Consider the following 246,551-nt stretch of genomic DNA (forward strand, 5'->3'; position numbering starts at 1 on the left):
GTGCAAGACAAAAAAATTGTCAGTGACCCAGTTGCATAAGGGCAATGCAAATACTGTGTAGCTACATATAAAGCTTTTTAATATTTTATGGTTCTGCAATTTATGAAAGTATACACATTACAAGTTCCAATGACATGTAAATGAAATGTGATTGTGTTTTGTGTTAACTCTTGAATTTCCCTCGGGATCAATAACGTATCTATCTATCTATCTATCTATCTATCTATCTATCTATCTATCTATCTATCTAACTCATAAAAGCTACAAACTGCACTGCATTAAAGGATCATTTTACCCTGTAAAAAGAACTCACAGATCTTTAGCTTGCCAAGTACTCAAAACAAGATAATTTAATGCCAGGCAAGTGTTTGTTGGAACTAAGAAAATCTATTAATGTGTTTATTATGAGTGTTGGTATGTTCTTAAACACGTCCGGGCTTGATGCCGTATTTCAGAGCTGTGCAAAGTAGCGTTAATAATAGAAAACTGTAAACACACCCAAAATGCATTATCCTGCCAAAGAGCCGATGGCAGGAGGAGAATGGGAAACTGTGGCTGCTCGCTCCGGGCGATGAGTGCAGCCTCAGAGAGATGCCACTGACGTCGTCCAGAGCTCAGTGCAGCTGTGAGGAGGGCGGGAGAGGAAAGAGAGGGAGGCCAGCAAGCAAAATGGAGGGGGGTTCATGTGGAGGAGGGGTTTGTGAAGAGCGAGAGAGGTTAACAGAGATGGTGAGAAAAAGCGAGAGAGAGAGAGAGAGAGAGAGAGAGAATGTGAGGAAGAAGATGCTGTTGCCAGGGAACAGCGGTGAAGTTGAATCGTCCATCTTTTCCAGCTCGCAGCGGAATGAAAACATGTTAAATCATGGATGCAAAATGGACTGAACGTGAGGAGAGGAAGAGCAGCTGATCCTGGTCCTGAGCAGCTGAGGAGAATTAAAGAGAAGGTAGGCAGGTGTGATTACATAACCGCCATAACGCAGCTCCCATACGGTGACATCATCACAGCAGGATTAGAGCCCGGGGTGGGGGCTTTAGTGCTGATGGAGGGAGGAGGGTGGGATTCAGCAGAGGCATGAAGTATATGGGAGGAAGCGATGGAGAGTGAGGACCGTGAGGCGAGCTAAATGCGCAGGACGAGGATTATCTCCGTCCAAAAAACATGTAAACAGCGTGGGATCTGACTGACAGGGGAGACTGAAAAGATGAGAGCAGGATGGCGTGTGCTGTGTGTGGACCCCGACTCTCCTAACTGTTCTCCTCTCTACAGGAGGACGGGATTTCACTCTGAGCCTCCACTCGCAGCATCAGTAAACAGCAAGGATCGTCCTGCAGCCCGGATCCTCAGCACAGGAGGGTCCCAGCTGCAGATGTAAACAGTGATGACCCACACTCTTCTCAGGCAGATTTAGGGAGGAGGGCGGAAAGAAGAGAAAGAGGAGCACCGGAAGGCAAAACAGGGAAGCTTTCAAAGAGGAGGTCTCACTACAGTATGTAAGTACCCTGCTGATTTTCCTGGATTCTGCAGGATATGGCGCTTTTTCATCCATCGAGGCAGACTCTCAATCAGTGATATGATATTTATTGCTTTGTCTCATGCTATTGCTGTAATTCAGATTGCTTTGTTTCCAGCTGTCAAATAAAGAGTGGAAGCCAGTAATGACACACCAGGTTCTCTCCTCTCACTTTACACTTTAACAACCCTGAAAATGTAATTTCTCAAAAAGCTTACATGGATGCACTTTTTTTCCCACCAAGTGTTTATTTTTTTTCTTCATGTGAGATATTTATGTCTCTCTCTATTTTTCCATTTGGAAAAGGTAGTCACTTTTTTTTATTGTGGTCATTTATTTACTTATTTATCAGGATTTAGAAACATTTTGATGACAGTTGTTGAGTCGTCGCTGTCAAACCACAACCATTCAGTCCTGTTAAAGCAGATTAGCAGACTTTTTAAGTGTTATTAAATGATACTTAATCAAAGTTTTTGAACTTTGATTATCGCTTATTGAGTCCTAAATATTTTTAGAGAAAAACTTTAGATTCCATCAGCGTTTGTGGCTTTAAGGGCTTTTTACATCAGTGTTCTCTTGCCTGTTAATTACAATCAGACAAGTGTAGGCAGGCCATGCTCGATCACGATCTCTCACCTTGCCCTGTCCTTTATCATCTGCGGCTCTGTCGATGCTTATCTCCAAGCTGCAAGCCATGTAGATAATTTCATAATACAGAAGTGAAAAGAATACTGTGATATTCATTCAGCACTGCTGGTTCATTTCCATTTTCCATACAGGGTGTCAAAGATTATTAATATTGATAATATTTACCTAAAACAAATGAGTATGGTGTCTGCATCTTGAGCTTTTACAGCTATGTGCTTTCCATTTCTGTAGTAAATTATTATGTGTTTGGTTTGATAGCCACATCACAGTGAACAGCTCACCAGATAGTGTTTAGAAAATGAAGGCTGCGCTGCCATCTGGACTCAAATCCCTACCAAACACGTGCTACTGCAGCGTTACTTTGTGTAAATCAATCACCAGTTTGCTGTCCGAGCAGCTGAGCTCTGGCAAGAGACAACAAACCACACGCACTCATCCACTGTGTGAATTTCCCTTTTGTTTCTCTGCTGGTCCTACGCGTCTTTCATTCTTAATTCAGCGTGGACAAAGTGATCAGCCTGCTTCTTAAAGATTAGAGTGTGACAACAGAATGTGACTCAAAGTGTGATTTAGCCAGAATGGGTTTTTATTAAAGTGGCTTTCAGGGAGTTCCTCATCAGTCCCTTATCAAACACTGCAACTTTCTCATGGGACGTTAAAGTGTAAACACATTCTGCTCCATCGTTTAGAATCCAATCACAACACAGCAGCATGTAGCTGAGGGCCTGAGGGCCTGTACCTTTTAGCCCACATTAGCTGTTTATTTTTTTTTTCTTTCCAATATAGGCTTTGTTGTGTTTCACTATAGCAAATCAGTTCCATCCCAGTGGACAAATGGACTGTGGTAACATCTGCTATAGCATGAGCTCTGTCTAGGACAGTGATGTAGGAAGGACACTCCTCCCCCATACGCACATTTCTGATATGAGACTCGCACATGATGTTCACTCTGTGCATGACTGATCCAGCCTGCCACGAGACACCGCAAAGCTTTGGGTCACATACTTAGAAAAAGACACGCAGCGTTGGATGGACACTTCAGTCACTTCTAATTTGGTTATGTAAAATACGGAAGTTCAGATCACCATCTGCTTTATGATGGCACGTCTGATTTGTTTGCATTCGCCTGAGGGGGACGTATGAGCAATGTGGAGTTTATTTTTGTCTCCTTCCCCTTGGATGTAGGGGAAAGAAACCCACTGGGGCTTTGTTTTGCCAATTTGTTTCTTTTTATGACATCAGTACACATTAATCACTAATGGCAAAATTGGGGGTGTTTGTAGAATCTATAGACTTTTTTGTTCAGTGTACAGTAAACTAACCATCAGATCTCGTATTTGGAGTGTGTCATATTAGTTAGCAAAAGACGAAAGGTGAAGCATTAGCATGATTAGCTTAATTACAGCTGCTAGAAGCGTTTACGCCGCCTGTGTGACGGGTACTCAAGCAATTTAGTACACTGCTTACATATGGTTCTGCACCTGTGAGTCAAGTTTACGTAAAATCAGGTGATATCTGCTAATTTCTCAGCCCAGAAAAATGTGACTCTATCAACATAACCTTCAAGCTCACTGAATTGTACATTTCCCATAATGCAACTGGATATGCAACAAGTTTCATTAAATCCTTCCTGCCTGGTTGAGCACGTCCTTCAAACTTCACACCTTGAGTCTGTAACGCCAGCTCACTGCCATAAGTTTGTCTTGAGAAAAAAAAAATTCCCATAATCCTGATGAATCAAGGTTGTGTAAAGTGGGTGGAGTGCCCCTTTAAGACATCTACAAGTAGTGCAGGTTTTAACAAGGCTGTAGCACTTGATTTCCCTCTGAATGGACATTGTTTTATCTGTTTGTCAGCCGCAGTGAGCTGAAGCCCGTCCTCCCTGGACGAGGATGGGTACAGCAGAAGCCACTTTACGCATGGACAGCATGGAGGTGAAGGACGAGTGGCAGGATGAAGACTTCCCCAGGTGTGTGTGTGTGTGCAGTTTGTCCGATTTGTGTGCAGGCTTTGACGAACAGGCCCATCTATGATGTGTGTTGAATGCTGAAAGGCAGCAGGTGTGTTCTTCCCTTGATGTGGTCGTTATGTGTTACGTGATGAGGTTGTATCATGTCAGTGAACAAAACAGCAGCTGCCGTGGAGAAGTCAATCACATCACAGTGCCCACCAATGGAAGAAATATTCATCCACCCACACTCTTGTACTGGCACGAATCGTTTTTACAGAGGAGGAAATGTGTTTGTGAAAAAAGGGCAGGAGAAACTGATTATGCAAGGACATCGAGTGTATTTGTAATATATATATATATATATGTGTGTATTTTTTTACAGCATGTCACACAGCGTTCTCTGTGTTTGATATCTATCTGCTGCAAGGCATGTTCATTGTTTATAACAACGTTATCCTGCATGAATAATATTAGAAAATATGGTTGCACACAGTTCAAAGCTTGGTCCTGTAGAGAAACAGTCAAGAATACTTTTCACAGGAGATTGTTTTTCTCCTCCTCTCGATTTAATCTGCCATTGAATTGAATCTGTTGTTCTGTCTTTAAGCTAACTCTACAAAGCCTCTGACAACATAATAACAGCAATTATTCCAGCTCCATCAGCTAGCCCATACTTGTGGCTGTTTTAGGGTGTGTTTGTCTATGCATGAATGTCTGTGTTAACGTCTGTGTCTTTCTGTGTGTGTGTGTGTGTGTGTGTGTGTGTGTGTGTGTGTGTATAAGTGCTGCCTTACTATAATGTAGTCTTCCTGTCCCCCCAGCACTGACGGTTCAGCTACCTTATTATAATGTCGGGGGGAGTTGGTAATTACTGGTATTGCCTTCTCAAACAACACATATTGTTTCCAAGGACACATTGTGGTTAAGTCACAATAGAGATACTTCAAAAATTACTTTTTATTAGAGAGGTTTATTTTAAATCCATCCATCCATTTTCTTCCGCTTATTTGTGGTCGAGTCGTGGTGGCAGCAGGGGAAGCAGGGTGTTGCGGATGTGCTTTTCCCCTAGCAACATTTTTCGCAACACGTTCCCAAGCCAGTTCCCAGATATCTAATTCCTCCATCGAGCTCTGGAGGAATCTCATAAACAACCAAAGCATAAACTTGGGAGAAGGAAAACAAAAAGCCAAACTATAATTGCTGTATGTGCCATCTGATGTTTTATATACATTCTTCACAGTTTTGTTTCATTTTTCGTTATTATTGTGATGGTACTTATTCTGTATATTCATGTCTTTCTCCGCAGGCCGCTACCAGAGGATGGAGACGTTGAGTCCTCGTGTGGCCTCACTGACAACAGAACCAGTAAGTAGAATAAATACTCAGCATTATTTTTTTTCTTTACTTTATACTGTATTGAAACTTTTCTGGCCTCCTTGTCCAGATCCTCCCACCACTCTGAATGTGGGTGAGTCCATGACCCAACGTAAGCGTCGTACTCTGGTTGCCCCTGACATGAACCTCTCCCTGGATCAGAGCGAGGGCTCAGTGCTCTCTGATGACTTCCTGGAAACGCCAGACGACCTGGACATCAACGTAGATGACATTGAGACTCCCGATGAGACAGACTCGCTGGAGTTTATCAACAGTGGCAACGATCTGGAGTGGGAAGGTGAGGTGACAATGAGGAAGGAAGGTGCTTAATTTATTAAGGTCAAAGGATTCGTGTTGGAATTTAATTGAGAAGCTAATCATATTACCCACAGTGTCTTTGGTTTGAGTCCTGCCTCAGACATCATGTCTTATCTGCTTCTGGCTTTCCAGTCACAAGTTCCTTCCAGCTGTCAAATACAGCAAAGATGAAAATAAACACTGAGTGTCTTAATCACTCAACATTCACTCATCTTACAGTGAATAAATACTTCTTTCCCACTGCCAGCCTTTACAGAAGCATGCAAATTTTCAGGCTTTTGTGTATTGCATTGCAAAATATTGTGAGCTCTTGCTTTTTAATACTATATAATAATGATGTATGGGAGTGCTACAAAAAGTCACAGGTTATGTGTGAAGAATCCTAGTTAATAATTTTCTGCAAAGTTTAATTAGTTCGATTCTGCTTGGCTAAGACCAAACACGTACTTGTTGAAAGTGTCACCAGCAGTGAATCATGTTGAACTTGTATGGCAAGTTCCAGTCCCTTAACCTCAATCTGCCTTAATCTGAAAGTTCAACAACTTTGTTGTGTCACCTTGTGTCTAGATGACACTCCTGTGGCCACCGCCAAGCGTCTGCCAGGTGAGAGCGAAGAGGAGAGAGACTCATCTGGTCGTCTGTGGCGAACAGTGATCATCGGTGACCAGGAGCAGCGGATTGACATGCAGGTCATCAGACCCTACCTGAGGGTGGTCACACACGGAGGTGTGAAGAGTGTCTGCGTGGACTTCATTAAATACCTATACTGACATATGTCTTTATTATACAGTCTGATCCTTTCTCAGTCTCTTCTGAAACCGATAAAACATATGTGAGCGACTGATGCACACACAGTGTCCATGATAACAAAGAAACAAACTGCTAGTGTCGTAGCTCTGCCAGTGCAGCTGCAGCATCTGTTTCTTCTTTCAGGTTATTACGGTGAGGGTCTGAATGCCATCATCGTGTTTGCAGCCTGTTACCTCCCTGACAGCAGCTGTGAGGACTACACATACATCATGGAGAATCTCTTCCTGTAAGATCCAGTCTGCTCTTTTAAGCCTTCTCTTAACAGTATTCTTTTACTTTATCTGATCAAAGGATATGATGGGAGAATATCTTTGTATGTGATATGCATGTCAAATTATGTTTGAAATTATTATTATCATTAAATGCTAGAAATGCAAGATGAGAAAATTAATCCACGTTCATGTTTAAAATATTTTGTGACACACGAATCTGGATCGAATCCACTTGTAAACATAGGAATTCTGTCAAGTAAAGTGCTGTCATTGCATGTGTTGCTGCACAGTCTGATCTGGGCTTGTTTGTCCTGTCCTCAGTTATGTTGTGAGCAGCCTGGAGCTGCTGGTGGCAGAAGATTACATGATTGTGTACATGAACGGAGCAACTCCTCGCAGGAAGATGCCCGGCATCAGCTGGCTGAAGAGATGCTACCAGATGATTGACAGGAAGTAAGATTGACAAAATGATGGAAATGAGAAGAAACGAGAATATTTAACTGGTGTTGTTGTCAGTGCTGAAGGGAAAAAAAATATGCTGCATTATATTAATATATACTGCAATTTGAATTCATTATGATTAAAATGATCATGAGAAGTGAAACTTTAAACATTTCCCACAGGCTGAGGAAGAATCTCAAGTGTCTCATCATCGCTCACCCAACATGGTTCATCCGGACCGTCCTGGCCATCTCAAGACCTTTCATCAGGTGAGGTTGCATTCAGTTTGATTCATAGTTCATCTGTCCCTCCTTTGAGTTATCTATTTGCTGAGAATCCCTTCTCCCAACACATCTAATAGACACAACAAAGACAAATGAAAGAGTGTTGACATGGTGATCCGTTTGTATGTGGAATCAGACCAACAAAAAAACATAAAGGTATTGGTGTTATGTAAGAGCTGTAGAGTTACAAGAACAATATTTCAGTTTTCAGAGAGCATTTCTGACAAAAACCTCCATGTTCTTGGTGTTTTCTGCAGCGTGAAGTTCATGGATAAGATCCGGTACGTTCACACCCTGGAGGAGCTCAGCCAGATCATCCCAATGGAGCACGTGCAGATCCCCGAGTGTGTGTTGCAGTGAGTACTCTGAGCCACCGAGTGTCACTGTCGACACTTACATCAATAAGACCCTGAAAGGATGTTCACACTACCAAACTGACCGAACTGAACGGGAGCCAAAATGTGTTTAACTCAGTAATGTTTAGTTTGTGTAATTGGTAGCATTTATCTTAATTTATGGTGTTTATTTTAATGTGCTCAGGTAGCTGAAACAGTAGATGAGCGTGCAGTGAGACGGCAGTCACAAGACAACCAAGTCTTACATAGCACAGAGTTGACCAAGATTTCTAAAGAGTAGAATGTTCAAAAGTGCAAGCTTCAGAAGCTTGTAAGAGCTGTAACCGCAGAAATAATCTTTGGCTCGCTGTACTAAACTTTCAGCTTCTTTGTTCCACTGGTGACAAATATTTTCATGTAATTACACATCAGTTCCTGTTTCCTATTATTTTTTTAAAGGTATGATGACGAGAAGATAAGAGCACAAAGGGAAAGGTGAGCAGTAGATTTTTATGTCATTTTTTGTCATCAACAACAACAACAACAACAACAACTCTTTTTTCCTGCATCTCTGTAGTATTTAGAAGTATTTGCCTGTCTCATTTGCAGACTTGAGCAAGAGCAGCAGCAGACCAGCTCAGCACTGCCTAAAGAAAGGTGACCTCACTGTGCAGTACATACAGTCCACTGCATATTTTTGTACTATAGGACTGCAGTATCAGGACATAGAAAATGTTCAGACATCTTTTTCTCATTTTTAGAAGAAAACCTCACTTACTGTTGTTCAGTTACTTCATTTAGTCAGTTATGAATATCGGCATCGCTTGTCTTAGAATTAGGCGTGAGCTGCTCTCGCAGCTACGTGAATATATGTTGGAAGCAGAAAGCACATACATGACCAAGACAAATATTTTTATTTAATTATGGTTTAACTCTAATATGTCATTTTCAGGCCCAAGTCAATGATAGCCGAAGTTGGCCGTGACATCTGACATTAAGGTAAGGGCTCTCATTGACTTAACTGCCTTTCCATCAACTTTGTCCAGGCTGGTTTGTAATGTCAGCCCACTGTAACTATACAGGGAAATGTTCTCTTCTGCTCACACACACGCACTCACGCACACATACCCACACACACACACATACAAATGCTGATGTGCGCAAAACAGACCCGACACAGTAAATCAGCCAAACGTTGGATGATGGCCTGTCTGGAGAGTTGGGTCACTGGCCAAAGGTCCAAATGTCAGCTCTGAGTTCAGGGGATCTGAGATTCAATTTACAGTATCAGACTGAGTCAAGTGAGACCACAAACAGAGTGAATGAGACTCGGACCACGGCAAGTAAAAACTCAAATCTTCTCTTAAAAAGATGTCAGATATTTTCACTGTTTTCTGATGTTTTATAGACCAAGCAATCAAGTAAATCAAAAAGAAAAGAAAAGAAATATAATAACATGAATCAAAATCAAATATATCTCATTCACACACTTGTGAATAAAAAATGAAATCCCTTTCATGTTTTGACTCCAGTGGTACGTAAATGAAAGAAGTACTGGACCAAAGCCTGAAGCACAAGATGCAAGTGCTATATGATTGCTGTCAATCAAGTCCTGCTCTTTCTCTTTTGCCAAGTCATGTTTCAGTCCTTAATTCAAACTTTGTCTAACTCCAAGAAACGTTAGATGATCCTCAAACATCATATTCCTTCCGTACTCCGTGTTACATAAAGCACAGCTGCTCCTCTCTTTAAGCCTGCCTGCGCACAACCAATCGATTCTATTTTTAATGGTCTGTACAACCCAGGTCGGGCAAATCGATCTGCGACCCACAGCGTGTCCTGAAATCGAGGGAATTACCCACCGCAGCAGGTTGGGGTGTGTTAGGGTCGGCGAGGTGGGTTATTTTAGAAACATCCCGCCCTTCCTTTGCCACCCTGTGCTGCTGATCGTTCCTATCAGCCTTCATATATCAAAGGAGCTATCAGCCGGAGGACTGGCTGACATTCCGGGAATGGACACAGGCATCATCTCCTAACCAAATGCCAAGGGAGGAAGTGGGGGGGGAATAAATAGGCAAACCTGATATGCGTCAAGTTGGATTTAGTTTAAATTTTGTGCATGCCTGCAGACAAATTTGAGCCTTATACTAGCAGTGTTGTACTTGTGGAGTGCACAAATAATGACTGATATCTTTGAGACTGATAAAAGCGACAGAGAATTAAACTGTCTGTGTTTGTATTACAGAGCTTTAAAGTGAAGAAGCAATGGGGAAGCTTCATTCAGCAAAACGGGACCCAGCATGGACCACTGTCCCAGGATTAAATCTCCGAACTGGATCCATTTCTGGATCTCAAAACATTATCTTCAGATATATGTTGGGCTCTAACTTAAAGTTAATTTGCACAAAAAGCATTATGAGACATGACTAAATCAAAAAGTATCTGCTTCCTGCATGTCAAGTTAACTTTAATCCACAGCATGACTTCAGCTATATAAATGAAAAGTTATTGACATGGATGAAGAGTCAGTTTGAGACAACCGTCCGGTTCAAAATGTACAAACTTGTATATATATTTTTGAGAAAGGCGTTTGCACAGATATTTTGTTGTTGATATGAAGGGCATGGGTATTGTTTGTTTCATGGCCGTTTATTGAAAAAAAGAGTGCAATGATATTGTTATTCTTAGCCCTACAGTAGACGTTACCAATGCAAATGTGTGTTATCGTTTTCCAGACTTTGATATGCAGGTGGCATGCTTGTTCACATCCTTCTGTCTCTGTTGCATTTGTTTTTGTCAGTTTGCCATCATGTTTTTAAAAGAAAAGGTACTTTTACAAGATGAAAATCATCAGAGCTATATTTAAAGAGAGTCAAATGAATTGCTAAAAGTGTTATTTATGAAAATGTGCCATTTACTGTTTGTAAAAAAAAATTAAAAAGAATAAATGAGCGAACTAAAACAAGTTTGTTCTTTTGTTATAATTACTCGCTTAACCTTTGATACAGAACAAAAGCTGGGATAACTTGACTCGTGCACATTACAGCTTAAGTTTCATTGTTTTATTGCCTTTAATTGTGTTCCGCTTTGGTCCAGGTTGTTTTTGACAGAGTTATTAAGAGGCATAATTCAGATTTATGAGAGTGCTGGCCAAGTCAGTTGATGTCCCGTGTGTGGGTGACAGTCCTATTCTGTTCTTTCCAGGGGTCATTTGGACATTATCCTCCACTGAAGTGACCTTTCTCTATTTTTAAAAGGCATGTTATGGTGATCACAAGGCATTAGCACAATCCATAACCCACGCTAAGCTGCTTTTCCTCCTATCATTTTGACCATTGACCCTCATGGTATATTATGCAAATTCTTTCATTCAAACAGTTAATGGTGCTTTGGTTCAGACTTGAAAATGAGAACTTTTTATGTCTCTTGGAATTCAGTAATCTAAAATGAATAGTTTGGCATAAAAATGTTGACTCTGGTTACATTTAAAGTAAGCTGGTTTTTTTTGTTTGTTTGTTTTTTACATTTTGGAAAATAGTCATACTGGTCAAAATCTGAAAAGGATTTAATATGTTAGATAAGGAATATAAGAGTCAAATTCTAATTGTGACAAGAAAGCAATTGACTGATTCAACAAATTGCTGGTCAAGTAAAGGTTTGTTTGTCTTCTGGGTCTAAGAAGGAAAAAGTATGCGCACCACATGCTTCACATGGTGAACCACATGGTTCAAGTGCCCTACATAAAGTCTCATCCTATATGGGACAGTTTTGTAATCCCATATTCATAACCAGAACTTTTTCTATTCACAGATTTCCCACCACACATCAGACCTGCCATTCACTTTTGATATAAGGGGTAAAAGGAAATATTATCATCACATGGTGTCAAGACTCATCACATTTCCTCCAGGATTGTCATGGCAGTGCAACATGAAGCCCTGAACATGAAACCATGTGCTCTGATAAGTGGGACTCAAAGTTCACCTCTTTCACACTTAGAGAATGACGGTAGGCGCCAGCATGTTTGTTCAAATACTGAGCAAACACAGCGAACACACGGTTAGACTGCACACATTAGGAGGTCCGTAACAAACAAGGCTGATAAGCAGTGGACGCTTAAGTTCAAAGGAATAGATGTGTTATCGGACCAGTAGCCTTGACTCGAGACACTGCGGTCACATGGCTGGTTGCCATGTACTCTAGCTGGTTGCATCAGAAATATTCGTGACGCAGCAGGCAGACACACAACAGCCCACTAAATATAGTGCTTCTGGTTTTCAGCCACCCGAAGCTGTCTGAGCATGGAAACTTTTCCCTCTGAAAAAAATCCAAATAATGAGACTTCTCTCTCAGCTGTGATGTTTCAGTGCCAGGATGTAACTTTTATACTCTCACACTACATTTTAATGAATGCACAATTTGCAGCCCTTGCTTTCTGTCCATGCAGCACATTTTCTGATGCAAAAAGTCACTCATAACAAATGGAATCTGCGCTTAAATCTGTCTTAGTTTTTAGGATTTTTTTTGTTTGTTTGGGTTGATTTTTTAAACTTATTTATCCCCAATTTATTAGAAGTCAAGATTTTACAAGCTTTTAAACTATCAGCATCACTAGTCTATAGCAGTTCTCTGTTACAGACTTCATATTTGACCAAGACTGAGAGAATTCATTTTGTGCTTCACAGCTTAGCCCCATCACCATTTCTTTTTTATCTTACAATAACTCTGTCGGGTGTGGGATTTATCGTGCACTTGCTTGGCCCAGTGTTCACTGGCCCCTGACAGCAGGTGGAAGGTTTGGCATCTAAAACGTGTGGCTCCTGAGTCCTCCTCCTGCTCCCATTGGTGCCGTGCCCCATAAAGTGACGGCTTATTGGCTGCAGGAAAAGAGGGCCGATTGGTTTGGGAGTGTGTGACGCTGCAGCTAAATCCTTTATATGCCCAGCAGAGAGATTGTCTATCAATGAAGTAGTAAAAGGGGGGGACATCTGTGGCAGAGGAGAAGGAAAGGTCTTTACAAGAAGCCTTTGATAGATTGTTTGCTTTGGCTGGGTTCCCTTCTTTTATTTACTGAATTCCAGGGGTGACCAATACACAGAGGTGAAAATGAAGTTTATTATTGGCATTGGAGGGTGAGTATCATTTCAAGACTTTAAAGACATTTTTCTTTTTTTTTTCCCTAGTACTTAAAATCTGACCGTAACTTATCTCTGTGGCATGACATATATTTTTGTTTCAGAGTGACCAACGGTGGGAAGACCACTCTGACAAACAGACTTTTAAAGACATTACCCAACTGTTGTGTGGTGCATCAGGATGACTTTTTCAAGGTAAGTAAATTGAAGCCACCTTTCTTTTGAACTTTTGGCATTTAAATTTAAAGCTACACTGTAATATATTAAAGTTGAGTTAATGTTCCATTTTATATATTGTACTTAGTATGTTAAATAGCCTTGAGAAAATGTTGTGCTCAGAAATAACCCTCAGTCTGACCTGCAGATGTCCTGTCATCTCAGTAGCCTAGTAATACATCTGGCTGATTGTCTCCTGGACAGCCAATGAAAGGGCTGAGCGTCCCCACTTAAAGTCAGACATTGTCCAATCACGTTGCAAATTGTGCAACCACCGTTTTGCATGATCATTAACCTCACCTGACTTTAAAGAAGCCAGAAGATTTTATCTCTATGAGATGCATCTTAGGGACAGTAAAGCTCGATCGACCACCAATCACCACGAGTGACATTCACCTCTTATGTTTTACTGCTATAAAAGTACAGCAAAGATGTCGTCCAAGTCCGCGAAACTGCAAAAAAACCCCAAGAAACGGTATTGCAATGTCCAAACTGCGAGAACCAGCAGCTGTTTTTTTGTTTTCAAAAAACACTCGCTTCCTTTCATCAAAGTGAGTCAATGTTACAGCAAAATTTACAGGCATAGTTTTGAAGTATTTTAAAAGAAGTTTCTACTTAAGATTTTGCAACCGATATTTCGCAAGTCCAACACTGGGAAAAATCTTTGAAACGCATCCAAAATATATCACCGTGCGCTACTTTTGGTGGAGACGAGTCCTTGACTTGTCCTGTCCAGGTGTGATCAGCTCCGGTTGATTACTAGGTTGCAGCAATGTTTTATTGGTGACTGTTATTTCAGAAACCCGATCAAATAGAAGTCGGGGAGGACGGCTTTAGACAGTGGGATGGTAAGAATGGATTTCACGTAGGAAAACCATGCCGTAATGTACCTTTTCTTTCCTGCACATTTCTTTAGTTTGGTAACCAATCAGTCCTAAACTTTGTGATTTTCTGTCATCTATTTTGTGAATGCTACAGACATTCACTAACTGTGACTAATGTCTGTTAAAGCACATTGGTGAAGAGTGTTTGCTGCATGTGTGGTGAAGCCTGCTCTTCTCTCTTCTCTCCTTGTTCTGTATCAGTGATCACCGCTCTGGACATGGAGGCTATGATCAACACTGTGAAAGGCTGGCAGGAGAACCCGGTCAAGTTCGCCCGCTCACACGGTATCAGCCTGTCACCAGAAGCCGAGGAAGCCGACGCGGAGGAAAATGGGATCCATATGCTCATCGTGGAGGGCTTCCTCATCTACAACTACAAGTGGGTGATCTTGTCACCTTTCTCGTTTTTCTACACAAGCTTGACCTCTGAACCATTCCACTAATCTGAGCCTTGGTTCCCCTCTGCAGGCCTCTAATTGACATCTATGACAAATGTTTCTACATTTCCATTCCTTATGAGGAGTGCAAAAGGAGGAGAAGGTAACAACCTCATGGAGTGACTTTAATTACACTTAAGTGTTACCACGGGGCATCACAGATGATAACATGCCCTGATTGATTGTGTTTCTGCAGTACAAGGACGTACACAGTCCCCGACCCCCCAGGCCTGTTCGACGGCCATGTCTGGCCCATGTATTTGAAGCACAGGAAAGAGATGGAGAACAACTGTGACAGGATAGGTATGTCTAGCCAGTTCCTCACCTCTGAAGCAAAATATCCTTACCATCAAAGTAAAAGAAATATTGAAATATTGAAATAAATGACTCTCATTCGCCTCGGATTTGTCTTTCTGTGGACAGAGTACCTCGACGGGATGACATCAAAGGAAGATATCTACACCAAAGTGTGTGAAAGCATTCAGAACTCCTTGCTGAACAACTTATAGGTAAATACAAAATTGTATAATATTAACACCGAAAGATAACTGGTAAGTGTTTCATTCAGAGTGAGTAACTTTTCTCCTTTCTCTCTCTCTCTACAGCAAGACGGGCAGAACTACGGACTTGTGTATAGACTTGTAAATATCATTTTGCCTCGATGTGTAACACCAGTTCTATACTTCTAGCCTGATTTGTAAATAGCTAATCATTTAACTTATTAAGATCTACTGGCAGAAGTGTTGTGTTTTGTATAATCCTGTGTAACTTTTTTTTCTAAAAGATAAGCCACCTCTGGACTGCCCAGTGTTTAACATCAGCGACAGATCTCAACTCTGATCTTGTTGTATGTGAAAGTATGTGAGGATTTGCGTCTCGCAACTTAATGAAACGACTCAATCCACTTTATGTTTCCTGTCTTTTTCTTCCCTCAACTCATTTCACACATGTAGTTCCCACAAAGGTCCAGTTTGCTATGACAAACCTCACTTTTTACAACACAAACATTTATATACGTGTAGGATGACTGATAACGTCCTGCGGCATTCGAATGAAACTCCTTATCACCCAGATTAGATTAGCACCTTGATAAAAGCAGCTTACACACAGAGTTTTCCTCGGAAAGACAATGAATGAACTATTACAGGATGGAAATAAAAAAAAGACAAACAAAGGGGACTTAACTGTCATATTGAACATTAGGATGTATTTGAAAATATCATCTATTATTTAATAACATGATGTACTCGCCCTCATTTATCAAAGGCATCTTATTTTTAATCATACGCATAAGTTCCTCGCACACTACCCATGAGGGCATGTTTTTATATATATATATATATATATCTTTGTCATTGCATCTATAACTTCAGTGATGATTATTGTTTACACTTGTGATATATGAAATATAAAAGAAAAAATGTCTAACCACGTCCTAAAACTCACACAAAGAAGAATTGTGGTAATTTGTCGTAACAGCATCTTTTAATGATTAGAAGAAACCCGGGCCTCACAGCACAGCACTGAAGGTAATAATGAGTAAGCGAAGGACAACTGACCATTGCCATTTGATGAAAACTTATTGTGACACAAAGTCCACCTGGGAAGCACTGAATGAAAATATCTGATATTTCTGTAAACCTTATTGGGGAAGTTTTTCTGTTTACATGCATCCCTGCAGATTCAGCCACACAATACACTGAACATGTGGTTGTTTGGTTGAAGGCTTATTATGTTCAGTCTGCTTTATGTTTTCCCATATCAGTTCAATAAAGACACGAAGTGAAAGCGCTCGCTCTTTTCACTGATCCGCCTGCGTCACCCTGTCCTCAGCGTCTGCACACAAATGAGGGTAAACGCTGAGCAATAAATTTTCGCTTTTATTGATCCCAGCAAACTGAGTGGTAACCTTGAGGGTGTGTATTTTTTATCAGTAGATGATTACACAGCATGAACCATTAAACAACTGACTCACGCCTGACCGGCATCGATGACTAAGACATTAAAGGATTTACAGTCAGAGCAAATATTACCTACAGGTGTCATATGGGCCTTTTCTGAATTGTCTCCTGATCATATAAATGGCTTCACATTCAGCTCCAGCCAGCTCTGTCCCACGACCTGGCACAGTCCCAGAGGGTGTGTTGTTACGGGGGGTTCAGGGTCTTGTGATATGTTTCTGACAGTCTTTACATGCCAGCAGTTGGCCTGGAGCAGAGGGTAGCTGGTCTGTCAGTTTATATTTAGGCTAAGTGCCTGGAGAATATATTTAATGAGTGCACAGCCAATTACTGACCTACACACCCCCCACTCTGTGCTCCACAGCCTGGTGTGACTCAGGGGCCCGTCCCCACAAGCCGCCACGGCAGTGGGTAAGGTGAGAACCTTGTGGGGTGGCATGTGCTCCCACGTCACCCGCCGCCATGGCAACCCCAGAAGTACAGCTTGGACGTCCATATTTGGATGGAGAGGCAGGAGGTGAGCAGCTGACACATGGTGTACAGACACCCACACCCTGGACCCCCGAGGCATGTCAACACTTGTGGTTATGCCACAGAATGAATGACAGGAATATCTATGGCTGCCTCGCTGTGACTAAACATATGTGAGCAACTGAGTCCATTTCTGGGTACCATTTGATTTAAGCATCTCGGTGTACACAGATTTAACAAGTATTATGATGTTTGTTAATCCACAGTGTGGGTCAGCAATTGTAATTTCACAGACTGAGATGCACATTTTTACAACAATAATTTACTATATTGTCCTTTCTTCACGCACCGGCTTCCGCTCATGAGTTCTCAGAGGAGCTGGAGTGTATTGAAAATCATTTATTTATTGTTAATATAGATAATACAGACTTAAAGATATATATAAAGTATAAATATTATAAATAATTTAGTTTATATAAATATAAACTTAAGAAAAAGAACAGGTTGTCTCTATTGTAGCTTCAGTCTACATTGATTTAAAACCATTAAATGAGAAATAAAGGACATCTGGTGTTAATTCAGCCGACTGGAGGAGGTTTACACTGACTGAGGGGCAGACATTCAAAAGTCAAAGGAATAACAAAAAAAAAAACAAACAAATAGTCCTGTGTACTGGAAGGAGGTCCCAATGATCAGTCAATACCCTCAAACTTGAGAGGTTAAAACAGTTTTTACATTTGAACGAAGACCTGGCAGCTTCTTACCGATTGTCTAAAGTCCCAACATTAATTCTCAGTTGATTTCTACCGAGAAATCATAGTGTTTGTGTTGTTTTGATTTGGCCTGTCGGCTTTGTGAACATGCTAACAGCTAAAAGATCTGCCATGAAACAAATAAATGTCATCTTTAATTTCATTTTTTTATTATTTATATATTTTATACTATTAATTCTATCTGTTTGAATGCTGTTTTTGACTGCATAACATCAATGGGCACAGGGACTGTCTGCAAATGAGCCCTTTGGATAAATTGGACTCACACTAGCTTTGATTTATTAGTGCTGCCTCTGACAAACGCAAAAATAAAGTTAGTTCTGTACAGTAAATGCAGCACATTTATCCAGAGTGAAAATAAATAAAATACCTGTGATTCAGATTGGGCCAAGAAAGGCACAGAACCACTGCTGCCTACATAGTTGACCTACATAACTTAGTCCTCCCTACTTCTAGAGACAAAATACTTAAAATTACTCTCATTGTTCTGATACTTTCTGTTGTTATCCTTCTTTTCTTAAATTGATCTTTGATCTTCATACTTTAGAGATAAAAAAAACACATTTCCAAAAGGTATTGAAACAGAAGTCAAGCTAAGATAACCTCCGACAGTCGAAGGTATTAGCATTTCAATCTGGGTTAAGGGTCTACTGGTAAGAAGGTTTTAATAGCTCACATATTAAGTCCACTGAAGACTAATTTGTCACGTGTGGATGGACCAAAATGTCCCTCAAAGAGTGAGGAGGACTGACCATACAGATTTTTGAAAAGGTTAATCAACGATAAGCAAGACGCGTCACAAGAAACCCGATGATCTGCAGCCCTGCGCTTGTCAAATAATGTACAGTTTATTAGACATTTCTGTTTTAACTCAGAAGCTAAAATCGACACAATTTTGGCTTTCAGGGGGAAACTAAATGAATGGGAGCGTGTCCCACAGCAATATCATAACTTTCACTTTTGTTCAAACATTTCTTTTTCAATATCTCACCTGTTTTGTCTCCCCATGATCTGTGGTAAACCCTCTGGATCTATCATTTAGTTGTAAACTCCTCAGACAGGCAGTGTGAGGCCTCAGGGGGAAGACAACAGGTATATTCCTTGTGGGGGAAGTTTTCTTGTGGTAAAACCATTTTAAGACCATCATCTTCGTTAAATCTCACAAGAAGCAAAGCTGTGAGCTGCCCTGGATACCTAGATTCACGGGATAAGATATATTCAAAGCGTAAAAGAATTAGTCTTTCACACTGCTGCTGCTGCTGCTGCTGCAGGTGTATCAAGAAAACAACCAGAAACTGTTTCTTTTATTTCCAAACACTCCTAACTTACAGTTAAGATTAGTTTTGTGGCAACATTTGTTGTGATTTGTTTACTTTCAGGTCAGACATACAAGAAAGACTCAATTCATCGTTAATACTTACTGGCTAAATTTTGTGGGTTACATGTCCTGCTCGGGAAGTCTTGTGCCAAACCAGTGCCGAGGATCTGGGGCTCTTATAAATCTGTAACGCAGCAGAGGGCAGGGCGGGGCTGGACTTTGGACCAGGGGAAGGTTTCTTTGACTAAGAATAGTAAAGCACGCGGGCTCACCATCCCAATGCCCTATTTGGATCTTCATCCGAGAGGTGACAAATACTGACGTCTGGAAGGCTCCTCTGTAAAATGGGGGTGCCCATCTTAGTCTGTTCATGATTTAAAGGTCCTTACCTGAAAAAGGATCATAGAAGGCAACAGGCGGCTCATAACAGTGCCAGTGGCATAGCACAAAAGTCTGCACTCCAAACACATGCAGCACAGTCTGCTCAAAATGACTTTTACCAGCCAGTTAAAGCCCAGATGAAACAGCATGTTGAGAGCAGGACATAAAGTGGTTGTGTCATAACAAACACGGAGAGCAAGCGGGGATTCAGAGTTGGATACCATCCTCCATTTAATCGTAGAAGACTAGCAGCCTGCTTCAAATGTACCACCCGAACTGCAGGGGGTGGATGAATGGCAGCATACAAACTGGTCCACCAGTTGTGGAATGTAACTAAGTACATTCATTGAGGTACTGTTGGCTTACAAAGGACAACTTTGAAGCAGGCCTACTTTTAGGTTACTTTACTTGAGTACTTCCATTTTATGCTTTATAACAAAGCGTAAATACAGTATAATGATGCTACTTCACTACTGAAGGCAAATATTGCACTACCACTGCTACTACCACCACATAGCTTTACTTTTGAGCTACCTTGCAGGTTGAGACAAAATACAATAAGCCAGTAAATTATGATTTATTGCCCATCTTTACCAGCTGTGACAGTAGTGACGTTACTAATTATACATACATTTTTAACATCCATCCATCCATCCATTTTCTATACCGCTTATCCGTCAGGGTCGCGGGGGAGCTGGAGCCTATCCCAGCTGACTACGGGCGAGAGGCGGGGTTCACCCTGGACTGGTCGCCAGTCAATCGCAGGGCCAACACACAAAGACAAACAACCACACACTCTCACACTCACACCTAGGGGCAATTTAGAGTAGCCAATTAACCTAATATGCATGTTTTTGGTATTGTGGGAGGAAGCCGGAGTACCTGGAGAAAACCCACACAGACACAGGGAGAACATGCAAACTCGAACCTGGGACCCTCTTGCTATGAGGCGACAGTGCTAACCACTGCACCACCGTGCCGCCCCATTTTTAACATATATAAAATATAAATAAAATATAAAATAACATATATTTTTCTTAAATGAGTGATCTTGAGTGAGTGCTTATACTTTTGCAACTTTGTAAGTATACTTTATTGCTGATATGGACTACATACTGTATGTAATTTGACTTAAGTAAGATTTAGAATTCTGAACTTTTATTTGCACATTTCCAATAACATCTAAGTGTATGAAAATACTCATAAGTTGTTTTAAAAATAAACTGTAATGATTATGAGATGTGCATCTAGCAGCAGTAGATTAGCATATGGCACATTGTGCAAAAGAAGGCGACACCTGTTGGTCCAGGTGAGCTCTAATGATAATTATCATTTCGTTTAATCATTAAGCTGGTTTGGGTAATCAGGCCATAGAAAGAATCACGTTTGTTTTATTGTGTATTGTACGTGTAACGCAACACGCCATACGTGTAACGCATCATGCGTCTCACGTTGGAACCCGAGCTGCGCATGCGCTGAAGCATTCATGTGCCGCCAATAAGCTACCTGTTGATTGTACTGATGGAGCTCCAGTTAAAGGTGGATGCGAAGAAGAGGGCAGCCTGAGGTTTATTTTGAAAGGGTTGGGGAAAATGTGTCAATCAGTGGATGAATTAATGATTATGTGCAAAGCTGACGATTGAAAAGTCGATAATCTCAGTTTGACACATCGCTATAACAACAAAAATGAAACAATAATAAGGGGAGTTAAGGATACAACATACATTTTGTGTTGTTAGAAGAAAAAAAAAAAAACGTTCTTTGATTTCTTTAAAAATATATTAAAACAGGTAGCAAATGTGTGTGTGTGCTATGAATATCACATTTTGCCAGTATAATTAATAATAAGGTTGATAATGCAGTAGTGTTGCGACCTTTTGGAAACCAAACGGCACATGTTCAAACCAAATTCAGAGAGAACATCAATAACAATAAAGCTAATGAAAGATTCTCTTTACGGGCCATACCTGCACAGGATGACGCTGGATGGTAAAAGACTCTTAGAAAGCAACAGACAGATGCAGCCTGCCGCCGTGCGGTGGAGGCGCAGAGCCGCAGGAGGCCACGAAGCGGTGGCGCAGCCTCTCCATAGTAGTTTCAGACTATTAGTGAATTTGGTTCGAAGGTACCACATGAAATCTGCTTATTAACTTTTATAAACTGACCGTTCAAGTTATTTCTTCTGCATTTTATAAGACTGTTGTTAAAGTAAAATCAAAAATGACATTTTCCCCATAAATAACTTCTTTCCTCTGTTCTTGGCGCAATGCTTCTTGAAAATAACCAGACTGAATGGTAACATTTCGATGACTTCAGTTCGCACATGTACGTAAAGTTTACGAAGCAAACGTCCTTGTCTAAGTCTTGTGTAACAGAACTTAACCACGGCAAGGCAGGGGTTAAGTTTTCTTGCTAGAAAGTAACAAGGCTGAATTCGATAAATGACCAAAAAAACGGGCCCGAGCCCTCCTCTCCACTTGTCAGTCCTCCTGAGAACTGATATGTGGCTCTGCGTGAAAACTGGAAGTGTGAGTGCGCACTCCTGCTTTTCATCCACTTCCCACACAGCAACATCTGTGCGCGCTATTCATCTCATGATCTGATTTGTCACCGGCTTACAGGAGGGAATTATTTTTTCTAGCTTTGCTGCCATGGCAAAATGGTCACTTTTATTCTTATGCTTTTTCCAAGGACTGCTTCCCCTCATCTGTGGGCAGCAGCAGCAGCGCACAGCTGGCCCCTGGCGGCACCGGATTCAGTGGGAGAACAACGGGCAGGTTTATAGTTTAATGAGCACTGGATTAGAGTACCAGGCTCCGGTTCGGTCCAGAAGTCAGTCGAGAGTTTATGTGACCAGCAGGAGAGATGGGACCAGAAGCCAAATACTAGGAGCGCACAGAGCAGCGACGCCTGTAAGACCTGGACCAGCCGAGTCCAGACAGTTTAGAACTGATCACGCTGTAGAACCAGCATCTAATGCGCCAGGACGCGCTGTTAGACAGCACGCGTCTTTCAATGGTCGTGCGTCAGGGACCAGACAGCAGCTTGAGCGTCCTTACGGAACAGGAGCTGCAGGTTATCCAGACGCACGACGTTTGAACCCCGAACACACCAACACTATCAACGCCTCAGCCCCGGGGGGGTATATAGATTCTCCAGGCAGAAGAAGAGACGTCAGCGTGGATGCCACTGCACTGCACGCCAGGAGAGGAGAACCAGGGCAAGGTGCGCAATACCAAGAGTTACGTGCGGTGCCAGAGGACATGTCTGTCTCCAGGCAGCCTGCACAGGCGGATCACTCCATCTCAGATTATTCCAGAACTCTGGAAAGGCAATCTGAAGCTCTTGCTCCATTCCCTGCACCCAGTGAGGATGGTTCAAATGAGGCAGTCGGTAATGGAGAGGAGATGGTTAACGATGACCCTCGAAATCCGTTTAAAAACCACAGGAATTCTGTTTTCTACAACACCTATCCTTCAGGAGGGAGGTCAGTAGCCCGCACGCGCCGTCCACCTGGCGCAGGACATGGAACAAGATATTTTCAAAATGGTAAGTGTCCTAGTCATTTTTAAAAGCCAGTCTCAGGCCTCCCGCACCCAGAAGAAAAAACTGAATGACAAAAAGAGAAAAAAATATTATTTGGGCTTTGGATGCCAGACTGACAGCTCAGGAATGTAAAACACTTTGAATTGAATTATGCCAACAAACAGCTGCATTTTAAGAACAATGTCTACTTCAGATAATTGTTCTCAGAAGGAATAAATTGGCATGGCATAAGCTCTCAGAATTAAAAAAAAAAAAAATGTGGATTGTTCCTTTAATCTCCTCTCCCAGGCCTGCCAGACCTTGTGCCAGACCCATATGCCATCCAAGCAGGTGCTTACGTCCAGCGTATGCAGATGTATGCGCTCCGCTGTGCCGCTGAGGAGAACTGTCTCGCCAGGTAACCTGTGGTGCCAAAAGTGATTCACTTCTTCAGCACGCAGACACTGAAGCAAACACAGACACACACACGTATTTCCCTTGTTTTTGCTGCTCAATCAAGACTAATTTTACCTGTTTTCACTCAACGTTTGGTTGTTTTAGGATAACTTTAAAGCAAGTCTGTGTAACCTTTCAGTGTGGCAGGATAATGCAGCTGCTGATAGACTGACCAACACTGTTTGATGTTACTATGGAGCAGTGATTCTCCAACGTGTCCTGCCAAGACATAAATGTTCTGGGTTGGTTTTCCCAAAAGCATTAAGCACAATGGAACAAACCCTTTGCACTCCGTTACTTTTGAGAAAACTAACCCCGGGAGCTCAGCCAGCAGCACTTTCCAACGCAGCTTATGTCAGTTTCCCCTGTGATGCGTCCAAGGTCGGCTTACGGACCCGCTGTGAGAGACATCGACTTTAGAGTCCTGCTGCGGTTCCCCCAGAAAGTGAAGAACCAAGGCACCGCTGACTTCCTTCCTGTCAAGCCAAGATATCAGTGGGACTGGCACAGCTGTCACCAGTGAGTTTACTCAGCCGACAAGTGAGATGACCTCACATGATTTAAATGTTAGGATTGGCGCAGTTCCATGCAGTTCCAATATGACAAAAAGTTCCTCGAGAATGTAAAATTGTGGCCTTAAAGGCATCCCTGAACCCCGTTTGAGCCCTGCCACAAACAAAAGGCTTTTCTTTTCTGCTCTGTTCCACTCCCTCAGGCACTACCACAGCATGGACGCCTTCAGTAACTACGACCTGCTGGACGTCGTCACTGGACGTAAAGTGGCCGAGGGACACAAGGCCAGTTTCTGCCTGGAGGACACAGGCTGTGACCCCGGGTTCAGGCGACGCTATGCCTGCACGTCTCACACACAGGTAATATACATTTCTGTGTAAATGTACATGTACAATATACACTTACGCATACAATATGTGTACATGTTGATTTGCAGGAGAGACCTGAGGAAGTCAGGAATGAGGAATCACAATCACAGACGTTCTTGTATTATAGAAGTTAAAATAACCCAAACAAATGAGGATTCAAGTTACATGGCAAGTCAGTTGGTTTGTAGTGAATTTAGTGGAAATGACCTCAGTTGGAATAAATACCTGAAGCGCCTTTGGTAGGAGACCTTTATATTGTAGTTAAACTAGATCAGGTCTAAATCCTGATTTTTATTGTCTCTGGTAGGGACAAAAGGTCCACATTTCTCTTTCCTACATTTTCTATAATGCTACAAGATAGCATCTTATGTTAGATCTTCTTCTCTGCCACGTCTTTCAAAATCCACACTTTCATGCAGACCTTTTGTTAAAAATTGAAGAGCCTTAGCCAAGATTATTCAGGACATTACACAACTGTTTTTGCAGGTTGTGCCTGAGGTAAATTGACTTTGTTATGTAGAACTGCAACCCCTTCAAAAGATGAATTAGAAAATTTGTGTAAAATCTTAATTTTCAATACTTCAGTCATGGTCAGCAAGTCAACTGTAGTTGGTTCATTTTGGATCACATTGCATGTCATAAAGTAGATTAGCGTCTTTGTTGTGTAATTCAAAGTTTCCGTAGAGGATATTTTTATTTTATTTTATTTTGTCAAACAATACATAATACATTCATCGAGGTTCTGAGCTACACGGTTACTTTTGTTCTGGAGTTTTTTGCAGATACTCCAGATCCACTTCTGAGAAATGTTTTAAGAACTAAATCTCGAGTGTAGGCCAACGAAAGAAAAAACATCCTGAGGACATGGGAATATTTATTATATCTGTTGTCTGGACTCTGTGATTCTGGCTTTGCACTGCTTAGTGCTGGTTTCTTGTAACAGCTTTGCTTCCAAAGAAATGTTTGTACAACTTAAAACTCCAGTCTGGTTCGTTTGCAGAGGATGTAGGAAAATAGTAGTCAAAGTTTTCTAAAGAGTCTGAGTCAATGCTTTAAGCCAGAATGGCTGCATGGGGTGTTGGGTTGTGTTTTCAGGGACTGAGCCCTGGATGCCATGACATCTACGCTGCCAACATCGACTGTCAGTGGATTGACATCACTGATGTACCTCCAGGAAACTACATTTTGAAGGTAACATGTCACATTCAATTTCTATCAGTTTCTTTCTCAGCATGGAGATTTGTTTAACTAACTTGCATGCAGGGCTGTTCAAAATGTTGTATTTTTATGATTTTCTTTTCAGGTTACTGTCAATCCCAATTTCCACGTCCTGGAATCAGACTTCACCAACAACATAGTGAGATGTGATATCATATATACAGGAGTTTATGTCCAGACACGCCACTGTCGAGTGACAAGGTACCATATGAGTGTTTATGCCACATGTGGTGTATTTTCAGTTTAAACATCTCAGAAATTCATATCCTTAATCTTGATAAATTAAGAATTCATAGGTTATGTACAGGACTGAATAGGAGCAACACTGTCTGATGCTGTGTCAAGTCTTAAAACAGTTTAGATGTTTGTATTTTCATCTTTTTTGCTTCCTTTTTCAGAGGTTGAAATCTTCCTGACTGAGAGCTTTCTGCAGGAGTTATGCAGCGAACATCTCACCCTGATCTGTACAGCAGCATCGACTCTATGACGAACAAAAAGTGCAGTTGGTTAAAGTGTTTCATTACAACTGCAGACTGCACAGTCCTGCGCTGCATTTACTAGACATAAATGCAAACGTTTACATAAATTTTGTACATTAAACTGGTAAAACCATCAGATTTACTGTGCCATGATTCATAACAAAAAGATACAAGTACTGTGTTCATATACATTTAATTCATGAATGCTGGTTTACTGCTTGAAATGTGCCTCTTGTTGTCTTTGTCTTGTTTTTCCTGCCCTGTGTTATTGTTGTGTTTGCATCATTAGTTTTTACGGATTTATTTTAAAGGTAAAATATTGGGGTTTTTTATGTGTAATTTTTTTGCTACTGTCCACAAATCTTACGAAAACACCAAAATCATCAGCATGTTAGTTTGCCTCTCAATACTTTCCTAATTCCCTACCCATTCTGGGGCACCCAGTACCACGCCCATTTGGTTGCTACTGAAGACATAAAACTTCAAAATCAGGTCACAGATGTATTGTTTCATTTTTAAAAGGACTAATTTGCCCATCGTTTTTGGACATCAGTGGGGCACAGAGGAATAAAATATGTGTGACCCTGGGTACACAGACACCACATGTTAGTGGTATGAACCCATCGCTGGTGTTGGTCCGTTTAATGGGATTTGTTGACAGCAAGAAAAATAGAGAATATCGCCTGACTTACCCTTTAAACACTTGGTGGTCACTTTAGCTAACTGCAAATACCGTATTTTATTATAATTAGTAGTGTATATGTTGGAGTGTTTTGCTTGTTGAATGTGCGCTTGTGTATAACTGAGTGAATGAAAAATGTGGAAAACTGTAATGTAAAACTGTTCATTCTGCTAAAACATTGAAAACTTGTTATGTTCTGTTGGTATTTTGGATTTAACGCAATAAAGATGGTGAGGAGAGAGGAGTTTATTATTACAACAATTCTTCCTGATTCTTCCTGATTCTTTTCAAAACGATAACCACAGGCATCAGTTTAATCTTCTAAAACGTCAAAACTGTTCCAGTCAATTTATTGTTCTTTGCATGCCTATGTTTTATTATGAGATGCCAGGGACTGTTCGAGAATAAATTATCGCAACAGATTTGAATAGGCTGACTAAAACAAAAGGTGGACAGCTCACTCACTCATTATTTCGTCCTTGTCCCGCTGAATGGAGGAGCTTTACTTTGAGCGATGGCAGCAAATTGTGGCCTCAGAGGCAAACAGGCCGGCAGGCAGGCGCTGAAGGCATGTTTGCTGACAGGCTTCTGTGAAGACACAACCAGCAGGATCTTAAACAGTCATGCCATATCTACTAAATGCAATGAATGGAAGCCTTTTCTCACTCTGTCCTCCTCCGTGCATGTAAAGAGAAGTGTCTCTCAGCTGCCGTAAAAGACTCCTTCCTGGCCCAGAATTCATCACATCATGGCTTCATCCAGGTCCGTCGGGGATCGTCCGAGACAACAGACGTTTTAATAGTGCTGGGATATTGTGTCTAGGTGGGAGGATTGACACAAATTGCCAGAGAGTCATTCAAAGATGTTTTTTTTTTTTTTTTTTTTTACCAAAGACAAATGTGTTTTTGCAGCAAGCACTAGACTGTTTCAAATAGCAAAAGGTTGACAAGAGAGACACTAAACCTACATATATTGTATTCATTGTGGAGTGGGTAGTGCCTCACCTGATTCAAAGATGTTTTTACCTTAACAAACCACTTTCTCAAACAACTTTTATATATCATGAAGCAGTTATGACTGATGTACCGGAAAACATGCAGAGACCAGACAATGTATGCACTGTTAAATGCACAGATGTTGGATATTTAGAGTTCAGACTCAACTTAAGAAAGCAGCAAAGCAAGGAGATTAAGCACAATTGAAATGGTTTACGTTGGAAGTTGCCTAAGGTGCTTCCCTGCCAGAATAGATTGTCTATGTTATTGAGAGTGTCTGGAAAATGCCCCTGACTCTTATTCGGTTGACTCTGTTCCTGTCTGTCTAGGAATTTTTAGGACAATATTTACACACAGTGACTATTTCAGCAAAGGATCAAGGATCAAAGTTGTCCCGGAAGGTTAAAGTGTAGATCTGAACAGCTGTTAAACAAGTCTCCAGCTCTGCAGGGCTGTACAGAGCAGTGCTTTACGTTAAACCGTAACGTTAGAATGTTAACACACTCACAAAGACAAAGTTACTGTTATTTGGTCATAAATTAACTGATGATGGTGCCAAAAAGAACATTAATAGCTCATCAAGTTAACCAACTTTTCATCCTTGGGAGAACATTAATATGTGGCCTTATTACAGACATCTTAATGCTCTGTCGCTACCATCCCTGACACCATGCTGTTCAAAGAAACTTTATTTAAACTGCTCAAAGAGCATCTCTTCAATACCGAGAGATATCTTTGTTTGCTGTGCCATTTTTAATTTTTACATTAAGTTGCACCCTTCAGTATTGGTTTTTAACTCACTTAAAAGTTAGGCCGACATACATCCTCAGAACCAATAAAAATTCAGGGGATGTCGAACTTCAAGCTCTCTGATCCGGTAATGAGTGTTTTGCTGACTGTCTTCCTCAGAACTCAGCTGGTCTTATCCTTTTTGGACCAGCATGTCATTTTAAACATGTCATGCTGTAGAGAAGACAGTGGCTGTTTGCTCAGCTGTGGAGCTTCACACCAACATCTGGACGCAGTGCCTCGTTAGCCTTACACAAGCACAGAACACGCCCAAAAAAAAAAAAAAAAAGGGCAGGCTGGCACCTCTTATTTGGCCATTTGGCCTCAACAAACACAATCCAGCATACAGGTAGGTAAGGTAAGGAGGGGATAGGCTTTGCCATCTGCCTGCAGCCTACAATGAACATACAGTGGCAAGGAGAGACATTTTCCGGATGCATCTGCACGTAGGTGGGCAGTGTTTGGAGAGGTTACAAAGGCCAGGGATCGGCATTTGCAGGTCATATTTCAACAAAGCGGGGCCACGTGAGAACCGGCAGGGACGTAATAGAGGAACGTGCTCAGCCTAAAGAGAGCATCTTGACAGGTTGGTTTAGGCACTGAGCAGAGAAATTCCTCAGCACCTCTGTCATCCCGTTGAGATTAAGAACAGTGAGGTCAGCCGTAGACCAGCCATGGTGCGTAGGGCAGACATACTGGACTACCTTCTCACCCGGGGTCACTTACACAACCAGCAGACACAACATCGTAAATTTACAGACAGAAAACTACATCTTGTGCTGAGACAAACCGCAGAAGTGTCATCTTCGAATGGGACTGAAGATGAATTCTGTTTCTCCTTCAAGCTGGGTGGTATTGTGACTTGGGTGGTATTTGGAAGGATGGCTCAAAGGATTTGCTATTCTTTGATTATTGGACTGTATTTCTTTAAGCTCTTCATCTCTTACTTCAAACAGAAATACTATTTTTTCTTCAAACCAATCTGTTTTGTTTATTTTAAAATGCCCAAAGGAAGTCTCTGGTCATAATGAGCATGGCACAACTGCATGGACTGTGAGCTTCTCATTGACAACAATGAAAAAGAAATTAAATTTAAATTAAAAAAAAAATCATTTCTTGTTTTGTTATCTTGGGAAAATTAATATTTTTTGGGGAAAATTGAAAATTTCTACGTCATAAACAACAAATTGCACAGTTAAAGAGCAATTTATCAGTCCCTGAATTTATTTATTTATTTTGCTGACCTCTTGAGGTTTAGTGACATCACTGTTAGGTATGCTTACAGGTGCAACAGCTCACACTTCTGACCAAAACATGATTTAAACCTTAAAGCCTCAGCCTTATCTTTGGCATTTATGTATTGCATTGACATCTGATTTGTATTTTTCTACTCAGTAAAACACATGGTAGTCAAATTTTATGTTATTGCCAAGAACTAAATGTTACACCTTAAAGTTGATACTGTCTCCACTGCCTGGCTTGGAGGCTAGTTGGATCTTGCACCTAACAGTTGTTCATCTTGCTTTAGTTATCCACGCAGGACCTAAACAGACCAGGAAGCAATACTCCATCTGTGGTAATAACAGCATCCTACTCATGTATTGTTTTTGGGTAGATGAGACAAACGGGAGGTGGCAGTACTAAGAGTCGATGTTATTCTTGGTCTGAAACTCTGTCTGACATTCCAGAGTCACTCCAGTATTTACAAAGGCGGCATGGCCAGCAGCTCAGCCAGTGTGCCTTCTGTCTGACATGATTCATAGAGCTGGACAGCAGGCCAAGATGTGGCCTTTCTCAAAGCCCACCAGGCTTTAGGTGCAGTAGACATTACCCGAGATCCAATCCTGCAGATCGCTCCGAGATTGATGATTGTTTTGGAACTTCAGGTTGGTATTCAAAGAAAGAAAGAAAGGCCTTTAAAAAAGCTTTTATCTCAATGCCAAACTAGACCTCCTATGAACAGCAAGCAGAGCGATGCTGTATCTGGAATAGGCAAAATATTCTGACACAATTCATGGCAGAGCTATAAAAGTATATTTATATTTATATTTAAGTATATTTAGTCTTTGCTTCTGCAAGAACACAGTATTAAGGAGATAAAAAGCCGCAGTTATGATTCATTAGTTCAGTACCAAAACAATTAGTCAATTTGTCGGTTGTCATTCTGGCTTTGTTGGATAGTCACAATAGTCATGTATCATTACATTTTAAGCAGGTATGGTCATAACAAATAGTTCCTTAAATTCCCATTAAGCAGAACAACCTAATTTATTGGGAGTCATGTTTCTGTCTACCTGGCAAATGTTAAGTCAACACTTTTTTCCAACTTTTGGTCTCCACTCCTGGGGGAAATGTCTGGCTCTTTAGCTGCTGTGCTAAATAATGTTCACTAGCTAGTTGCTAACTGGGTCTATCTGGCGTTTAGTCGAGCAGTAGCATGAAGTGGATCTTTTAAGAGCATTTTCAATGAAAAGAGCTGCCTGCTGTGGCCGAAAACAACACTATGACTGCGGTGAGACTGAGCCAAAACAGTAAAAAGCCAAAGAGAAGTGCAGTTTCAGGTGACAGCAGGGTCACCAGTGTGAGCGACCATTTTCACACTGTGATTTCATACATTATTGTAAAAATATCAATCATGGCAACTTCAGAATTCTTTTGCATGATTCACATTTTAAAACTAGAAACTTAAAATCATTAAAAAGCTGGAGAGAGAGTTTTATAACACTGTGTTAGCTAAACCCTAGCTCATTTAGCTAGCTACTTTACAATTGCTAAAAATTTGCTTTTGTCTATCTTTGTCGAAGTCAAGGACAAATTGTTTCAAATACTACAAAGTTTGAGTGATAAATATGTCACCATTGTAGGCTGTATATGTGCAGTGCTAAACTGGAAAGTTAGACAGGTTTAAGAACAGCAGTGGGACAGCGTCCTCAGTGGTAGCGACTGTATGTCCCTGAAATGGGATTTGGTGTATCACTGAGGTCTGGGAAGGTGTGATTGGATTTTCTCACTATGCTAACTTCCTAAATGATTACAGATTAATCGATAATCTAAATAATTCTTAGTTGCAGCCCTGATCTATTAAATCCTGATACAATAGGACGCTCAGGGGGCAGCTGTGGCCTAGAGGTTGGAGAAGCAGCTTGTGATCGGAGGGTCACCGGTTCGATTCCCCCACTGGATGGGCATGAAAAATTTGGCTGTGGTGGAGTGATTAATGCGACAAGTGCTCCCCCCCTCCATTAGCCAGCTGATGTGCCCATGAGCAAGGCACTGCTCCCCAGGCACTTGATGCAGCCCACTGCTCCTGTGTGTGTTTCACTTCATTTGCCAGGTGTTGCATGTGTGTTCAACTAAGGATGGGTTAAATTCAGAAGACAAATTCAGTGTGTGTATGTAAAAATATATATACTGTCAATAAAGCTGATTCTTCTTCTTCAAAAAAATTATTCTGAGTGTTGCTCTTGACAAATAATAATTGCTTCCAGTGCTTGACCTCACCAGTCTATCTAACCCTCAGCAGATTATTGACTCTTCCCAAACTCACCTCTCACTCGCCATCACAAAACAATTACTTTATAACTGCTACAGGCTGCAGAAACAGACAGCGAGTGACAAAGTGTCCAGGACAGTTAACAGTTTGCATGTGTCATCCTCCATCTGTCACCGTAGCTCTCCATCAGCAACACAGACGGAAAGTGAGAGGCAGAGTTGGGGATGTTTTGTGAGGGTGAAGGATTGTAATAGTTGTCAGAGGGAAGTGGTGTTCTCTGATAGCAGCAGGAGCTTGTGAGAGCAGAGTGGTGAAAGTCTCAGACAAGATTTAAACAAACAGAGACACAGACGCTACCAGGACTGGTCCAGGACTCAGCAGCGGGCGTCCTGACAGAATTAGGCCGTGAGAGATCACACACTGCCATCTCCAGATCAGCCAGAGAAGTATTTCTACAACTTCCTCAACCATTTCAGAGAATTCTATCAGACTCGGTGAATGCATAAATAATTTCCCAGAGTCGGGGAAATTGACATGCAGGCGTCATTTCTTTTATTCAGTATTCCAATGTGGGATGCTCAGCGGACAATGCAACAGCTTTTTGGTTAGATAATTGAGACGTGAGATTGATTTTTGCGAAAAGTGCTGAGTAGTTTATTTATTCATTTGTTTATTGCAATTTAATCTCAGCTCTGTCTTTCCAACTTTCCTGTCTACCTACTGATTATTCCTCTTACATACTATTATAACCATGTAGCAGTGAGGCAAACAGTTTGAATGTTATTTGTAAAGTAAAATAGGTAAGATGATATAAATTTTAATACAGCATACATTAGGTAGTATCCAAACTGGTGTAAGCTGCCTGAAAATAGATTTCCTTGCAATAATAATTAAAAAAATAGCAAAAATAAATTAAGACTGTCATGAAAAGATTCCTTTGTGTCTCTATGTGTGTTGTTGAGCAGCAGTTCGCCGTTTATTCTTCTCTTTATTTGCCATTACATCACCAGTACCAACAAAAGCATCAGTTCTCAGAGGTTTTACTGTCACTGCTCTATGCTTCTGTGCTTTGCATGACACACAGTCGCAGGTCGACTCTTGGGGGAGTTCTCCCTTTGGAAATACCCCCATCTTCAGGCCGTGCTCCGTTTCCACCAGTTGACAGCTTGTCTCAGTGGCATCAGCTCCTGCTGGAAACATCACAAAGATGAGGGGAAATAAAGGTCATTTAAATTCAGAACTCAGTGGCTCAGTCACCTGCTGTTGCCCTACAATCAAATACATACAAACTGTGCTTCTTCCCAAGGCTTCTCTCATAATGTCATTCACTGTTTGGGCCACAGAAATAGTACTGTACTGAAAGTGAAACAGTCAGTGAGTGTGTCCTAGCAACCACATTAGAGGAAGCTAATGGGAATCCTTTGAACAATAACAAAAACAGGAGTTCGGTGGAAGTCTTAGTTTGAAGGCTAAGGTTTGATGAGTTAGGATTAGGGTATGCATTATACCAATGAGGGCCCTCTCAAGCATAGAGGTATAAATGTGTGTGTTTGTGCATAGTTGGGTTGCTAAGCACCAAATCTGTTGTGCATGCCATTTTAACATTGAACCTGCTCTGGGTGACTAATTTAACTGACTCAGGCCCTTAAAATGCCAGCAGCATCAGTGTTTTGTAAAAAAAAAGATGAAAAAAAATATATATATAAATGAAAAGAAAGGACGGCGTTGAACAGAAAAGCTACATAACACAACTAATTAAACGTTAAAAATTAAAGCTCAAGCACTTTTTCAGCACTTTCCTCTGGCTGCCACCCTCGACCTGAAGCTGCAACCTTGGAAGCAACGTCTCTCCCTGCACCATAATGTGGAGAGCTGCTTTGCTGTGCGGCGGTGCTTATGTTTACGGACATCACAAATATACCAAGAGTTTGCCTCACTCTGTTCTGGCATGTGGCCAAGGAGTTTTATGATTAAAACCAGATTGTGCTTGCCTAACTTGGAGAGGCCAGAAAAACAGATTGCAGTTACGCATACTCTGCACAAGGGGGAACCACATAAACATGCACGTCTGTCTCTGTAGCATCTGTAAAAGTGGACTTTTTGATAGAACAGTGTATGTGTTTAATTTTCCCCTCTGCTGGAGGGACTTTTTCACAGATGTCATCTTGTTATTAAGGCTGCTTCTAGTTCCCAGTCAGTAATGATACATCTGACTGTGGCACAAGAAGAAAGGGTTGGTTCCTCCTCATCGACCCCTAACAGTAAATCATGCCAATCCTGAGTCAGAGCTATGATCATCCGGTAAATATAATGACGCCTCTTTTGTGTCACATGATTGGAGTCAAGTGGCTGTGGGGTCTTCCTTAGCCAAAAGCTTCTGAGCTCCTGCCAACTCTCAGTTCCTTGGAAGTGGTGACACTTTGTTTTTATACTGCAAAACGAGGTATGTCTGAAGATTTTATCCTCTGGTCTACCTTCAGATACAAGTGATTTAAGTGAGAAAACTGTCCAAATCAAAAGAATTTTTAAGGTTATTTGAAACTTATTTTGAGCTTTGTGTTTTAACATATCTGACAAGCGATGGCTAATCTTCCTTTGCAAGGTCAGAAATTCTTCCATTAGACTTAAATTTGATTTCATTAAGTGAGATTTTCTCATCCTGCTGACTGATTCTGACCACATGTGTAACCAAACTGAAGAGAAAAACACTGATTACTCATTTCACTTGCCAAGACATGCACATTTTGCAGTGTAGTGAGGACTGGGAAATCATGTGACATCAACAAAAGCACACACATTACACCGCCTCCACCATCCCGCCCACACACAGACATCACACACACACGCACACACATCAAACACACACATAAACCCTTTTTTTGTAGTAGGGAGGAACACTGCAATTCATTTACTGACTTTTAAAACTACGCTGCCAGTAAACACAGCAAACGTCATCAGCTGTGAGTGCTAGCAGAAACATCAACACAGTAAAAGCAGAAGAAAAAAAAAGTCCTTTTGTGTCTCAACGTACCATGAGTTGTTCCCCTGCCTGGTCCCACTCTGACCTCCACTCGCTGCAGCAGGGTCTCATGTTTCAGGCCCCCATGGCACTGGGGCGGACCACCTCCCCCCCTCCTTCACACCATGCTGGTGTTCTGGTGGCCTCTGTCGGGGTAGGCAGGGGTCCTCACAGGCTTGGGTGGTGGATACGAGCCCTTCCCACATCGCCCGTTTTGAGGATATAGAGGAGGCTTCTTAGTTCTTGAATTTGAGGTACTGTTACCAATAATGACCTTAGGGTCTAAGCTATGTGGGTGGGGCTCAGGATGACTTTGACCAATGTGATTTGAGTCTTTGGGGGGATACAGGTGAGGCAGGTGTCCGTTCACACCTCGCCTTTCGTGGTTGATGTCCTTGTAGTGGTTGGGTGGGGTGAAGCGGCTGGTTTTGACGACCGATGCCATATGAACAGGGGAGGGAGAGTTAGTTCTTAAGATGATACGGTCTTCATCAATGTGTTGCGATGCCTGTACTGGAGCAGGCTTGTGACTGGGCAGTGGGGCTGACCTGAGGTCGCCTGGATGAACTGAGCCTTGAAAGTTGCTGGATGCCCCCTGAGTGATACAGGGCACCTCCTCACTGAGGTCGATTTTGGCTGTGAGACGATCAATCTGCTCGACCACCTGAATGACAATAAGAATAATCGGTACTTGTCCAGACTGTGGTGGTTAATTAAAATACAAACAGTACTTGTACTTTACTTGCACATTTCCCTCCAACTCAACTGTATGCTTTTACTTAATAGTACTTAACCACAGTTCAGAGGCTACTACTACTATGTCTCTGACAGCTATAGCCATCAGTTACTTTTCAGAAAAAGAAAAGCTGATAAGCTTATAAAATACAAAGTTTTATTAAAAATTATCTTAAATTGTTTTGCAGAGCCACCAAAGACATGTTTCTCCTTACCTTCTCTTGTGCTTTCATATTATAGAAGAGGTATTTAGTATTTTCTTCTTTTCTCTACTGCTAATCATCTCACAACACCTTGGAGGGGCCCTGACTCCCTGATTAGGTACCACTGAACTAAACTAACTGTGTACAAAATAGTTAAAAAAAGAAAAGCTCCACCTCAACCAGCTGTAACAGAAAAATGCTGGCATGACTTTTGCCTGCAATGGGACATTTTTAGATTGTACTATTGATATTTAAGCAACATTATTTATAACCACAAGTGAGTCTCTGACTGAAGGGATTATCGACAATTCAGCCATCATTCAAGTCAAAACACGTTCTTCCTGATTCTGTTTGCAACTGTCTCAACCTCACAATCATTGGGATTTTTTTATTTGTAATGTTTCAGTACCATGAAATGGTCTTGCACAGATGCATTCAGCTATGCTATTTTACAGCTGCATGCAAAATGGATACTGTGAGAGTAAGGCATAATTTAGTAACAGTCTCAGGCCAGGCTTTTTAATGTGCTGGCCGGAACGCTGCCAATTTCAGCAGCATTCTGCAAAAGGTCAGTGCAAATCGTTCTCAATCACCGTTTCGGTAAGAGATGATAAGTGAGTCACAAACAATGCAGTCAGCATGCACACTCACACGTAGTGATATACTCTCATGAACATGCACCCACAGATACACCACCTGAGTCAAACTGATCTGCACTTTTGTTAGCATCTGAGCTTTGTGTTAATCATTTTAAATGTCACAGTATCCAGGGGAGCATCTATAAAAGCCTGGGGCATCTGATGGCAAACATACCTAAGGTAAATGTAAAGATTAAAAATATATATAATAATAGACCTAATAGTCCTACCTCTTTCATCTCTACGTGAACTTGTTTCAGACCCCCCAACACGTCCTCCAGATCTGTCACCACTTGTCTGATTTGATCCCTCACCAAATCCTGCCTCCTCTTCTGCTTTACCACCTCTGAACCCTGACGCCGGTGGTCGTTGTTGGTCGTCGATTTCGAGAGCCCTGGACTCATGATGCCAGAGAGAGGGATGCAGGGCCCCTTCTGTCTGCTTTGGCTCAAGTGTTTCGGCGGGACTTCAGTGGGAAAGAAAGCTTTGTGAGAGCCACCACGTCCATTACAGACCTCCTCTGATCCACCCTTCAGTCTGCCCAGATCCTGATGGTTATCTCTTTCCTCTCCTCCCTCGAAGAACACAGGCCTCAGTCCACAGTGGCCATTTGGCATGTGTAAGTGACTTGCATGGGGATTGTGTGACTCTACATGATAGTTCTCATAGGTGCATCCACAGCCTTCCTCTTCCACAGAGACATACCTGACAGTCCTCTTGTGCCTGTACCCTTGACCTTTGACCTGAAGATGGGGGAGAGGATGTGGTATCCCGGCATTAAAGGGGTGTGCTCTGGTGTCGCTGAGCACCACACAGCTACACTGTTCCCTGACAGATGGGTAGTGTCTCACCCCAGGCTCCGGCGGGTAGCTGCACTGGGCAGGGTTCAACTCCCAGGGGCAAACTTGGCTCAAGTCATCTGTCTGGCTGTATGGGCCGGGCCCCGTGAACACAGGCCTCCTCTGTGGGCTACGATGACCACTTCTCTCAACTCCGTCCACTACGAAAGCTCTCCCTCCTACGTCTTTAACGAGAGGAGACTGGATGTCTCTCATGTAGTCCAGAGAAGGGTGGTCCGCCTGTCTGGCTGATGCTGGTTGACATCCTGTACCGGCATGATGTCCGTACGCGGGCTGCTCATAGTGGATGCAGTGCTGGCAGGGGCAGGGGGTGGAGGTGTTGATGTGCTGAAGAAATCGGTGGTGTCTCGTTGTTTGTGCTCCTTCTGTGAACATGTCCAAAGAAGTCCAGAGGCTTGGGTGGAAAACGCCTTAGAAAACAACTGGTTTCCTCCCGTCCCTGCTCTCTCTAGCCCGGTCATTCACTGGCTCTGTTTTCCTCATCTGTGTCTTCCCACAAAAAAACTTTTCTGTAGCTCTTTTTTTTTTCCCTCTCTAACTCAAGACTTCTCCCTCCCCTTCCTTCCTGTCTGTTGTTTCCCTTCTATTACTCTCCTGTAGTTGTTAATCTCTGCGCCTGCTCTTTTCTTTCCCTGGACCCTCGTTCTCCTACTTCTCCTAACTTTTTCTCCACTCCTTCTTCTTCCTCACCCTGTAGCCCTCTCTCCTACACGGGGCCCCTCTCCACCGCCCTCCCTCTCTGTCTCCCTTTCTACCTCTCCCGCCTCGTTGTTCTGTCTCATTTGCTGCTGCAGGCTTCTATTCTCTCTCTCTCTCTCTCTCTCTGGCTGTGTATTTCCCGTTTCCTCCCCTCCCCTCTCCTGCTCTCTTCTCTTTCCCCACCTCTTACTCCGTCTCTTGCCTCTAGTATATTCTCTCACATAGTCGGCTGTACCTGAATTTATGAATTCCTTCTTTCCCCTTCACCTAAAATCCAGCCGCCTTGTGAGGCTCCTCCGGTAAAGGACTCCATATGGGTTTCTGTCTGTCAGAGAGTGCGTGAAAGAGTCCCAGCTCCGGTGCTGAGCTCATTAGCCCAACTACAGTCTTTGCACTCTGCAATTAAACGCTGCCTGGGATTCCTTGGCCGAAGACTGAGAGAGGAGGGGAGGGGAGGGGAGGAGAGAAGCGCTAGGGGAGGTGGGGTTTCCAACCTACACAGACGAGGGAGTAGACTGCACTCTGAGTCGAGGAGACAAGCCTCTGCCTTTGTAGAAGGGAAACATTCTTTCACTATTCTTTATCTTCCTTTTTTTTCTACCTCTCTCCCCACCGGTTCCTTCCCCTCTTTGTCCTTTGCCACTCCTGTCATTCCCACTCTGTCATTGTCTCCGTTCAAGTGATTTCACCTTAACAGCTGAACAAAACTTCACTTTGCAGAGACACACGGAGACAATTTGCTGGCATTGTATAAAAAAGTGTGCAGCACTCTTCCTCTCACATCCAAGTAATAGTGTTTAAATGCCACTTAAACAGCTCAAAGTCAGAAAAGCCAAACCGTGCGTTCAAGCCTTGTTAGGTCCATCATGCTTCACTATATATATGAACATAATGTCCAGATAAATGGAATAAAAAATAAAATGAGAAAAGCAAGATGACAAACAGTCAAGATCTCTCTGTCGTCAGAGTAGTCTGTGCAGTGGCTCTTCATTCCCAGCGACTGAGGACATCTAAGTGTATTTTCAAAGAAAATAACCGGAACTTTGAAGACAATGGGTTGTTAAAAAATAGAAGAAAAAAACCCTACTGAGAATAACAACAGAAAAAGATGGTGAGTATTCATCCATCCCAGCAGGAGGATGAGCAGTCCAGTCCCAGCTACTGGGAAAGATTGTTGCTGCAGATGAAAAACAGCTGGAACGACTTTACTTCCACATATATGTAATCTCACAGGAGAGCATGGATGTGTAAATCTGAAGTAAGGTTGAAAACAAATTTGGAAATGGCAACTAAATCTGCAGTGCGGGATCTTTAGATATAATTGAATATCCCTTACATTCAAACGAGTGCACAATGCTGATTAAGCTGATCACTGCCACATAAATCTTTCTGTATTTTTTTCACAGTTTTTAAATATGTAGGACTAACTAACACAGACTGTGGTGACATTCCCGTGCTGGTGCCAATTAAGAGACTATTAACGATTAATAGCTTTTTATATTAATGCAATAATTTATGTTTTTGGCCACTTGAGGGTACAGTAAACAAGCTCTGAACGCTACGCTAACATATTGTGACAAAATCTCTGATAGCTGACAAATATATATATCATTGCACAGGATATGATGAAAAATATCGCTCGCCTCTTATGTTCAAGAATCTTGTGTTACAAGTCTTAGTACATTTTGACTGCTACTACGCAAATGTAATCTCGCAATAAGTGCAGAATCTGAAACTAAACCCATTACAAAATGGCCACTGGCGGAGACTCCTGAAGCAAACATCTATTAGGCTGAGAAGGAAGAGCAATGTGGCAATAATTGCATTTTGGCTCATTTTTGAAAACAACAACTTACTCTTCTCTTGCTCACTTTAAAATTTCCTTGACATAGGCAAAATATTGGCAAAGTTGCCATATTTCCACCCAAGTAGCACATTTTGGGATATTTTCCAACCCTGAGTATAAGTACTGCACTCCAGCTCTATCTATCTCATACATATGTAAAGGTACAATCCAGACACAAAGATAAAACGATGAGAAAGTTGATAAGAGGAGACAGAGCAACACTTCAACCTGTCATCTTAATCTCAGTATTTCTCAATAGTGGCTCCTCAGGCAGATCCTTGTCTACGAGCTACAAAAGGAATATCAAAGGTTGTGGTTGTCATACTGTCTGCACACATACATATAGATGTGTGTGTGTGTGTGTGTGTGCATATGTGTTGCCTCAGAAAGTTCCCTGCTTGTGCAGCTCTTACATCACAGGGTTTTTTTTTTTTTTTTTGTGTTGGCCAGCCCACCCCCTCGCTCGACTGCACAACTTGAGGGCACTCCAGAAGAAGAGAGCCACACTTTATCACTCGCCGCTCTCCCGCCCTCACTGGGGTCAAGATGACCTAATTAAAACATATGGATACTTCTTAATGAGTCTATAACAAGAGCTCAATATGGTATCACGGATATATCAGATGGCGTGCGGCCTATTTACACTCCTGCAGATGCACGGATCCAGATATTTAGTGATCCGGACTCAAGCGTCCCACATCACACAATATGCAAATTGGCTGCAACGTGTTACTTTGTGACGTGATTAATGTTTTGTCAGCAACCACAGTGCATGGCGTTTTAGCCTCATTAAAACTGGTTTCCAGTGCGTCTATTGATTTTAGATTCATTTGAGTTAGCTAAAAGGCACTACATGAAGAAGACCCTCAATAGAACAGCTGAACATTGAAAGCCATATTGCCCTTCAGTTGGTCTGAAATCATCAGGCTACGGTGAAATAAGCCCATCGATTGAACCCAAATGTAAAAGGAAAAAGAAAAAAGCTTATGGAAGAGCTCTTTATATCACATCATATTTCAAATCACATTTAAAACTGCAGCCCCCCCTCTAAGATTTTATTTTGTCTAATATGTGGCCTTTGAAGTCCTTTTATCAATTTGAACTGCACTTTATTGTTCTTTGGCTGTCAGGCCTATTCCCTTATGTTGAGATTTTTGTTAAGATTCTGTCTTTGAAAAGCAGACTTAAAAAAAAGAATTGGGTGTCCTCAATATTTAATTGCAACATCTTTGTTTCAGTTTCAGCAGGACTTTTGTCAGCTCATTGTATTCTCGTCATACTTCCTGTTTATCTCCATTGTGAACTGTCAAATGAAGGAAAACTGCCAAAATAAATGCAGTACATTACTATTAACAACATTTTTACCTTCAGGGAAAAAGACATGGATAATGTTATCAGATCAGATAGTGTATTTATATGATTAACTGAGCACAACAGCAAAAATTGTGTTCAGAGATCAGCTATGCTAAAATATAGCTGGCCTGATATTGTCACCATTACTGTGTACTGTTTCACCACTGATACAATATTTGATTTCAGCACCAAACCCCAAACCTCTTCAGAAATATAACAGGTTTTTAAGTTACAGAATGTTAACTACTGTCTAAACACAATCAGTTGTATAACAGATATGGGCAGAGGATGTTGCCATAATGTTATGTAAAGCCCTTTGCGTGTAAAAATGGGAAGTTGTCTTGCCTAAGTTGTCTTGTCTTGCCTTGTCTTTTACATACTTAAATGTAAATTTAGAATAACACCACTCCAAGGCTGTGACAATTTTATTGCATTCCATTTACAATGACAATAAAGATTCTGATTCTGATATAATAAAATAGTGTATGACTACCATTGTTTAAAATCTAAATCTGGCACTATCCAAAGAAACGTGAACAAGACAATGCACCTCACTGGTGATGAATATCAGTGCTACACACACGTATATTTCAATATTTAAAGATATGTCAATTCAACACTAAGACATCCAGTCCCTCCAAAATACAAACTTCTCAGGAACTATGGAGAACAGTTTATACATTCAAAACTGTCAGCTTTGCTCAGTTTAATGGGGTCAGAGTTGGGAGGTTGTGACAGTGACATGAAAATGTAAAATGAAAATGATTCCCGTATCAGACAAAGATATGCCAGGGTGTGACACTGTGAACACTGTGTTCACACGTTGTATTAAAACACAGCATAAGCAAGTTAAAAGGAGAACTTCTTTCATGCGGCTGCTCGTGTCAGTGCTCTAATGTACACTGAATGTGCAAAATAAGAGGGCATCATTTTATCTACAGTACATTTTCTCCAGGTTTCATAAAGACAAACAAAGACAGATGAGGTTTTTACCTGCTTTCCTTGTCGCAGAAGAAAAGAGTGAGAAGCCCTCATGCTTTGCAGTGAGGGCACACAGATTGCTTTAATGAGGATGAACGGTTCCTGCATCTGTAGATGAGGTCAATCTAATTTCACTCCCAAATGATCTCCTATTGTGAGTAAATTATTGCATTTCCTGAGGAGCCACCATCACCATGAAAGAGCAAGCTCTGGATCTAGCCTTGAAATGAAATTATATTCTTGTTATGGTAAGAGGAAAAACGGACTAATGGTGTATTGAAAGTGTCAAAAACAGACAAAAATGACATCAATTAAACCAATTCGCCTCTTAGTAGCATTTTAAAGATGCCTAAAAACCTTGATTGGACTCAAAGGCAAAGAAAATGGTCAATCAGAAGTGATTTCTCCACCATGAGATACTTGTGACAATGTCGAGCCCGTTTTTCTGAGGTCCATGTTAGATCTAACACCCAGTGAGGTCATATCTTAAATCAGTGCTCGGTGTTTCGGTGCACGTCCTGCTTTTTGTGGAACACAATGGTTACGTTGTTCCAAAGAGGATTATAAAACAATTCCTATTTCCAAGCCAGGAAGCCCAGTTGCATCATGGTTCCACAAAAAATGCCGTGTCATGCAATTCACAAGATAAGTTGTTCCTTGAGATTTGGAGAACAAAACTGTTTGTGACGTTAGAAGCTGACAACCAGTCAGTTCATAGACTACCAATCAATCTTTTATGCCTTCATTCTTTGTGCAAGGTTGGACATTTACTGACAAATGAGAAAACGTAGTTGATCCATCTTCTTTTTACTTATTACAGTCAATAAAATCTACAGCTTTTAGTCCCTGAGGATATTTCACATGGTCAGTCAGTCTTCATGCAACTTACCTCACAGGACATTGTACAGACAGTGAACCTGCACACAAAGCGTTAAAGGCCTCAGGGTGCTGTTGCTAATTTGTCTGTATGTCGCCAGCATCAAGGACACCACACGGGAGTCAGCTGTTAAAAGAAGGCCTGGAATCCAAATGACAATGGCAAAAAGCACTAATGGACAGGATAATGACAGAGGGAGAGTGAGCATTGCCTTGAGAAGCACAGCTGAGATTGCTTGCAGAAAGCTGTTGCCATGGCTGACAGTAAAAAAAAAAAAAATGGGAATGAAATGATTCATTTTGCCCTGTTGGCTTGAGATTACACTTGCCATGGGGAGAGAAAAAGAAGTGCTTGAGTTCACCTGGTTTGGCTTCTTGAATCGTGACAAGGGTGAAGGAGAGATGGATGGCGGACATGGGAGAGGGGTTTTATCAGCTCTGCACTGACAGCACAAAAGGACATGTTTCAGCGAACGCAAGGGCATGTTTGCAGTTAACACTGCGTCAGACGAGTCAGAGCCAGACTGGATCCAAGATGAAGAAAAGACCACATGTCAAGACCACAAAGCTGAGCAAATCTTGTCCTCCACAACTGATGAATGGTATTTCCACACATGAAAATAAATATAAAGTTATTTCTTAAGGGACAAGCAGAGATGGAGATCAGAGTTATCAGAGTTAAGTCAGTGATGATAGGACTGAAAACCATTACATATAATAATCTAATCTGCTGATGATTAGTTATAATGTTCACCATGTTCACCAGCTCAGTGTAGTGTGTTAGTATGAGAACATTAACTAATTAGCACTAAACAAAGTACAAATAGGGCTGAAGATGGCATTAAAAACGAAAAGTTAAGGAATCACGAATAAATACTAACAAACCCAAACATCACAGCCATCACAAGTGACTACAAAATGACAAAGAAAATAACACCTAAAATGTCCTGTTGAAATGTCTGGCTCGGTTGTTTCATCTGGTAACCAAGCACCATGAACACATCAGACTCAGATATGAAAGCCTGGGACATTTTTCTAAAACAGGAGCAGAGAGTCAGACGTCTTTTTTATTCAGATCTGACCTGCAGCAGTAACATGCACTGACCCAGATAAGCCCACATCACATTGTTCATTTAACAGCTCCATGCCAAGGCCTTTGGTCATCAGTCCTGTGCAGAAAATCTGAAATGACCATTGCCAAAGTCCACTGACTGTACGGCATTTTCACAGTGGTGAAAGAACTCTTCAGATCCAGTATTAAAGACAATTCCACTATAGTTGGATAAAAATGTATAATGTAAAAATATATAATATTTGGGGCAAGGTTCTGTTCTTTTGAACAAAAAATGTTTTGAATGTAAAAATGTGATTTGAAATGTGAGCATTTCTGAAGATTTTTTAATGACACATAGATGCAGATATTATCACTTTTAGAAAAACTCTTCGTTTGAAGCAATGTTGTGAAGGTCAGCATCTAAAAGAGAAGCGACAGACTGACAAACACACACACAAAGAACTTTAAAAATGTTACTGCAAAATGGCCTGTTTTGGTGCAGCAGTTTGCATTCTTTTCCTTGCGTGTCTCAGGGCACAGCGAAGAAAATAACAATAATGATAATGTAACATTCTGACATTTTACTTTGCGTGTTTCCTGTTTTATTGCATTACTTACATTTTTTGTGTCATTACAGTTCATGTCCTTGTGTATCTTGGTCCTTTGATCTCACTCACCTGTTCTCCCCGCCCACTCACCTGCCCCTGCAGTTTCCCACTGGTCCAACCCTCAAATATACCACCGTTTGTGCCCTGCCAGACTGTCACATGTGCTTCGCTTTCCAGCCTTCCTCCTTGTGTCTCCTCTCCTGGTTTGTACTTTGCTTTGAATTTTGGTTTTTGAGTCTTTGCTCGTTACCTGCCTGTATTGTCGCCTTTGTTGTGCTGCCCATCTGTGTATGACCCTGTCTTGTAAAGGTCTGTATGAGAGCCACAGTAACCATTGAAAATCTTGACATGTATTTTGGGGAAAGAAACACATAAATCTGCTTTCCTGGTATTGTTTGGATTGTCACATACTGTGAGCTCCCTGGGAGTTTGGAGCCCCATGACAAACACTAGATAAATTTTAGGGTCAGTGGAGTCCCACGGCCCTCTGCGGTTGTACGGAGAAACAGAGGTGCTCTCAGCTAAATGCTAATGTTGGGACGCTAACATGTTAATGTTAAGCAGGCTTAATATTAATCTTGTTTACCCTATTGGTTTAGCATCTTAGCATGCTAACATTTGTGAATTAGCACTAAACTCAGAGTAGCCTACAATTGAGGCTGAGAATGGCGTCAGATTTAAGATTTAATTTTTTTTGTCATAACCAAAAGTACAGGGCAAACTGAAATTTTGACGGTGGCGCTCAATGAAAAGTGAGGAAAACACAGAAATGATTAGCCTACAATTCATGCTTGCAAAAGAAATAAAGCAAAATCTCATCTTGGTTGATTTGAACTTAAACCCTCAGACGCATGCAACTCTTGAAAATGTCTACATTTTTATTTTGTTTTAGTGGGCCATGAGCCAAAATGTTTGGGAACCACTGATATTCACATGATAAGGTATTCAGTTATTTAAAACTGATCACATGTATATGTTGGGAATTAGAGTCTCGATTCATTAAAATGAGTAGACCTACCTTATTCATATTTGATTTAACCTATTCACAGATACAGGCAAGATATCGTTACTGCAAACATCCTTTCTCACAATATTAAGTAGGAAACATTACTTAGATTCTTGTTTTGTTTTTTTTCCAAACTCCACAGTTTTGATATTTGGTTTCACAAACACCACGATGGAGCAAGCAAAGCTCTAAACATTCACTTTTGCCATTCCCCTGACATTCAACTACACGACCATCCATTTATTCGCCGTAACCTCTCATGTTTACCCACAAACAACAGCTGAATCATTTATTCTCCACCACTGCCTTTTAACACTACCTGGAAGGCTCCAGCCTTCATATTTTCTCCTTTTAGATGAATAGCGATTCACTTAAAGCACCGAGGGAGAAATCAAAGCCATATTCAACTTGACAGCCGCTCGCTATCTATTGTGTTCACATCCATTATGAAACGTGCAAAATCCTCCAAGGTAACCAGTTACCGTCAAAAATCATCATTTGCGTCTCACTGTTTCGCACTGCTTCAAATGATGATTTTAAACCAGCCTCAAAGAAAAGCACACTCGGGGGGGAAAAAAAAGGAAGTGCTGTTCTTTTGTTGATGTTCCAGTCATCTCTCAGGTATTTTCTACAGTGCAGATAATGGAAATGTACAGCATATGGCAAAGAAAAATAATCTTCTGATGTACTATGGAGGCTATCTTTCGGGCAGCAGTTTCTCGTTCGTAAAACCATGACGGGTTTCACTTTTAATCTGAGGAGAAATGTGCCAACATCTATTGAGCATCATTAAAAGGGCCACGTGACCTCATTTATAGCAATTTTCCAAGTGCTTGCTCACGGGGGAATGTTGGGTCTCTGTATATTAAAGACTACAGTCTAAACATGCTCTATTAGGACAGAGTCATGCGATAACTTCTGTTATGATTTGACGCTGCATAAATAAAACTGAACTGAACTGAAAATTGTCCTCATGTAGCTTTAGAGGGTTTTTCGTAAACAGCCATTAAAGAAAGACGAGCAGTCCTGCAAGACCTTGGTTGAACCAACCCCAGAAACAGCCAAGCCTGGGAATGTGGTTTGACACACTGTGCTGACACAACGTTCAATCTTGGCTGCAGCTATGCGACCTCTCTTATTTTCCTTAGTGGCAGAGCTTTATTTAGTGCCGCAGCTCTCACACAGCATTGTCTGTGAGAGCTGAGAGCTTTTCTTGTCCTTAAAATCATTGTTGTTCAAAACTGTAGCAAAGATCATCTGTGACATCTTTTAAGCTCAGGTTCAAGACCATGCTGGGCCCCTTATTTATAAAACTACAAGGTCATCTTGAGTGATTAAAACTTTTCTTTGCTAAAAGTAAGGAATAAAACAATCAGAGCTTGTCGGAAATTATCTGGTGTCACACTACACAAAAGCACACGCACTTTAAAAAAAATGTTCAAAAGTAAAATATTAACTAGAATGGCAACAGGGAAATACAGGAGCAGTATGACCATGTTTATGTGCCATCTCAGAGAGCATCATTTCACTCCCATCTGCACCACAACAAAAGGAAAATGCCCCCCATGTTGCCTGGAAAATAAATGAAATCCTCACTTTTTCTGCCATTGCCCACCAGCAGCCGGCAACACCCTGAGCTGTGGGGAACTGAAAACTTTGGATGAAAACAGCTTCTTTGTTCCTTTTTTCTTTTAGCCATTTTGGTGAGTATCAGCCCTGTTTTGATGGATTTTCTGGATTGTAATTATTTCTTTGTTTGTTGCACATTTCTTTGTAAAAGCAACTTTGAGTTTTAATTGTGATATGTCATACTGGGTGGGACATTTTGTGTGTTCACAGTAGTAAAATAACACAATCAAGTATATTTTAAAAAACAAAACAGGATGCATCTAAAAATATTTTTGAGTGTTTTGTTCTGCTGTACATTATTGTACCGATGCATAAATGAAGTGGAGGTCAAGCGTTGTACTAATATAATTGGAAATACACAACATCTCCAGAGAGATGCCAGGAAACAAAATATATTAAATACATTGAAAGCCATTTTGTTTTTGTTTGTAGAGATGAACTGCTATTGTCATTTACATCACTTCTGTAAAAAAAAAAGGGTTAAAGTTTACTGTCTTGTGTGCAAAACTGCAGAAAAGGTTAGACTAATACATAGAGATTAATATTTATTACACGTACACAGTTTCTATGTAGTATGGAATTTAGAGCAGCAGTGATTAGCCAACCTCCCTGTTTTTTTTTGATCATCAGAAAATTAATCTGCGACTAGTGTGATAATTGCTTAATGGTTTAAGCCCTTTTTCAAAGCTGCTCCAGCTTCTCAAATATGAAGATTTGTCACCTCGCCTCCTCTTAACATAACAGTATACTTATGATCTTTGAATTTTGAACAGACAAAACCAGACATCAGCATCAACTCTGAACATTTGTCACTGTTTACCAGATTATAACACAGCTGGACACAGCTCCGACACACAGTACTGTATGTATGAGGATATGTTTTGTTTTTCAGTTCAACAAAAACTCAGTTTAGACTTGTGAGACATCCACTATTTAAAAAACAATAAAATAGCATGACCTCTGAACAGATCATTTCTGGTGAGTTTATGTACTTATCTAAGAGAATAGATAGCGCTCCCATGCTTCCACTCTGTTTTTAACTCCAGCATCTAGAGTTTAACGTTCTTGGACGCGCTCATCTTTGTAAACGTTTTGCAGTGCTTCCAAACTTGTTTTGGAACGAGACACTTCAAGCTCACTCAACATAATTAGCTCCTCTGCATTTCCTGTGCGATACCACTTGCACCACAGAGGCGCAGCGAGATGCCGTGCGGCCGACCTGACAGCTCGGTATGCGCAAGTGTTGCAGACTCCTGCCAGCGCATGCGAGGGTCAAAGGTGACCCAGCCATTTTCGCAGATGTTGTTTTTCTTTTCTGTAAGCAACTGGGTATCTACTGATCCTGCTGAGGGTCCAGGATATCGAGCTAAATGCGTTAAACATTCTGCTTCTGCTCGCAGACTAAATGAGCTTGCATGAGCAACATTGTTCAATGGCTGTGAGAGAGCTTCTCCTTCATTATTCAGCCAAGCAGGCGTGAAGCTGATTGAAATGATCTCCTGCGCCTTGAAGATCAATAGGTGTCACTCAGTCACTCATTATTTAATTCAGTAATTTTCACTTTTTTTTTTTTTTTGGTCCTGTTTCATTCAAAAGTATGTTTTTCAAATGCTGCAGTAAGATCTGTTATATCCTAAGTGATTAAACCTTTAACATTAATCGAACACAAAAATGATGTTGCTCAGCTTTTGGATCTTATTCTGCGTAATCTGCTGAGTGAAACAGGCTTTTCTGCCACTAAAACACTGCCCATGTCTGTCCTTCATCCTCTTTCTTGGCTGCTGAATCTCTTATTCAGGCATTTATCACCTCCAGATTTGATTAATGCAACAGCACCCTCTATGGCACATCCTCCAAAGTCCTGCAGTGCATCCAAAAGCCTGCAGTCTAACTCTTCTCTCTCTCGCTTTACTTCATTACTCACTCCCTTCAAAATGCCTGTCGGATTAGTATGCAACGAAGGATACAGATCAATACACTTCTCTTTGCTCAAGGAGCCGTTCATCGTGTGGCTCCTTCCCATCTCTGTGGCCCTTGTAACTATTTTATGCTTTCCCTTACAGCTAATGTCCTGAACCTCACTCTGAGGTCTGAAAACCTCCAGGTACCACCACAACATCCGCCTTCAGTCGAACTATTAACAATAATGTCTTCAGTGAAGCGGGGAACATTTCGCTTTCCCAGACGATGTCTGATTTGTCTGGCCATTTCAATGTCAAGTTACATAAAAATGACAGATTGGATAGAATGGATTTGTGGTGCTTTTCTGATTGTTTTCCTACTCATACTGGCTGTAGACCTATTTGTTGGATGTTCTGAAAATGAAACATCAAAGTCAACTGAATAATTTTGATAGACAGATAGATAGATCAGTGATCAGTGATTAGTTTTGTAGGTATTTGGTCATAAACAGGATCAAAAAAGTTATTACAGTTTAACCTGAGGGGAATACAAATGTGTGTGGCAAAATGTCATGGCAATAGCTGTTCTGACATTTTACTCAGTATGGTGAATATTAACCTCATGGTGGTGCTACAGGAAAAGTCAGAGCATCACCAAAGTAGGATTCATGAAAGTCATGGAAAAACATCCCATATTTGGTGTGACATTTCAGACCGATGTGAGGCCACCTTCAGAGCCACACCACACCCATGTGCAAAATACCCAAATTAACAGAAAAACTGTACTTTTATCAATATAACCCTAAATATAATCAAAAAGAAAATAATTACTTCCCTTCAGTACAGCGCCAATGAACACTCTGTTTACGTCAGATATGAATCATTTGTTATAAAGTCAAATATCAGACCCATCAGAATGATATCAGAGAGAAGCAGCTTGTTGCACGTCAGAGCAGTCAGAAGCCGTTTACTTTCCAACTCCTCCAGCCATAGCTGCACATAATGGACAGTCAGGCCTCTCAGAGCCAGCTAGCCCATTAGCCCGGGCTAATGCATCCAGGACTCCCCGCCACGCACTGCACATCACTCGAGACCGGATCTGGTTTCACACAGAAGCCGCCTCATCTCTTATTTTCAGGCAGCAGCTCCTAAACAATGACCCCTGAAAAACACTTCCAAGAAAAGAAAATGTTTGTTTTCTCTCTCATACCAGTCAATAAGTACATACATCCCCACAAGTATGTGTATTTAGTAGCTGAGGTTGTAAGGTAAAGGAGAGGAAATGAGGGATCTGAAAAAATAATAGACATTTTTGAGGTTTTACAGGCAGATATACCGGGACTGGTTACACGTGTGGGTACAATAACAAATCACAAAATGCAGAATATTGCACATGCACATTAACACATATCAGATTCCTGTTTCTCCTCAAAATGTAAAGGGGATATTGGTTCAGTCAGAGGGTGAAATTGTTTCTGACCATGCCTGTGATCTTGGGTTTCACAGCCCCGCTTTGCTAAATGGACCGGGTGCATTAGGGGCCAGAGAGGAGCGTGCTGCAGAGTGCTCTTAAAAGGCGACGGGAGAAAAACAACTCGAGACAGCCTCCCTGTTTTTTTAAGCCCCGCTGCCCTGCTGAAGAGGGACAGTGACATGCTCCAACCGAGTATGGAAGTGCTGCATATCAGGTTGCAGTAGTCAAATCAAAACAATCATCCTGATGGAGAGAGGGCAGAATGTACATGGAGGATATGGTGACTGACATGAGGGCCCTCGTGTGATGGAGGGCGAACATTTTCCATTTCCTCTGCTTTGTTACAACTGGACAACAACAACAACCAAAGACAAATAGCAGACAAGTAGCTGCACAGGAAACAAGGGGTTCAGGGGTAATTTACCTTCTTCTTTCTGAATCACTGGGCAAATGTCTCTCATCTTGTTTCAACAAACAAGGAGTTATATATTTTTGATGTTGTCCTGCATTTTCAAGCTTTTGTTGAAACAAAAACTTAAAAAGTAGGTACATTTTCAAAGATATGTAGGGGTCCTAACTTATGGAGCTCTTCACTTCCTATTTGGTAAAACTGCATCTTCTTTGAACAGTAATGTTAATGACAATATTCTACATATTTTTTTACAACAGACCCACCTTGAAAAGACCAAAACCAGCTACGTGTTAGTGCATCTCTGTGGTGTTTGAGACATAAACTTACAAAAGCAGGAGTAAATCCTGCTTTTATTGGGGCCTTTTCTCTGCCACAGATTAATATACGTTTGGTTCTCCGGCGTGATCTGCTGGCAGCAGGAAGGTGTCTCTGGGACAGACTCAAAATAAACCACAGTGGCCAAGTTCATTATAATGAAGGAACATGCCAGCCAGTGTAACAGCGAGCTCTTTAGCTGGACAGACAACAGCTGATGATGGGATCGGTTCATTGTTGGCTGGACCAGCACCAGATTTCAATCAATAAACTTCAAGCGGTAGATTTTAAAAAGTACTTTGTGTTTTATTATTTTGGTTTTCTTTTATGTCATAAGCTACATGTGATATATTTTTGATACTAGATGCTGTTACCAAGGTCAAGCGGTTCAGTGCTTTAGCTGTTGCAATGAAGTTAGTTTTAGGCGGGAGACCTTAGAGACATTCGCTCCACAGTGAATCACCGTCAAGGCTAACTGTCTCATTCACATATTGATGTGTTTTAAAAAACAGTATCATATTGAACAGAAACAACAAACATGTTAACTCACTAATGTTAGCATCCACAGGTGTCAATCTAGAATGTCAACATGGGGAAATTTTCTCTTTCTCTCTGTACCCTTTTGGCTCTCTTGCTGCTTTTCTTATTTGACTAGCTTGCTAATAGCTTTAGCAACACGTCCACCAAAGTTGTCATGGTGACAGTCATGAGCAGCGAGGACAAAGACGCGGTACACGTAGGTGGCCAAGTATGACGGTAGACAGGCAGACATGCAGGCCAAATGAAATGAATGGATGGGCTCATTATAAGCCTGTAACAGCCACAGATAGTGGACTTTGTCTTGTGTTTTGTTAGAGCATCTAATTTATTGATTGCTGTTAGGATGTTAAGAGATTTCAACAAACTTAACAGAAAATGAAATACATTACCAACCTGACCTTTAAAGTAACACCCTTACGCACATCATTTCTTTAAATGCAGACCTTGAAGTTGAAGTTGCTGTGATTGTCTTCACTCTCTGTCAAGCTAATCTTATCTACATATATAACGAGTTAAGGGGGTTTGCTTTTTTATCGTAACTTTTTTTTTTTTTTTTTTTTTTTTTTTTGCTTCGTTGAGTTTGTTCTCAGACGACGTCCAAATTCCAGCCATAATCTTCGACCCCAAAAGCTGAAAACAGTAACACATCATGCAGAGGATCTGTTCCCGAACACTTCAGTTTGTGTCTCACTCAGAAAACTCACATTCTCTCCCACTTCCACCGCATGAAGGGTGACTCATCCCGCTGAGGCAAATATGCCAATAGTGTTCACTACCAGCAGGGTGTGTAAATTCCACACCTGTCCCATCATCCTCCCTCTCCTCCCCTCCCCTCCCCCTTTGTGCCGTCTCTCTTTTCACACATGCTCTCTCCTCGCTCACCCACACCTCGCACTGAACAGCTTGAGGAGCAGAAAGCAGAGCTAAGAACATGCAACAGAAACCAGAGGAACCAGCAGAGAGTCGAGGCCTCTCTCTGTCTTGTCATCCCGCTCTCTTCCTTACCAGCAGGTAAGTTCAGATTCACAGGGTTTACTTTCAAGTTTTGTTGTTGTTGTTTGGTTTTTTTTTCATGAATGCTGGCATCAAAGCTCTTCGGTCAACAGAAGAGGAACGGAGGATGGAATAGCATGTGCTGGAATTACACTGTCATGTGTAAAAGTGTGTCTTTTCACATCTGGGGATATTTTTGCTGAATATGGCGCTGCTGAACGGCTTGTGCGACTTTCCCTCTGTTCCCCCATCTTTCTGTCTCTCTCTATCCTCTGATTACACACACTTTTCTCACTTTTTCCACCATCTCTGAAATGTTTTGCCTGCTAGAGAGCATTAGCCCGAGCAGAACGAGCCCTGAGACTTTGAATAAAGCCATGCACGGAGGTGATAGTGGAGGCTTTGTTACCCTGCTGGTTTAATCCCAAAGATGGATCATTGCGCTTCATCTCCACAGGAAACAAGAAGGTGGCGGGATGACAAAGGCTGCAGCTGCCTTTTCTTCTCCTGAAGCAGAGTGAAAAATGACATAATGGCTGTTGAGCTCAGGTAACTTCACTTGGACACTGATACCCTTGAAACTAATCCAACTGTTGGGTTGTGTTTACAAGATTTGTGCCGCTGCAAGTGTGAAATCCAAGTCCATCCAAGTGGGGAGCAACAGAAATGAGATAATGAGACATAATTCTTTCATTAAAGCAATGCATAAGTGTGTTTATTGTCACACATAATCCTTTTCTTGCTTACTAACTTTCAACCAGGGCAATTTACGAGAGGGAATAATTTAAATATGGTCACATGAACCTTGAAGTCAAATCTTGACATTTCAGTGACCAAATGGGAGTAAACTGTAGAATATCAAGACAGAGCTGATGCCTGTGTGTGCGGCAAGTTTGCTCGAAAGGCTCCAGATTGAGGCGGCGTGAACGTGAGACCGAGTTGTTTTCCACCGAGCGCTGATGTCATGACACCGCTGTTTGGGCGGACTAACAGTTTATTCTGAAAACTGAGCCCGTGTCCTGAGGCTCAGACAAACTATCTGAGTACAAACGACGAAGGCAGAGACTCTTCACAGCCGGGGAGGGAGGGATATACCCACTGTGTTGAGAGAGAAAGACGATATCAAAGTTTATAAAACGCCTAGAGAACATGCAATTTACATACAGTTTAATAAACCCTGGCCTGAGGTCTGCATCTGGGCCTGCTTACATTGGAGCAGTAGGGGAAAGAAATTTAACACATTTACTGAAGTACTGCGAGAGGTACTTTACTTGAATGAGTGAGTGTTTCCATTTTCTGCCCTTTTGCATCTAAACTCCAAGAAAAATATTAAACTTTCTACATTTCAGCCACATTAATATGAATGTTATGGTCAGTGGTTACTTACAAAAGCTGCAGATCATGTGTTCTATGCATCAGGTATAATAATCCATTAATATCCTCCATATTAATATAACACAGGCAGGTGTCGTCCTGCTGCATCAGGAGTATGTTTCATAGTTTTAATTGTATTTTGTATTGTATTTTTAAGTATTTTTCTGATCTGATCTTAAGTGACCTAATTTCCGTCGCCTCTGGGTTTGAGGAGTGATGCGAGTTTACTTTTTTAACATGCATATAATGAAAAGAGCTGCAGTCATTGCATTTGAAAGCCGTAAACTGTGGTGCTGATCTTTTATCCAGCCACTCGTCTTACGGCTCCACACAATTTATATTCACATCAGCGGTCGGTGTAATATATTAGATTAAATCACTTTGTTTTTATGAGCAAGTTTCCTCTGTTTTTTGCTATTTTTAAAGACCTTTTTGCCCACCGTGGACCTGGAATTTCATTTGAATAAGTTGGGGCATGAAAGCAGCAGATGTTATTACTTTCGCAGACCCCGAACACGATTGCAACATCACTTAAACCCGCGACCTCCATTAAAAATCTGCATAACTTTACGAGTTGTGTGAAGATTCTTTCTCTTTCAGAATGAGGTATACGCAAAGCTCAGATTTTCCCGCCGTGAATGCCGCTCTGGGATGACGTTTCTGAAGATGCAGAACTTAGCTCATTAGTGAGCATTGAACCAAACAGGAATTGTTCACAGTGGCTAAGTTCAGTGTCTGACATGAAAGAATGAGCTCCCGCATACCTGACAGCCCTCGGCCGGGAGGGAAGAAGGATGCACAGGAAAGCCCAGACCACCTGTACTGTAACACAAGGAGGAATGCTGTAAAAGCCTCTGCATGTCCAGACACACTGTACAGTAGTGAGCTTCTACTGATTTCTGGGGGTTTTATGAAGATGAAGAAGACAAAGAAGAAGAAAAAAGGACGAAGGGTGACCGAAGGTTCAGTCAGTGAAGCAAAGCAGTCATTTTCAGCACTTCATATTTCTGTTTCTGTAAGAGATTATTACATGAAGCTGAAGGATTTAGCGGATAAAGATGATTTAAGTCAATAAAAGCAAAATCAATGCATAAGCTTACTTTGCCTCACACAGTTTAAAATAGGGCCATGAATTCTGTGCTCTCGATCATTTTAGGCTCATGTGATAATTAGATTTTTTTTTTCCTTTTCGAGTTGTTTACTCCTGTGCCTACTGAACTGGATTCAGTGTGTCTTTGCAGAACTGGCTCAGTCCAGCAGGAACAAGAGTGACACCTAATCTGACACCAACAGGGCTAAAATAATCAGAAGGAGCCCATCATAAATGACCACAAACATGTTCATCACAGCACTCGGCACTTTTGTCAGGAGTGATGAATTTGCAATTCTGTTGCAGAGAAAGTCTCTGTGTGTGTGTGTGTGTGTGCGTGCGTGTGTGCGTGCACATGTCCTAATTTGCCTTCCTGTGTGGGTGAATGTGGCTGTCTCTGCAGGTAGTCTTTATCAACAGCAGCTGATTTGTGCTGAGTAACACTTTATGTTGCCTCTCTTCATTCTTCACACCATAATAAGCTGTCAGTGTGTCCACAAGCTTCCTCACTAAATTGGGATTCGCCGGCTCAACACCTCTGCAGTCATTATATTCCTGAATGGACAGGCGCTGCATTAGCATAAGTAAAACTGATCATCGTAAGACATGTTATGGATTTTGGATGTCCTCGGTTGTAGGGCTGCTGGGAGAACAATTACTTTTCACCTTGGACTCATTTATTTTAAAAAGTATGCACACCTCTGCAAAAATTGGTATAGTCTTACTCCAAAATATATATACTGTATATACTGGCTATATATTTGGCTGTATATATATACAGTCAAATCGCTATAAATTCCATATTGATTTTTTATGTGGTGCCTAATTCATGTTGGACTGTGCTGTATAAAAGAAATTTATTTTTTCTGTCTCTTTCTGGTTTGAATGTGTGAGAAACTGAGCCTTCATAAGGATGAAAATACTGAACTTCATGTGACAAAATCCTTCAAATATCCACAGTTATTTCAAAACCAGCTTTTCTGCGTTGTTTTGCATGATTTCCTTTAGCTGGATTAGCTTTGGTTTCCACCTTGTGTTTACATCTCAATCTGTCCTGTGTTTATTTCTGAATTTAAATCTTTTTTCTGTTACATGCTGCATTTCTTCTTTTATGTTTATTTGCAGTATTAAATTGTGTTCGTGTATAAAATGCGATACAGAAAATACTTGCATTGTCTTTATTCCTGTGGGTTTTTTGAGGTTCATTTATAAGAACATTGTGGTCACCGGTAAGAAGAAGAAAAAAAAACGCTTGTCATGGTGAAATAATATCATCCAGTCACAGCAGAAAATGTTCAAATGATTCAAAAGGAACTTGTTTTCTGACCCACAGCTTAACTGATGATAAAACTAACAGATCTTTGTGACCACATAAGGTCTATTAAGACATTTGTTTGCATTGCACTTCTTCCACTGCTTGGCATCACAACTTTTAGACAAATTTTAGTCTCTTCAATGTAATACACTTTGCAAAAGGTTCACTGCAGATTTGCATTGACTTGCATTATATTTTGCAGGTATTATTTACATTTTATCAATCACAATAGTAAGGACAAATTATAGCATTATAGCATTATAATTCTCAAGTGCAACAGGACTATTTCAGTTATCTTAAATATACCAGATGCAGCTCTACAAGCCACATATTGTTGAAAATACGTGTAAAATAAGCTTCCATTACACCCTTCATAAATAAATAAATGTTACACGAGACCAAACAAGACCAAAACATCCCTTTCGTTTTTCAGCCACTACTTTCACAAAACGGCTTGAGGCCAAAGTGCTAATTAAAAGCGTTGAAAGGATTTGCAGACCAGCTTTAAGATTGCTGACCATTTCTTCTGCTTTTAGGACACAGGAATATCGCACAGGCCATTAAAACCTGGCATTAAACCTTGACGAGCAAAAGCTCTGTCTATATTTAACCACACTGTCCGTTTTCATCACTCTGACATGATGCAGTGCCTTCTGGACACCATGGAGCACCTAAGGTAAACATAATGAAAAATAAAGGGTCTTTTGTGTCATGTGCAATGAATATGATAAGCAAATAGCACTGAAATCACCCCCTGCCTGGACAGTGCCATAAATTCCATGAAATTCCATTGAAAGCATATTTCCACCAAAGCAGAAGCTGACTTCTCTAAGGCTGATTTCTCCAAAATTCAGCACCAAACTAATTTACAAGGATGTAATGATTTGATGATTTTGGGATGCAATGATCCTTTAAGTGAAAGCGCATTTCTTCTTTTGTCTGCAGCCCAGAGAATGTCAGTTAAATTTTGTCGTTGCTGCTGTTGTTGTTCAGATATTTGACAAGATGTTTTATTTTCTACGAATGGTGTTTTTGTTTTTAATTGCGTAGTCGAGAAATATTTATATTTGGCAAATAAAAATTATTTGGTTGCAATACACCAAACGCCCACTAGATGGTGGGCAAACCTCATAGTAAGCCCTTAAGAACAAACCGGGTAAAATAAAACTACTCGCTCGTTTCGTCCCTATTAACTTCTCCTCCTCAGTAAAGTGAAAGTGTCGCCTTCTCTCTCCGTGTTGAAGGGTCCTCTGGCGTGTGTGTGTGTGTGTGTGTTGTTTTTTGTCAACAGCTTTATCTCTTTTTGGCTAAAGGGTGGCAACTTTCAGGTCGGTGTGGGGTAAACCATTCATTTATTTCCACCTCGCCGACGCTTGTGTGTGCGTGTGTGTGTGTGTGTGTGTGTGTGTGTGTGTGTGTGTGGAGCAATCTAGGAAGTAAAGTGAGCCTGACGTTTCTACCAGGACGACGAGAGGACGTTAATCCCCAATTTCTTAAGAAACTGTGATTTACACGAGAAGTAACGTCGCCGAACTACATGGAAATTAGGACGTCATCATTTACATATGATGACAAGGCATTTGTCGACTCACCTTTTCGGCAAGCGCAGGTGAAGAAGACTTTTTCTTTCCCTTTTTTTATTTGCCCGAATATTGTGTGATTGGAGTTCGCCGACGCTGAGCGGACGGTGCGCAGCTCTTCCACTTGCTTTCGCTTCCAGGGAGTATTTCGGCTTTTTAAAGATGAAATGAGCGCTTTATCTGGAAAGGTGAGACTTATTTCAACATTTCTGGTCCTGTTTCGCGCTGGTTGCTATGTGTCTTTTGTCTCCTGTGCGGATGTTCGGGGTGGGATAAGAGGAAATGCAGAGTGTTGTTATCTCAGGTATTTACATGTTGATTCAGAGGCACACGAGGAAGTTTTTATGTCAGAAATAATGCATTTTACAGGAAAGAGTCTGTTTAAATTGTAAGCGACCTCAGCCTTACATTAACCAGTACTTTTCTCTTCATTCCAACTTTCTGCTCTTCATCTTACACTTGGTCACGCTGTGGGTTTGTGTGTTTCTGCAGTGGATGCTGGCAGAGATTTGGGGCAGTGAGTTATGCTGAAGCCTGCCTGTATATTTGTATATCAGGATGAGCACTACAGATGGACCCGGGACCCCTGAGCTGGAGGAAGTGTCCCGCGTCGTGCAGATCTACCCCAGGCTTTCCCAGGACACACCTGCCTACTGTCCCCTCCAGGTCACTGGTGGGGATACGGCAAGGACAGTCATCCACAGCGCCGTGGTCACTCTGGGCCTGGATGCCAGTCAGACGTACAGCCTGCTGGAGGTCAGGGAGCACGGAGGGGAGGAGAGGTCGCTGGAAGCCAGGGACTGCATTTTAGAGCGAGTCCTGGTATGGCCGCCGGAGACGTGGAAGTGGCACCCTCAGACACATGGCTACTACTTCATCCTGCAAACTGACAATGGAGGCAACCAAACAGAGACTTCCACAGAGGACTACGACGACCTCTGTAACCTCCAAGCTGTAAGCGAGGATAGCATTCTGACGGCTTTACGCCAGCGCTTCTACAGACTCAAAATCTACACCTACGCCAGCAACATCCTCATCGCCATCAACCCCAATAAGTACCTACCTGTTTACTACAATCCCAAGTATGTCAAGATGTACGAGAACCAGCCGCTGGGCAAACTTAGCCCTCATATATTTGCAATGGCAGACGTGGCCTTCCGTGCTATGCTGACCCGGCAGGTTAACCAGTGTATTGTGATATCTGGTGAGAGTGGCTCGGGCAAAACTGAAAGCAGCAGTTATCTCATCCACTGCCTGACTGCCCTCAGCCAGAAGACGTACTCCGGTGGGCTGAAACGGATCATCCTCGGGGCTGGCCCGGTGCTAGAGGTAAGTCATTATGATGTGAAGCTGGCCTCCTGCTAAAACCCCCTGACACCCACATCGTCGTCGCAGTCCACGGTGTTGTGTGTAGAGGCGATAACACATTAGTGTCAGACATCGCTAAACATCGCTGCAGATTTTAAACATTTGGCGTTTATACATGTTGTTTGGACAAGACAAGAAACGTGAAGACGTTTCAATGGCTCTGGGAAGTTTAGATGTGTATTTATTTATCCTACTGTAAGTTTTTCTGCCCATGATGGGCATTTTTGACTCTCTCCAGCTGTGAACAGTCATAGCAGCAGATTAGAGGTTATTTTCCTCGCTTTACCACGTGATCTGTTAAATTCTGTCAAAACATACTAATTTATTTAGTTCAATGAAGACAAAAAACAAGTATTAAATGGAGAAATGTCACTTAAATGTGCCAACAGTTTTTGTTTTTTGTTGCTTAATATCCTTAATTCTTTTTAGTTTTGTTCTGTTGGTCGGACAAAACGAGCAAAGATGTTTAAAGATGCCACTTGGGGAGCTTTGTCAGGAGCTTTGTCAGATATTTTTCACTATTTATTTACGTGGCAAAAAAAACACAACTGCTCAGAAAAATGATGACAGATGAAAGTGGAGTTTATGACTGACTTTGACCAGCTGACTTTGCTGAAGTCTGCAGGGAGCCATGAGTCGTTAACCAAGACTCATAGACTTCATAGAGTCTCCAGATTAATAGATGATAGATGATTAAATCAAACTGCATTTGCATTTTACTGAGCGCCCACTTCAGACTCACATCCTTTTTTTAGAAGTGTTTACCACTGCTGTTCAAAAAACATTGTGAAATAAAGAAACCATTCCCTTTCTACAGGAAGTAGGTACATGTCTGCTTCATGTGTTTTTCACTTCCTGCAGTATAATTGCGGTGTAATCAACATTACCCACAAAGCAGATGTGTAATCCAAACCTTTAGGGACTCTGTGGTGTTTTGTTGGTTTTTTTTTTTTAATAAGGGGAAATATAAAACAGAGATGCAACAGATGTCAGAACATGAAGAGAGTAAGAAGGCAGAAAATCTGTTCTGTGCTGAGCCGGCAGATGAAATCACATTTTCATCATCATCACAGTGTGAACGTGTGCGATATACATGCTGCAGAAGACGGCCTGACACACATCGGAGCCCTGGACACGTGGGCATCAGATGAAGCCCCTGCTGTCTGTCAGCTGTCGGTATTTGTTAATTTATCACAACTCGTACCGTCGTCGCATCACTGAGCTCGGTCACCACACACTGCAGATTTTGTGCAGGCCTGATCAGTAACACATGCAAATGTCAGCATTTGCGCATTTGGTGTTGCAGTATTCCTCTCATTTTGTATGTTTCATCGAGTCAGAAAAAAGGAAGGAGTTTGTGTAAGACTGGGAATTCCCTTTTTTTTTTCTTTTTGAGAGCACATAACTTCAGTTTCACTCTCCCACATATAGATACAAGTTTTCTTTGTTGGCTGTCACCGTGCTATAGTAACTGTGTCACTGAGTAATACAACAAGCCGCTTTCTGTTTTAGTCTCGTGGTCGGTTGCACAATTTCAGTGATAACTGACGTGAAACGAGAGCCAAATGACTATTTTAGGAAAATACTGACGTGCTTGGGACTTAACACAGTTGCACAGGAGACACACAGTTATTATCATTATTATTATTTTATTGTATTCAGTTCTCAGGTCCTGAGAACCAATCAGAAAGGGGGAAGCAGGGGATTAGATTGCACTGTACCACTAACCTTTTGGACAAAGGATCCTGGCCCACGTTGTTACTGATCTCACACACACCCACCCACCCACACACACACACAATCTTAAGGGGCCAGTATCTCATTAGACAGTGTCTATATATGGATTTTTCCTCTATCTGAACAAGTCCAACAAGTTCTTCCTAGAAATCCAGTGACAGTTAAAGTATTTCTTCTCTTAACTGATCTTTATGGTATTTTGTTGTTTTGTGTTCTTAGGCTTCCAAAGAGGCAGAGATTTAGCTTGAGGAAAGCAAGTGGGTCATTGTTTTGGTGTGATACACATTTTTTTAAAAGCAGCAAGCTTATTGAATGCATGGCTCATATCCCAGCAGTAACCCTTAGGCTAAAGCAGAGGAGGCAGTGCACAAGTGCTTATACCTAAGCTGAACATCAATAGAGGCCAAAACAAGCCTTATTGACTAGAGTCCTACTGCAATAATGAGAATCAGCTGATGTGTTAATTTGTTGTGTGGGGTCTTTAAAGTGCTGTAGTTTGGCTGCTTGGGAGTCACACCCTAAAATACTTGATTCTTTTTATCTAAAATCTAAAAATCTCAACTGCTCCTTCCTTCGATTCAAAATTATCTCGCTTTGCATCAGTATGTAATGGAAACTGCACGATTTTAATCTAGAGCAAAATAACTGCCGCCGACGCTTTCATTGTGCCTCTTTTAAAATATCGTACGAAATAACAAAGATCTCAAATAATGTTGTAAATTGTTTGTAAAAGATCTGCAGTGAGTAGCCAGCAGGTGATGGAACATCGCTTTCGTTAGGTATGGTGGCTACCTGACTGAGTGGCTGCTGCTGAGGAATGCGTTGGGTGTTGGTGATCAGGAAGTGGAGAGCTGTGCTCCACAGTGGGAATGTGCAGGGCGTTGTCTTTGAGGGAACACCAGAACAGGAACGTGTCGGAACAGGCTCGGCCAGGTCTGCTGGAAAGCCCACACAAAGTCTAAATCACCTCTTTCGTTTTTGTTTTTTTCTTTTCTAAATCTTAGCCCATTGCTTCGCTTTGTTTCAAATCAGGCATCATGGATCCTCTGACGGCTACATTTCAAGGCCATATTCCTGCTCAAACCGTGTTTCTATCCCGCTGTCCTCTTCTTGTCAATGTTAAGGCGACCCTCCCCATCTCACAAACTCAGGAAATATCACATTATCACATTTCACATTGGATTTCGCGATTGACGTGAGGGGTCACACTGTTTACAGTGTAGGAAAGCAGAAAGAAACAATTCTGATGCACAAAATGACTTTTTCCTGACCGCTCTTAAATATATAAAAAAAGTCATTGGTCGTTGCTTATGCAACCAGTGATAATAAGTCACAGGAGCTGCAGTGTTAGTAATAAAACAATGGATTTTATGGGTTTTATGGATCTGTAGATCATCTATTTGGTTACTGTCGGACAGCAGTGAAAAATGAAAAATCACAATAACCATGACACCAATGTGACGTTTTCACGCTGTTCATTTTGCATGACAACAGTCCAAAAACCAAAACATATTTAATTTATAACTATTTATAAATTTATTTAAGTATCCTCAGTTCAATTCAATTCAATTTATTTATATGGCAACTTAAACAATCAAAATTGTCTCTAGATGCTTTACAGAAACCCAGAGCCTGAACCCCCGAGCAAGCAGACAGTGGCAAGGAAAAAGTCCCTTTTAACAGGAAGAAACCTTGGGCAGGACCTGGCGTTCCTCCCATTTGAGAAGCTGAAACCAGAGAATGTTTGACGCTTGTGGTGTCAGCGAAAGGTCCACTGGTATTTCCCACTTTGCTGGCAGTTTTTGAGGCCAAATTCCTGATGATAAACTTGGAATTTTGTTGTCTTTACGAGCATACCAGTTCTACCTGAACGAATCATTAGTTATCAGTTCAGCCTGGCCCTCTTCATGATAGTGTCCATCAGAGGAACCAGACCACAAACACCTGTTTCCCTCCCTCCTCCACATACCAGCTTCACTTTCCTCTCCACATGCCTTTCATCCTTTCCATGTTTACTCAACCAAGTTTGATTGATCTGGTTGGAACTGAAATCCATGCATGTCTGAATAAATCCCTCACTGTATTTACTGTTACGCTGAGGAACATTCCAGCGACTAAAACCTTTACCTTCCAGCGTACCATCAGTGCAGTTTACGGGTCTAACTCGCTGTCTGCATAAGCATTACTGTGGCCTGTTAAGACACGACCTTCAGCACAGCACACACTGGAATGAAGGAGAACAATACCTGCAGATGCTGACACGGCTTATGTTTGGAGGGGATTAAAACTTTGGAGGTAGACGCCGATCCAGTGTCAGCTGCAGCTGATGAGCGTCATTTTTCCCACTGACTTTTGGAGGGTTTTTTTGTGTGTGTGTTATTGATAGTGATCCTTAGTAACCGTCTCCAATCACATTAGAATTATCCATGCAACTCTTCGGCTGCAACTCATGACTAATTATCTGCGTCATCAGTTATTGTAACTGTTTGTTTTTAGGATTGATCGTTAAGGTTAGAAGATTACTAGAAGTGTTCATCAAGTTTTCCAGACCCCAAAGTGTTGTTAAGTTGCTTCTTACTTTGCCTGAACAGCAGTTGAAATATGAAGATTTTTAATTTATAATGATGTGAAACAGGAAAAAGAAAATCCGTTTGAGCTGCAGGAGCCAGTCAACATTGGCCGTTTTTACTTGATGAATAAGTTAAAATAGTTTTTTCTGTGGTGGTTGACTAACCAATTGTTCCTACTTTATTGCTACTGGACGATAATGTTGGAGAAACAGTAGCAGGTTTTTTTGTTTGTTTTATTGACCATGCAGCACAGAAATCCATTTTTGACTGAGCCATGATAGACTGTTTTTAAAACTGAAATATAACCGTGTTGTGCATAGTAGGTTATAGTTTCTTGGCGTTATTGATGAAAGTAGCGACAATGCAGTCGTGAGATGGCTGTGGGGGTATCAGGAGGTTTGGTGGGACGGCCACTAATCAGAAGGTTAGTGGTTCAATCCCCGTCTCCAGTTGCATGTCGGGCAAGATACTGAGTGTGTGTGTGTGTGTGTGAGAGAGAGCGAGCAGGTCTTCAGGTCTTCACCTTGCATGGAAGTGTATGAATGTGAAAGCAGTGAGTGTTGTAAAGCACTTTGAGGAGTCCGCAGACTATAAAACTGCAACAAATTCAAGTTCAAGTCCATTCACAACATCAAAAATCTATTTTTTCTTCTGAAAAGCAATGCAACACCTTCAACAGTTAGATGTGGTATTTTTCACTTGTTGTCTAATAATAATCTAAACTTATCAGACTGCACTTTTAACAGTAGCTTTGTCAACAACCTGCAGCCAAATCAATTATTTGATTTTTATTTTTTGATAATTTGGTCAGATGATTGGTGAGTTACTCAGTTAGTCAAGACAGATTAACTGATAGTGAACTGTTTAATTACAGCCCTAGTTTGGAGTCAGAGTAGCCTGATCTTAAATGTTACATAATGTGACTAATCAAAACAGTCACATGCAAGTGATGTATTTGATAGCTGCTCTGCAAACGTTTCAAGTGTTTACGTCTGGGTGCCAGTGTCTGTGAGAAACATGCCCACAATTTTGTCCGTTTATATTAGCGGTAACTTATGTTCCCTATGTTTTAAACAGGCCTTTGGCAATGCTAGGACTTCAGAGAATAACAACTCCAGCCGCTTTGGGAAGTTCATCCAGCTCAACTATCTGGAGAGTGGTGTCATCAGAGGGTATGACGTCTGCGACCTTCCTATACTCTTTTAATGAATCCTCAAGACTTTTGCAGAATAGTTAACAGTTATTCTTGCTTGATATATGCATTTCATTTAACGGTTTGTTGTTCTCCTTCTTCTTCTTCTTCTTCTTCTTCACCCGCAGTGAAGTTCCACAGTTTTTGTTGACATTCTCTTCTTTGTGTGTTTCTTGCAGGGCAGTTATTGAGAAGTACCTGCTAGAAAAGTCCCGTCTGGTGTCCAGAGATAAGAATGAGAGGTATAATGATATCAGAAAAACAGAGATGCTCCTAATTCACGTTTTATTTTCATTTTCTTCAACTTTACTGACATTGCCCCCAGTTTGCACCTGAAACCTGAGCTCTAATACAAACACACTAAGTGAAACTTAGCAAACTTCACAGCGCTGTGCGGTGCTGTAAAGTGCAGTGAATTGACTGATTGACTGTATCCGTGACCCGCAGGAACTACCACGTGTTCTACTACCTGCTGATGGGCGCGTCCAAAGACGAGCAGGAGGAGTTTCATCTCTTAAAGCCACAAGATTATCTCTACCTCAAGCAGGTACCTTTGATCTGTATGCTCAACAGCAGCTGTCATATAGAAAGGCAGGCACCAGCCTAAGACGCGATGTGTCATTTGGCGTTACCTAATGAGGAAAACAATGGTAGCTGTTTATAGAAACGGACCCACAACAGCCAGAAAGTTCTCAGCAGTAAATTGTAGCGTGTTAGCGTTTCCTCAGGACAGTGAATAAATCAAACTGCACCTTTAACCAGGCTCGCAATGCACCTGCTTTCTCTCAAAATAACTTTATCATATTGAGAAAGTCAAGTTCCACACACACACACACACACACACACAGTGTCTGTTCAGTCCAGTTTAATTAAGCCTTGGAAAGGACAGGACAGGACAGGACAGGAAGGACTTAGCCCGGGTGGTGAGGACAGCACAGGGGATTGTGGGCTGCCATCTACCAGATCTGGACTCAGTTTTATGCTGCGTGAGTCCAGAAAAAGGCCAGACGTATTGCTACAGATCCCACCCACCAGGGCGACTACCTGTTTGTACCACTTCCATCAGGAGAGGAACATTGAAACAATCACAAACAGACTCAGGGACAGCTTCTTCCCCAGAGCTGTAAAAGCAATAGCCCCCCTGCAGTGAAACACTCACATCCCATCCTCCCCTACAGGACTTCACACATGCACCCCTCCTCCAATGTTGAAAATGCAGTTGTTCAGCTCCTGTGTGCACTGAAGAACGTACTGATACCACCAGGTTAATCTCTGTCTAGTTTCGAGCAACAGTCTCACTTTTTATTTGAGCAACTTTATACTCCCTTTTTTGTTTGTTTGTGGTTGTTCTTGATTTTTGATTTATTCAAGCATTCCAGCTGCATGTATGTGTATGTGTATGCATTTATTATTATATAATTTGCTGGCAAATTACAGGTTTGTGTGTCCCTCATGAAGCATGCGTTACCAATCTTCAGCTTACAAATAACAAATGTTAAAGGGAGTGCATAGTGCATAGAAAAGTATGCATAGTGCATATATAAACTCAGAGCTGAACATGAAATAAGATAAGATGAACTTTATTGATCCCGCAGTGGGGAAATTCACCTGTTGTGGCAGCTCACAAGAACACAAGAAGAGTGCAAAAAGTGTGCATAAACAGTTACAAAAAATATAGAGGTGAAATAAATTAACAATTTACAAGGTAAGTAAAAATAGTACACTATAGAAATAAATGAATCATTAATTTTGTATTAAACTATAAAACACAAAAGGTTTATTTCACAGAGGAATGAAAACAGAATCAGAGTGTGACGAGTCGAGTCTTCGTGATGACTCATAAAGTTAAAGAAAATAGATAACTCTTGTTTCTGAATCATTGATTATGTGTGGTCGGATTAGACTGACAGTGTATTTCTCTCCACGTCTCGTCTGATTCTTCTACAGGAAGACCTTTGTTTAGACGATGAGGAGAAACTTGAGCAGGAATACAAGAGGCTCCATCAAGCTATGGAGATGGTTGGCTTCCTGGCCTCCACCAAGAAACAGTATGTATGAGTTTCGGTGACGGTCAACACAACTGGACGGCTGCAGGCTGGAGTCAAACTAGCGTACCCGTACATATCTTTTAGGGAAAGTCAGTGAAAGAGTTAAAGGTGCAGAAAGCGCTTCTAATCCAATACACTTGTTGTCAAATTCACTTAATATCTCCTGATGATCTGCAAGCCGTGTGTGTGATCAGAGGATACCTGGTGTCTTTCACTGTGTAACATTACTTACTGAGGCTAACTTACACTCACACATCAAACATCAGACTCTCTGGGTTCGGCCATATTTCTTCTGATCACTTAGCTCAGTTGTTAGTGTTGTTGCCTTGGCAATGTGCGTCCATGAATCTGGGGAGTGTGGAGCTTCTGAAGGAGCACTGAAGGCTTTGGCTGTTTGGCAGCCAAAAGCCAACAAATCAACAATCATTCCCCACAATTGCTTACTCCACCTTTGATGGACCACAGACTGAGAGAGGCACTACATCAACCAAACGTAGCACTGGCCTAGACTAGACTAGAGTAGACTGGAAGGTTTGGATCATCTCTGGCACGTATATTATAATATTAAAGCCCTTGTTCTATTGAGAGGGTCGGTGAAGAAAATCGGATTTACAGAAATATTTGAAAGAGAAATATTTACTGTACACCACCTATTACCATCACAGTTTTTAGACAATGTTTACAGTGAGCCTGCACCAGATTTGAATTAGCTGCACAAATCCAAAAAACTAAGTAAGCAGGCAGAGGAACTCTTAACTGTGCTGTTCGCTGTCGAGGAGCTTTTTGCTTTCTGTGCTGGTGTCGGCGACAGGTCAGAGCTTGTCAAGTCAAACAGGAGAAAAAATGCAGCAAGCATGTCGACAAGTGCCTGGCCTCGGGTCACAGCGCGCACATTAAAGCACCAGCAGCATTGTTTGTAAACCGTAAACCAAATCCAGTAACTGTTAAAGTGAATACATCTACAAAGCAATGTGACACTGCATTTACAGTATGTTGAACTAACTAATTTTGCCCTGCATGTACATCTTGTTTTTAGGCTTTCTTGCCTAACATAGCTGATGAGACATATAATTATATAACAAAATAGATGATGTTAATACTAGCTGCTATTTGCCTGTACAGTACTAGATGAGCTTGCCTACCAGACACTGTTATAAGTTGGCTACAAATGCACGTGTTTCACGCCAGCTTTGGGTTATTTCTGACATTTTGATGAGCTATTAGCAAGGATTGAACATACAAAAAAGGAGATAGAACGAGACAGTATAAGACACAAATGTCAGTATTTAGTCATTTTGAGAGTATGAGAAGAATTGTCGGTGATAAGTGAAGTTGGAGCGTTTGGAAATTTATTTGAATGAAGGGCGACCAGTTACAAATATGTCAAAGCACTGATGAAATGCATATTGTGACTAGAAACCTTTCACACAATAGAAACTCAGCCGGGTTGATCAATGATAAAATGTTGAGTGTCAGTGTAAAATCATCGTGTTTCATTGAATTCTGTTGAGGCTTTTAGCTGTTCATGTCCCCTGCAATGCTGCAACTGAGGCCCTCCATTTGGCTGCCAGGTGTTGCCAGGTGGTGGCTGCCGATCCCCCCTAAAAAAGTCTCATGCCATCTGCTTGTGTGTGTGTGTGTTTTAAATATGCAGCGTATTTTCCATCCTCTCTGCCGTTTTGCTCCTGGGCAACGTGACATACACACTATCAGAGGACACCAACGTCCTGGAAGTCGGACCGGCTGAAGTTTTGTCCTCGCTGTCTGACCTGCTCAAAGTGCGTCCCTAAAGTGAAACCAGCTGGTGATACACGCCTACACGCTGCTAAACCGTCATCTGGATTTATTATCTGCCTTCTCCAGTTGATCCTTGTGTTGTGTCAATTCAACAAAACCTTGCATGAGATCACACCAACTTGAAAATATTATTACTCAGTGAGCTGAGCAACTTATGAAGATTAAGCGTGTCATCGCTACGCCTAAAATAGTTCTCTGTGTTGTTAAAAACACAAACAGGTTTCAACCTGCTCTGTTTGTCAAATACAGTATCTGCTCGAAATTTCCTTTTGGATGAAAATTTGTTACAGTACCTGTAGAACGGCCATAACTGTTTGTTTTTAGGTGAAAAAGGAGCCGCTGGTCAACACTCTGACCAAGAGGAGAGTAATGACCGCCAACACCGCCATGGATTCACAATACACACTACAGGAGGTATGGGGTTTAGATTTAGCATTAAGATGAATTAATAAGTAATTAAATATATTGATTCTGAGGTCACTGATTTGCATTTTTGTTGTTTTTAGAAGTGAAATCTTAAAGTTGTAACTGGCTTTGTTTCTTTAGGCCTTCGCAGTGCGGGACTCCATGGCCAAGTCTTTGTACGGCGCTCTGTTTGACTGGCTCATCCTTCACATCAACCATGCGATGCTCAATAGGCGAGACATGGAGGAGTCCGTCTCTGTAGGTCACATGATTCAGCGTGGGGCTGCTCTTTTGACTTCGAGGATTAATTTAAATCGATTATTTTTTTTTTCAAGTACTGAAAGGGGAACTACAAAGTGTCACACACGAAGTCCTACAGTCGTTCACTGTAGGTTTAGAAGGTTTAGAAGTAAATGTGCAGCCTTAATGTGGCTAATGAATTACATTATTGTGTTTTCTGCAGTTATTGTGTTTGTTGTGAACGGTCGCGCTTGCTGTTTTGTTGTTAGTGTTTGTCCATCGGTGTCCTGGACATGTTTGGATTCGAGAACCTCCAGACAAACAGCTTTGAGCAGCTGTGCATCAACTACACCAATGAGAAGCTGCAGTATTACATCAACCAGCACATTTTCAAGCTTGAGCAAGTATGTGTTTGTATTTGTGTCTTTCTGTTCTGTATCTTTTCTGTATGCACTGTTTGGCTGTTACTAATCCGTCTCCGCAACATGTCATCACCTGATGTTAGTAATCTGATTATGTAATTAAAAAACATTCCAGGAAGATTATTTGTCAGAGGGCATCCCCTGGCAAAACGTCGACTATTCTGACAACAGTGGCTGCGTTCAGCTGATCAGCAAGAAGTCAACCGGGATCTTTGACTTGCTGGATGAAAAGAGCAAGTAGGTGAATTTTTAGTGATCGGTCTTTGTTGTAAGTAGGTCTTTTACAAAATGTGTCAGGGCAAAGAGAGGAATAAGTCCTTTCTTGAGCAATAAATATAAAAAAATAGTCATTATTTGCTCTTTGCCAGCTATTGAGTCACCACAAGACATCCAGCTGAACTCGATTTCTTTAAATTTCATCTCACATATTCAGCCATCATATCTTTTTTTTTTCTTTTTTTGCAGATAAATACTCTCAAAACATGTAAAGAGTCTCTCCTGGGTTTACTTATAGATATCAGTAACATTTTATAATGTCTAAAAAATGACTAGACCTTTGTTGTATATTTTGTAAAGTTGCGTGTTTGCATTATCTCAGATGTTTCCAGCTGTGGTCAGACCCAGAGAAATTCGTAATTTCATTCAAGGTGATGTTGTGTTTCTTTTGTTCACCTGTCGCTGTGATGATGCTGTCATCTCAGTTGCTGCTGACTTTTTTCTTTGCCAAAGTCAGTCTTTTCCAGTTTCCCCGTTGTTATATGCTGTTATTGATATTCCCTCCTTCTCTTTGTGTGTCTTCAGCCTCCCTCAGGCCACAGATGAAACCCTGTTGGACAAGTTGAAGCAGCAGCATCAGGACAACCCATTCTTTGTGCCCTCTTCAAATACAGAGCTGACCTTTGTTATTCAACACTTTGCTGGGAAGGTTAAATACCACATGAAGGTGGAGTATATGTCTCACACTACATACATATTGATACTGCCAAGTGAACCATGATCACTGCGTCATGTTTTCGGCTTTCTCATTCCGGTGAACGTGATATCTCAGGAAGGCCTGGAGGGAATTTCTTCAAATTTGGCACCAAATGTTACCAAATGGTTAAAATTTGGTGGTTTAAGGTCACTGTGACCTCACAAAACATGTTTGTGACCTTAACTTCATAAAAGAAGTATGACAGCACTTCCCTCAAATGTTTAATAGGATAAATTAATTAAGTGCTGACATTAAATATCCAAAAGGTGAATGGTCCACTTCACTTTGACATCATAATATTTTAGTCTGACCTTATTTCACATTTGGTCAAATGCTGAACTCGTGACACTGATGTTGGGTGTCCACTTTGAAACTGTGCTGATTGCATAGATCTTCTGTGCTCCTGGGTTGAACATATGTGGGAAGCATTCATGTTGTAGAATTTCTAGCTTCATGTTCTGTCTGTTTATAGTAATGATTTCCATTTTGCTACTTCTGAGCTACTCTTATTACCTTTTTGTTAAATTCTTTCCAAACCTTCACCACATATGAGTCTGGCCAGACATGCATACAAACCGCAAACTTATCCCACGCAATGATGCACACAACCGCAACGCAGTACTCGACTACTGTGACACAGCGAGCCTCTGCGGTGACCTTGTCAGATAAGCCGCTGTGGGAAAGTTCTTGAAAACCTTGATGAACTAAGTGAATGATTAATTCTGCTCCCTCCCCCGAAAAGGCTGTTGTTACCCCGTGAAGTTTGAAGTTGTGAATGTGTGCAATGTATGCGGAGCAGCACATATTCTGTGTGACTGCAGGAAGAATAAAAGTATGCGCTGTGTCATTTTTGATTCTTCAGGATTTCCGGCAGAAAAACACCGAGCACATGCGCCCTGAGGTCGTATCACTTCTACGGAGCAGTGAGCGGGCGTTCTTGCATCACTTGGTTGCATCCAGTCCAGAAGCACAGTTCAGATGGGGAGTCCTCCGAGCCACAATTCGCATCTTGGCAGTATTCAAGAAAATGGGACGCCAGCGGGCGGAACTGAGTACGACGCTTCAGTAAACTGATTGAGCTGCATTTTGAGCTGCGTCCTGTGTAACAGTGAATGTGTCTCAGTTGGACAAACTAGTCGCAGCTTATCAGGAATTACATGTTTGTTTAACTGAACTCACTGAATACAGTAAATAGACTTAATGTCTTGTCCACACAGGGACTCCCCGTCGGTCCCTTAGAGACATGAAACATCGCAGCAGTGCTGTGGACAGGATGTCCAGGTAAAATTTCCAAATCTAGTGCGTTTCTGGTGGATTTTACTGCCACTGATGTGTCTCTCTTCCACTTGAGTTTGATTGTGATGCAGCCAAATGTATTCAAGCTGACTGCAGGTTTTGAATCAGGCTACAACTGATTAAGAACAACAACTACTTCCTTTAACAACAGCCATCAATCATCCTGTATTTCATGTATTCATTCATTATCTAATTTATTTGTTTCTAGTTAGTCATTTAGTTAAGCTTTATTTATTCAGGAAATCTCATACACCTTTATGAAAGTAAAACTTAATCTTATCTGATAAAGTTAAAGTACCTCTGTGACGTTCGCAGCAACAGCCTGACGCTGGATTTCTCCTTCGATCGCTCTGATGAGCTGCCTCTTGATGTTTTTGAAGACATCTTTGCCAATTATGAAAAGAAAAAGTAAGTAGATGTAAACATAACCTCACATATTATGTTTCCCCCTCCCACATTATATTTCCAGAGCTGTATGTTGAATGAAGCATCATGTTATTTTCGGCAGGAAAAGTAGAGGCAATCGACAGAAGCAGCTCATTCCAAAGGTAAAGGCTTTTTATTTCATGTCAGAGATGCTTGTGTATCTTTTAAAGTTAATGAGAATTCATTTTGTTTATTCACTTCACCTGTCCCTGTCTGTTTATTCTGCCGTGTGTCCATTCAAAGTCCTTCTGTTATGGTCACAAAGCTCACAGACTTTGTTACGGTTTGTTAAACAGAACCTCATGGATTTCCACTCACTCCAATATGTCGTCGGTCTCACCGCGCATGACCGAACCAGCAAGTTCATCTTCCACCCTCATAGGAAGACCAAACCCCCCACAGTCAGCACTCAGTTTCAGGTGTGTCCTCTCTGTTCCCCGTCTCATAAAGTCTAACATCATGTCTTAACTGTCAGAGTTAAGAGCTTTTTCTTGTCCTTCTTTTTTTTTTTTTTTTACTGGATATACATTGTAAGATTTTAGACGAAAACCTTGACAGTTATATTTCGTAAGATACAGATGTTAAACAACCTGTTGCCTCAGTGATTGTCCCCCATTCGTACTCACTGGTCATGTCCTAGATCAGTAAGTTTTATACTCGTGTATACCCGAGTTTGACATACTTGATTAAGAACATTACCTAACAATAAATAAAGTCCTGAACACAACCTTGAGCTGCAGCTGTAGTCTCAGGTTTACACATTTTTGTTTGGTACATTTTAAATTGCTGTCACAATAATTCAACATCATTCACTGCCCTCATGTATCTCACAGGCGTCGCTAACGAAGCTGATGGAGACGATTGAAAAAGCAGAGCCATTCTTTATTTTCTGCGTCCGCTCCAATGCTGAAAAGGTAATGTCATCATCCTCATGAATCTGGTCCTACATGTTGGACTGCATGTTCATCACTTGTGTTGGTTTTCACAGAAAGAGCTCCACTTTGACGATGAGCTTGTGCTACAGCAAATCAAGTACACGGGCATACTGCAGATGGTGCACATGCAGAAGTGTGCATACAGTGCCAAATACAGCTTCAAGGTGGGAAATCATTTTTAGAAAGATGTTGTGTGGAGTGTGTATGCCAACATCCCTGTTAGGATGACTAACTTACTTCTGTATTTGCAGATGACAGTTCATTTTGCACTTCTTTTATTTTTCTTTTTACTTTTCCTATCGATAATAGGAATTTGCTGAGAAGTTCAGAATTTTGCTTCCAAAAGGATCTACTGGAACGGCAGAGCACATAACTGAGCTGTTTGAGAGCATGGAGATGGATAAGATGGCCTACCAAATAGGAAAAACCCAGGTAGATATTCTGTATAATCCCTGTAATTTATTCTGATTTTCGCTCACCACCTGGTTAGTGGTCACAGTTTTCAGCGTCACTTTACACTGGGGTCATCGGTGGTGACTGCATGTACCCATGTTTCTGTAATAAGCAATGATGCATTTACTGAAATGTACTACACATGACACAGTACAAATGTCCCTTGTGGTTTCACCATTTGTATGTCTTTCTTTCATCTACTCAGGTGTTCCTCAAGGAGAAAGAGAGGCAAGTGCTCCAAGACACTCTGAACAAAGAAGTGATGCGTCGCATCATCATCCTGCAGCATTGGTTCCGTGACTGTCTGATCCGGATGCACTTCCTGCAGAAGAGAGATGCAACAATGCTTATACAGGTGCCATTTATTGTGTAAAATACTGTACAATAAAAAAAACTATTTGGAAATCTATTCATGAAAACTAGCAGAAACCTGCTCATCTCCCCATATGTTCCTGTGGAGAAATATTGAGATATGAGCAATATTCCCCAAGTCTTGAGAAGATATGAAGAACGTGACTGTAGAATAGAGCTGACAGAGGATTTCCGGTGTTTTTCAGAGGCGCTGGCGTGAGTTTTATGACAAGAAAAACCGAGCTGCTACGGTGATTCAGATGGCATGGAGGAGTTCCCTGATTAGCTCGACACTTGAGAAGGAGGAAGAGGATGATGAAGATGAGACGGCATCCAAATCCCGTCCTGGGCGGGACAGGTATATACCACTACACTGCTCACTTGAATAAAATGTCACTTTGGTAGAGTTCAGCTTGTTTTAATAGATGTAAAAAAAGAAGCCAAGCCCTGGATAACAAGAGGTTCTCAGACACGCCTGAAAATTAAAATGATAAATTCTGAATAATTTACTTTTATTATTACTGGTATTCCACACACACAATACCACAATTTTATGTTGGGCGTGTCTATGTGGGAGTGAATGTTGTGCTCAGGACCATGTGACCAAGATATGTACTAAGCAGTGCATTTTACTATTGACAAAAAAAAAAACTTGTCAGTGCTCCCTGCTGGCCAAATATTGTATAGCACAAACATTTCTTGTCAGCCCCAGTATATCTGTGAAGCTATAATAGGTTCATGTCAACCCAGGTTTAAGTAGTTTCATTTAGACAGTGAAGTAATTACTGATCAGTTTACCTTATGTACATTTTAGTTAAACTTGTAATGGAAATCAGATGATTTAGTTAGTTATTACAGTATGTATATAGTTACTGTGATGCCGCTCTGATTTAATGGTTCTTGCATAACAGCTTGACAAAAAGGGGGTTAAAGAGGCAGAACAAAGTGGACCACAGCCCGAGCGGGACCAAGGGGCCAGTCGGCGGCCAGTCTGCACGGGGGGACAGGAGCAGGGAGAAGCGAGAGGGCAGAGGAACCCCTCCACCTCTCAACCGACCTTTCTCCCTCCCGCTGGATACTCACAGTGATCATCGCTCCACCAGCCCCAACAAGAGTCCGCTTCAGCGCTACAAAGACATATCGGGCATCAAGGAGAAAGCAGAGAGGTGGAGGGAAAGACAGAGCGATGATTCAAGTCCGGAAATGCGGCGACGACTAGACAATAGGAAGGGTGATTTTCAGTAAGCATCCTAAACTTCTCAGAATCAAATGAAGCTTTAACAGGGCCCCCAACAAGCTCTTTTAATGTCATTAACTTCTCCTGCATTTCACTATTCTGACATTATAGTTTTTTATGCGGCAGTGATCTCTGAAGATATAAATCTTATTTTGCTCTGCAACACAGGCGCAAAGGGAAGTCCATGTCTGCAGATGAACTGTCCAGGATCAGCTCATCCGGCTCCGATACCTCACCTTCAACCAACGAGGTAATGTTTGTTAATATTTGCATTGGCCTGTCAGAGTACTATAGTTCTGTGTGTTGAAAGTAGAAAAACACATGAATGGAGGCTCCCTACACATGAATCAAAGAAGGTCACCCAGCCTCTGCCTCATCACCTTTCCTGGCCCAATTAGGTCAGAGTGCATTACCGCAAGCAGCCCAAACGCAAGAGGCGCTTAGCCTACGCCCGCAGCGGTTTGATGATTAACTTTGGGGACTCCAAAGAGAGCGAGTACTGGAGCTTTCCCCTGCCGCCCATCAGTCCCCACGTGCCCAGCATGAAGAGCTCGGCCAGTAGCGTGGATGTCCGGGCCCTCGCAACCCAGGTCAAGGTACTAACCTGACCGGAGACGTTTTGACCAACCGCACCTCTCCTCTGCATGCAGAACTTGCATGTTTTTTTGGGGAGGGTTGCATTGCTCTGGAACTTCTGATTTCTTCCATGCAGCCCAGGATGATAAAGAATGAGCTGTTGCTTCCGAATCTCCAAAGTTCATTTCTGATCTTTTTTGTCTCTTTGCTCAAATGAGCCGTAGGTCAGCGGTTCAGACTCACTACAGATGCGGTGAACTGTTTTTGTGTTTTTGGGTCACTTTAAAGTTAATATAGGGATTGTGACTTTAACTACTTTAGCTTACTGCTTAATTTCTAATCATTTTGATGAGGTTTTATACTACAGTAATAATAAATACAACACTATGACCCTATGACCCTTATTCAGGTAGTTATCTTACACGAGATTCTGGATTTGTGTACAGTTTATTAAATTTGTGAACTCACCTGAATCATACAACTTTTTTAAGTATGCATGGCAACTTGTATTGAACCTAAACTACATGATCTCATACATGTGAACCAATTATTAACTGACCCGATGTTCCTCAGGTTATGGCAGTGATTATTTTGTTCTAAGTCACCACTGGGATATCAGTGATCGTTCACAATAATCATGAACCTGAATAAATGGCCAATTGTTTCCAGCCCCATCTAAATATGAACATATAAACATGGCAATCAGATTTGAAATCAGTTAATTTGTCAATTAAATCTCACTTGTCTGTTTAAATAACAAATGTCAATCACACCGACAGTGTTATTAATATATGAACTAATTCATCTCACACCAACTAAGGCAAAAAAGGTCAAAGCTCAGTTGGTGGCAGGAGGCAGTGAAGCTTTGCATGATGGGTAAAAATGGTTGAGGACTACCACTACTGCACTGATATTTGACCGTGTTTGCTGTATGTGGTCTGGTTTGGTGGTGGAGGGACCGTGGTGGTGCAGCTGCTGCAGGGGGACATGGCAGGGAAGAAGGACTGACTCTGTACAACTCAGTAAAGTGGTTGCCACTGCTATAATTTGATTAAGCACATGTTCATGTTTTGATACTGCTGCAGATGCTACCAGAACCTGATGGGTCGAGGTTCAGTCTTCCAGCAAGAAGGACCAATGAGGACTCAGCAGGACAACAGGGATCTAACCAATCACAACTCACAACCCCGGAGAGGTAAAACCCCTCTTTCACTTCAGAGGAAATTGCTCAAGTGCTCAAAGTTAAAGATGTTTAACGGTACTCGATGTGATGTTGTGCTGTACGTTATTGACGGAGGCTGTTTTTTCTACAGGATTTGGTTTCTCACTAAATTCCTGAAAAAGCGGCCACATAAATATTCCCCAAGCAATGACTCTCCGTTAGATAAAACAGGTAACCAAAACCTACCGACATTGCATTTATTTTAAATATGCCCACGCAGGTCACTTATGTGCTGTAGTATAAACAAAATGTAAATCAGCTGTGGGCTTTTTTGTATTATTATGTCAGCCTAATAATAGCTACATCTACCCTCCTCTGATTGCAGTCACCTTGCCCAGTTACACTCCACATCCCTACCACACGCCAAACCAGGACAGAGTCAATCGAAACCCCACCATCCGAATCAGTCGTGGCACACGGGTAATGCAGTGTAACACGTCTCTGGACCGTGAGATCACTAATCCAAAAGAACTGCGACACCTGGACGAATTCCTCGGCAATCAGGTGAGCACATGGGGACTTTAAAGTGCAATTCTAACTCATTTGTCTCGTAGCGTTAGACACTGTAGTCCAGTTCTTATAGACAATTTTAAATCCGGCTCAGGAAGGTGTTTCCATTTCATGAGCAGAGTTTGTACCCCTTGTACCTTTGTCCCTCTCTCCTTATGTTATTATGTTATCTCCCTATGTTCTGCTCCTCAGGTGAATGAGCTGCAAACTAGAGCAAAAGAGCTGTCACCAGCAGAGAGCATCTTCCTCACAGCCACCATGCAGTTCAGAGAGACCATCAAAGGCATGTACCATGTCCAGGTGAGTTCAGTATGTCCCTCTGTACAATATAAGGAGGAGGAGGAGGAGGTGCCATCTGTTACATCTTTTGGTTGTTGTTACATGTTGGAAAATGGCCACTAACAGTGCTTTTCATGCATGCTTTGTGACCAACAGAAGCCCCAGATTGGCTACAAAGATCTGATGAAGGGCTACCGCAACAAAGTGAGCACACTAGCGGGGTCGAAGAATAAAACCGAAGTCACCCTGGTGGTCAACTTGTTCCAGTCTGTGCTGGATGGATTCATTAGAGGCCAGATAAAACGAGTGGAGTGCGAGCCAGCCAAGGTGAGTTTGAGGATTTTAGTCATCGGTCTCTAAACTGCTTGGTCGATGTAATAATCACCCAACTCACTCAAATCTCACTTCTTGCTTCACTCAGGCCAACAAAACTACAAAGAAGAGGAGGAAAAAAGACAAATGTGTAAGTCACATACCAATATGAAGTTTTTTTTTTTGTCATAATACATCCAGGTCGATCATCCCAGTGCATTGTGTGTACTTCCTGTCTCTTCAGCTTGATAGCCCTCTGGATCACATGTTCAGCACATACCAGGTGAACATCATGCAGTCGTGTGACTTGTGTGGCTCCTACATCTGGGTAATGGAGAAAGCCTACATGTGTAGTGGTGAGTTCAAAGAAGTGCAAGACCACAAAATGTAACGGCATTTACAGAAATAATACAATTTGAATTGTTTTCAATTGTTTTTCATTTTAGCTTGCAAGTTAATATGTCACAAGAAATGCCTGGGCAAAATCATCACAGACTGTTCGACGCGATGTGCTATGCAGGTAGGAAATAACATTTTGAATATTCCTACAAATACTACAGTATCTCTAAAACATACACATCAAATTCTCAAGACTAATCTTCCATAAATCTCACATGTGTATTACTTTTGTCTTTGCTTGTGACAGGATGACAGTGTACCAGGCTCACTTCACTTTGGAGTCCCGGTGTGTGTACTCACCAGTAAAGCCAAACCTGTGCCACAAGTGGTGGAGATGTTGCTGATGTACGTGGAGATGAACGGACTCTACACGGAGGGCATTTACCGCAAGTCGGGCTCGGCCAGTCGAGCCAGGGAGCTCCACCAGATTCTGGAGACCAGTAAGAAATTCTTTGCACGCCATCTGACAGTTCTTTGTAACATCTTGTCTTAGGATTCCAACAGCTCCGGCCAGCCACAGTTGATGAAATTAACCGTTTTTCTAATTTCCCATATTCTCACTATTTTCTTTCTTTTTGGCTTTCTCAATCTAATCTCCTATTTCAATCTTTTTTGCTTACTTATTTATTTTTTAAATTTACGTACAAATTGGGGAAAATATTAGCTAAGTCTTAGATCATTTGAAAACTTATATGATGTATTTTTAAAACATTTTAAAGGAACCATAAACTTTATACTTATAGCGCAATGATGATATAATTCAGTTTACATCACATATATATATATATATATATATATATTTAATTCCATGTCAAAAGATTGTGTAGACTGATGCTAAGAAAAATTCATTTTAAATGTTCTTGGCGCATTGTTTTCTGTCTTGTGGCATCAGATCCTGAGGGGACCTCTTTAGACAACTACCCCATCCACACCATCGCAGGTCTGGTGAAACGTTGGCTCAGAGAGCTGCCGGACCCTCTCATGACCTTTGCCCTTTACAGCGACTTTCTGCATGCCGTGGGTGAGTTAATATTGACAGTGTTTTTAGTTTAAACCCCAAAACTCTGATTTGCATGTATGCATTTTGTTTTCTGCGGTTCACTGATCTCCGTTTTGTTTGCCCTCAGAGCTTCCAGAAAGCGCTGAGAGAATTAGGGCTGTTTATCAGAAGATCGACGAACTTCCTCCTTCTAATTACAACACGTTAGAGCGGCTCATCTTTCATCTTGTCAGGTAGGATCTCTAGTCTGTTTTTCCCTTCTCCTGCTTTTACTCTTAAACTGTAATGCCCATGTCTTGTGTGCTGCCGAGGCAAAGTGATTTCCTCTGTATTCTAAAATATTTATTTTTTCTGTATGTAATAAACATCCTGTGAGATCTTTATCTGTGTATCTTTTTAGGGTTGCAAAGGAGGAAGAGCACAATAAGATGTCACCAAACTCTCTCGCTATTGTGTTTGCCCCTTGCATCCTGCGTTCACCTAATGTTGATGATCCCTTCCTTGGGATGAAGGATGTGTCAAAGTCTACAATGTGAGTCATACTGCACACTCCCTCAACTCTCAAGAATTTTATATTATTTATTTATTCAGCTGTCTATTTTGCCTGCTGAAGAAGCCGAATGGACTCAAAATGGTGCATTCTCACTTGATAAACTGTATGAGTTTCTCTTTATGTGACCGTGTTGTCCAAAGGTGTGTGGAGATCCTGATCTCTGAGCAGTTCAGGCGCTACAACGAGAAGATGCAGAACATCCATGAGCTGGAATATGCAGAGGCCCTGGCTGTCAATCAGCTCAAACTGAGGAGACAAAACACGGTATTAAATTCACTGACAAGCCCTTTCTTGATTAGCCACATCTGCCAACAATTAGTATTTGACTCTGTATAAATCTCAGGAAAGTAACATTCAGTGATTTCACATCCTCCTTTATATTGATATTAGAAGACTAAAAGTCTTCTTTTCTTTCTTGCATATGTATGACCCAATAGCTAAACATCTTAAACATTCTAAAGAGGAGGGTGCGCTAGTTGAATAATTGCTCCTTTCCCAAATGAATTTCAAATGATTTGGAGCCAGTATCGTCATTCAGCTGACAGCAAACCACCACTCTGATCTCTTTGCAGATTATTGAAAAGCCCTCAGAGCTGGCCGTCCCACAGCAGATAGATCCGGATGAAATGGAGAAGACCCTCATTGAAAGGATCAGATCCATCAAGCAAGAAAAGTGAGCGGAGATATTTTTTGTTGGTTTCTTTTTCCGTTGGTGGTAAATATGCCGTTTAAATGTGTTTGTGTAATATCTTGCTTTGTTGTTTTCAGGCTAGACTTGGCCTGCAGGTTACCTGACCTGGAGCAGGAGAACTCTGACAATGAAAACTTGGACTCAGAGTCATCGATGAGCTCAGACAGCCTAGATGACCTCCTGGGGAGCCTGGACTCGGAAGGTCAGTAGGGAGGTAGGGTATCTTTACCTTCCTCTTCGGTTTAAGAAGACAGCTCACTAGTGAGGTTAAAATGGCTATGTGAGAAATAAAAATAGAGCTTGAATGAGAAGGTCAAACCATGTCTTGTTGTCACAATACCACACACTTGGCCAGACAGGAAGCATCCTTCTCAGACTGTTGAGCTTCTGAGAAAGTAGTCAACAGTGTGAGAGTTTGTATGTGTGAGCGTGTGTGTGTTTGTGTGTATGTACGACAAGGTCATCGAAAATATTTTGATGTTTATCTTACCAGGAAAGGCGACCATGCGAGTGAAAACCCAGAAACCCGACTGCTCGTCTAAACCTCCTGACCTGGCGCATAGAATAAGAAGTGTGATTGCTCAGATGGATGATGTTCAAATAGAGTTTGCACCTGGAGAAGAGGCAGATGTTACCCAATCTATGTGCTTCCTGCCCAGTCAAGACAGCACCTCCCCGACCAACAAGACCCAGATCACTAGCAAGACTTTAAATGCGAGCTTTGACAATCTGGACATCCCGTACATCGATGAGGATGAAGATCTAACCTCAGAATAACGCCTTAAGTTGTAATAATTGGAATATTCGCAAGTATGTGTTAATAGAAGTCTTGTGTCAAAAAGGAACTGTGCACTTTGTTTTATGGACATTTCCTTTTTTTCTTTGCTGCTATGGAGACAAAGTGCTTTGAGGATTTGCATGTATTTAAATGGATGTCGTACAGACAGACCCTTCAGGGCTTTTCTAACAGATCTGGAGAAAAACCTAACGTCAAGGACTACTCAGCCTCTTTATACCAGTACATGTTTTTGTGATTTTAAACATATTATTGTACACAGAATTGTACAATACACATTTTATATAAGCGGGGTGGAGCAGGTGCACTAGTTCTGTAAAAATGTGTGAACAGTTGTGTCATGTCTGTAGGGAAAAAAAAGGCAGGACAACATGATAATGAGCAGAACAAGTTACTTTATTAATGTGAGCTTGACCACTGTGGAACTACTCACCATTGATGGTATTTTGTTTGTTGTCTGGTTAGTTTACCAGAAAGGGCCATAAGACAGCCAGTGAATAGTGATTGACTATTGTACATGGAGACACTGCATTTTTACTCTGATTGAGTGAATTGTTTTGCATCAACAAGTTTTCAGTTGTGTTTTCTTCTTCTCATTTTCCTCTGGTACATCACCGCTGTGACTGACCACTGATTCACTATGCCTGTAAAGGGAATGGTCATATTGCTGCCTTTTACGCTGACTGAAAATACTTCACGCTGTCACTTTTCTTGGTATTGCAAACCTGTTTGACCAAGTAAACGTTTTGCCTATACTTTTACAGTAAGTTATAAAGAATATGCATGCCTGTACATTTTATAAGGGTTAGGAATAATTCGCAAGTTTGACTTATGTGACCAACAGAAATAAACTGACCATTTTCAAATGTCTCCTGCTGTAATAATGTAGCTTTGACCACAACAAGTGTCTTTACAAGTAGGCTGTAACAGAGGGTGTATTATGATGAAAGGTAAAAAATAAATAAATAAATAAGAAGCTGGACAAAAAAAGAAGCACCTTTTAAACGACTGCAACTAATGAAAGAAATATAGAATTGGAATGATTATTTGGACTGAAATCTATCAGTCATTTTAGAAGTGCTACAAAACACCAGATTTAGAGCATATTGGATCCATGATTTGTTCACCAAATTTTGATATTACACAATATTTATTTTGAATAGCTAATTAGATTATATGTCCCCACTGGATTCACCAAGTGAGTACCCATAGCACAATATATTTGGAAGCTTAAATCGTATTTCAGGTAGAACAGTTCAAGTAAAAAAGAGATGCCCCTTGTGTCAATGAGATCATGAATTAATCTGAAACATGGAAAATATTTTCTACGTAATGTTATTGTGTAAGTGTGAAGTTATGTGTAAATATATATAAAATGTAACTTGAAGCCCAAACATTTTACTGGCTAGTCAGAAATCCCTTTTGGTTTTGGTGAAATTATTATATAAGGCTGTCATTCTGTGTGATACAGCTTCCCTTGTTTGAGCTGTACTAAGCAGGCATTTCAACACTCCAAAACGTTTTGCAGCAGCACATGCCTCATGGCAAATTTCCAGCCCAGAAGGTTTCATTTTGAGTAATTCCCCCACCATGAAAACTTAGTGAACACCACTCTTCTCCATTCTGAAATACATGTCATGGTCTCCAGTTTTGTAGTTTTTGGTTATTCTCTAAAATTATGGATATTGTGCCTCAGAATGTACTGGCATGCTTTAATACATGGATTAACTGCTATTAAAAAAAAATCAGTTAATTTGATTACCTTGGGCAAATCTTAATTTTTAGAATTTAGACTTTTCAACAAAATATGAATAAATATGTGTAAGAAATTAAAGAATGGATGACATTGATTCTGTTTGCAACAATGGACATGGTATAACATATACACAGTTATTATTGAGATTAATGAAATTGGCTATGTTTGTTTCTGCTTCATCTGGAACTTAAAGTTGATGAATTTTGGAGGATTATCAAGCTTTAAACAACAATGAGCTGTGAATTTCCCAAGGGTCCATTTTTTATAAACTGTCCACACAATTACTGAATTGTTTTTCGGGGAAGTGGCGGAACGTCTCGTAGACTGAGACCTAGTAAGTCACCATATAAGGCATTTCCTCTTCGTACGTCGAACCCCGCGGTGTAATGTTCACAAATCACCATTTAGAGATCAATTGCATCAACGTTTTTCTAGTCCAATTAGCTGCTCCGTTTGGATTTACAATGTTGTTAGACAGCCAATCGTTGAGCGGTGTTGCAATGAGAAGGCGGGTCATTATTTAGTTCAGGAAGACGGGTTGAAGTGAGGTGGGGATGGGAAATCATCATTTAGTTAGCTCGCTGCTAGGTGCCTGGAGCTGATTGCCGAGGTGTTATGAGCGTTGTAGCAGGAATCAGTAGATTATTTTACTTTTGATAGGTGCAACGATGACCCTCTGACACCAAGAATGGACATAAGTTAACAATGACGGGGGAGAAAAAGAAGAAAAAGCGGCTGAACCGCAGCATTCTTCTTGCAAAGAAAATTATAATAAAAGATGGAGGAAGTGTGAGTTAAATATTTATTTATCTTCGTTAACTTGGCTTGCTATTGAGCGAAACCGACTCGCGGTCGCTGAAGTTAGTTAATAGTCTGGTTTATTTAATGAAAACATAGCGGTCGAAGCGGCATTTGTCGGTGGCTTTATGTCTTCTATCGATTGCCCCGGAGGAAAACGTTAACCGTTAGCAGGGTCCGCCTCGCTAACTGGCTAGCTAGGAACTTGCAATAGCTAGCTAATGTTAGCGGCCTACGTTTGCTAGTTGTTTACACGTCAGCTCAGGTAACGCTAGCTGGCTAATATCAGCGTTAGCCTTCTTTTTATTTATCTGTCCACAGTACTTCAATTAACCTGGAGTGTTAGCTTATGTAACTTAAACAAGCACTTAGGGTTAACGTTATCTGACGTTTCTTCAAATGTTGTTGAAGTTACTAGTGACAGCGCATCCCTAAGACGCACGAACCGCGGCCAGCTCACTAGCATATGTGTTTAATTTAGGTTGTTTTACCCTGTTGTAATATACAGACATTAGCTAGCTTTAAGCTACCTTTGTGCCACTCAGCTAATCGTCTCAGAGGCAAAGTAAAGTAACTTGTCAGACACCACAAGAGATTCTTAGTGGATAATGTGATTTATAAATGAGTGAAAGCAAGACATTTAAGCACTGGGTTCGGTAATGTTGGTCGAAAACAAGTAAACACATCGTTTAAGTAAACATTCTAGTGCTGAAGCTACCTTCAACTCTGCAGTGTAATATAGTTTTTAAACATGGTGCTAATATGCAACATGAGTTATGGTGCTAATGTCAGATGTCAGTCAGGTCTTGTTGTTTATGACACTTTTATACTAGCCTCTCTGGGTCATTGACACCTGTAGTTCAGGTGTGATTAAACTGTTATGTAATGTGATAAGATTTACAGGAAAGCTTCAAATTGCCCCAAAACGAATCAGATACTCAGCTATCGTTGATTCCAATTAGTTGGATCATTAAGATGGTGTAAGTAATGATTGTCCCAAATTAAGCTGTTGGCCATGAGTGAGTATGGTAGGATTGTGATAAATATAGTGAGGCATCAGTGCTGGTTATGTAATCAGTTGGACAGCTATGGCAAACATGCTGAATATACATGCGAAGACAGAATTGTGATCATGTAATGAAGGAAGACAGGCATACTTGTTTTCTCTCAGTAATAGTCCTGTCATGACAACTTTGTTTCTGTAAATATTTTAAACATCTGACATAATGCGACTCTTCCATTGAAGTCCTTAGTTTGGACTGTTGTTATTGCGTTACTGTCTTACCACAGCAAGGTCTGACCACTGAGCCATTAAGATTTAATTTTCCACATCTAGCCTTTGTTCCAGCCATAGCATCTAATTGGCTTAGACCCTCACAAGTCAATAGCAAATTGTAATGTAGCTGGTCGTCATTTCAATGGAGAGGAAATTACAACATCCATATACTGAGACAGTTACAGATTGTTCCTCATTTCTCAGTTGAGCAGGTAGTGTGCTTATAGGCTTATCATGGAGCAAAAATGGTGGGAATTTCCCCTCATTTGTTGCCTGCGCCCCCGTCAGTTGTACTCAGACCCATAGGCTGGTTTTCTGTGACGTTTTCACCCTCTCCACATGGGGAAATGACAGACCACCTGAGCGAGTTAACGAGCACCAAGTGCCTTTAAGTTCACCATGACCTACTTGAAAGTCTCCACAGTTATCACACCTCACTGTGTTTCCTGCCAAAGCTCAGCCTCCACGCTGACATCATCATACCTTCTCTTCACCTTAAATACTTGTATATATTTTACTGTTACAGTGACCTCTTCTCCAGGGAGTGAGTTTTATAGGATATTATATAGGTCCGTATTTTGAGTAACCCAGTGAACTATAGCACAGCTGTTGTTAAATGGTTTTGTCCGTGGCTGTGAAATTTAAATAAAGAAAAGCTTTACTTAAATAATGAAACATTTTAGTAATAATTATCTAATGAAATATTGTGCCAGCAAATAGGCAACACAGTCACAGATGACACTGTATGAATGCGAAATTAAATGAATCTCTTTGTTTTAGTGTGTGCATTTAGTTGTGCTAAACAAAATCCATTTGAAAATAGTGCCATGCAATATAACTAATACAGTAGATGTCATATAAACAGTTCCGCCGCGTTGTCTCACTCATACTAATGTTTCCATTAAAGCATGTATTAATGATGCAGCGACAGTGCTGGATTACTTTTAAATTGTTCTTGGTGTGTATGTAACCTAATTGCTTTTTGTCTTGGGTTTTTGAGTTTTTTTTTTATAAAGGGCAGCCACGGCAAAGCTCGTGTTGTAGAATAAATAAAAAGTGGTGTGTTGGTGGAAAGAGAGATTGGCTTGTGGTGATGAAAAAAAGTTTCATTTTGGCAATATCCAGCTTTATAGTTGTACTTACTTTAAGTTTGTGATGAATCTCCTGGGAAAATGAAGGCTGACCTCTGTTCCAGTTAGAAATGCTAATAATCAAATAATTGGCGTGGATGTAAATGTAATCATCACTGTTTTCTGAGTCTGTGCGGAACTATGCAGCAGTTCTGACATGATTGGTGGCTTGTTTAATTAATCGTTCAGTACTGTATTGGCTAAGTGAAATTTTCAGGAGAGGTTTTCACTTAGTTCACTTAGAGCTGTCCAACAGGATCAGTTGATGCAGTATCATTTTGTGATCATTATGTGATTGCTGTCTTGAAATACATTCCAGTTTAATGTTCGATCTGTTAATGTGTAACCATTAACGGGCACTTCGATGGACACTGATCACCCTTATCTTTGTATGTTTGTCTCTCTGTCTCCATCCAGCCTCAGGGAATCGGTGAGCCCAGTGTTTACCATGCTGTGGTGGTCATCTTCCTGGAGTTTTTTGCATGGGGTCTCCTTACAACCCCAATGCTTACGGTAAGCCAGGAATTGGAAACACACATACACGCATGTAGACACACTGTTATGTAAACGGACATAACAGTTTGTAATGTGTTCATATGCCTACACCTCTGTTCTCTGGAAATCTAGCCAAATAGTGTAATTTCCTACTGACTGGAATCACACAAGGCCTATTAGCGTCTATGATTTGATTCCCGATCAAATGAGTGAGGCCATGTGTGACACAGTGTGGGTTTTTTCTTTTTTTGTGCATATGTGTTGGCAGATGTTTTGCCAGGCACTAATGGACTGAGAAATATGAAAAGGGCATCAAACAGTTGTATTGTCTAAGCACCAGTTCTTTGTTGAAAAGGCTTATCAGGGGGTCACTCATTTGTGTTGTCAGTCCACAGCACAGATGCCTACCAGACAAACGCCACACATTCACCTCAGTGCACTGCAAAGTAGTCTGGTTTGGGCATTTGCTACAAGCAACTCCAACAGCATTATTTAGAGGATTTTCATTCCAAATGTAACTTGTAAATAATGAGAAAAATAGATGATTGCTTCCTCAGAAACTGATGTAATTTCTAAGTAAAGTGCCAAGATGACTCATAATGATGATACGCTTAATTTCAAACCAGCAATGTATTAATAGTTGTCATTACTCTGACAATAACACTATATGTTTTAGCCAAGCTCTGTATTGATTGAATTCTGGTCCATGTTTTTCCATGTTTTTTTTTTTTTTACCAAACTACTTTGGTTAGAAACTGGTATCTCAAACAAATGAAGAGCAAACATCTGTGAGCCACATGATGTAAACCAGACAGTCTTATGCAATGCGGGCTTTTCAGCAGTCTCCTGTTTGAAGAGGAGGTTGTATGTTTGACTGTTAAGCATTAATTATTGGGGGTTTGTTGCCCTCAAGATCCCTAGGCAGAGGCAGGATTTGCATTTTGGACTAATCAGAGAGCACCCAAAGATGAGAGGGACTGCTTCACTGCTCCCGATGTGCACACTGCTTCATTAGTATCCAGCAGCAACAGTGTTCACTGAGCATTCACGGTTTGTGTGTGTGTGTATTGGATAACTGATTCCCAGAAGAATAGAGGGGGTTCTTATCCATGCCACGAGCTTTCCCTCTGCACCCCTAAACAATAACCAGATCCTGATGTACAACCTCTGTCAAGCTTCACATGCCCTAAATTAAACCACGTTTTCATGTTCCCACACCAGTGTCAATGACACTTGCTGCACACTGACGTTATGGACTTTGAACTGAGCTGCACATGGATTTTAACAATGTGAACACTCCTTTCACCTACATTCCCACAAAAATGAAGTATTTTGGGATTACAGTGTTTGGCTGTGTGTATTCTAAAATACTAAACTACTTCTTTTTAATTTGTGGGACAGCACCTTGTAAACCAAGCATGGCCAAAACCAGAAAAGTTCTACTGTATATTTCTGTTGAATGTCTGTAAGAAAATCTTTGGATTTTTAAAGGCTGCAATGCACAAAGTACAAGTACACAAATATTGTATGAATTTTTAAATGTAAATCAATATCCAGCTGTCAAATTTCAAATAAAGAACATGTTAACATTTTATAAAATTAAAATAAAATTTGAGGTTTGAGTGAAAGTTTCATAACAGAGCAGATTCCCTGTAAAACGGTAATCATCTGAAAACCATCAAACATATGTCAGGTTGAATACTACAACATGATGTTACAGACATTTGACAGAGGTGAGATTATTTTGTTGCCTGACTTTACAAAGCTTATATTGACAGGTTTTATATCAGGTCTGAATGAGGCTGTAAAACTTTTCAGTGTCTGTAGCTTCATGCTGACTGACAGTCGTCTTAGCAGAAAGAACAAATGTTCACAAATGCTCAACATAGCAGTGGGAAAGGAACTGCTTGTCGCAGGCAAAAGTACTGTCGTCCAGTCCACCAACTTTACCCCGCCCAAAACAAGTTTTTGTGTTTTGATGTGTCAGTGCTGGGTATGGATAACTTGGGATAACGCAAAACATGTTTGGAACAACTCGTTTGGAAAGACACTATCTGGGCTGAAAATGTCTTTTAAATCCAGACTCGCATTTGACAGTAGAGCCCTAAAAATGTGGTTTGTTAACAGGATTTAACACTCACTTGAGCAATGACAGCCATGCTTGTTTGTGGAGTGATGCTTGCATTTAATTTGAGCACCAAACTTTTTACAAGCATTTGATTGTACCAAAGACCAGTAAAGGCAGAGTCAAAATTCACATATATGAAACTTTTCTGTTTCAGTGTTTTGTGTGTGTGTGTGTGTGTGTGTGCCAAAATTTGCAACAGCTTACCAGATAAAGTGAGAATCAATTAGAAAATAGATGTTAGCAGTAACAAAAAAAAAATGAGAGATAGGTAAATGTATTGAATGTCCGTGTAAATTTGTACTGTTTGGATAATGGATAATACTGTATCTGAAATAATCTGCATGTCAGCAACTGTACTGTCATGATTTGGAGAGCCCAGGACCATCATGGAAAAGTTATTTTATCCTTCAGTGTTTTTTTTTTTTATCCTGTTTAATGGTTAAATTTATTGCATAACACTTTGTCTGTTTTTATATGCCGTTTACAGTTTTGTTTATGCATGCTGATGTTTTCCATTGGTTTGAATCGTTGTGTGTTTGTGTTTTACTAAAACATAAAAGAGCATAAAAAAGCAAATATTTATGTGTAATATTGATTTTTTTTTTTTATGATGATTTGAATTAATGGCTTATTTTTTTGAATTTCAGCCCTCTGTTCTTTGGTACACTTTGTAGATTTTTGTCCAGTAGTGTCACACTTGTTTGGTCCCTAGTTGTAGTTTAACCTCTGCAGTGTACATAAAACAATGTATGTCATTGTTTGAAATGTGATGCAGACTGTGTGGATCAAGTGGTTTCATCTTGCATTATCTGTGTTTGTTCTCCAGGTATTACACCAGACGTTTCCCCAACACACATTCCTAATGAATGGGCTAATCCATGGGGTCAAGGTAACACACAAGCAGAATAACAAGTTTTAATATTGTGTCTTTTATGATGGCAATATAATGATTACACATGCAAACTGACAGAACATCATCCTGCTTGCATGTTAGGAAGTTGTCTCTCGTCTCTTATTGACAGTAGCGAACAACACTGTGTTTCTTGAAATGTAATGACTTTAACTGAATGGTAGGGCAAACGTTTGTCTTTATTTTTCTGGGCTCCTGAAGCCATATTTTAAAGCATGCCGGCAGCCATGTGCTTTCTGTGTTTGAAGTACCACAGCTGCTGTGAAGAAACATCCTCCCTCTGCACTGCAAGTTTGTCTGCTTTTGGAATATTTGCTGAGCATGTGTGCTCTTGTTCTGCGACGTGCTGCATGACTTTAATTCGGTGACATGTTAACACCTGCAAGCTGTCCACCATAGCAGATTCCCCAGCTGGCCACAGAATAGCTCAGTGAAGCACCTTCAAGGGTGCATCTTTACGGTCTTTGTTTAGGAAAAAGAACATCTTTCTCAAGATAGTTGAAGAATACAGATTTTCTGTTTTCTCATAGACAGGACTTCAGATTGTCTGACTAAAGCTAAAATGTGTGCCTGGTGTTAATTTTCCATTTGAAGGACAGTTTCATGCATAGATTATTATAGTTTTGCACACTTCACTCCGCCAAACCTGCACGTTTACAAACTGGCTGTGTTGAGTGTGTGTATGGGCTCAAGTAACAATGTCTGTGAATCTGAGTGGTAAGTTCATGTCCGCCCCTTTTCTCTCCCTTCATTCTTTGTAGGGCCTATTGTCTTTTCTCAGCGCTCCCCTGATTGGAGCGCTGTCAGACGTATGGGGACGCAAGTCCTTCTTGCTGCTTACCGTCTTCTTCACCTGTGCGCCCATTCCACTGATGAAGATCAGCCCATGGTGAGTTCAACACACAGACAACTCAGTACGGTTGTTTAGTCTTGTTTTTAGGTAGAAGGCTGAAACATACAATATAAAGCAATTAAATCTGACTGAATTAACTACATCTCTGAAATTACCAATGAACGGTGGGTACAGTTGGATTTCAGTGCTGACAGCTCCTCCCTTTTTTCAGGTGGTACTTTGCAGTCATCTCCATGTCCGGCGTCTTTGCCGTCACCTTCTCTGTGATTTTTGCCTATGTGGCAGATATCACGCAGGAGCATGAGAGGAGCACAGCATACGGTTTGGTAAGGAGATGCTATGTTATGTAAATTATGTCTTTAAAAGCTGCAAGAAAGGAGCAATAAACACTTCCTGCTTTGCTCACCTCACCTCTGCTTCTCCTTTCAGGTATCAGCTACCTTTGCCGCTAGCCTGGTTACCAGCCCGGCCATTGGAGCCTACCTGTCCGAGGCCTACGGTGACACCTTGGTGGTGATCCTGGCCACAGCCATCGCCCTTCTCGACATCTGCTTCATCCTGGTGGCTGTACCGGAGTCACTGCCAGAGAAGATGAGGCCAGCATCATGGGGGGCACCTATTTCCTGGGAACAGGCAGACCCATTCGCTGTGAGTAACAATATAATATCCTTTGATGATTTTTAGTCACTTATGACCCAGTGTTATGCACAGGTTATTTCCAACCCAAGAGTAATTGATTGCGGTGTGTTTTATCAACTTTATTTGAATAAAGACATTTTTGAATAGAATCATTTAAAGTTAAGCTATTGAGTTAAAGCCTTTTACTTCACAGTAAAATGAGTCTATATGATTGAATGTTTTCCATCATAGCAAAGCACCTCATACTGGGAACTCACTTGGTGTTGTGTCAAGTTATGTGCAAGGGCAGGTTGCTCTCAGTCAAACTCTCTTAAAAATTAACATACTTCTTTCATTTAGCCATTATTTGTTGCATGGCAGTGCACTGTAAAGTTAAAAAAAGAATTAAAAAAGAAATCAATTCTGTAGCTTTAGGGGTTGTTTAGTTTATCAAGGAAAAGTAAGCATAGTTTACTGCTTGTTATATTTGTCATGGTAGCATTGTCTGTCAGTCCATGTATCTAAGATCTGATCAGATCTTTTTTTCCCTCCTTGCTGCCCAAATTTGGTAAAAGGAAATTGGGTTTACTTGACTTTGTCAGAATCCTTCAAAAGTAATTTTATAACCTTCTGAAAAACTTTGTTTTGCTGCACTCTACGGTTGAGAGTTTCACTCCCGTTTCCTGTGACACAAAGCTTTAGCCGTTTCCATAGTAATCGATATCCAAATCATTAAATGCATCATGTTCCACTAGGAAGGAGAAATTGCGTCAGCAAAATGGGCAAAAGACTCATAAAGAGTGTGAAATTCAGCTCGTGTTTGGCATTTAATTAGTGTCTGCGCGTAAAAACCAGTCAGTCAGTTTGGTGTTTCTGGGGCTTTAAAGCCAATAAATATGTGAGACTTAAACAGATTTAATTGCCCGATAACAGAAACTCCATGAAACAGATACTTAATGCATATTAAAGCTCTAGTTTTGTTACATAACCACAATCAACACTGCGGTTAAAATACTCATGGTGATTTTGGCAGAACATTAGGCATCAGGGGTGTCTTTTATTACTGCAGAGCAAACACTGGTGAGTCAGCATGTCAGAAATCCAGCTGACCTTGCTCTTGTTTTGAATTATTTATCTGTGCAACAAGTTAAATCATTTCTTGCTGTTCTCTTTGCCAGTCTTTGCGTAAGGTGGGCCAGGACTCCACGGTGCTCCTCATCTGTATCACAGTGTTTCTCTCCTACCTCCCTGAGGCTGGCCAGTACTCCAGTTTCTTCCTCTATCTCAGACAGGTAACACTCTGCTACAGAAAGGACTGAATTATATAAACAAACACCATTTAGGCATATTATGTACACTTAACTGCCACATGTAACAGCACCAGCTCATTCAGAATTGGTACTGATTTATTATTTAAGGATTCCATTGTAAACCATTTACCATACATGACAACAGCTTCTGTGGTATTGTACAATACAATGCAGTTTGGTATTAATATGTGCATATGTTGTGTGACAGAATCATAGTTTACCTATTTGCATTCCTAATAAAGTTGCTACTGGAAAGCTCAGGAAAAAAAAATTGCCCAGCACACACTTTCACCTACATTGCCCTAAGATGAGATCAGCAGATTTGCTGATCAGCCTGTTTCAGGTGTCTCATCAAAATGCAAACTCAGGAGAACTAATGTATCTTAAAAGCATGAATAGACGGAAATGGGCAGCTTCAGTCGATGTGCAGGGGTACAGTAGCACGTGGTAGCTTTAGGATTAACTGACAAGGTGTGGGCTCCTTTTCCAAATTGTTTGAAATAAGGACTATCTAGTTTGTGTAAACAGTGTCAGGTGAACCAGTCGGGCAAGTCTGACACAAACACAGTCTCATACTTCTCTGCAACTAACTTGAAAGAGACGGTTAAGTAGGTCCTCAGCATTGGAGCTAGCATTACTCTTCACACCTTTCTGTCTCCTTTTTATGCAGAAGTTGCTTCCTCATATATCATTTTTACCTTCCCATTCATTGTCTAAAATTATACACACAAGCTGCCCTACTCCTGATGCTTTTTATTTGACCTAAATACACCAGAGGCAACAAGAGAAGTCCACAAAGAACACTTTCTGCTTTTTTAAGGTGCAGTAGTACCCAGCATGTGTTTACAATAAGAATGTTCTCATTTCCTGCAGCATTGAGGGTATTTCCAATACTAGCATCAGTACTGGAACAACTCTAAAAGCAGTATTTGACTAGGGGAAAAAAAAAGACATTTCACTGCACATTATATCAATATGTAATTTAAATGTGTACTTTTAATAATAAGAAGAAGAAGAGGAGGAGGAGACTAGTATTTCTGCTGCTGGCGTGAGGATAACAGTGTTTAATCGACCAGTCAGCTAATCACACACACCCCTCACTTACAAAAAGCCACAAACAAATCCACATCTTCCATTGTTAAAATGGTTCCAAAACGGTTGAAATGTTTACATTTGAGATGTGTGCTTGTCTCTGACTGTACTTGTCAACTCCTAACCTGTGGTTGTTTGAATGCCGTCTCTCCCTCAGGTTATAGGTTTCTCATCTGAGACGGTGGCCGCTTTTATTGCCGTCGTGGGAATCCTCTCAATACTAGCTCAGGTACTGAAAAAAATACATTGGTGCTCTAGAATTGCGTGTAATATTGAGCCACCTTCTCCTCCTGTTCCCCCATGTTTGGGGTGGTTCATTTTTTTTAGTTCAACATTAAAGACAAAGACAAAGAAAAGCAGCAACACTTCTATATGTTATATGACCATTCATTTTGGATTGTAGATTGTTGCAGATTCATACTCTGCCTTTTGATTAATCAATTCATCCTTTTTGATTATTTGGTAAATGACTTAATCCCTTCTTAGAACTCTCCTGTACAACCTGTGTGCTGTGTTTTTGCAGACGGTGGTGTTGGGGATCCTGATGCGTTCCATAGGGAATAAGAACACAATCTTGCTTGGCCTCGGCTTCCAGATCCTCCAGCTGGCGTGGTATGGCTTTGGCTCTCAGCCCTGGTCAGTAACCTTCCCACCTCGTTTTTAAGACATGCATATATACACACAAACACACATATACACAGCTTTTCACTGCCCGCATTCAAAGGGAGGGGGAGCACACACACTAAGAACCAGAGAATGATTAAGAATCATTTTCAATTCTACATATTGAATCTTGAAATAAAGAGTTTGGATCATCCATGCTTTAATCTGCATCACTTGTTATGCACGTATCCATGGAGATCGGTAGGCAAGCTTCACAAATGATAGTAGTGATACAGTGAAATGAAATCATGTCGTGAATCAACTCAGGCAGGGAAGGAAGATGACTAAGCATTTCCTGCAGCGTGGTGCAAAACTGCAGTCGTAGTCATAATGATTGGGTCCTTTGACTCCAATAAAACTGCAACTATTTAACTGCCATGGCTAGTTAAGCTATTAGATAGAGAATACTTCTGTTTTTCCTTTTTGTTCAAATAAAATGAAACACAAAATACAAACCATTTATGTGCACATTGAAGCACAGCCAGATAACCAGAATGTATAACAAAGGTTTTTGTTAGAAATTAAAACAATGCCAGGCCACATATCCTGGACGATTTTAATTTACCGGACAAAGTGATGTGATCTGATGCTCAACCAACCCAAAGTGTGTTTGCCCACCTGACGATGGGACTTTATTCTGCTCCACAACCCCTCCACCTTTTACATAATTCAAATTGTGGTTGCATCTGCACAAAATGCAAAAATAATTACTCTCACGAGTTTGACCACACTATCATTTGGGGTTATTTCCTCCAAACAGCCAGTCACTTGAGGAATATGTAAGCTATACCTCAGTAATTTACAGTCAAAAATTAAAAATTGTATACACTTTTTTCCCATCAACAAAAAAATACAAAACTAAAACAACAGTCAGTTGCCTGAAATCTTTTTTTTTTTTTTTTTAATAAGTATGAATGATACAATAATACATATGATCAAGTATTTGCTTTTCCTTGTCATACATCTTATCTATGGCTTGCACAAGAAGCCCATTACAGTAATTCACAACGTGTTTTTGTTCGGGTAGACGAGCTTGTCATCCTTTGGCATTTGTATTCCTTGTTGTTGTCCACTGTTTTAATGCCCTGACTAACCACCAGAGGGGAGCACAGCCTTACTCAGTAGCACTGCCACCAGCTGGATAGTTGCACTGTAATCTAATAGCTGAGACCCTTTAGAGACTCAATTTAGTGATGAAACTTCAATAATTTTGTTTCACTAATTTAAAAATGATTTCCTGTGAGCTGTAACAACATATGAACAGATATTTTACTGTACTTTGGAAAGACAGAAAATGGAAAGTGAAGTTTGAGATTCAGTGACTTCACAAACGTGATTTTTGAAACCAAAAAACAGTAGTGTGGCTCATGTTGTAGTGTGTTGTATGTATGAAGAAAGACGCTTTTAGCAAACAGCCACCGCCCCTAGTTCAGACTATCAGTTTCATTTCTCTTGAGGTGAGATCATAACAGCTCCAACAGTTTCTGTTGTTGTTATGTCCCTGTTGCCCCTCACTGCTTTGCTCAATACTCAGGAAATTAATTTGAATAAAGGTCACATTATCCTTATTATATATTAAGGTGAGAATATTATGAAAAATAAGTCTAAAGCAGTCAGTTATTGATGGAAAACATAAAACTGGCAATCACTGGTTGCTTTTCATAAATGGAATAGGACACACAGCTGTATCTTCATTTGGATCAGACATTTTGGACTTAAATGGCTCAGTCACAACTATTATATAGTTATGAGGTTTTAACCGTAGTATAGCCTTTAAATCACCTTAAAGGACATGTGCGAGTCCAGTTTTTGAAAGGTTAAGTAGAATTTTGTTTGTATACTTAACAAATGTGTATTTTTGGTTGTAGGATGATGTGGGCTGCTGGAGCTGTTGCAGCTATGTCAAGCATCACTTTCCCTGCCATCAGCGCCATTGTGTCCCGTAATGCAGACCCTGACCAACAAGGTACGTTTCACTTTTTTTGATATTTCATAAAATAAGCATTCATCACAAAAACAAAACTAAAGCTACACTGTTAATTAAATTATTGAATGTCTCACCAGAGTATTATTGTTATTGGTGGTAAGTAAACAAGACAGACTCTGCATTCACTGACACATTTAGGTACTTTTTTCTATTCCAGTAGCAAGACACACATTTTAGTCATTACACAAAAAAGCTTGAGACATTTTCATTTGTAAGAAATCTGGACATATGATATGCTTATATTACAGAAAGAGCAGGGATGGGGAAGTACACGTCTGCAAATTGTTATCCACTCATAGCTTAGATGGCCCCACTTCATCAAGTTGACAGCCAGTTGACTGTGATTTAAGTGTTACTTGCTGCTGTGTCACAAAATGGATGTTTTACTGCTAGCTGCCACCTAATTGACACATGTAGGATATGCCATCTGCTTTGTCTCATTCTGATTGTCCACTGAATGCGGCATCTATTGGAGATTTTCCCGACAGCATCCCGATCATATCTGTTTTCCTATAGGTGTCGTGCAGGGAATGATTACTGGAATTCGGGGCCTCTGTAACGGTTTGGGCCCTGCTCTCTATGGTTTTGTCTTCTACTTGTTCCACGTGGAGCTGAGTGACACAGATGGCTCTGAGAAAGGTGCCAAATCTAACATGGTCAACCCCACTGATGAGGTGAGCATGAATGTTACATTTAAGTCATGCGAGGTAATAATAATCTGCACATACAGTCGCTGTATTTGAGCACTTTTTTTTTCTGTCATCTCTTCAGAGTGCCATCATTCCGGGTCCTCCCTTCCTGTTTGGTGCATGTTCAGTGCTGCTGTCTCTGCTGGTGGCCCTGTTCATCCCGGAGCACACAGGACCAGGCATGAGGCCCGGCGCCTATAAGAAGCACAGCAACGGGGCACAGAGTCACTCCCACAGCCCTCAGGGCAGCGGAGCCGAGGGCAAGGAGCCGCTGCTAGAGGACAGCAGTGTATAACCTCAGCTAATGGGGGCAGACGCCCTCGCTCCCACCCAACACCACCCTGCACACACGGACAGATAACATGCATTTTACCACGTGGACACACGCTCACCTCAGGCACACATCAGACTCAAGTGCCGTGAAGAGGTGTTTGTGTTATCAGCACAAAAGTGAGCGCCCCTTCCTTAGCAGCCTTTTGCTTTTTTTAAAGGAGGGTATTGTGTGGACTCTCTAAAGACCCTGTATGAAGAATGTGCTGAGTATTTTTTGGGATGCAGTGGAGAGGTGTGTGTGTGTGTGTGTGTTAACTGGCTGCGCTGGACTCTAATTCTTGGTTTCCGTAAAGCAGTAACAGAGTGGAGTGTGCAACAGCTTGCCCCCCTCCTGGTGCAAAACAAGAAGTGATTTGGTTTAGAGTGTGAGTGGCGTATATCTCAAATGTTACTAAATCCCTGTAAGATTCTTCATATTCCTCTGTAGACAGTGAAGTGGCAACGTGATCTGTTTGTCCAGAGAGAGCAACAAGCAGTTGGTTGGGCACTTGTCTAATGGTCTTTCACAAGCTAACAGCTGTTCAGATGCTTGTCGTTGCCACCACAGCCTCGGTTAAAGCGTCCGGGAGGAGAACACGGCTCCTCTTCTGTGTGCTCAGCAGGGAAGCACAGCAACTGTATACCTGTGAGGGGAGTCGCCTAATCTTGGTCAGGTCGGGTCGATCAGTTCAGATATAAAAAGGTTCCTAATGACCACAGTTTGTTTAAACAACACACTTCTTACAGAGAGCATTGTGAGAGACCACTTTTAGCTCAAAGTTTTTCAATGTTTACTTGCCATTCTCTAGATAAGTAGTACAGTTCGGGTTGTATATTTTTTCTCTGTTCCATCTGAAGACTAACTGTGCTTCAAGTTCTTAATCAAGAAACAAATGTTGCCTCGAAGTGACTTAATATATATATATGTGTGGTTTATATATATATTAATTACGTAACCTGTATGAAGACCGATGTCTGAAAAGGCTCTGTAATCTTACTTTATCGCTCCCATCGGAGCAGTTATACACTTTTTATTCCTTTTGTTTTCATGCCCTTCCTGTTGCTTCGTCTCCTGACATTTATCACCATCAGGGTTAAGGCTTACAGAACCGTGTTTTTTTTTTTTTGTTTGTTTGTTTTCCTTTGAAAGCCTCTGGACCATTTGGAGCTAGAGGGTCATTATCAGCACGTCAGTATCGGCACTGACTGTTAATATGGAGTCTTTGAATTAATATTACTAGGTTTAACAGAATATCACTTGTGCTGCTGCAGTAGATAATTCCAAGTAAGTGTGATGTGACGTGGTGGATGAAGATTTCTTTAGTGGTAATTGGATATAAACTATGAAACTAAGCTTCAGTACAACCAGTTATTTACAGACACAGCACATTTGTCAAACAATAACTAAAGCTCAATTCACAAACTCGCATTTAAAGAGGCTTCCGATTCTCCACAAGGGGGAGCTGTCTTGGTCAATGTCACACCAGACCAGTTCAATACATGCCAACCTGCACCACCTATAGGAAAAAAGGTAGCAGCAGTAGTTCAAATCCTAAATTTAAAAAAATAAATAACTAAATAAGTTTGTTGTCCCCTATAGGCGAGAAAGTAAAAAAGTGTTTATTTTAAAGCCTTACATTTTCCACAGATCTGTTAGCTTTAAAGCTTTTGTCTTCCTCTCTACCACCTACAGGATATTAGATCACAAATTAAAACGTGCAAAGTACAGTTTAAAGGACAGCACTCTGTTAGATGCTACTTAGCGTCATTAAGAGCACTGTTGACAAATTGGTTCAAATTGTGCGTCAGTCCATTGATCTGTGTAAACATCGCTGGTACTTTTCTTGCCAGTAGGTGCTGCAGGTTGAATTGCGGATCTGAAATGGTTGATTCTGCCGCTTTGCATCAGCGACACAGCGTTCCCTTTGTTCACATACTGCGTCAGCAACTAGTAAATTATGCTTGTCATGACTTTTAACAGCTAATTTATAAATGCCTCAAGTGCATTTAAATAGCCAAACTAAAACCTGATAAGAAACGGTAACTAACAGTGAGTTTCATGGTGTTTAACATCAACCTGAAAAAAAAATGTATGTCGCATATTTTGTGCCAATTTTTTTTATTTTTAATTTTTTGTTTGTTTGATTTTTCACAATGTGTGTGTATGTGTGCTTGCATATTTGAGTGGTGTTTTTTTTTTTTCATGTCTTAATTTTATGGCTGAAGATTTGAGTTTTAATGCCGTTTTTGTAATAGCTTTTTAAATTTTCTTTCAGTCTTTTTTTTTTTTTTTTTTGGAATATTTTCAATATTGTGGCTAAAAGTTAACTATGGAATGTCCATCTATCTGCTTTCAGTCTCGGTCTTCATTCGATAACAAGCATTTCACCGTGATGAGTTACATTTGAAAAACTTATTTATCAATAGATCATAACAAAAGTCACTGAATGTTCCAAGCCAAGCTGTACATGTTGACCATGCTGTACCTGCAACAGTTTCTGACTTGACCTGTCATAGTTTTTATTATTTTGGAGGGGGTGTCACTACACGGGAGGCCATTTGGTGTCGATTTAATTTCTGAACATCGCCCCTTTTTATTTACCATTTATCGGACCAACGCATTAGCAAACTCATAAATTCAGATCTAACTTAAATTGTTAAGATTCTGCACCAGCCCCTTGTGCACTCGTACAACTTCCAAGCAGATGACTGTAAATGTACAAAAAAACAACTGTACGTACAGCAAATGTATATATTTATTGCTCAAGGAGATGGCCACTTCATGGTATATTTGGTTGTATGGTGCAATTATTCTTATATATTTCTCAAGACTTACCTGCTAGCCTCTCCTGTTTTTAGTACGATGTGGTTTGTGGCCTGAACCCCCTCTCTGTGTGCCTAAAATTAGCCAAGAAACGAGTATGGCAACATTAGTAAATGGTGGTTATTATGTAAATATGGGAAACTAATGACAAACTATTTATTAAAGGTTTATTGTACAATGAAATGTTGGTGTTTGCTTCTGTGGGTTTTTGAGTGTGAACTGCATGTTTTGTTTAATCTTTATGCCAAAGAAAATTGAGTGATCACAATGCGACTCTGCAAATAATCAACCAAATAATTAGTTTAGTGTCCTGTTTAAAACAGGGATCCTAAAGGAAATGGCAGCTAAATCCTTTCAGATCCCATTAAAGTTAATATACCTAATACCAGACTTTTTGTTTAATCTTCGAACTTTGCTGGTTGTTTGTTTAGTAATCCTGCTGTTCAGAGTTGTAGTGCAGCTATAATGTTTACTTCCACCTTCACATGACATACTCAGCTGTTGTTAATGCGCAGGCCTAAGCTCATTTAATTTCTGTGGTCTGAGCCTTTCTTTATTAAAGCCACACGGAGGCAGTAGTAAAGTTTGACAGAAATCCATAACAAGGCCCTCCTTTCCCCTGACTAAGTGGATGCAGGCGATGCCAGAAAATGACTTTTGATCCAATGTCAAGTAATTCCATGCAGGCCCAGAATGACACATAAAATAGTCTACATTTGTGAAAACAAGATTCAGATGATACGCATGAGAGAAATTGACCCACTATTTAAGATCTGCTCCCTAAAGCACCCAGACTGTATGAATGTAGACATAAAATGATGTAATATACAGCATACCTTTGGATAAAGCCTTTCATAGTATGGTTTAATTGTGAACTTCCACCTGATGTCACAGAGGTACTCCTGAAGTTATCTGGATAAGCCAGTTACCTCGCTTCATAGTACAGACCTCTGGGAAAGAGACAACAGTCGACTAACCCAAACCGCTCACTTACTGCAATTTGGTTTGTTTACAAACAGCATCCACAAGTATCCGGAATTGAAGGTAGCTCCAAAAATAGATAAAGTAACCAACTGCTGACTACCCAACTGACTGTGGGTTATAAAATAGATTTTTAATTGTAATGCATTTTGCAATTTCATTTCACTCATCTACGTGTTGCGTGTGCTTCTGTTAAGCAAAGCCTGGTTGCATGCAGAGATTGACAGCGAAATATGAGTCATTAATACTCATACCATTAATACTCCTACTCATGAACCATGGAGTGAGTTTTGTAATTTGATGTTAGAAAACTTGAGGTTGTTGACAATGTGATTGATCCCCTCCAAAAAAAAAATAACCTCCCTTGTCAGACTTTTCACATGTGCTTGTTTTTCAGAGATTAGTCTACCAAAACATAAAGAGAAGTAAAGAAGACTTGTTAGACACTGTCTCTATAATGAGACATTTCCCTCAAGGTTCACAGAATAATCTCTTACATGCCCGAGCAGACTGCTGTTTCCTTCTCTCTGCTGGAATATGATGATGTAGGCAAAGCGTCCATGTGGAGCAGCAGGTGTCCTGTAGTCTTAACCTCAGATGGAGGAGATAATAATAAGACTCTTAACTGTAATCCATGTCCATTGTTTCCCAACCAGCCCTCTATCAGCCCTGGGCACTGAGGTGGATTTAGTTACGATGGGTTCATCAGCACAATGGGGTTTCTTATTGAGCATCCATAATCACCAGCTATTGTTCATAATTCCATGGATGGTGTAATTTGCTACTTGCTACTTTGCTACGTTTTATAATGCACTTTTTGATTTTAGTTTCCTCTGCACACAAAGACTTATTGGCACATGTTTGACATGTAGCTTTTTTTTCTCTCTCTCTCATGGCACTTAAAGGAAGGGGGAATGCTTTAACCTGCGGCCTCCAGCGCTTGTAGCTACACAACGCATCAACAAACGGCCGCTTCCAACTTTCTGGGAATTAGGGCCACACAACCTTGTCAGGATTAACAACTCTCTGGCAGGGAAGGGATTGGGCATGTTTTAACAAGAGTAACTTTACTGAGAGCTTAGGAGAAGGTGGCTGCTCAGATCATTTCAAAGATGTAAGTGTGTGTGTCCCTCTAGTGTTTCCCCCCCGGAGTTTATTTGTGCCCATGACGGGAATGAAAAGGGGTCATGTGACTATTTGAGTGAGCTGCTGGAATGTATTGTGATGCAGAGTCGCTGCAGCCTTGCTGTCATGCTTTTCCACGCTTCAGTTAGGTGCATGAGAGTGAGAGGAGAGAGCTCACATGGCCCCCTGGACTTGGCTGGAGGCCATTCGCAGTCCACAGCACTGTTACTATAAATGAAAGTGTCCATTAACCTCAGAGGAGCAGTGCATCCATCAAACTCTGCCTCAAAACTTAAGGTATTGTCTTTGCCAACACCGTAAATGTCAGGAGGAAGAAATTTTTCTTTAGAGCCACGCACCTCGAGGTCCTGCAGACGCACTGGGAAGGGGAAGTGGGCCCAGTGGTGGACGTCCCACGTGTCCCTGACAAACGGCAGCATCTTTTCCTGTGGTGGAGAAGTGTAGCGCACTGGCGTCTAGGAAGAGCCCTGGGATGAATCATGTGTGAACCTCATTGTTCTTCCAGTCAAACAGGTCTGTGTGAACCTGGCTTTGTCACTAACCTCTGCCACAATGCCTGCATTCCCATGTTCTATATGCAGACGTGTGGCTGACGATTAACTCACGGATAGGTGTGGGCCTCCAGGCTGTTTCACACACAAGGTCCCAGCATCTCTGGATACAAACCTTTCTTTCTTACGTGGCCATATATATATAGATACTGAACAGTATGTTCATACTAACACGGCGAGTCAGTCTTATCATTCTGAACCCTAATCCTGTTGCTTTTGTTGTCACAGTCAAACAAGGGCAGCTCCTACATAACTATATGTTGGAATCAGGTAAAGGTCACATGTTGTTGTTTATGCTGCACCTTAAGGTGTGTCAGAAAATGCAGCTTCAGGCATTTATGTAAGAGCAGAGTTTATGCTGTGAGCTGATCATTTCAAGCAGATTTATGTCATTACTGTGAGAGATGCGGCATAAACTAATCCCCCTGTGCTGTATGTGACAGTTAAAATAGCACAGCATTTGAGTTAGAGGCAATTTATCACAAATCTCATCTGTTTTGTATTGCTTCCCACCATTTTTACAGTGTACCACAGTGTGTTGAAAACCGCTTTTAATTCCCTGTGAGCCTCATCACGGCCTTTTAGCTGGCTTTTAGCTGCCCCCGTGTTATATTTGAAACCTCAGGGTTACACCTGTGTTAAAAGATGTTTTAAAAGCTCAAATCTTCCTGTGGAGATCAGAGCTCACAAGAAATGATTTTCTCAAAACTCTTTCTTCAATGTCTTTCTCCACTTGAACCCACAAAGAATTAAAACCTAAATTAGCAGCTCAACTGAGGGGTTTTTTTTAGCTTCATTTCAACAACAGCTGAAAAAAAACCCACAGCAGCGGATAAAATCGGCCACTGGCTTCTGTGGAAACTTGAGCATCCAGCAGCTGAAAACAGATTATTTTTCCACACAAAGTTCCAAGAAGAGACCCAAGAACTGTGGCCAAATCAAAACAAATATTAAAATAATTTCATTGTTTTTATTATTTGAATTCATATTTACCATTTAAAACATTTTATAATTATAACTTTTCTTTTTTTCTTTACTGTGTTATGTTTTTGTTGTCATGCCTGATTCTTTCTCGTTGTTGCTGCCCTGCAAAGCACTAAAGCGCTAAATCAGCTGCCAAACAGTAACCTTTTTGATGCCTGTGCCAAATACATAGTCCTTCCCAGAACATCCACATTTGCTTATTGTTTGTCTTCCGGGTCTTATTTCCCAGCAACGTGGCTTGTGAAAGCAACACTTTTTGATATCCGACATGTAAATATTGGAAGCTGAGGCTTCCTCAAAGGCATCGCAAAGGAGGAGTTCCTGCTCCAAGCAACATCACCACACAACAAATGACTTTGACAGGAAACCACATGGTAGAGAATTATTCAAGGTTTCAACTCTTACTGACATGATTTTCAAGCTTATAAAATTACTGGAAAACCATGGCTGTTGGAATAAATGTAAAACAATAACCTCCACCTAATTCCCCTCCATGGATTAATAAAGTTATCTTATCTTATGATTTAAAGTATTCTGTTTGTTGCAAGCTTTGGCTCTTTAACTGCAAATTGCATGATTTTGATATTTTGTAATGTTTTTTAGATGTTTTAGTTGTGTTTGCCCTACTTTCAATGGCAGACACTGGTTTCCATTGATTTTTGTGTTGTATTGAAATCTGCTGAAAGACTGTTGACGCTTGTTTGAGTTCGGCAACCTGCTGAACGTCAATTCGGTAATTGTTGTCAGAGTTACAGTATTAATGAATTGTATTGCAGTTTTAGTGTAGTGTTTTCAAAACTCTTGTCTTATGGTAGGAGAAACCACTGTAGAGAGCTACACCACCACCATTCTCCACCTTCCACTGGAACCAGGCTAATAGAGACCATGTTGTGCACAGCATTCTGGGACTGTTCCACCATAACAGTCTGACACGACCCCCACAGAGGTCAGGATTAGGAGGTTGTCAGGGTTAGGAGTCACAGCTCAAAAAAACAACCTTGTTTTAGTCCCCGGGAACAGGCTGTAAGCATTCACATCATGTGTTTATGAGTCATTTGTTTTTTTTTTTGTTCATCTGAGCCTCAATAACACATCAATAGTTCTGAGCTGTAATGACCTTAATCTGGTCAAAACAGCACAGTAGGGTACGTACTCTGCTTCTGCTGCACCAGCTGAAACTGAATATTAGACATAACACGAGCTGTACTGAAGAGCCATTTAAATTCTGCATTTTAGTGATTCAAGATTAAGACGATTTATGACATTTTAAAATGGCTGAGAAGTTAATGGATTTTCACGTCTGATTGTTTCAAACATCTAGAGATTTAAAAAATGATGTTTCTAAGGAGGCATAAATGTTATAAACAGTGGAACATAAAACATGTTCCCCTTATTGAAAACACTTCTGATGTTTTGTTGATTTTGTTGTTGTTGTTGTTTTTATCATATTCTGGATATTTTACTCAATTTCATTTAATTCTTTTGCTTAAATGTTTTGTTGTTCCCCTGTAAAGTAACTGTGTTTCACTGTTTTGAAATGTGTTATGAATCGGGTTTATTATTATTATTATTTGTATCATTATTGTTATTTTATGATAATGCATCTCTAGATCTTGCTTGCTCACAAACGTACACAAAAAGCAGTACAAATGTTTTTTTGTGAATACACTTCTACAGAATATCCATTACAAGCACCAAAAAGCTGAAGAAAACAGACCAAAACCTGAACTTCTCACTACTGATATTTGGTGTGAGGGTTAAAAACAAAACAGTTTATGTAAAAACAGTGTGGAGCTCTTGAATGAGAAGTGGGACATGTTTTTTATCCAGTCACTCACTGGGCTTTAATCTCATTAAGACACCTCTCGCCTACAGAGAACACACTCAGTGTGGGATTATGTGTAAGATTTCACCGCGATGCAATTTAGCTGCTGCTTCCTGTATAATGCAAGATGTTCCTGCATTGTCCAATCGGCTCAGTGGCTAATTACTCTTCTGCTGTTGGTAGCCTTTTTCTCCCTCTTGTTGCCATATAAGTGACGCTTGTTGAAAGGGGAAGACGAGCATCACCTCTTGACCCTGCCGTTCCAGTTTTCCTCCCACCATTTCAGACGTGTTGTTGCGAACACGTGACAGGCTGTGAGTCTTCCTCTTGTGCTAAATAACTCTGATTACTAAGCGCTGATTTTACTAATGAGCTTCTCCCCCGTTCCATGTTACTCTTAAGTGGTCACGTCCCATTGAATCAATGGCTGCATCAACAGAGGAAAGTATCTGGTGTTCATTCACACCCACCTGAACCTGCTTTACAGACAAATCTCAGCCGGAAGATATTTCACAATGAAGTGATGATTAAAAGTGTGCCCACTGCCCCGGATTTTTATTTGTTTTTTGAAGGATTCCAGTAAAATCTATTTAAGTAAAATAAACAACAGGACATGATTATCTTGCACCAAACATACTGCTGCTTTAGCGGAGGATGTAAACAGGTACTGAATTAGCAGTGGTGATGGAGGTGGCATTGTGGCACAATTACAGCTCACACAAACATGCCGGGAAGGACAATCTCAGATATTTTCAGCCTTTGAAATCTCAGTTGTGAACACAGTGTGAAATACGCTTCGGTTTTGTTTCCCCCATTGGTCTCTATGAGTGTGAGAACATTACAGGATCAAAGTTCTGTTTTTAAACAATGGTTGAATCATACCAGGATTTTCCTTCCTTGTCTTTTCCCCTCAGCTTAAAATAACAGAAGCTCTTTTTTTTCTTTTTTCATTTTAAATACAGAAAGACTAAATCCGAGCACATACGGTCGGGAAAATTGGGGATCAGTTTAAGGTTGGGTCCTTGCAAAGCCTTCCTCAAAAAGTAAACATTCCCAAATTAAACTGAAAGAAAGATAACAGGGGCGAACAGTTTATGAACAAATAACAAAAAAGTTAGATGTTTCTCATAAGTTTTCCCCTTAATTATCTTCTTACATATGAGGACGTGACAAAGCTTGTATTACAGTGTTTCACAATGGCCTGGACTTGACTTCATCATCATCATCATCATCATCAAAGGCCTTAAAAGGAACCTTAAATCACACGTACAGTTTTCTCACGGAATCTAAGTGCCTGTAATTGCGCTAAATCAACTCAACATGTGTTTGCAGTCTTACAGTCTTTTGCTTCAACCAAATTAGGTGAGCAGCAGATGAACATAATTTCACCTCCACATTAAAAGTCAGCAGAGAACCTGTATGGTGCTTTCTAAGTCAGTGCTGTCGGTACTGAAGGATCTGCTCATGTGCTTCTTCCTTTTGTAAACTGTTTACAGTATTTGTTGGACAAATTCAAATATATGTTATTTTTTTCTATTCTTGGTTGCTGTATTTTTGGTTAATATTTGATTTCAACTATCAGTGAACTTGTTGTTTTTATGTATTTATGTTTTATGCCTGTGCAGAATGAAAAAATATCAATTGATGCAATTAAATACAATCAAAATCGACATTTTTGCCTTGTTTTATGTTGTTAAAATAATCATGTAACTATTCTGTCATGATGTCAGGGTTTTTTTTTTTAACTGAAGACCTGCAGGCTGAAGGAGGTGTGGAGGGGTGGAGTTGGCAAAATATCTGGCAACCCCTTTCTACACAAACAGCTGCGTGTTTTCTACATCCAAAAGGTGGGAAAAAATGAGAAACTCCACCACTACTTCAATAACGCTACTAATTTATATCTTTACTGTAATATTTGTACTTCTCAGCAATCCTGTGTTTAAAGCTTGTGCTCGTAACCATAACCAGTTGTGAGTAATGGCTTCTACATTCATGTCTGTTCAGGAACATTATAAGACATTGGCTGAGGTTCGCTATACAAACATGAAGCTTTCTGAAATTATTGCTTCAAAATTTATGTGATCTAATTCTGAATCAGATGTTTACTTTTCTACACGCATGGTCTTGTCTCTTTTCCAACATTTGTTACTGTCAGGGGAGGAGCACAGCCAGCAATATGCAAGCCAGTAACAGTAATGGTTTATGAGTCATTACATTTATGTTCAAACAGCCTGTTTCATTTGAATTAAGTTAAACTGAGGCTGAGCAAACACAGTTCATTTTGAAAAAAGATGAGAAAATATCCCTTTTAACTTTAATAAGTACTTTTCTCCTGAAACTAAGATAGCTTTCATTGTCCTTCTTCTTTCTACCAAATATTTTCTACATTTATCAGTTAATCAATAATCTCCACTTTTGTGTGGAAAATAACAAGACTGATTGATTATCAAAGTATTTGCAGATCAATTATTTTGTCAATTATTGATATTCTGTAATTGATATACTGGCTCATTTACACTCAGTGGAAAGTAATTTAATTTATCATTAATGCATGATAGATTCAGATTAATGACAGAAAATATAAATAACAAATAAATGATGGCATTATTATAGCAGTAAGACCTTATTGATCCCCTGCAATATATTAAGTAATATATATAAATAAAAGAAAACTCTTTACATTTATAAATACATTAAAATTAGCTCCACATTTACCATCTGCAACATTTCAGTGATGCATACATTAATGTGGTAATAATCATAATCCAATAATACGAGTACCTGTATTTTTGGTTAATATATCTTGATGCGAATACTTTTGCAGTTTTACTTCAGTAAGCATGACTTTGTATTGCTATGACAGAGTATTTCTTAGCTGTGGTACACCGCTAGTTTTACTGGAGTAAAAGAAAAAACGAGTATTTCTTCCACGACTGCTTCACGCTACTCGTTACTTTTTAACGCGTTACCAGCTGACAGTCGGATCAGTTTGTTGTGTAATCCAATAAGCTCCAGTCCGTATTTCCCCTGAAGCCCATCTGGCTCACTGGCAGCGTTTGTTTACTGGCGGAGAGGCTGGGAAGAAGGGGAGCCTACAGGACCTGGGAGACTGTACAATCTACCTCTGTGTGTGGAAGAAGAAGAGGAAAAAATAAAGTCGAAAACTTTTATCTTTCATTCAGATATACGCTTAAGTTTGAGAGCAGTCAGCTGCGCGGAGCATATAAACTTTGTTGTTATTATTATTGTTATTATTTCAAAACAACAAAAAGGAGAGCGGAGTGCAGCGCTGCTGAGCCACGACGAAGTCTGTCTGTCAGCCCTTGTTGAGAGAGTGGAGGTCGCACTGAAATCTCTGCACGGACTGAAGAGGAGTTGTCGCTCTGGAGCAAGCCCCAGCTGCCCGACATTTAAAAAAATCACTTTATTTCTCAAGCAAAATAAGTGAACTGTTATGTTTGGCGCTGGCTGGAGGACTTGAGGAGATTTTTTTTTTTTTTTTTTGAAATAGAAAGACACGTACGCCACGCATGCCACAACCATCGAGTCAGCAGCAAACGGCTCCAAAATTCCTTTAAATTAAATCAAAGGTCGCTTTTACTGATTTGTTCATGCATGCAGCTTATCTTGTTGTATAAAGGATATGCAGTGCAGCTGTGTGGGAATGTCGTGAGACTTCTTACAGTTAAAATTAATTGAGAAGGTCGCTGAAAAGGAGCGCAAACTTCACTTGTGGCCTGGACTGGAGTGGTGGGGCCAGGTTAGGCAGCTAGCTAGCTAAATTGCCGTTGCTAAGGTGCTAGCCTAACGTTAGCTTCTGCTCGGCCAGCAAATCTGGTTTTGCTCCTTTTTTTCCCCCGACAGGGACAAACTCGGCTGGGCCATTTTAACCGAACGGGGTAGTTAGAAACACAAAAAGCACTCATGTCCCGTGCTGGTGTTTGTTAACGGCGCTTGTCTATGAGGTGGCTAACTTTAGCAGCAGTAGCAACGTTAGCTTGTGTTTGACTGAACACGTTGGACTCGTTCCTCCGCCCATCTTCCGGGATGTCTTTTATTTATTTTTGTTTACCTGTTGGCCCACGCCGCAAAACAAAACCAGTTTCCTGAAGGTATTTCCCCTCCAGTTTGAACTGTCCTCCTCGCCAAGGATTATTTTATATTTGACTCGGAACAGTGCTGGATGGTGTCTTACCCACAGTCAGTTATGTGGCTCCGGACTTTGTGTTTGGGTTTTGCTTTGACCGCTTTCTGCTTAGTGATGAGCTGTCACCGAGCAAAAGGAGAAAGTAAGTAACACATTTTGCTTTTCCTACTAAGTGTTAGTATGTTTATGTATATATCATGTGTGCATTTGTCTGTATAATTGTCTGAGTAAGTGGCTGGTTGCTGCGTACCGCTGCTGTGTAACGCTAACCTGTTAAGAAAACAGCGTTACAAATTATGTCGTGTACGAGGGATCCAGAGATGATAAACTACACATAGAGACTCAAATCTGATTAAAAATTGTCCAAGTCTGTCAAATATTGCGCAATTTTCTATCTGTTGCAGGTGAGGGGATTAAGTTCAAAATCTAAAAATCATTACCCATTCATTGATTGCGTGGGGAAACGGGGCAAATGAATAATTTTACTTGTTTTATGTTTTGGAGATCCTTAGACAATAGTAAACATTTAGGACCCAAACAGTGTGATTCAGTTATGGTTGACTATACATTTTAATTTATATGTACATTATAAACTATAAATCAAAATTTGAAAAGTTTGACTTATTGAGAAATACTGTAATCAATGCAGTGATCATAGCAAACACCCTGTAAGTCGCTGCTGTGCTGTTGCCATCCAGATTTTTGACTTGTTTTGTTAGTAATAGTGATTTGGTGAAGGAAGTCAGGCTGTAACAGTGGTTTTATAGACAGCCACTGCAACGAAGGGACAAAGGTTAACACTTATCGGTTGTGTGATTCTGCAGGAACTGTAAACAAAATGTTTTGTCCCAAATGAGTAAGTAGACTGAGGATTTAGAAGATTAAATTGGCTGTTGTTGCAGGACGGAAATCCTTGGCTTGTTGCTGTGGTCAGTGCAGGAAAGTAACAGATAGACCCCCTTTTCAGCTTCTGACAATCCCTTCTTATTCACCAGCCAACAAGCCCAGGTGATAAGAATGAATGAACACATTTGCAATCTCCCAGAAATATTTTCGCATTTCTCCATCACCACAATGACTGCACACATTGTTGTACTCTGTTGGAATCTGTTACTTTAAGTAAAATATTAGTTAAACTTTTGAAGATATGTATTGCAGACCTCTGGGACTATTTGAGCTTTAAATAATGGTACAGTTAATGTGCATTTTCAAGATGACAAGATCATTTGACAAGATGATTTCAAGATTTCACAAAATATCTCTAAAATAGATGCCAAAAAGAAATAGCAGTTGTTGTGTGGTTGTCATGTATACAAAAGATTTTTTACAACTGACAATCTGAATAATAATCTTTAATAACAGATCTTCCAACAGAGATTACATGTCCAAATGAATTAGCTTTGGTACCTAATTAACAAATATCGTGGGATTTTACAGCAGCTTGTATTGTCTACTAAGTTGCTTGAAGATATTAATGTGTTTGTTTATTTTTTTTATTATTTTCTGGTCTTTTAAAAAAAGAAGATGCTTCAAGGTTTTGTTTGTTACAATAATCTTAAGCCCATGAAGTAACACACAGGCTGCTCCTCCGTTCAGCAAGATGTTTGTCCACAGTATGTCTTAGCCCCAAGCAGCTTTAAAACTCATGCTACTGCAGTATATGGCAGGAGTTTGATTTAGGAAAGGCGCAGACTCTCAACTTTCATCACATTTTAGCGAGGGGTGAATGGAGCGATGTCATCAAACCAGTTTGAGCAAGAATTTTAAGACATAATTCAAAAGCATGTTGTGTAATTGCACACACACACGCACACACTTCTCAAAGACTTGAGATTGAACCACAGAAGTGAAGAGTTGAACCTGGGCCTCACACTGGCCGATTTCATAAGTTGGACTGACCGGCGTCGAAGTCAGGAAATCTTCAGAGCTACTTGTTGGTAACTTTCCAGCTCAGCTCGATTGGAAAATAAATCCCTTAATAACGAAAGCTTATATTTGGTGGCATAGTGAATTGATTTAATTTATTAAACATCATCTGGCATTTGAAAATCTGAGTGCCAATTTGTCCATGTAGCTGAAAATGCATCGTGTTATATGTTGCATATTTCACACTTTCAGTTAGCCCCAGTTTGGGCCTCTTAGAACATTACATTGGAGTCACAGAGCTAAGCACCCGTTCTTCGGGGAAATAAATGACCCTGTGATTTATAAAAAAAAAAACTCAGCTGCTCGTTTAACAGTGCTTACTGCTGTTCTCAAGGTATATCCCAGATCCTCAGACTCCTCAGTCTGCATGAAAGAATCTTCTGACCGCTGCACAATAAAAATGATTTCAAATCCGTATCTGAAGTTGAGCCACTGTTTCCTAACATACATGTTAGCTGGTGTGAAAAGATATTTGACTGTGCCACTATTCCCTCAGGCTATTTTAGATTTGATTGCTCAAGCTCTGGCACTTTAAGGGGTCAGAATGTTGTATGCATATATGAAGACTTTATTATTTGTATGTTGTGTTGAATATTGTCCTTTTGCACCATAAGCCAAAGTCCTATAATTAGACTGTAATTCTAAAGTTAACTAACTTATGTAGTTAGTTATATTGATGTTACATTGTATTATGTTCTATTTTCATATACAAAATAAGAAATTTATATTTGACTCATACAAAACACTGGGAAGAACAACCGGGAAGGAATGTCATTTCTGACTGCCTTGGAAGTAAATAGTTATTACATGGTAATTAAGTTAAGGATTTTTCTGTGTGTGTTTGTGTGTGTAGCACACAGAATATTTTTCATCCACATGGTTAAATGTGCCTTTGAGGATTCTGTCGCTACCTTCAGAACAGGGGTATGTTGTTGAATGTCCTTCTGTTTGTTAAAACAGAACACCGTTAGTTATTTTTTATTAATTCACAGAATGGATGCATCACCCTGTTTAATATGTGAAATTGAATTTATGACTCACCAGCCAAGGGGACTGGTAGAAAAAAATCCCCCAGCCAAGCATCTTTTTCACCAGCTAAAATAATAAATTGCCTTTTTGCCTTTGAGGGATGCCTGATATATATATCTATATATATATAGATATAGATATACATAACATCTAGATTGTCTATGCAGCCCATCCATGGCTTGAAGTTTAGTCTTAGCTGCCAAAGTTCACATTTAAACTACACACTGGCATAATTTTTAGTGAAATGTCTTGTCTTTGAAGTCGAAAGTTTCTTCATAAAAAATGAAAAGCCTCCAATTCTAATGTTATGTTAATATATAAGCTAAGGTAAGATGGGCCTTTATTGGTCCCACAGTGGGGAAATTCTCAGAGGCACGAAATGCTTCCAGCTTGTTTCACCTCAGCTTATGTGCTGAGGTCTCAGCTGGTCTGGTTGTCAGACTGCAGTGCATTGTTGTGCCATGATAATACATCACTTTGTCACAAATGTCAAACAGCTGGGGCTCACCATGGAGCCACACAACCCTGCAGCCTGTTACTGAGCACCAGTCTGGTCAGAGCAGGTCTTGTAAAGGGAGGGCGGGGGGTAATCAGCGACGTGGCGCCCTTGATTTATGCCTCCCGACATGGAGAGCAATTGTAAGGTGATGAAACCGTCAAGCACTTGACCACCTCTCCAGAAACACAAAAACACTCCACACCAACTGCCACAGCTGTCTCACATGGCAAAGTTGTGGGTTTTTTGACATGTGTACAATAGAATGGTTTTTGAACTTGACACTCCTAACAATGGCTGTCTAATCCTGGTTGACAGGTCCACGTCTGGAAATTATGTACAGCTTGAAAATGGAGTGAATCTGGCACTTTGACCGCACATGCGTCTGACAGGGAAGCCTTGTTGTGTCACATATTTACCTTTGACATCGTGACCTGGTTAGAAGGAAGTGTGCTTGTTATTGTGCTCGCACACTTTAGAGGAAATAATTACCCCGCTGCCAGTTTTGGCAGACAGAATAAGTTTGTAAGAGGGTGCATCTGGTGGGCTACTGAATCGCCAAATGATCTTTGGTCCACGGCCAAAATACACGTCAGACAATCTCAAGAGGGAACTTTGTGGTTTTATAGACTCTCTTTTACTCCATTTCACTCTATTTAAAGATCGAATTACTTTGCTTGCACTTTACCCCATGGACTGAGGTCTATTGCCATTGTGGCGCACTTGTCGTGTCATACGTACCAAACGCTGGCACATTTGATCACTTGCTGTAACTCCAGCCCTGCTCAGAACACATTCACAGGAGCGCCTGTCCTGTCGAGGATGACTCGAGCAATTTCGCAAGAAGGTTGTGTCTCTGTAGAGTTGTAGTCGTGTCACTTTCCAACTGCTGAAACATCTAATTCCGTGCAGCTGAAGAGGTGACATACCTCTTTTAATTAACTGTAATTGCAGCTCAGAGCCTCGCAAAGTTAAGTGATTGCACGCTGTTTATTAAACATCGCCTCGTGCTGAAACAGTTTTGAGAATTTAAGCTTGTTTGTCTTTGGTGTCACATTAAGAACGGGAGCATGTTTTGTATCAAATATATTTTTTTTCACCAATTCAGGAGAGCGAATGGAGACAAAAATTATTTATAGTTGGTTTCTGTGCTTACGGTATGCCTTTAGACTGATGGATGATTAGGTTTTACAACCGCTCTGTGAGTGAATTACATCACATGTCAGTTTGGACACAGTAAACGTGTCTCTCGGTGACCTCGGCATTCTGTGGTTAGGTTTAGCCTAGGTTGGAAAACAACAGAACAGCGAAACCTTGAAAAGGGAAGTGTTGCAATCGGAGTGTTTGTGCTCCTGCATGCTTACTGAGGCCTCAGTTCTCTCCGAGTGATAATATATATATATGCCGTCGGCCTGACAAGCTGTTGCCCCCCACAACTTCCATCCACCTTCTACACAGGATCAGTGTCTGTTGCAGATTGCAGCTTTGTAGTGAAAGGATTGTGGGGTTGTATGCTGCGACACTGAGCACGCAGTGCACACAACGTAGAGCTGACTTTCTTTAGTTTGGTATGTACAGTATTTGTGTTCAAACTTCACATATATTGTTCAGTACATTTTGATTTAAATATAAGACCATCTTGAGACCAAGATGCAGTTTACTTTAGGCATTCACTATATTATGAGGACATGTTGCTTTTGCACTTACTAATTATGTGGTCATCTTTGCAAGTTTTCTGCCTCAGTGTACAGAATTGTGACATGGACATTGCGCAAGTACGGTCACCGAAGTCAGCTGTCGGATATCAACAAATTCACATTTCCTTTGTGATCAAGCTGTATTGATTTAATTTTTATCTGGCTTACTTTGACTGTGGTCCGATCACAGTCTGAACCGATCACTTTCAGATGCGATCAGTGGATCTGAACACATTCTTGTAATTTGCAGTAATGCATAACTAATGATTATTTGCATCGTTGTAATCATTGTATCATTCACCTTGTTTTGTGTGGCTGCCCAGTTAGTGTTGCTGGTAAATGTACTCAATTGATGTAATAAAATAAAGCAATAAAACAGTTACTGGGCATCAAACTTTTGTTATGTAGCTGGCATCAAATTGGGCTCAACATTCACACAGTTTCTCTTGACCGTCCCCCAGTATCGCAGCATAAGTCCACCACATGGCGTGAATGGCCACATTAGTCGAGCAACATGCTAATGCCAAAATCAACAGGCTAACCTACAAAATAAATAGCCACATAAAACATGACAAAGCTTACAGAGTCCAAGTTTGAAGTTGTAGATAGAGGGTATTCAGTCTTCAGCACGTCTCTTTCCTCACAGGCAGTATTTGTTTGATAATATAGTAGATCGAAAAAATAACTGTAAATTAAAAGTTTTAGGACAGTTTTTCTATCTTGGCTTCAAATTCAACCAGCAGTGCAGAACATTTATTTCCGTCTTCTGTCAGTAATAAAACAAACACTGACAACACACTTACGGTGTCATAATCCACATTGGTGTAGCCTTTAGCCCATGGGTGTAGCGAAGGAGTTGGCAGTAGCTGTGGCCTACAGGCTCCATTGTTCTCAGAGCTGCGGTAGCCTGTTGAATGGCAAATTGAAACTAAATCGTTTTAGTTATTTTCCTTTACACAGACTGGTGCAAAAACACATTTGCCAGTCATTATCTTAACTGCATATCATTCCAGAGATTAAATAAATCTAAATTAATACCATTTTAACTTTTAAGTCAAGCACTTAAGTGAAAATGCTGGTTTCCCAGTTCAGGTAAAGGGTTGCTATTACAAACAGTTACCAAAGTAATCAGTGCATCACAGCAGTCCTTTTGAATTTGAGGTGCAGTGTTTTTATGATCAGGGTGACAAATGTGGCCTGTTATTATTACTGTCAATATCATAACAGCAGTGATGTGGAAATTTGATAACCATATGATTGAATTATATATTGAAATATTATCAAGCATTTGACATGCTATTTTGGCTAAATTACTCAAGTAAAAAAACAAATGCAATAATTGATATATTAGTCATTAGATTAATCAACTTATCAAAAAAAAATCATTAAATTAATAAAAACTAATTGTTAGTTGCTATAGACTGCTTTATGACTGCCCAGAGCCACGCAGTGCGAGGTTTGGGTTTCCTCCCTTTCAATGCCGCTGCTTATACGTAGTGAGGCATCTGCTGATTTTAGTTATAATGTTAGCTTCTTTGATAACCCTGCACAGTCATTGTCCAGTGTGAAGTATTTCGGAGGAGAGGAGTTCTCGAGAAGGGCGCAAGCAGCGACGCTGGAGGCCGAGCTGTCAGCACTGTTTGAATGGGCAGTGCACTAGTGACTCCGATCAGTCTTGTCTTGCTCATAGTGGGTGATGCACTGAGAGCTGGAACTGGTCTAGTCTCTACAGTAACTTTTGTGACGTCTCTCTTCCCTAACAATACAGAAAGCATTTAAATGCTCGGATGCATCTGGTTTGTTTCACCCAAGTTATGTCATGTCGTAATGGCCTTTCACTTCACAGGAGTTTCAGTGCTCTACTCTAAAACAGCAAAAGAGTATTAACAGTATTTTTTTTTTTTTTTAAAGGTTCCTACTTCTGCCAAAGTTTTGCTTCTAAACTAAGTGTTCACACATGGAGAAGTCAGCTTACTTTGCTGCCTCTCTAATATTTCTCACTTGCGCACTAGAGCTGCCATGTTCCAGTTTCCAATGTGAGCCACTATCGGTGTGGCTAGAGTGTATTAGATTCTCAGTTGGGAATGCGGTGCTAAAAATACTGGCCTGGCTGAAAGTGTACACTGATAGGAGCTTGGACTCGCCGCCCTGTGATTCTTCGCCATCTTCGTGGGTTCACTCAGTTCTCTGTTGGCTGACTTAGCTGCACCTCCAGAGCCACTGTCTCAAGGATTCAAGGAGCTTTATTGTTATTTCACACATGTAGAAACATGAGGTGGAACGAAATTAGTTTCCCTGGTCCCGGTATAAGCCCAATAACCAAACAACAACATACCTAATGCTATAAATATGAAACAACACTATATAAATATATAAAACAATCAGAATAAAAGATATAAACAATATAAACAGTGATATATATATATATATATATATATATATATATATATATATATATATATATATATATATATATATATATATATATATATATATATAAACAGTCTCCTTGCATTGTACACAGCCAGCGTATTTGTCCATTAAACTCTTTTGTTGCTGCATTTCCCACAGACTCCTCCGGCAATTATTGTCACTTTGATAGGAAATGTTAGATTTGGAGGTGGATGTGTTAAAATTATAGGCTTGAGGCATGCCGTTCATGCTTACAATTCAGCTATACTCCCAAGGCCACAAAGAAAACTGCAGATCTAAATGCAGTTGAAAAAGGGAAGCGTACATTTAAACATGCCAGACAGCTTTTAATAGCTTGCTGTTAAAACCCATGTTTGGACATCTTGTGTGTACTTTAAACATGCCTCAAAGTTGTACACTGAACTTCAGATAATTGCTGCGGAGTGAGCATGCTGGTTAAGGTTATGGGGTGAAAAGCTTGTTGTCTGAACACTCGGTAATTGGACACTGTGTGTGTGTGTGTGCGCCCGCGCTGGTTGTCTTGTACTGTTATGCAACAGAAGGTGTAAAATGAGCTCCTGCCATAAAGAGGTGCACGCCTAGCTGTTATACAGCTTCCCCACATGGCTGACCAGTTGGGCTGATGTGCCCAGCTCAGTGGTGGGTCGGTTGGTAAACAAATACAGTCCTCTCACCAGGCAGCACACCTCCAGCTGCACCCATGACTTGTGAACTGTAAAATTGGGCCTGGAATGTCCCACATTGCACTTCCAGAGAAGAACATCTTTATGACAGTCAGTGTTATGTCACATAAAGCAAATGTGCCAATTTGCCAATCCCAAAGAGAGAGTTGAGGAAATCCTTATTATTATCTGCTCTCACTGCTGTCATTTGCGCTACTCCGCCATTTGCACAATATCACAGTACTGTTTAGATCTCTTTATTCTGATTGTTTTTTGGGTTTTTTTGTATATTTATATAGTGTTGTTTATATTTATTTGCATTAGGTATTTTGTTAGGTAATTGGGCTTATACCGGGACCGGGGAAACTAATTTCGTTCCACCTCGTGTTTCTACGTGTGTGAAATGACAATAAAGCTCCTTGAATCCTTGAATCCTTGAATCTCTCTCCATGCAGACCTCCCCGAGTCCCAGGGTTGCAGTTGAAATTCATCCAGGGCTGGAGCAATTAGTTCAGCTAATTGATTGAAAAAACAAAACAAAATAAAACAAACAAAAAAAAACATTCAGATGTTTCAATAATTAATTAATAATTAAAGTATTTTCCTCAAGTGAAAAGGCCAAAAATCAGCTTCATTTTGATTAGCTGCAGTTCTGTTTTATATCATTCTAAATGGGATATTGAAATGTTGTCAGTTGTTTGAACAAAACAAGTAATTAGAAGACATCATCATTATTTGATAGAAGAAATGATTAATTAATAAACATAACTGACAGATAAATAATATTTGGTTGCAGCCGTACACTAAGTTCTTGTTTTGTGTCATTGTGATATAGAATTTAAAATAACTGAGACAATAGAAATGTAACCCGTCTGCGTAGTTAAGGAATTTCTCATCAAATGGGATCGTGTGTCTGGGTGAACACCAACACAGCCACAAATCTACTACTGGTGCAATATGTGGTCATTAGGGCTGCAGTTCCCCTCTCAGACAAATATTTTTGCTGCATTAGCTAATGTTTTTTATGGTCTTGAGTTACAGAAGCAACTCCACAAATCAACTCAGCGTAACCAAGGATGAGCACAGCCCCACTCCGATGACAGCAGTCCATATTTGACAGTGGCTCACAGCCAGATATGTGGTTGCTAAACAAAATGTCAGTGAGGATGTTCTGGTCTTCATCAAAGCCAGAGACATAACCACATTTTTTCAGGAAGATATTCCCTCTAATTACCAAGAGAGCTATTTTTTTCCTCCTTGAGACTGTGTCCGACTTCTTCAACCCTGTTTTTTTTTTTTTCAGTTTACAGAGCAGACGTCTTGCCTAATGCACCAGTCACGTTCAGCAGTTGTAAACTGTCTGAGAGTCAAAACATTTCCTATTCACAATACAGTGCTGTTCAGTTACCCAGAAGACCCTACTGTGCATCTCATTTTTGCGAAAGCTTTGTTTTTCACTCGTGGTTGTGTGTTTATATATGAAGTATCTAGTTTTTAAAGAAGTTGTGTCTTTCCTTTTTGTTTTTTCAGTTTGTCCAAGCAAGGACATCCGCAACAATGTGACCAACCTGCAGACACTTGAGAACTGCACTGTGATCGAAGGCCACCTGAAGATCTTACTCATGTTCAGGACCAAGCCCGAGGATTTCAGAGGCCTCAGTTTCCCCAAGCTGATAGTGGTCACTGACTACCTATTGCTCTTCAGAGTTTATGGCCTGGAGAGCCTCAGCGACCTCTTCCCCAACCTAACCGTGATAAGAGGTCACAATCTGTTCTTCAACTACGCCCTAGTGATGTTTGAGATGCTCCAGCTGCGAGAGATTGGCCTCCATAGCTTGATGAACATCACCCGAGGAGCCGTGAGAATTGAGAAAAACCCAGATCTCTGCTATCTCTCCACTCTGGACTGGTCCAAAATCTTGGACTCAGTGGAGGACAACTACATCATGGCTAACAAGAACGACAGAGAGTGTGGAGACGTGTGTCCAGGGGCAGCCATCGGAAAGACCACCTGCCAGACGACCACCATCAACGGACACTTCAGTGAGCGCTGCTGGACTCAGAACCACTGTCAAAGAAGTAAGCAGTTTTTTTGTTATACTCTTCAAACTTTCATCAATGATTCTGTACGGTAGCGCCTGCAAACAAATAGCAATACTACATAGCCAGGACGAGGATCCAGAACATTTGTTCTTCATATCACAGATCTGGATGATTGTCACAGGGAAACTGAACATTTCAGCATTCATAAAATTCAGTATGGACCAGTAGCACCAGTCCAGTTGGGGTTTATGAAAGTTTATGAAAATCCTGTTCTTTTGTATCCTTTGTTACTCTACTATTGTCTGACAATTTGTTATTGTTTTTTTTTTTAAATTTGTAAGAAGATCACAGTCCATTTGGCAACTTTGTTTTTTCAAAAGTCTTGCTACCACAAATTTTATGAATGGAGAGACTGAAATGTTTGGAATCCCTTCAACAGCCAATAGTCTTTGATCAGAACTAAACACCACTTCAAAGATGTGTGAAACACATAATATCCCATGTTATGTTTTTCTTCACACTAAGTCTGACATAATCGTAATGGCATCTCAGTGCTTTGAGCCTACCCCAGCTGACAATGGGCGAGAGGCAGGGTGCACCCTGCACTGGTCCCCAGTCAGTCAAAGACAGACAGTCACACACTCACATCTAGGGGCAATGTAGAGTAGCCAATTAGCCTAATGTGCATGTTTCTGGGATTGTGGGAGGAAGCCGGAGTACTTAAAAACCCACACAGGTGCAGGGAGAACATGCAAACTCTGCATAAAAGGGTCCAGATCCTGGTTCGAACCCAGAACCCTCTTGCTGTGTGGCGACGGTGCTGAACAGTGCACCGTGCTGCCAGGTTACGTAATTATAATATAAAATTCTAAATATAAAAAGTAAGATATAAAACCCCTGAAATTCACCATATTAAGATAAATGTTCTGTCAATCAAGGTAAATCCAAGGTCACGCACCAGCTTTTGGCAGAGCTTTCAACCACATCTCTCACTCTTAATCAGTAGATGGAGCTTGTTCCGTTTTGTCCCGTATTTGTCACAGTTTGGTTTCTGCATTATGTTGCAGTACTGAAAAGTTATCACATTTACATACATTTGCACTACACTTGCTTCAGATGAAAATCTCAAGCAAACACTTATGATTAGATTCATTCTTTGTAATTCTCCATTTCATTATTGTCACGAAGTGTAATAATGTAGCAGCTCCTTGCTTGGTTCTTCACTGCTACTTTCCATCAGCATGGGATTATTTCCCATCCCCTTTGCATTTGCTACACACCCACTCATTCTAATATTTACACAATTTGACTTTTCATTTGGACCACATTAAAACATCCTTGTGTGCTTTTATTTGGACCACATAAAAGCACACAAGGGTGGTTGTTTAAAACAGAACTAGTTCTTTGTTCAGATTAAATGATGAATTGCACCCGAAAAGTTATTTTGTAAGTATTGTCAGAGCTGTGTCATTTGCTCAGGTTTAGTTATGTGGCAGCGCAGCTTCAGCTGCACTCTGATGTGACACAACACCACAAGTTAGTCTTTGAATGAATGTTTGCTCTCAGTAGACTGCAGTGTTGTCAGCGCTCATGTTGTGTGAAGGAGGTTAAGAAGATGTTCAACACCACGGCACATTTTTCATTGTGCCTTTAAGCACAGCTCCTCTGTGTCCTGGCCTTTACTGTAAAATGACAAGCCCACCCATTTCACACTGCCAAAGAGTTCAAATTCAAGTGCTGGGAAGAATTTTGCGCTTGGGTGCTGTCTGAACACCTTGGCTTGCACCATCACGCAACACTACGTACATTTGTTAACCAGCTCTTTTGAAGGAGTTTATCACACGTCCGCTTTTTCGAGCTCTTATTAATGTCTTTTGGTGCAGCATGTAGATTCTATTAAGATGAATGAGATCCATTATTATGCTCTTCATTCTGCTTGCCACTGAAGAGAGTTTTTATAGGTTGTTTTCTATTGATTCTGTGCTTGAGGCCTTGCTTAGACTCATCACAGGGACGTTGACAGACGTGGTGAAAGTCCACGCAGAAGCATTTTATAAAGACTGTCACAACAGAGACGATTTTCTAATTGTGTGTAATGTCAATGAATCAAGGCCTGGCGAGGACTAGCATTTGCTGATTTCTAGTCATGTGTCTGCATTCAGCAGGGGCAGGGCCTGAGGTCTTGTGGTCTGGGCCCTGTGGTTTCTTGCCTACTTTCACCAGGGTTTTCCCTACCATTATAGCACTTAGTCGCCCCCCCCTTTCTCCAAACCAGCACCTCCTCTCTCTACAAGCAGTACCTCCAAGCAGTGAATCCACTCCAACACAGCAGCATAGGGAGGACAGAGGACAGGAAGAGGGACTCCTACTTGACAGATGTCTGTGTTCTTCATTCTTCTTAAACTTACATAAGCTGATGTCAGAATATGATTTACTTTATTGTACTGATCTTTTCAGATATTATTGAGCATATATTTGCTGTTGCTGCTTTAGAAACAGTATTTAATTATATTTCAAATATAAAACAATGGGAATCCTGTACTGAATTTAGTCTTTAAAAAAAAATCTGAAAAAAACCCAGTTCTCTAGTAAAGAAAAAGTTTATTGATAAGGAACTGAACCAATAAGAATGTGGATTAGATAACGATAAGGTTTTAAAGATAGCTGTCCTGACGGCGGGTTAGTGGCTTCAGTCTGACTTTAGGAGGATGAGCAAATTGCATTTCAAATAACCCCACTGTAAGACTTGTTTATGCAAAGTTCTTGTGATTATTAATTTTTTTTGTGGGGACCTGGGGGTTTAGATTTAAGGTTAGGATTTCTTCAGAACATTGCACTTAATTCATCAGCGAGCCTATTTATTTCACTTTCTTTCTTGGTAATGACTGAATGCAATGTGAAAAACATGTTTTTTTTTTACTAAGTATTGTGATCATTGAATAGAGTAAAATAACGCGAAAATGCATAACTTTAAGTTGGTTTTCTGGACGAGGGTTTTCAACCAGAGCACCTAAGCCCTGCAGAAACTAAGGGGGAAAACCCTGCTTTCACTGAAGCATGAAAAGATCCATTAAGTCCCAGCTAAACTCACAGGACAGAGTGCAAGGCATTCTTTGTCCTCTTCAGTTGTACCATATTACTGCTTTTTATAGACCTGCTGCAGTTCTTACTTTTCCCAAACTTGTAGCACTCTTTATGTTCTGCTGGTCTCAGGTCTGCTTTTGTCTTGACACAAGAACCTGCATGTATAAATAAACATAGATGCTTCATCTCATACCAGCAGAGGCATTTTAGAGATAAAAGCAAACCAAACTTTCTCCTTTCTTTATGCAAAATAGGTTTGAAATGGAGAATAAAATGTTACTGTGTTCCAAAAAATGTCTTTTTGCTGTCTTACTATAAAAGAAGAACTGAAAAATGGTGATATTGTTGTGTTTAAAACCTTTGAAATACAAAGTGTATGGAGTGGTAAAGTGTTTTAAGTGCCAGAGGTGACGGCAGGTCACACACGCACACACAAACACACGCTAGGTCATCTGTACACCAACAGAAAACAAAGCTGCAGGACCACGAGGCTTGGCTTTGCTCTCATGTTTGGAGTCACAACCCATTTCCCTTCCCTGCTTCAATAACAACAGTCATTTGAGCTTCTCCTAGAGCAGCCGCTGCTTATTTCCCCCTTCTTTTTACGCCAAACTGGGTGTGTCTGTTCAGCAAAGTGGCAAAACAAGGTTGCAGGAGATGGCCTTTATCAAAGCTGATTAGATTTGGCTACAGGCACACGCAAACACACACCATGTCAACAGCTGTACTGGTGGCAAATACAAGACATCATTCATGAAAGCATCATTCTCATCTTAGAGATGAATGTTTTTTTTTAAAAAAATTGTCCAAATTGGAGTCAGATTTATGTTTGATATGTTATGGAAAAGCTTACCTAATAGTGCGTAAACACTTGCATATTATTCTGCATTTTAGATTAATGCTTTGTTACATATAATTACAGTATAGTATTTGCATTCAGTTTTTTGAGCACTTAAACCACTGATCAACATTGAAGTCAAGTGATCGAAGTATGACTTTTGCCATCATCACCAGATGTGTCAGTACATTAATGTGAAGTAAATGTAAATTGTGACTGCTTATCCATTAATCATCTTCCCAGCTGGACCAGACATGACCTGATGTATCTCATCAGTGTAGTCACTATTTAAACAAATGTCCTCTCTTACATAATACAAAGGCTGTGTTGTGTGATGTAGCGCCACTGCTTGATCTCCCTGACGCTTAACAAACCTTATGTTTAATAAAAATATAAATGTGAAAACAAGGCGGAGCACATAAACATTAAACATTTCAGGACAATCTTGTGGTAAATGCGTCTTCTCTAGTTTATTGTTCTTAATGATTGTACTTGGCCTGTAATTTCTCTGTCAGTTTAGTTGTGAGAGTCAGCATGAAGTAATTTTGGGCAACAGTCCATGTCCGTGATATCTGTGAGGAAGGTCTACGTGCATTATGTCATGACGTCTAACTACGCTGTTCACCCTGTGTTTGGTGTTCATGTTGGGCTTGGAGTATATCAGGGCTTTAAATGTTATTACAAAATATATGAAAGATTATCTTAAAAAATATCAGTGGCTATTATCAATAGTTGTGAATCTAATTCTGTCTCACTAATTCTGTTTTCAGTATCTCACACCAACTTTAAAAAATGGCTGCACAATAAAATAGCGTTTTATTTCCTTTTAAAAATTGAATTGACATTATGAGCTCATGTAAAAAGAAGTATTACTGTTGAGTCTATTTACTTGTAATGAATTACTATTTCTTGCCAACACTCATGTGAAGATAATGGGCATTTGATTATGTTTTGGTAATGGCTGTTATGTGGCACAGCTTTGTAGGGTGTCAGCTTAGGCTGCGTCCTGAAAGGAGCTGGCAGCTGAAAATGTTGGCTGTGACTCAATAAGAAATCAGGGGCTTCCCGTCGGGAAATTATTTTTTTCCTCTGTTGAACTGCAATGACAGATTGTCCATCTGTTGATCTTTTTTTTTATGTTGTGCTTTTTTTTTTCTTTGAATTATTTTTTGGGCATTTTATGTCGTCATTGGAGAGTTGACAGGAAATGGGTTGACATGCAACAGTGGAGCCTGGCCAGATGAAAAAAAAAAATTCAGGCATTCAAGGGTGTCTAATCTTGCACATCTAACAGTTTCTGAAATAAGAAGTAGATTCTGAGTCATATCAGTCCACATTTTGGGAATGTGGCGTCTCTTACGATTTTACAGTAATTGTACAGATTGGTCCTGGATTGAGGAGCATTTCAGGTGATGGAGGTGATAGATGAAACAAACCATTTGAATCACTTTAACTGAAACCAGTTAAACTTAAATTCTAAAGTAATGTCAGCTATAAAATATTTTGTATCTGATTGTGGACTGTTAAAGCCAAAATTGTTACAACAGTGAATTGAACGTGCAGGAGGCTTATTAAAACTTTTAGTGGAGATTCAGTCAAAACCTTCAGATGTGTAGATCTATATTCTGCATTATTATAAGATATTTTTTTTTATTTTAGTAATTAAATAACCATTGCAACAGATTTGAAGTGTTTTCTGTTGCAGGCCTTTCACCAGCCCAGAGAGATATTTAAAAGAGCACATGTTTCCCTGGTGGCCAGTATTTTACACACAATATTAAACGTGATCTTAATTATCTTCTCTCTCATGGAGATGAGACATCCACCTCCTCAGCTGCTGTGCCAGCTTTAATCAGCTTTGGATTTGCAAGACCTGTTACATATTTAATAAGCTCCCATAAGGTGGAGAGCAGCTCTTAGTAGATGCCTCAGCCTGTGATTGGTTTGGCGCTTTCCACTCTGGTAGCATGTCAGCCTCTGTGGCCTGAGCAGAGGGAGTCTGCTGTCGGTTTCCTAGTCCATAGTGTCGCAATCGACAGTACTGCTATGAATCACCTTTAAGTCAGGTCTGATGAGCTCCCGGAGCTTTTTTGACATGGATGTTCCAAATTTAATCTTGGCTCACATCACGTCTATCCGTCCACCAATCACAAGATGGTTTTGGAAATTTGTCAGGGTCGATCTGTGTGTAACAGCAACGCAGACACGGGTTATAAATCACACACAGGACATAACCTCTGTGTGTGTGTGTGTGTGTTTGTGTACGCAGGCAGAGTGGATGGCTATTGTTTAGTCTTGCTGCTAGGAGACAGGAGAGTAACACTGTGGTGTAATCATGGATATGAACACATCAGTCATTCACTCACGCAGTATCTGAAGGAAAAGCCAGGTCACTGGTCACTATAGAGGTGAGGATGGGAGAGTGGTTTTGGGGTATGGGTCCTGCCTCACCGTTGACCCTCAGCTCTCCTCTCTGCCGACCTTGTTGCAGCTCCCACACGCAACAGTCAACGGTGGCGCCACGATCCTTTTCCACTCCAAACAATGGCAGTCGTAGAAGTTCGCAGAGCGCACTTCCCAATTGTTTCCTGTCTTTGTTGGTCTGCTTCCTCTCTGAGGTTATGAATGGACACAGGGGCCTGGGGTGTCTCCTCAGTAGCGGTGGACACTTTTATGAGACCAAAATACTGATGGGTGACCCGTGGAGGTCAGCTAGGCAGGAAAGAGAACAAACTTAGCTGCTAGTAAAGCTGTCTGTGGGGAAATAGGAAGATATTGTTGTTAAGCTTTATTATTTTGAGATGGAAGTGACCCCTGGTGTGGCAAAACCTGAAGGAGCTGTGGCTTTATTATATTGTCTTGAATTGTCTTCATTTTTAGCACTGAAAACCTACTGTGGTGTAAGGACACTGCTTTTTGATGTCTCTTGGACATGTTCAGAGGTGGTCCTGATGTATTCATTGCATGTAGCAGGGCCTTAAAAACTTGAACTGTGTTTGAAAGCCAGGCCAGCCTTGTCCTCCCTCCATCCCATGAATCATTTCTCCTGTTTCTATTTTTATCATGGCCCCCATTCATTGGGTAAACTCTATATAATATTAAACCTTAAAGCTTGAGTCTGTAGCTTTCTCCTCTACTGCAGCGAGAAGCAAATGAAGTTATTTTCAAACTAAAACAGAGGTGACAGAAAATTGAAGCTTGTGCTTTTTAAAGATGTTACAAACTTGCTGAGCTTTAACAGTCATGAAATGAATGAAAATGTCCTCAATTCACCAGAGAGGTAAGATGTATTTTACCTGCCATTGCAATGTGCAAAATATATTTGCTGTCACCACTCCTCAATATGGAATGCTGTGATTTTATAAGAGGCCTGCAGCAGCTATTCAGAGATCTCTCAAAGTGTGAGACCAAATGTCATCCAAATACAGTATATACTGTACATGCGCATATGGCCAGCAAGCTTACAAGGTGAGAGCCACAGATTTTCTTGTGGATTAGTGGATTACCTGTCCAAGAAAAACATTACAACCCCAGACACATGTTTGAATTCCTTTCCCTTCCTTGTTTCCACTGTGCAAAAGGTCCTAAACCAATATTCAGCTTGTCTGTGAGCTTTTTGTTCCTTTACTTACCTCACATAAATGGCTCTTACTTTTCACGTTTGGTGCAGAAAACTACAAGCAAGTAAAGCCCAGGAAAACCTGTGTTTCACTTTTCAGGTTCACATTGTGCTTCACAGTGTAAAAAAAAAAAAAAAGTCTAAAAAACATTTGAATAAACGTTTAACACAAAGACTAGCATGCACTGTTAAAGATTAAGAACAAATCATGACAAGGAAGCATTGACAAAAAGGTCTTGAGACGAAAATTGAAACACTCAACAGAGTTGCATCGAAGCCAAAGAAAATAAAGCTGCTGTGCTGAAGCTGATGTTTGTTTTACTTGGCTGTAGCTAAATTTGAAATCCACCTCAGCTTTGACTGTTACCCACTAGGTGTGTGATTGAGTAGATTACAGTGCACGAAACAACAAATGGCAGAGAAGTACTTGATTTGACCTTTTGCATCGGAACCTTTATAACTCAATTAGTAAACTTGCTTGTATAAATTCTGGTTTGTTTGACCTGAATTCTGTTGCAGAATGTTGGTTTGTAATCGGCCATGAAAAGAAAACAAGGAATCACGTATGATCAGACAGACAAATCCGTCATAAACCCCCCCACCCCTTTTTTTCCCCTCAGTCTCCTCTTTTTGTGCTATCATATGCAGAGTGCTATTCTACTACCTGTAATCCAGAATGCTTTTAGACCCCTTTACACACACACACACACACACACACACGAGTCCTTTTCTTTGCGCTGACTTAACTGCTCTGGCACTCAGTCTTGTGGAGCTGCACCCAGCGAACCCTCGCCGTTCAGCTACTGGAACCATTCCCATGGAATCCCAGACATTTGAGGCATTTGTTAAAGCTGGGCCGACAGGCGTTTCTTCAGCGCAGTACATGCTCACACTCACCAGAGTCGTTCAATTTACAACGGCTCACTGCTGTTTTATTGCTGGTTTAATTAGACCCACTGGAAAATGTTTCTTCTTTATCTGCTGCCTGAAGTTACATGCAACCTTGTTTGTTTGCATTTCCTTGGTTTATTTTGTCATTTCTGTGTCAAACAATAAGGGTTGTATCACTAATGCCTAAAGTCACAACACCTCACCCATTGTGTAATTGTGTAATGAAAAGAGTCATTTATGAAAGGGAGTTGATTCAGAGACTCAAATGTAATTGATCTCGCCGTGTTCCTGAAAGCCTCAATGAAAGCAACAGTGACTGTTCCTCTGTTTCGCAGTCTGCCCTACAGCACCAATATCATTCCTCTTTAGTTTCGCCATGTTTATGGTTATGCACAAAGAGCGTTCTTTTTTCCTATCGGTCAAGATTAGAAACGCTTCATGGAATTCTTAGTGGATGTAAAAAAAAAAAATCTAACATGTTAATGTTGTCACGAGGCATCGCAGATGCACTGCAGGTTGTTTGGATAGCACAATCAGTTATTGTGCCCGGCACTCGTCATTCCCGTGCCCACCCTACACACTGTTTCTGCTGGATCGGGCTACAGTTGTTGTATGTACAGCACAAAACTTTCGTCAGTGTTATACCCTGCAAAAATATTTATTTTCGATTTCAATTAAAAAAACATTGACGAAGCACAAATTTTTCACAGGGCTTTTAGTCTGGTTTGGTGACGACCTTCTTCCTGCTCACATTTCTTATTCACTTCTTGACTCTTGACTGCTGCGCTCTACAGTTAGTCGCTTGCGTTTGTTAAAATTTAAATATAAAAAAGGACAAAGGACCGTGTGACGTATTAATGGCATTAGTGTGACACAAATGCTTTTGATGTCATAACAGGTAGTCAGTGTCTAGCATAGAGATCGTCATTATTTCAGCCTAACACTGAGCCCTGGAAGGAAATGAAGAGTCAAGGCCGTGGCGTGCGTCATTTGGCTGTCAAGCAGGCAGTATAATTGCCCATCAATGAGTGCACAGTGTTTATCATTTCTATTCCAGTCACGGACAAACTGGATATCCTGCCTTCAGATGACTGCGGCGGCAGGGCAACATTAAGAACAAAAAGTGCTTTTCCATGTTGTTTGTGTGTTTTTGTTCTATTAACGGAGGCAGGGGCCGGTTAATGAAATTGTTTACGAATGCTGTTGCTACCTGTGTCGTCTCAAACGAGCCCTGCTGCTGAGTCAGGCCAGCTGACTGGTGGTTACCAAGAAAAATATGAGACAAATAAACTAAGGTCTTCAGACACTGCTTTTTATAAAGTCATGTTCTGGCAACAGTTTTTTAAAAATCTTTATCGTACTTAGTTTTGCGTTAATTTGACTAGTTGCAGGTTGTTTCTCAATTTTGTGCATGTCTGAATGACAATTTTTCTCCGTCCTGGCTGATCTCTGTCTTGGTGTTGCCACCTTTGGGTTTCAAAATAAAAAAAAGAAAAGTGACACAGCTCTTACAATGTGAACCTCAGCTCCTGCTCATCTGTCTTTCTGCTGCAACTAGCAGCTATTTCCCATATGAATTAAATTCTCTTTTTTTTTTGTTGATTTTTTAAAATTTAATAGAGTTAGTATTTAGTGCATAAAATGTTCAAAACCAGTAATAGATGTCCATTACAATTTGTTTGAGGCCCGTGGTGGAATCGTTAAATTGCTTTTTGTGTTCAAGAAATGGTCTCAAATCGAAAGATATTCGCTTTACATTTATACAAGATTGCAGCTCATAGATTATTTTTCATTATCGATTAATCTGATAGTAATCAATTTGTTAATCTTTTATTTCGTATTAAAAAAAAATATTCGTAATAAAATGTCTTCTAAAGCAATAAATTCCAATTATAATTTTCCAGGGCTGAAAGTAACTTATTGACTGTTTTGTTTTGTTGGAACATCAGCCCAACAAAAGAAAGCAAATAGTCACATTTGATGAGCTAAAACAAGCAAATATTTGTTATTTTTGATTGGAAAATGACTCAAATAATTCAACTGTTTTTTGGTCTGTTTGTTTGTTTTAATAGTTGGCAATAAGTATTCTTTTGCTTTAATCAACAAATCGTTTCAGCTCTGGTCTTATCCAAAACAAAGAAAACCTCCACATTTTAGATGCTGGAAACAGAACGTGTGGAGCATTTGTCGATAAATAAATTAGCTGACATATCATTCAAAATGAATTACAGGTTTTTGGCAATCAAGCTATCGTTTCAGCTCTACTGCACAAGTTATTTCCACAGATTAATATTTTATGATAAATAATTACTTTTACAGAGCATAAACTCTCGATTGTATTCAGTCAACAAAGCCCGGGGCTGTTTGAGTCATAATAAAGTTATTCATTAAATTTCTAATTAGATGTCGTTGGACATTGTCCTTGATTTGTTTCAACAGATAATTTAACAATGTACTATTTTCCCTTATGTTCCTCTGTGTACAGGACAAAGTCAAAACTTCAACTCAAATGTCATGCACACAATGAATTCATTCATTGTTGTTGTTTTTTTTTTTTTTTGCCTTCCGTCCATCCATCTTCATTTGCCACCACCTCATTCTTATTAAAGGTATAGAGGGAGCTGCAGTAGGCAACGACATATTTGGAAATATAAGTGGAGACTGGAACTTTTAACATCTGTTCCTCACTAGCAGAGAGGAAACCAGACAGCTCTTTATTAATGAGAGACTTTAGTGTGTGTCAGGGCAGAGACACCAGTCATCACTGCCTAAGGAAAGACAAACCAAAAATGTTATGTGGCAACAGCACAGGATTTTCATTCTGTCATAAAAACCAGAAACATCAACTTTTTTTGTAGACTGACGCTATTTATTTTATGGAAATGGACGGAGGAACAAAGGAAAAGGCGCTCAGATGTCTGGCTCGTATTTGCATCCATTACTTTTAGGACATTTTGTGTTCTTGCAATCTTTGTTCTTCTGGCACTATGAAGTTACAGCACTGTGTTTTCTGTGACAGTTTTTCTGATCTGTTTGGCTGTTGTAAACAGATAGACATGAAGATTATAGACCCAACAGTACTCAACAAACTACTCCAAAGGTCTTCTGTCATATCATATGATCAGTCTACCGTTACCCTCGGCAATTAAAATCAAGGAACGATGTTGCCATATCTTCATGTTATGCACATCCAGAGAAGAAAATAGTTAATATTTACTTTAAAATCCCACAATCACCTGCTCGAAAAAATATGATTGCAGCAAGCAGAATGATGGACTTATGTAAAGCAATTTTTGATGGTTTACTTGATGCATTAAAAAATATTGTTGTAGTGAAGGAAGACCACAGGCCCAGCCCTGCATAGTTTGGTTAACTTGCACCAGCAAGTCTGTTGTAACAAAACCTCTGTGTGACCAACAAAAACACCTGAATTAGCCAGAAGGGAGAATGGTCTTTAGAATGCACATTTAACATTTAAAACTGTTATGATACATATACCATCTTGAATGGGTGGATGGGGTTATTGAGCACCGCTGCTCTTTATGTTTGGATGTTGCCTTGGATGTTACATATTAATTTCATGCTGAAACAGTCAGTGGATAAAGCAGCTACTTGGTTTGACAGAAGGTTTAGTGGCAGTAATGAGAATGGGTTGATTTTCACACATTTCTTTTGTTATTCTGCGAGTTGAATACCTTTTAGGTTTAGACTGCTGGTTTGGGCAAAAGAAGCAATTTGAACATGTCATGAACTTAGCATTTGATTAGCATTTTTTACACTGTTACAGCATTTTATCTATAAAATTATGGTTTAATCCAAAATGATGATAGTCACTTGCACAACTGTATGTATTTACAATACAAATACGTCAGTTGGCTTTTTGCCCCTTTTATTTTTTGCCTTTTGCATGGCCTGATCATCCTTAAATGTCTAGTCAGCTGTTTTTCTGTAAAAGCCAAGTAGTCCATGTCGTGGTTGAAATGAATCAATCTTCCAAATTCGATATTGGCAGTTTATTCAGTACTCAAGTTGCTGTGCTGTTATTCTGTCAGTTCATTTAAAAATGTCAGGAAACATTGAAAGAAAAGAACTTAATTTGTTCTTAAGATTATTCTTTGAGGCCTTCAGCAAAAAACTTTATTTCATAAGAAACTAAATACTATCCTGGTCATGGACATGGAATTTTAATTACCAACTAGCCCACCACCACTTTCCCATTTGGCTTTTTCCGAGGTCTAATGTGATCTCAATGCAAAAAAAAAAAGCCTGAATGAGCTGCTCTTTCATCACAGCCATAAAAAGAAAACTTGGAAAAACTCACCACAAAATGATTTCACGGACAATTGTGGTTAATGACGAGTACTGAGGCTCTTAATTTTAGGCTGAATTTCCAGAGTTTAGGGTACAGTGAAGTGTTTCGTGTGCATTTTGACATTGGCAGAAAAGACAGAAAACTCTTCATGCAAAATGTGTACATTGTTTGCCTACAAGGAACCGTTACGGACTGTGTGAGTCATTCCTTGCAAGCAATGCGGATTCCTTCTGCTTTGCCGACACCCCACGCCGTTGAGGCTCGCCGTTGGCTGACAGGCTGCACACATCAATTTCTTCACCTCCCGCTTCCAAGTTGGCATCGCCCTGACAGGGTGTATTCATCTCTGTTTCACAGGGGCCTGGAGTTGTGTTGGTTTGTTGTTGATGTCCGATTCGAGCTTCGGGGGAATTGGGCATCTCATTGTGTGGCTCTGCCCCCACCCCTTCCAAGAGAAACCTCCGCTGATGAGATAAAGAGCCAGGCATTTCTGCAGCACTAGACCCCGGCCTTCATGTGATTCTGCTGTACTTTGGACGAACCTCATGACAAGAGATCAGACAGGTCCTGACCAGTGTGCCTGGCGAACCATAGCAATCAGGATAAGGAATTCAGAGATGGGAGGCGATACACTTATTCAATCTCAGGACTTTTTTGAACAAAAGAAGTAGCTGGTCGTAAACAGAACTAAGTCCAATTGCCAGCCCAGCATCTGCCTCCCAAAAACCCGATTGATTTATTGTTGTCAAGTGATTTTACTCTGTCCAAATGGAAGATAAGTAGTGGAGATGCTGACAAGACCAAACTCAAGCTGAGCATAACTAATTGACCTATGGCCTTCATGAATGGTGCTGGCTTGCAGGGTTTATAATGATGATAAAGAAACTGGGGCTGTATTAAGAGATTTGCATATTTTAAGCAAAGAATGACATACTCCCCCAAATAGTCTCCTCTGCGTCTTTCATGCTCAGAGAGATCAAAGATGGCTTGGGGTGGCCCCACTCTCAAAGGTCCTCAGGGTCTCAACCTTGAAAGCATTTTTGACAAGCACACAAGAAACAAGTCTATCTGCTCCAGTGTGGTCATTGTTGTTGAGATTATAAAAGCCTCTGTGATGCTGTATAGTGAATAATGGTGCTAATTTGGGATCAACTACCAGCATTGATTGCAACTCAGCAGACACAGCCGAGTCAGCTGCTGGCAAAGTAAACTGTACAAATCTTTCGGACACTGAGTGGTTTGTTTTCGTGCTTCATGCAAATGGTTCCCTGCTCGTTTTCTCAGTTGGCCCTCGTGTGCGTGTCTGAAGCTTGACATCAGTCACTGAAATGGACTAACCTTACATTAAGCCTTACTTTGTTACACTTAATTCTGCTTCTGTTAACACATAAGACGTGACACTTGCATTTCATATGCAATATAGAGCTACAGCTGACAGGTAATTTAGTCTCTGAACAGGTTTTGTTTTGGGTTTTTTTTTTTTGCAACACTACAAGTTGAATGATTAAATTGCCTTTGGGAGCATTTAATAGGTCTTTCAAAAATGATACTAATTTCAAAAATATGCTGATCAACAAAAAGTGTCTGAAATGCTTTTTTGAACCAATATGCAGTCAGTCTTTTGAGGGAGGCATCAGATATCTTGATCTGGATGGAATTTTTCAGTTCTTCCAGGGCCGTTGAATTCTGTAAAAACTCCTAATGAGCTGTGGACATGATGAGACATGATGAGACACGATGCATTACCTGAGGCACAGAGCTGTTCAGCGCCATGCTAACGTAACACCCACCGTCTCTGCACGAATCTGAACCCGTTTTTTGATTTTGCTGCAGAGTTGTGTGCATGACAAAAAAGGTGATCAGAATTTCTTAATAAGATCCATTCCTGCTTTTGATTAGTATAAAAGCAGCCGATTTGCAGCAGTGTGGGGAGAGAAAAGAGTGGAGCAGTGCACTGCCTTTTCTCCCCTTCTGATCAGGCCTGTTACTATGTGGCTCCCGTGTCATGTTTTTTTCCCTTCTTCTTCTTTTTTTTTGTGTACCTCCCATTGCTGCTGCTGTCTGACTGGCTGGGAGGGAAGAGAGAGGGACACAAAGGGTTAATCTGTGCGCCTGTCTTCCTTGGAGATGGGAGAGGCCATTTGAATGGCTAGCTTCCACAGCTAGCCAACACATTGGCTAAGGCTGAGGGTGGATCTGCTGCTGGGCCTGTGCTCCGAGATGGAGCTCTGCTGGAGGATCAGGAGTCAGTGTGAGCAGACAAAGTGTGTGTGTGTGTGTGTGTGTGTGTGTGTGTGTGTGTGTGTGTGTGTGTGTGTGCGCATACAGTACATACATTTGAGGAAAAGTTGAAGGGCAGCTTTTGAAACAAGCTTTGGGGACAGACGGAAAACATCGTTATCAAGAGCACATTTTTTGTTTTCAGTGTGGAAATAATTTTCTGTTCTCTTTGTAAATCCTACCTCGGAGTAGATTATTTAGACTAGCAGACTGACGTAGAGTAAAGGTGGTTTACCATTTGTTTTTTAGCACCATGCCCCCCCCCACCTTTAGCTCTCCCCTCCTCACACTGCCATTCTCATATTGCTGCTGCCCGCCCCAAACACATGCTCTTGATTCGCTTCAAGAGCTTACCTCTGTGAATGTAAGAGGACAGGGGGTCCATGTTGTTTTGTTGGTTTTAAGGCCTGACCTCATGACACTAATGAAGGCAAGCAGTTTTGGACACATGCTCAATGAATCGGACCCCACAATAGCAAGTTAACAAAGTAAAGTAATATAAATAATGACAGATTAATCGTCTCTTGTAGTTTCCTTTTCTCTTCTTGCTTTATGTGGCTGAATATTAGTTCAGACTTGCAAAAGACACATAAAAAGATGCATGCAGACAACTTTCCATTCTGAACTGTGACCTGCCCTGCACATCAGCGACTCATTGTCTCCCCTGCTGTGGGATGGTCTTAATTTGTCTCTAGTGGATGAAAAGTCAATCTCAGCAGACAGGTTAGTCAGCTGTAATTAATAGAAAAGTAATGTACACCAAGGGCTGTAGATTAGGAAAGATTGCATTTTTCTTTAATTTCATGACTTCACATTAGCTGTATTTACCCCAGAGAAGCCTCCACCCATCCTTGCACACTTGACCTCATTCTTACGCTGGGACAACAACAACAACAACACACACAGAGGCTAATTTGCATGTAACTCACCCACACGCATACCTGCCTGTCTAATGTTTACTGTTATGTAACAACCAGTCTACAAACTAGTGTCTGTGTCCTTTACTTGATCGTTTTTACACTCCAGAAACATCACTGAACTTTACAGTGTGTGTTTGGGTGACTGAACCTTTCTGTTGGTGTTTATTTCCCCTGCTTGCTCGCAAAGAGCCGTGTAGGTCTTGTTGCTGCAAAGAGGCCTGCTTTGAGTTCAGTTCAGCTACTTTGGATTATGATTTAGGGCTTCTGTTTACCATGACTATTGGCATTGGCAGCCAAGGGCTCAGCAGCCTATGGATATTTATCATTTATTGTGTTGCTGTAATAATGTTGTGAGATTGATATGAACATGGTGTGACATAGTGCAGTGTAAAACAGCTACATCAACTCTTTCAGCTCTTTAAATTTCAGCTTTGTCCGCTTTGGTTTGTTGCAAAAGTATTAATTTTTCAATAATATCAATTAGAGAAAAGCTGCAAGTCTGCACACTGCAAAAGCTGGTATTTGTTGTTTTTGTGCAATAAAAGGTCTAAATGATTAATTTTAGTTAATTTTTTATTAATTTTCTGAGAGTAAAATTAATCAAATTGTTTAAGCTGATGTGTGTGCGCGTGCGCATGTGTACACACATATATATATACTCTATATGTAGCTATAGGATGCCCCCATCAGAAGTAGGAAATGAGCTTTTTGTTCTGCCAGGATGAAAAGGGAACCAAGCAGAGACATCTTGTGCATGTCTCGCTTGCAAAATACTGTGTGCTTCAAATGCAAGTTTTTTTTTTTCCCCTCTGCCTCACTTTCACCAGGCTCTCTGGATAACTGTCTGCCTTTTGTCAGCAACTGTTGAATCCCCACTGTTTGTATTCAGTTTGCTTGCTGGCCATTGACAAATGGTCCTCTGGGCTGCTGGTGAGTGTAATGAGAAGGGATTTTATGCTTGCTGATCTGACCATAGGAGATTTCTGTGGCGTAAGAGGTATAAAGATATACTGTCAGTGTATTGAAATCACCTGAGGCACATGAGAAACTGAAACAATATGCTTTATGTTTATGGAATAAGTTACCTTTTCTCTGACTTGTCTCACCTACACTTCATTAACTTGGCTTGGTTTTTCCTCTTTCACCTGCAGTGTGCCCTGTTCAGTGTAAACACCGAGCCTGCACCAAGGATGACCAGTGCTGCCATGACCAGTGCCTGGGCGGCTGCCTGAAACCCAACTCGGCCAGTCACTGCGTGGCCTGCCGCGGCCTCCAGCATGAAGGCACCTGTGTGGACCGCTGCCCCGAAAACCACTTCACCTTCAAGGGCTGGCGCTGCGTCTCCTTTGACTTTTGCCAGGATCTGCAAAACAGATGCAAGCGAGAGAAGGAGCACAGCAAGAGCCCGGACTGCCACGAGTACGTCATCCACAACGGAGCCTGCATCCCTGAGTGTCCCTCCGGCTACACGACGGTCAACTCCTCCTCGTAAGTGAACACTTCTGCCGGTCTGATGGGCTCTTAATGGTCTGATGGAAGGATGTGGGATCATTGAAGCTAGCTTCATGTGCTGCTTGCATGCAAACACACATTCATGTGCACATCAAGTTGAAATCCTGGGTCTTTGCATAGGAGATTAGTTGATTTTCCTACCTGTTTGTGATTTCTCTATAAACCCATCTAATGCTGTCACATTGCTGCATCAAGCTGAAAATAGTAACCTTGCTGTAATTTACAAAAGCATTTTTGCTTTCTACAGACTGATAATCACAAAAAAGGATTAAGAATAAACATAAATTCAACAAATAAAACTGATTTTCACATGCAAAAATGTGTGATTTAGCAGTCGAGTGAGAAGAAATGATAAAACAGTGAGCACCTTGACAACGATTACAACAACAGACTCTACTTTAGAAGAAAAATAAGTAGATGTAATGTCAAATTAAAAATAATCATATCTATAAAAAAATACTGCCTTGGTTCAGCTTAATGTGGCTTGTCGCTTAATTTGTAGCACAGAATGAACAGGAACTGAAGGTCCTCTTTCTGAGCTCAAACAACACTTGGTGCACATGCTTTTGTGTGTGTGTGTGTGTGAAGCTGCAGACAGCTAGGTCAAAGTGGTGCAGCTCAGTAAGAAGGCTGGCATATCTATGTTTCTGCTTTTGAGTCAGTATCCGTCCGTTACATTTGTGTGTGTGTGTGTGTGTGACTCACTCGCTTCACAAAATTGATGGTTGTTTACCAGCTGCTGGTGTCTGCATGGCAGTATGCGCGCTATAGGCAAAGGCAGACAGTTACATATGTAAATTCCAACCTGTGTGTGTGTGTGTGTGTATATATATATGTGTGTGTCTTTGTAGCTGCAGCCTAACAGACTTTGCTCTCTAAAGACAGCCCTAATCATTCTGTGCTGGCAGAGGTTGAAATCTCTGCATCTCTCAAGACTTTTTGTCTTTTGTTACAACACGAGAGGGTAGCTGGCCACAGTTAAACACCAGGGGAGTCAGAGAGGCATTCAGGACAGATTGTCAGCGCCTTAGGGTGTTGGGCCTGCACTCCCCTGGCTGGCCGCAAAGAGATAGATGGTCTGTCTGGCAAGCTACTGCAGCAGCATCATCCAGGCAGTTTGCCACTGACGATGGTGATGACAAGGAAAAGTGGTTGTGCTACTGCTGCGGTATTCGCATGTGCATTTAACCTTTTTTTTTTTTTTTATCCACAGAGGATTTGTCAAGCACCTGATCTCGGTTTGAACAACACGCAGCTTCACATTTAAGTTTCATTCTGTACATTCACACCTGACAGGTTTCAAGTGGGACTTTTATGAGAAGACCCAGCTCCACTGGAGCAAATGAGGGAGAAGTGCCTTGCTCAAGGGTACCCCTCAAGTGTAAAGAAAAGAGTGCTACTGGTTTTCTCTTACTGCTCAGTTTTTCCACAGTTTAGAACCAGAAAAGCAAAACATCCAGATATGCTCAGACAATAATAATGACAAGAACTGAGAAGCTTCCTTTAACTTAATATATAATCAGTTCAGTGAAGTGTTGCTGTTGTTCAGTGAAGCTCGTCATTCATTTTCAGACACTGAAAACATACAACACGAAACAATGTTGACATATTTCTTTGATCTTTTTTGTATTTTTGTTTGATGTTTTTTTTCTTCATTTTCAGTTCTGTATAAACGTGTATGGCCATGGAATGGGGACATTGTTGTTCCTACTTTAAGCCAGCAGCAGTGGTGGTAACAGAGCTCAATCGATGCCTGTGTAAAAAAAATGCGAGGCGGCAGGATGGGACACACGCCGTTACATGAGCTGTCGTGTTACAAGTCATGCCTCCTTCGCCTCTAAAACACCAGCATGCTATCTGAAATTACAGACTGGGGCAGCAGTTATGCCAGTGTTGTTTGGTTGAGTGTAAAAAAGCAAAGTCGGCATAATAACGGGTCAGCTTTACGGAAGTATTGCGGGATCTCTGTCTGGCTGTTCCACTCCCTCGCTGTTCCCCGTGTGGTTCATCCCTCTTTGGCATCTCTCTCCCATTGTTGGCTTTAAACTAAGCTGTGGAAATGAAAGTGCTTTGAGGATAAGCGGCGTACTCAGAGGTGTTATGAGTGTCTAGGTTGAAAGAGCAAATGTGGCACGTGAGAGGGGGAAAAATAAAAAGGTCAAGATGGATCAGGAAGGTTATGAGCCAGATAAACTTTCTTAACCTTCTTTTATTTGCAAGACTCAGACACACTTAACACACCCTAACACTAACCCCCGCTATTTTTTTGTTCCCCTTGGCATTTTCAACTAGTGTGTCATATGGGTGGTGTGTTGTTGAAAGCTCCTTCACGAGTGCAGCACGACTACAGACCAAAATGTGTATCCCTTGTTTTGTATTTCTCATGTATTTATACTTTGTAGGTAGAAGTGCAGTGACATGAAATCCACTGCACATCAGCTGCCACCCACTCCCATTATTTGGCATTCACAAAAGAAATGCCACGTTCTTCTGTAATTGTCCTGCCAGCTTGCTCAACTGTTGCCAAACAAAGGCATTCCCACCTCATGAACCAGCCAGGGGCAAAAAATACTTCAACACACTCAGGACAATGGCTGCGAGCAGACAACCCATCATTGTCTAATCATGCCTTAATCCTCTTCAAAAAAAAAAAAACGTTCCCCCGAGCACGTGTCTCTGCTGACAGATGTTCAGTCTGCTGTGCTTCTGAGAGGTCGCGGAGGTTGCCGTGTACATTGGATTTTACCTTATCAAAGTTTATACGTGTTACAGTATGAGTGTGGGGATTGTGCGGATGGCTTTTCAGGAAATGGGCTGTTATGGTCGGCACACAAAGCCTTGACCATATATCTGTTATGAAAAGGGACTTGTTATGAAAACATTATGTAAGTCAGGTTGTTAAACTGGGTTATTAAGGTGAGGGGTTGGGGTCAGTTCATCCTCAGTTAACGTAAAACAAAAGTTGAGCAAAAGCTTCATTTTCAGTGCTTTTGTAATGCATGCAGTGCAGCTCAGAACTTATTTGGAGCAGCTATAAACAGTATTTTTAAACTGAGGTTGAAATGTACTTGTCACCTTAGCACCTTGTGGCTCACTCTGTGGTGAGGAGAGTCGAAAAGGATGTAAAAACAAAATGACAGTTATGGATTCAAAAGGCCATACATTCGTAACGCAAACAAACTTTGATGTCATGCACACATTTTCTTGAAGTATTTTAACAATCAGTTGTTTTTGTCCTTTTGTTCTATAGGCTCAACTGCACTCCATGTGCAGGTCTTTGTCCCAAGGTATGTATGGGTGTGAAAACTGTGGACTCTGTCACGGCTGCCCAGGCTTTGAGAGGCTGCACTGTTCTCAACGGAAGCCTGGTCATCAACCTGCGTGGAGGAAGTGAGTAACTGTTTTGTTTGGCTGAATCAGAAAACGGTATACAACAGAGCAGAAAAGAGCAGAACAACAAAGATATAGTACATGGAAATGACGTAGACAACATAGATTTCAAATTTACATTTTGTCTTATTAATGTTTTTTAAATCTGTTTTTTATTGCACACTATTTCAGTGTAAGCACCTTCTGTCTTACTGTCAGCTTGTGAGTCATACGTGAAGCACTTGGAACTGCATTAAGAGAAGTGCATAATTACATTATTGACATTTTGTTTTTAAAAACAATTGAGTGCTCACTTTGCCAGTTATTCTGCCGAAAGACACACTGATCATTTGAAAAGAAGACTTTCATGAATGTTTCAAAATGTGAAGGTTTGCAATCTACTGAAAACAAATATGTTTTTTTTTTGTCAAAATAGAGGAATCACATCATTCAGCTTTTAATGTAAAACACAGGCTGGAGAGAAAAGTTTGTTGCCAAAGAACAGCTGCCTGTGAGCTTTGGTATAAGCACGGTGAAGAACCGAGTCACCTGAGACTTGTGTCTTTTGGTCTTCTGCAGACAACATTGCAGCTGAACTGGAGGCCAGCCTGGGCCAGCTGGAGGAGATCACTGGCTACCTTACAGTGCGACGTTCCTACGCCCTCGTATCCCTCTCGTTTTTCCGCAAACTCCGTGTTATTCGTGGAGAGGAGCAGGAAATCGGGTGAGACTCTCATCCTCGCCATGTCACAGCCTCCTCCTGTAATTATGAGTTAAAAGCGGAAGGACTGACCTTTTCAAAATGTCTTTCTGCGGTAAATGTTTTTGGTTAGACTTTCCCAAATCATATGTGAGGCTTCATTTAGACGAGGTGGAAGATGCTTGTAGCAGGATGGACTACATTTACAGTAGAAAAGGCAAAGCGGGATGATGATGTAAATTGAAGGCTAACGATGCTGAAATACTTTTCTACTCCTGTTTCTCAAGATGCTGTTAATAACATCCTCAGCTACATGTCATTGTGTATCATGAAAAGAATGTTTGTGCAATGTTGTGTGTTCTTTTCCAGGAATTTCTCTTTCTATGCCCTGGATAACCAGAACCTGCGGCAGCTGTGGGATTGGTCCAAACACAAGCTGACCATCCTGCAGGGACGCGTGTTTTTCCACTACAACTCCAAGCTCTGCATGTCTGAGATTCGCAAGATGGAGGAGGTGACAGGGACCAAAGATCGGCAAGTCAAGAGCGACATTGCCTCCAAGACCAACGGAGACCAGGCCTCATGTGAGAACCTCATCTCTCAGCGTTGTTTCAGGAGTTACCATGGCAACAGAAAACACTGTCCTGGTACAGACGCAAACATAGTCATAGTTATTGCTACGATGAACCTTTTACCGTCCCTCTATGTTTGCAGATGTCTTCCTGCAGACCGTTTACTGACAGTTAAACTCGGAACAACCAGCAGAGCAAAGCACTAATTAACCGTTAAACATGGCAACACAGTGATACAGGTGTTTGAAGAGACGAGTTCATTGTTCTTCAATACACTCAAGCTTCTCTGTTATTTGACTTTGATATGTTTCCTTTATTAGTTTGATATAACAGAGTGGCTGTAAAGAAAGGAAAATGTAGAGGGACGGAATGTTTCAGTTTCTACTGGGGCTGTGCAATTTAACGCGTTATTATCGCGTATGCGTTAATGTGATAATTAATTAACGGCCACAATTATTTTATCGCACAGTTGTTTTTATAATAATAATTATTTTTAAAGTCCGTTGCTCATTTGCTATCTAACCATTGCTCATTTGCTGACTAAAAAAAACAGCGTTAATACACGATAAAATAAAAAATAATAATTGTTGCCACAACCCTAGTTTCTACTAACTAACATCTGACTGGGTTCAAAATGTGTTTAGTTTAAATGACTCAAGAAAAGTTCCTGTTTCAGAGCCATGGATCACATATTTTTTAAAAGGACGGGGTAAATAGTGAAGTTAAGGGAAAACAATATCTAAATCTACTCTTTTCAATGACAGATGCTTGTATTGATGACTACTGCCAGTTTTGGTGGTCCCTCTCTATTACTGTTCTCAGTATGAAAACACTACAAACTACTAAAGTTTCTCACTTTACTTTGGACCTGCTCTGCTGTTCTTTATTTTTAATTGATTCATGTCTTTTCTCAGGTGAGAATCATGTGTTGAAGTTTACCCAGATTCGAACCATGAGCGATAAAATAATGGTCAAGTGGGAAGCCTTTTGGCCTCCTGACTTCAGAGACTTGCTGGGCTTCATGGTGCTCTACAAAGAAGCGTAAGTTTATTTCGGTCATCATTCAGCCACAGTCAGAATCAGAACTGGATCTCGGTTTCACTTGGTATTGTTTTCAGGGGCTCAAGTATGTTATAGATGAGTGTATAGATGTTATAACACTCAGACATTTTCTGCTTCACTGACTCATTTAAACACATCTGAAAATATCTGTGTCTTAAAATTGGATACAAATTTGATGTTTGTGCTGATTCATCAGTTGATAGAGCCAGGGCACATCTTCAGTGACGTTGCTGATGTTTTTGAATAAGTGTCAACACTACAAACCACTAAAATCAGGAAATTATTATGGAATATTACTGCTTTGAACTGGCGTCATTCTGAGTGTCTTATAAGCCTCAGTGATGTTTTTCAGTGCTCTTTTCCTCCACTGACTGGTTCAGAAAAATAAATTAGAAAACTGAAACTCAATATCTTTCTCCACTGAAATACAATTTAGGCCTCCAAATAACCATTTTTCTTTCGTGTTGTATTCTTATTGTATATTGTCATTTTCCCCACAATAGACCTTTTCAGAATGTAACCGAGTTTGATGGGCAGGACGCTTGTGGCTCCAACAGCTGGGTGATAGCTGACGTGGACCCTCCACGTCGAGCCACAGAGGGGGAGAAAGAACAGTTTGAGCCAGGTCATCTCATCCTGCCACTGAAGCCCTGGACACAATATGCCATAATGGTGAAGACCCAGCTCTCGGCCTCTGACGAGCACCAGGTCCACGGAGCCAAGAGCGAGATCATCTATGTTCGCACCAACGCCACAAGTAAGAATGATTTGCATTTGTGTTGTGCACTGGTTTTTGAGGCCTTTTTTTTGACTCCAGGAACTTAAAAACCTGTGACTAAATGCATCGACACTGGTTCTGCTTTTGTTTTCTCTGCATTCCCCCCAGTTTGGGGTCAAGTTCCTTAACTTAGGAGGTGAGACAGTAAGAGTATATTGTGACACTCCTATTAACACTGCATGCATGAGTACAAATATATACATATACAGTAAACAGCCAGTCAGATGGTCAATTAGCAGCATTTTCATTCATTTATTGATATTGACATTTTGAAGTCATTACGTGTAAACACAAAAGGGAATCAATATTTTCTAATTATTCCATTCCCGGCTGTTCCACAGCTGTGCACTCCCACCAAAGATAAATAAGTGTTGACATTTGTCTCAAATGTTCTGGTTTGTAAAACACAGTGGAAACACACAGTAGAACATCAAACCAAAGACTTACAGTTTAATAAAAGTTCAGGTTGTGGGAAGCGTCAGGTTAGCTCGTCGAGTTCCAGTAGTGGAAAAGGCCCATTTCCTCTCCTGTAACAGAGTTCAGCTATTTTTAGGATTGGCTTGAATCCACATTTCTTGTAGTGCTACTATCATTTACTGGTGGATTCAGTGTTGTGTGTGTGTGTGTGTGTGTCAGTCTGGCTGCTACCAAAGTGTCCTTGCCACAAGAACAGGGAAAAGGAAGGCAGATGGGACGATATGCCTGGGGAGCCTCTGACCGACAGGGGCGCCGCCTCGTGCCAGGTGTCTGCATCACTTGGTCACGCTGCAGTCATGAATCTCTTCCCCGGCCCTTAATTGTACTCTGCCACCCACAGTGTGTGTCGTGTGTAGTTTTAGTTCATCATCATGATGTCCTGTCTGACTAGCTTCCTTTTATATAGTGTGGGCTTCCCAGTGGTGGAAAGTAACTAAGTACATTTAGTTAAGCACAGTTTTGGGGTACTTTATTTGAGTTTTTCCATTTTCTGCTTCTTTATGTTTCCACTCCACTGCACTTCAAGGGCAAATATTGTACTTTTTACTCCATGACGTGTATTTGACAAGTTTTGTTACTAGTTACTTTGCAGATTTAATGCAATGATGCAAAATATCATCAACAAATAAACTATGATCTAATATTCTGTATTATGATAAAATTTTACTGATTCCTGAGGAGAAATTCACAATAATATACTGTATGTACATTATAGTTTGTACTCACTTACTATTACTTTAAATGCAAGACTTTTACTTCAAACAAAGTCTTTCTACATGGTGATACTTTTACTGAAGATCTGAGTACTTCTCCCACCACTGGAGTTTCCTTCTTGATTTACCGCATTAAACATAACATCTCTCTCTCTTTCTCACGCAAAACAGGCTTCCAGCATATACGCATCACTCAGACAGCCCGGCTTGTTTTTTATCTGTCTGGCGACCGCTCTGGGTTCCCAGTCTGTGTCATGTCTAACCAGCAGACCTCGCCGGAAGGGCAAATCTGTCGTTACTAATGAGATGTTGCTTGTGAAACTTAGTCTGACAATGCGGTCAGACCAGTGTGTGTCGCAGCATCATGTAACAACAAAACCCCAATCCGACGCTCTGGTCGCTGCGTCACCTTAGGGTTCAGTCTGGCATCCCCACATCACTCCCCCCTCCCATCTGTTCCCCTCATGACAGCCTCGTTTTATTAAGTATCAATGTCAACACGTAAACCTTTTGTTCGGTTGTATTAATGTCACTGGGTTCTCAGAGCTCCTGCTCCACTTCGGGCCAGGACTTGTGCCTCTTATTTTGTGTCTTGCTCGAAACTCTGATTCATTTGTGTGCTCAAAAAGCGACTTGCCAGACAATCAGATACACGGTGGTGCCAGTTACTGTTCATGCCACATGTAGGTGGTAACCTCTCTTTGTGCATGCAGCACAGAAGACCCACTTTCTTATCTGCTGGCTGCAGTTGATGCAAATCAAAGGTCACAAAGCACATTTAGATGTACAATAGCATAAAAGGAAAAAGAATCTGAAACAAGGATTATGAAGCTGTCAAAGGTGCAACAAGCACTTTAGTCCCTATCCTGCTTCTGCAAATCACACGCTGACTCATGTTTATTATGCCTCTTGCGTTAGTGCTGTTAATCTGTTTTCACTAAGCAGGATCGAATAAAGAATAGAAAGATGTGCGTCACAATGCAGTTTGTTTTGCAAGTTGAAATTGCATATAATGCTGAGTTAATTTAAAAAAAAAAAAAAAAAGTACCTTGGAATTAAAAAAATGAAAGTAAAACCTTTGAAATTGTGAAATATACAAAATACCACACCTGCCGAAACCACTGAAAACTAGAACTGAAAATGAACATGTAAACCACAGCCCAATGCTAAAAAAAGAACTAACTATATGCACCAACCAATGGTCAGTTTTTGATTTGCTCTCCGGAATTTAAGATGTACTTTTGAAAATATATTTTTTATTTATTTGGTCTTCCTCTGCGTACAAACTCTGGACATCTGAATCTGTATCTGAATCTTAATTGGAAATTCAACGCTCTTTGTAATCGCTCAGACATAGAAATATCCACAACATTAACGTGACAGGCAGCTCTAATGTGAGCAAAACACACACATCAAGCTGTGTAATAAACCAGAAACAAAACTGCAAATACCCAGAGCAGGCAGCTGCTTGTCACAGAGCAACGCCCTGCCAGTAAGCGTTTCATTAGTTATACTGTAAACATGAAATGCAAATCAGATTGAAACAACACTACTCCTCTGCGATTTTTGATGAATCTGAATTATCAATTTGTGAAAATTCACTGAAAACGTCGCTGATAAACGTACATTTATCAACATTTATTTATTTATTTTACTGATGTTCGAAATCTAGTACTTGTTTTCTTTGATTAAAATCAGAGAGAGGACCTATTTCATGTGCGAGAAACTCATTCCTATTTAATAAACCTTCTGTGTCCCTGTGATGTCTCCCCAGAACCGTCAGTCCCACTGGACCCCATTTCCTCCTCCAACTCTTCCTCCCAGATCATCCTCAAGTGGAAACCTCCCAATGACCCCAATGGCAACATCACTCACTACCTGGTCTTCTGCCAGCGCCAGCCTGAAGCCAGCGAGCTCTACAAGTTTGACTACTGTCAGAAGGGTGAGCCACATTGTTTGTGGTTGTCCTCTTCTTGTTTCTGCTTCTGTGTTTGTGGTTTTGTGTGTGTGTGTGTGTGTGTGTGTGTGACTCGCTTCTTCAACTCTGCTCCCAGGACTCTCTGTAGTGGCTTTGCAATCTGATTCTCCTTGATAGCTAGATTTTATTTTGTTCCAAATACATCAAGGCACATTTTGTATATAAAGCCACAAAACAGAGCTAACACAATCTCAGGCAAGACCACCACAACAAATCTAAAAAAACAACTTAAAACCAAAAGAAATGAGCTCGACCTCCATGTCTTAACAGATTTTTAATTTGTCTCATGTGTGTGAAGCAAAATTCAGTCTGATATGACTCTTAAAAGTCAGCTTTTCAAGCACCTTGAGAAAATCCTTGCTCTTAGCTCGATAACATCTTTTACATTTTCCAAGAGGTTGCAGACAGAGTTGCATATCATATTCACTAAATGAAAACATTAAATCACCAAAACTGTAAAAAAAAAACTTTCCACATGACAGCAGCGGTATGTGTAAGGCACAGCATTTGTGGCGTCTCAGCAGCATGAGATCTTGGACTGATAAGTCCAAGCAACAGAAAAGCTATTTGTCAGATGTTTTTTTTTTTTTTTCTTATCTTTGAGTGTAGTTTAAGTGTAGTGGCCTCTTTATGAAGTGATTAGTTGTTCCTAACAGGGAAAATGCGACTCTGGACCCACTGAGCAAGATAATCAAGTGCAGTAAAGGTGAATGTTTGATTTGGATGGCGTTATGCAGCTTAATGTATGCCAGTGGGACAGTCAGGATTTCCTCAGCCCTGTTCAGGTTCAGGCAAAGTTTAGACATTTTTCTTGGGTGGATTATTCCTGTCACAGGCTGATCTTTGTCAGTGCCCTGCCATTGGTGCCCCTCCATGTCCGCACACAGCCAAACCCAAACTCTCCTCTTTTAAACTCCTGTAACTCCCACACATCCACAGAGATGAAGTCTGCGGGTAGGTCGTGTCACTGGTAATTTATCTCCACTGGGGAGGGTGAGGACTTGGGGATGATGATGACAGACGTGACCCTCAGGCATGTGTGTGTGTGGGAGGGTGTGTAAGTGAATGTCTGTGCATAAGACTGTGATTTGTGTCTGTGTTTATTGCTCCTGTCATCCCAGTTGGTCTGATGGATGTTTTTTGTTTTTTGTTTTTTTCCTCCCGTCGTGTTGGACTCCATTTCACCAGGGATGAAGCTGCCATCGCGGGTGCCCACTCAGGTGGACAGCGATGAGGAGCAGAGGCGGAACCAGACGGAGGAGCAGGGCCAGGGGGCTCAATGCTGCGCCTGCCCCAAAACCGACAAGGAGCTCAAGAAGGAGAAAGAGGATTCAGAGTACCGCAAAACCTTTGAGAATTATCTTCACAATGAAGTCTTTGAGATCAAGTAAGACAGCAGACAACAAAGGTGTTTGTTTTTGTATTTTAGAATTGTGTTGTAGAAAACAGCAGTGTTTAGCTGTTTTAGTAAGTTAATTTATTTTATTATTTGAGTCCAGTTCAACATTGCTTAGAGTTTGAGCTTCCCACAAAACAAATGACGGCTCTTACGCACTGTGCTGTGTTTGGTATTTGTGTCATAGTAAACACCCTGACAAAAGATCAGTACGAGTAATTGCGACAAAATCAAATTTCTCTCAGTCCCATCTGTCTCCTGGTTGTATGGAGAAAAAAAAAAAAAAAAGCATTAAACAAAATTCCCAACTGTGTCGTCCGGTCACATAGGAAGTCAAATGTGTTTGGAGTGAAAAGCCAGCTGTCAGAGAGAGGAGGAAGACGTTAAATATGGAAATATTTCTCCCGAAACACATTCACAACCTGTTATGTACACTAAAGGTGACAGGAATAAGGGTGTAACAAATGGAAGAAACACAATGCACTGTCCAGCTGGTTGATTCTTAAATTTCAGGAAATTGTCAGACACAGGGTGGGTTTCTGAAGCTGTTTGACAGTCAGCGCTCAGATGGGGTATACTGATGGGTCTAACTCTTTGTATCACTGTGGCTCCCACCAAATTCTGTGTTTTTATCTTTTTCCGTTTCTTTTAAATTTTGCTTCTACGCTCTAAACCTCTTTTTCAGGTTCCAACAAATTTAATGTCTTTTATGCATTATGTAACTCACTTTAAACATGCCTCTCCTTGTTTAGACGCTCGCGGCAACGACGCTCCGTGATGGGCATCGCCAACCGAACGCACCCCTTCCTCACCACCGCCCCGAGCCCGCCGCAGAGCACAGGCGTCCCTGAGGATGAGGACGAGGAGACCTTTGAAAGCACAAAGACTGTGGTCACTGTCCACGCCAAGGAGTCCACTGTCATCTCCAGCCTGCGCCACTTCACCAGCTACCAGATTGAGATCCACGCGTGCAACCACCCGACTGACCCCACCCGCTGCAGCATGGCAGCGTACGTCAGCGCCCGCACAATGCCTGAAGGTGAGGAGGAACTGATAATTCTTGAGTTACTGTTACTAAGGAGGGGAAGAGTGTGGGCCTGTGTAATAACATCATCATCGTGAGGATCGTAACTGCCTCACCTGGAGATGTTGTTGATGTTTGGCTTTTTGTCCCCACTCACAGATTTTTCCTCCTGTGGACTCAATCTTTGAAACGAAAGAAAACATTCACAGTGGCATTCTTAAGGATTCTTTTGTTTGACAACAATCAAATTGATTATTTTGACAACATCTTTGGCTCTGAAGTGTTAGCCACTGAGGTGTAATTTATTAATTTATTACAACACAGTAAAAATGTCACTTACATTTCCTGGAAATCAATGTGTTTTAAGAAATCTTGGCATGGTTTCACTGGTAGGCAAAAGGTCCAGATTTTTTGAACAATCTCTGCTTTCAGCTCGTTTTATCTTCTTTGGCTTACTCTTAAAATTATTAGAGTACCAGTTCAAGTAAATCTGTTTTAACTGGTTTGAAGTCTAAACTTGATATCTGTTGCTTTCGTCCTTACTGCCAGTGCTCCATCCCGACACACTGTGTCAACAAGGATTGCATCAAATTATGGAGATAATGACTTGTAAATTTGCTTTTGTTTGACAGAGGAGAGTGTAAAAACAAATGGCACATGCCATTCGGACACTCCGCCATCTTCTGTTTACTCCAAACAAACTCGAGTTTTAACAGAAATGTCACTGATGAACCATTTAACTTTGTTTTTTTTGGGGTTTTTTTTTTCTCCAGACAAAGCTGATGACATCTCGGGTCCCATCACTTACGAAGTGACAGAAAATGCAGTCCACATCACGTGGCAGGAACCAGTGGCCCCTAATGGTATGATCATCCTGTACGAGGTCAACTACAAGAGACTGGGAGACACTGAGGTGAAGAAACGTACCACACACACACACACACACACACACACACACACACACACACACACACACGCACGCTGGCACATCTGTCATGCCTTTATTGCTTCAGTGTTTTTAGTGGTTTGAGTCGAATCACTGAGGACACGAGTTGACTGCAAATTCACCACAACACAACATAAGACAAGCACTCATTTTTTATTTATTGTTTTTTAACAGGGAGACAGTGCACATTAATGAATATTGCTGTAAATGCACCAAAGTTAGCCAAGAGGAGAGTAGCCCCCAGGAAACATGTTACAAGGTCACCTTATATTATTGAGATTATATGTAAGCATACAACAACGACAGCAACAACAATAATGATGATAATGATTAAAGCAGAGCCTCACAACAACATACAAACAAAATGCAAAAAAAAAAATGTTTTAATAAAAAATAAGGATTTAATTACACAACATTGTGCTGCATCATTAGTTAACTGAAACATGTACAGCACAAACACAGTCATAAAAAGCATGCACAAAACCACTTTCACTTCAGCAGACTTTTGGTAGCAAGATAGTGACAGCAGACAGCAAGGGGCATTTGCAGCACAGGGACAGACAGAGGACAGCGAGGTACAACTCAGTAGCCCCCGGAGGTTTGACGGCTTGGCTCACAGGCTTCTGCCAACCCTGGTCTGGAAGCCAGGGTGGCCCCAGCACTGCCTGACGAGCAGAGGTGATGAGGAAGGTTACTTTGTTTTATGTAATCAAATGCTAACTTGTCTTGACACAAACACCTGTGAGACAGCCGTATTGTCCATAACATCCACTGGCTTTATTCTGTGGTCAGGACATGGCTGGACATCTCCAGATATTAGAAGACAAATCGTGGGGATCAGTTTGCTGAATTTCAGTTGGTGGCTGAATGAGCTGGATAAATGAAGGTCACGACTGAAGTGTCTTGCACACAGTTTGATTTGTGTGTTGGATTAACAGCTCAGTGTTGTTCGTGTCATTTTTTTTCCCGCACAGCTATAAACGTTCAGGGGTGTTTTGATGTTAGCAGGTTTCAAAAGTGAACTGAGATGAACAGGTCTTAAAATCCATGTAGGAACTGGGAGAGCTGTGTCTGCACCTGCTCTCCCCTCTTATTAACCATAATGTCTTGGACAACGAATGAAAAACAAGTTAAGTGAGAATTGAATCAAATATATCCATCTCTAAAACGTGCAGCACAGACAAATAAGAGAGGCAATACTTATTACTTGACTTGTATTTTGACGGTTGACCTGGTGGTTTGCTAATGTCATTTGGCTGGTTAACTTAATGGAGAAGTTGTTTTAGCTGCTAAGGAGACAAACCTGAAAAGCATCTGGCTGCTGTTTGCTGTGGAAAATAAAAACAGCTCAGGTTTTCCACGTTGGAAACATAAAAGACGTGAAACATTTTTAACAAGGGTAGATGAAACAGTGTATCCTACACAGTGAGTCAATGTGTTATTTTAAACTTGGAAATGATGAAGTAGCTGTTTGTCATACGATGCTCTTTTTGTTTGTTTGTTTGCTGGTTGTCCACTGTCTGAACCTCAGTGTTGGTGTCCTTTTGCAGGAGCTGCACTACTGCGTGTCAAGGAACATGTACAAAGAGGCCCGTGGCTGCAAGCTCAAAGTGATGCATCCTGGGAACTACACAGTGAGGATCCGGGCCACCTCGCTGGCTGGGAACGGATCCTGGACTGAGCCCACATACTTCTATGTCCAGGACCCAAGTATGTCACCATCTGCACAGAAGGCCAACCAAGCAAGATTTAAGCTGCATACCAAATCCATAAAACATACTAATTCTGTACAGTATGTACGACATACTAATCATTATAATATACTGTTCTTAGTAGTTAGTGTATAAAAATATCGACACACTTTAGTATTTTAAACTCAGAAGGAAAAGATTCACGTGATGTTGGATGTGAATCAGTCTGCAGCTTTGGAGCAACTGCAAATTACATTTCTTTCTTTTTACATTTCTTTTTTCCCACCACGCACAACTAATATTAATATTATATTTATTTCCAGTTGTGAGCAGCTCACCCATTTCCTCTTTCGCAAATTTGGCAGAATAGACTTCCATCAACAGCATAATCAGCATACTCAAACAGGAACATATCGTTTGTGTTTAGTTTGTAGATGTATGTTTCAAGTACATTTATATTAATTTCGTCTTTTTCTTAGTGTGAAGACATTACAGTCTCAAAACCTGTATAGAATCAGTAGTTTGGATTTGGGACGTGGTGTCACTTTAATGTAAAATTAGTTTGATAATTTTCAGACTGAACTGCAAAAATATCTATATGATGGCACGCTTTATGTAGTTATAAATCTGCTGTTATTTTACGTTATGATAGTTGATGTCTTCCTGTGTTCTATGTTATGTGATCAGATGCTGTCAACGACCTTTATATACAGCCAAGAAATGCATGCAGATATCTGTGAATGAAGAATATTAACTTAGAAAACATGCAGGAGCTTTGTATCAGTCTGTCCTCTCCACCGTTATCACAAGCTCAAGAGATGACGTTCACAGAGCAGCAGTTTAATGAGAGGGTTTCATAAGGGCTTGTTTTTGTTCTCGGCCTGAAATGTGACTCACCGTCCGGGCGCATGTGTTGCACAGGTGATCCTCTCTACATCGTGAAGATCGTGATCGGACCAATCATCTGCTTTGTCCTGCTGCTGTTTGTGGCTGGGGCAGGATTCGTCATATTCAAGAAGAAGTACGCCATCACCACACTCTGTTTTTCTTAGTTCTTATTTTGTCAACGTCGATCCTTAATGCTTTTCACTTTTTCATTTTAGTCAAACTCAGGGGCCTAGCGGGCCAATCTACGCCTCTTCAAACCCAGAGTATCTCAGTGCTAATGATGGTGAGTAAACAGTAAACAGTGTCAGATTTGATCTTTTTTTTATCCTTAATGTGGATTTATAGTCTTGATTTAAGGGACTATGGCCCCTTACTCAAAAATGTGGATCCACATCAGAGCTACAGTGGCTAAGGACCATGATTGGTAACCTTGAGCTGCTTGTGTTTCCTCCAACACATTTCTGACACCGGTAGAGATTTCTGATGGTGAACATGACGTGAAGCAAGTTGATGAAAAGACAAGTTATCTTCCCCTTTTCTAGCAACACTCACCCAGCAAAGACGTCTCCCAGTAAATGGCATCTCACGGCAGTGGTTTCCATTAGTTTGGATGCTTTTGGAAGAAAATCTCAGTTTTGAAGTGGGAAACATCAGGCCAAGCAGTTAAATTTCTGAGAATAATGTATTTATAGATTCTATAGACATTAACTAGTGCATTTACCTTTTTTTGTGGGGAGAAACGGCGTGAGACACCCTTAAATGTTAAGGGAAAATTTTAATTCGGTTTCATTTTTTTTCTTTATATTATGATTTAAAAAAAGAATAACCCATAATGACTCTGTGCTCCACTTTCGTGGCAAATGAGTTCAAATGCGTAGATTTCTAAACTGATTTGAATACATTTTAACACCAGTAAATGGTAAAGTAAATGTGATAAGTTGCATGTTATCACTCTTAAGTGTTTACTGTTAACATGCGCTTTGGGAGTCTGATAATCACAGAATTCAGTCATCAGAAAATCACATGTATAACTTTTTCCTGGAAATGTGTCTGCAGTGTATGAGGAGGACGAGTGGGAGGTGCCCAGAGAAAAGATCAACATTTTGAGGGAACTGGGTCAGGGCTCCTTCGGCATGGTCTACGAGGGCATCGCCAAGGACATCGTCAAAGGCGAGGGGGACACGCGCGTGGCCGTCAAGACAGTGAACGAATCAGCCAGCCTGAGAGAGAGAATTGAGTTCCTGAACGAAGCCTCGGTCATGAAGGCCTTCAGCTGCCACCATGTGGTAAGGGGAGATGACATCTTCTGAAAGAGAAACTAGTGCATGGGCACAAATCATTGTTGCATTCATTTTGTTTGCTGACAATGTGTGAATCAGTGAACCCCGCTGCTATGTTTTAACCGTCAATAATTAGACGCAGTCCTAATCAAGAATAGTAAGCACTGTCATGTGCAAATACCAGACCTCTCCTACATTTAGCTGCGTGAAGGGCAACGGTATCACTTTGCTGTTGCCAGACCAGTTGTCATAGTGTAATCAAACCAGACCACGTGGATTTGAGATCCCAGCGTCCTTGTCTCCCAGGTGCGTCTGCTGGGCGTTGTGTCTAAAGGCCAGCCCACCCTGGTGGTGATGGAGCTGATGACCCACGGAGACCTGAAGAGCTACTTGCGCTCTCTGCGACCTGATGCCGAGGTATGAGATTCAAACAGTGACACCTGAATCACCATGTCTGTTTTATGTTGGATTAACACAATAAGTAACGCACATTTCATTCCATCTGCTGTTTTTATTGGATCTATTTGTATGGTCACAGTAACTGAAACTGCTCTACCTTTTCAGTTACCATCGCACACCATTAAACTCTATGTTGAATTTACTGTTGCTATGTGTACAGATCACTTGCGGTGTCATCCACTGAAGTGTGTAAATGATGATACAGATGGCACTTGGAATGGAATAGGAGGATGTTTGTTGACAGAGGACTTGAGCAGTCAGCACTTGAGTCAGCTGAATATGTGACAGTTGCCTCAAACAGGCTTTTTGAGAGATAAACACCAGACCTCCAGACTGACTGAGAAAACTGTTGCTGCTAATCTCTTCTTGTGAAGTGTGATGATGAACTTTAGATAATAATAGCCCTGATCATTTTTCTTTACACTCCGAGAAGTTGCAAAACTTGGTGTCGCAATCAACACCAAATCACGAGTTAATTGCCATTACAACAAAAAAATAAATAAATAAAAATGTGTGACTCTCTTCTTCGGCACATCAGAAATTGAAAATCTGTCTCGTGCTCCACAGAACAACCCCGGGCGTCCACCTCCCACTCTGAAGGAGATGATCCAAATGGCCGCTGAGATCGCAGATGGCATGGCTTACCTTAACGCCAAGAAGTTTGTCCACAGAGACCTGGCAGCCAGAAACTGCATGGTAGCTCACGATCTCACCGTCAAAATAGGAGGTTAGTTTTAGCACAACAGGCACCGCAGGAGTCCTTGAGTCGGTCTGGGCAACAGTTATTTGCTTCTCTGGCGACCGTTTTTGTGTGTGTGGGAATGTCAGCATCGTTTATGTTTTTGTTAATATTTTTTCTAAATTTAAAATCAATAAAAATGAACAAAGAAAGTCAGTCGATTACGAAATTTTCTAACTTTGACTTCTCGCGGTGTATAATTGTATTGAACACGCATTGCTACTTACATCACCGTGACAGTAGATTGTAGACCGACAGATCTGAAATTGGTATTTGAACACATAAGAACCACTTTGTGAGATACAGGTTAATTTGGAATATCGTTACGGTAGCTTGTACACCAGGTGTCAGGTGGTTCATGCAAGCTGAAAGGGCAAACTATTTTTGGCCATGTAGTCAGGAAAACATTGATGTATTTATGTTTAAAAAAAAAAAAGAAGAGAGAGAAAGGTTGACTTTTTGGAGAAATTTGTGGACAGCTATGATGGATCGCTGCATTAGTGATTTACACTGCTTGTAAATGTACCACATATACGCCACATTCTCTGCTGGGATCCAGTTGATCTGTTGTATCCTGTGTTTACTGGACGCATCAGTTCTTAATCTGTCCGTGCTGCCCTTCATGAGGCTGTAAGTTTGTGAGCTGCCATTGTAACCCATTCATTCATCCTGCAGTTTTAATTAAATCTACATCACATAAGTCCATACAGGGCAGACAAGAAAACTGAACTGGCTCATACTAACAACACCATTCAAGTCAATTAATTAAATTAGATGTCTCAGTTAGAACTCCGCATCTTAAACATAAAAAACTGTGACGTGTTTCACAAGGTTTAGAACACATTCCAGCAGATTGCAATCTCAATCAAAAAGATGAGACATGGTTCAAAATCAGATGACACCCATAAGTGACACTAAAAAGCAATAGGGAATAGAATCAGTCCTAAATGACGTATTAGAATTTATTTTTTATCATGTTACTCAACACGTAACACCAGCGTAGGTTTGACTACAGCTAATCAAATCATCTTTTCTTCCCAGACTTTGGTATGACCAGGGACATCTACGAGACCGACTACTACAGGAAGGGAGGGAAGGGCCTGCTGCCTGTCAGGTGGATGGCCCCCGAGTCCCTGAAGGACGGCGTCTTCACTGCTCACTCAGACTGCTGGTCAGTGACACCTCATTGATTTCACGTCCGTGCTGAGGTGTAGGTCCTGTATGCAGCGTACGGTTGTGTCGAGTGACGGTTGGTGTCAGCAAGAATCTGAAGAAAACAAGTACGCAGCGGCCCTAAAATGAGATGTTCAGAAATCAGTTTGCAGGGGATATTCATTAAACATCTTTTATCATACATCATGTTCAAAGATTCACAGTGAGCTCATCAGCAACAGCTTACCCTTGATGAGATACAATTTTCTTTATGCTGTAAATACACTCTTTTGCTCTTTTGTTTTTTTTATTTTTTTGAGATAATAAACAACAGACTTGTCTTCTTAAGTCCAATTATTTCCTGTAAGTCCATTTTTAGATGGATACAGGTCATAAAACCAGAACAGAAAAACAATTCGTCAACACATTAAAAATATTAAAATATGAGGCGGGAGCCTGTGTGCACAGCTTGCCTGTTTTCTTCTGACGCTGTTTACCAGCCTCCACCTCTGCGCACAGTCTGCCCGTTCACTGCTGCGAATGCTTACAGACAGATTTACTCTGTCAGCAATCTAATTGGCCTGTCCTCATTCTCCCTGTGTCTCTGTTGTTGTTTCTCGTCCGCCTCTTTGCCAGGTCGTTCGGTGTTGTGCTGTGGGAGATCAGCACGCTGGCCGAGCAGCCGTACCAGGGCCTGTCCAATGAGCAGGTCCTCAAGTTTGTCATGGATGGAGGCTACCTGGACCGGCCGGACAACTGCGCTGACAGACTGTAAGTATAGATCCAGGGTTAAACATATACTGAGAAAAACAAGAGATGTATTCTGATCATTTCTTTATTTTTAGAGTACCTTTACTGGAGTAAAGCTCTAAATCACAAATTTGACTTAGATGGTCTTAGAATCTGCGTCAGAGCTACAACAATAAATTAGTGTGTGACACATTTTTAATAAGCGGTCATTCACTTAAGTAAAAATTTTTTAGGCAAAAATGCCAAATATTCTCTGGTTCCATCTTCTCAAATGTCAGTGTTTACTGCTTTTCTATTGTTCTATATGTTATGTCATCTCATATTATTTATAATCCAATAAATCAGTGTAAACTGAATATCTTTCGGTTTGGGACTATTAGTCAGATAAAATTCATCTTAGATTTTGGGGAAAAAAGACCCTTTTTCTGCCATTTACATATATGAAGTGTATTAAATAATAAGGCTAGTGATGTTCTTTATTTTTTGTTTAAAAGTTACTTTGGCTAAACAGGAAGTACTTGTTAGTAGGATTTATTCGCTGTTGATTTTGGTTTTTTCATTGAATTTGTTGGCAAAAATTAAAAAATAAATCATAGGCAGCCTTTTCTTTTAAGCTGTATTATACTGGGTATTCTTAACCACACTGGAGAGACATCTGTGTTGAAATAAAATAAGTTCGTTATGGAAGAATGAAATAACAAACAAACTACTATTCAGACATGATTTAGCTGGGATCTGACTCTCCTCCTCTCCTCACCCAGGCACAACCTGATGCAGATGTGTTGGCAGTACAACCCCAAGATGCGTCCCACCTTCCAGGAGATCATCGAGATGCTACGCGAGGACCTGCATCCTACCTTCCAGGAGGTCTCCTTCTTCTACAGTGAGGAGAACAAGCCGCCTGAGAGCGAAGACTTTGACCTGGACATGGAGAACATGGAGAGCATCCCGCTGGACCCGTCGTCCTACTCCCAGAGGGAACAGTGCTTGGACAGGGACGAGGCCTCCTCCATGGGCCTGAGGGGCAGCTATGAGGAGCACCACATCCCGTTCACGCACATGAACGGGGGAAAGACCAATGGACGAATACTGGCCCTGCCGCGGTCCAGCCCCTCCTAACATATAACGTACACATCCACCGCAAACATGCCGATGCTATAGATTTAAATATATTTTTGTTGTTTTGTTGTCATTTTATATAGATCACACTTTTATCACTCTCCTCAGACGCCCGTCAGTCCATATCTCAGGATGTTATTTTTCTCCTCAGATGCCACAAACACACACTACAGTAAGTCCAAACATGGATGCCAGAAGACACTTTTTGTATTTAAGGATGATCCTCCTGCATCTCTCTTCTTTATGATTGTAGTTTATATACTGTATATATATATATATATATATATGATGCCAAGTTTGTGCTAGACTGGTGGATAATGGATTCAACTGTGAAACAAACTCTTGACAAACGAGAAGGCTGCTAAACCCACTGTCCCTTCCCAAGTCCAGACTGTGTCCCTCTCCCCTGATTCAACAAAAGGGTTAAACTCCCACCCCCACCCCGGGTTGCTAAATTTTGGGGGGAAAAAAAAAAGTGCCCTTCTATTTTTGTCTGTGGCCTACATCAGTCGTCATGGAACTCTGTGTGAATCTTTGTACGCAATGTGGATAATGAACTGAAACTGAAAGACTTTTGGAAACACTTTGTGGCACAGTCAAAGACAGTCCATTCTTGAACAAACTCTTATCCACTGGAGAAGCTGGTTGAAGTGGCTTACCTCCTCATACTCTGCAGTATTCCAAAATGGCACACAGGATGAACACAGGACTTTTGTTGGACTTTTTATTTACATGTCTTTCTTTTCTTTTCCTTTTTTTGAGTTTTCACATTTACAGCTGAAGGATATTTAAACCATTTTCAAAAACATGTTGGTGAACGAGTTCCTCAGATTGACCAATAGCTGCTTCTTTGGTATATTTTAGTGGGTATAGAAGATAAAAAAATATATAAATATATATAAATATATTATTGATGTTTTTGTACATAGCTGATGTTGTCATTCTTGAGGTATTTTCTGGTCATAGAAAATGTTTTTACATGTTAGTCTCTTACGTTTATTTTTTCTAATCCAGAAAATCATACTAACTAGCTTTTTTTTGGACTCATGATCAACCAACAGCACTTGGTCTTTTTGCTATGCGATGCCGCGAAGACAGAGCGCTTGGCGTCTTCAACTTAAGATGTCTGCCCATCATATCGAGATCAAATAAAATAGTGCTGTAAATAATGCAGCAAAGGTGCATTCATGAAGAGGCTCTGGCAGTGTTTCTGTTATTTTCCGTTCTCTGAATTCATGTGTTTCTCCAGACAGTGAGATTTGTCATGTGTCCATAAAGGGAAGCTGTGGAGCGAAGTATGGAAAGATGGGTGTTTGTAACCGACGAAGCCTGCGACGTACACAGACTCAACTCATTTTACACTCACTGTAGCGCCCAAGTGAGTTGGGATATTTGAACTCAGTACATATGTTGATGTTTGTGGAAAATATAGATATAACTTTTTTACAGAACCACACATTGCCACACAATCAAATACTTTTGCACTCAAATTTGTTTGGGTTTTTTTTTTCTTAGTTTTGATAAAGGCATATGCAGAATTATAATATAATTTCCATTATAATGGAATTATATTCATTATAAATATGATAAAGATCTAGAAATTAAAACACCCACCAACAACAGCCCTAAAGTAAGAAAAGAACGAGTCTAAATACATTAAAATGTGGCCTAAAATTTTTTTTTATGTGCAGTAATTTTCCATCTGCCAATACTTAAGTCACAGTAGTTGTTTGTTACATATCAAGAATTTATCAAATTGCATATTTTAGATGGTACATGTTGCAATGAGGTATTTGGTTTCAGCGCTGGGAGGCTGCGCCACTGTTTTTGATTTGATTATTGTAGTGCAATGATGCCACCTGCTGGACAATAATGAAACGGGCACAAACTGCCCAGTGCCAAAGGAGACACTTTTTACATGAGTCTCTCTGTGTGTGCGTATCTCGCAAAAAATGCTGGAGTTTGTAAATGGGATAAGGTTACGATTGGTTAACACACGACTCACATGCTCACTAAAAAGGAGATGCAGTGCAAACGACAACAGGATGATTTCTGGTCAAAATGTTCTGAGAGAGGAGAAGTGTGTGTCGGGGCGTTTGTGACCCTCCTGTGATCCTGGTTTGGCAGTACAGTCCAAGTCCAGCCAAGGCATCGTTTCTACACTGTGCTCTGCTCAGTGCATCTCTGCTTTTTTTTTTTTAAATCACTTTTTGTCTCAGATATTCCAGTGTCCAGTTTAAGTTAACTTTTAAGTCCTGCCAATATCCTACCTGTTAAAGATGCTTCACAGCAGCGGTTGTACTGTAAAAAATACATCTAAGGCTGTCTGGGAATCAGGTGAGCTCACTCGAAGTATGTACCTGCAGATATAACTTGCAACTTAAGTATTTAATATCTGGACCCACCATATCACACAGTCTCCCCCAGCAGGTGGGATCCCAAAGTTGTTCTGGCATTCAAGATCCTGTGCACATTTTATGGACTTTTCATTCAAACTGGCTTAACTGGCTCATATTTAACCTAGGGGCAATGGGTGGCTAAAGGTTAGAGAAGTGACCTTAATAGTTAAAAGTTAAAATAAAATCTTGGAATCAGACTTTTACAAAACATTCACCCCCACAAGGTCTATTTAGTTCAGCGACTTTCTCTTCCTGAGGACTGCTGTTAGTATCATCACCTGCTGTTTGCTTACACAAGTAATCTCAGTCTGTCTGGATCACAAAACCACATCCTGAACCAGAGTAATCAGGGTGAGACTGGTGAAAGTCATCTTTGCAATACAGTGATCAATCAAGTTATGTTGTCACGTATGTTAACAGTAGCTATAAAATTAATTTCCTGTCATGATATGAAAATGTAATGAAAAGAAATGCTGTCTGGCAAATACAACCTGCATAAAAAAACACCTCAGGTTTGACAGCAGCTGGTGGTCATTTCAGAAATCAATCTGGTACTTTATTATTATTTTTTTTAATCAAAGCCAAATAATAAGCAGCATTACAGCAGAGCACGCGGGGTCACCTGCACGCCTCGTGTTTGCATCAACGTGAAGACGGACTGCGTCTGAGCGGCAGTCAGCGTTGCTCAATGGGCTGGCGGAATGTGCTGTAACTGAACCCAGCGACTCCCACAATGCTTAGAGAGGGAAGGAGGGCTCATTCAGAGGAGGCTGGGATTTCTCTTCAAACAACTCCCTCCAGCTCGCCTTATTGTTTTGTTATTCGTGCACTTGCTCCTCCTGAGACATCCTCCCCTGTCTCTTCCTGTTGATGGGAGCTGTTGAAGAGATGTCGCTTTCCATAGCCTGGAAATAAACAGAAAGTGCGCACTGCCGTCGCTGCTTACTTTCAACACCAGGTAAGGTGAGACTATTGTTGAGTTGAGTTGATATATATATATATATATATATATTTTATTTATTTTTTTTTTTGCTGATAGACCAACAGGGCAGCCTGTCAAGCTGATAAACGTCCACTGCGTAACATTTTGAATGTTACAACAGTTGACGTTAGCTAGCAAAACTAGCTAACAGCACTAGCTAACTAACTTTGCCGATCCTGACAGCAGTACTTGGTCAATGCGTTGACCTGTTGCGTTTTTGTTTTTTTTTTTACGGCGACGTGATGCGGCAACCTGACAAGAATTTCTTCTTCCTCTACGTGTTAATTTTTGTCGTTGAACATCTGAGGCAGTAAATAACGCCGGTGTGAGGTAATTTGATGATGTTGTCGCTGTCAGTTTGCTCAGGATTAGCTGAGGTGGCGCACGTTGGGATGCGTGCAGGTGGCTAAGCTAATGAGCGAGTCACCTGCAGCCGCTCCTGCCTCGGCTCTCGACTTTCCAACTGTTTGTTTTATTCGCCGGGCCTGACTGATTTAACCCGACGTTGTGAATTCAGGTCAGTTTCTCTCTCACGGCACCTTGACATTCCTGACATTTTCCTCCCGCTGGGGTTATACAGAAACACTAACGGTAACGCCTTGCGATATCCCCCCCGTTAGATGAGAGATTGTGGTGTTTTTACGACGTGTTTAGAGAAAACCATAAACTTTTCCTGCAGTTAAATATTCACAGCTGAAGTGCAAGTTGTTGTGGAAGGATAAATTGTGTGTATCACATGCACCGTTTTTAGAAACTTGAGTATTTTTCATAATGGAAGTCATTGAGTTCCATTATTTTCCATACAATGTGATGGGGAAACATCACATTTCACTGTAAATCATGTCTGTGTGTCCTTATGGAACAATTGCATGATTCCTATTGGAGGTACTGCAGCCCAGCAAGATATAAAGCAGAATTCAACCTTAAGATAATCATTTATACTAATTGTGGTTAAAGTATAATTTAGAAGAAGTTTGTCAGTTTGTTACACAGTTTACTCACACATTGGCCTGGAAAACAGACATGTGGTTGAGGGGAGAGATGTTAGAGTGAAGATGCCACATATTAGCTGTGCCAGTCTGGTACAGTTTATGGTTAGGAAGCGCTGTAGGTTACCTGAGTCTCACACTGCATACACAAACATGTCACTTTTCTGTCAGGTACAACAACCTCAACACATTGGCATGCGTTTCTGTCAGTATTTAAACGTGAATCATACCCTTCTCAGTCCAAGGGAAAAGTGACATTCGTTTGTGCTGACACAAACACATTGGCATGCCTTAACGGCCCACTACAGTACAACTAAAAAAGCTGCCAGTATCGAAAAGTTAATGAGTGAACCTTGTGTCAGGGACAGTGGATGAGAAGGCAACATGGAAAGCTGCAAGCGAAACCTGTTGCTATGAGGATGGGAATGATTTCACAGTCATCTGGTGTTCATGTTTTTGACAAATTATACCTGTGTGATAATGTGAAACACATACAGCCTCCAGGGTTTATTAGGAACAAGAGCCACACGGATCACTGGTTTCTTTGTCGTCTTTTATGTCTTCCTCAGGCTAATGGGTATAGTTTCACAGCTGTTAACAGTCGGTGGCCTGGTTTCACTCGTCTTTTCATAATAGAACATCAGCAACCTTCACTTGCTTCAATAGTCTTTTTGTTGTTGTGTTCAAGTGACTGCAGCCCACATTTTTCAAAATGACACTACTTTCCACAAACACAGCATTTAGGAGTTTTTTTCCACGTATTTCTTTCCGCTGCAGGGTACTTGGCGGACTTGCTGGTCTTGTTTTGTCTCTTCGTGGGGAATGACCTGTATTTCATGCTCTCTGTTCTCACCCAGTGTGGGTGAATAATTTGAGGTGTGGCTGTAGTTGACAACAAGGGGCTGAACCATACAACTACAGTATGCCTAATAACATACCACGAGGCTCAGGAACAAGTCTTTAAAGAAAGAAATATGATACAAGCTCCTGGGGAAAGTGCTTAAGATTAACAATCATGTATGTAGAAAATACTTTTGTATGATCAGTTGAGTGCAAAGAATAGATTTGCTGCTGTTTTATTGCAAAAAGTGGAAACAGAAAAGCGGAATGGGAAAACTCATTTGATTTCTTTTGGCATAGTATCATAATGCGAATTGTGTGATTTATTTATTTTATTATTTTTTATTTTCTGCATTTTCTTTATAAAAAACAAATGGCAGAAAATTGCCACACTTCCTCACACTAAAACCAGCAAACGTCTGACACGTGGACGGCTATGTCTGTCCAGCCAGTCTGTCTGCTGCTTTTGTCCAGACTGACATCAACTTTTGTACAGTCATCATCCCCAAAAGATGAATCTGGCCGACTTTGTTGATCCTCTTGTCTTTTTCCTCCTGTGCTATCATCCAGTTTGGTCAGATTTTTCATTCCTTTGGCTGTACTTTGTGTTTGCTGCTAATTAGCAGATGTTAATATGTTAGCATGCTAAATTCATGATGATCAGTGATGATGAAGATGATGATCACGGTAAAAAGACCTGGTTAGCATCAGCGTATTAGCACGCTGTCCTAAGTATTTAAGCATTAAGCAGTACTGTGCTTGAGTGTAGTCTTGTATGGGTGCTAACATGGCAGTAGACTCTTAGTTTTGACACTTATTAAGTGATTTAGGGGATTATCACATTGTTTTAGCACCTGCAGATTGTTTGGGAACAATCATGTGGATTATTTGCCTGAATATTTTAAAATGAATATGCACTCTGTGACTCATCTGTCTCTATAATTTTGTCTTCAGGGCTCAGCAAACAATAGGCCTGACGATGACATATTTGATAAATATCATCCTTTCTAGCATTAACGGCTGCACCACAGTAACTATTAAAGCTTTAAATCAGGCTTCAGTTGTGTGAAATCAATAAGAAAATGCTTCCACCTTGCGTGGCATTGCTAGCTGATTATCCCATCACTCTTATCAAGTGAATAAGTTAAAAACTAGTCATTTGATTTTTAGAATGACACCCCCCTCTCACAGCATTGGGAGACTTTCAGCCTGAGTTAAAGCCCTCGTGGCTGTGACGTGTTTTAATCCAAATAGCTTGCTGCAAACACTGATACGTGCTCGTGTTGTGCGGTGTGCGTCAAACAGGTGAGCCAGAGGCTGGCAGGTGAGCTCCTGTGTGAGTTTGTGTCACAGCTCCTTTAGTCAAACAATAACGTGTATGTTTTAGGTGTGTCCGACTTTGAACGACTGCTTCTTCTCTTCTAAAACTCTCACTGTTAAAGCTCATAACCCTGGACATGCAGCAGTTTGTAGCTGGGGGAAAAAAGTGGACGTTTCTTTAGCAGTTATGGCCTCTTCCCATGTGTATGCCTCCTGTGTTTTTGACTTAAATTTAATTCATTGTCCATGTTTATCTGTTCAGTTTGATTTATGTTATCGTGCACATTAGAAAACTGTTTTCCTCCTCCTGTCTGATTTGCCACAAGCTTTGTTACTGTTGCCTTTGTTGCCTCAGTTATAGGCCTTTGTACACAGCAGTGGATCAGTCAAGGGCCCATTGGCATGTGCACTCAAACACAGTCTGAGAGTGTGTTTACATGGACATAAATATCCCAGTCATGGTTGGAGGGTTTGTATTTACACATGTAAAAGATGTAACTCTAATGTGATCAAAGCAGATGTGTTGTGTGATATGTGTTTTTATGGACATGAGTGTCCTACTTTTATCTCTGCTCTTTCCTCCTTAGTTTTTATCTGCTGGTTTAACTGGATTTTTTTTTAAAAATGGTTTTTTTCCAGTGTGAGAAGGAAACTGAGGGCGTAACACAATAAGCAGAGGCAAATGTATTGATTATTTTTAGTGACATAGATAATTAGCCTGATAGAACATAGAAATGCGGAACAGTTTTACTTAAGAGATCGATGTGAAAAGATGTGTCAGTCATAGGATTATTATGGTATCTTTCAACACTTTCACACCCTCGTCCTGCAGAGATCAGAGAAAAGAGGAAAATGCTGAGTGGGTTAGAGCTTGGTGACATGATATACATCTCACGTAATGTCTCTTTAAGGAAGAATAGGAACAGTTGATCTGTGTGTGTGTGTGTGTGTGTGTGTGCAAGCAGCGACTTTACCTGTCACAGTCATGAGTAGCTGCTCGTAACCATTATACAGCTCTGTTCTCTGGCATGATTTGTGTGTGTGTGTGTGTGTGTGTGTGTGTGTGTGTCTTTCCCTCAGAGCTGGTCTGACTTGAGCTGCTCTGTCACACTTTGTCAAACCAGTTCCCTCTCTACAGGCCTGATAGGTTTTGCAACAGTCGTTGTTTGGATTCAGCACCATGAAATGCGCGTTCTTATGGTCCTTTTTCTTTTCTAGGTAGCACTTCTGTTTGAGGTCTTGTGAGTCAGAAGAGTGCTTTCAGAAACAAACAATAAAGGTACCTTTATTTTCATTTCCTGTGAACCCTAAGTCCTTGAAATCACTGCTTTTAATCTGTGTATTTCAGTGGTTTTGTTTTGTAGTGATGTGAACATATTGTTGTACGAAACTCGTCAAATGTTTTGCTTTCTTCTCTCCTCCCTTCTTTCTCAGTTCTGGGTAGAGTTTTCTCTCCCGGCCTCCTATGGCCTCCCTGCCCGAATCCTCAGTCCAGGCATGACCGTCACCCCTAAGAAGCATAGCTCTCAGCCCGGTTGCTCCTCTTACGCCAACACCAGTCCAAGGTTGGTGAACTCTTATTTTAAGAACTCATTTTAGTCATGCACTTTTGAGTCTTAGGCCACATTCACAGCACAGCTGACTGTGTTCAAATTTAGTTTTTCCTCATAGGTGACAGATTGTTTTCCAGTCAAATGTTAGCAGGTGAAATACAAACCAAGTGTGCAGTACAAAACCTGATTCACAGTCATGTGATGCCTTTTGTTGTTTTTACTGGCAGTTCTCCTTTTGACGTAAAGGTTTTTGTTATACTTGGCATCAGATAGATAACGTCAACCACTGAAGTCTGATAGAGGCTTCACTGCTGAATTAAGCAACAATACCAAAGGCTTACAAGCATTAATGTGTGTGTGTGCGTGTTTGTGTGCTGACATCACTTTTACCTGTTGAGCTTCATCTCATAACTTGCCGACTAGATCCGGTCCAGTGCAGATGGATGAGGCAGATGGCCTGCGTTTGAAGCTCTCCTCTGAGGACTCCGTGTCGCTGGTTCCCTCGTTGGCTGAGCCCATCAATCTAGAAGGTCAGCTGGCCACTATCAAGTGGGATGAGGAGCTGCTGAAAGCTCCCTCCCTGAACCTTTGTTACAACAACATGATATATAACGTCACTGAGAAGTACAGCTTGTGAAAACTTTGATGTAGATTTTAATTGGATGTCCAAGTCGTTATTATATTTGTGGAATGCGCCATTGTGTAAAGAAATCAAGGAACTCCACACACATTTACTCGCCTTATTAATGACATTTTATTCATCAGACCTTCACCTGGAAATATTCTAACAGTTAGTGTAGTCGGTGATCCACTGTGTATTACATTGTGATTCACAAGCAAGAATTTTTGATCCTATGCAGTGGTCAGTAAGCTCTTATGGTGTGCAAAAACCTCAGTTTAGTGATTGAATGAGTTTTTGATCGTGTGACAGGAATTTTCCCAAGGTCATCTTGGCCAGGCAATTCAAAATAAGAATAAAAGAGTTTTGATGATTCAAATTCAAATTTAGCTCAAATAAAGACCAGTGCAAAATATGACGTAAATAACATTTATGCCACAAAAGTAAGACATCTAAAAACAATTAAAAATAACCTGCAACCTGAACCTAATGAATCACCGAGATCCGCTCATACTCATATGACCACAAAGCACAAGTCTTGTTTTGGGTGATACACGTCTCAATGTGACTTCCTGTGTGTCGCCCAGATTCCCATTATGCTCTGCTGCAAGGCGATCTCGAGTCCAACGCACAGCACCTGGAAGCAGAGTCATGGAGCGTGGCTGTGGACCAGAACTACCTGAAGGCCCTGAACAGAGAGGCTGTTAAAAGACAAGACGTCATCTATGGTAGCTTTAATAAATACCCTGTAAAAACCAAAAACCACATTACGCTTTCAGTAATGGTTTCTCGTCTTTTAAACAATGTGTGTAGGCACAGGCAGAATTTTCTCATGTCAGTCATCACAAGGTGAATCTTTTGTCAGTGATACCAGAGATGACAGAGCCTATAATTACGGCGATGACTGATATTTTCTTAAACCCAGAGTACCTTTTGATCGTTAACATGTCTAGTTATTATGACACCAGGATTTAAAGAATTAATTTTCCTGGTATGACCTGCTTTTATTTACTTGCATGTTAAGCAGCAGTTCTTTTTGTGTTGGCGATAAAGCAGCTTTGCTTGTCCTACTTAGAGCCAAATACCTTGCTCAATGGTTGTTGAGTAATTAGCAGCCAGATGTTTTGGTACCCCACAAAAATATCATGTGGATGTATTTTGTGTTTTGATAGTTTCTCCAAAAAAAAAAAGGGTGTAAATATCCTCATTTTTGTTTTTTCATTTTTTTAACGATCTTATCCACTCGACCTACATGCTTCTTTATTTTCCTGTCCTTGTGCTTCTGTGACAGTGTGAATTTCCCCAGTGCGGGACTAATAAAGGCCTGTCTTATCTTATCTTAACATTCCTTCTCTTTACCAATTCCCCAGAGTTTATCCAGACGGAGATGCACCATGTACGCACCTTAAAAATCCTTCTGCATGTCTACATGCATGAGTTGAGACAGTCTTTGCTGATAGAGGAGGCCAAGCTGGAGCGGCTCTTCTTTGGAGTAGAAAGCCTGCTCAACCTCCACCAGCACTTCCTTAACTGCCTTAAAGCTCGCCAAAACGAAAGTCAAGAGGACGGAAACCCAAACAACTATCAGATCACACAGCTAGGAGACATTCTCATCTCTCAGGTAGGGTAGAGTAAAGTGAGCAACTCGTCATCAGTCTAATTGATCTTCTCAAATCAGTGGGTTGAAACAGCAAATAAGAGGCAGGGGACATCCAGGTTTTTTAATTAAAAGGGATATTTTGTTTTTAGGGGATTTTTCTCCAGAGTTTGATTTGCAAGCACTTAAATTTATGGAGTGTGTGTTTTGTTTTGTTTTTGTTTTTCTGTTTCTGAAGAAATAGTTCTGCTTAAAATCTAAGTCTCATTATTTATTATTTAGTCATTATTATTTGTGTTTACACGTTGGCACGGAGGTCTGCAACAAAGCAGTCTGATAGCTCAACCAGGAAATCAGCTGTCAGAATTGGGATTAGGTGACAACACTCTCATAGTGTGCTCTCTCTGAAAAGAGGATGGAGATAAGTTCCTACCACTCAAACATGCAGTACTATTAATCCTGCTGTGTTCCTGGCTTAGCTACACTCTGTTACTCTTTATATGTGGTTTATTCATCCACCTTTCTCCATGTGCTGACTGAGTGCACAGGTATCCACAGGAATGGTCGGTATGTCTGAAACGCATGGGTGTGTTTGCTCCATAAGCCCAGGAATGATGCTGTGTCACTGGTGTCATGTTCTTGAAGAAGCCTTTTTAATTCTGCCCATTCTGTCAGTCGTTCACGGGTGACAATAACAAATGAGCACCCACACCCTTTTGTATAGGATTGTAAATAGGATTAAATTCCACGTTTCTGGCATCAGTTTGAGTCAGACGACTTGTGAACCCCACAGAGGAGGAAAGTTTAATTGAAGCAGCCTTGCATGTTATGTCCTTGGGTCTGTGTCATAGTCGTAAACCTGAAATCTGAAAGATAAACTCATTAGAATCAGCTGACAGTCACTGTGATCTCACAGAACTTCCTGTGTGACAGGACAAATATCAAATGATATGTCAGACAATATGATGCTTTGCTGTGTGGTAGGTGTGTGTTTTATGTGGGCCATGAAGCCTCAGTATCTAAGGGGCAAATCTGGTTGGGGTCTTCATGATCCTCTCCTGCCTTCTGCTGTTTCCCTTTCCCAAAATAAACACAATTTTGATGTTTTCTGTTATGTGTTTGCAGTAACGTCAGTGCAGCCATGTGACTGTTAAATTGTATCTTTCTTTAGAAATACTATGTAATGTCTTTTTTTTCCTTTTGTGTTAGTTTTCAGGTACAATGGGAGAAGGAATGATCGAGTGTTACAGTGTTTTCTGCAGTCATCACAATGAAGCCATCAGCTTCTACAAAGAGCAGCTGCAGAACAACAAGAAATTCCAGAACCTTATTAGAGTAAGTGCAGTCTGCACTCACTGGTCCTTTTATGTACATGGATGTGATTTTTCTTCACAGCACAGTGAGCCCTGTGGTTGTGTTTTGTTACAGAGAAAATGGCAAAAAGAAACTGAAGTGAATTTGTAGCATTAGTCTAAAAACTGGTCTGTTCACAAACAACAGTGATGATATTTTTTTTACCAAGAATGATGCCAATAACAAAATTCTTTCACTTTCACTCAGTTAACAGCTAAGACTACTGAAGGATCATATTATATAAGCACGCAGTACTGATCAAATGTAAATCACGTTCTTCTTCCCACATAGCATATTGTTGATTAAAAAGTTTCCAGAACCATATTTTTGTATACTTTTTGTCTCTAAAACAAGAAAGTTTATGACAAGTTGGCCACCATTTTGTGTCCTACTTCGAAACAGAGGCTCTGATCAAATAGTCCAACCCTGCAGTGCTGATCAAATATGAATAAATGCTCTGCCGCTGCACAGTGTGTTTCTCGCTTGAAATGTTATCAGAATCCCAAAGCAAAGAGCGGAGGCGGCAGTGTGACGTCATTCTCTGTTCAGGACGCCATTTCTCCACTGTATCTTTATGTTGTTTCCTAATGTTCAAAACATCCAATGTTTAACCTTTAAACTAAGACCGTTTCCTGTTGAGAGGAGAGTGGCAGGAATCATGCAAGCCTTGAAAACCAAAATATATTTTCTATATCTTTTTTTTTTTAACAGAAAATAGGCCAGCTGCCCCTTGTGCGAAGGTTGGGAATCCCTGAGTGTTTTATGTTGGTGACCCAACGCATCACAAAATATCCCATCCTGGTAGAGCGAATCCTACAGAACACCGAAGGTAAAATCTCACTTTGACTTGGTCAAATCCAACTGGCGACTTGGCTTCCTTCTCTGATGACTCATGCTGGATTGGTCCTACATGTAAAAAGTTTTCTAGTGTTTAAATAAAGACGGTTTGATTTCGATATGTTTCATGCTCCTTTCAGCGGACACAGACGAGTACAAGTCTCTGGTGCAGGGTTTGGCGCTGATCAAAGACGCCATCTCCCAGGTGAACGATCAGGTCTGTGAATACGAGAAAGCTGCTCGCCTGAGAGATATCAGCCTGCGTCTGGAGCCAAAATCTCAGGTCCGGCTGAAGGAGGGCCAGCTGTTCCGCAGGGAGGATCTGCTCCAGGTAAACAGGAAGCTGCTGCACGAAGGGCCCGTCACATGGAAGTCCTCCGGTAGACAGAAAGGTTTGTGATGAATTTATTGACGCTGTGTCTGTTTGTCTGTGGCTCAGTCCCTGCCCTTTGCTCTCATAAAAATTGAAAGTGGTGTAAGACTGATGTTCTGATGGTCAGAAACTGTTTTCCCTGCACTGCAAAGGGAAATTAACAGTTAAAAAACTTCATCTGATCCGATATGAATTTCCCTGTCAGCATCACTCATTCACAATATTGCCTTGTTCATTAAACAGTTTTATTTTCTTGTGCATAAGTGATATGTTACAGTAGAATTTATCACAGCATAAGAAGGCAGAACAAGAGGCAGTTAATAACTCTGCCTATAACCTCGACATGTGTCTTGGGCCACCACGAGTCACGTCAGAGCAGCTTCTGTGTGCCTGTTTTATGCACGTCACAGTTCATTTTACAATTGTGCAATACATCTGCATGGAAACATCCGTTTTTCCGGTTCTCTGCTCACCGAGGCTCTTCCTCGAATTTGTCACCATTTTCAGGATTCAAACGGTCCTTGAAATCCTTGTGAATTGGGGGGGGGGGCTTTAAAGTTTTTATTCAAAAAAAAAAAAAAGGCGTAAATAGAAATAGGTCATTGAAAGTGCTTGAATTTAGGGGCTTTGTACAAGAACAGAAATTCTTTGATATTTTTTACTTAAAAAAAAAAAAATCCCGTCTGACGTTGATTAATGGGCTACGTGCTGTCTATGCAGTTGCCTCATTGTTTGTGTGTCTCTCTTTAATTGTTGCCTTTGAGCTTCTGCATAATGTTGTAAAGCCTTCTTGTTCTCATTGTGAAAAAAAAAATCTCAGTGTTGTTACAGTAAATAACTTGATCTTGATCCATGTCTCAAACTACGACATATCCGGCCTTTGAATTCAAGGGATTACTGTAGTGTTACAATGACGACATTTTAAACCTACTTCCCTTTGTGGTTTTTTTAAGAGGTTCACCTGTGGGGCAGATAGCTTTTGTGAAAGCTTTGTGAAAAATTCAGGGAACTTGTATAGCTGCATATTTTTATGTCATTAATTAAGCGTGGAAGATTAACAGTCACATGTCACGTGAGCCGCAGTAGACATGTCTCAAGTCCATCCTCTGTGGCAGCTTGAGTCATACTGTACATTCAGCACTTGTGTTGTTTTGATGCTGAGAGTTTGTCTCCCTGCAGACGTCCACGCTGTGCTGCTGTCAGATGTCCTCCTCCTCTTACAAGAGAAAGATCAGAAGCTTGTGTTTGCTGCTGTGGTGAGTTCTGTCCAAACATTAAGTAACTTGGACTTTTAAGTGATTGTTAAGATACAAGCAAGCCATAATAACAATAATAACACCTGCTGTATTACCACGACTCATGTAGGATAACAAACCACCAGTGATCTTACTTCAAAGGCTGATAGTCAGGGAAGTGGCTCATGAGGACAAAGCCATGTTCCTTATCTGTGCGTGCACCACCAGCATGCCAGAGATGTATGAGATCCACACGGGATCCAGAGAGGAACGTATCATGTGGACGGCGCTGATACGGGAGGCTGTGAACCGGTAAGCAGAGCACTTCTAGGAAGATGGAGGAGAGAAGGGGTTTTATTCAGAATTGAAACTCAGTTTTGTTGTCATCGTTATTGTGAAAATATGACAGTGACAGATACTGACCAAGATGTCTGTGATTCAGCTATCCAGAAGAGGAGCTGTACCGCGAACTGACTGCTAGACTGCAGCAGTTTCAAGGTAAGGCAGCCGAGATGATTGGCAACCTAACAAGCCACACAGAGCACCTTGTCTAGAGTTGACCACCTGATAAACCTGTCTTACACAAGAGTTTACAATGTGGAAAGGATAATTAACTGAAAGTGTCTCATAGTCAACCATAGAAATGTCTGTGTGCTTGGTTAACAAGCCTGTTTCATTCATGAATTCAAATGCCTTAACAAACCTTGTCATTTCAGATCAGATGAGACTTTATTGATCCCTGAGGGGAGAAATGAAATTGTTATGAATGATATGAAATTATATCGTTCTGTAATTCACGAGCCTTCTGTAGGTAGAGGTGCTTGTTTGGAGGTATTTATCACATGGCAGGATTTTCATAAAGAAGGTTGTCTGCACACTGAAATGTGCAAGTCTGAAGATTTTTCATCATCGCATTACTTGCATGAAGCCTGCAAATTTCAGTGTGTGTACATGCGAAATCTGCTTTTACTCTATATTTTGCTTTTGTCTTATTCTTTGGTCGTGAAATGTATACATTTTTTCCTTTGTTTGTGTGCGCTAAGTAAGGCATGATTTGCCAGAGAAGCCATACTCAGATTTTGCATTGACTCAACAAATGTGTGGTTTATTGAACGCTTCTGCTCTTTTTAGATGTTCTAAAGATAAGGGATGACATTATAAAGCAAAACCTGTTAGAGAAACAGCAGATCTTTGCTGCTCTCTATGAGACTGTGATGGAGCAGGAAGCCCCCCACAAAGGGCTGCTGCTCCGAGGAGACGCCACTGACCTCCAGCAGGGGGAGACGCTGCTAAAAGGAGCCATTGATGAGGGTAAGCGCTGACACGGACACATCAGTTTTCTGCTGTCTGCTTTAGAAAGAGTTCACCTTTCTTAATCAGTCTTGTTTGTCATGGTTGAAATAATAATAATAAAATATCCCAGTAGCCCAAATTTAAATTCTGGTTGTATGCACTGAAGTAAATAATCCTTGTTTACTTTCCCTATAGCCAAAGGGCAACAATGCTGTTTAAAGGAGGAGATTAAGGAGGTGTTTTGTTTTGTTTTTTCTTTGTCTGCAGTGGAAAACCTGCAAAACTTGCTCTTCTCAAGAATAAGCGATCCAAATCTTCTCAAGGATGAGGGCAGCCAGCAGCTGAGGAAGGCTGAAAATTTTCAAGTGATGGACAGTAACGCCGTTGCAAGCACCGTGAAAAGTAAGCTTACGTAAAGGTAGTGACATTAGCTCTTTTTACGCATGTCAATTTCAGTGTGTTGACAATGAGGACTGCAAAAGGAGTTCCTATAAAGACGGACTAACAAAAGTTTCTGTTTTATTTACTGATTTATTTACGTTCAGCCTGCAGGTTCAAAGTAAATTTTGGCATACGTATAAACAGGTAGTGAGTCACTGTTGTTTTATATGCTAAATATGTATATTCAAATTTGTTTCAAGCATCAGTTGTATTGGCCTTTCTCACAATAAGCCCAATCATACTGACAGCTTCTTAAAAAAACAACAACAAAAACACGTTCTGAGCTGAGAGACAAAGCGGAGACTGCAGCTCCATCCAGCTGCTTGCACCTGTACAATACGTGTCAATCGGACGTCTCTGCTCACACTGAATATGTGAAGGCGTTTACAGACTTTGCATGTGTGTGATTTAATTTCCTCAGATGGCAACGCAGCTGAGGGGCCCGCTGGCAGCAAGGACAATGCAGTGTGCAGCAGTCATGACACTCGTGGCCCTCAGCTCCAAGAAATATACTACTCTGAGAGCCTGGAAGAATCTGTGAGTGAGACCCATGTAAAGGAGCCAAACCTCGCTTCCATTCTGATGCTCAAAATATTAATGTCATTATTGTCATTAACGTGCTGCTCTTTTTCAAGGCTGATGATGACACACATGTGCCAAACAGCAGTTTAACCTCCTGTGATTTCCCTCAGGCAGAGGTGACACTTCTAATACCAACTCTGTTAACTATTTTCCATCTGTGTTCATTCGTGCAGAAATGTTTATCTGTCGCTGCAATGCTTTTTTTCTGCAGGTGTGTGACAGGGTGATACTGCTCGCACAGAGGCTGTACAGCTTACAAGTAAGGTGTTCTGAAATCTGCATTTTATTCAGCAGTAATAAATTTCATGTTTGCCTTTGGTAGACGTCATGTTCCACCTTCACATGTTTGCATTAAATTCATCAACACGCAGGCCATCATCGCCCAGCAGGACAGCCAGATTGAGCTGCAGCACACCTTTCAGTCAAAGAGCAAGCAGCCCGCTCGACACTACAGCAGTGTGCTGCTCGAGCAGGAGAAGCAGCGGAACTTGGAGAAGCACAAGGAGGAACTGGCCAACTTGCACAAGCTGCAGGCCCAGCATCGAGAGGAGCAGCAGCGCTGGGAGAAGGAGAAGGAGCGGCAGAGGATACAAATCGAGACCCTGGAGGCTCAACTGCAGCAGAGGGAGGAGGACTGCCGAAAGTGGGAGGAGAAGCTCAGTGAGGAGAAGGCCGAGCTGGAGAAGCAGAGAGAAAACTATCAGCAGGACCTGGAGAGGCTGAGGGAGTCCACAAAATCAGTAGACAAGGAAAAGGAGCGTCTGAATCAGGAGAAGGAACGTCTTGAGCAGCAGCTGGAGAAAATAAAGAAGCTGATCCCAAACCCCGGACACTCCAGTTATGATGATCCTGCACAAGTAAGAAATAGGATCTGACTGTCTGTGTACATTGTCTGTGTATCTCCCCACGTGTTCACAACATATTTCTTTTCCACCACAAAGTATATAATTTAGTCAGGCAGCATTAACTTAACAATAGCGGTTTAAAGAACTAACTTGAGCCTTGATTTAACTTTGTCACATTTGATCAGCAACTTGACAATGACTTTGACTTCAAATGCATTTGAGTCAGTTAATGCTCACAGGCAGAATTTAAACATGAGTTCAGTTTATTTAGTTCCATGAAATAACAGAGTTTGAGTCAAGCATTTATTTTTTTTCTCCCCAGTACTTGAACCTCTCCAGCTACGCGTCATTCAGAGGAGGCACAGTGAACGGAGGTGGGAGTCTGGCCTTACTGCCAAAGATCAAAGCCTTGTCTGCCACCTCAGACCACACGGAGGTTCCTCCAAAGGTTCCACCTCGCAGGGAGAGCATCATCTCCCAGCTGCCCAAGCCCGAGCTTCCCATCCAGCTGATCAGCACCACCAACCAGGTGCACAAGCCTGCGCCCGTGCAGCAGCAGATCCCCACCAAGCTGGCTGTGCTGCCCAAGGGGAAGGAGAAAGCCTTCAAAAAGGGGTCCCACCAGAGAACGCACAGTGCAGGTCAGGATTCAGGCCTGTTAACTTAGCCCTTGACTTAATGTCAAGTGGGTAACGCAGCTAGCAAGAAGCAAGATGCCTCAAACTGCCTCCAGATCCAAATGCTGTAATGATTTGGTTAAGTGCATCAACCCCTGTCCTGTCGGTCTACTTCCAGCCTCGATAGATGTGAACCAGGTGCTGCCCATCCGGGGGAAAGAAGGAGGCAGTCTGAGAGCCAAAAGGAGGAGCAGTCCTCAACGAATCTACCATTCAGGTACACACAATCAAAGAGAAGTCAGTCAGTCATAAAGGCATCGCCCAACTCGTCAGATTTGTTCCGATATCCACATTTAATCTGAAGCCATCGACCAGAAAGTCTTTTTGGTTTATAAAACACTCTCCGCCCCCCTCCAGACATGTGACTTGGCTATAAAAGTCGGGTTCTCCAGAGAGCACAAGTGCTCCTTGCCCTCCATGTTTAGGCAAGAGTTGTGAGATTGGTTGTGGTTAGGGTGAGCCAATCAAAGGCAGAGCAGGGTGGGTCAAAACAATCACTTTATGTATGTGGTGCGGGTTGGCAGTCGTAGCTCTGGTTGGTGACTGAACAGCTGCCCTCTCTGGGTAATCTGAGATCCTTTAAACTCAGACGAGAGCGCAGGATTGACTTGTGTTTTCAGGTGTTGGTGTCATTTTACAGGTACCTTACTGTATCTCCATTCATTTATTCGTCTTTCCATTCTCCCTGCAGGCACCTTCAACCCACCGGGATCCAGCCGCAGTGTGAAAACGTCTCAGTCCTTTAGCACATTAAACAAGGGCGGCAGTGAGGCTTCACCCCCTGCACCACCTCCTTTTCCCAAAGATGTTCTTGAAACAAGCAAAGAGAAGGTAATATTCCTTTAATCTCGAACTCCCGACTGGACTGTGGACGAGGCCTTGTGCGCCATAAAGACTGATGGAACTGTTGAAAGACATTTGACATGAATTTACGATGTCCATGTCTGTAGCAACATGAAGAGTCATGTCACCATGATGGAATTTTATCGATGGAAACGAGCTGTTTGCTCCCGGATTAACTGAACTTGGAAAAAGCAAAATATTTATGAAAAGCCCAGTTAGACATTGGGAAACCTGTTTTAAATGGAGATGAAGCGAAAACAGAAGACTTTGCCAAAAATGTTTATAAGAAGTTCTTTTTTTTTTAATCATTTTTATTTTAAATGAATGTAGGTTGTCTTTAACCATTTAGCACTCGTGTCTGAACTCTAAAGCCTTTGTTTTAATTTAATGAACGATGGAACACTTTCTAAGGAAGCTGCAGATGTACGAAGTTCACATCTGTGTAGAGACGAAGCGCCAAGCGCAACATTTTTATCTCAGTAATAATCAGATGACCTTAACAATTTGTACTGTGGTCCTGCTCGTCAGTACGCGCTGTAATCATTATAATTCATAGGGTATGTGGAACAAAATGGCTGTGAACTTTATTGTTTGCAAATACTATGACGTCTTTTATGCACTCCCTGCCTGGAGACGGTGACACGACACACCAGCAGGGTTTTATCAGACAGCTGCTGAAGACATTTATGAGAATGACTGTCATTTACTGTTAAATAATGTTGTCACATGACTAAACCTTAAGCATTATGTTGATGATTTTCTCTGGCAGACACGCATTGACTGCTGTCACCTTTTGCTGCCCTGTAAAAATTTTTCCAAGTCCCAGCTTATGTGTCATGGAATAAAAAGGTGGTTGGCTTGAAACTGATTGTTGCATGCGTTGACTTCATGCGGATAAAATAGTCTTATGGTACATCACAACAGTGATGTCACAGTGCGTTCTGGTCTTGGGCTTTTGATTTCATTGCCTTGTCGTCGTACCTTGACTTGCTTCAGTAATTTACTTTATGCCGTGTGATGTCCAAACGAAACACACATGCTTTTACGTTCATCTGCACAAGTTCGCTTTGCCTAACGGAAGTCAAACTTTAAAACTTTAAACGGATAAGACACTTTTTTTAGAAAAAAAAAAAAACTGTTTTACAGTATTTGCTGTAATCATACCTCCTTTTCATACTGGTCTTGAAGAGATCACTTCCTAACAAACTTCCAGTGTAAATGATTGGAGGAGGAGGTGGGACAAAATCGGCTGTCCTCACTCTGCAAAAATACATCTGAAAGTTCCTCTGAGGCTAATATGAGGCTCCAGCAGTCTGAGTGTGACAAATCATGTGAGCATCCTCCAAAGTTAGTGTCTTGGACAAATTTCCCTCTTTATATTTACTGTCTGTCTGCAGCTCAGCAGGGACACACAGTCCACAGAAACACAAATACGGTATACTAAAAAGACTGTAACTTTAACCTGATTGGATCAACTCAGACTGCTGAAGCTTTATTTTAAGACAGACTTCAGACTTTGATCCCATGACCTGCACTGGATGTTTGTCAGGAAGAGATCATTTAATAACCAGTAGGAACAGGAGGAATCATCACAGCAAGCAAAAGCACAGCAGTCACCTTATATAAAATGGCTGAAGTGAAAGTTGATGTCTCGCTGTCTATTATTGAGCCACCTGAGATGATCAATCATCACGAATGAGTCGTCAAGCCATATGTTTCAGATGTGAGGCTTCAGCACTCGAAGACAACCTCCTCTTTGACTTTAGACCCCAAAATCCAAATTTTTCGATTTAGTGCACACAAGATATGAACTTCCGTACACGTCGTATCATCTTGTGCTGCCAAGTTATTACCTTTCAGGACTTCAGGGGCTCTGAGGCAGATACAACCAGCTGTTACTGTCCTTTAAATATCAAACATGTCTGGATGACTGGATTTACAGCTGACATAAAGTCAACTCATCACTTATTGCTCCTTCATAGTAGATCCAATAAGCGGAGCATTTTTTTTTTTTTTAGTTCTTTGTTTAAAGGTAGATCACTGCAGGGGTGAATCAGCCTTGTTAAATAAGTACTTTAGTATATGATTCGGCTCATGTACTGCAGTCAGCAGCTCCAATAAAAACTACCCGCACAAACCCGTAAAAAGGCAAATTCAGGTCAAACTTCAGGTATGTTTGATTTCCATCAGGATTACCAGTAATAAATGTAAAAACACACAGTACTGTGTAGCATGGTAGCTGATCAGTTAGCGATCCAGTGTGCACAGCCCTCCACTTTGAGTGACTGAGGCCAAGCCACAAAGAGGCTCTTTGTCAGACTGCTGTTCATCTCTGCGGAGCCCGAGCAGCAGCGAACCTTTTTCACTGCTGGAGGGCCACGATGAAAAGACACATTCAGGCTCGGTAACCACTGCAAGGGGGTTGAATTATGTTTGGCATGAACGTATCCTGGAGCAAACACAGACAGCATCCTGAGTGAAGCTGCTGAGAAGTTAAGAGGCGTTCTGACAAATCGCTACAGCTTTCTTTTGATGCAGTACTGTGCGACAAAAACACGACTCGCCAAATGTCAGATATAATGTTTGATTTATTGTATGTACTCCTCAACAGAGGCATTAAAAACCACTTGGTGACAACAAACGATATCGGTGAATGATTAATCTCACAGTCCTGGAAATCAGCGAGGGCACACGCCCAGGCAACTTAAGCGACCAAATCATTTTCACCCCTGACCTCAACGTTCTGCACAGAAATGCTGAACTTGATACTTAACAGGCATCATAAATGACTGAGAATCAGAAATGTGTACCGGTGTGAAGAATGTAATGACTGCTGAGGTCAGAGGTGAACAAAAGCAGGATGACTATAGGATACGTCGACACCTTCGTTTCTGTTTCTTACAACCTTTTACGAGTATGCATAAACGTAGGACACGAACCAACAACTTCCATCAGCCCGTGAATTCAAAAATATTGTGCAAATGCTTCATACGCTGGCAACACAGCCTGTCACTCGCTCTTCAGACGGCAGACCGCAGCACATCATCGGTTACAGTACAGTACTCGTGTTTTTCATAAAGCAACTTTTTACATGTGACACATTCAGCTGCAACTCTCAGCGTGGACACATTTAAGGCCAAAATCAAATTCTTAAGACAGTATGAGTTAACGACTGGGGGTGTGGGGGTCAAATCTGCAGTGGCCAACATTTTAACTGTCGCGCCGCCGCTAATGTACACAAATTCTGTACTAAAGATTATACACTGGTTTTACATAAAGGGTAAAAATCTAAATAATGGCATGCAAAACAAAATATACCAAAAAGCAGGATGAGAAAGCATCAAGAAATGTTTCAGCTGAGAACACAAAAAAACAAAACTTGATGTGAAACTCTTACAGTGTCGTGGAGGGAACAGCTGAAATGGCTTGTTATGCAGTGGGTGATTTTGTGTGCTTTTCAGAATAAAGGTCTCGGTATGCTTAAAATGGGTACGTGCTTATTGGACCACAGCAGTGTCTTAATTCCGCCGCCTTTCTGACATTCAGACGAAGGGCAGCAGCATCGGACAGTAATTATTTTTTTTTGGTAATTTTCCAAAAGTGACAGCGAAATCACACAAGGTGTATGACCACATATGGCAACTTAAACACCTTCGAGGAAAACCTGTCGTACAAACAAGTTCATTTGAAGCATAGTGAGACCTTTAAGGCCCTCTCACACCAGAAAAGTGGCAGAGTGAAACATCTGATCATCTGAAATCTACAGGCTTGGAGATGGAGTGATTATTTGCAGGGCTTTGCGGTAAACTGTTGCAGCTTGCGAGCTAACCGCTAACACGCTATCCAGCAGAAAACAGTTAGTCAAGTCATAATGATATCCAAGCTTGTTTGTATTTCATCTGTGTTGGGCCATCGACTCCCACCTGGCATTTGGTCCTCATGACGTCATACACTCGGTTAACACAGTTATGTTGCTTCCTTTGATTAACAGTTCAAACCCCAAAGATATTCAGTTTGTTTTAATGTATGACACAGAAAAGCTTAAAATCCCCACAAGTGAGAAGCAGGAACCAGCAAATCAAACAAAATACTAAAATAATAATTTGGTTCGTTCATTTTCTATTGACCAAAGAATTGCTGCAGCTCTACTTTGCAAATAATTCTTCCTCCCTTTGCGTCATCCCTGTGAGCGAATCAACTAATCGCAGCAAAGTGAGTTTCCTGCCAAGTTTCACCCTTTTAATTTCTGGTGTGATCGAGCCTTCAGGGCTGTCAAGAGCCTCAGCTTAAGGGGAATATTTAGTGTTGAACAGCATGTGTAGCTTCAGAATCGGGCTTCTCTCTCCCTATAGAGGGGGTGCACACTGTGTGTTAGCAGAAGAAGGTGTTGGGGCAGCTGTGCAGGTTTTATCAATGAGGTGTTTATCAGTTTCAAAGCCTCCATCTCATGTATCCGATCCCGGTGCCCCGCTGAGCCAAACTTCCTGCTCTTCCCTTCGCACCAAGTGCAAATAAACGTCCATATTCAAAATGTCCAATGACTGAGACACAATGTAGAAAAAAAAAAACACACAAAACCCCTCAACAACAAATAAAACATAAAGTGAAATGTTAAATGCCGTACTCGACATCCTGTCACTCAGATTTGCTTTCCTTCTCATCTTTCTCAGCTGGGGGCGTTTCCTGAGGCGGGTGCTGGGGTGAGTCTTCATTCTGATTGGTCAAGCCTGTGGTCTGTGGCTCCGGTTTAGTCGAGGGCCCTTCTACCTGTGGTGCCGCGGTTTGCGTACAGTTGATAGGTGCGAGCACTATGGCAGGCTGCAGGGGACAAAAAGAAGCGTTTGCATAAGACGGCCGAATTGTAGAAAACAGAAAACAAAGTATAATGATGAGGAGGAGAGAACAGTTGTAGATAAGACAAACAAAAACGTAAGAATATACAGTCATTCCTCTGTGCACAACGGGAATTAAGGCTAAATAGTTTTTTGTTTTTCATGGCATCCTGCTTTACCAGTTAAACCCACAATTAAAGGAGCCTTAATGTTGTCAGAGGTATTCCTGTACACCAAGAGGAAAAGCCTCAGCTATGCACGAAGAAAGAGGAAGCATATCAAAGGCACGAGTCCCACTAAAACCACACAGATAACACATGCTAACCAATGTTATGCAGGAAAACGTAAGCTAATCTACGTCACTAAAAGCACCACCTGTCATAGCTTCAGTACAGGCCTACCACAGAAAAATGAAAACATCTACTCTTAAGGGGCAAAAAAAAAAAAAAAGGAATCTTGAGTAAGATCAGGACGTTTTAATGGGAGAGTGTGAAGTAGCAAGCCCAGATTGAGTACCTGCAGTGACATTCACAGACAGCTGAGCCCTCAGCAGCAGACTAGAGGACACCCACAGTAACATAAAAGGCAAGGAGCAGCAATGGGAGGGAAGGAAGGGGACAGTAGAACAGAAAGAGGCAGTTGGAACGGATGGAATTATTTAAAGGGGTTACTCAACTTAAAATTCTACTTTACTCTGCATGTTATTTAACTAGATGTTTTTGTGTTTTCTTTTTTTTTTTTTTTTTTTTTTTTTAAAGTCTCTTTTGTTCCTCGGCGGTAGGCAGTCATATCAAACTGGTATTCACCACAAATCCACTTCCAGTCCAGAACTGGGGCAACTCCTTGCGCCACAGCGCTACAGCCAGGCTGGTGAGCAGAGTGCAAGGCACCAGGTAGAGCAGGGCCGGCTGACCCATCTGCATCACGGCCAGGGCCACGAAGGTGATGAGCAGGCCGACGCCGTAGGCTGACAGGGGAGAGAAAGAGAGAGGAAGAGACGGCACAAAGGTTTTGCACTCCAACGTCACATTTAGACTGGATTTATGGTCTTATTTCTGTAGTTTTAAGTGCACCGGTCAAATCTTTTATCTTTTAGTGAACATGCTGGTCCTCCTGTAATTTAAATCTCTGCCAGAGGGACTTCCTTGTGAATCTCTGGAGCTTTTCTTTTTCTGGAGGAACAGCTGCATTTTTATTATTAATCTACAAACAAACAACAGAAACCTGTAAAGCCATCAGGAGTGAAACATCCTGTTTAAACTCATTCAAGGGGCTGCTTTAATCCCCAACTTCCTCCTGTAATGTTTATCCCATCCGAATGGGGCTCAGTACAACCCTCTCAAGCCTCCCCGCCTGCCCGTGTACATACCGACCGTACAGGCCACAAAGTAGATCCTGGAGGATTGCGTTAAAATGTCAAACCTGTGACAGTACGCCACCAGCAGACCTGACGGAAGAGACGACAAAGAGGCTCAATCGACAAGAGAAGCGACTGAAGCGTTTCCCTGCATCTGATATTGACACTGGATGGTTCCTAATACACCAGACAAGCCAAATGTTATGTTTAAGAGATGACATTAAGAACATACATTATTGTGAATTTATTAATTTCTCAGAGCTAAATCTAAATATTGCAGCTACATCAATGTTTTTTCTTCCAAGGACAGCCTACAGTTTCAGTTCCTCGCGGTCTGATGACACAGTTAATTACCTGGTACTAAGATATCGCCAAAGCCCAGGAGGGAGAAAGGCCGGTCGCAAAGCGCCAGGGGAGAGGAGTTTAACCTTGGCACTTTGAGCACCATGGGAAGCTGGAGGAAAACGCCAACATCATTAGTGTCATTCCGACTCCTCCTCCTCGGAGCTGAGGGGAGGCGCGAAACAAACTCACCTTTTCGTGCGTGGAGGAGTCGGAGGGACCAGCCGCCACCTCCACCATTATGCTCTCTCCGCTCTGTGGAGAAAAGGCCACGGGGTAACGTAAGCATGACGCGGTGGCGACCAAAGACGGCAAACTTGTAAACAAAAACTATACTGACGTACATTTGTTAGATAGGGTGTAATAAATACGAAGAAAACGTCGTAGACAAACAGGACCGTCAGTAGTAAGGTGCAAGCCTGCAGAGCACAGACAGAAAGACAGCTCACACAGTGCATAAGTCAAACATTTATTACTCAGTTAAAAAAAACCAACAAAAAAAACACTTTGCACACTGTTACAGCTCATAAGAGAAGCTGACCAACCTTAAATGTGGGGAGTCTGACTGTTTTGAGCATGTAGAGACAGAAGGCGATCCCCAGGGCGTCCTGTAACACCCACGCCCACCTGGAGGACACGTAAGGAAACCGTGAGTCAGCGCACACACCATCACCTTACAATGCAGCTCCCAACGTGTTACCACACTCACACAGAGAGAGAAATGCTACCGTTACGTCATCAGACACCCAGAGAGCAATCAGCACCCACAACAGAAAGTCAAATCATCTGAAAATACCTTTACAGTCACATTTGTTAGCCCCTCTCTTTTTTCTTTTTTTTTGTTTAGTGTACATCAGATTAATAACACTGCATGACGAAGCCTGATTGATAACACTGCTGCCAGGATGGTAAACACTTGAAGAAGAAGAACTAACGCACACTAAAATATTCACCTGCTGTTAGCACATTATTAGTAAATGTTCATGTCAGCGCATAAATCGGGTCAGTACTTTCTTCCTTTGTGTGAACCCGACGTGCTATTTGTGAGACTGAACAGGTTGTGCGGCTGCTGGCACGTGAGAAGAATATTCTGTGCCTGAAACGAGGGAAGCGTCTCGTAAAGCAGAGCTCATCACGAAGAGCCCGTCTCGACCGAACCTGCCGAACTCAGCCGGGATTTAACTGTTAACCAGAAGTCCTGTGTGAGCAACGAGGATTTTCTTTGTGCCATATGTGCTGAAAATGAACAAACAGGAGGTTCATGACGCAACGTGACAGTCACATAACTTTCAACTACTCAACAGGACACCAGCCAGGTAATTTAGTTCATAACAAGAACTCTCTGTCAGTTGGATTAGCTTACTTGCCTCCATATGGTTAAAATACTGTTTGAAACTCTTTGTTTGCAAGTTTAGATTTCTGGTTGTCTTGTTTATGTATGTGACATTTACAGTGGAAATAAACTGTGAACCTCTTTACTGCTATAAGTCTACAGCCATCGGCTGCTTAATAGCTTTATTTTAACTGTATGGATGCTAAAAGAAAAGAGTTCAGACTTTAAGTGCACAACAGCAGCAGCAGTGGACCTTCAGGGAGGAATGAGTCGGATTTAACTGGTAATTCGACTTTATGAAACATGTAAACAACATCCAGCGAATCCAACAAAAAGACCTGCAGTTAAAATGCAGCAGCGGGCCGGTTTATCTCATCGGACACGTCTTCTCTTTGCACTTACTGGTCTTCGTTGCGAAACACCATCCAGGTGATGCTGACACCAATGCAGAAGGCCGACAGCAGCAACATGCGGATCTGCGGCCGTTTGTGCAAGTACGGCAGGTTGTTCTCTGGGACCCTGTGGTCATAAAATAGTTCACAAATCAATAAATGTAACCAAAACAAAGACATCTCCTATACTCAGTTTACAGGGTTTTAAAAGATTAAGCGATTAAGTTTGTGGTCGATCTCATTAGAGATACGCATCTCCCATCATGCAGAAAGGAAACTGATCACAATCCTAAGATACTGGGCAACTGGAAAAATGCCACAGTGCAGCAGTGATGACTTGGATCACAGTCTTCCTCTTCTGTCTTGCTTTAGACTGGATAAACCAGTGCTTTTCATACTCCTGACTGGTGGCCACAACCACAGGGACTGAGGTGGATCTGCTGGGCCCCGTTCTCCCAATAAATTTGGTACTAAAATTCGCAGCCTGGTAAATCAATGCAACAATGAGCAGCCATTTAAAGCAAGGCTTGTAATTTATTCTACAGAGAGATATCCTGAGACTCAATTCTATAATTAGGCCTACTGATTTAACTGTCCATACTTTGTCCGTTATCATTTAAGAGTGTATTTTATTTATAACATGGACCCTGGTTGTGGTCACATCATAAATGGGGTTTGTCAGAGATCTGAACCCAGGACAAAGGTTATATAAAAGCTGTGTGTGAAGATTTTGCAGACAGAATTATGAAACCATACTGACGCGCCTCACCTGCACTTGCAGAACGGGAGTCTCCTGACAAAAGGCCACAAACAGCTGTGGAGGCCGACAGAGGAGGCCACACAGAAGATGGCTATGACCCAAATGGCTGAGCAGTGAGGAAACAGCAGGCAGGCAGGAGATTAGAGCATTTTCTCACATGATATCCCCATGAATTCACAACTGAGGAAATGCACTTTTTTTTTTTTTTGGAGTCCTTAAATATGTGAACTGTGCTATCGGTTTTGTATTTGGTGTGCTGGATGAGTGTACGACAGCTTATCAAAGACGCTAAGCAGTCCGTCAGCAGCTGCCAGTTTTTCCACATCCATTCATCAGTTAATGGCCTGTCTTTACACTCAAAATGGTCACAGATTCAGATCGGTAAACTGCTTCTACAGCCTCATAATACTGGACACCGAACAGCCCAGCGAGAGGAAATGAGGATAAAGTGTCTGCTGGAGCTTGGGTAGCTTGGAGGAATCTTGAGATACAGTGGAGCTAAGTGGAGGAATCATTAACTCACTTTGTTATCCAGGATTTCTTCAGATATTCTGAGCTATTAACCAGCAATCTTCTGATTCTAAAGATGCAAAGAACCAGATTGTACATACTATGGGGCATGTGACGGTGTTTACTTTAAATATATTTAAGAATCACCACATTTATCCAGTTTAAAAATGAGAAGACCAACGACAGCCTAGTAAAGAGCTCACTTATCTACTGTAATTAGGTGCTGAAGGCGTTTGCACTCATGTCTCAGTCAAGGAAGCCTGTGAGCTGCAGCTGAAGGCTCAGAAAAAGTCAGCAAGTGGAATTTGAGATAATTTGTCACACAAGGAAACCACTTCGTCGTCGGCCATCTTCGTCACAAAATGTATCCCAAAAGCAAAGCAAATGCCTTACTGAGCCATGCCAGACCACAATGAATGAGGGAGAAATTACAGACTGGCTCTGAGAGGCAAACCATCCCCCTATGGCAATAAATACTGGCAAGACAGGAATGAAACCACTATTTATTTACTGGTCACATAAAAGTGGGTCTGACCAAAGGGCTTCTTTTTTTGGAAGAAAACAGGACTGAGTATCTTTTGATTATCAGATCAATGATGTGTGAGAGGATCTGACATACCCAGGCGGTCGTAGAAAAAGTAGAGCAGCACCAGCATGCTGCAGCACATGACCACGAACACACAGATCATGATGGGCGTGACGTCCACGGTCTCCTCGTCCTGCTTCTCCGCGCTGTCGTCCCGCTTGTGCTTCATGTAGCGTCTGCAGGAGGGGAAAGGAAACTCACGCTGACTTGAGGATGGCGGTTTGAGGTGTTCATAACTCTGCAGATTAAAGATCGGAGTCTGCGCACGTGTCATCTGCTTATTAAGCAAAATTATCTTGGGCAATGGGTTTTGTCTTTCTCTTGCTTCATTAAAGAGGATTCACTAACAGTTGGTGACTTGCCAAAGCACCCAGGATGACCATCCCACCACAGTAAATATTTACCATCTTGTGACTGGCCGGCTGGCACTCGCTCAGCTTCCTTCCTGACTTGCAAACACACAACTCATATTCCTCCAAAAAAAATTTTTTTTGTGCCCGCGGTCCTGTGCGTCACAGACCCCATCTGACTGTGTCCTCAGTCACCTTGGCAACTCCGACAGGAAGGACAGACTGTGATTGGCTTAAGCCGATGAGTCACTCGTATGGCCTCAAATAAACAACAGTGCCCTTTAGTGGACTTGCAGCGTTACAATGCAGACTGCTTGGTTTGAGAAGAAGAGATAAATGCACACTTCTCTAAGACAAAGGACTGAACACTTGCAATTCTTTTCCAAAAAATGGTGACTAATTGTCCCCGGAGATAACTGCCCTGACAAATTAACTGTGGTTTAAATTTAGCAGTCAGGACTAAACACATGGTTCCCACAGGAAGAGGGAAACTTTGAGTCCTGTAATAATGTAATGCACTGGAATGTAAGAAGTTGGGTATAACACACCACAAGCTAAATCATCATTAACAATCAAAAACCATTTTTGTCCCTTAAAAGACTTTATCTTTACATAGTCAGCTACTTTTATACTACTTAGGACATAGTTGTGGTCAGCGTGGATTAAATACATTAGCTCTGACCCAGAAAGATGAATGTCCTCTATCCTGAAAACTCAGAGCTCCATCATAGTTTCCAACTCCATCCCTTCATTGTGTCCACTTACTTCTTGCTGTCCCTGCTGCCAGCCCAGTAACCTCCTATGGCGACCGTTCCTACCGCCATAAGAAAGATGATCACCATGTTGTAGTCCAGCACCGGCTCGTTCGGTGCGTACATGGCAACCAGCTGTCCTTTGCCAAAGGTCTGCAGGAGTTAAAAGCACCATCAAGTCGAGTGAAGGCTAAAGACTAAAGACTCTGCAACGATTCATTTGGTATTTTTGTTTCATAGGTTTGTCTGTCTGTGTTAATGACTAGTGGCTGACCACTCACCTTGCTTATATCCAGCATGTCAGAGTAGCTGAGCAGTGCTACCGGGATGTCAATCTCCTCATACTGAGACTTGTTTCCTGCTGGTGGTGTCTGTAATTACAAAAAAAGAATTTTTTTTTAAAAAAGAAAAAAAAATCATGCATTTAGTTTTTAAATTTTTTCTCAAGCGCAAAAATAAGTTTAATCTTAATGCACAGCAACTACAAGCAACAGCCTTAAGATGTTTTAAGACATGAAACAGGTTGGCACACAGTGAAATTATGTTTGGTAAATCTCAGAGACCAGCCGTGATTGAAAATAAGATAAAAACAAGAGAAATAAGATGAGACTTTAGATCTGTTCTCCAACAGCTGACTGATGTTGCTATACATGCAGCAAGTGCTTTAACACACAAAACAATAAAAACGCTGTCATTTAACTGAGAGCACCGAGCCGCTGCGTCTGCCGCCATCTTGACATGCGTGCACTTATAGCTGTAAGCAGGGTTACCAGTCTGTCCTTGCTGACGATGAGCAGGCCCTTGGCGCCATTAATCTGGGCCAGTCGGACTTTTTCATAGAAAGTGCAGTTGCCTCTCATCACCATGGGGATGCAATTTGGGAAACCTCCCTCCGGGACCTCCGAGGGCGAGCACAGGACCGACGTGGTCAGGTCATAGATCTGAAGACGGGACTTCAAAACAAAAGGTGTGCAATGTTAACCAGAGCTGGAAAAATTAGTTATATTTCAGCGCTCGCTATGAATAAAAACTATTTTCTTACTAATGATAAAACATTTATTTGATCTAAACGACCTGAAAAAAATGAAAAACATTTCTTCAGTCAATTAAAATAAGCTGAATCTGGTCGATACTAACAGGCAGGAGTCAATACAGTTGCAGCACTTCATAACAGATGTATGAAATTCCTGCGTTTTAATTTGGCAAAAGACTTGTGACCGATGCTCTTTTTTCTAATGATACATTAACCAAAACCAAAAATGGAATCCTATTGATTTGCCCATGACCTAGAAACTGAAACCCATCCATTTATTTCCTCCTGAATGGATTTCTGGTATTGGTCATAAAATATCTCCAACATTTGCAGTTGGCTCAGAAAGACGCTGCCAGAGTCCTAACAGTCACTGAGTGAGTGGAGATCAGATTTCAGCATCCAGCAAGAGGCTTCCTGAAAAAAAAAAGTTTATTGATCACGAATATAAAAGACCACACTGCATTTTATCCCCACGGTTCTGTGAGGCTGTGAAGCTTGTGGTAATGAAACCTTTTCATCATTATTATCGCTCACAAAGATGTGCTTACGGCCTCTCGTCGCTCGTGACTTACTGCCTTGTTGAGGTCCTGAGGTAGACGTGCCCACTGGGAGTTGAAGAATATGCAGTAATCCTTTCCTTTGCTCTTGCCCTTGTCACTGAAATGGGCCATGCCGTACTCTCCCACCGCCTGTCAACACGACAACAGTGTCTGTGGTCATTTTTGGATCACAGACTTAATCAATAAGTCCAGTCGCACCACCATACGTACAGTAACAAGGGAAAAGATGAGTATATTGCTGAAAAAGCAGCATGCACCATGACTTTTTGAGATTTAACAGTTTCTGGTAAACAGGTTGGTAGTTGGTATTTAATTTAATTTAATTCATTTACGAGCATACAAAACGTAACAAGGGATAAAAATGTATTTCCAACGTGGTCCCAAGATATATAAGATATCCACAGTAATACAACAACTGACTGACTAAAAATGTACTTGATAACCTTAGTCTTTAAATAAGACCTGGTTTGACATCTAAAAGATTCCTCCTGTTTATGTCAACTTCACGCTTTTCTTCTGGCCTCTTTTCACTCGAGGCTCGTTGCAGCCATGTTGGAACCTGCCCAGTGATATTGTGCAACAGAAAGGAAAACTAATGATGACACTTTTACATTAAGGGAAAAGTGGGGGGTTTCACTGTTTTATTTACATATTTGTTTTTTATATATATTAGCCGTAATATGTATACTCGAATTTAATCTACTCCAAAGTTACCATAAAGTTGACTTTAAACTTCAACAGTTTCAAGACAAACTGTACATGTTAATGGGGAAGGACCTGCTGCAGAGTGCATTAGTTTTATCCAGGAGAATAAACCGTTAAACCAGCGAGATAAGGACCGATGGCCTGTTATTATACAAACTCTGACCGCAGGAATCGAGATCCCAAAGACGTAAAAGTACCTGATTCAGAAAACCTTTTATCCCATCTGCAAAACGAGGATCTATTACTGCTGTTATGGCGCTGAACACGGGTGCAAATTAGATCATTTTACTTCGACCCAGTTGGTCAAAGTACACACGGGTTTTAATATTTTACGGAGTGACGTTATGTTCAGCCGAGAAATATTTTACCCTCAAGTAACAAATTTCAGACACGTAACCACAGATTTATCAGTCATAACTGTAGCCCGATGTGCTAACATCTCTCGACCCAGTGTCTGACACGCAGCGAGACAAAACCTCGCGGTGGTTTCGCTGTTAAAAACAAGTAATAATCCTCTTTCGTTAAATGTTTCACCATAACTGTGAGTGATGTGTGGGTTTCCGAGGCCCACGGTGATCTTCGCAAGCTAACGGTCGTAGCATCCAGGCTATCTGTTAATATTCCGAGAACACGGATAGAAAAGAAACAAAACTGTTTTTGTCAGTCACGTGCCGCCACGTGAAACAAACACACAGAGAAACGGGTTTTGAAGAGGTACACTCGGTCTCTCTCACCTTGTGGATGAGAAAAGCGGCCCAAATCAGTGTTTCAGGGACCCTCATGATGTCTAGCTTGTTGTTGTTTCCCCCATCGACCAACCAACCGTTCGACCCAAACGCCGCACAGGAGCCCCCACCAGCTGTTCTAACAGACCACGCCCATTTTTGCTGTGCGTGCTTTGTAATTGGCTGTGACCGTCACGAGCGGCCGAACTCGTCCCTGATTGATTGAAGTCGAAGTCAGTCAAGAAGAAAAAAAAGAAAAGGCGTGACGTGTGTTGGTGAAAACTTTATAGCAAAAGTAAGGTTGTACAAATCTCCGTTGGTTTAATGTTTTAGTCTGGCTTATATTGTAAAGGTGTGTTGTTTTTTTTTAAAGAGGCACCACAGTTTATGGTGTAAAACAAAAAGTCCAAAAAGTTTCAGATTAGACTCACCATTCAGTTTTAAGGTAAAAACTTGTTAATTTATGTCCAGCTGTGCTATCAGAGAGCAAATCAGCTTAATGCTAGTCTTTAATCTATATGTTTAAAATTATTTAGGTAATATATTAAGTAGCTAACTTTTAGCTAGTAGCTAATTACATAAAAATGAAATATTAAATGGTACAATTTAAAGTAATAATTAAAAACTGAATACAAGGTGATATTTTCATTTTTGTATTTATACATATACGTTTCGTTATTGCATTAATTTTTACTGTTCACTGAGAGTTTCGGTCTTTTCCTGTTTTTTATTACAGAGGCAGTTTTGTACATGTTCCATGCAGTGAATTCTGTGTACGCTCATTAAAGCTTGGCAAACGTGGTAGCTATGCTTTCCATGTCTCAGCCTGTATTTTCACTGCAGGCCTAATTATAGTTGCAGCTGATAACCGCTAATCAGCATCTTCTCCTATGCTCATTATATATTCTCAGTGTTAGAAAATGTTATGTTATATGACATGTGGTTATACTGTTATTAGGTGAGTTAAAGGGATTTCGGTGTAAATGAAATTGTTATTTAAAATGTTACCACTGAAAGTAATTTAGCAATGATAACAGAATCATAATATGCCATTTGACAACATACTGTTTAAAGTTTATTTTCTTTTCTGTAAAAGTTAAGCTGACATTTATCCTCTCTACCATTACATGGCACTATGAATGTATTATAATAATACACTCTTTATTTCCTGTTAGCTCTGTGTACATGTTAATATTATGTTCAGCAGGTTTTTCCCACCATATGAGACGATATAGTCACTAAACTAGCAAAAGACTGGTTCATTTTTCATAATTAGACAGGCGGTAAACTTGCTCGCTGAGTTCCAAATAAATCATAAACATCAAATATGAAATAAAATGAACAGCACTAGATACATCTGTATAAAATAAGCTGGATAACAGTTGGCATATGAGCATAACAGTTAACAAAGACACAAGCCAGGCATATTATTACATATACTCATACCGCCATCTAGTGGTAACGAGGATAAACATCAGCAAGGACTACTTTTCACTCTGCGTTCACTCAAGCAACAGCAAAAAAATAAGTAGCCTAAAATTAATTAAAATTTATTCCTAAAATAAAATTAAAAACAATGTACATGAATTACGCATTATCCGATGATATCATAACCCCCTACTATAAAAGTCTTAATAGAAATCCTCACTTATTTAGCCATTCTTGAGTATCCGCTTCACCTAAGCTACCCAGTGTTACTTGAATGACCTCAGTCTCTCTTTAATCTTTGCATGCTCGATCTTGTTATTCATTGACGTACTACAGCGGGTTGCTTCACTCAGCCTGATGTCATTCCATATGTTCTTCCTTATGTCGGACATGTTCCTGCATCAATCGATACATAACCGGAACATCTGCTTTCAGATTAAAAGCGTAGTTTTTGTAAACCCAGTATCCAATCCTCAAATCTAGGAAGATTCACTAAAAACTTTACAGTAAGCTTAAAAAGGAAGGAAATATAACAGTGTAATTTGTGTTTAGTTAAATGTAAAGTTAAACGCAAACTAAAACTTCAGAAAGAGCGTTCATGTTGTTCTCATTGGTACAAATCTTGCTCAAAATATGCTTTAGGATGTTAGGTATGCTTACACTGTCAGAAGTAGACAGAATTGCACTTACACCCAAAAACACATAGGTATTTCCCCACCACAAATAACGTGGTATCGCTTGGCCTCAAATATGTGTCACATGGAGATCGCAGATGCAATAGAAACTGCGTTAAAGTATGCCAGTACGCCCATAAAAATAGCGGGTGTTATTTTGAAAGATAAAACCGGAAGTTTTGTGTTTCACCAACGGCTGGTTTGACACGGTTCCGTCTGTGATTCACACAGCTACTTTGGAAGGGAATGCGGCACTCATAACCAACAGTACTGTAAGTAGACGTTACAGCATTGCCTACATATTTTATTTGGTAAAATATATACTTTCTGCCAGTATTTGAGTTTTATTAAGCGAATGTTTTTTTTCACTTTGGTAACATTTGCCACAGACAGCTATAGTCGGTGTTTATACAGTAACGCTACGTTTAAGTTAGCTGTTAACCAGCTAAGCTAACTGTTGGGATTCCCTTTATCCTTTCCTTTTGAATTTTATAGTATTCGTTTCATCTCGAAGACGTTAATGGGTTGTTAATAGATCTGTCTGTTCCCTTTTTTAGCTTGAAGCTATAAGCTCGCTGGTGATATCCGATGGAAAAAATGTCTCTGCTGCGCGCTTGTATCATAAACCGCACAAGTGCTATTCAGCATTATTTAAAGTGCTTAAAGCGTGTCTGATAAGCTACAATCAGAGCATAGTTTAATGTTAAACTTGTTTTTGTTTTTTTTTGTTTTAATAGACCTGTCACAGTTAATGTATAATTGAGAAAAATAGTTGCTAGTGTGGCTAAACCCCAGTCCCTTTAATCGAGTCAGAGATATGTGGTCATGGGCAGGAGATGATGTCAGTAGGACTGGTATGCAGAGGTCTGACATCAGCCTGAAAGTCTCTAAAAAACTAAAGCTGTGTTGACTCGGGCCAAATAAGGAGCAAAGAAGCCCAGGTACTCAGAGGTGGAGTGCCTGTAGGTGGGGTGTGATAATCGTGGCTTATAGCTAAGACTTTCATTACATTTTAGACCTAGTAACGCGCTTTTGTTTTGATCCCACTGTTAGAATCAATTGTGTTAATGTTTTTCTTTGCAGGGAAACGTCAGGCTTTGCCCCATCATCAAAGTCAGCACACCATGGCTGGCTTCAGGCAAGAGGATGTTGAGTTGTATTATGAGATGGGAGAGGAGCTGGGCAGGTATTTATTGTCTTTTGTTACCTGAAAAAACATATTATACTTGAAAGTAACTGTTCAATAAATGGCACTGTTCACTGTTTTGTCTGATGTTTGTCTTGCTTGGAGGATATCTCTAAATTTAAGTTTCAGTCCAGCCAAAACAAATTTTTTGATCTTTAGGTTGTATTCATTCATACCATGTTTGAAGGCCATCGGAGATTCTCGTCTCTGCTCATGTGGTATCATGCAAATACAAGTGCCAGATGGTGTTGAAAAACTATGTAGTTTGTCAGTGTTATGTGCATAACGTGACAGGTAATTTGTGAAATAACTCAGAAAAAGTTTTAAAGAAAGTACCCAGATAGCTGCAGCAGCTCTCTTTTCAAACTGTACAGCTTGCACAAATGTATGTTTCTGTTTACCAGTGTTTGTAGTGTCTGCCAAATAAAAGCACATGTGAGGGTGAAGTGTAATCAAATCCCACATAGTTACTTGTGATGTGTTTGAGACATATTTTAATGCCAGCTCTGTGCTGCAGAATATCTAAAACGTTAGGTTTGGTGAAGGCAGAAACATTTAACGATGTGTCAGCTTCAAACATGTTTGTGGACGAGTCATCAGATTTAAATTGAGCAAGATCAACTTTCTTTCCGGGTTATTTTTTTCTGCAGTAATGCAGTAAAAGTATGACATCACTGCTTCTCAATGTGCCTTTCTACCTCTGCTGTGGTGTGGAGTCTCTGAAGGAGAGGTGTGTGTGTGTGTGTGTGTGTGTCCACGCTACCTGAGGTAGAAAAGGCATCCTCACGTGCACTTTTGGTCTTATTGCTCATGTCAGTAATTAGTTATTTATTCACCACCTTTTTAAACCAGATTCTATAAAACAAAACTATAGACTACATATTTTTATTATCTTTGTTTATCTACCTGGGACTTGTTAATAATGTTTGCTACAATTATTTTATCAATAGATTTCTTAGTGTAGTGTTTCGCACCTGAGGGGTTAGGATCTCTGGAGATAAATCTGAGGAGTCACAAATCCCTGCATATGCTACTTATTTCTACAGCTTGAGTCTTTAAGGTTTTATGAAACAAGTGAAAAGTCACTGCCAATGAAATGCCAATATTTTTTGTCGATCAGCTTCCCTAAAGTATTTTATATTTTTTTTGAGAAAAGTCTCAAAACAAGTTTATTTGCATAAAAAAAAACGGTTGAAATGTTCTCACTGTACTGGCAGTGATTCTTTCACTCGCTTTAATAAAATTTGGTTTTCATGATTTGATTATAGACAGAAATGACTTAGTATGGTTTATGTTTTGGTACAGTGATGATTTTCAAATTTGTACCACAATCTGTGATTCAGGGTCACAAGTAAAAGTTGCTTCATTTTGAGGGGCATGAGTCAAACAAGTTGGGAAAGCACTGACTTAATCTGTAAAATTTAAAAGATAATCACTGCCCATCACAAGTCAGCATATCTCAGGGTGTTGTCTTCATATGCTGTATGTACTCTGACCAGAAGCCAAGAATTCAGTCATTATAATAACATGAACCTGGAAAAATGAAAACACTAAAAGGGCAAGAAAGTGTACATTATCCTTATCTTTTTAACCTCTCTTTCTTCTCTCCTCCCTGCAGTGGACAGTTTGCCATCGTTCGTAAGTGTAAGGAGAAGAGCACGGGTGTCGAGTACGCGGCAAAGTTCATCAAGAAGCGGCGGCTGTCGTCCAGCCGGCGGGGGGTGAGCCGCGAAGAGATCGAGCGTGAGGTCAACATCCTTCGGGAGATCCAACACAGCAACATCATCACCCTCCACGACATCTTTGAAAACAAGACCGACGTGATCCTGATCCTGGAGCTGGTGTCCGGAGGAGAGCTGTTTGACTTCCTGGCTGAGAAGGAGTCTCTCACGGAGGAGGAAGCCACTCAGTTTCTCAAGCAGATCCTGGACGGCGTTCAGTATCTACACTCCAAACGCATCGCTCACTTTGACCTCAAGGTCAGCAGTCTGTTTGTTCAACACGGCTTGTTTGTGAGGCTCTGAGCCAGCAGTCGTAGTTGACGTGTCAGTGAGAAGTTATGTCAAGGTGCCAGAACTTAATGTTGTACGTTAGATATCCAGAGAGGTTTTTATCTCAGTAATGTTTAGCTGTCTTGTTTTTTGTCTTTCAGCCTGAGAATATCATGCTGCTTGACAAGAACGTCCCGAACCCCAGAATCAAGCTGATTGACTTTGGGATTGCTCATCAGATTAAAGCTGGAAATGAGTTCAAGAACATTTTTGGAACCCCAGAGTTTGTTGGTGAGATCACGTTTCTCTCCGCTCCTGAATGATGCATTTCACAGAGCAAACATGTTCAGTGTTCTTCTGCTGCTGCCTGCTCACGCTGGCAAGTAAACCAAACCTTGTGAATGGATGATGTCGCGTTTCAGATCTCCACATCTGGTTTGAATTAAAGTGTTCAATCCTGTGTGCTTTACAGCTCCCGAAATAGTCAACTATGAACCACTTGGGCTGGAGGCGGACATGTGGTAAGACGTCAACATGTTTTCTTTTTCCTCCTCTGAAGCTATTTATTGACCTGTGTGACAGTTTTTCATTTCATGTTTGATTCTTCTTGTCTCTGCAGGAGCATTGGAGTAATCACTTACATTTTGTGAGTAATGCTTTACATCTCGACCGGCTGTTGGCATTCGTTGCAACATGAGTCACCTCACTCCTGATCCATGTGTTTTATATAACGCAAAGCCTTTTATCTGTGTTCCTGTAGGTTGAGTGGCGCGTCACCATTTCTGGGCGAGACCAAGCAGGAGACCCTGACAAACATCTCAGCCGTCAACTATGACTTTGATGAGGAGTATTTTAGCAACACCAGTGAGCTCGCCAAGGACTTCATACGCCGTCTGCTGGTCAAGGATCCCAAGTATGAACCTTTTCAAATTGTATGCCAAGGATAAAGAAGAGAAATCTCTGTTGTCTGTGTGAGTGTGTAACTTTGTTTTTGTTTTGCAGGAAGAGAATGACTATCGATGACAGTCTTGAACACCCCTGGATTAAGGTGAGTGTTGTATTTATTAACATTTTGCTAAAGTCCCTACATGTTTGCTGTTTTCATCAAGTAGAGCTAGACTGACATTTCAGTTACATTTAAAGATCTGTTTTAGTCATTTATAAACAGTCTCTCCATTAAATAGTCAATTAAAAGATCCTTATGAAAATGTTTGTTTATATTATCTATTTAATGGCTGATTTATCATTGTCAGACTTTTAAACCCTTAGATGTTTATATCAATCTTATATCGGCTTAAAAAAGAAAATTCTGTTGGATGTTGTAGAATCACAATCTTCATTCCAGGCCTTTACATTTTTCCATCTCCAGGTGATTAAGAGACGAAATGTCCGCCCAGAGGAGAGAGACCACAAGCCTGAGCGCCGGCGCCTGAAGACCACTCGTCTGAAGGAGTACACCATCAAGTCCCACTCCAGCATGCCCCCTAACAACACCTACGTCAACTTCGAGCGCTTCTCCCAGGTCCTTGAGGAGATAGCGGCGGCGGAGGAAGGCCTGAAGGATCTGGAGCGCAATCAGCGCTCATGCCGGGAGGATGTGGCGGCGCTGCTGTCCATATATGAGGAGAAGGAGGGTTGGTACAAGGAGGAGAACCAGAGCATCTCCAGCGACCTGAGCCACATCCGCCAAGAGCTGCAGCGCACTCAAGTTCAGCGCAAGAGGAGCCAGGAGGAGGCTCGGCTCACCATGCAGTCCGCCAACATCCTCAAACGCAAGTTTGGGCGCCTGGAAAACCGCTATGAGGTCCTGGCTGAGCAGGTGGCCTCTGAGGTCCGCTGGGTGGAGGAGCTGGTCAAGTCCATATCCGCAGAGAGGGACGGGCTCGGCTCCAGCAGCATGCCCTGAGCCGGACTGATGTCCGACAATGACACTTTGCTTCTCAAGTATCTTCCTGCCCACCTTCTCCGCATGTGTCCTACACAGTGGAGTTAGAGAGGGTCAGCTATCATCATAAGCTATGCTGCTGCCGCCCATCGGGAAAAATGTTCCACCCTTTTTACATTGAGCTCAAGAGAAAGAGCAAGAAGCAGAGAGGCAATAAGTTGAACCCATTCCCCCATGAAAAGGCTCATTCCTGTGTTTTAGACAGTTATTTATACTTTTAGAGATTTTACATATCGTTATTTGAGTGCCATGCACCATAGTTCGCACAAACATTTGTAAATCATATTGGCTTTCTTTTTTTTTTTTTTTTTGCAGTTGTCAGTATTGCAGATGGAAGATAAACTCATTTATTTTTCTTAATTACATCTGAATTTCTCAGTGCTGTAAAAGCCTAGATGTCAGCTCATTCGCTCTTGCCTCAGGTTATTGGCCAGTTATGCGAGAAAGCTTCACAATCCTCCGTTTATAGTGTCAGGTTTGCTCAGTTTTCAGGGGTATTTATTTATCCGGTTACATTTCAGACTCATTTGCAGCTGATAATAAATTCTCTCATGTTGGGACAGAGTGGCAACTATGAAGAATGCAAAAAATATAAACCTTCAGCATAGAGAAAAGAAAGATTCTGGTTAACGTTGTATTTTATTGCAATAGTTCTGTAATTTCCAACTGATTTTTCTGAAGTTCCCTGGAAAGAACAAAGTCGATCGGTTCTAATTACAAGGTTGAGTTTTCCCACTCATTATTTTGGTTAGTTTTATTAGTTGTGTTGTGATGACGTTGTCATCCAGAGAAATTTCTAGGAACAAAATTGCTCCATTTAAACCCCATCTACAATGTTGCTCTAGCTTAGCATTTAGCCAGCACTTAGGAGTTATGTGGAAGTGTACCAGTTTCTTTCCAGGAAACCTCCTGGGAAATTATTTTCAAATCAATCAGAGTCAACAGACAGGTAAAATAAAACGTTACCAGATTCAGAATGTATAAACTCATCTTCACAGTGCCTGTAAACTGATCGACCATATTGCCTCTGCAAACACTCATCCGTCAATGAGTCGACGATGTTACCATCACTCCGATGTTGTTTAAAATGTCTTAAAACGCGTCAACTTTTGCACAGTAGCCTTGTAAACCAAAACGTGTGCATGGAAACGATCTCTATGTACTGTAACTCTTATTAATGTGTCTGTCTCTTCATACCTTACTTGAAACATTCCATCGACCCGTTTCACATCCAGGCAACGCGTTCCCCATGTACAGCATAGAAAGTGAGTTATATAGTGACTAGTATTTTTCAGTAGAGAAATGTATCCTCGTATCATTTGCACTTAAATGACTATAGCAGCGTCCCAAAATATGTTTCAGTCTGTCTTTTAGGAGTCAGAAAGAGCTGTAAAAATAAATTGTTTGGACTTGTTTCAAATAAACAAAGTTATCACTCTTACCAAGTCAGATTTGTGTGTTGTTGTTGTGTGAAAGGGGGATAACCTGGACTTAGAAACCTGAGCGCAGATGTCAGGTATGCACATGATGTTTGAGACAAATGTCCCTACTTTATACCGCATTTCCGAGGGAGATTTTCTACTCTTTCCTCCACAACGTTTATTTGTCAGCTGAAGTTACTTTACAGATTGAGATTTTACATACTGAACAGGCTGGGAGCTAAAAATATACAAAATGTTTTATATTAGCACGACCTCGACAGGTACAACAGTGAAATGCTGCTTGTTGATATCCATGTATCAAAAATAAAAATGCAATAACATAATATGAACTGAGTTATCTCAGTTATCTCAATACTTCCTCCTTTACTATTATTTTAATTTACAGAATTATTTATTTAAAAGGGACAAAATATAATGTTACATACCAGAACGACAGCGTAAATGGAGTGGGGTGAGTTTGAGAACAGCCAGCAGTTGTTTGTCACCATGTTGAACTGTTTGCAGCAGCAGTTCTGCGTGGAAGACGCCCTCTGGTGGAGGTTCACTGATATACAAGAGATTTTTAAAAACAGTTTTACTTTGAATTCCACTCTGACCAGAGCGAAAGCCTAAACAAGAACAGATTTGTTTTGCAACTCAAAACCTGAAACTCTGAGTCAGTACTACAGTGATGAATGTTTGATTGTTCAGAAAGAATTAACATTGTGCTTTCGCTTTCAAAGCTGGAAAGACTTTATGAGAACGTTGGAGCAAGACTGCGGAGATGGTTGAGATCAAAGCAGATGGCTATGAAGGATGGCCGGATATAAAGTTAAATAAAACGTATGAGGAAAAAAAGTTGGCCCCCCTTTGACCCCTTAAATGTCACAGAGTTCTCAGTGAATCAAAGGTTTTCTCTCTCAGTGATTGCACGGTAATCTCATTAAATAAATACAACTTAATTGAGGAATATGCAAAAATCTTATATATGAGATCTTGACCCACAGTGACTCACTTGTCTTAGTGTTTGTCTGTCTTTGCATGTGAGTGAGAGGCAGCGATGGACACCTTTTTAAAGGATTGTTTTAAATATTGAGTTGTATTATTATTATCTGCGTGTGCAAATGTAAATCCTGACTCCATTTTGGCTCCTGGAGTTTTTTTTTTGCCATCTTTAGTAAAATGCATCACTAAAAACCACAAAACAGTGCACAATAATTAATGGTTTTATTTGTATATTAATTATGGCAATAATAAATAAATTAATAAATAATAACCTTGTGGTCAGTTTGGTTCCATAAGTCATTACAGCAGTTTGTCTGCTGATGATAAGTCTATCGAATTTCATTTGTCAGATTGTAGGCGATAATCTGTTTCGTAAACTCTGAGTACGGTATAATAATACGTATAATAATGTAAATGTAAAGTTGTTTTCTGTGTATACAAACAAAACAAAGAGCTTTTAAAACCATTTTGAAACAAATGGATAACCGGAGCCAAACTGCTACAATCACTACGATGGAATGATGCGAGGAGACGGAAAGAAGTGAAGCAGCCACAGCCGGCGGGAGTGAAATCCTTGGCAGTGGTCTCAGGAAAAACTGCAGCCTGTGCAGTCATTATCCACTCGCAGCTTTAAGTCCAGTTACAGGAAATACGACCTACAGACGGGCTGTGCTTCCTCGTCCGCCGCTCTTCTTTTATGTCTTAATCCTGATGAACACATTTTCATTCTTTGAGAGGAGGAATGTTAAGCGTTTATGCATCCTTCAGAGAGTTAATGTGGGCACAGAGTTTCAGCGCTGGTCCCAGTTTAAGGTTCATGTTGCCGACCAGGTGGTCCTCTGTCAGGAGCAGCAGAGCCTGTCCATCTATCTCCTGGGAGCGAAACTCCTGGGCTACAGCCCGACCTCCTGGAGAAAAGACAAGATGGAGGCTGATATCTGGTACTTTACCTATTATGATTATTATGTCTCCATGTGGCTCTTTATGTTGAAATACAAACAGCAAATGCATACAGCAACATATATTTTAATCAGGGGCTTGTTCAAGCTTTCATGGAGCAATTTAACCAAAGCTGCTTTTGCTGTTTTGAACATCTGGCAGCGTTACTTTGGCCCACATGAGGTGATCTGCTTTATGTGCTCGGAGGCAGCAGTGGGGTGTTTGCAGTATTTACGAGGGACAAGCTGTGTATTTTACGTTGACAACAAAATAGTAGAAGTTTGCAACCTTCCCACATAAATTCAAATCTCCAAAATAACCCACTGCTTTTTTAAAAAAATCAAATTAATACAAATCTTTATTTATTTATTTTTTTGTTTATGATAAGATACAAGAAGTCAAACATAAGAACACAACATGAAGAACAGGAGTTTTTGTTTGTTTGGCTTCTTATGTGTCGATATGTTTGTAGTCGTACTGAAAATAAATGTGTGTACGTTTAAAGACAAACACCCTCACAAAAGTAGTAAAATAAACTGCGACATAGCATAGAATAAAAGCATATATAAATGTTGTAATGTTATCAATGTTCACCAAATGCAGTGCAACAGTAGTTGTGGTTGCTGTTTGAGTTTAATTGCTGTACTTATTTCTGCTGTTTTAAGAGCCAAAAGACCAATTTAATCTGAAAATTTCTGACACAGCTGGAAAAATGATCTGAACACAACAACACAACACAACGTGTGTGTGTGTGTGTGTGTGTGCGTGTGAAAGTCACAGCCGTACCTGGCAGGGAGCTGATGTAAGAAAACACCTGTTCTACGTTCCACTGAGATGGACGGCCGACGTCTTCCTCTCCGTCAGAAACGCAGATGGTTTCTGTCACCCTCTGCTCCTGCACTCGCTCCCTCTCTCGCTCTCTCTCCGCCTGTTTTCGGAGCCTGGTTGTCATGGGAGCGGGAGGCTCATCTTCCTCCTCTTCCTCCTGGTCTTCCTGGGCCTCCTCTCCTCCGCTCCTCAGGCCTCCATGAGCCTGTGCATTACAGGGTTTTCTTAGTATTGTGTGGTCGGTCATTGTGATATAAGAAACTTTTAAAGCTGAAAGACTTCTGTGTTTTAGGCAACGTTTTGGCATCTGATTATGGTTTAAATTCTGCTTTGGAGGCTTTAAAAATAAAAATGTTCCACCTTTTAATTACTCTCTTTAGTCCACAGGAGCTTTCGGAGATATGTTTCAGTTAAACTTAAATGTTTTTTGATTGAAATGATGTATTTAACACGAAATTCCTGATTCCATGTAGGTGACAGAATTTTCTTTATTATCTCATCTGGACAAAATTATTTTAAGGATGATGCAAAAAACTACTTTTAATGATTCATTATTTCTTTGTTTTACACATGTTAATATTCATAATTACCTCATTGTTTTATGGTGTAATATAAATTGTCTTTCACTATTCTGTACTGTCTTCTTTCTATCCGTCTTGGTATGTTTTACGGTTTATTCTGTTGTTTTTAACTTCATTTAGAAAAGTGCCAAATAAACAGCCTTGACTCATAGCGGCAGCAGAAGAGTGAATTTCACTCTGAAGACGAAAACATTTTGATTCCTACTGATTGTCAGTGAGGCCAAAAGAAAAATGTGTACAAAAACTGTTCAATAACTGCAACTGTACAAAAAAAAAAACCTTGACTCCTCCATAAATCTGAAGAGAAAAAATATTTCTGCCACACAAGTTTACTTATTCAGACTTTCCTCCTTCGATAGTTTCCTCATGGGTTTATGGAAAATGTTTTTATCTCTTCAGGCCACTCACTGAAAGAATCCAAGGCATCCTGTTCACAAGCCAGGAGTCTCCTTCAAGGCTTTGCTCCTGTCAGATGCAACGATGTGCTCCAGAGAGCCGTTTGTCTCATGGGACCAGCGACCCATGCAAGCGCTTCTGCATTTCGCCATTTGCACCAGGTCAGCGACATTAACTGACCTGTCTCAGAAAATGCTCTCTGGAGGCTCCGTTGACTCTGCTGGGGGGTCGTCCTCTCCTGCCCGCAGGCCTGTGACCCCAGCGACCTGCCCTCAGCATGCTGATACGCTTGGTGCAGCTCACACTGAACCTAAACACGCAGACACACTCAAAACGTTACATCGGATTCGCACACATCACAGTCCGCTGCAGAGATTCACATGCCGCTGCAGTCGTCTGACTGATTGCAGAGGGTCCTGAGCCAGTCGAGTGCATCTGGACTCAAAGCTGTCCTCTCCGGGTAGAGAAAGAAACCTCTGGTGTGATTATGCACTTGAGACTTTTTCTTGTAACCCAAATGTATTTTTTAAATCTTCATTTATACAAGAAAGGAGGTTCTCTTGCGGCATGAATCTGCTTTTTAGTTCACGTTTTGTTCTCTGAGCAGCTCTACTGTACTTTGTTCCATCAGTGAAATGAGTATTTTTAATGCAGCATTACACATTAATCAGTCACTAAAATCAGTCATTGTTTTAAATGATAAGAGTGGTCTTATTTTATACTTCCACAAAAAGACCAAAAACCTTCTGGCTTCCCTTCCCTCTTTGGGATTATATGTCTATGAGGACAAAATCTTTAACAATGTAACACAAATATATCGTTTTGTTTTTCAAAAGGCTCAGGAATTTCATAAGAAAACACTGGAAACTACAATTTTTAGCAAATGTTACTCAAACAGGCGTACATGGTGCACTTGTTGGGGACTATTTTCAGTGGTGGATTAATACACATTGAGTATTTCTGGCAGACAGAAATTAAATGTGTGTTCACAGTAATGTCACCCAGTGGAACAATTTTTAGTAGTTTTTGAAAAACAGTGCAGTTTGTCAGGGTTTGACTACACAGACAATGTTTGTTACCACCATGAAAGTAAATTGTTAGTTTTTGTTGATGATAATAACAAACAATATATATAATATTGCCAACACGTAACAACACTTTGACATCACGTGAAACATCATTTTACCCTATTTAATAATGCTGCTGTACATTTTTAATATTGGATTGACATGACTTTACCATGACTTAACCAGCATGACGCTTCATATTCCTTGTGCTGATTGAATGACAACCAGAGACGTATTAATCTCATGTCAGTGTGTGAGTGTGATTTATTTACCTCCTGACGCACGTCATGGAGCAGAAGCGTTTGGAGCGTAGAAACGTGTGAGCGTAACCTCTGCTCCCGCAGAACTCACACTGCAGCACACCTGCCACACTCTCCTCCAGCTCTGCAACTTCACAGAACCAGCTGTTAGTCTCACACACACACACACACACACACACACACACACACACACACACACACACACACACACCACCTCACCATCTCCAGCAGGACCGTCGTTTTCCATCTCGGAGTCGGATGAATCTGACTGCTCAGCCTCCAGCGGACTGTCCTCTGCTGCATCCCCGTTGGTTTGCATCTCGTGGGATTCAGGAAGCGAGGCCTGCTGGTCCGCTAACAGCGACGAGGGGACCACCTGCAATCAGAGGACGACTTAGAAAAGTTCACACGCTGACTCGGAAGGACGTGTGAGTTCGCCGTAGGTACAGAAAGATCACATTGCGGCGCTTCCTTTATCTGAGCAGAGAACATGCCAGAATGTGCCATGAAAACACCAAAATCATCAACAAACTTATCTTACTCACAAGTGTCGCCTGTGTAGCCAAAGCCTGTTGTGTCTTCCTCTGTAACACAGACCTCTATAAGTACTATTAACAATATCAATGAACCACACTGTGTGACGTGCTCCTTCATTACAGTCAACATGGAGACTGAAGTTTTCATTCAGGCGCACACACCATTCTGTTACTAGAGTACACACTGTGAGCACACAGGGTAAAATTACAAGAAAGTTGAATTTAATCTAATGGAACATACTTTAAAACTCAGACAATCCTGGCGCACTAAGGAGTCTACGGTTGGCGCTTTTTAACTTTTTAAACTTTAAACAGCCATTACACATTAATTCTCCATCATGTCTGCAGAGAATCCTGTTAACAATCCAATAAGCCACCAAATACGCCACCAAACATCAGAATGCAAGGCACGGTGTCAAAGAGGATAAAATTTTAAAATCAAATTTACCGGAAATGGCTCCAGGCCCTCTTGGATGACAAAGCCTTCTATGAGGTGTGTAAGGACGTGGGTTCTAAGTATCCTATCAGGGCTGCCTGGGAGGCTGGCTGGAGATGAGGGGGGCTGGCTGGGGCCTCTTACTGCTGCTGCTGCTGCTGGCAGGATGGGAGGAGGTAGAGGAGGAGATGGAGGAGGAGGGGGGTTGCTGGTGGTGAGCTGAGATGGCTCCACCGTCACTGGTGACCTGATCACCGAGTGACTGGACATGACGGAGGATGAACCCATGACGGCTGAGCAATGCAAGGGCATGAGAGATAACAGAAGTAAAGCAAGACTACCAGTTAAACCTGGTTTTGTTTGTGTAATTCTTTATTTTTAAGTAATTCTGTTTCATAAAGGAGGTTTACAACTGCAGGTGAAAATCGGTTAATGGTGTGTCGCATCCTTATCTCTACAGGAAGACTTTTCAGCACAAAATATGCAAAGTCAGCTCTAAGCCAGCTTGATAAAACAGGCAGATCCTGAGTCAGATTGTTAGATTCATTCAAGAAATTGTACTCAACACAGTCCCTGCTTCTCTGAGCCACCTTTATGAAACACTTCTCTGGATAATGTGAGTTTGAAGGGTTCTTACTGCATTCTTTTCTTCTCTATTTTATTCTCTCATTATCACATTTTACCTGCACCATTCTGCTTAGAAGGCCCAATGAGAGGTGTAGGCGTCCTGTCTCTCTTTGGGCTGGGAGAACGTTCATCTTTCCTTTCCTCTGAGCTCAGTCCATTCACTTTGCATGTTTGCCCCGACTGAAATTCAAACCACGACAAACACTCGATCAAAATAACACGTACAAGCAAAGCTTACGAAGCTTAAGCGACTCACCGGTGGATTTTCATTTCGTCTGACTGGATGCACTTTCAGATCGACGGCCACTGTCTGAGGAGGTGGGATGTTCTGGTAGGGCATCTGGACCAGAGCCTCTGCTACAGGCAGCTCCTGCTCTGTCAGCAGCATCCTTCCCGACTGGACAGCCAAAGCCTGGACTGAATGCAGGGACAGCCTCTGGAGGGAGGCCGGCGGGTTCTGGGGCAGCCTGGGGAGAACCAGAGGTGGAGGAGGAGGAGGAGGCCGGTTCTGCACTTGTGGGAATGAGGTCCGACGCTGTGGAGCAGCTACCAGGGGAGGGGGCTGAGGCTGAACTGTGGCAGCAGGGATTGAGGTCTGAGCTGATGATGCAAGCACGTTGGTGACGGACGGAGAAGAAGAAGAAGAAGAAGAAGGGGCAAAAGGAGGGCCTTGGGGATCAGTGTTGGTTAGTGACTGGATGCTGGGAGTGGTCAGTCTTTTAACTGAAAGAGGAAGAGGGTTGGAGTTGGTTTCTTGGGGTGCAACTCTGAGAGCGATGGGTTGGAGCTGTCTGTGGTTTGAAGCTCCTCCTGTAGCCTGCTGGAGGATGAGCTGGTGGTGGGCCACTCGCTGGCCTGGTGGACAGGAGAGTTGCTGCTTGACCACAGCATGGGTTTGCACTGGAGAGTAGGCTGCAAGGAGAGCAAAACAAGCATCTTACATTCTGGGTGACCTAAACGTAACAAGACCAGCCACAGTCCTGTTTAGATGCCTTTTCCAAAACCTTAACCGGGCAAAAAGAAACATTCACGTTCACATTAGAGTTCTGTTTTTGAGTCTTCTCCTAGTTTTAATCACATTTAGTATGTGACTAATGCATTAAAGAAACTTAATATTGACATATATGTTCCTGTTCATGTGTGACAATTGAGTGTCTAATTCGTCACTTCCATATTTGAAGGTCAGTTTAGTTTATAGTTAACTGTGCCGGATTAATCTCCTCTTATTACTGAATTAATTTTGAAAACATTTTAAATGGTATTTTTCATCATTAAAGAGGGTCTAAATCAGCAGTCTAGGAAGCACTTGCTTCGAGAATGTCAACATTCATACCAAATTTGACCCAGAACAGTGGCTTATGACCTATGGGGTCTGAGGGATCCCCAGTTGAAAGGGGAACAATTTATTTTCACTGCAATTTAACTGGATTTCATGTAAGTTCCGTAATAAAACATCTAAATTAAGTTTACCGTAAGTGTAGACAGCATGTGGGAGTTGATTTTCATCACTATGACTCATCACTTAAGCCTAAACCATGTGGGTTTTCCAGTGATCTGTCCTTTAAACGTCAGTGTTTGAGCACAGGAACTCACTGGGGGTTATAATCTGAGTTCCTGAGGCCAGCCGGGTGACATCAGCCGGTCCTGTTTCTGTCGAGGTGTCAGTCAGCTGGTTGGTCTTCGGCGAGCAGACCGACGTCTTGGATGAAGAGGAGGCCGAAGTCAGGGCTTGGGACTGGGCGGGTGGCTTTAAAATCACACTGTGAGCTGTAGCCAGGGCTCCAGGCAAATGGGCACGCAGAGCTAAATTCTGCACCTGAACATAGGTTAAAAAAAACCCTCACTTTTATACCATTTATAAAAGCCATTCACTATGTTGTCCTTTTGTGCAACTTTAATACTGTTATCTAAATACCAAGCTACAATACAACCTCTCACATACTTATTTACCGCGTATACTTTAATTTTGCAACAAATCTCATACTCAAGGTGTGCAACATCCTGAAGTGTATAATATTACAGCCTTATGGCATGCACAAGTTTATTCTAGTTTATTTTTGCGCCTGGCAAAGTTTGTACCTGAGAGGAGGTAGGTAAAGAGGAGCAGGAGGTGACAGCAGGGAGGTCTGATTGAACCGCAGCCACCGAGGCCGCAGGGGTTAGAATAAGCTAACAGACGAAGAGCAAAAAGCAGGGAGAGACAGGTGGCTAGTCGGTTAAAAATAACAAAATTCCATGTTGACAGAACACACGTTCAGTAAAAGTAGAAGTAGGGCAAGTGAGTCATGTAGTTTCAAAGTACCAGTATGACAAACAGGACTGAGGTATTTGAAAAGGTTTGTACCATCTGAGTTCGAAGGTACATCTGAGCTTGGTTACAGTTGGCCGGTCTGTTTCCCAGGAGCATGGCCTGTTGGGATATAGCAGTCGCAGCACCAGTGGAGCTGGATGGTTGGGTTCGACCGATCAGCTGAGCTGTCACTGGAGATGCTGGTAAAGTAATCTGAGATTCGGTGCAGCATAATGAAAAATGATAAAGTTGAGGTTAAAATCTGTGGTGCAAACAGGTCAGATTGACACAATTACGCTATATAGACAAAAGTATCCGGACAAATTTCTTTATGGGGCTGTTTTTCAGGGGTTGGACTTGGTCCCTTATTTCCAGTGAATCTTAATGCTTCAGCACACCAAGACATTTTGGACAATGCTATCCTTCCAACTTTGTGGCAACAGTTTGTTGAAGGCCCTTTTCTATTCCAGCATGACTGTGCCCCAGTGCACAAAGCAAAGCTCCATAAAGACATGGTTGGATGAGTTTGGTGTGGAAGAACTTGACTGGCCCACGCAGCACCTTTGAGATGAACTGGAACAGAGATTGTGAGCCAGGCCTTTTGGTCCAACATCAGTGTGTGACCTCTGACCTAACAAATGCTCTGCGGCATGAATGGGCAAAAATTCCAACAGAAACACTCCAAAATCTTGTGGAAAGCCTTCCCTGAAGAGTGGAAGCTGTTATGTAGATGTCTATGTATTTAGAATGCGATGTCAGTAAAGTCCCTGTTGGTGTAATGTCACATGTCCCAACACTTTTGTCTATATAGTGTAACACAAATACTCACAGAGTTTTGGGAAACACCGGCAGGCTGATGAACCAAACTGCCGCTGGATGACGAAGGTGACTGCCTCTGACAGATTGAAGCCTGAAAAGTGTTGGATAGACGTCATACGGCCTATAGCTCATGTCAAAATGACTCGTCACGCTCACACTGAAACATGACAGACACCACCTAACCTGCTGTATGGTGGCCAGACTCTGCAGATGCGGGTTGTGCTGGTGCTGCTGCAGGGCTGCTGTCTGCAGCATGAGGTGCTGCTGCTGGGCTGCGTACATCTGATGCAGGTACTGGGCTGCCATGCTCTGAGGTCTGTGGATGGCGTGCTGGATCATCTATTGTATCATATGAGGAACCAATTAAAGCTCTGTAAACATCCATTTAGGTTCTCTGTCCACAAGGTTATTCGTTAGTTGAATCTTGTTCCGTTTGCTCTTATCACAAAGACTAAATGAAAATATTGAGGCATTTAGAACATTTACTTAAACATTTGAATTTTGATCATTTTCATTATTTGAGATAGCCTTATAAAAGAACACTACAAGTAATTTAACTTGTTATTTTATGATAGAAGCCACATATAACTCCTGGTAGATTGAACAAAATATGTATCTGAGTACCTTCTTTCCTAAACGTTTTCAGCAGTACAGAGGACCGTCTGTTTCCTGTACTGTCTATCTGAATTTCTTTCTTTTTTAAAAAAAATCCCAACACTGTATCGGCTTTAGATTGCAAGGGATCATCTATCACCTGCTTGCCTGTCAGGTCAAACAATGCCTGCACAGGTACAAGGTACTGCCTATTACCTGGACTCCTCTCGAGGGAACAATGCATGCAGCGCTCCCAGATGCTGTCTATTACCTGGACTTTCTGACAATCACGTCAAACAATGCATGCAGAAGTCCCCTCCGCTCTGTCTATTACCTGGACTGCCTGTCTGTCGGGTGAGATGATGCTGAGGCAAGTAGAGGGCGCCCCGGTGCACGTGGTGCCGCTGGAGCCGAGCGTCGCCATGGAAACGACAGCTGATGTGGTGGGGGTGGTGGCGGTAGTGGCCACAGTCCTATTAGTGTCCGCCTGCTTCTCTCCCGGGCTCTGCCTATCCATCTCCCAGGTCACACACAGATTCAGTAAAGGAGAAACTGTGGGGGTCAAACAGACATCAGGTAACACCAGGCGGTGGAATTAAGCGCTTCAGACGAATCAGCACAACGCGCCTGCGCAGCTCAGCGTGTCTCTTTAAAAGCTTTTAGCTTCGAAAAGTGATGCTACACACCAGTTGGTATTTTAAATAATGAGCAGTCGATAGTTTAATGTAAAACAAAACACACTATGTTGAAGATTTGGATGGTTAAACTATGTTACTGTCATACAACAGCGTGCATGTTGTCTTTCCTCTCCTGATAATCAGTAAAATACACACTCCATCTTATTTTAACGAGTGAGGACACGCGGTGCGAGAAAATTTGATCAAACTCAAACTGTTAAATATTTTAATCCGGTCATTACTGACTGATGATTGTGAGGTTTTGTTTTAAAAGTGCGAACTAATTTGAGGGAGCTCACAGCAGCGTAAACTCGGCACATTTCGATGTTGAGGTATTGTGAAGCTACATTAAAGACAAATCATTGAATCGCTCAGTTCAGTTTGGTTTTAAGGCAATTCATCCAGAAATACGTTCAAATGAAATGAACGTGAAGGCGCATAAATGATTTAAAAGATAATCTATCCAGTGCAGAAGTGAGAGAGCCTTGCGTCCTTTTGGTTTCTGTTTAGTCTTGCAAGAGTGCATGTTTTAAAGAACAATTTAAACAAACTAAACTTTTTGGCTTCCAGATCCTCCTAAAGTTTTGTTTGACACTGATCATTCTAATATAGACAGCATAACAAATCATGAAAAGTGAAATCGTTGCTCTACGACCTACAAAAATTAGAAACATACGACTACTTAAGTTAAAAAGAAAACAGAGATTAAACCTGTAAAACATTATTTTGAGGACCTAATGACCATGCACGAAAAGGTAAGTCGTCTACATTGTTAATTTATTTTCAAAACGGGTGTAAAGGTTATTTTGTGCCACATCTGTGAGACAAACATGAGACAAAGGTGCCACATTGCTGGAGGGTTGATAAAGCCAGATACTTACGATGTGTAAGATATTTCTGTGATATTTAGTTTAATAATCTCTGAGAGCTGACCTCTAAACAGTGAAATTCTTTACCACATTTCATAAGGCTGGTAGTCTGTAGCCTACTGCTATAGCAGCTGTATATTGATTGCTTTTTGCTGCGGAGCTTTGTCTATCCAATTAGCCTTAATGCCGGTTGATAATCTCGATAAATCCTGAACGATCACAAATTAGGTTTAGCTCAAATACAATCCACTGTACATAATTTAGGAGCCTTCCGACAATACATTGAACACATCAGGATTTCACTCCCCGCTGGTCTGCCTCCCGTCGCTCAAACGGCGCTTTATGCATGCACAATCATTCACCTCTTGTCGGCGTTACCTGCCTGATATTGATAGACATGGGCCATCAGGAACTGACCATAACCCGGCACAATGTCCCACTCATGAAGCCTACTGATGCGTCAAGTGCTGTCTAAAATGGAGATTTAAAAAAATCAGACGGTAAATAGCAGGCAATTAGAAGAAAAAAAGCCTAGACACAGCACCGCTCGCAGTGCGGGAGGACCTTCCACAGCCGGGAGTCACTGCATGGACAGTCCCGGAGATGTTTGACGGGTTAACCTACGCTTTCATCCGCCTTGAATGACTTTTGTCGGACATCTGAGGAAAGGCTTTAAATGTTAAAACGTAAAGAGGATGTGTATTTGAACTCTGCAAGCTTTTTTGAGGGAAATCCCCGCGGCTGGACACAGATGTGTCAGTAGACTTATTTCAAAATGCAAGACACAGACAACAGAGTGGCTGATATCACACGATTTAAGTAACCTTATAATATTGCTTCCCTTTGGTTTGTTCGAGGGAACATCTTTCGGTTACTTCGCTTTATTAGAGTATGTTAGAATGCCGCATGTTCACAAAATCTAAAGTAATTAAGTTGGTCATGTTTTCTAGTGTTTACATTCACGCTGTATTTATGCAGCAAGCAAACCACCTGCACAATGTTTCGACCTTAGACTGTAAATATTAATAAATTTTATTTAGTCTTGCTCTACATCTAGCCCTATTCATGTTGCATTGCATTAAATAAACAAATACAACTGGTTGTAGTATTGCTAATGAGTAAATGTTATATACTGTTTCTGTTGTCTATTTGAACAATTATCTTGGTGTGTATGTTGTGTCATATTTTTCTTCTTTCTTTTCCACCCCTTTTTATTTTTTCTCTTTTAGCTCAAGCATGGCATCGCAAAATATTTCTAAAAAGAAATGCATTTTCTTTTGTTACTGTTCAATTTTGTTATTATTTCCGAGCCAAAGCACTTGAATGCGCGACACGTCTTAAGGGTTCCTCTGATGTCCGAGCTCGGATGTTTGAACATGAAAGCAGCATGTACCCACACAAAATACATCAGTTGGTACAATCGGAAAACTGGCAAAGGATATTTTTAAGTTTTCTGAGATGCTGACCATAATATATTGTTTTGTTATACTTTGTGAACCTAAAACACACATGAAACCGTGTACTTCAATGCTTTTGACGTAATATTTTTAACGTCAGTGTACAGGTCTGTATGTCTGTATGCACCACCCCAAGCTCTCCGACAATGGACTAGTCCGTCGTTAGGCCTTTGCGGTAGGGAGTTGTTTGGCGGACCCCGCAAGTTTTACTTTACTTTATATATTATTTTTGTTTGTCTAAAGGGGAGCATATTCCACGTTTTTATCATTAATTGCTTCGTTGTTTACGCAGTGTGTCGACGGACTATACAAACAAAGTATTTTGGGCGTGGTACACAACTAGTGAGCTAAAGAAGGAAGGAAGGCATCGGTGAGTCGGCTGAGCTTATGATGCCGACGTTGCGGGACAGCACCATGTCCCACCCCGGCGAGAATTCCCACCAAGTCCGGGTGAAAGCTTATTATAAGGGGTAAGAAATGATTGTTTCCCAGCATGTCGATGTTGTTAACAACACAATTAGAAACAATTTTAGACATGGAAAGGTGGCTAACCAGTTGGCTAACATTAGCTAACCCAGCTAACGGCTTGCTAATGTTGGGTACCAGGTTTGGGTAAACTTAAGCAGGCAGACAGACTGGTGAAACTATCCAGACCCGTTGTCAGTGTAGAGCCAGGCTCTCTGTTATTTAAGAGATGTGTCAGCTAGACGGCGAAGTTATCAAGTGCTTTAATTTCAGTCAAAAGTAGTTGCTGATCGTGTTAAAAGCGTAGTTCTTACACAGTTTGAAAGCTTTAGAGCTAGTCTGTCAGCTCAGCTAGCTAACAGTTGCTAGCAGTGGATGTTAACGATAGTATCTGTCAATGCCGACTTCACGAAGTTAGCATATTTTGATAAGGATTGTAATTGGCTTGACGTGTTGTTATACATTAACAATCAGTTTTGATGGTAGTTTTGACAAATATGCGTTTCGAGATTGGTGATCGATCTCATATGGGTTCGGGCAAAATGACAACACGAAACCCTGATCATTAGAGTAGCTTTATCGATACCACTCCGGTAACTATTGAGGCATGGAAAACCAAACTTGTTTATGTTCAACAGATTAAACTGTCTGACAGTGTGAGCTCAAGCTGAACTGTCAGTTTAGGTTGGTATTCTCAAGTCTTTCACAGATACTGATGTAGTGTACAGCATATATTTTACAATCTCACAATGCACTTTGTCTGTTTCCTGATTTGTGTGTGTTCCTGTTTACCTTGAACCCAATCTGAAATCAAACAAGGGCTGCAGCTAATGGTTGTTTTCATTATTAGTTATTGTCTTTTGATTATTATTTTATTTAAGGGTTAAACTGATTAGACAAGAAAATGTCAGATAAATGAAATTGTGAAAATGCCCACCACAAGTTGTATTATTTACAGTGTTATTAATAGACATAAAAATGTTCAAAGTTCAACAAATTTTCAAAGTTCAGAAAAAGGAACAGAAAGACTAATCAATCAGTCAATAAGTTCAAAAAATTGTTGGTTATTATTTTCCTATTGATCAACTAATCAGTCAGATGATTAATTGTTTCAGCTGCAGCCCTAAACAGTCGTGTCTGTTGCACCTAAAATTAACTTAAATTAAACCCTAGCCCCAACTAGGGAGAGCAGCACTATTGGAACTTGAAAGGGGAAAGAAAGTTGAACACAAACAATAGATTAGAGATGTTATAAATATCAACCTGTTATCAGTTTGCAATAATTTCCTGTATGGGTGGGGGGTGTAGCTGCCAGTGCTTTGAGTTTTATTCTTGCCGAGCCTGGCAGAAGCAGTTTAGCTGTCTTACATTCACACTTGTATGTGATGATGGAAATCACTGGTCACCCAGTTAGTTTCATGACACTCCCCACTGCCTCCTGTTGGATAAAGCCACTGATTGGAGCCCAGCCAAGACTTGAAAAACGTGAATGGCAAGTCACCTCAGCCAGACCTGTTGTATTTCTGACTGACTCTGTGACACACCTCAGTAACACAGTGTGTTGTTCATTAGTTGTCATCTCACAGAACAAAGAATCTTAAGTATTTATGAGGTTGCTGTTGAGGAATCTCAGCTATTTTGCCAAAGAGGTAATACTGTATAATGGTTTCATTGTCTGGCTATCGGGATGCATTAAGACAGGATGTCAAAAGTGTTGTTATTGTTTTCTTGTAGTGGGAAATTGAAGGGTTATAAATGCACCCAACCATTATTGCAGATTCTGACAAAGCAGGTATCAGCCACATGTCTGAGACAAGACTGTTTCCTTATCACTTTAACAAGATTGTAACAGCACATTTGTAAAACCTCCAAAGTAATATCATTAAACTGTCCAATAGCCTAAAAGATTGTTATCTACACTTAGTCAATAAGTGTAGTCAGTCAGTAGGGATTTTGACAGTCAATTAAAAGTTGTGAGAAAATGAAAAAATGGTACATATCCTGTCTGATATCAGGCCGTCATTTAACTGGTGGTTCCATTTCTGTATTTCAAAGTGATAATCAGTGAAGTCAGATCATTTAGTTTAGTTCTCTCCTGTTAACATGTCTGTTGTCAGTCGGTGTCAGCCTGTAGCAGCCTCAGCCTGTCACTGCCTCTTTTTCTTTTTGCTTGTTAGACTGATGGTCAATAGAGAAGGCTGCAAATGCACATGACTTGACTGCAGTGATGCTGATACTGTACAATGGTAGTAGATGCACTGTAAGTAATAGATGTACACTATGGTAGGACTGCAGCTCATGATGTTTGATTTGATTACTGATTCATTTCCTGATTGTTTTCTCAAACTGAAAATTGTCCACCCAGATTTCCCAGAGCCCCAAGTGACATTGTAGCGGGCTATTTTTCTCCACTAATAACATATTCAGTGTACAGAAAAAGAGAAATACAAAAAAGAGAAAAAATCCTTTTTTCCATTTAATCCATTTAAAAAACCAGGTACAAGCAAAGATTGGGTATTTTTGTTTGAAAAGGAACTCAAATGACTTGACAATTATCAAAATAGCTCTCAGTTAATTTAGTTTTGATCAATTAATCAGCTCTTTTTAGTTTGTAATAATTGTGATTAATATATATGTATTATTACTTTTCCACATAATATAGCTGCTCACTTTTGTTTGTGTAGGTGTACATTACAGTTACTAAAGAAACAAATACATATTAATTTAATAGCTCTCCCTAAAGAACATATATAACTTGCAGCACAGCTTTTCCTCAGTGGCATTTTATGTTTTAATTCCTATAGTCGCGGTATGCATTTTAAATGTTTTAATGGGGCCCGAGGGATTGTGTTTGACGGCTGGCCAGCGAGCCCAGAATGGATAAGGCTTGGTATAGACTGTACAGTTAATCAAAAATTGTCTACTGGAACTTGACCCTGATCCTGCAGGGTGGCTCTAGACCTCCCTACTAAATGTTCCCAAAATGTTTATCATTGTAATATGAGTGGGCAATTAATTAATCACACATGCAGTCACACAATGTTCCATTCCTCTTTAAAGCAAGACTAATCGGGAGTTTCACAAAGAATGCATCTTCTGTAAGTTTGTCAAATGTTTTTCAAGTTGAAGGAATTTGCTTGTGTGGACTGAGATCAGCAATCTTCAGACACTTTCCTCTTTTTCTGTTTTCCAGCCACCTTACCTTAGTCCCCTTCTGGCTGTCAAATTTTAAACTATTTTTGTCAGCCTATTTCAAAAAATAAAGTTAACACACAACTCAAAGTTAAAGTCCAAAAAAATGTTAAGTTGTTCATACTGTAGAAGGTCTTCTTGTGGAAACAAAATCTGCATGTCACTGCCAATGTGTCATCATGTAAGGGCAGGAAAAAAATATTGTACTGCAAAGTTGCCAACACTAGCAAACACAGGGCTTCTTATGTGCCAGATGAACTTTAGGGATCCTGTGCAAGGCATGTTGTTTGGCAGGAAACTGGGATTACACCGGCTCGATGGAGCAGTTCAGTTATTTTACTCTTTTGAAAGGAGACGCTCTTCTTTTTCAAAGATTCTCCTGTCTGCATCAGTGCTCCAAGGCTTGGCTTTGTTTGAAACATTGGAAGCCTTCCTTGTCTTGCCATTTACTTTTGCTTTGAAAGCCCCTCAAGCACTGAACCACATAGTCATACACCCCTCATCCACTTATCCACACATCTTCACTGACAATTGTATCACAGATTCTTAGCAGTTGCTAAAAGCAGTTGCAGTGTTTACACTTCCTGGAGATTGTCTGTAATACAGCTGGAGTGTTTACATACACGTGTCCGTCTGCCGTTACTAGTGACCTTGTCTCAGGCTCAGCAGGAGTGCGTTTGGTTGACTGCGTGGCAAGAGAGGCCCCCTCCTGTTTATCACCACAGGTGGGCCGTGTTGCCTGGAGACTGCAGCATCCTGTAGTCTGTGTTTCATTCACCCTGACCTTACTGGGGTGGTGCTATGGGTAGGTTCATTTGTATTTTAGAAGACTGGGTTTGTCTATGTGTCTGGGTTTAGTAGCTTCAGCTTTAGCATGTGCGTTTCTGTATTTGCTTCAGTGCGTTGCTTCCAACATTGGTGTGTTTGGGTATATGTGATCTAGCATGTGATTCTTGATATCGGAGCACATGCTCATGGGTTGCGTGAAGGTGCTGCAGAGGGCATACCCGTGCATGGCAGTGGTGACAAAGAGATGGATGGTCCTAGGTGCTCATGGAAGCCCAGAGAGGCACCCAGACCCTTCTTCCTGCTTGAGCGCTCACCATTGACGAATGGCTTCATACTGGGCAGATGGGGCTGCTGAATCCTACTCACGGCAGTTCAGACGTCAGGGGCACAGGCCAACGCTCTCCCTCCTCCACCACCTCCTCCTCCTTCTTTAATTTGGTTGTAGTGTAGAGCAGTACAGAGCAGAGGAATGCCTGGTTTGTGTGGAATGTCACTTTCTCCCAGTTACTCACCAGTGATGAGCTTCAAGTTGCTCACTGCAGAATCTTTCTGCTTTAGGCGCAGCGAGGAGCTGCACAGCTCGATTGTCTTTGTCTAAGACAAGTCTCGTCTTTCTGAACATAACCTTAGATTTTTTTTTAAGATGCATTTATTGGCTGATGTTGTATTATGGAAACTGCATTTTCCTAATTTATGATTTATGATTAAAGAAGTCATCAAACAGCTGCCTGCTCATCAGCCTAGTTGGAAATATTGTCACTTTCAGCTATGTTCAGTTTAGTGGTTATTAGTGCTGCAACAAACAGTGTTATTTTTCTGCTGAATATTTTATTATTAGCCCATTTGGGCAGTAAAATGTTATGAAATAATCAAAAATGTTCAGATGATCTTTTAACAACCCTAAAGTATTTTGTTAAAAAGTCTTAAGAAAAAAAAGAAAATCATACAAGCCAGAAAATTAAAGCTGCAACTAACAAAGCCTCACTTTTGATCAGCTGGAACCTGTAAATGTTTGACTTAACTTAAAAAAATAACTATTAACTGATTACCAGCATTAATAAGCTGTTTCAGCTGTACTATACATTCATTAATAAACTATGAAATGGCAGTTTTTTATCACTTTGTAGTCTCTGCCACTTACCTTTTCTCACTGAAGCCATTAGCTGAAGCTTATATCTGGGTCACAGAGGATGTTGTTTGAAGCACCTGAGACGTGGCTAAACTTTAACCACATTTAGACAAACAGTGTTTAATGAACACGCACAGCTCGTTTCCAGGTGCATGTGACACAGTTGGCCCCCTGCTGTCATTAATACGCTGCCCGGATGGCCTGCAGTCTCAGTGTGGGAACCTCAGTGTGTCATTTACTCATGTATACACACACACTCCATATTATCTGATGGTATCAGTGCTTTACAAGGAAGTAGAGTTGCCATGATGGGCCAAGAGAAGAGATCAGACTGTGGGAGGGTAGTTGCCAGTCTTTTCCTCCCCCTACTAATGATTAACACCAGAAGGATGGAGGAAGAGGGTGAGAAAAAAGAGGGAGGGAGCAGGATTAGGCATCAGTTGGTGCCTTACGTCAGTTTATTCTTGCTCAGAGTGATTTATTCATTCTTGATGTGTGATTTTCAGACAAGACAGTTTTAATGCCTGCTGTACGGAAGCTACACCATCTTGAGCCGCACTCTGTATGCTCTACATTAATGTGAAGCTGAAATATCAGCACATAAATCACAGTCTATTGCTATTTGTATGTTTGCTTCTGAAGGACTGACCCCACAGGAGGGATGGCCAATAAGGCCTTAATATTGTGATATTATTTAATGTGAAAAAACTGAAAAACATTTTTGATTTAGAACTCACAAATAGTTGTTGAACTCTTCTTGTGGGATTTTTGACTCTCCTTGTGCTCAACTGCTTCTGTTTCAGATTTTCAGATTATCGTGAATGATATGATATGGCAGGCCTCTACCCCACAGTGACCTTAAGCACTTTATACTACCCCTTGGATAGTAGATGTCCTTGAAAATGTGTGTTGTCTACTCCATGGGTTGGGATTTTATCATCCTGCTATAAAGCTCTCAAGTTGATGAAAAACGGGGTCCATCTTTGACAACAGCAGTGAAGGGAGTAAAAGATTGGCGTCCTTGTGGGTCACTGCCTGGCTGGTAGGATGGCTTTTACACATTACTCCCTCTTTACTTTCATTTTTACACCACTTCTTTGTGATACTTATCCCCTTGTGCCCATTCTGTCACCCCATTGGTTCCTGATCCTACACATGTGGAAGCCGGAGCTCGGACCTCTGTCGCCCGTAGACCTGTAAAGCTAACCTGTGTACTGTCTCCATCCCCCATCTTTGTGTTGTAAACAGTGCCAGAAGGAGATGGGATCTGGTCACATCAATCCTGTCATGAAATGATGAGGGACAGATGATCCCATCTACAGGGATAGATGTTCTTCGTCACCCGTCACTGCACTCCTTATCCCATGCCTCACCATAATGATTGAGTGAATGGGTGAACTTCTGCTTTCCTGGAATTGATGGAGTGCAGTGGTGGACTGTGAGCCTCAAACAAAACAGTCACAATAGAACTAGAGCTACCGTTCTCGATGTCATTTCATTCTGTTTTAGTTTGTGGTTCTCTCCCTCACCATTTTGTACTCTTTTTCACTCTTGTTATTGCTCTCTTTCTCACACCCACAGTCAGATGAGTGCACAGACGAATGCACACACAGTCTTTGACAGTCTGCGAGACTGTGACTCACAGACAGCACTGTTTGATAAAAAGGACGCTCTCTCACCTCTTTCTCTCCCCGTCATAAGTCTGGCGTTCTCCAGAGCAGAGGGAGGGAGAGTGAGCATTTTAACTTAATGTGTGAAGTTAACAGTTACTGCTGAAACAATCAGGGGAATAATCAACCAGTTGGTTAGCAAACAAAAAGACCAAATATTCTCATGTTTCCTGGCGTGTCTTAATATTCTCCTGTGGTAATACAGCAACCTCACTACTGTGTATTTGTTAATTTAGTTTTAAAAAATGAGACAGTACTCAGTAAAGCAGGCCAAAATTGATTAAATAGTCCCCCTTTCTAAAAATGAATATTTAAAATATTTTTAATGCTCTTCACTTTTACATCCATACAGCACACCTGTGCTGTACTGGTAAGAGTTTAATGTACTTTTACATTTTGTTTCGCGCTTTGCTTACTGTGTATCACTAGTGGTGATGCACCCACCAGACCTCTTCTTTCTCTCTGCTCATTCCCATCGTTCCCATACGTGAGCTGTATCTGCCAATACCAAGAATTCATTTGTTACCAGTGCTCCTGTTTTTCCCAGTGTCTGTGTACCTCGTTACATGGAACTCATTGGGATCCTTTACATGTAACATAATGGCAGGGTTTGCTGTCAGCCTGAAACCGAGCTGGTTGTGACTGAATGAATGTGACCAAAACACAGTGCAAGATCTTACAATCACATATTTGTGGAATCAAATAACATGCTGTTTGTCTTTTCTGCAGGGACATCATGATTACTCACTTTGAGCCGTCCATCTCATACGAGGGATTGTACGGGGAGGTGAGGGACATGTGCTCCATGGACAATGACCAACTCTTCACCATGAAGTGGATCGATGAGGAGGGTATGTCTTCCATTTCTCTAATTTCTCAAATCTTCATACTATTGTTTTCACAATAATATGAAGCCCCCCTCTGGCCCTTTGACTGGTGATCAGAGTTTGTAGGGTTACAAAGGGTTTTTATTTTATTATCATATTTTACTTGCACCATTCTACTTAGATGGCCCAATTTTCTGATGTAAAAAACCAGCTAGAGATGTTGGAGTTTTGTCAAAATTCTTCTTACAGGAGACATTTGATTCCAAAAATGGTACATGGTTACATGCAACATCATCAAGTGGATTAAACAAATTTAGAGTCAACAGGCTAAATTTAGTGCTGTTTGTTACTATGGACGCATGTTCACTTGAGCACACACTGCCTTGTCATTTGACTGTAAGAGTCTTCTTGTCTGTCAAGAAAGGATAGAGCCCCCCCCTTCCTCATTGTTGTCTGCCAGTTAGTCAGGCAGCAGTAATGGTGTCATAGGAAAGATGGAGTTGTCACATCACTCTGCTCAGGATAAGGTCAGCCTGCTCAAACTCATTAGACTCACATCAGCTCACACTGGTAGCCACCCACATACAATCACTGGAGTCATTAGCCTGTCTGAGAGAGAAAAGCTGCTTGATGGTCATAATGAAGTACTTCAGTGGTAACTGTCTGTCCTACTGCCCAAGACATGGTAACTAAATACATCCATCTTTGCAGTATGAACTCATTATGATCATGTAAATTCACCCTGGTTCAAAGGTACCATGTACCACTAACACATGTCTCTGACCTCAAAAGTGACTTTTTCTTTAGAGGAAGTTGAGGTGATGATCGCAAACTCAATGACAAATTCTGAAACCAGCGTAGGTCACCATGTGCTACCTTTGTCGTGATGGTTGTCGGAGTCCACCCACTAGCTCTGTGTCAGTTATCTGAATTTATTATCTGTGTGTCATAGTTTCTGTTCTCGAGCTATTTATAAAATCAGTGGTTTGTAGTTGAGATTAGTTAGGTAGAGCACTAAGAATAGAGTCGATGACCTCAGTGTTGGCTCACACTGCTTCTCGGTGTGTGTCACATCAGCACTTGACACTATCTGTTAATGATAAGGAATTAATTAGACCTGCAGCTGAGTGGTATTTTTAGTTATTGACTCAGATTGATCACCGTACAAACAGGCCTGTACAATTAAAACTATGCGAAATGGCAACATCGACTACTGCGGTCTCCTATGTTCTCATTCGCACACTCTCTTCAATGTTTACTTCAGGCTCATATATTGAAATTCCTGTCACACCTGTAATAGTTTTTTTCTCTACTGTATAAGTCACCTTTTGCATTCACAACCTTTTGCTCCAGGAACTGTTAATACACTATATGCACCGCTTAATTGTCAATAACACCATACACTAATGACATGTAAAATGAAAAACTTAATTGTTCTTATCAGTGTTTTGTATTTGTCTTTGTTTTTTTGTGTGTGCTTCAGTTAAAAGGATGAAAGGGCAGTTTTTTTTTTACTTATAGCAAGTAAAAGCTTTTTACTTAGGACTGCAACTTTATTAATTTCAGTTAATCTACAAGTTGTTTTCTTGTTTTATCCGTTAATGGCTGTCTATAAAATGTTTAAAAAAAGATGAAAAGCATAGAGCCCAAGATGTCTTGTTTTGATTGACCAGCAATCCAAAATTCAGCAGTATTCAGGTTACTATCATGTATGACAAAGATCACATCCTAACATTTGTGTAACTGAAGCTAGTAAAAGTAAATGTAGCTTACACAGAAACAAAATTAGTGCAGATGATTTGAAGATATTCTCTGATTGCCATCCGTCACCTGGTTTCTTGTGTGTATTTTATTTCTGTGAATGACATCTCACATCTCCTCTGCTGTTAGGTGACCCATGCACAGTGTCTTCTCAGCTGGAGTTGGATGAAGCTCTGCGTCTATACGAGCTCAACAAAGACTCGGAGCTCATTATCCACGGTGAGCCTTGCTGGTCCTCAACACAGGCAGTATTTATAACGCAACATATACAGTTTCACAACTTAACTCACAGGATGTTTTCATGTCTTGTACCCAGTAAGATGTTGCTTCACACCAGGTGCTTGGTCCAGATGAGAAGCCTGTTATTTCTCGAGTTTCTTCACTGCAATGTGCTATAGATAAAACAGAGCAAGAACAACAGAACAAAACTTTTTTTAGCTTATCACAGTAAAAAAAAAAGGACATGTTCCTTCTTGCTCTTGTATTTATGATTTATCAAATGTGGAGTGTTTATGGATAATTTAGCTATGGGCACCTGATCCAGGATAAATGATGTCGGGATGATGGTTATTAACTGGCTCACTTATCTCTGCATTTTAACTTTGCATCCAGCTGTGAGTGGGTTCATGTGAAAGAAGCAGAGTCACGAGCGAAGGAATTTATTTAATTTATTTATTTAATGATAAACAATCTGCACCAATGTATCAAGTATCACATTAGTAGAAGAGAATAATGAACTGTGGAAACAACAGAGATAATTTCCAATTATTAAAAGTAGGGTTATAGTGTATATGTAGTAATTGCATGAGGTCAGTCTGACTGATGTGACATGATTAGTTGCCAGCGCAAGCCATACGGCTTTTTCACGTTAATTTTTGTCAGACAGCTTGTTTCTGTTTTTATTTCTGTTTATTTCATGAAGTTGAAATAAGGAGTTATCCAGTTTATTTCAAAAACCCAAAAAAGGTAGCAGCTGGCTGCAGGGAGATTACCAGCTGAAAGTTTCTGCATTAAAGAAAAAACACTAGTGATGTGCACAGCCTTTTAAGTTAGTGAAAATGCATGCAAACAGTGCATGTCTTATAGGTTACTTTTTTTTGTTATGTATATTATGGATGTATGAGCAGTGCTTAATTTGTAGACCAGAATACCCAATAAACACAAAGTGCTATTCCAATGGGTCCACAAATCCACAGTGCCTGGAGCACTTTGGATGTGCACGTGCTGTTGAAACTAAATAATAATGATAATAATGATACAAGAGTGGGAAACCAAGACAGTCTAACAGTAATGCAAAAAAGCATTTAGATTTGCCTTACTTGGAGCCTGGAATTGTTTATATGTCTGCAGATGGTTTTAAATTTTTTTCTGTTTTTTTTTCTCCGATATTAAGTCAGGACGCAAAAAACGTAATTTACATAATTAGATTTGGTAACAAATTTCACAGGGTATGGCGCTTGCATTTAAGTTATTTCCCTTTTAAATTGTCTTTGTGTTTACTTAACATTTCTCATTAAATCTGAACACAGATGGCTAGACACTACACACAACAAAGAAGCATCAAAACATACGGGTCATGCAGCACTGACCTGTGAAAACAAAATTACTTCCGCTGTTGACGTCTGTCTTTGGGCCCTTGAGCAGGTTCATGTCCTCTTCTAAGCTCCACATTCTTGATGAATAGTTGCACAACTTCATGAATCTGGAGGTCAGGGCTAAACTCAGACACACGGCGTGGAGCGAAGGGCAGGGGGTTGTATATGTGGAACATTTGATTGACAGGCTCTGTGTGTATAAGCATGTAACCTGGGGGTAGGGGGAACGGGCTGTGTGGTTAATGTAAAGTTTTAATCAAATCAGAGGTGAGAGGTCAAGAGTACAGTGGATGCCAGCATGACGGCAGAGGATGAGCAGGGGGAGGGGGTCGGTGGAGGAGAGGATGTGACGGCGCCGCAGGGGGGTCGCCAGGTCTGCTCATTAACGAGCTTGTCGGCTGTAGCCCACGCCTCGCCTCTGACTCACACTGCCCCCAGTCTAGCTCGATCTGTCTCTCTCACAAACGCACAGATACTCTGTCCTCGTCTTTAAGACGGTGTCTTTTCCCACTCTGCTGTACGCTGCACGCACACAAATGCGCTTGCGCCATCTTCAAAACAACACAAGGGAATTTTCACCAACAATTACACTAGGCGACAGGTTTCGTACAGGTAGTCGTAACTGCCACTATGATGAGAGGAAATGAAGTAAACATGCAGAAATGCTGTCACACTCACATCCCTTAGATTAAACTGATTTTGCTCATTTTGTTTTTCTTCACAGTATTCCCATGTGTACCAGAGAAACCTGGCCTGCCCTGTCCAGGAGAAGACAGTGAGTTAAACCTTTTCCTTTAGTTTTCACTTAATTTATCAGGTGGGGATCCAGAAACTCTTTAATTCACATTTTACATTTCAGACACTTAAGAAGATTTTCCAGGAGAATTATCGACTCAAATATGGATTGATAAGACTGTTGAGTTTGTGAAGTGATGTTCAGAAATAATTTGTAAACCTGTAAAAAAAATATATGATAGAAAATTAAATGTGTGAACAAATTACTTCTGTGGTGAGATGAAAAAAACAGGCTGCTATTTTTAACATCTGACTGAAGCAGAAAATTGGATGTGAAATTGAGTAGTCAAAGTTCCCTCACAGTATTTGACACCTAAGTTACACGGGCATGCACAAACATATTTCAGCTACACATATGGCACATACTTTGGAAAGTAGGCCAGCAATTGTATTGTTTAAAATTATTTCTGAATATCAGTTTGCATATCCAAAACCTTATCAGGCCTCACCATCTTACAGACTTCTTGTATGTACCATTCAATTCTGTGCCTTTAAGAACATAAGAAAATGAAGTTTGACTGGCTCTTTGGGCAAAGTGTGGACGTTTTTTTCCCCACAATTAAACATTTAAATCTTTTCACACTTGACAGGAAACTGACCTAAGTTTAGCTTTGCAGAAGGATAATGAAATGGTGTGCTAATGTGTAGGAAAATGGTAGTTCAATGTGAAAATTGTGGTTTCCATTTGTATCAAAGCAGTCCATTTCTCTTCAAATGAACGCACAAATGCATACACACAAGTAAAGCAGGAGCCCTCCTCTCCCTCTTTTCACAGAGTCTATATATCGGCGTGGTGCCCGGCGCTGGAGGAAGCTTTACTATGCCAGTGGTCACACCTTTCAGGCCAAGCGCTTTAACAGGGTGAGACTTCGCACAGTTGTTTGTTTTAAGCAATTATCTACTATATATTTAATGTTGTGTATTTTTACTATTGTTGAATTACTTTAATGACGGACGTGTTGCCAGTAAAACCTAGACACAACGCACATTTCAAATCTTACGCTATATAGACAGAAATATTGGAACAGCAGCTATAGCAGAGATTTCGGTGTGCTTCTGAGGAATTTTTTGCCCATTCATGCAGTAGAGCATTTGTGAGTTCAGGCACTGATGTTGGAGAAAAGGTCTGGCTCGCAATCAGACCGATGGCTCTAGTAGAATTTGATTCTAGACTGGCGGGGCAACTTGTTTCCGAAGCCTCCACCGCCTGTGTCGTCTCCTGGAATATAATCTGTGGTTGTGTTCATGGTTTCTTTCTTTCTGCCCTCCTGAACAGCGAGCCCACTGTGCTATCTGTGCAGACCGTATCTGGGGTCTGGGAAGACAAGGCTACAAATGCATCAACTGCAAACTGCTGGTGCACAAGAAGTGCCATAAACTGGTCACAGTGGAGTGTGGCAGACCGATCATCCAGGTGAAGGCTGTGACAAATGTTGTACTAAGTAATTACACATACTTTTAAGACTGTGTGCTGTTTCTATGATTATACTAAATGCCAAATGCTGCTTTCTAGGAACCAATGATGTCTGGACAACCATCAAGTCCATTAGACCCAACTGAGCAGCCAGGTAACACACACACTTGTGTTCACACATGTCTAACAAGGTTTACAAATTGTTATCAGAAGTCATAAACATAAAAAGCTCCTTCTTTGCACAGAATCAAATAGTATTTGTTCAAAATCACATTACTGAAGGAAAAGCACTTAACTCGTTTCATCATATTACAGGCTTCTGCTAATGTATACATTTCTGAAACGTCAGTGCACATATTTACTTTATCTCTGATTCCAGATCTCACTTTTGAATCTCTTTGCAGTTGTTCTGCCAGCTTATTTGTGGCTCTAACCTCCAAGCGATTTCATCTGTTTAAAAGATGTAAATCTTCAAAAGAGATCATAATCTCGTTAAAATGTCTTTTAAGCAAGGCCAAAGCAGGGACAGCTCAGAGGTTAAGATGCATTGCAAATAACTGCAACATTCCTGGGTCTTTGTCACGTACCCCTCTCTCTCAATGTCAGAGCAGACACAGTGACTACATGTTGGTCACTTGCATCTGCATTTCATTACGTAAAGCACCAGACTTTAGTCCGGACGGGTGTCTGAGACTCTGATTTGTATGTGAGCGCTTAGGACAGTTGTTCAGGAAGTTGGCAGTCCCACTAAGAGTAGGCTGTCTGGAAATGCATGCGGTGCAATCATGGGAACACTGGAATGCAGATATGTTTCTTTCAGCTTATTCTGAAATGCATCTACAGTATGTTGAGCATGATGACTTGATGATATAGGACGGAGTGCTTCTACTCTACATGTATGTGCTAGAGTTGTTTTGTTGTATTGTTAAACATGAAAAAAAGAGTATCTTCTTTTCTAGCCAAGCATAAAGAAATTACTCCAGCGCTGCAGGGCTGTGAACAGAGCGTGTGACTGTCTCTCACCTACTTTTTCTTCCTCCTTGTTATTTTTTTTTTTTCCTCTCCTGCCTCCCCCTCTCCTTCTGTCTGTCTGTCACTTCCTCCTCTGTCTCAGGCCCCCAGAATAAAGACTCCAGAGAAAGCTTGCCTTACGATGGAGAAGAGAAAGAGGTGAGAGAGAAATCGTTTCAAATACTGTTCACATGTGACTCATTGTCTGTCAATCTGTCATGCTGTCTACATGGATACGTATATGTATGAATATTTGGAGAGCGGAGTCAACGCTGTTCCTGTGAGAGGGAGGAAGAGTAAGGTCACCTGTAATTGGAAAAGGGATTTTTGTTGGCATATTTTGCCATTGTGTACATTTGGGTGATCTTTCTACCACCTACTGTGCGTGTGTGCTATAGAGAGTGTGCAGACATAGTCACCTTTGAACAGTGCTGTGGGTATTGATTTCCTTTGGTCGAGCTAATAAAGTAACCTTTTAACACCGGAGGCTGATTAATGGCCAGGGATGTAGTTTGGGGTTGGAGGGGGGTTGCTGGGCTGAGCAGGAGAGTTGATGATAGAGAAAGAATGGATCGAGTTAGACACAGATAGACAGAGATAAAAGAGGGCAAGCCAAATGATCTTATCTGCGGTTCTGTGTCTGACTCTGGGGATGGGGTTGTCACGTGAAGTGAGGTTAGATGGATAGGGAGTGGAAACGGTTCACTACAGAGCCGATTACAGGCGAGAAGAGAGAGGAAAATAGATGGGGAAATGGTGAAGGTGGTAGTCAAGTTTACTGAGAGATAGGACTTATACAGAAGTACCTAATTTAATATAGGCAGCATGATTATGTTTAATAGAGACAAGAAAGTCATTTACTAAGATTTATTGTGAAAAAGAGTGGTGCTGGTTTAAACTTCATTTACAAATCACCCAAAGGAAATCACCCTCTTGCACAAACCAAATCGGCAGCTTTATCAATAGCTCATTGAAAATCTTGAGAAAGGTTGGTGGGCTGAAGTGTTGCATGACAGATTGTCTCAAAGTTGACATTGTGTTTATCACATTATGTTGTTTGTATGGTGGTCTCTCATGCTCGTCCTCTCACTCGGTGTTAACTGCCCCCCCCAGGCGCGGAGCAGCAGGGACACGGGGAAATCGCCTTCCAGCCTGGGCCTGGCAGACTTCGATCTGCTGAGGGTGATCGGTCGAGGCAGCTACGCCAAGGTGCTGTTGGTGCAGCTGAAGAAAACAGAGCGCATCTACGCTATGAAGGTGGTGAAGAAGGAGCTGGTCAACGACGATGAGGTAAACCACGCTGTTATATGACATAACATCAAAGTCAAAATGTTGGTATTGTCGGTCTGTGCATGGACTCCAGTACACAGAGAGATAGTGAGTTAGTGAGGTCAAAGCAATAGAGTTACTTTTTATGGAACTATGAGTAGGGATGAGCTCCAATAGTCTTTTCCCTTTTGGGTAAAATAACCAAATTCATTAATCTCGGCAGCCAGCGTATCCCTGATCAAATCTCTTATTCACAATCTCTCTTAGATTGTGTCTTTTGCCTTTTTCTGACACTACAGGCATCTGCAAAGAAACAAAAACTGGTGACGTATACAAACATGTGCTAACAAGACTGACAAACTGAACATGGCGGACCGCCTTAACCTAAACCACGGATGCATTATGACTTAACCGCTCCAGAAGTGTGGATACACTTTGGCAAAGTCAACAAAACATGTGACATGCTTAAATATTTATCTGCTATCAGTCAAGCTAAAGTGAGAGTTTGTGGCATATTTGATAACTTGAGGGTGATGAATACTCTGCATCAGCCTACAGCTGGTGTTGCAATGTATTTTGTGGCAACACCTGTTTCCCCTCAGGTAACGTTGTGCGTGGAGAAAGAAATGATTGCATTATTTCTGCTGTCTTTTTTTTTTATTACTTAAGCTTCTACAGCAACATAACAATAATAATGATGTTGATAATAATAACAATAATAATAATTAATAATGACATCCTATTTTCAGCTGGCTTGTCATACAAATGGACCTCAAATTCAAAAGGATTGCTGCAACATATAGATGAATTTAACTGTTGTATGTCACAGTAACCCTTTCCCTGAACTGAAGAATCAGTATTTTTACTGAGGCCTCAGTACTTGACGCAGTTAAGCCCTGTTTCTCCTGCTGTACAGAGAGCTGTGTGTATGGTTATTCAAAGTTTAATGCTATTGAACATGTCGCATGTTCAGATTAAACAAAATGTAATACTGCATGTCTTTGGGTACCCAGCCGTACACCCACAGAGTGTGAAGTACATCGAATGAACGTTTCTTGAGATATTCAGAGGACATACAGAAAATAAAATAAATAGTAACTCTTTTCAAAAGATCGTGGGGGAGGTCTTCAGATGCCATTTTTTTGTTTGAATAGTGCAGAAATCCAAAGATGTTCGATTTACGATGACATAAAATGGAGAAAAGCAGCAAATCCTCACATCGGAGAGACTGAAACCAGAGAACCTTTGATGTTCCTCTTTAAAAACAACTTAAACAATTAATCAGTTATCAAAATATTTGTTGACGTTTATCAGCTTATCAATTAATCAACTAATCACCTCACCTTTATATGTTTTTATAATCGTACTTATTTGTTAACAGTGAAAAAAAGGTGACGTAATACATTACAACTTTAGTTTAGTTTGCAATAAACATAGGAAGGGAAAACACACAGGATCTCAAATGTAAAACTGTCCCTTTAAGTCTGTGTGGTGTGAAAATAACACAACACCTCTGTCTATTGAGATGTGAGAAGGTTAGTTAATAGTGAAATCATCAGTCTTCTGTCGCTGCCATGTATAATTAATGCAATTAACACAATCAATGGGATGTGATATTCATAGAAGAATGAGCGTTTGTCTCATGCAATTGAACATCCATCTTGAGTATCTTATCTGAGTTCAGTTGACAGACCCGTTCCAAGCCATCAGTCTTTCTAAGAAGGTGTAGATAAACCATCATGTCATCAAAAATTGATCTTGACGTACACATGTAGCAGCACAGCCAGAGGCAATTGCAGTAGTTAGCCTTGATTAGACGCACTTAGCGTGATTGACAAATTGACAAGTTCTTTTCGATCAATGGCAGCGTGTCTTCCCCTGCCAGCGTGAGCAGCATACGTGTCCAGACATATTATCATCCAACCATCCATATAGACCAGCTTCTGCTTCTGCTGGCTCTGCCCTTTTCTCCTGTTGTTGCCCACCCTGTACATGAAGGAGCCTCTGTCTGTAGAAGATGGTCAATCAAGCACTGTGCTTGTTCAGCTTTTGTATGTTCAAGGGTGCTGCGTCCGAATGATCTCTGATGTACTTTTGTGTGTGTTTTTGTGTGCTTCTGTTCCAGGACATCGATTGGGTCCAAACAGAAAAGCATGTATTTGAGCAGGCCTCTAATCATCCCTTCCTTGTCGGCCTCCACTCCTGTTTTCAGACAGAAAGCAGGTAAGAGCGTCTGTCACATGTTGTCTTTGAGCCTGAGGAAGGTCTGCAAGAATTTGGAATAAAATAATCAGGTTTTATTCTCTTTTAAAATAATAGGAAATGTATCAAAATGTTCATTAAGTGTATGTTTTTGTTGCTGTTTTGTGTGAAGCTAGTTGCCAGCATATATTTAAGGGTCCTTATAAGGCATGGAATTATGAATTCAAGTTTTGAAAAAAATAATCTCAAGAACATTTGCTTCTTTTTGCAGACTGTTCTTCGTTATTGAATATGTGAATGGTGGAGATCTCATGTTCCACATGCAGAGACAAAGGAAACTCCCAGAAGAACACGCAAGGTAGAGTCACGTTCTCTCTTTGTCTCATTAACATGAATCATACTGATGTCTTTGTCTCTTTGTGGTCATACGTGATTGCAAATGCACCGGTATTTTTCTGAATCTTTTCCAGATTCTATTCAGCCGAGATCAGTCTGGCACTCAACTACCTCCACGAGCGGGGAATCATCTACAGAGATCTGAAACTGGACAACGTGCTGCTCGACTCCGAGGGACACATCAAACTTACAGACTACGGCATGTGCAAGGTGTGGTTTGAGGTTTACTGCACATGATATCACAATGCACTTTAGATAAAGGCACCTGAGTGTCACTTTACAGTCCTCTGAGATGATCTCACAGCTGATCTTTTTGTTTTTGCAGGAGGGCTTGAGACCAGGCGATACGACGAGCACATTCTGCGGTACCCCCAATTACATCGCTCCAGAAATCCTCAGAGGAGAGGATTACGGTGAGAATTGCAGCACACGAGTGCTTACCAAAAGATCTATCCATTCTTTGCATTGATACAGTATTTAAGTGGCTATGCGGTGATAAATAAAACGAAAAACAAAATAAAAACCAAAAAGTGAGCTAATGCGGCTTTATCTGAATGTATTATTTAAAGTAAACAGTCTTGTTAAGGTTCACTAACAATGTGTGAATCAAACTTCAATGTGTTACATCCATTAATAACAAATGATTAGTCAAGCGCTGCTGGGATAGGCTCCAGCTTCCCTGCGACCCTGACGGATAAGCGGTATAGAAAATAGATGGATGGATGGATAGTCAAGTGCTGCGTGTAAAACCATCTTGAACTTCACTAGAATTAAAAAAAAAAAGGGCTCCCCAGTCTCAAAAAAGTTAAAACAATAGCCACCTTAAAGGATCAGACCAGTTTATTTGCACGTGACAGCCAGTAAAACAGCCATTTCTTTCAGACAGTATTTTATGATTGCGCATGCTGGCTCACTGTTGCTCTGTCATAACTTACTGGGGCACTGACATACACTGAAGCCGTCATTAATGTTAGCAGTGACACCTGTGCTTTTCAAGCCAAGATGTCAAAAGACTGCAAGGTACATTCTCACAGTAAATTTCAGTACAGTATATTGCTTCATCTAAATCACTTTGTATGCGTGTGTGTTGCTCCTGTGGGTTGGACTGTGCTGCTTAGAAAATAGAAACCAATCAAGTTTGCTTTTCTACGAACAACTGTAGACAAATAGTTAAGTTTTTCTGATAAACAACATAATTACAATGAATTTAAACGCACACTATGTGTTTCTTTCGCAAAGGGTCTCTAATTTTCAAAAAAAAAAATCCACCGAAAACCATTACCACTGTGACACAGACAGAAATTTCCACAGATTTCAATGGAACTGGATTCAAAACTGGACTATTGTGCGACTACTGTGCTATTTTGATCATAAAAATAGGTCATGTGGACCAAAAATATACCGTAGTCGATCCCTAGCAGTAAAGCATGGGATTTGTAGTCATGGTGTGTGATGCAATAATGGTGGGAGTGGTTGCTATGGTATCAGCCTAAAATGCTGGTATGCTTTGCGCAGTTGTAAGCTGTGATACAAGTTACATGACAGAATTGTCCTTAAATATTGCTTTACGGGGTCTTGTATCCTTCGTGTAAGTTGCTCTCCTAATTTAATCAAGTGGCAGTTTTAGTCACAGCGGTCGTTCCTTTTTCATTGCTGTTTTATGACATCCTTCTCATCTGAAATCTGACTTGTAACCACCAATGTGTGTGTCTTCAGGGTTCAGTGTGGACTGGTGGGCGCTGGGTGTGCTGATGTTCGAGATGATGGCGGGCCGGTCGCCCTTCGACATTGTCGGCAGCTCTGACAACCCTGACCAGAACACAGAAGACTACCTCTTCCAAGGTAACACATACACACGCACACACACACACTTTTTATTTAATCACATCTTAACGACAGCAGCAGTTTCACCCACTGCACCGGTTTATAACCAGAGGGAAAACACAGCACAGTGGAAGCATGTAACACCTTTGTATTAACACCTTTCTAATGGTGCCTTCTGCCGGCACCAGGCACCTGCCATCTGTTACAGGGAAATGTGTGAATGCATGTGTGTTTTTGTCATTATTTCATTGTAAATATACTTTCAAAATATGTCAGTGTTTTCTTACATCTACCACAAAAGTGTTGGATAGTTGGGAAATAAAATGTTACCATTTGACAGGCATTTTCATTGACTTGGCCACTAACGCTTCATCGAAAGGCTTCTGTATATGTGTTCAACGTCCTTTTCCTTTCATCTCCTGCAGTAATATTGGACAAACAGATCAGAATCCCCCGGTCACTGTCAGTCAAAGCCGCCAGCGTCCTCAAGGGATTCCTCAACAAGGTAGGAAGGGGTCAGACAGGCCTGGATCAAGCTTAAGCAGTGTTGGCTCCTGCTCACCCCTGTGAATGACATTATTATGGCCTCAGTTAGTGTCAGCTGCCATCTCTTGCTGTCTTACATTTGTCTTTCTCTCTCTGTGTCTCAATGTGTCTAACACATTTTTTTTTACTTTTCCCCTCAACAAAATCCACTCCTCTTTTTTACATTTTTTTTGCAAATTCTCACCCTCCCCACCTTTCTTGCCTGCTGTTTTACTTTTTGTCTCATTTCTTCTGCAATCATCTCCCACTGTCTCTCACCCTCCTTTCGCCCTCACTCCCACAGGATCCCAAGGAACGTCTAGGCTGCCACCCTCAGACAGGCTTTGCTGACATCATGGGCCATCCATTCTTTCGAAACGTCGACTGGGACCTTGTGAGTCACTCACTTTTATTATTGTCTTTCTCTCTCTTCTACTTTTCTTCTGCTTCATCATGACTTTCATCATAATCTCAAATGAAGAAAATCAGTGCGTACCGGTTGCCAAATAGGTCAAAATCAATCCATATATTGATCCAGTCAGAGAAGGGAAAACAGAAAGCTTCTACCAGACAGCAGAAGGTCAAATCTAAGTGCATGGGGGTCACCCTCTCTGTCCTGGCCTGCGGGCGTAGAAGCTCCGTCAGAGCGGAGGGTTCTTAGCTATTGGATGAGAGTCATGTCCTTGTGGGAAGGAGGCAGAAGCCTGACAACAGCAGAAATAGATGAGAGACAAGGGGAGAAAGGAAATTGGTGCCTGGACGTGCATTTCCTTTCAATTTGTCTGCCAGAGAAGTCATTTGAGACATCAGATTGTGTCATTGTTAAAAATATATGTAACAAAGATAAATCTCACTTCAGCTTCCTTGTTTCAGAATTGTTTTGCTCCAACTTCCTTGTGAATTATTGAACTATGTTAAGCTTGAGTGGCGTTACAGTAACGTGAGAGTTTGGTGTTTTGGTCACTGCTTTGGAAACTGCATATGCTTGAGTTCTTATCTGCTTTTTTCTGTGACTTGTGTAATTTGTGTTTGTTAATGCTTTAAAGCTGTATATGTAATTCTAAATGTGGAGTAGGTGTTGGAAGTGATCACAGGGGTCTGCATTTACCGCAGTCATTCTGTACAAACTGTAAAACCCTATAAATGTAAGACTGACTTGAGTGTATCAAGCATCCCATATTCACCTACAGGAATCCCAGTGAAAGTTAAACGAGCACTAAAAATACTGGAGTTATGTATGACGCTTCCTCTTCTCCGTTTTCAACGATGAGTGGAAGTTGTAATTTAATATGACGTGAATGACATTCCTGTGTTATGACACCCAGAACTGCAATTAAAGTTTTTCTCAGTAGTTGTGGTGAGCTGCCCACACATTCAAAAGAATAATAGGCTTACGTAGGTATCATTTTATGTGGAGATTGCAACTAATAATTACTCAACGTATAAATTATTCTGTTGTCTTGTTAATTTTATTGATTGGACAATAAAATGTCAAAATTGTGAAAAACGCACATAATGTTTCCACAGCCCAGTAACTTCAAATTAATCTTCCAAAACATTAAAAATTCAATTTACAAAAACAAAAAACAGACAAGCAGCACATCCACGCATTTTCTAAGATGGAACCAGCAAATGTTTGACATTTACGCTTGAAAAATAACAACAATGAATTGATTTATCAGAAAAATGTTTTTTATGAAATCCTTTTTGCCAATTGCAAACAGATAAAGCCTGAAAATATATTTGGCCAAAATTGCTAAAAATGACAAATTCAGATCCAGTTTAAAACAACTTGATAACAAAATTTTGCCAAAAGTCTTTAAAGGAAAGAAAGTGTACTTCCAAAACTCTGTACACGTGCAAATGATCAGGCACATTTCATCTCAGCAGGCAGGCAGACAGACAGACATGACCTTAACAAATGGACAGACAGACATGCACTGGTGGATGATGTGACAGACAGACAGGGCAGCTCGCCAGGGATCACCATGACCTCTTTTTCCCTGTTTGGTCTGGAGCAGGGACCCAGCAGTCGGTCAGAGTGTCTGGAGGGATCAGCTTACACCCCTCCCACCCTCCACCCCTCACCCCCACCCTCTCCTTCTCCCAGCACTAACCTGAAAGTTTGACCTGCAGTCAGCCAAATGGCCTGCAGGGGGAGCAGTTGTGGGCTTTCAGACAAATACTGTAACAATTGAGTGACTGTGAGTTACCTGTACACTCTGATGGATGTATTCAAAAGTACATGAAGGTTCTGTGTTTTTAATGGCCTGAGCTTTGTTGCTTTGGAGGACATGGTGTCGGTCACTCAGCTGTGGTTTTTCTTTATTTTTTACGGAAACAGGATAGAAATTTATGATGGGATGGCCAAAGGAAGATTTTACTGTCTTTGTCTTAGTGAAATAATGACAATGGCTTCTGGACCACATTGCAGTTTGGCTATCAGTGGAGGACTGCAACTAACAGTTATTTCTGATTTTAATTCATCTGCTGATTACTTTCTCTGTTAATCATTTAGTCAATAAAATAGTTTTAGAACAAGATTACATCAAAGTTTGATATCTTAAAATTCTCTCTTTTCCAAAATCAAAGAACATTTCAGTATATTCAGTATTGATGACAAAGAGAAGCAGCAAATCCTCTCCACTTTTGAGAAACTTTAGTCAGAAGATGTTTGATATTTTTCTTTTAAAAATAACTGAAATTATGAATCATTTATCACCCAACAATCCACTCTCTGTCTCTAAAGTCGCTCATCTCGTCTTAGGAGAGTGATCATACGTGATTTTAATTTCAGTAACACAAATAAGGTTGTTGGGTTCCCACCTGATTCCTGTGGTGTTATTTCAGCTGGAGCAGAAGCAGGTGGTCCCTCCGTTCAAGCCCAACATCTCAGGGGAATTCGGACTGGACAACTTTGATGCCCAGTTCACCAATGAGCCCATTCAGCTGACTCCTGACGATGAGTGAGTTCCCATTTTATTATCTCTCTCCTATTATAACCAACACATCATATCATTTTCAGTAAATTGATGGTGCTTAAAATATAACCACGTTTTCTTTTGTTCATTGTAGCGATGTGGTCAAGAAGATCGACCAGTCTGAGTTTGAAGGGTTTGAGTACATCAACCCACTTCTGATGTCGGCGGAGGAGTGTGTGTGAGGAACGCGACGTCTGTGCTCACACGCACCGCCTACACACACACACACACACACACACACACTCATACACTCATGCACGTGTTAAGTGGCGTCTCAGTGTCCTCAAGTTGCATGGTTACGAGACAACCTGAAGATATCAACCTGTTCGAGGGACGCACATGCACAGTAGAACGCTTATTTGCCAAAACCAATCTCACACTCAGCCATTTATAACCACTTGCCCTTAAGCCTACCTTCTTTCTTAATTATTTTTATACCATGTAAATCTGCACTGATATCAGTTTTCTCATCGGGGCCTCTTTATTTGTAGCCAGTGAGGCTGCAAAGTTCTTCCAAGGTTGCTGTACACGGGTGACACCCTGACACATGAACTGAACATCCTCTCCTTCCAGCTGGTGGGGTGCTTTCAATGCATATTTTATTTGTACATATATATGAATCACTATTGAGATAAATGTTAGACAAGGCCTTTTTAGCTCCAAGCCACAGTCGGACAAAGTTTATCATCATAGAAAAGTCATTTTGAATTTGACTTTGTGGCAACACCCCTTCTTGTAGAGGAAAGAAGAATAACAACACTAGTCTTTAAAAAAAAAAAAACAAACACACAAAAAAAAGATTAAAATCTATATATTTTTCTCTTTTTTTTTTTTATTTAACAGCATAGCAGTCCTTATATATATGTTGTTCTGAGTATTAAATGTCCAGCCTGACTAACAACCGAAATGGTTCAGGCTTTGTTGTTAAGATGAATACACAACATCTGGAAAACAGAAGGTGTGTGCTCCAAGTCCCTTTTTTCCCCAGAATGAAGGAACATATACAACAACATCCATCCAACACTAATAATGAGTTACTACTCTCAAACTGTGAATGAAAGAGCTCGCTGTGCAGGGAAATGGGCTGGAAGAGTAGCACATAACACCTGAGCGCTGGAGCATGGGTTACATTTTGCTGTGCTGACCTTCAGTGAAACAAACATTCACACAGGACCAAAAACAACGAGAAAAAAAAAAAAAAAAAAAACCAAAACATTTTTATGAAAAGTGGCTTGCTGGTACGAATTAGAAGGTACAGTATACATGAGGAAGATATGCTGTCCCAAGTCATAGAGTTTATATATTCTAATTTTTTTTTTCTTTTGCTAATTTTTAATACTATGCCTTTTGGAAACATATGGTCTGTTGTCTTTTTTGTACTTTCTCCATTCCATGTATGTCTTTTGGTGTAAATCAAAACACTGAGTGATTGTTAAAATGAGAGTTTTGGTTAGAAGTTCAAAACTGTGACACAGTGCAGTTTTGGTCCTTAAATGTGGCTTGAAAACTGCAAACTGTGTCTGCTGTGCCCCATTTTTACTATATTGAAGCCACAGTTCATTTTCTGAATTCGATATTTTGTAAAACTGCTTTAAAGCCCGTGAAGGCTCTGTAGAGCCACTTTCTATCCCCTGACTTTAACTGACACCGAGTGATGGTGCATGGAACCTCCAGGCTCTCGTCCAGCTGAAACTTCTCTCTACTTGCAATGTGTTTTGGGCTCACGTGGTGACCCGGAGGAACATATTCATCTGTTACACTTTGCTTTTGTTTTATATATATATATTTTTGTGAATCAGATTTAATTTTGATTTTTTTTTTATCACTACATTGATTCCAAGATGTTACTGGGTGAACCCAATGGAAACACTATTTGTTGTACTTGTTGTGTTTTGGGGGTGTTTACCACCAAGAGGACTCTACTGAACTTCATTATTAGTTTGCAAAGACAAAACACAGACGGTAAAATAAACATTTTATTTCTCTTCTTGTGGTAATATTTGCTTGTGTCAGTGTGAGTCTATAAGTCACGTCAGTCATTGTACTCATTATGAGCGCTGTTGAGTCAAACAGCTGTATGAAGTCTGCTGTGGCACCGGAGGCAGAGCTTCGTCTGATGATGTCATAATGATGTCATCTGGGTTATCTTGACTTACATTTGATATTTGACTGAAAAAAACTGCAGTTTAAACAAGGGATGTAATTTTTGAAGAATGAGGGCAGGCAGGAAATGTCTAATGAATGCTTTGAGTTGCATTGTGGGAACTGTAGGATCTGATGTTTTTGAAACTTGACCCAAGTCCTGCTACGTCACCAAAGCACTGGAGAGCCACTTTAACGTTAATATGTAAAAAGGTGGAATTTTCAGGCGTCAAACTTACTTTGAATAAATTCGGGTTCCTGATTTTCCTGTGATATAAAAACCCAAAACATTTTTTTAAAATGAGAAAGTGCTACTTTATTGTCGGTAGATGCTGAAAAGAAGAATTGTTTATGGAAATTACATGAATGAAACCCACACATTTGTGATGAAACCAAACCTGATACCTTTGAACAAAAGGGAAACTTCGTGACAGAGATCCTGTTTGGTGTATTTCCCTTCATGTGAATTTATGTCCTAAAAACCTCACTTTTTTATAATAGTTTTATCATAAAGATAAATATGAAGTGACATGGGAGAACTGCAGCTGCTGTAAAGACTGTCATTCCCACCAAGCACTGGAGCTCTCCCAGGCCGTAGTCAGGTTTATCCAGTAGTGTGTTTAGCCAGATGGCAATGTTGGATTTTCACGGTAATTCATCCATTTGTTAAGATATTTCAGTCTGGACCAAAGAGATGGACCAACCGACCAACTGACAGAACCCATCCATCCATCCATCCATTTTCTATACCGCTTATCCACTGACAGAACCTCATCCCAAAACATCCAGCATTTTAAGATTCCTAACCAAAGAGAAAAACCTGTACTGTGACACTGTTAGCCCTACTCAAGAGTACACACCATCAGGCTCGAGATAGTTTCACAGCCGAGACCAGACCTGAGCTCTCAGAGCCACATGGCTGTCTGGAGAGAAGGGAATTAGCTCTGAGTCGTTAAGCTTGAGCTTTTCCACTCCAGCTGTCTGCACCTCGGCTGGTCACGTGACTCCCGGCTAGCTTTTAGAAGGCCCTTGGTGTCCCCAGAGGTTAAAAGGTCATTGACACCATTGCTCTCCCCTCTGCCCTCACACGGCGCTGAGCGTTGAGAGGTGAATAAAAAAGGTCATGGAAATGATGATGTGTCAGAAATAATAAAACGGATTGATTTGTGTGCTGCAATAACTGGCACAATGGCGGATAGCAACCCATTGTGTAGGGCTTATTTCACAGCCTGCGCTACTAAACCATTACATATTGTCTCAGTTGAACCAGATTTTGTGGAAAATTACTCCCCTTGTAGGGCTGCACGAAACAAATGCAGCAATGCCGCACGCGGGACGAGGATAAATGCCTTTGCATAATTCTCTATTCCCATGATGGTATGTTTGACATTGTTCCTGTGCCCTCTCCGGTGGAGAATGGGTGTATGCCTCCCCAGGCACTGTGGCTCCGCATCACCTTGTTGGAAGAGGGAAGACTAACCTTGTATAATTAATGATTTAAAACGGAGGAGGATCTGAAAAACATCCTGTTTTAATTGCTCTTATCTTGTTGGGTGTTTTATTCCATTCCTGAAGGGATTAATTAAACAGCAGAAGAGTCATACTTGGTGCTAAACGCAACCTCTTAGTAAAACACACACTACAGTTTAAGTAGTTTTGCTATCACACTACATGTTCCAGTGCTCATGACTGCAGCATGATGACTCCTGTGACTCCTGACTCTGTAGTCTATAGCTGAATATACCTGAAACCCCCTCCCCCCCCATGAGGTAGTTTCAAACCAATGTGTGCTACTTCAGTGATTATAATAACATAGAGGAGACACTTGAGATGATTGTTCACGACTACAACCTTCGAAACACCCACATAATGCGTATAAATGAATGGGGTTAGTAAGTAGAGCACTGGAGGAACAATTGATGTAATGATTATAACGAAGGAGAAACACTTGTTTGGCCAAGTGACACAAACCGGCAGGATTTATAGGGGAAGGAGCTCACTTTAGGAACTAAACATACAAAGGTATACGGACTATTTATTGTACAAAGTAACAACTTTAGGAATGAAGACATTGAATTAGCAATGCAGTTAGAAAGGTTGCTGAATGTTATGAAAGCAGCTTTTGGAATTCCCCTGTATGATATGTCTGTCTCATTTCTGTTTTCACTATGGTTTTAACTGCTGCTGTCTTTTTGTTCTGGTAGTTTGTTCTTTTGGTATGTGTTGACATACAGTCTTGATTTATTTTTAGCATATACATAGATTTTCACATGCCATATGTACTTATTACAATCATCGGAATCACTCCTCCTGTCCATACTCTTCCTGCTTATGTGAGTCCAGTGAAAACGATTCAGGACAAAATATGCAAAACTGAAAAAAACAGATGAACAATTACCAGCACACTGTTGAAACTGTACTGTGTTACTTTATGTTATTGTGTTCATGAAGTTGAATCAACATCTCGCTACAGCATTCTCAACAAAAACTGAACATTATGAGCTTTTATTTCACGGCTGTTGCAAGGGGGGAAATGCAGAAATACACACCTGATCACAAGCAGACACAGGCACATGCACTTCAAAAGTAAAAGATCATGCTTAGCTAATATAGTCTTAAATGTTAAGAAAATATATAAATAAGAAGGCCATTAGACATGCAAGAGACCACTGCTTACCCAGTTCAGCTGAAGCTAAAATGAGGCTTAAGCTCTCTGAGTTAGCCAAATTAATTTGGCATATTGTTCAACATTATGTTCTCCATAACTCTGAAGACATCTGTTTGATTTTAACTCTTACAGTGAGCTCATGAAGAGGTACTGATCTTATGACGAAGGTCAGGTATCAGCTACATTGGGCCGATCCACATTATATAAACTTTCTTTGTCAGTTTTATCGTACAGTAAAATTCAGTGTTTCTGCTATCAGTTACATTCATTTAGTCACCGCAGGCTGCTTACTCAACACCACATGCAATCTCTGGTGTCATGTTACCCTACATAGAAATTCTTCCAATGGGTTGGATTGATGCAGTCTTAGTTACACTTCCCAGACATCTTTAATAGATGAGGCATCTATTGAGTGTGTTTACACGTCCTCCGGCTTTGAGCCCTATCGTGGACTTGGGACATGAGAAACCTACAACTTATTCATATCAGTGTATGTGTGATTCTAACAGCGTCTCGGTTTCTATCAGAGTGCTGGGCCTTGAAAATATGATGCACTGATTGTAAGAGACTAAACAACACAACAGTGTATACGATTTGGTTGATTAATCACTTGGTTATTTAGTCAACTACACCAGTTAGCGAGTGTTTCGATGACTGATTGTATTAAAGTAGTGGTTTCGGCTTCATAAATGTGAAAATTTGCTGCTTGTCCTGTGTTAGTAAATGAAATCGTTTTGAGGTTTAGGACTGTTGGACAAAAGACATCTGAAGGTAATTATCAGCAGACTAATCTATAATGAACTTAATGGTGAGTTGCAGAGCAAGAATAAAAAGCTGGTTGAACGTTAACGCATGAATAACAATAATGACGCTACACAGTAGTACTATATCATTAGAAATACCATATATACACCCACAGGAGACATTTTTATGCATTTGATTACTTTAATTTTTGATACTTTAAGCACATTTTTCTGATAACACTTACAGACGCTACTTTTACTTAAATGAGATCTTCACCTTAATTATAGTGAAATAGTTTTACAGCTTTTACAGTGTAGTATTAGTACTCTTACTTAAGGAGCTGAATGCTTCCTCCGCCGCTGCTGTGACGACATCAGAATTCGTGTCATTTCATTAAATCATTTTGTGTACCTCCCGGTTATACACAGTTGAATTTTAAGGGCCAAATGATGATGAGTATTTCAAATATGTGACAAACTAACTCATCATACACACTCATCAGAGAACAGAAAATGTGCTTAAGGTCCACCCCTGAAGTGACACTTCAGACTTTGCGATGAAGGTGTGTGACCTCAGGCCAGCATTTCAACAAGCGTCATTATGCCAAATTACACATACATCCTCTGAACAACTCAGGACATATTTCAATATCTCTCATTGATCTCAGACAGGATGTATTAAAAAACAACTGTGAGGTGTCTGTCCCTGGGGTCCACTTAGTACTAAGTCCAATAACAGTTAGACAGAGTTTCTGCTAATGCAGAGGCTTATCAATGCTCTATTACACCCTGCCTGTGAATCCCAGCTCCCCCACCATCATCCACGGTACCTCATCCTTCAGCTTTTTTGCTTTATCCCTAATGAACAATCAGTGCTGGTCACAATATTGCAGATAGGAGATTAATTTACTCCCTGCAGTACACAGAGTGATGTTATTGCAGGAAAATCAATGTGCCTCTTGTTGTTCTCCGGGCCTGGACAGGGCGTACGCACATCTGCTCTCATAATACAACTGCTGACCTTGCTGTCAGAGAGCGAGCCAGAGAGAGAGAAGCTGCGGCAAAACGGCCGACGGTGTTGTTTATAAAAGCTTTATCAAGCCTCTCTGCTCTCACAGACGTGTGACATCAGACTGTGGGTCAGTCAGACAGCCAGGGTGTACTCCAGCTGAGAAAAGAAAAAAAAACCTGTATATGTAGACAGAGCGTGATGACACGGATAGATAAAGAGTTAGATGGTAGTTTCTAATCAGATTAAAGAGTACAAAGTTCCAGTGGGAATTCAACCTCCCTCTAATAAACATGTGTGATCCATATTTCATAAAATATTATCCCCGACTTCCTCTCACTCAGTTTTGTATTAATTCCCACCATCGCTAATGGGACAATAGACTGCCCGAATGACCTCTTGACCTACCCACTATTGGTCCATAAAAAGAGGTGGGTGAGGGGGTGGGAGCAGAAGCCACCCTTTTGAGTTTGTCCTCTCTTGCCCTCTCGTTTTTCACAAACTTGATGGAAAGCCAAAGAGAGAGATAAAGCTGCTGTCATGTCGGTTCATACCAGCAAATGTCAACCAAGGCCATGTCAATAAAACTGACCTACAACATCATTCCAAGCCTAAAAGCAGACAGGAACATGAGGATGAAGCTCTCAAATTAAGTATTATGTACATCTTTAGAAAGACATTACTGACAAAAAAAATCTGATAAATAAATTGGGAATAAATCATGTTAAAAATTAAATTTATTATTTTTTTAGTGAGGACCAGTGAGGACCCTTTCACGACCCTGTAAAAGTCCCCGCACCCAAGGTTTGGCATCCGTTGACAGCCTGCTGTTGACATCCATCTCCCCTTTTACTCGCATTGCTTCAGTCAGGCTACTTGCTGGAGGAAGCAAATCGCTCACAGACCGTGCGAGACAGACAGGCAGACAGACAGACACACGAGAGACACCCCCGCATAGTTTCCGTCAGCCGGGTGACGTCTCCGCCTCTCAGCCCGTGTGCAGTGTGACGTTGCGGGACTGTAGTGGAACCTCTAGCTGCATCTTGTTGACGGTCCGCCAGGCTTTTCCAGTGTTGAGGAGACCACAGGCGAGTGCGGACGACCGACACGCAGCGTTCAGGCAAGTGTTTGCGCGATTAATAAAAGACGGAGCTTTAAAGTGGACATTTTACACGGGTTGCAGCTTTATTTTGTTAACAGTGGAAACCAGCGTGTGTCGATTAACGGTCGGGTTTGAATTCCCGTGTTCAGTCTTAGCCGACAGAGAAGGAGGAGGAGCGGGGGGCGATGCTAGCCTGGTTTAGCCTGCCGTATCGCTCTCCATCTGGGGTTAGCCTGTTGTAATGTTGGTTGTCTCGGTTAGCCGCCGCTATCGCTTACTGCTGTCTTCATAATGTAGTAGGTTACCCTCATCCCGCTGTTGTGTGGCACTTTGTGTGGTGGCCGAGCCGAGGCAAGTTAGTCTGCTTTATACTCGTTCTCATTGCTGTGACGAAAGGGGTTTAGGTTAGCATGTCTGTGCTCTT

The 246,551-nt window shown here is 41.0% G+C and overlaps 12 protein-coding genes and 1 long non-coding RNA gene across 34 annotated transcripts; 9 read left to right on the top strand and 4 right to left on the bottom strand.

The window, feature by feature from the left end:
• The first annotated feature begins 1,353 nt into the window (after positions 1 to 1,353).
• LOC124069586 (caytaxin-like) lies at positions 1,354 to 10,857 on the top strand. Of its 3 annotated transcripts, XM_046408849.1 has the most exons (13): positions 1,354 to 1,491; positions 4,016 to 4,128; positions 5,417 to 5,475; positions 5,555 to 5,782; positions 6,370 to 6,528; positions 6,736 to 6,838; positions 7,146 to 7,277; positions 7,448 to 7,534; positions 7,807 to 7,905; positions 8,344 to 8,379; positions 8,494 to 8,541; positions 8,837 to 8,883; positions 10,130 to 10,857. In XM_046408849.1, the coding sequence occupies exons 2-12, from the start codon at positions 4,052 to 4,054 to the stop codon at positions 8,874 to 8,876; spliced, it is 1,068 nt and encodes a 355-aa protein (XP_046264805.1). In that variant the 5' UTR covers positions 1,354 to 1,491; positions 4,016 to 4,051; the 3' UTR covers positions 8,877 to 8,883; positions 10,130 to 10,857. The 3 variants fall into 3 exon arrangements, with proteins under 3 accessions (XP_046264805.1, XP_046264802.1, XP_046264803.1); XM_046408846.1 differs by having other exon boundaries at positions 5,417 to 5,782; XM_046408847.1 differs by lacking the exons at positions 1,354 to 1,491; positions 4,016 to 4,128 and having other exon boundaries at positions 4,953 to 5,782.
• On the bottom strand, positions 5,630 to 19,624 carry LOC124069590. Of its 3 annotated transcripts, none has more exons than XR_006845071.1 (6): positions 19,183 to 19,624; positions 18,753 to 18,955; positions 7,485 to 7,619; positions 6,359 to 7,342; positions 5,871 to 5,951; positions 5,630 to 5,769 (listed from the first exon to the last, which is right to left on the bottom strand). It is a non-coding gene; the product is annotated as an uncharacterized LOC124069590 (long non-coding RNA). The 3 variants fall into 3 exon arrangements; XR_006845070.1 differs by having other exon boundaries at positions 5,875 to 5,951; positions 19,183 to 19,623; XR_006845072.1 differs by having other exon boundaries at positions 5,875 to 5,951; positions 6,359 to 6,506; positions 19,183 to 19,423.
• LOC124069587 (nicotinamide riboside kinase 2-like) lies at positions 12,838 to 15,461 on the top strand. 2 transcript variants are annotated; one of them, XM_046408850.1, is made up of 8 exons: positions 12,838 to 13,016; positions 13,124 to 13,214; positions 14,035 to 14,083; positions 14,321 to 14,498; positions 14,588 to 14,659; positions 14,753 to 14,859; positions 14,980 to 15,065; positions 15,162 to 15,461. In XM_046408850.1, exons 1-7 carry the CDS (start codon positions 12,991 to 12,993, stop codon positions 15,063 to 15,065), a joined length of 609 nt encoding a protein of 202 aa, XP_046264806.1. In that variant the 5' UTR covers positions 12,838 to 12,990; the 3' UTR covers positions 15,162 to 15,461. The 2 variants fall into 2 exon arrangements, with proteins under 2 accessions (XP_046264806.1, XP_046264807.1); XM_046408851.1 differs by lacking the exon at positions 14,035 to 14,083 and having other exon boundaries at positions 12,970 to 13,016.
• Positions 19,625 to 21,725: 2,101 nt separating the features above from the next.
• Positions 21,726 to 26,940, top strand: loxl5b (lysyl oxidase-like 5b). Its single transcript, XM_046408843.1, has 7 exons — positions 21,726 to 23,009; positions 23,295 to 23,403; positions 23,823 to 23,960; positions 24,157 to 24,313; positions 25,418 to 25,513; positions 25,626 to 25,741; positions 25,939 to 26,940. The coding sequence occupies exons 1-7, from the start codon at positions 22,112 to 22,114 to the stop codon at positions 25,943 to 25,945; spliced, it is 1,521 nt and encodes a 506-aa protein (XP_046264799.1). The 5' UTR covers positions 21,726 to 22,111; the 3' UTR covers positions 25,946 to 26,940.
• Positions 26,941 to 32,928: 5,988 nt separating this feature from the next.
• LOC124069848 lies at positions 32,929 to 38,575 on the bottom strand. Of its 2 annotated transcripts, none has more exons than XM_046409330.1 (3): positions 36,804 to 38,575; positions 35,010 to 35,661; positions 32,929 to 33,165 (listed from the first exon to the last, which is right to left on the bottom strand). In XM_046409330.1, exons 1-2 carry the CDS (start codon positions 37,806 to 37,808, stop codon positions 35,116 to 35,118), a joined length of 1,551 nt encoding a protein of 516 aa, XP_046265286.1. In that variant the 5' UTR covers positions 37,809 to 38,575; the 3' UTR covers positions 32,929 to 33,165; positions 35,010 to 35,115. The 2 variants fall into 2 exon arrangements, with proteins under 2 accessions (XP_046265286.1, XP_046265285.1); XM_046409329.1 differs by having other exon boundaries at positions 32,929 to 33,168; positions 36,804 to 38,574.
• Positions 38,576 to 58,112: 19,537 nt separating this feature from the next.
• On the top strand, positions 58,113 to 83,133 carry myo9b (myosin IXb). 6 transcript variants are annotated; one of them, XM_046408705.1, is made up of 41 exons: positions 58,113 to 58,667; positions 58,972 to 59,808; positions 65,232 to 65,326; positions 65,526 to 65,588; positions 65,794 to 65,893; positions 67,294 to 67,394; positions 69,049 to 69,172; positions 69,516 to 69,605; positions 69,738 to 69,854; positions 70,106 to 70,240; positions 70,374 to 70,495; positions 71,060 to 71,201; positions 72,094 to 72,283; positions 72,449 to 72,512; positions 72,843 to 72,935; positions 73,036 to 73,075; positions 73,250 to 73,372; positions 73,787 to 73,867; positions 73,942 to 74,052; positions 74,198 to 74,320; positions 74,547 to 74,696; positions 74,899 to 75,050; positions 75,604 to 75,933; positions 76,098 to 76,179; positions 76,328 to 76,525; positions 77,591 to 77,700; positions 77,819 to 77,898; positions 78,053 to 78,231; positions 78,430 to 78,537; positions 78,673 to 78,843; positions 78,938 to 78,979; positions 79,073 to 79,184; positions 79,275 to 79,348; positions 79,475 to 79,667; positions 80,120 to 80,248; positions 80,355 to 80,460; positions 80,628 to 80,759; positions 80,921 to 81,044; positions 81,353 to 81,453; positions 81,549 to 81,685; positions 81,965 to 82,107. In XM_046408705.1, the coding sequence occupies exons 2-40, from the start codon at positions 59,038 to 59,040 to the stop codon at positions 81,679 to 81,681; spliced, it is 5,391 nt and encodes a 1,796-aa protein (XP_046264661.1). In that variant the 5' UTR covers positions 58,113 to 58,667; positions 58,972 to 59,037; the 3' UTR covers positions 81,682 to 81,685; positions 81,965 to 82,107. The 6 variants fall into 6 exon arrangements, with proteins under 6 accessions (XP_046264661.1, XP_046264659.1, XP_046264656.1 ...); XM_046408703.1 differs by having other exon boundaries at positions 58,115 to 58,667; positions 72,849 to 72,935; positions 81,549 to 81,673; positions 81,965 to 83,133; XM_046408700.1 differs by having other exon boundaries at positions 58,116 to 58,667; positions 81,549 to 81,673; positions 81,965 to 83,133.
• Positions 83,134 to 84,551: 1,418 nt separating this feature from the next.
• Positions 84,552 to 101,291, top strand: mfsd14a2 (major facilitator superfamily domain containing 14A2). Its single transcript, XM_046408624.1, has 12 exons — positions 84,552 to 84,812; positions 87,645 to 87,740; positions 90,677 to 90,739; positions 91,522 to 91,649; positions 91,825 to 91,939; positions 92,043 to 92,261; positions 93,410 to 93,523; positions 94,791 to 94,862; positions 95,157 to 95,269; positions 97,165 to 97,262; positions 97,800 to 97,957; positions 98,055 to 101,291. Exons 1-12 carry the CDS (start codon positions 84,729 to 84,731, stop codon positions 98,265 to 98,267), a joined length of 1,473 nt encoding a protein of 490 aa, XP_046264580.1. The 5' UTR covers positions 84,552 to 84,728; the 3' UTR covers positions 98,268 to 101,291.
• Positions 101,292 to 109,645: 8,354 nt separating this feature from the next.
• insra (insulin receptor a) lies at positions 109,646 to 160,769 on the top strand. Its single transcript, XM_046407668.1, has 21 exons — positions 109,646 to 110,884; positions 120,516 to 121,064; positions 138,124 to 138,460; positions 141,735 to 141,874; positions 142,433 to 142,577; positions 142,923 to 143,137; positions 144,040 to 144,166; positions 144,691 to 144,944; positions 147,930 to 148,097; positions 149,322 to 149,520; positions 150,282 to 150,568; positions 151,327 to 151,466; positions 153,050 to 153,209; positions 154,112 to 154,211; positions 154,294 to 154,361; positions 155,135 to 155,364; positions 155,665 to 155,775; positions 156,385 to 156,544; positions 157,598 to 157,727; positions 158,345 to 158,479; positions 159,220 to 160,769. Exons 1-21 carry the CDS (start codon positions 110,779 to 110,781, stop codon positions 159,575 to 159,577), a joined length of 4,119 nt encoding a protein of 1,372 aa, XP_046263624.1. The 5' UTR covers positions 109,646 to 110,778; the 3' UTR covers positions 159,578 to 160,769.
• A 1,864-nt stretch (positions 160,770 to 162,633) lies between these two features.
• arhgef18a (rho/rac guanine nucleotide exchange factor (GEF) 18a) lies at positions 162,634 to 179,219 on the top strand. Of its 5 annotated transcripts, none has more exons than XM_046407541.1 (21): positions 162,634 to 162,934; positions 167,326 to 167,386; positions 167,542 to 167,672; positions 168,084 to 168,190; positions 168,867 to 169,007; positions 169,650 to 169,900; positions 171,086 to 171,211; positions 171,941 to 172,058; positions 172,207 to 172,458; positions 173,619 to 173,695; positions 173,805 to 173,986; positions 174,117 to 174,172; positions 174,806 to 174,985; positions 175,235 to 175,369; positions 175,830 to 175,945; positions 176,044 to 176,106; positions 176,202 to 176,249; positions 176,362 to 176,847; positions 177,158 to 177,476; positions 177,631 to 177,729; positions 178,204 to 179,219. In XM_046407541.1, exons 3-21 carry the CDS (start codon positions 167,605 to 167,607, stop codon positions 178,356 to 178,358), a joined length of 2,979 nt encoding a protein of 992 aa, XP_046263497.1. In that variant the 5' UTR covers positions 162,634 to 162,934; positions 167,326 to 167,386; positions 167,542 to 167,604; the 3' UTR covers positions 178,359 to 179,219. The 5 variants fall into 5 exon arrangements, with proteins under 5 accessions (XP_046263497.1, XP_046263500.1, XP_046263499.1 ...); XM_046407544.1 differs by having other exon boundaries at positions 162,881 to 162,939; XM_046407543.1 differs by lacking the exon at positions 162,634 to 162,934 and adding an exon at positions 163,195 to 163,288.
• A 1,706-nt stretch (positions 179,220 to 180,925) lies between these two features.
• On the bottom strand, positions 180,926 to 192,757 carry sppl2 (signal peptide peptidase-like 2). 3 transcript variants are annotated; one of them, XM_046407547.1, is made up of 16 exons: positions 192,602 to 192,757; positions 191,175 to 191,291; positions 190,340 to 190,522; positions 189,851 to 189,940; positions 189,583 to 189,722; positions 188,501 to 188,643; positions 187,381 to 187,477; positions 186,622 to 186,738; positions 185,432 to 185,513; positions 185,231 to 185,305; positions 185,079 to 185,141; positions 184,899 to 184,998; positions 184,557 to 184,634; positions 183,994 to 184,154; positions 183,704 to 183,744; positions 183,031 to 183,173 (listed from the first exon to the last, which is right to left on the bottom strand). In XM_046407547.1, exons 1-16 carry the CDS (start codon positions 192,647 to 192,649, stop codon positions 183,164 to 183,166), a joined length of 1,545 nt encoding a protein of 514 aa, XP_046263503.1. In that variant the 5' UTR covers positions 192,650 to 192,757; the 3' UTR covers positions 183,031 to 183,163. The 3 variants fall into 3 exon arrangements, 2 of the variants coding, with proteins under 2 accessions (XP_046263502.1, XP_046263503.1); XM_046407546.1 differs by lacking the exon at positions 183,704 to 183,744 and having other exon boundaries at positions 180,926 to 183,173; XR_006845001.1 differs by lacking the exon at positions 183,704 to 183,744 and having other exon boundaries at positions 183,042 to 183,173; positions 183,863 to 184,154.
• A 2,113-nt stretch (positions 192,758 to 194,870) lies between these two features.
• Positions 194,871 to 201,257, top strand: dapk3 (death-associated protein kinase 3). Of its 2 annotated transcripts, none has more exons than XM_046408902.1 (9): positions 194,871 to 194,966; positions 195,778 to 195,880; positions 197,499 to 197,859; positions 198,033 to 198,162; positions 198,344 to 198,392; positions 198,491 to 198,517; positions 198,632 to 198,784; positions 198,874 to 198,919; positions 199,241 to 201,257. In XM_046408902.1, the coding sequence occupies exons 2-9, from the start codon at positions 195,819 to 195,821 to the stop codon at positions 199,775 to 199,777; spliced, it is 1,365 nt and encodes a 454-aa protein (XP_046264858.1). In that variant the 5' UTR covers positions 194,871 to 194,966; positions 195,778 to 195,818; the 3' UTR covers positions 199,778 to 201,257. The 2 variants fall into 2 exon arrangements, with proteins under 2 accessions (XP_046264858.1, XP_046264859.1); XM_046408903.1 differs by lacking the exon at positions 194,871 to 194,966 and adding an exon at positions 194,987 to 195,005.
• A 1,180-nt stretch (positions 201,258 to 202,437) lies between these two features.
• Positions 202,438 to 213,758, bottom strand: phc3 (polyhomeotic homolog 3 (Drosophila)). 4 transcript variants are annotated; one of them, XM_046408898.1, is made up of 16 exons: positions 213,540 to 213,758; positions 211,950 to 212,167; positions 211,205 to 211,360; positions 211,032 to 211,112; positions 210,257 to 210,415; positions 209,992 to 210,081; positions 209,506 to 209,728; positions 208,169 to 208,824; positions 207,969 to 208,092; positions 207,298 to 207,578; positions 206,859 to 206,897; positions 206,533 to 206,689; positions 206,326 to 206,443; positions 205,167 to 205,296; positions 203,968 to 204,214; positions 202,438 to 203,150 (listed from the first exon to the last, which is right to left on the bottom strand). In XM_046408898.1, the coding sequence occupies exons 1-16, from the start codon at positions 213,565 to 213,567 to the stop codon at positions 202,996 to 202,998; spliced, it is 2,862 nt and encodes a 953-aa protein (XP_046264854.1). In that variant the 5' UTR covers positions 213,568 to 213,758; the 3' UTR covers positions 202,438 to 202,995. The 4 variants fall into 4 exon arrangements, with proteins under 4 accessions (XP_046264854.1, XP_046264856.1, XP_046264857.1 ...); XM_046408900.1 differs by having other exon boundaries at positions 213,544 to 213,757; XM_046408901.1 differs by lacking the exon at positions 213,540 to 213,758 and adding an exon at positions 213,174 to 213,471.
• Positions 213,759 to 214,750: 992 nt separating this feature from the next.
• prkci (protein kinase C, iota) lies at positions 214,751 to 240,448 on the top strand. The gene is made up of 18 exons (XM_046408571.1): positions 214,751 to 215,088; positions 222,593 to 222,714; positions 224,581 to 224,670; positions 226,771 to 226,821; positions 227,617 to 227,702; positions 228,118 to 228,255; positions 228,355 to 228,409; positions 229,370 to 229,425; positions 230,380 to 230,556; positions 232,661 to 232,758; positions 233,009 to 233,095; positions 233,208 to 233,343; positions 233,459 to 233,546; positions 234,850 to 234,975; positions 235,383 to 235,462; positions 235,787 to 235,876; positions 238,333 to 238,448; positions 238,558 to 240,448. Exons 1-18 carry the CDS (start codon positions 215,006 to 215,008, stop codon positions 238,643 to 238,645), a joined length of 1,767 nt encoding a protein of 588 aa, XP_046264527.1. The 5' UTR covers positions 214,751 to 215,005; the 3' UTR covers positions 238,646 to 240,448.
• Positions 240,449 to 246,551: the final 6,103 nt, after the last annotated feature.

Source organism: Scatophagus argus, chromosome 13 (assembly GCF_020382885.2).
Source record: "Scatophagus argus isolate fScaArg1 chromosome 13, fScaArg1.pri, whole genome shotgun sequence".
Taxonomy (NCBI): domain Eukaryota; kingdom Metazoa; phylum Chordata; class Actinopteri; family Scatophagidae; genus Scatophagus; species Scatophagus argus.

Bases quoted from the DNA above. Each gene is read 5' to 3' on its own strand.
- LOC124069586 (XM_046408846.1), top strand. The intron at 7,278-7,447 runs GTAAGATTGACA...CATTTCCCACAG, and splicing joins TACCAGATGATTGACAGGAA to GCTGAGGAAGAATCTCAAGT. The intron at 7,535-7,806 runs GTGAGGTTGCAT...TGTTTTCTGCAG, and splicing joins ATCTCAAGACCTTTCATCAG to CGTGAAGTTCATGGATAAGA.
- LOC124069587 (XM_046408850.1), top strand. From the start codon at position 12,991: ATGAAGTTTATTATTGGCATTGGAGG. The intron at 13,215-14,034 runs GTAAGTAAATTG...CTGTTATTTCAG, and splicing joins ATCAGGATGACTTTTTCAAG to AAACCCGATCAAATAGAAGT. The intron at 14,660-14,752 runs GTAACAACCTCA...GTGTTTCTGCAG, and splicing joins GAGTGCAAAAGGAGGAGAAG to TACAAGGACGTACACAGTCC.
- loxl5b (XM_046408843.1), top strand. From the start codon at position 22,112: ATGGCAAAATGGTCACTTTTATTCTTATGCTTTTTCCAAGGACTGCTT. The intron at 23,961-24,156 runs GTGAGTTTACTC...CCACTCCCTCAG, and splicing joins GACTGGCACAGCTGTCACCA to GCACTACCACAGCATGGACG. The intron at 24,314-25,417 runs GTAATATACATT...TTGTGTTTTCAG, and splicing joins CCTGCACGTCTCACACACAG to GGACTGAGCCCTGGATGCCA.
- LOC124069848 (XM_046409330.1), bottom strand. From the start codon at position 37,808: ATGTTCACAGAAGGAGCACAAACAACGAGACACCACCGATTTCTTCAG. The intron at 35,662-36,803 runs GTAGGACTATTA...ATTGTCATTCAG, and splicing joins TTCACGTAGAGATGAAAGAG to GTGGTCGAGCAGATTGATCG.
- myo9b (XM_046408700.1), top strand. From the start codon at position 59,038: ATGAGCACTACAGATGGACCCGGGACCCCTGAGCTGGAGGAAGTGTCC. The intron at 80,760-80,920 runs GTGAGTCATACT...TGTTGTCCAAAG, and splicing joins GATGTGTCAAAGTCTACAAT to GTGTGTGGAGATCCTGATCT. The intron at 81,045-81,352 runs GTATTAAATTCA...ATCTCTTTGCAG, and splicing joins AACTGAGGAGACAAAACACG to ATTATTGAAAAGCCCTCAGA.
- mfsd14a2 (XM_046408624.1), top strand. From the start codon at position 84,729: ATGACGGGGGAGAAAAAGAAGAAAAAGCGGCTGAACCGCAGCATTCTT. The intron at 90,740-91,521 runs GTAACACACAAG...CATTCTTTGTAG, and splicing joins GGCTAATCCATGGGGTCAAG to GGCCTATTGTCTTTTCTCAG. The intron at 94,863-95,156 runs GTACTGAAAAAA...GTGTTTTTGCAG, and splicing joins TCCTCTCAATACTAGCTCAG to ACGGTGGTGTTGGGGATCCT.
- insra (XM_046407668.1), top strand. From the start codon at position 110,779: ATGGTGTCTTACCCACAGTCAGTTATGTGGCTCCGGACTTTGTGTTTG. The intron at 155,776-156,384 runs GTATGAGATTCA...CGTGCTCCACAG, and splicing joins CTCTGCGACCTGATGCCGAG to AACAACCCCGGGCGTCCACC. The intron at 157,728-158,344 runs GTCAGTGACACC...CCTCTTTGCCAG, and splicing joins ACTGCTCACTCAGACTGCTG to GTCGTTCGGTGTTGTGCTGT.
- arhgef18a (XM_046407541.1), top strand. From the start codon at position 167,605: ATGACCGTCACCCCTAAGAAGCATAGCTCTCAGCCCGGTTGCTCCTCT. The intron at 167,673-168,083 runs GTTGGTGAACTC...CTTGCCGACTAG, and splicing joins TACGCCAACACCAGTCCAAG to ATCCGGTCCAGTGCAGATGG. The intron at 173,696-173,804 runs GTGAGTTCTGTC...CGACTCATGTAG, and splicing joins AGCTTGTGTTTGCTGCTGTG to GATAACAAACCACCAGTGAT.
- sppl2 (XM_046407546.1), bottom strand. From the start codon at position 192,649: ATGAGGGTCCCTGAAACACTGATTTGGGCCGCTTTTCTCATCCACAAG. The intron at 190,523-191,174 runs GTAAGTCACGAG...TTTGTTTTGAAG, and splicing joins CTCAGGACCTCAACAAGGCA to TCCCGTCTTCAGATCTATGA. The intron at 185,514-186,621 runs GTAAGTGCAAAG...CGTGTCCTCCAG, and splicing joins GTGTTTCGCAACGAAGACCA to GTGGGCGTGGGTGTTACAGG.
- dapk3 (XM_046408902.1), top strand. From the start codon at position 195,819: ATGGCTGGCTTCAGGCAAGAGGATGTTGAGTTGTATTATGAGATGGGA. The intron at 195,881-197,498 runs GTATTTATTGTC...TCCTCCCTGCAG, and splicing joins ATGGGAGAGGAGCTGGGCAG to TGGACAGTTTGCCATCGTTC. The intron at 198,785-198,873 runs GTATGAACCTTT...TTTGTTTTGCAG, and splicing joins CTGCTGGTCAAGGATCCCAA to GAAGAGAATGACTATCGATG.
- phc3 (XM_046408898.1), bottom strand. From the start codon at position 213,567: ATGGCCCATGTCTATCAATATCAGGCAG. The intron at 208,093-208,168 runs GTGAGTCGCTTA...TTTGAATTTCAG, and splicing joins GACGAAATGAAAATCCACCG to TCGGGGCAAACATGCAAAGT. The intron at 207,579-207,968 runs GTAAAATGTGAT...TGCATTGCTCAG, and splicing joins TTCTAAGCAGAATGGTGCAG to CCGTCATGGGTTCATCCTCC.
- prkci (XM_046408571.1), top strand. From the start codon at position 215,006: ATGATGCCGACGTTGCGGGACAGCACCATGTCCCACCCCGGCGAGAAT. The intron at 215,089-222,592 runs GTAAGAAATGAT...TCTTTTCTGCAG, and splicing joins GTGAAAGCTTATTATAAGGG to GGACATCATGATTACTCACT. The intron at 229,426-230,379 runs GTGAGAGAGAAA...TGCCCCCCCCAG, and splicing joins ACGATGGAGAAGAGAAAGAG to GCGCGGAGCAGCAGGGACAC.